The sequence below is a fragment of the Neolamprologus multifasciatus genome, chromosome 10, assembly GCF_963576455.1.
Source record: "Neolamprologus multifasciatus chromosome 10, fNeoMul1.2, whole genome shotgun sequence".
NCBI lineage: Eukaryota > Metazoa > Chordata > Actinopteri > Cichliformes > Cichlidae > Neolamprologus > Neolamprologus multifasciatus.
This window is the reverse complement of record NC_140448.1, coordinates 20,723,503-20,962,183: the sequence shown is the minus strand read 5'-3', so window position 1 is coordinate 20,962,183 and position 238,681 is coordinate 20,723,503. Positions and strand designations below refer to the sequence as shown.

The following is a 238,681-nucleotide window of genomic DNA, read 5'->3' as shown; positions in this document are numbered from 1 at the left end:
GTGACAGAAAACAAATTTAAAAAGCAGAAAACATTTTTTTTTAAAGCATGTTTATATTTATTCTCCTTAAGTCAGGGACTATACATAAGGAACTCATACAGAAAGCAAAGGCAATTGCTATGCAGAATTGCCCTTTACAGAGAGCTTCATATCTAAATTACTATTAGTTTAGTTTAGTTTAAATGTTATAATGCATTGTTTGTTCTAAACGAATTATCTATGTCCCATATAAATGTTTAGAATGTAAATAGTTGACAATGACAAAAGTTGATCAATAGAGAATTTAAGATTTCCTGAAAAAATTGTATGGGGAGACGGAATACAAGTATTTTAATTTAGCTCTAATTTAACTTATGCACAAAATGATTATTTCAGTAGGAAAGGGCAGACCTATTGCTCAACTTGAAACAGTAATTTGTCACACTCATGGTGCTTGGATAAGTAATAATCCTACTGTAATGTTCCCTGCCAACTCTGTTTAAATCCCACAATAATATGGGACTTGTTGGAGAGATGAATCAGCTCCAGTCCTCCCAAACATTTTAAACCACGTTCCAGTGTTTCCTCCAGGATATTTTCCTGGCACAGTTGACTCTAAAACAACGTTTCAGGCCATGTACTGTTTCAGCCGTTACACATTAAGTGTGGATTAGATGAAGAATGCCACTGCTTCCAAAAATGTGGTGAAAATACTTGATCGGGGTGAATGGGGCTGGTAGCATCTGTCACAGCTTTGTGGTTACAATCGTTTCGACTGGAGTGGAGAAAGTCTTCACTAAAACTAGTGCATATGGGGTTTCCTTACAGTTTTCAAAAAATTAGCTGCAAGTGCTTTGTTATGCAACTACTCGGTACACATATTGTGTCTAAGAATGAAAATCTGTCAACAGCAGGAAATTGACACTGGATGTTTGGCATCTATGGGGAAGTTCAGCTATTTCAGATATTTTGGTGGTGGAATAACATTTTAACAGCATAATATTATTTTAGGTAGAAATAAAAATAAAATTCCAGTCCTTCAAAATGTAATTATATTTAGTTAATGAGTTAGATAGTAGAATGACTCCTGGGATTGCTTTCCTTGATTATTTTCCTTCTGCTTTTTCAGATGGTTTAATTTACATTGATTTGTTGTACATACTATAAGACAGTTAATATATAAAAATATACTATATAAATTTTTAGGTATGCCTGTTATATACATGAGTCGTCTTTACTTGGATTTGGACGTGTAAACCCAAGAACAATACATAGAAGCTTAGACAATGCCTCCATCTTGTGGCCAAATGTATTTTTTGCCTCTAGTAAATATCTTTAACAGTGTAATTTATCAATAAAACACCAGTTTTCACACTGGAATAATGTCATAGAGATTACATCAGAAACAGACTAAATACAAAACTAAAGGCACTACAAGAGCACAAACATCCGCCAAGGCAGCTCAATAGTAATATTATATTTTGTATATACTGATTTTGTTTTTTAAATGCAAGAAGTTTCTCGTGTTGTAAAAACAAGTGCAAAGTGGAGGCTTTTGGTATCTGCCATGTTGAAACCTATTTTTATATACTTGACATCATTTTTAGTGTAATTATTTGTTGTTATTTTTTATTTGTGTAATTGTAGTACATGCAATCAATACACACCACATTTGCAAGAATCATAGCTTCTAGGTTAAAATGCTTTTTGTCAGTTTTTGAGCAATAACTTGACCATTTGAAGACCGTGAAGACCTTAGTGGATGCATGCCAGATTTTAATGGATCGTTAACACGCACCCACGCTACAACAGACAAAACGAAAGAATGGCAGGCACACAACCAAACTCCTACCAATAACATATTGCTCCTTGGCAGAGGTAATAACTATCATAAATACAGTAAATCAAAAATAGTATTTATTCATTCATGTATAATAATACAGGCTTATTCATTACATTTAAATAGAGTGAATACAATATGTATTACTTTGTGAAAAGGTGATATAGTTACCTTTTTATTCCTTCACTGTAAGCATACATTATTTAGAAAATGTTAGCAATTAGCAATTAGCAATAAATCTTTATAAATACATATTCATAATAATCTAGGATAAAGTTACAGTAACAGGATTTTAAATCAAAATTAAAAAGGGGGGAATTTACTTGAACTGTGAAGCATTTTACAAAATAAAAGAAAGCTTACGTTATATACCTGCTATACATCTTACGTAAACACACTTAATAAAAGCTTCACTCGTTTCTCTGACAAAGTTTTCACATCTGCTTTTATAGGTCTGTCAGCCTTCCAACAGTCACACAAATACAATATATTAATACAATAATAATTCTTAGCAACACAAATTATTTAAGAGCTGCTGTTTTAAAAGGAAGAATTCTGGCTTCACAGTAACACCATATCATCTTTGCTCTCTTGACTCCCTCGATCGACATATTCATTACAAAATGAGGAATTGTTTAGGAAGACTAAATATCTATTGATTGAAATTCAATTATTATTATTAATTCAATCCATATAAGACATTTTTGGATTACTACCGTAAACCTTGAATATCTTTCCTTTCTTAAATTTTGAATTCAATGCCATATTTTTGGTTTTATTCTTTAATTATATTCTTTTTTTTGTGCCAGACATTAGTAATGCTAAATACATTTATGTATGTAAATTGCATATTTTTTCCTCCCTGTGGTATTTCAAATCAGGGTTTAAATTAATCACTTTATATATTTTCTATCTGCAGTGAGATAAAGTTTATATGCTATGCACTTACAAAAAAAAAACTGTGCTGGATATGATCACATATCCATACAATGATCATTTATAAATGGTTCAGTCAAATGTTAAATTTGTGTATGAAGAGCGACATTTAGCCCAGTAAGAGTTTTGCCTCAGCCATTACCAGAACTAACAGATTTTCAGTGACCTCATAATCATTTGTCAAGTGTAATTTTACACTAATATTGTGCATTTAAACATTTTAGCGAATATACAGTGCCTGCTGACATCTGGCTTTACATGTTGCCTGCAGGCCTTGGCAGGAAAAAAACGGCCTTCTGACCCTGGTGGGTGTCTGGTCCGGTTTTGGGCTGGCCGTTCCTCTTCAAGGCGACGTACCAGTTGTACTTCTGAGAACGATACGTGTTGTGATGGTTCTCTTCATATTTCTCCAGGAAGTAACACTCATCGTTCAGAGCTTGCTGAAGCAAGAAAATGAAAAGGGGGGGGGGGGGGGGGGGTGATTGATTATATCTCTAATATACGGTTAAAGGTAATGCGGGCATTCACAAACAGTAACTGAGCAGGAATACCACGAGGAATAGTGTAACATACTGAATCACCAAAATGATAATCGACATAACAACCCTCCAAAATAAAGCTTGTCTGTTTTATTTTAGACATCCCAGTGACAAATTATTAGTCACAGCAATTTGCTAATTACACTGACACTTTCCACTGTTTTGCAATCTAGGCTGTTTTGCACAACTTGTTACAAAACTGTAACAATCAGCGAGTTTAAACTTACGCTGAGAAATGAATGAACAATTGTGTGATTTGATGAAAAAAGAATTGAAACTGTTACATAGAAAGACAAACAGACCAGTGAGCATTTGTTGCAATCTGTAGTGGGTTCAACCTTTCCATTCAAAATTCATTTTTAAGTCAAACTGCAATATATATATATATATAAAAACACAACTCACTACTCCACAGAGGCGTCCATTTCTGTTCATAGCCAGATACCTTCCTGTCGCCTCACCTTTGATGACCACCACCCCCGCACTCACAGCCTTCAGCCTCAGGATGTCTGCAACACACATTACGCAACACAACACCACAGCGTTATTGCTTTTTTGTTTTTTTCTGTTTTCTTTTCAAGGCTAACTGGAAGATCAAATCATGTAAAAACAATGTAACTGTGATATCCCAGAATAAAAGTTTAGTAAGTATTTTTCAGGGAAACTAGGCCCTGCTGTCCAAATGTGTACACAGGTTAAGATGTTATTATTGCAAAACCAAATCACTGAGCAGCTTTACCAGCAGCCTAATTATTATTCCTTTAGTGGTAAGATGTCCTCTTTTCCTCATACCCTCATAACCGTTAATCAAAACATCTTAAGTTTACCCATTCTCTTTTGTTTACCATCGTTATAACAATCACGAAGACTTTTAACTTCATATCTCGCACGTAATCTCTGGCTCCTGATTTTGAAATATAACCAGCAATCACAAATCAAACAGTTCTTTTGTTTTTTTCCTCACCATATGTGTCATTTTCTTGCCTCCCACCATTGACGGTTCCATCTGGTAAAATCCTTAGGTGATAGCCTCCATTCATACTGTAGAGCCTGGTCAGTGTCTGGGCTTCCTGCTTGGACAGGTCCAGGGACCCAGGTCCAAAAGGCAGCACTGTAATGTCTCCCTCAGACATCACACAAAGAGTTTGAGGTATGGACGAAGCAGTGTGATGTCCCTGTGTCTGCAACGACAGAGAAGATCCAATGTGTTCACTGTTCACGTCACCTGGACTGCGGCTGAGACACAAGACGAAAGAGGAAGGGGAGGACAACGTCGCCTTCATAATATGATTACAGGAAATGCTCCCCTTTCCTACCCTCGCCTAATCACTTTCTCCATCTGCCTGGCTCTCTGTTACTTTCTGTCAGCCTTTTAAGGAACACACTTTATTATGAAGTGATAAAACCATCCAGGGATCAGTTCTGGATGAAGGCCAGGAGGGGCAGCAACATGACCGGACTTGTTTTAGAACTGAGCATCACTTTGATTCTCTTTGGAAAAATAATTTCCAGATGGTGGGTGATGTAATCTTACACCTGAAATCAGTGTGAGGCAAGACAACAAAATAACCAACACATGGACATAACAGCCAAGAGAGAAATTTGTGGTAATTGTTTAACTTCCTTTTAGTAAGTTTTATATTAGCCAGCATAATCTTACAAATAGGTGCAAACACATGACGCTGAATTCTACTAGTGGGATATTGGACCCTTGACATTCTTCCTACACTCTCTGAAGCATTAACACTAATCTATCGTTTCAGCTGGATTTAACAGACATGTTAACACGTCAACAAATCAGCGACTATCAATATGAGAATTTAGAGCCCAGGCAGCCCTCTTGGTCTTACCCCTGGATTCCCTGCTTCCTCAACAGCTTTTTCAAAAAACAGTCAAGCTCATTTTAAAGCCACACTGTCAGTATAGTTTTTATTTCCTGGATGCTTGAGATCCCAGAGCAGCGGTAGCTGTCATAAAGTCAATCCAGTCCAGAAACAGCAGTGGCAGACCAAGCCAGTGGGGATACTCTAACACGCACGGGTCTTTGTTATCATTTGAAACCGGAGGTATAGCTGCTGAAGAGCCAAGTTAGCCCACATCTGGAATGTCTTGGAAGAAGCAGAGAGAAGAAGGGGAAAAAGAGAGAGAGCGAGGGAAAGTGAAAGCCACAGGAGGAATGTAAGGCCTACCCACTGGCGGTCTGTTTTTCCTAAGAACAAGATCTGGAGGACAGGATTACTGGACATGAGAGCTTGTGCCAGACTGGCTTGGGGACCTTCGGACAGAGCAGCAAGTGGGAATGACGTCAAAAGTCCAACCAATGACCGAGTCAGAGTACAGATGTGTGGGAGGAGAGCTTGAATCTGTGTGTATTTTAGTGTTTATTTCAGTGTAAAGATGAAGAGCATGACGGTGAGCTAAAGTAAAGTTTGAAAAAAAAAAAGGTGGGGGGTGGGGGGGTTGCAATGAAAGCCACAAAAATTAGAGGCTTTCCGTTGACCCTGCAGTGGTCCGAGTAAACACCCTTTAGTTTGCACGCTTCTAGCACCTCTTTTACTTTGAATCACTTTGCAATAGTTCTACATGTGCTTCACAAGACGTTTTCTCTTATTTCATTTGAATTGGCTTCACTGTAAGTTGTTTTGGCCTTTGACTAACAGATTGTACTGTGTGGTAAAACGGACTGTACCACATACTGTAACCACTCATCTACCACAATATTTCATTATTCTCACCTGCACTCTACTGGTTGTTACCTTGTCTTTAACTCTTTACCCCTTGAGTAACACTCTTTTCTGACTGAGCAGTTTCTTTCGTATTTCAGGCCTGCCTATAGAACAAAACAACTAGGTTAGTGACAGTGATCACTAACCTATACATCTACCCTTGGAAAAACCCAGAAGCTGTTCTAACGGTCATCAAACCACATCTTTTTATATATATATATATATGTATATATATATATATATATATGTATATGTATATATATATATACATACATACACATACATACATACATATATATTGATACAGAAGTATCAGATGTTCAGATGTATGTTACAGATATGTACACACACAGACCAGACAGTCAAAAAGAAAGCACAAAGAAAGACAAACATTAACTTCATTTTGTGTTATGAAGATCCTTATTTAACTCTGCAGCACTAATTACTAGCTAACTATATTACCACACAGACAATAAGCCATCTTCACCTACCTGTGACAATGTCATGTGACAGTGCCCCCGTTGAGCCAGCATGTCCTCTTTTTTTCCTCTTAACTGAGGCTTAACTGAAACAAAGTTTTTGGGGCCTCTTGTGCCAAACTGTCTTCCTCCTTTCTCTGTCAGTGAAGTGTCTGGCCTTTATACGGGCTTCTTAAGTATGAATTTGAACTCCATCCACTCCTCCCTCACCTCACCCCCTCTTCTAACAACGTCAGAGGACACATTTTAACAGGCTAACGTCAGGACTAAAATTACCATCCACGACTGGAGAGGGAGAAGGAGGACAAGCCAGACCCTAGAAATGAGCCAGGCCGCCTGTCTGACTGAGCACTGATACATTCTTGTAGTGGCGTCCTCCTGGAGACACTGGCAGGCAACACAATATAAACATTTATAAGAGACACAAAGGGAATGACTTCAGCTCCCAGAATTAACATAATCCCAGTGCCTTTGGATTCCAAGTTCTGCTTCCCATATTAAAGGATAATAGGATTCCATTAAATTCCTGCAAAACATATAATGCCCAGGTGTCAAAAGTACGAGTGCATTACATGTATACAGTAAAAGTATGTGGGGTGTAAATGGAGGAATACTGTACTTAAATGAGGCATTAAGGAAAAACAAAGTTGTATTTTCAACAAAATACTTCATATCCAAAACAAAGATTCATTAAAAAAAAAAACAGAAAGAAGGAAATGACTCTGTAATCTTGAAAATGAACAGACATACTTTCCTAAAAGGTTAACCAAAAGATATGAGGCTGATTTTTGACTGGCAGTAACACTGAAGCAGCTCTGAGAGGAAAAAACATTAAAAAAAGGAATGTAAGTCCAGAAGATAACACAGTAATGATCGACAGCCTCACATTAGCTCTTACACAAGGTTAATGTTGTGAATTTGGGGGGAGTGATAGGAATTTATGATTCAAAATGCTGCAGGACATATTAAAAGCATTTTCCAAAGCCTATAAAAATAGACATTTTTGGATATGCACTGTGATGCGCTGACATTTCTAAAAATGGTGGAAATGGCTTCCAAGACATGGCAATCTCAATATCTATTTTTGCAGCCGTTCACTGTCTGTCCTGCAGCTATGTGAGAATAAACAGTGGCGGTGTGCAGGCTAGGTGATATATTCACACTGACTACTTTGTCCCCGTCTTCTTCTAATGGATTTTTCTCTCCGCAATTCATCCTCTGCAGTGCATCTAAAGGTTAAAACCATCCCTTTGAAGTCAAGTGATCACGAAACACAAGACCGTGTCAAGAATGTGCAGAAAAAAAAGAGTGATAACCAAAAACTGAGGAATCTGACCTACTTTTCTCTCACCTGTTCCATCAGCATTGAACTGCTTCTTTTTCTTTGCTTCTATTAACCACAAGATGGCAGAATGGGTTAACCTTAGAGGTGCTTCAGTCTGCAAAAATCAAGTCTGCTGTTCATGTCCACAGAGCTGACACAGGCATATTTAGAGCATGCACCATTATACTGCATTCTCATTAAACCTGAATTCTCAGTTTTTTATTGGCACAGTATCAGAACAGTGAAAGTAGTATCAAATGCACATTTACACGCTAGCATTTATTGGGTGTTTGTGTGTTTGAGTGTGATCAGCTGGTGAATATCAACTTCAATATTTCCATTCCTGAAACAAATATGTGGCTAATTAGCTTCTTAATGTTGTGGTTTGTACACCAGCCTTGCCTGCCAGTGAGATTGTGTGCAGATAGTGTTGTTTGTCAGAGCTTTGACACCAAAAAATTGGTGTGAGTGAACCAACAAACTACAAGTTACAGATTAAAAAGCCAAAGTCTGATAATTCTCCTTGGGTTCATCTCAGTTCATATTGCATGAATTCATTTTATGGGGCTTTAAAAGGCTAACTGACACTCAGTCATCATATGCTTTTATCTTTGACATGCTGCTGATTTAGTGCCATTAATCTACAACTATTCTGCCAAAAATTAAATCCCCAATAATGTGTCTGATGCTTTGTAACAGTGCTTTCTTTTTCTCTAGATAATTCCACCTAAATTCTTGAGTTCCTGACAGTCTTGGGCTTGTCATCAAAATGCATTTGTTTCAGTTGTCTTATTAAGTGCTATGTTCTCCATTTCAGATACAATTTCTTCCCTTTCAGTTTTTTCTGGTCTATTTTTTCTTGGCGTTATCAGAGAATTATTAAGACCAAATGCTGATCCTAAAGAAAAATCTGTTTCCTGCATCACCTCGTTGTGTGGTGGTTAATTCTGGTTCTTAAACTAGCCTCCTGGATTTTTAAAATTTATACATAAACAACAGGTGACTTCCTGTACATTGCACGTCTGCGTACACCAGACTGTGACAGATGGGGTAATGAGCAAGCGACTAGATGCAGTGCTCTACTCTGACAGAGGAAGTGACACTTCTAAATATGAGCTGTTTTCACACAATAGCCACATGCACTTAGTGTGCATGTATCAGTGACATGAAGTGAGATCTCAGGACAGGAATCAGTGGCGGAAATGCATTAGGCCTCTTCAAATAACGGTTGTATCAAGCTTTACTGGATCTCCCAGTAGATCAGTATCAAGCTGACATCAAATAAATACAGAGCAAGTATTGCCAAAGCCAATAGCCTATGTAGGGGAGAACAGTGAGTCATGGTAAGATAAATCACTATTAATTTGAACAATTTTGAACACAAAGATAAATCGCTTTCATTTTTACTTGCCACAGTTATTAGCTAATGCAACAAATCACGCCTTTCCATCAAATATCGATACTATCGATCTATCAGCCCACCCATAGTGCTCACAGCTAGATCAGATCACTATATTAAGGATGTTCCCTCTTATCAAAGAGAGCCATAGAGTGTAAAAAACATATCTAAAACTACCAGTTTAGAGCCATCTGGAACCATATTTATTACAGCCTGTTACATGTTTATATATTTTTGATGATATGGCGTACTTTTTACATTATATTTTAAAATATCACAGCTGTTTTAATGTGATGCAAACAACTATGGACCAGATTTTCAGAAAAGGCAAACTAGTGCGCTCAGGTGTGGTTGGTTTTACGCGATAAATACAAAAGTCGCAGCCAGTTTTTCCCAGTATCCAGTGCAAAAAATAAGGTATGCTCTTTTACTGCGAAATTAACAGTAAATTGGCGTGTCGCAATCGACAGTAACTCAGTTTGCATACTCCTCCCAGAAATACATATACGACAGGGTGAGTCGCAAGGGTCTCCGAGTTCCCACCTCTTACACGTAATGCCCCCTCTCTGTTTATGCAGCATCTTACCAGTAGAGGGCGCCAGAGGTGATGGAGCCTTGGTGGGTACCTCTCCTCTCTACAGAAATCCCCCGCTCTGGTTGAAATGACATCACCGTCTCCTCCCACCAACCAGACTCCGGAGCCGCTGCATACACAGATCGTTTATTCACAAAAAGATGGTTCACTCGACCTTTGACAGGTTTTGACCTGTGGGACGCTTTTAAGCTGAAACATGTTCCAGTCATTGAAATAAAATGAATGAAAAGTATTTCATACATGTGACCCAGTTATTAGTCTTTCATCCCAGAGCGAGCCTACTTTCTGGGAAGCTCCAATTGACATTATTTTACCCCACGGGTTAAAGTTCACACCATTCAATGGAAACTTTGAAAATTTAGACAATTAAGCAATTTCGACTCAAAATGTAAACCGTTCGCTTCTTCAAATGTAAAGATATGCCTTCCAATCTTTCAGAAATCCTTATTTTATACAATAGTAACCAAATATTTTTGGCATTTGAGCTTTTGGAAAAACCAAGAAATTAATAAAGAAAGTAATCAGCTCATCATTTCGGTTTAAAGGTAAATGTTGTGTACCTGATACTCCCTTTATTTTCCTCCATGTACACTGTAGTGGGACAGAAGTGCATGATATAGTATGCTGATTGACCTAGCTTGTGAAGCACTGTGAGTGACATCATCTCCAGAAAAACAGCCTTTTAATGGGATTACTCAAATAGATGACTTGCATTAGCTTTTCATTAATATGATGAATCTAGTGGTAATGAAACACAGCGAATATAACTGCATAGAAACAAACCAAAAGCAGACAACCACTTTGTCGCTTAACTTCATACTTTAATGACATAAACTATTGGCATATAACTTTTCATTGCACTAATTAACCACACCTGAGATTTGTAAACTAGTGGCACAGGTATGTAGGATGGCAAAGCTGGGGTAGTGGTTGGTGATGTTCAGAAGTGGTCCAGTGGACCGGGATAAAATACAGTACATACATTTACAGGTCTTAGGAGATCAGATGTGTGTTGACTTTGGTGAGCTATTAACTTTTCTTCCAGTGATTTACTTTCTTTGTTTTTCTGTTTAGAGTGTAACATGCTGACATTGGTTGAAGTATCAAAGGTAGAATGTTGACTTTCTAAAATTAAGCCTACCTGCTAAGAAATAATTACTAATTAATTATGAATGAAGTAATAATGTGCGAATATGTTCACTGTTTATATGCTGGGTGCTGCTCTTTCCATCCAAGTCTGAGAGTTCACTTTTCCAATGCAGTTTCAGGAAACTTGGTCAGAGGGGACCCTCCTTCTTTTATCCCACCCATCTTTGCTCTGGAGAAGCTCACCGCTTGATCCGCCCCTAAACGGTCGAAACTGCCCTCCACGTCGTGCCTTGCCATCTCATTGGTCTAGACAGACGTCAATCAGTGGATTATCCTTGTCGGGGTAGGTTGATTACGGTCTGCGGCGCTGAGCTGAGCGGTGCTGGGAGAAAACAGTGCATTTAAAACCGCCCAGGGAAGACACCGCATTTACGAGCGGAGTTTTGTTTTTTTGCTGCCTCCCTCCTCCTCGGCCCTGTTTCAGTCTGTCCGGTCCAGAATGAGTCGTTCGAGAGGAATGCAGCACCGGCTTACCTGAGCAAGTGGACACCTTTTCTTTGAAAGCCATTTCCAGACACTTATTCAGCTCTGTCTTCCCCCCCCCCCTTTTGAAATTTAATTTTAATTGGATGTCTTGTTGTGTTACTGCTACTGCCTTGTGTGTCTGCCTGAGTGTTTTCCTTTGCAAAGAAAAACGAGGTTATGTAGGTAGGGATTTCTCTCGGGTCCATCTCCGCCCTGTTGTTTTCATGTTGTAATTGGATTTTCTATCATTTACAACAGCAAAAGCAGCACCAGAACAACAGGTTTTCTCCCTCCATCATCATCATCTCGTTCCTCTTTCCTCCTGCTGTCCCAATCGTTTATTCTTTTGCCGGGTGGTGGTGCAGAAGATGGGATTACCTGCCCTGGAATTCAGCGACTGCTACCTGGACAGTCCACAGTTCAGGGAGAGACTCAAGTCCCACGAACTAGAGCTGGACAAAACCAACAAGTTCATCAAAGAGCTGATTAAAGACAGCAAGGCTCTGATCCAGGCTTTGAAAAGTAAGTGGAGGTTGGAAGGGGCGTGAGTGTGTGAGACTGATAAAATGTGTGTGAGGAGGTTGCAGTTGACAGTTGTATGTGATATCCCTAATTATTGAAATAAAGGGGAAAACAGTCAAATCTGGTTCATGTGGGCTTGATAGAATCACAAGGATTGAGAGGTGAGAAGCCTCCAGGTGTGAAAGTCTCAGTTTCATTGGATTCATGTGAAAGGCTTACACTCTGCTTTGTGTGTGTGTGTGTGTTTCTGATAAGGCATGCTGAGAGGCTAGGCGGGGGAATTTGACTGATCACAGTGCATAGTGTCCTCTCATGTTGTCAGCACATTTGTTCCCATTAGCGTACATTGTGAGGCGTTTACAGTGAGAGAGGGGGTGTGCACTGTGTTTCATCCACATTGATATCTGCTGCTGTTCATCTGATGGGATTTGAGGCTGTGATACGCTACAAATGTTGTCCTTTAATCTAAAAACAAAAGCCTTTATTTCACATTAAAAAAATTTATTGTAGAAAGGCGTAAAAATCTGAGTGGGATTGAACGGAATATGACTTTTAGGTGTGGTGGTAAAATATTTCTGTTTCTCTAAAGGTCAAACTTGGAGTCACGATCAGCATTACAGGCCAAGACCATATTTACAAGAGAAATAATGAGGAAATAAGCAAACATTAATGCATGACGTGTACGACAAAGAAGGTCGGAAAATGCATGCTAGTGTTTAATACATTTAATGCCAAGGTTTATCTAATGTTTATTCTTCAAAAGCAAGAAGATATGAATTTGAATAACAGCAAATGTCCAACATTCAAATGTTAATCTTATCGTCCTAATCAGGGCAGCTCCTATCACATAACACTGGGTAAACCATGGCTACTAACCTTAAACAAAACATTAATGTGTAACTTTTATGCGTAACTTTACTTCAGTGAACCACGGTTCAGCTAAGGCTAAGCATAATCCCACCTCCCTAGTAAAAGATTAAACTAATAGTTTTTTCCATGCAAAAATATGAAATCCAAGGCTTTCACTTTTGGTAGGGAGTCACGAGCACCTCAGAGGCTGTGACAGCACTTCCTGCTTCGGTAGTGTAAAGTTCAATCTTGTGCCTACACAGTTTTCATCAGCATGTGCAAAGACAAACAAGTGTCATTAAAGACTTGCTGTGTCTTTAATAGTCCTGTCAGTACTATTCAAGTCTAACTTTTTATTGCGCCTTTTAAGTCTGCATTGATGTAAAGTTAATGACGGGCAGGGCTCAAAATGACGTGCAGTAAAGAGGGAAGATTCGGTGGTCAGTATTACTGTGGTATGTTCTAGAGGCTGGTCCAAATGTCTGCACTGACCAGCATGAAATTGTATTCTGGCATAAACTTTAACAAATGAACACATTCAGAATTTGTGATGTCATGGTTCAACTATACTAAAATTGACAGTTAGCAGCTGTTTTTACTCAGTGTAGTTTGCTTGCATACAGTGATGTGCTACATTCTTGAGCCACCCCACATTTCTTTATATCTTCCTAAGAAAATGGGAAATGGGTGCATAGATTTCACTGAAACATGTGCAAAGATACATGGAAATCCAGTGTCCAAGGCAAAAACATAGTTTTTACAATTGTAATGAGCATGACGGTCGATGTCGGATAAGATCAACTTTAATTCTTTAACACAGCCGGAACTCTCTTAGGTAACATTTCATGTTACCTCAGTCATCTTCATGAATAGTTCTCCAAGCATCTTGAAGGACATTCAAAGCTCGTCTGTGGATGTTGGCTGAATTTTGCTCTCTTCACTGTTGAGATGATCCCACACTGAGGTGAGGGCTCTGGGGAGACCAATCTATGATTGATAGGAAAAAAAATCAAAGACCACTGGTTCGTAAGATACAATTTTCAGATGCTGCTCATCTGCTATAGATGTGTATATATTTAGACCTGCCGCTTCTTCTTTTGTCCTCCGGTTGTTTCCTCAATTCTTTTTAAGGACACATTAAACAACTTGCTGTGTTATGCCAGTTTCCCAGTAGCTCTTTGGGAATCCCCTTGTTGGTGCAAAAGTACTGTTTAATGCATGTTCTCTGTGATGGACATTTGTTTTTAGTCTATATCTTTTGACTTATTTCAGGTACCTTATTAAGTCCTGATGTACTACATAGAGGACCTCCTGGGCTTTCCATTGATATCTCCTGTATTTGGGTTACCTCTTTTAGCTCCAAAGAAAAAAGCGTTTAATGGGAAGATTCTTTTTTCCTCGGTTCTCAGGAAGATACAGTGCTAAAATTGTTCTGTAATACTACTACTACTAATGATAATAATAAAGATAATAATTTATCAACAAAATCATGTTCAAAGTGATCGTGGGCCATCATGGCTCAAAGAGTTGGCAGTTTGTCTTGTAACCGGAAGGTTGCCGGTTCGAGCCCTGGCTCGGACAGTCTCGGTTGTTGTGTCCTTGGGCAAGACACTTCACCTAACGCCTACTGGTGTTGGCCAGAGGGGCCGATGACGCGATATGGCAGCCTCGTTTCTGTCAGTCTGCCCCAGGGCAGCTGTGGCTACAACTGTAGCTTGCCTCCACCAGTGTGTGAATGTGAGAGTGAATGAATAATGGAATTGTACAGCGCTTTGAGGACCCCGAAAAGCGCTTATATAAAATGCAATCCATTATTATTAAAGTGCTTTGAAATAAGTCACATTGCTTTTGTGTGAAAACGGTGATAGGGCAAAGTAAGATTAAGACCTTGAAGCATTACAGAGAAACGCCAGTGTTCTCTGCTGCTGTAATGTATGACAACAATGTGGAGACAGCCAGGACTGTTTGAGGTGTGGGGAAAGAAAAGAAAGAAAAGTAATGAGCAACAACAAACAATAAACATAGAGTAGCTTGGTTACCTGGAGCCAGAGATCCCTGCAGATAGATGGAAGGAAAGGGACAACGGGAAGGAAAAAGTATGAACTACAAGAGAGAGAAGACACAAAAAAACCTGCTTGATGGTGCGAGATGGGTGAGTTCAAACGCGTCCAGTAAATCAAAAGCTTTTGGGGGTATGTTTTTGAAATTTTCATGGATATTTAGCTCCCAATCAAGTTTAGCCTATCACATCTACAAATGGCAATAAAAATTAGTTCTCAAAAAATCTGTCAGATGTTTTGGTTGTCGATAAAACACAAATATATATTCTTTATTAAGTCGTTGAGCACAAGAGCAAGGCATCCAAATTCAAATTTGCCAAGGTTGATGCCACTACACGTCTACTCTCCGTTTCTGTTTTGTCTAATGAACTGATAAAAGTTGTAGTTTGGAGGTCAAACCTTTACCAATGTTGCTGCTGCAGCGGTATAATGACAAAGATAAAGGGTACTTTCATTTGTACAGCTCAAAGAATTGTAGTTGAAAGGATTGTGTGATGGGAAATTAAACTGGCTGTTGTTGAGCATTAACAATTTTCATAATACAGGCAGTATTTGACCATGATTCTGGTTTCTAGAAATAATAGAATGTCATGCAAGAGTGAATGAAACTATGACTGGCACTCCAGAACTGGATAATACCACAGATATGAGTTAAGTACTTTTAAAGTGACTCTGAAATTTGGTTTAACCATATGTGAAATCATCTCTTTGGCTAAAGCTTAATAGATTATTGTATTCAACAACATATTCAGTGGTGTGCCGATGCTAAGATGACCAGTAGTAATGTGTTTAACAAAATCTGTTATGATGGCACTGGAAAAGGTCTTCCAAATTCCTCTGGGGAATGAACCCTAGTTATTGAATTACCAGTTAAGAGGAACTCAGGCATGCTACGGCTGCTTTTGTGCATGACCAAATTGGAAGTTGTGTCACTTGGAGACTGAAACAGAGATCCGTTTCCTCCTGGGAGATGTTGCTGAAGAACTGTTGATGCAGCAGGAAGATGGCATGTTTGTCCAACGTGTCTTCCATGGGGCAGATCTTCATTGCTCATTAATGAGAGGGCCAGAGTGCACAAACAGTATATCCATTGCCCGTTTGTTGTCGTGAGCCGAGTTGAACCAGTCTCTGAAGTTGGTCATTGACAAATTGTCAAAAATTCTTGGCTACAACTTAACACCACAAAAGACATCATGATGGACTTTCTTGCTCTGTTAGGTAAATTGTTTGGATTACTTGGCCTCGCTGTTGCAGCACAGAGTGATCCTTGCAAACCACAAACAGGGATGAAGCTTGAACATGCTTGTTCAAAGTAGTTTATTATTTACACTGTTCAGATAGGACAGAACCTGCAAAGGGCAGATGTTCCACTCTGCTAAATATACCTTTTTAACAGCAAACTAGCCCAATTCTCTTTCACGACAAAGCGCTGGTCAGCTGATGTGCGGCTACGAAGACAATTCTGCTTTTGTCCAATGTGGGATCCAGAAATCAGACGGCGTGACCTGATTCACTAAGGCCGGGATGAGAGAGGGAGAAGTTGTTGCGTGTTCTGTGCTATTGTACCAGGGTGCTGGCAAATAAAGAGCAAGTCAGCAAATTTTTTGAGTTAATCTTTGTATACCTGCGCTGTGCTGCGTCATGTGCTTTTGAATTCGTTGCAACAGGTCTGTAATATCTAACAGCATGTCAGAGTCCTCTTTGCAGTTACATAAGTAACTGTCTGCGCACACACACCTCCACCTCCTCGGCTTTTCTGTAAACAGTGAGGGGGATGTGTGACTGTCCCGGGAAGCCCCTAAGGTTTAGAGCTGGTTACAGTTTGCTGCTGTTTGCCTGGGGTAGCCTGACAGCTTTCACTTGTGTTTTTATTATGACAGTTTTAACCTTGGGCTTACTGTAAAATATGCCTGTTCCTGTCACTTTTTGGTTTTCAGTTGAATAGAGTTCGTCATGTGATGAGACTGGTGAGTTAAACATGTGGGTCAGAGGAGTTTCTTTAATGTTTTTGTCAAGGTTCTGTTTCTTTTGACAGCAGTTACAGTTAAGCAAAACTGTTTTGCCTGCTATATCCTGAAATCCCCTTTCTGCACAGTCCATTTGTACGCCACCATACCCACGATATCCTCCATGTCAAAAGGTCAATCTGACTGGCACGTTGTGAGGCTCTGTAGAAAGGACTTTCTGACTACTTGCAAACTAAAAGTGTGCTTATGACCATATATCACTTTTGGCCAGACACAATGTTGGTGATGCTATTTTGGGTGACCAAACAGAAACTGTGGCGGTTTTATATACCTTCCTTTGCTCCAGATATACTCATGTTTAGACTTTATACCTTCTTTTCCAGCAGCATTCATATTTGAAGCCTTGTCAAGCATTTCCTGTAAGAACATATAAACGTAGTGGGGGGATTTTACTGTATTTTCTTTTTCTTTTTTGCCCTAGTCAATAAACTTCCACATTAATAAAGTAGAGGTAGAGCAGAACAAAACAGCAAAGCTTAACACTGGACTGGAATGACAATGTCTTTATTTTTTCTGCATTTATTTTTTATTATTCTTCCCAAATTATTTTTCATTTTTTACAGAGTCTCCACATTTGATATGTAATTGCTCATCACATAGTCGTCATATTATTTACCAAAAAACGAATGTTGCTTGCAGAGGTGCCATTGCCACTGTTGCAAATTAACAGCAGCTCCATCCTGTTTGAGGGTAACAGACTGGCTTATGGAGCAATTACAGATGTAGACACATTCAGACCAAAGCCTGTACACATGCAAACGCACACAAACTGTGTTTTAGTATAGACTCTGACAGCCACAAACCCTCACTTGAATAAGTAGTTTCGAAGCGTGCACAAACGTGGGACGTGAGATGAACATGCGCACGAGCAGATGCCCATGTGTGCACACACGCAGATGTTAATGCGATTGCGTGTGTTAGCCAGATGTCATTTTAGGGTCGACCTAGCTTGTTATTACTGAGGCTGTAGAAATGTTTGGCTCTCTGCTCCACCTCTAACATGACACGGCTCAATCAGCCAAGCAAATCGTAATTACCAGCTAAGTGTTCACTGGAGCTCTGAAGGAAACGAGGCAGTGTGCTCAGACGCTTGCATGACAGCAACACGTGATTTTTGCCATGTTTTCAGCTAAAGGTGTGTCTCAAGGTTCAGGGTTGTGACTTCTATAGTCTGTTGTGATACTTGATCATTTTTTGTTTCACATCTTAAATGTGGAAATATAACTCAGTGATTTAGTTCTGGTATAAACACTATTGATTGAAAACATACTATGCAAGTGTTTTGATTTGTAATAGCCTTATCTTGGTTCTTGTGATAAGCTAAAAGGTCTAGTTGTTTTTAGAACCTGTCTAAGACACATAATGAGAAAACTGCTGTAATTATTGTAACCAGTTAAAGACAAAGGACCTGTATTGAACCTAACATGACCACCCCAACAATTCACCATTGCCATTTTTACCCAATACTGTTTCACAGTCATAACTGCTGTTTATATTTCAGTTATTTAAACAATGCTTCAGCCTGTAATTATATTCCAGTTTGGAGTCTCGGAGCTCAATTGTGACAGTTTTTTAAACAATCTGGCCCTAGTCTTTGTAGATTAGCCACTAATGGTGTTTTTTGTTTTTTTTGGCCCAAGCCCCACAGGTTGTTTTTCTTTCTAGGTACTATCCCAACTTTCTCTCTGTGTTAGACCTCAGTCTCATAATCCTGGGGATCAGTCAACGACTCCCTGTCCACCAATGGTCACAAGTGAAATGTGTCGAGTGAGTGAGGGCTCTCGCTGGGTGAACCTGGGTGTAAATAGGGTGCTACACCAAAAACCTCCTGATGATCGATTTTGTTGGTAGCAGATTGTTTTAGTGGATGTTACAGATTCATCAGCAAACAATTTACTTGCCAAGCAGTACTGAAACTTGGAAAAAGTGTGCTGCTAGCCAGAAATGGAGAGTGTTTGTCTTCAAAATCTAACTTTTACCTTATTGCTGCCACTAACACACTTGAAAAGATGAGGCTTTTACTTTGGAAGAAAATAGTCTCGGTTTCTGGTTTTCACACTTCCTGCTTCCACTCTACAAGCAGTTGGCGACTGCTTACAGATGAATTGCATGAATTTGCATTGTGCCCAATGCAAACTACAGGCAATCACAGCAGTCTGCTAGTGACATCACCATATACCTCTTTTTGTGAACACTTTTCTCTAGGGACCAGTGATCACCAGGAGGTCACCGACTGATCTAGCCTCCCCTTGAACCCTATACTGGTTCCAGTGGTAAATGAACTGAGTCTTCTATAGTACTTTTTTACTTGAGCACTCAAAACGTTTTATACAACATGCCTTATTCACCCATTCACACATCAGAGAGTTACTTGGGGTGCTCTTTCCGAAGGATGAAGCATGAAGAATGGAGCAGCCAATCAGCCACTGAACCACCAACCTTGCATTCAGTAGATGACCTACTCTACCTACTGATCTATAGCCATCCTGTAAGGCCACACATTATGTATGTGGTCACTGTATATAAATAAGACAAATTTTAACACCCACAGTTTTTTGTGAATTGAGTAGAAAGCAGCTTGCTGATGTATTATAACAGCAAGCCCCCCCACCAAAAAGCTCAACGCTCCTAGAATATTTTCTGGTGACTACTCAGTGTGTATATAACTGTTTTAGTCTGATGGTTTATGAATATGATATGTTAAAATCAGACTGTCGTGCAGGCGTGGATGTGCAGAAAAGGACAGCATGACATCCATATAGATAATGTTCCTTAACCATGCATGCCAGGTTGCACATGTTGAGAATATGGACATAGTGCATTCTTTAAGTATGAGGTCTGTGTGTAATATATATGTTGTTTAGTTGGATTTACACTTTTGATGAGATGTTGCTACCAGACGGACGATAAAGATGCCAGGAGGACAAACTGTGCTCCTTTACAACCCAGAGACGAGGGACAAAGAAGTGAATCGTGTTTGATTTTCATGTGATTTTCAATCACTAAGTAACTTAAAATTTTTAAATTTTGTTGGAGTGTAAGGAAAGTTCAGGCATCTGCATAAGTTGGTGTAGCTATGGCTTTATAAGGATCCCTGTCTCTGTTGTAGTTTGGACACAAATGGCTGAATAGTAAAATTTTTGATGACCACAGTATTTTAACTGTGATTGTTATGATGTGCAGACCAGGTTTAGCCAGTAAAACAATGCCAGAGCTGGGTCTGTAGAAGAAATAGTTGATGGCTAAACTTTATTAAAGTAAATTTACTCCCTAAGAATTACAGCTACACGAACATGTTGTAGTAAACCTGTAATGCTTCCTGGCTGCAAAAATATAGTGTGTGCATATATTAAAGGCTAACTAAAAGCACAAGCATATTGTTCAGGCAAGTGTGCTTAGCTGCATGCTGTCTGTTACTGGTTTAAAAACAGGCTTTCCACCCATTAGGGCCATCTTGATAATGGCTTTCTTTTCAAGCATTTACTCTGACTTCAAATTGACCTTTAACTGTCGTTGGCAACCTCACAAATAGGCTGCTGGCTAAGTGAATGTGTAAATGTCCCAGAGGAGAAGAAGAAGAAGAAGCAGGAGTTCCCTGGAGCTCTGAGACCGTCTGTTAATGGCGGGAATATTATGCTTCTACTCCATGTTGCTGTTCTGAATAAAACGCCTTTTAGCCAGCAGTCTGTGTAGTGACAGAGCCAATTCAGCTCCCACTGTGATGCTGTTGCATTTGGTGCCACACCCCTCTGGTTCTTTAACACCGGCACGCTATGTAAAATCACACACTTTGGTGCCATCGCGCTGGCTTGGTGTGTTTAAGTGTAAACATGCAATTGCGCTGTAAAGCGAGCTGTTCTTAAAGGTAAAATCTGTGAGTGAAAAAGGCTTCATTCTTTTTCTCACGTCACCTTCTGTCTTTCTTTTTTCCGTAGCCACCCACTGTGTTTTTGGTTAGTAACAACAGGGGTAATGGCGGTTATTCAGTAGTTCAGCTATCAACTATTCTGATGGATGAGGGTTATACGCACACACAAGTGCACACCACACCATAACTAATTCTCAATTATGGCACGACTGAACCTTTCTTTCTTTCTTCTTCTTTTTAACATCCAGAGCAAAAGAAGAGTTTGTGCTGGGAGGCAAATGAAAGAACCAGTACGTAAGGAGGAAAGGAGGTGGGGGGTGCGGTTGTGTTTCGCACTGTTTAAAAGCTAACATGACCTTGTTTTTTTTTTTTTTTCTTCAAAAAGTGTCTATAGAGGAGCCTCTGGCTTGGTGAAACAAAAGAGTAGAAAAAGAAATGTGTGGAAAAGAGTAAAAAATGGAGACAGAAAAGAGAGGCGTTTCACTCTTTCCTCTGCATATGTTGCATAAGAACAAAGATGATACAGTTACGTGTGTATGCGTGCAGTTATACTCTAACTGTGCACGCTGTACATCGTGTGTGTTTCCTAATAGAGGCACATTTCTGCTTGCAGAAGATTTGTATGCATACAGTAAACGCGTGTGTGCGCGTGTTTCCACCGCAGCACAGCACAGTGGGGGCTGGGGGTCTTCCTCTATCTGTGACGTAGCATGGATGAAAAGGAAATTAGGGCACGACACAGCCCTGCTATTTTGCTATTGTTGTCTTGCATTGACACTGGAGACAATCTGAGACACACACACACACACACACACACACACACACATGCATACACATTTGTACACACAAGAAGAAATTTAAAGGTTGTGTAAATTAAAAAAAATGTCTAGTGGGTATGATGTATGTAAGGCAAAAAGGATTTCATAATCTCTATCTTTTTGTCAGACCAGCAGTCATTGCTTCATAATTGTGCAAATCTGCAAGTTTGCCTACTTTATTGCTACTTCTATTCCATATGTGCCCTCATGCGATCAATAGTGGAATTTTTATTTTTTTTTTGGGCCATTTGAAAATTGGTCAGTAATTTGTGATGGATATGTTTTAATGCGCACGAAAAGATATCCATCTCACATTGTGTATTTATTGCACATTAGCATTGAACTCTAGAGTTTGCTCAAAGTAAGGACATCAGTAGACTCTGTGTGTGTCATAAACATTCATGTTTAAAACGGCTTGTGACTTCTTCAGTCTCAGCTGACTGCAGGTTTCCCCCATCTTATAAACAGTACATTTGCATAATGACTGCAGCCCACGGAAGGAATTGATCAGTGGTTGTTGATCAATGATCATGAGAATTTGCATAATCATGATGAAGGAACTGACCTCCCAGTCCATTTTTCCTTCAGTGGGCTGGTTTCAGTCATTATGCAAATGTACTGTTTATAAGATGGGGGAAACCTGCAGTCAGCTGAGACTGAAGAAGTCACTTGGATGAGTGACGAAACGTTTCTCCCACTGAAAACGCTACGTCTAAGATGAACAGAATCAACTTTTGGAGAAACATTCATGTTGCAGTGTAATAAATATCCTCATTAAAAATCTAGTAGGGTCGTATCAGGTCATTTAAATGTAAAATGGTAAATGGCCTGTATTTGTATAGCGCTTTACTAGTCCCTAAGGACCCTGAAGCGCTTTACACATCCAGTCATCCACCCATTCACACACACATTCACACACTGGTGATGGCAAGCTACATTGTAGCCACAGCCACCCTGGGGCGCACTGACAGAGGCGAGGCTGCCGAACACTGGCGCCACCGGGCCCTCTGACCACCACCAGGAGGCAACGGGTGAAGTGTCTTGCCCAAGGACACAATGACCGAGACTATCCAAGCCGGGGCTCGAACCGGCAACCTTCCGATTACAAGGTGAACTCCCAACTCTTGAGCCACGATCGCCCCGCAATTGTGACAAAGACAAGCGATTTGAAGCAGAAATGGCTTGTTTATCTATATCAGTTTTAAATTGGCGTTACTACTGCTGCCCTGTCATCTGATTAATTGAAACTTTGACGTGGAGTATTGGATTCAGAATCAGTTAGAATCCGAATACTTGTCCAGTATTCAAGCTGGACGAAGGCTTGTAAATATTTTAGCTTATGGTTATTCAGTTACATTGCTTGGCAGCAATACAGTAACTCAACCCCTCGAGTACTTGTGTGTTGTGATAATTCTGACTTTTTGTTTTTGGTTCATCTTCTACGTCCAGTATAGGCTCAATAGATGCATACAGACCAGGATGACATATTTCCTTTTTTCTCTGCGGTTGCGCCTACTCGCAAATTCACACATTTGACCATATATTAATGTAGAGGCAGTCTTCACGAGGTGTGAAGCATGCATAAAAATAAAAATGCCATTTCTCTTTTTCGTTATCTGTTCCTTGCCCTGTTAAACCTAAAATGATTCAGTATGAATTTATAGTCACAATGTAGAGATGCAAAGAGAAGTCACTCAAGGAACTGAAAAAGGAACTGCAAAGCAACAAGTTCGTTTGTTGCTCTCATGCCATGGTTAGAAATGCACAAAACCCATCATGAATTAATTATAGTTGATCATTCATGAAACTGTAAAGAGGAAGTGGGATTTGCAGATAAATGTAAGCTTTTTTAAATTTACAACTCTTGCACTCCTCACAACCCATACATCATTCTCTGACACGTACAGTGAGTTAATTGCAGAACTGGTGCATGTGGTGAGCCTTTACATATGCATGAAGTCATGTGTGTCAATGATAGAGGCTCCTTATCTGCTTAGCCACAAAGTTGCAATTTTGTTTACGGGAACTACTGAAATAATTTAAAGGCATCTTGCACTACTTTAACCTAAATTATTGCATTGCCGCAAAATACTGTGTAAGTTCTTCTTTTTTTTCTCCCTTTTTGCAACATATTTTGACTGAAATACACTTAAAACAAAGTTGTACAACCTATTGTTACTCTGCTAAATGAGTTGGTTACACTGTTTGTAATGCCCTAAAGCTCATCTTCTCTTCTTTCCAAAACCTTTTGAATTTTCTCTCTTGCACAAAGAGTAAAGGTGTTCTGGTCATTTAAAAAGGGCTTGTATGAGGGGTTTTAATCACGGTGGTGGGACGGTGATGATTTAGGTTTGTTTTACAGCCACAGGACCTGGACCCTGACAATGAGTCAACCATGAACTCCTGTGTATATAAGACTGTCAGATAGCTAACACGTTGCCAAAACTGGACAATGATCCCAACAAAACAGCTGACAAAGAAAAGAATCAAGGTGATACTTTGTCCCAAAGTCCAAATCTCAACCAGATTGAGAATATTTATTTAGGCATCTCAAACTTTAAGTGATGTCTTAAAAAAAGAGTGAGACTCAACCTTTTGAGAGACTCGTGAAAGTCATAAACAGTAGCTGTTGCTGGTGGTTTATAAGCTGCTGAATCATGTGGTATACTTTCATGGTGTACACGAAAGTACATGGTGGGTCACTGTCATGTTTTTTTTTTTTTTTTTTTTTTTTTTTTTTACATGACATATTGTCATTATATATGTAGTATTCAGTAAAACAAAATACTTACTTGGGAAAGCAAAACTGATATTTTTTCTTTGCCATTTAAGTTTTAATATTAAAGTGCAGGAAAATATGGGGGAATAAAATGTGTAGAGCACTTACAACTTTTTGCTGACTCCTGACTATACTTTGGATCTTTACAGCTGTATGGAGGAAATGCCATTTAACAAGTGAAAGCGATATGTTCATTAACCTTAGGACTCGTTTCTCTGCGTAAAGCAACTGAATCCAGCTGCCAGGAGTGGAAAACTGTCACTTGCAATCCAATAAAAACCAACTTGACTAAAGAACGTTCTTGAATTTGGCTTCAGTTTCTTCATGCTTCTGCAGGTGTAGTAGCAGTCTGCCTTTTTCTCCCTTAAAAGCAGTAAGGGATCTGTCAACTTTAAGAAAAATGCTGCTTAAAGGGTAAACATGATGTGTGGCGAGTACATTTAACCGGCTCTACATTTAACCGGCTCTACATTCATGTTTTCACATTGGTGTACTCTAAAGATCATAAAACACCCGGAATCGAGCAGGAACTGAGAAGGGAAGCTGAACTCTCAGGAATGCTCTTTTACTTTCTGTACTCGGATAACTGATTGCTGCTGTTCGGTCATAAAAGAGACAGCTGCAGTTTTCACAGCTGTTTAAAAATTTACTTTTACTGCAAGAAGTTACGGGAGCAAATTGTTTAATTGCAACTATCTAAGGTGATGTTGGTGAATGGCTGTACCTGACAACCCACCCTTCTGAGTGATGTTGCACATTTAGCGAAAGGATTCATGTTGAACCAGGATTTTTATAGTCAATTTGCACCCTGCAAAAATGTTAACATACCACTGGCTACAAGTCTGAAGACTTTACTGAGAATTTTAATAAAGAAACACCTTAGAAATGTCATCCGTGCGAGTGTGCTGGGTCTGGCTCTCTATAAAGCGTCACGTGTGAAGGTTAGGTTGGAAAATGTGCTTCAGTGCAGTAATTCCCAGATACTTAAGTTATGGAGTAATAGTAATGGGTATCTGTGACCCTAAAGGAATATATTGGTGGAATTTAGTGAGATTTATTTACCCCCAGCAAACCTCTTTAAAGTCAATTTGCAGTTTAAGGTTTTTATTTCTTAGCCTGGAGCGCTGAACCGTCATATCCAAATTCACCATGTCTGTGATAATGTCCTGGAAACTCTCAGCCTGCGGTGGAGAAAAGGTGTTGCTCACAGTTGATACACCTTTCAAAGAGGAACCTCAGGCCTCTGTAGCCGATGCCCAGACTTGCATATTCAGCAGGATGGTTTTTTTTGTTTTTTTTAACCCTCTGACATATTAAGATCTGTCTGGGAACACTTGCAGAAGCAAGAAGACAGATGTGGCTTAAATGAGATAAATGCACAAATGCATCAACACACACGCCTTCTCTTGCTGACACATGTTGTTAATAAAACCGTCTATTTTGCCTTCACATCAAAGCCCTTGAAATGAGTCAGAACAAAAGGAGAGAGGAGCCTTTGTTGCATGTCACAGCTGGAGTGTGGTTGGGCTCTGTCCTCTCTTTCCAGGGAACTGTGAGTCCGGAGGTTGTGAGGTTAAAGCAGGTGGTTGCCGTGTCCAGAAGTGCAGATGCTGCCTTTCATACAGGAGCGGACATTTCCTCTTTCTCGTGTGTAATGTGGAGTCTTTTTCAGGTTAATCGAGTTTCGGTTGAAAGCTTTTTTGCAGGGAGTTTGGTATCCAGCTGCTGCTGTAATTTGAGATCAGTGGTTGCATTTTAATAGTTGCTAAAGTATTACTTACTGAGCGAGGTGTAAATCCGACTGACTTTTTCATTTCGTGGCCACATCTTACTAAAACTGAGAAGTGAACCTTTTCCACAAAAAATGGTTTTAATATAACACAATGCAACACAGCCTCAGAAAGCATTGGTGAAACTGTGTCTCCTCCTCTCTGTTATTCTTGTCATTCCAGTATGAATGTGGCAAGCTGGGGCATGTGTCTGAAGCTGTAAAAAGACATCTCTACTGCAGATAATCTAAGTGATCTAGAAGATGACAGAAAGCCTTGAGGGGGGCACGCCAAGATAAGATAACTGTTGAATTAGTGAAGATTGTCTTTCCAAAACTCTTTGAGGGGAGACCCTAAAACTTGTGGGATTTCTCCTCCTGAGCTCTTATTGTTTTAACCTAACTTCTGTCTGTTTCACATTTCACTAGGCTTTATGCTTATGATGTATGATTGCACTTCTCCGAAAGGCTGACATTTCATTTTGGCCTATTTTTATGGAATGGCGAATTCAGAATTCAAACTCAAATTCAACTTTGTATCCTCGGTGGCTTCCTTACTAGCGCTGAAATCACGCCCTTCCTTCCCCTTGTGGCGTCTTTTACCAGAGTGAGATTTATCAGCTCTCTCTTGTCAAACATTTTTGGTTTTGATAACGAATTTAAATGTAGTGTTAAAACAGGCCGCGAGTAACTTGCGTCATGTCAACATCCAGCTCGCCACCTTTAAAAATGCTCTTAATTTCAGCTTAATCTGCTAAGAGAAGAAATGATTAATGAAAAATGAATCTAACGTTTAAGGAAGACCTTCCAAAACAATGATTTCTTCTTTCTGCTTTCCAATCTTCTTTCTCCTGCGTTACATTTTTTTTAAGGTGAAAGTTTTTGATCATTGTATTGTAAATATATTAATCCCATCCTTCGTCATCCTCTTCTTTTTCCCCTCCTCATGTCCTTCCTCATTTCCTTTCATCAGCCTGACATGGAAATGCCTATTAGCCTTCTTCCTTCCTCCATCGTCTCTTACTCTGTTTCCCTCTGTGTAGTTACCCTGTTTTGTGTTGAGACATTGTGAGTTGGACATTATTAAAAATGGCGTGGCGGATGAGTGAAAGAGTGCGTTTCAAATGAGGTGCAGGAGCCTTTAAGTGTCTCCATCACTCCCATTGTTTCATTTTGTACCACAACAGCAATGTCTGCTTTCTTGGCCTGGCTTTATGGTGCCATTTTTGCCAGAACCTGTGTTATTTTTATAAAAACTAGACATGAGCAAACCCCCACTGTGCTGAAGTAATCACACTGGGCATCAGTCCGATGCAAACACGGGAGACTTCTGTAATGCCATGACTACTGGCAGTCTTGAAAAACACATACTAGAATCTATAGTAGTAAAAATACATGAAAATACAGTATATAAGACAAAAACAGAGTTTGTATAATTCTAACCTGCTTGAAAGTCAATATTTGATATGTCTACCTTTATTCTTAAACGCAGCCCAACTCTCTTAGATAAGCTTTGTTGTAATTTCTTTAAGCAGCTTTCAGGAATAGTTTTCCAGGCTGCTGGAAAGACATTTAAAGCTCTTCTCTGGATATTGGCTGCCATTTTTTTTCTGTTATTTGTCAAGATGATCCCACACTGCTTTAATACTGTTGATGTGCAAGTTTTCAGCTAATAGCCGTTTGGAGATCACCTCACTGGTGCATATGTCTGTGTTCTGGCTCTCAGTCATCCAAGTCATGGTATTAGTCTTGAGTACTTGAGTTGTTTAAGTTGGTGGAAAACAAGAAAAGTCGGTCACCTTCTTTTTCAAGCCCTTATGATTTTTGTACCAATAAGTCTTATTTTTATGCCTGTCAAACTATGTTTACTTTGAGATTTTTCATAGATGCAGCTAAAGAAATGGAAACAATTATGTGCTTTTTGTATTTTTTTTAGGAGAGACTGCTATTAAGAAAGTGGAACTCATACTTTGAGTTAGGTGCCTTTTTAAAGCTTGAATAAGTCAGTGTTAAGTGGCTTAAACTTACAAAAATGGTCTAAAAATAGTACAAGAACTACTCAGAAAATCAGTCAAAAAAAACCTTTAAAAGGTCTCCAGAAAGCCTGAAGAACTATTGCTTAAGAATACTTAAAAAATCACAAGCCAGTCTGGCTCATTGTAAGAAAAAGTGAAGAAAACTGGGTTGGCTCAAGAATTTTGCACATTTACTGTATGTACGAAACTGTGACTGGAACATCAAATGTCTAATCACACGTATCCAGACATTTGCTTTTACAGTAACACTCACAGATACAGGCCACATGTGTGAGTGAGCCAACAGATTAGGTTGGACTTTTGGGGTTAGCGTCTTTGCCAGTGTTGCACTTAGTAGGTGGGAATTGAACCAGCAACCCTGTGATTAGTGGACTGTACTTTTTGGTTTTCCAACCCACCAGATTTAGCTTGAGATGAATGCAAAACAGTCCTAAAAAGGAACAGATGCACTGAATTATTGAACACAATGCAGTGACCCGAGCTGAGGTGTGGCCTTTCTGTAACTATTGCTGTTCTGTCTCGTGAGAGTCAGCAGGCGCAGATATGAAAGCAGAAGAAAAAGGGAGATAATCAAATAAAGATTTATAGAAGTTTTGCTATATTTTATTTATGGTGAAAGAGATGGTTTGCATGTTTAGAGTCAGCATAGTTGTCCCACTGTATGATCAGAAGGAATCAGGAGAACAGCCAGAGTTGATGCAAGCTTATGCAAAGTCAGTGGAAGAAGCCAAAGTTTCAGGTTTCAAGGCTGTCAGATAGACCCATCGTAGTGCAAACCAAGATACAGATGTGTTGTGTTTTAAAAAAAGCCTTTGTGTACCACATCATTGCACTGTTAAGTCTAATGTTCTGTGAAACAAAAGAGTGTTTGTTTTGCGTTGAAAGATGTTTTTATGACTCAGAGGCCACCTGTAGCGATGAGCTTTTTTTTTTTTTTTTAAAATGTCATTTTTTTGTATTATTGTCTTGTTCCTTTGTATGTTAATCACATTCGTCTCACCCACCCTTGTAGATTTTTCCAGTAAATCTGATACACGGTGTCTTCCTAGCACATGACGCCAGCTGACATGCTGTGTGACGGCTGATAATTAACCAAATAATAGGAAAGGATAGTGGGTTAGGTTGATGTAAAAGAAGAAGAAAAACAATTCCATAGTCTTTGTGTGGTTGTTATTAATTAAGATGAAATGATGAAATACAGGTCAACAGAATATACTCCAAGACATGCATCCTGCACTTGTTTAGAGTGTCGTTTGTGGGTGGAAGGAAGTGTGCTACGCCTCAACTTCCAGCGCCTTTTTCCCCCCATCCAGTTAAGGCAATTTATGCATATAATGCAACAAACCTAATATATTATCTTGCTCACCCACTTTACCTCTTAATGGTGTTTAGTATGCAGCATGCTTTCGCTAGAACACCGAAGGCACACATTTTTATTTCACTTTGACTGTGTGTGTATGAGTCTACGAGACAGGAGCGCGTGCAGGGGTGGGCTGAGACTACCCAGAGCCAACCCAAGCAAACCACAATCCCCTGGCATGGTGAGCGAGGGTGTGCGTGTGTGCGTGCATGTCTATTAAACCGAGTGTGTGTCTGCATTCAGCTCCGGTCTGTTTTGTCCTCCAGAAATAACCTCCCACTAAGAATATTTAATCCCCAGGTTACCGCTCTTCACCATCTCGCTCTTTATCTCACCCTCACACATTTGATATACATATTTTACACACTCATACACACACGTGCAGGGCTAAGTGGGCTGGGGGTCTCCTGGTGTATAGCCAGCCAAAACTCTTTGGCTTAGTGGGGGTAATCTGGTTGGTGAGTGTTGCTTTACTCTGTCTGGGTGTAAAGTGGTATTGGCTTGATTTAATGTCTGGCTCTCGCTCTAGAGGAGAGTGAGATTACACTGTTTGATATTTAAATATTTTATAATATATTTATTTTTTTTTAGAGCACTTTTGGTCTTTAACAGATTTAGAGGGTCAGGATGTCAAGACTAATGCTCAAAAACTGAAGGGTTAGGGTGATGTAGGTGGAAGAGGATTGAGTATGGCAGGCTGGGATTAATGCCCATCTCAGCAGGAAATTGTAGTAAACACAGCTTTTTGGGTAGTTTGGTTGATGATGATGGCAGAAGGGTGTGGGGGAAGGGGTTGATTAAGCTGGTCGACCAACTGTATATTTCAGTATGATGGTTGACTCATGAATTTTGACTTAATGCAATGCAACATCCATTCAAGGTCGCACTTCAGGTGAATGACTCATTGGGGTTTAATATGATCTTTGCACTATTAGCTTTACTTAACCTGAAATGGAAAGCTGAAAGGCAGCTATATATATAGATATATCTCAAATAAGCATTTTAGTCTACCATATTTAATGTGCTTGTGTGCATTTTTGTTTTAACCACTACATCAACTGATTATTGCAATACCAAAGAATACCAGTTCTATTTAATTAGGGTTTATTTATATAGTGTCATATATAATCATTTATATCTTTAATTATGGCTGTGTGAGTGCCATTTAAAGCTCGACTTGAAAGTCTTACTGTATTTCTTACTCTTATTAGGTGATATGCATGCAGCAAATGGGACAGAAATTGTACTTTTTTCCTTTTTTCTTAAATAATAGACCTTAAATTATGAGTTTCATTGATCCCCATTGTCATCTAGATATGTTAAATACCTCTGAGCATTTAGAAATATATTCTAGGAAGCAGTACATAAGCATGGGTCTTCAGCACTGTACCAACACTTATGAGTTCTGAAAACATCTGTGCATCTTATTCCATTGGTCAAAAATTAGTACATAACGAAAAGTTGTACTTTTTTGATATTATTATTGTTCTCCTTGACGTGAATCTCAGAGAATATGTCAGTGTTATATAATTTTACTGGTCTCAGAGAAAAAGTTAATATTTACCCTTACACAGATGTTATAATGTTACAGAATGAAAATATTTTGACATAAATTTAATTGCAATAGAAATATTATCGTGTCACTATCTGTATTGACACAAAAAGCCATATGGGCTTGCCTGTCTTGCCTGACAGAGGAGTTGCCTAATCCAATTAGACATTTATTTTGGAAGTTTGCACTGGCAAAATTCTTCTCTCTTCTAAATTTAGACCCTTGTATAACGGGACACAGTCTTTCCAAATGCGATTTGTTCTGTTGTGGCTTCATTTAAAGAGGAAAATGAGGGCAAATGCCAACTAATCTCTGACCAAAACTAAACAAATGGAATCGGGGGGGGGGATACATTCTCTAAACTATAAAACAGTAAAAGGAAAAACCGTTTAAATGATGCAGCAGTTTAATATTTTTGCTTTGCTTCATGCATCTGGCAATAAATTAATCAATAAGTGAATAAATCAAGATTCAAAGCGGAGCTCTAACATTGAGAGGCATTCTGTGAAAATCAAATGCTGACCACAGGAATGCTGCGGAGGATCATATGGTGATAAAAGCAAATTTTTTTGGCCCAGAACTGAAACACAAAAACCACAATAATGTAAGGCTCATTTGTCTCTCTGTGTGCTGTTGGTTACACTGAGTCCGTTTCCCATCTACTGTCAACAGACCATCACATGTAGAATTCTTTGTGTGATCAGCTAATCGGAGGTTTTCCAGTTTCTTTCAGTGGCTATTGATCAGACTGTTAACCCTAAACTAAGCGAACAACTTGTTAAGATGCTAAATTAAGTGGAAATCCCCTTTCGGTTTGTCTGTAAACCATTCCCGCATCTTATTTGTTCCTTGTTCGCTATCATTTTCCACACTGACGCTGAAGTCTTAAACTGGGATGTTGGCCTCCATTTAAAAATACTCTAAATTCTGTCTCTCCTCAATTAGTTTTGGTCCATTCGTTGTGGTTTCATTAAAATGGGCTTTCACCACTACATGCACTGTTTTTACACAGTTTAGTGAATTTTATGTCCGTAATTAATGTTGTGGGTAGGACTAAGGCAATCTCTATCTCTCATGTTTATTGAGGTTTTGCAGACTTGTGATTGCTAACATGTGATGTTAACTTGTTGGCCATTTTGGGCAGGTGGCAATATAGGATCAAGTGAAAAAGCCAACCACGCAGGCCTTGGAGACCGGTCCGTGACTATCTGACAACCATCAGTTGTGAGGGGAAAAATGAGTATTCCCCAACTGGCTGGAAGTGGCTGCTGGAGGTTGATAGCAGAAAATGATAACTAAACCCCCCCCAGTCACACAGGCCCAGAGACTGACCTGTGAGCCCCTGGCAACCACCTGTTGCTAGGGAAAAGTATGTAATCCCCAAGCAGTTGGTAAAAAACCTATTTCCCAGCTTCCTGGGAAATAACAGATAACCTGACAGTTTGTTATGTCTCCCCTCCATGCTTTACATGTGTAAGTTTTAATCTGTCATCTTATAAAGATGAAGCGGACATTTGCAGGCCATGAACCTGCCACAGCAGCCTCAGAGGAAGAGCTTAAGCAGACAAGCCACTCAGTTGCACATCCCCCAGGCTGCTGTGATCCATTCTGACAGAGACAAAGCGAGAGAACTAGGGTGAAGAGGGCGAGAGAGAGGCAGTGATGGCTATGCTAACAAAAGAGTTGGAGGGCACAACATGTACTCCGTCTTTATTTCTGGTATTTGTGTAATAGGCGCTGAAGAGAAAAGCAGGCTATGCCTCTGCGTGCAGTTGGTAATAAAGAATATGTGGATGCCTTCTGGGCTGCTTTTAGTCTTCTACTGAAAGAGTGATTTTTGAGGAAGGAAGTTGAGCTTGCGTGTTTTCTGAAATACGTCAGATATACTGTTTAACTATAGCTCATCTGCAATGTTTCCATTTCTGTATTTCTGTGTGACTTGTTTACTTTTGCAGTTTTTCCGGTTATTTCTTCCATTATTTTTATATTTTAAAGTTTGCACACTTTTGCTTGATGACAGCTTAGATGGATGGATGGATGGATGGAGTGATCAATGAAGGGTCTAAAGTTAGCTGATTAGAGATGGCTGTTGGATGTACTATTGAGGGATTGTTTTTCCTCAGACCAAACATGGTGGATTAAACAATTTTTGAAAGCTGCAACAACTTTTTTTTAAACATGAGAACTGCATGCAAGCATATTGGGTTACTGGCATTTTGTGTTAAGTGTTACTTTGTTGTGAAGGGATCCTATTCATTGACATACCGAGTGACATTTTTTTGTGCTGTTACATAAACACAGCAATTGTTGACCTTTTCCGACCCTTAACCTATTTAATATCAATCATCATATTGATGGATTTGCTCTGTGCCTTTCTTAACCTCACAGCTTCTTGCCCAGGGCTGCAGCAGGTGTCAGGGACAGCTTGTCCACACATGCCTGGATACACACAGCAGCATATACTCACACACACACTGAGACACACACCTCATTAACTGTCATCGCCTTGTAGCATTGGTGATGCAATATTCAGAACATTTACAAATTTGCAAGTGACCCTCTGAAAGTGCTCTTCATGATGACACATGCTATGCGGTAAGAAAGGAGAGCTTAAGGAGTTGAATATAACACTAAAATCTTGTGATTTAATAGGATTGGCCTGATGACCTAGTAAGATCTTGACAGGAACAGACCGAATGGGAGAGCGACAGATTAATGAGAAAAGCAGAGAGGAGAGGGAAGGGAGATGACAACTTCGAGGTGCTTGGTCCGCGTGGGGTTTGGCTTACTATAGGTCGAGGTTTTAGTGCTGGAGATGGTGGGGGTTGGTTGGGGGGTTGGGTATTGATGGGACAGACATTGAGGCCCATTCATAGAGCCAAAAGAATATTAATTTAAATGCATATTTCTCTGACTCTAGGGAGACAGAAAGAGGGAATACAGATAAGCGAGAGAGAGAAAGAGGTTTATAAAAATGTTGCTCATATTTAAAGGTTGTGGGAAAGATCAAGGTGCAATTTCTTTTTTTATTACTGTTTGCAGATTCTTTTTGAAGCTAGATTTCTCTGACTATCCTCTGATCCCTTGAAAATTTTCTGCTGTCAAAACACATAAAAGGCATTGAGGTATTGAAGGGGGTGCTGTATCCAATGCCATCCAATGAGATGAGTTTTGTGCTCAGAGGACAACTGGTCTTAGGCCAAGTTAAAGGTCGCCCTGTGTGGCAGCCTTTCAATCAGTGTGTTTAGTGCTTCATAAAAATAAGATGACTTCTTGCTGTGGGTGTTCAATTTTGGCATAATCAGTTATTTTTGGCGAATACTGCGATCATTGTTATTTATTAACTTTATGAACGTCAGAATTAAGTGAAATTTTTGGTTTCCTTAGACTATAAAAATGTTTAAAGTGATAAATTAATGAAAGCATAGTTGGTTAAGTATGCAAGGTTATCGGGTCAGAATTATAGTTTGTCACGCATAACATAAAAATCAGCAGCATGATATTGTGTTGGTCCTCGCATCCAAAAGAGCTTTTGTGTGCAGGGCTGTAGCGAACACTGAGTTCTGATGATGACTTGTGGAGCCAGCATCAGTATCTCGGGCTCCTTATCACATTGCTCGTGCAGGATCTGAGCGCTTTAAGGAATGATGGGAAACATTTTCCTTCTTGGGGATGTTTTTGCCATTGAATAATGTTGCCATGGGGGCATGTGACCATGTTTAGATGGATGATTTCAAAATAACATTCACTAAAATGCCAGGATGGAAACTTTTCCAACCAAACTTCGCAGTGTAAGAACATTGCTTCAGTTTTTCTGGCTGGAAAACTGTCTGGATCGAGAACCTACTTCCTGTTCCTGTTCCTGTGTGGCCTTTCTTGTTCCTGACTTCCCAGAGCTATGACAAAGAAAGTAGGCAAAGTGCGGGTTGAAATATCACAGCCTGGAAAATCGTTTTGTTAAACACAGACAAAATATTCAGGGAATATTTAGGTTTATTTTACTTATCAAGTAGTGTTGTGTGGAACATGACTAAATCAGGAATCATAGTAATTTTCTAGAACCTAAGCTTCAGATATCATTTTTTCTGGACAGTCACAAATGGCCAAGAAGCAGTTTATTTATAGGCTTAAGTACTTAAAAAAACAGTGAGAAGCAATAAGTTTATGAAAAATGACTGTTTATCTCAGTTGACCCTACCTACTAATTGTATTTCTGGCTTTTTCCTGCATCCTGTTTACATCGTCATCCTCTCTGTGGTCGAATGCTCAGTTATCAAGTAGTCGTAGTTTAGATTAGTCCTTGAAGTAATAATCGATAATATAAAAAAAACCCAAAAAGACAAAGAAACTTGACTTCCAATTGTTATTTTTTGTTACGATTGTCAGAGGTCCGTAGCATTGTGGTTAACACATTTGGCTTGTACACCAAAGGAGAAACGACCTCCTCAGGGGGTTGTAAGCTAGTGTACTAGTGCTGGTTCCAGCCTTGGGTAAATGGGTCCGTTGTGTCAGGAAGGGCATCCATACCAGATCAAATATGCAGTCCATCTGTTTTGGCAACCTTTTAGAGAAAAAAAGGGAACAGATAAAAGGATCTTTCTAAGTCTATTTTCCACAGCTTTGTGGGGTCTTATGATCTTTCTTACTAAGTAGTACTTATTCAAAGATGCAAACTTACATTTTTATGACTGCCAGCCATTCACCCATTTAACTGCTTATCCAATTTAGTGACTGGACTGTAACCTATCCCAAGTTTGATAGAGTGCGAGACCACAGTCAGGTCACCAGTGTATCACAGGGCACAGAGAAGCAGACGACGCATGCTTGCATTCACACTTGCAGTCAATTTGGAATCAGCAGTTAACCTAACATGCAGATCTTTGGACTGTGGTAGGAACTGGATTCAAACCCAGGACCTTCAGTGAGGCGACAATGCTACCCACTGCACCTTTGTGCTGCGGACCACATTCCGCATTCCAAATTCTTAGTTCACTGCCAGTTTTCACTGCATTACAGGGTATATATATTGGAGTTAATAAAAAATAGACCAGGACTTGTCATTGTTTTATGCACTACTCGGTCAAACACAGCTTTCTTTTTTTTGTTTTTTTCCTTTGATTTTGCTTCATTTGTGAGTTTCATGCTTTTCTGTTTGGTTTTTTTTGTTCCTCTCTTTATTCTTTCCTTCATCTGTCTCATAAGAGTTGATGGAATGAGGTCAGAGGATTTCACCCAGGCCCACTGGAGACAGCTGATTTATTTCCTGGTTGATGTCACACAGAGTCTTTGCTTAGAGCTGCTGTCCAGTGTTGTCCTCTGTTGTCTTGGACAGAAAACACTGGCAGCTTTACGAACACCTCCAATCCAGTCAGCACTGGCACTCTTGCTCTATATTGGCAGCCAATTCAAACACAAGTATTTAGCTGTTAGTGAGTTTGGCTTCCCTTCCATACAAGGCAAGTTGCCATGCTGTATGGCATGTAAAGGAGAACTATTTAATGTGTTTAAAACTGGTATGGCAGATGTTCTAATTATAATAGTCTACATTCTGCTCATCTAAACTTTGTTACAACTCCATTACACTGTGGGGCAGTAATTTTCTCTGACTAGATCCTCTTTTTTAAGCATATTTGAGACGATTAAAGTGTAGCTTTTGATCTAATACTAGCATAAACTGAAAGTTCAGGTCTTGTGTTAGTTAGTGTAGATGAACACTGAACATCCCATGATACATAATACATTTTGGTAAATAATTAGTAAGTGCTGGAAGGAATTATGAAGATTGTGTGAAGATAATTGGTATCTTTACACAACTGGCAATATGCAGACATTAAAATATCTGCTGTAGAAAACCAGTGATTTTTTTTTCCGGCTTTCAGATGATACTAAAAAAACCTTTCCATTATTGTTTGCACGAAATCATAAAATACACAGTGGTTTAGATTGTCTTAGATCCAAGCTAGATAAGGTTTACATTAAGCAGTACTGCATAAGTAGGACTTACATAACCAGTCAAACATTAGACAATGAATATACCTCTCAGTGCTAATAGGTTAAAAAACCAGCAGTAAACAGTAATAACTTCAGTATAACTGAATTAACAAGGTGACAGTTCAGCTCTCAGGGAGAGTTGTAGGCATTGTTTTGCAGCATGTTTGTGTCTCTGTCTGGAACAGAGGTCAAGTTTGTGTCGGGCGTAGTGGAGGAAGTGGACGAAGGCTATTTGGAGACTGGCACTAATCTGGTTAGTGTGGTTTCCACCCTCTCTTCTCTTTCGTATCACCGCTGCTGCCTTACTGGTCTGATCTGTAATGCGTCCAACAGGCATTCAAACTGTAGGCTGCCGCTTGGATGTTGTTTAACTCAAGGGAAAAGCACTTTCAAGATGTGTTTCCTATTGTTTTGTAGTAACTGGTTGTTTTGTAGCCACAAGTTGGGACCCAGGGCAGTTGAATTGTCTTGCTTCATCACTGAGAACACTGCCTTGTGAAACTGGAAGTTTTTTGAGAGAAACTTGTGTAGAAAATGTGTGAAAGATGTCCTCACCATTGTTGCATAATGTGATTTATTCACAAATTCTTCAAATAATAATGAAGTGTAATTATTCTTTTCCCACTGTTTGTATTGGAACAGTATTTAGGGTGTTTGTTACCAGCAATGACCTCTAATGGGTCAAGTCTCTCAGGCAGCTCAGCAAAACTGTACACAACAGAAGGAAAACTACTCCATCATCCTTGTTTTCTTCTGTTTCTTACCTTCTGTACGATGGGGTGCTTTCCTTTGCTCTGTCACTCTGTGTCTGTATCTATCATCGCCTGCACTCCCTGTGAGCTCTGTGCAAAGAGAAAGTCATATATTCTCTTACGTTTCCTGTTATGAAGAGTGCGCTTGGGCTTTAAGTAAGTCATGGTTGTCATATGAAGGGCTGCCATTACTGGAGATGTCTTCAGTTTGCAACTCAGTCAAAGTCCAGAACCCTAGTGACCTGAAATAAATATTATTTTGTTCCTTTTTTTAAATAAATGTTATAAAATTGTTGTATTGTTATACAAAATGTCTAAATATTCTGTTTAAAGTCATAAAATCTCTGAAACGGTGCATCTGAAAATTTTGAAAGCCCAAAATTTGAGCACAAGTTCAAAATTATGATGAGTACTCAATTATTTATCACAGGAAGCAGGTGACCTGAGGCTGTCTTCAGACTAAAACCACTTTTTTAATGCTTGTTGCAGATGTTTTCAACATTGTGAACAGGGCTCCAGGGCAAATGATCCTGGGGACACTCGGATACTTGTGGTGTCTGTGTTCTCCACATTTCACAAGAATGTTATAAAACTGGCTGAAATCTTGGTGTTTTCCTTTAAATTATGAGGTAAGTTTTAGCCAGAGTAGGGCATTTCTGGCCCCGAGTCCTCCGCTCGGATTCCAGCTTAGATTGTCCCACATTCCTGCTGTGGATTTTTCCAGCGGCAGTCGGCGGTCTGCAGGATGATTTCACCCCGCAGATGCTCTTTTTAAAAAAGGAGAGAGGAAAACCTCCCCGGTTGTCTCTGTTCGCTGTGTCAGCAGCAGGTGTGGCAGTGCCAAAAATGAGAGTTTGAAAGGGAACTACAGACAGTGTGTGAGGCAGGAAGGGGACAGAGTGGGATTGAGTGTAAAACTAAGAGAAGCCGATGGGGACTAAAAACAACAAAACAGTGAAATGTAAAAGCTAACGATGGAAAGGCATAGAGAAAAATGTGTCTGAACTGTAAAAAAACCTGAACTGTAAGGGAGACACAAACGATGACACAAACTAAACTTTCTGCTTGTCGTCGTGGTCTGGCTTCTTTGTGCCAGTTGCTAGGATACGATAGCTATGTGGCCTGGGACAAGAGGAGGGAGAGTGTGAAAGCCTCGGTGATGTACAGTGTTTCTCTCTTGTCCAAAGCTGCACAGATAATTCATGACTGTTTGATTTACTATGGAAATAGAAAGTGGTCAGACTGATAAATTACTAATTCATGTCTCACAGGTCTCATTTTTGAGGCAGTACTGATGGCAGTATTTGAGGGTGTCTGATTTAAATGCCACTTGATCCAGTTTGATATTTACATTAGACGTAATTCAGTTGTTATTTTTCTGTCTTTATATTTTCATTTATATATGTGATTGGATAAAATGTAATATAGCCTTAATACCAAACAGTAGTTAGAAGCTGCCACCTGTGGGACCTTAATCTGGTGTTTCTCCCTTTCTGTCTGTTTGTTAGCAAGACTATGGACTGACTGTGGCCCAGCTGACCCAGTCTCTCACACACATGCATACGATGCTGTATTCTAAAGAGTCATTGTGGCAGATTTGCCCGTTTGCGAACCCAGTCTGTTTCGACACTAAATAGAGAAGGGTTCTCACCCACTGCAAAAGTGCTCGACGTGCATGACATATGCATCGGTCGAATCCTGATTGGCTTGACCAGCAGGCTGGAATAGGGAAGAGAGTAACAGTTCATCGGAGAAATTCAAAAAAATTTGGTGGACAGATGGAGCATGAGCATTGAAATCTGGTGTGGGAAAGATTACTGTCTTTAAATGTGAGAAATGTGAAATCAAGTTTGGTGGCAGATTTAAAAATTTTTTTTTTTAAAGAAGTCCATTTGCTTTTCTTTTCAAGCTCCTTAGATGACCATGACCTGGATGACTGAAAACCTACTCAGACAATTTTAAATGTTGTTATTTAATTATGGAATTAAGTGGGATTTATTAATCCCACTTAATTCTACTTTGATACTAGATCCCTAGTATCTAGAATTTGGGGATCTAGGTACTTTGATATACCCAGATCCCTAAATTCTGTTTATTCCACTTCCTCCCTGAGTCCTTAAACTGGCAAGAAATAGTTCACATTTCCTTCTCTTACAGCTGTTTCTCAGCTTAGTTCCCTCCTTCGTTCACTAAACCTTTGACTTTCTTCCTCTTGTGCCTATGTGTTTCCCCTGAACCTTCCTGCCCCCACTCCAACATACAACTCTCAGTTCATTCTGGTTGGGACTTTGTCATTGTTAGGGTCTTTTTTGTTCCCAGGCTTTATTTAGCCATTGTTCATCACTTTGTTGGGTTCTGACCACCATTGAAACAGTTTCTGATGAGCCAAGTACTATTGCAGTGTAACTAAAGGCCACCATAAACTAGTGTAGACTTTATAATCTCTGTACGATTCAGAGGATTCAAAGTGCTTTTTTTTCTCCTGTTTTTCTTTCATTCTCTTGTTCCATCTTTAAATACTTTCCATGAGATTCTTCTTTGGGATGGGCAGTTTGACACTCATTAAGCAGGAATGAAGATGTTGTTGGGTGTGTACTGTGTGTGTGTGTACACTCTGTGTGTGTGTGTGTGTGTGTGTGTGTGTGTGTGTGTCTGTGTGTGTGTGTGTGTGTGTGTGTGTGTGTTTTTCAATTTGAAATATGGGGAAAAATAAAAGCTAATTACAATGAACTCCTACAGTGCACACATAACACGTGTACCCTCATTCAGATGTGATGAAAGCCATCTGCTGAGACAGACAAAGTGAGTGTTTCCAGTGTGTGTGTGTGTGTGTGTGTGTGTGTGTGTGTAACAATGATGAGTCTGCTTTGTTAACCCCACTGCTGTGTCATGTGTTGGCCTGTCTTTGCTTTTATAAATGCTTCCAAATGCAGGCCAATGACAGCTCATGTAGTTTGTGCATGTTTGTGTGTGTCTGTGTGTGCACTGTCAACTCTCACATTCAAGGGGACTGAAGGGTGTTTATGTATCATGGATTTGCTGTTGACACATGCAAAATTTCACAACATTATTGTAATAACTACAAAAAAAACCCCAAATACACAAACAATTACCCTGATCTGCTCATGTAAACAAAATGCATTTGTCACCAAAACTATAACCATGCTAGATTTTTACAATTTAGGATTTTGGAGGTTTTAATAATTAAAGTTGATGGAAAAATATAAATCATACCTTTTTGTATAGTCTGAAAGACAAATGTTTTTTAGAGCAAATTGAATTAATTGTTATTAAATGCAGAAAAATATTCTAGCCAGTGTTCATTTTTAGTGTTGTAGCTTCGAAATGACCTTTCCCGTCTTCATTGCTCTCTTTGGTTAAACACGTGTTTAAAATAAAATTGACAGTGAATGGCTGCTGTTGGTGGCAGTTGGAGGGGGTGTGTGTGACTGACGCACTGGACCTCTTGCCTGTGTGTCAGCCTGTAGTTAAACCACCAGCAGGAATATTTATACAAGTGGCAGCAATTAGTGTATGATTGAGAAGTATGCAGAAACTGTGTGTGTGTGTGTGTGTGTGTGTGTGTGTGTGTGTGTGTGTGTGTGTGTGTGTGTGTGTGTGTGTGTGTGTGTGTGTGTGTGTGTGTGTGTGTGTGTGTGTGTGTGTGTGTGTGTGTGTGTGTGTGTGTGTGTGTGTGTGTGTGTGTGTGTGTGTGTGAGTGAGTGAGTGAGTGAGTGAGTGAGTGAACGTGCACCTGTGGGCGTCTGTATTTGGTAGCTGATTTGGTATAAGATGTTTTGATTTGCCCTGGAGCTCACATCTGTAGTCCCCATGCTATAGAAGGTGAAGCAATGGGGCCAGTACATTACTGAAGCTGCATTCTTCCTCTGACAGATCCCAATAAAGTGCAAAGAATTATTCTATGTAATTTCAAAAGTTACAAGAAATATTTAAAGGTGAATAGATCTTTAAAAAATAAGCAATCATGTGAAAAAGAAAGCTTTGATAGGTCTCCATGGAGTCCTTTAGTTCATTGAGGTTTGGGGGTATTTGTTTAGGCGCAACCCTCTTAAGGTTGACCACAGCATTTAAATTACTTGAGGTCTGGACTTTGACTGGCCCATTGCAGCAATTTGATTCTTTTCTTTATCAGCCTGTTGAAAGCTGATAAAGTTTGTATTGTTCTCCTGCTGTGTGACACATTTTTGGGCTGAGCTTTAGCTGTTGGACAGATGGCCTTATATTTAACTCTAGAATATTTTGGTATACAGATGAGTTCATGGTGGACTCAATGACTTCAAGATGCCCGGGTCAGTTTCAGTCTGAGTCAAGTGATTACCAACCAGAGGACTTGAAGTTCTACAACAACAGGATAAAGGTGGTTAAGGGGTGCATGAAAGTCGGTATGAGGTGTTTGTGCTGATGTGGTGTATTTGATTTGAACTAAACTGTTCAAACTGTTTAAACTTTGAACTAAAATCTCCTCTTTGGTCTTGGTCTGTCTTCCAGAAGTCTTGCCGTTTGTCTGTCATTAACTTTAACATGCTACATGCTAATTGAGGCCTCTAGAGTCTGAGATGCAATCTCTTTTTTGTAAACTCTTTGAGCATTGCATGGTCTTACCTTGGAGCGATCTATGAAATTTTCTACAGATGTTCAGATATTCCCCCTTCAGTTATTGGCAGCTATTGGATGGATACTAGCAATACAGCTTTTTCATGGCAGATACCGTTACAAATTATAAGAGGGGCAAATGTGTCTGTTAGAGCAGATTGTTAGACTACTTTTGACTGTAAGCATCTTAGTCATAACCTCAGCTCAGTCATTATATGGCATTTTTCAGCCATTTTAGTGTTAATAAGAGGCCATACATTCGTATTACCAATAAACTGGTCCATGTTACACAACTTCAGGAGAAAGAATATTAACCAGACCTAGAACTGGGTGACCCCTAACAAATATTGTAAAGGTTGGTAAGGTAATTCAGTCTTAGCCTGATGAGGTGTAATAAAGTTCTTGATCTCCTGAACCATCATCAGTTTTAAAATGTACTTTTAATCATTTTTGTTTATGGCAGCTAATCCACTAACCTTAGCTGTACTTTGTATTTACTTATATTTTGCATGCTGGAATTAACATTTACCTGAAGGACGACATTAAGGACCACCAGCCTGGCTCCAGACTTTTAGTTGTATTGCTGTATACAACATTCTAATAAAGGAAATGTAACCTACAGTATATGTGCATGTGTGCTTGCGTCCATGTAGACTGCATAAGTAGGCTATGCGTGTGTCTCCTGCATCTGTGAGGATGTTAGCATAAAGAGTCCAAGCTACAGCCCAGGGGTTGTTTCATGCATCTTGGCAGCAGCTTGTCGTGATGACATACTTGCTGTAAAGACAGCCAGGCTGGACTTTGGAGGGAATGATATAAAATCATTCTCTCTTTCTCTTCATTTCTCTGCCAATCTCTGACTCTTTCTTTTGATCTCTAAGGTGACGTTATTGTCGTCGCATACAACTCAAACGTTCTCCCATGCCATAAAAAAGCTCTAAACTCTACATTTTTTGTTCGTACACTCACATAGCATTTTTTCACGTAAAACAAATTACCATCACTCTTGGTGCAATATTTTAATCACTGAAGAGGCTGAATTTGATTCCACCTTAATTTAACCTCTGAACATCAACCCATTCCGCACAGTCCTCAGGGAATGCATGGCAAGGTATTATATGGTATGGACTTAATATTAACAGACAGCGGTGAGCTTTTTTTCCTGTGGCCCCCCGCTGTGATGGTGGGTTGTATTACAAGCAGATGACAGATATGAAATGTGGATGCGTAACAGGATCTACACTCATGGCCAGATTTGACCTTAATCACCCATATATGCTTCAAAATGATAGTGATGAGCTGTGTTGTGCGACAATGAACGCCCTACCCAGTTAGCTTCCAATAAAGCTGGCTGAGCTGAGTGGACAGACACAACGTGACCTATGAACCTTGCTTCCCCCCCCCAACCTGCACTCACCATGGTAACGCCTGAAAAAAAGCCATCTCCACTTCCTTGCCTTTTTATGCTCTCACACTTTCCCTGCTTCTGTGGCCTGTTGTTGCTGTGAAAGGAGTGCTTCCTCTCCACTACACATCAGTTTGACCTTGTGTGCTGCGTCCAACAGGAAAGCCTGCCCATATACAGACGTTCCTGCTCAGCTTGATGATGTTTACTCATTGCAGGCGTCTTTTCCTTTTCATTTATAGTTCTTATGACATGTCTGCTTTACTAATGAGCTTTAAGGCACTGATAATGCATTTGTTGCTTTAGATCTGAATAAGGTGTCACTCAACAGTTTTGTTTTGACTGTTGGCATAGTTTTGTTTCAAATTGATAGATGTATTTTAAGGTGTAATTCAATAAGGAGTCAATGGGTAACAATTATATTAACTTACAGTGGGGCAAAAAAGTATTTAGTCAGCCACCGATTGTGCAAGTTCCCCCACTTAAAATGATGACAGAGGTCAGTAATTTGCACCAGAGGTACACTTCAACTGTGAGAGACAGAATGTGAAAAAAAAAAATCCATGAATTCACATGGTAGGATTTGTAAAGAATTTATTCGTAAATCAGGATGGAAAATAAGTATTTGGTCAATAACAAAAATACAACTCAATACAAATCCTACCATGTGAATTCATGGATTTTTTTTTTCCACATTCTGTCTCTCACAGTTGAAGTGTACCTCTGGTGCAAATTACTGACCTCTGTGCAAGTTCCCCCACTTAAAATTATGACAATCAGTGGTTGACTAAATACTTTTTTGCCCCACTGTACAAGCTAAGCAACACTGGAGAGGACTTTACATTGACTTCTATTCATTTCCTAGATGTGCTTTAGCACTAACCCTAATGACTACTTGCCAAATGACAACTGACCTAAACGTAGCCAAAACCCAATGTTAAATCTTGTCTTCAGTATAATGATTCATGTATGAGAAACTCTCTATTTGTTCACTAAAGGGGAAGCAAGGCCCAAGAGTGTGCCTTTTCAAACACATTTTTGTTTTTTTTTTATCTTTAAGGGTGATTTAGCTAAAAAAAAAAAAAATGCACTTGTATGTATTTGAAAGCAGTTTTGGCATTTAATATCTAGTAGCCAGCTTAGCTTATTCTCTGGATATGAAAATGGAAGGGCACAAGTGTATGATAATGTTGGTTTTTACTGTCATTTTAATGGTATTCCCCTACAGAAGCTCAGAGATATACAGATATGCAGAGGAAGATTTAAATCTCTGAAAACTTGAGACTTTGCCAAGTGTTTTTATCACCAAGTCTTTGCTTCCAGTTTTGATGACTTCCCTTCCTATATCAGATAGGATGTAGGGATATTGTCTCAGTGGCGACGCCTATCTTTCAGGGGAATACTGCAACTGCTTCCTGCAGTTTAATGGTGAGCAATACGAATATAAGTGACTGCATCATGATGTTGTGGTTGTGCCCTAACTACAAGGGAAAAATTAGTATTTTCTGACTGGTTGTGATGGTTGCTTGAGGTTACTGGTACTCAATGTGAAATAAGATGCCAAAGACACATTGATGCAAGTCTAAAGACTGGTTAGTGGTCAGAAACAAACATTCTCCATTTCTGGGTTAGTTAGTGAATGTTTGTAGACAAATTGGGATCTTCCAAAATTGAAAACTATAGGTGACTGCAGAAAACTGCTAGTGACAAAAGCAATCACAAGGAGGTTTTTGGTGCAGAACCTTCTTTGCACCAATTACAAAGCCAACTAGTTGAGGCATGGACACTTTTCACCTAGTGCGAGGGGGAAAAGCAGGGCGTTGCTAACTAGTCCCTAAGCCTGTGTTACTACGGCCTTTACTGCATCAGTGTTTAAACAGAGAAAATTTGCATTAAATGGTTAGAGAATTTAATTCGACCTCCGTATCAGACTGTGAACAGTTAATTTTCAAGTTCCTGACAAATTTCCGTCAAACAGAGTTGGCAGTCGGCCATTATGAAAAATGCTTTATTCATATGGACTTTTTAAAAATAGGGTTTTGAAGTTACATGTATAAATAAATTAACATAAAATAATGATGGTCCTTATTTCGTACAATATTAACCGTGAAGCAACATATACACTGCCAGTAACATCATAAAAATATGTGTCCCAAGTAAACTCCCATACAGTGCCTCGTACACTACGTAGTGATTTTTACATTCCTTCCACTATAATTGAGTCCATCAGTTCCTCTCCTTGCTTGGCTGCTGGGTCATGTAAAGAATTAGATGAGGAGACTGAAATCTGTCTTTGTCTCCCAGATGAATTGTGTGTGTGTGTGTGTGTGTGTGTGTGTGTGTGTGTGTGTGTGTGTGTGTGTGTGCTTGTCCTACTTGATGAATAAAGTTTCTATTCACATGCTCATGGAACAAAGCTTCTGTAGAGTTCAAGCTACTGTTGGATATCCTGTTGATATCACACAGGCCCATTCTTTTGACCGTGTATGTGTGTGTTTGTGACACACATAGCGGCCGTTGTAGAGCTGCTGCATGGTTGTGGTTAATTACAGATTCCTTTTGTGTAGCTTACAGTGCTCTGTGTGTGTGTGTTTCTCTGTGTTTTTTGAGTAAGATGCAACATTTCAGCAGTATCCAAGTCACTGCCATACAAATACCTTTGTTAAAATGCAGCACTGAGAGGATTTTTCTACTTTTGCAGTGAAATTTTCCACTGTGACTCAGAGTACTGTCTTTAAAAGTGATTTTATCCAATTTTGACAAAATATTTATCACAATATATATTTGAAAATTTGCGATAACGATATAACTGACGATATAATTGACGCGAGACAAAATGCTTTACAACTCCACAGCTTTATTGCAAAAAAACCCCCATCAATGTATTTTCACTTAAACAAGCAGCTGTTTCTTATGTGCATTTAAGCTATATAAAAATTTAACAGTGCAAATGCAAATTCCTTGCTGATAGTTTAACCAAAAGGCATTTCCAGTGGAAATTGAAAAAGAGGTTATATGCACACAATACACAGTACGTAATACACAGCGAGGCTCCTGACTACGGTAGCCATAATGCTCCGACAATCCATCGAGCGGTGCGGCTTCGTAGCTCAGCAAAGTCGCACTAAAACATTTTTTGACAGATTTTTGAGCGCTGTGTACCACATAAAATTGGTTCGGTAAGAACTGTAATAACGACAGCCCGCTGGCATGCTCTACCAAAAAAATGTGCTTTGTTGTATATCTGACGGACGAAAGCCAAACCAGTTCCACACCACTGAAATTGCACCATTTTTACAAACCAATTCTGGTTCATCTGTTTTGTTCAATGATCCGCTTTCGCCCTTCTCATTCTCCGTTGCCGCCATGCTTTTTCCGCCATGTACGTATGAAAACAAAGGCACTGCGCATGTGCGTTTTACCCATATTTTATCGCAATATTTCATTTTCTTACCATTACCTAGCATTATACTGGTATTACCGTGAATGGTATGATATGGCCCAGCCGTACTTGCATATGTTCAAAAAGCTCTGCATTCTTAGGTGGGTAAACTCACAATACTTCATCAAATCAAAGTTTAAACTTTTTTATTACCAAGCATAAATAAAATGAATAAATAAAATGGTCGAAGAATCTCTAACAGAGATTTTCTAAATTGGAAATAAAATCCTAAATACTTCCCTAATGAAGAACAAAATGTGGACATAAATGCTGCTGCTGCTGGGTTGAAGTTGAACCAGCCAAAACTAATGATTAGGTGTGTGCTAATAAAATGACCCAAGATCGCTATTTGCTGGAATCAGCCTTGTTGATTGCAATCAGCCTGTTAGCGAATAAAATAACATTTTTCAGTAGCAGTGGTTGATGCTTTGTGTGTCACGTCACTATAAATTAGAACCTTCAAGTTCAAGGCCATGGACTTCAGATGAAAAGAGTTTAATGTTGGGGATAAGTTACTGCTTCAGAGAAGAGATTAAAAAAAAGGTGGAAATTGAGCTGGGGGTGTTTACATTTATATGGCCGCCTTTCCACATTTTCTTTTTACATTTGTTCATGAGTGCTCTGATTAGTGCCTGAAAGAAAATGCTAAGTGTGTCTTAGCTTACCCCTAATTATAGAGTGACAGTCATTCAGGAGGGGTTCAGAGTACTCCTCCAAAGAGAAAGTTAGTTGAAGTGCTTCTGATGAGATTGCGTCTTAGGCGAGGACCTTCAGGCATGTCCCAGCTGAGAGGAGCCCTTGGGCTACTAAATATCTGGGTTGCTTTGGCAGCACCATAATATTCCTGCAGAAGAGCTCGATTGATGGATGGGTGGAGTATGGAGGCCATGTCTTCATCATCATGTTCATCAAACTGTTCTTGTGGAGTTCTCTTGCAGCAGGGCGTTTGTCCTATCGGTGCATGTTTGTGTGTTTCCGTTTGTGTGTCTCTTTTTCGTTGGTGTCTTGAGCTCAGAATTAAAGGAGCGAAGCATGGCAGGAATTTTGTCCTGTGAGTGTGAGAGAAAAGACGGAGAGGCAAGTGTCAACAGGGTCATCTATTTTTAGCTGTCCTTGTCCTTTGCTGTCCTTCCTGCCTGGGCACAGACATACAGGCGCGCACATACAAATACACACATACTGACGGCAGGGCATCAACACATCCAACTGTGTGTTTTTATTTTAGCTTCTAATCTGATTCAGCATATTTAAAATGGTTTACATATTTTCTCGTAGAATTTTAAGATTTGTATCACATTGACAGCTGACCTATGCACTAATAACGATAATGGGACAGTGCTGTAGTGGCAAACATGCAGTTCAGTTCTGTTTGGTGGTTAAAAGTAGCAACAAGTAGCCCAAAAATCTGAAGCACACAGTCTGCTATCGTGTTAATAGTGTTTGTATAACTTTAGTAATGTAAACCATCTACTTTTCCCTTTCCTTTTTAGTACCTAGCCAGAAATTGGACTCATGCGTACAAATGACTGACCGGTGTTATAGCTCAGCCTGTCAGCCAGTTACAACCTTTCTTTTAACCTGGAGCTTGAACATGTGTCTTACCGCATTAAATTGGATGCCATAAATGGCAAGCATCACTTCTTGCTACATCTGTAAGTAGACTTTCCCTTTTCCTAAAGCTTTCTGGACAATGTACTTGTTGTGGTGTGTGATTCATTTTTTTTTTGTTTTATAGTGATTCCTTTGTGTTGGCAGGATTTTACAGAATCTCATCAGCCAACAATGTGGTTTTGATTTGAAAACATGGTTCATATAAGCCGAGAGACCTGCATGGGGCTGACACGTGTATGTGCGCGTGCATAAATGTGTGAATATATATGTGGATTTATGTGTGTCCTGTTGTGTCATTGCTGCCAAAACTGCTGACTATAGGGAGCGCTGGTCCACTCCTGATGCGTATCTGTATTTATGAGCCAGAGTAAAAAGTTACCTTATCACGCTGTTTGCCAAAATGTAGCGTGAGACTCTCCAAGGGAAAGTAGGTTAAACAGAATTTCGCACTTTGATTTTTATTTTTCCATCACATTTTTAAGTGATTCAAGGGGGAAACAAACCTTAAACTTTCATGCAGAAGTGCTATGATGGTGTCTGAAAAATAATGCAATTATATCAAATTATTTTTGTCTTGTCTTAATGATGATACTTTGCTACAAATAACAAACACAGTGTCCGTTTCAATTTTCTCTTAGAAAACCTGAAAGATCTTATCTAGGAGATAAGATTTCTCGAAGGAATTCTTCTTAAGGCTAGTAATACTACTTTTTTTTTTATTTCAATAGGACAATAGAGAAACAGCTGGGAGAGAGACCAGGGAAGACATGCAGTGGATGGCCTTGGGGCCAGATTTGAACTCAGGCCTCTGCAATAGCCTTGCAGCATATGAGTTGTCTACTTTATCTAGTGTGCTACACACTGGTGTTTATAATGTATTTGTCAACGTGCTTGGGGTTTCCATGACATCAAAATGAGATTTCTAGGAGGAATAAAACTTTATGTTGTGTTCAAACCTTTAGTTCTTTTTATGGGCTACCAGTTCTTCCCTGGATGGAAACTGCTGATTTTTCTGCTGACATACTTATCAAGTGATATACTTTTTTCATGGGGTCAGGAAGGTTTGGATAGTTTTTTTCCCTTTAAGAAAATTAAAAATCACCATTTAAGAACTGCCTTTTGTATTTATTCAGGTTATTTTGCTCCTGGTTGTCTAATGTTAGAATTTGTTCAATACTCTGAAACATGTAAGTGTTTAAATATGCAAAATCAGAAAGGGGCACTGAGTGTGTGTTTGTGGTTAGTTGTGATTTATGTGCAGGAGAGCACACAGAGTGTGGCTGAAGCCGGAGAGGAGAAATCATCGATGGGCACGTTTCACTCACGGGGTGCTGAGAAGAACTGTCAGTGGGAATAAAGGAGGGGGAAAAAAGAAACTGTCAAAAAGGAGACCTAAGGGAGGTGGAGGCCAAAAATAAGAGAGCGGAGACGTAAGAATGAGAGAGTGTAGAGAGAGATATGGTTTTATACAGCTCAGTGGATGTGATGTCACTGTTACCAGGGCTGGATGTGATTCCCGCTGAGGCCACCCGTGCTGAAAATGAATCACCCATGCTACTACACAAAACAAGCTATAGAAACTAAAGTTTACTGAAATGTGTGATAGAAAGCAGGCGCCTCGGTTACCTAAGATCTGGCTCATAGATACCTGAGATCACTCAGTGCAGCCTCATTTGCCAATATGTAATGGCAGTGATTATAAAGCCTGAAAACAGCATGTTTAATCATTTAAACCTAAAAACACCCTGAAACGTTTGAGAGCTGAGACCTGCTGGCTTTCATAGCGACTGAAGAAAAGGTTATATTACTTTATGTATGCTACTTATATTAGTTAGTTATTTATGCTGTAAATTCATTGACAATATGACATTATAGACGACATTTGGTTTTCATTGCAATTTTCTATTGGAAAAACATATGTGCTTCACTATATACATGTTTACCTTTAAACATTGTTATATATTTAATTTTATTAAAATATGTCACATGATTTCTGTTGTGTAATTGCAGCAAAATATTGAGAATTGGGGAAATACTGTGAAAGTACAGTGGGTTTTTTTTTTTTTTTTTTTTAAATACTGGACACTGACTGGCACCGTAAAACCGCAGTTTATCCTTCAAGTTTGGAGTGTGGTCTTATTTTGGTCATACTTTAGTTATTTTGATGACACAGGGCCACTGTGACTCACTGCTCACGGACATCCTAAATGTTTTTTTTGAGTCAGTCCGTGGTCTGTGTGCGTTTCTCTGTGCCAGCGTGCACGTTTTTCTGGCAGCACATTTAAGCAGAGCTGCTGGGCCTGCGTTTCATTTCTGTGACTGGCAAACTGCACTGATCTACACGGAGGAGCAGTGGTATTTACTTGAACATGGCCAATTACTCTCTGTCTTTCTTCTGTCTGCGCTTGCTGTCCTTTCCCTGACTCCCATGCGCATTTTCATGAAACTCTTGATCTCTCCTCTTGCCTGGATTTAATTATACTTTCTATCTTTATTTTGCAAAATGCCACAAATACATATTTGCTTGTGTAGCTCTTGTATAAATTTTGTCCTCCTCCCTATCGACGTGGGTTTCCCTGCTGAAGCTGACCGCGTCATGCACAAGTTTCTTTTCTTTTTTTGAATGTTAAAGTAAAAGAACACTTTATTCAGTATAAAATGATAATTATTTTAATCCATTCCTTCGGGGTCGGTGTCAGAATGGCGAGCAAGCCATTGTTGCGGGGTGCTGTTCCACAGCATGCGATTTACAAGAAAGTTATGTAAAGTCTGTTTCTTTTTTGTGTGTCTTCCTCTTCATCCTTCCACTATTTCATTGTGATCCTTTGAATGTTGCTGACCTAAGCCAGTCAAGCAACAGGAAATGTTGTAGTGGAGGTGACCCTGCGTTGAGTTTAAATGCAAGGCAAGCCAAGCTCGCCGTGAGTGTCTGTCTCCTAGGAGCTCTTAGCGCCTCATGTATTATTTGAAAGGCATCCAGCTGTCTAAGGCTTTTCAGTTCCTCGCCTGGCTAATGTGACTTAAGTCAAATGGAACTTTTTTTTTTTGCACTTTTCAGCACGAACACACACAAATATATGAGCTGTCAACCTCCATCACTGACGCCACAGGGGACCCACTTGTGTTGTCCGCCTTTCCACTCACTCTCACTTTCAGTACCTGCATTAAAAGCATAATCAGGACAAAACAGCTATTCTCGTCCATAATCTTATCACATTATCTAGTACTAGGTTTGCTGCAGTTCAGATTAAGATTTTTTGGTACAGCTTGTTATTACATTATTACAAACTCACTTAAAGTGAAGCGGACCAACATCAAATACGACCTTAACGTTCTTATTTTTTCTGTTCTCTCAGGTCTGTCGACAGCAAAGAGGAAGTTTGCTGACTCGCTCAATGACTTTAAATTCCAGTGCATTGGAGATGCTGAGACGGATGATGAGATATGCATAGGTGAGTGTGCGGATGTGAAATCCAATACATTCGGTGCACCAGAAGAGGAAAGCCTCTAAATAGACATCAAATGATGTTGTATCATGTCTCATCACTAAAATAGAATAGCCAAATCAGCGTTGACTTCAAGGTCAGCTTGATTTTCATTTCAGTGCTGCTGGACAGGAAACTGATGAGTCTCAGATTAGGTATCTGCCCTGAATGTGCTATTTTTGTTAAAAAAATCAAAGCTTATTTGGTACTTAATAAAACTACTGGCACATTTTGAAAATGGGTGTAATTTTAGCTTTTGATCCATCTGACTTGTGGCTTAAAATAGTTCAAAAATTGAAATGATTTTCAGCAGCTGATGGACAGTCTAATAGTAACACTGTAAAAAAGGAAAAAACTGGACATTGGCTCAGATTTTGCAGCCCTTTTGGTATAATTTCATTATTTTTGATAGCTACAGTTAGTCTTCATAAATGTTGTAGTTATTTCATGAAATAAAATGTCATTACACAAAAGTTTGTGATATTGGTGTGTAAAATATGAGTTCCCTGAACTCATCCGGCTGTTTCTGCTCAAACAGCCTGCTGTGTGAGAGTCTGTGCAATCACCACACCCTCTCTGTGTCAGTCTGCAGCTCTTTGCTGCCCTGATTCTGACCTACAACCCTACTGTTGTTTCACTATCGCTGGCTATCTTTCCTGAACAGCTTGGTGCTCAGCTGGATTGCAGCACTGTTGCTGTTAGGCTATTCATGGTGAGACTCATGTCAAAACCCATCTTCATCTCTCTGATGCTATAATAAGTCCTCTTAGAACAATGTGGAAAAAAACAATAGGTACTGATTTACATCAATGTGTCAACATGAAAGAGTTTAGATTAATCGTCAAGCTTTGATTGCACAATATGAGCCGTATTACAATTTTATACTATTTTTAAGACATCAGGATTTATTTGTAGAAAGAACTTTGTCTGAATTGTCTCAATAAGTCGGACACATTTGTTTGCGAGTATTATACGCCACCAGGGCTTTCATCTGTCATGGATTTTGGTTATAATTTTTATGGACTGAATTTGTAGCCCAGGGTGGATGTGTTAGATTCTGTGGTCTCTCTCTGGATGTCATCTCTCCTTTCTGCAGATGATGTGGTTCTGTTGGCTTCATTGAATGATGACCTCCAGCTTGTAGTTGGGAGGTTTGCAGCCAAATCTGAAGCAGCAGGGATTGGAATTAGCACCTCAAAGTCTTAGACCATGGTTCTCATCTGAAAAAGAGTCACATGGGTCGGGAATGAGTTGCTGCTCTAAGTGTGGGAGTTTTTTAGGTTTTAGGGTCTTGTTCACAAGTGAGGGGAGAAGGAAGGGGGGGGATGGACACACAGATTGGCGCAGCGTCTGCAGTAATCTGGATGTCGTACCTTCCTGTTGTGGAGAGAGAAATGAGCATGAAAGCAAAGCCGTCGGTTTACCAGTTGATCTACATTCCTACCTTCACCTTTGGCTGTGAGTTGTGGGTGTCGGATCACAGGTGGCAGAAATGAGCTTCCTCTGTAGGATGTCTGAGCTCTCCTAGATAGAGTGAGGAGCCCAGCCATTTGGGAGGAATTTAGAGTAGAGCTGCTACTCCTCCACATCAAAAGGTGCCAGTTGAGGTGGTCTGGGCATCTGATTGGGATGCTTCCGAGGTGCTGTGTTTTGGGCTTGTCCCAGTAGCTGGAGACCTCAGAGCAGACCCAGGACACATTGGAGAGATTACATTTCCCGGCTGGCTTGGGAGTGCTTTGATGTCCCCTTAGAAGAGTTGAAGTAGGTGACAGGAGAGGGAGGGCTGTGGTCTGGTCATTTGCACTTGGACTGCTACCCCCCCCCCCCCCCACACACACACACACACACACACATGCACACCTACCTATACGCGTCAGAAGAAGCTTATTCTGAGGCAATGAAGAATTGTCTCCTACACTAAAAATTCAATTCTACACTCATGAAAACACAACTACAATTATATCACATTTCTGCCATTAGATTCCACTCAAACCTGGATGTTTAAGGCCTGCACCTACTTTTTAATAGCCAAATACAAAACCTATAACTTCCAGAAACATGAAGTTTGATGTTAATGAGGATAAAATGGATAACGGTGGAATGGATTATCACAACAATTTCTGCATTCCTGTGCATAAGGAACACATGTTCTGTAGGCACACTCATCAATTATTTGAGGTGCGCTCAGTGTGCCTGAAGAACAAGTCTGTGTGTTCGTGTGTGAAGTGTTGGACAGGGTCAGAGGCAATTGAAGTGGAAACTCTGACCTAAACAATGTAGCTGTGGCTCGTTTGCCAGTGAATGGGGGAACCTTGCACCGATCCATGCTGACTGTGAAAGCACCATAGAAACAAACCCTTTAAGTTGCGGTTTCATTTCCAGTTAATTACTCTGCTATGTCATGAGTTTAGAAACATTTCAAAACCTCTAAATAAGTGGTACCGAAGCAGAAACAAAGCATCTTTTTTTTGTCTCGCTCTTTATCAGCATTAAAAATAGCAGTGCTTTGCTTTTCTGCCTCTTTTTTATTTTCAATGATCTCTTTTGTCTCTTTCTCGTTCACCCCATCTACCAACATGACTGTCCCTAGCCAAGTCACTTCAGGAGTTTGCAGCAGTCTTACAGAACCTGGAGGATGAACGGACACGAATGGTGAGTGACCTAACTAGCTATATTGTGTATATTATAGGTTATTCTTAATGAGAGTGAACGTTTGGTCTTTTATAACCACGGAAACACTAGTCCTCCCCAGAAAATGACTGGCAGCTGTAATAGAAACTGCTGGTACAAATGATACCAATATTAAAATACCTGGTGTACACTGGTGTGTCTGTAACATGGATTCTTTGGTTTGTATATCTGCCTTGTAGATCGAGAATGCCAATGATGTGTTAATTTTGCCCTTGGAGCGGTTCAGGAAGGAGCAAATCAGTGCAGCCAAGGTAAGAAGGGTGACAGTACATGGGCCACAGAAATGACTTTTAACTGTACATGAGCTGTGGGTTTGTATTGATACGTGTATGCTAGCATGAAGAATAAATCAATAATGGCCTTTAGTGCTTCTGGAGCTATTAAAGGATCTGTGTCAGACAGCACCTACTCAAAACATACAGATCAGAAAAACATTCATATTTTTCTCTCTTTTTTTTTGTTCTCATTTTTATTGTTTTTTGTGCCTTTTGCTGGTTGCCAGGGACGCATGCATACAGTTTCACATTAACTCGTGAATGCAATGCCTTCGATTTTGAAACTTTGCTTTACCACAACTAATACATGCCCATTGTCTGGCCTGTTTAGCTGTTGGTAAACCGCAATATGTAATCACGTTTAGAAAATTTTAATGAATAGGGGAGGTGGATTTTGTTTATACATTGAAAAGAGGTCATTTAAGCCCATTGATAGGTGGTAGCCTGGCAGCATGATAATATCATATTATATCATGCATAATTAAGTATATGTCGATATGAATAAGATGTTATTGTTGTCAAATTAAAGCAATAGCACATTTTCATATAAGGTGCTGTACATGCATAAAGTCTAAAAACGGGTCATTTGAGCCTGTTTTTAGGTGGTGGCTAGGCAGTGTGATGGTGTCACAATATATCATTCAAAATTCAGCTTTTCTCACAAAATAAACACAATACAAATCCTTTACAGGTGTGTAAATACTAAAAACTTGATATTTTAGCCCATTGCTAGGCAGTTGCTTGGTACGATCATGGCATTATAGCTGATCTAGGGTAAGAACCTTCAGCGGCCCAAGACTTTGGACTACATGTGTGTCTGATGCTCTAGGAATAATTTGCAGAAACTGTTAGAGTAGATGTATGTACAAGATTTTTAATCCAGAGAAACACTCCAGATTACTCTCACCTGGTTAGCATTACTGCATAATATCTGACTCTAATACAATAATATACTATAATTATACTATAATTACCAGAGAGTGTCTCGATGCATTTTTAAAAAAAATGGCTGTATAGTTTGTAGAGTTGTAGAGAGATGGTTCAGAATACAGGACAACCTTTAAGAATTTCCAAATACACCAATGATAGCATATAATATGATGATAAATATAAAATACAGTGCTTAAAGATTTTATTTTGATGATCTAATTTTGTGTTTGGAACTCAAACACATGAGTTTAGTTACAGTTGTTGTTACCGCTGCACAGTGACATGGAACTAATAGGTGCTTTTCATGTATGCTTGGAATAAAAGGCAGCACACTTCTCACGAGGCTCAGGGTCTCCCTCTCCTTACGTGATGGGTGTATGTTAAGGTCTAAACCATTACTAAATGACCTGGATAAGAGATTAGAGGAAGACATAAATGCTGCCATAAATCACTGATTCCCTCTTACATGCAGGCTGGGCTCCCTCTAGCAGGTCTGTGTGTGATTTTTCTTTTTTTGTTGTTCTTTTTTTTAAAGTGTGCTTAAATCTCTTCATTTGCTTCTTATTCTATAGAAGTAAAACATAAGTATACAAAGTTTTTTGATGTTATGATTGTGTTAATTTTTATTTTTTCACACTCCAGAAAAATAGAAATTCTTTAAAAAGATAAAGGATGAACACTGAACTGTACATTTTTAAATAATGCCGGCCCCTGTGCAGTAAATATACCACGCCTCAGCGTCTTTGATCTCCTTATATAGGGTCATGGTGTGCTTGCTCCATGCTGTCATTAGCCATAGGGCGGCAGGGGGTTCCCCTGATGCATTCAGTGTTTTATCAGTACATGATCTATTAAAACATGCCCATGTTGCAGGTCACTGTCTGATTTTGACATTATGGTCAGATTAAAGTGTGAAGCATAATCACTTCAGTTAAGTCACCGCGAGTGATGCACTAATCCTAGTTTAGCCCCAAAAGAACCGATAATATCTTGGCCTGGCACAGTTTCACCTTGTACCAAAGCTGCAGAGCTGGCAGCCGTCTTGCACGGGACCAGTTTGACCAAAATACCAGCTAATGGCTAACAGATAAAAGATAAATATGTTTAAAATGTATGTGTGTGTGTGTGTGTGTGTGGGGGGGGGGGGGGGGGTTACACATCATTATTCATTATTTAAGGAAAACTCAAGGTTCTTATTCTAATCTTATTCACAGAGGAATTTACACCAATCAGATTACTGCAGCCAGTAGAAAACATTAGACAAGAAATCTTTACATAGAGCTTAAGTGTAAGACTAAATTTAAAACAAAAATGCTGTTTGCAATTTAAGGTCTTTTTGTATAAAAACACTTCACTCATGCAACAATGATGGATTTCTGTTAAAACACACTGAGAACATCATCATTTCCAGAAATCCTTTTAGTTAGAGAATACGTTGTCAGGAATCACTTTGCTCTTGTGTTTGTAGTCAGTTATCCACTTTAAAGTCATTCCAAGTTGCTGCAAGTGCTGCTTTTGTTAAAAAGGTGTGTTTTAATAATGCACGTCGCGTAAACAAAGGATTGTTGGTGCATTTGTTGGCTTTAGATTTGACTGGGACTTCTGTGTAACTGTTGCAAAAGAACCTGATTTGATCTGTGATGAGTCAGTCTGGTGGGGTATGGTCTTGCATCAAAACATTTTCAATTACCTTATATTTCTGGGAAAGATGAAATAAATAAAAAAGGAAGACATTTTATCATACTGTGAAGACACTGCCACCTGCTGGCTGAGGGTGGAAGTAACCTAAAGTAAATGAAGTTTAACACCTTTAACTTTTTAACCCAAGCGTTAGGGAAAATAGAAACAAGTCATTTTAATGTTATAAAACCTTTCCTGATGATTTGTCTCACACAAATGAATTCCTTTCACGAAGGAAGCCTGTCATTTATTTAGTTTAAAATTTCTCAAAGGGCTGTAATGAAATCTCTAATAATGAACACATGGGAGAGGGCTGCCACGACACTCATTTCAGACATGATTTCCGCAGAGAATATGACAAATCAGAGAGGCAGACTTTAAACAGAGGCCTTGTTGTTTAGAGAGGCGTTCATCATTTCTGATGCTTTCCGCAGCTGCTGTCTGTTCCTCCTCTGGCCAAGAGCACTCAGCTTCTTGTTGCTGAAACCAGCTCGGCAGTGAGCAGAGATCATCTTACAGTACACATCGTATTATTTTAGTGCCAGTTCCAGCGTTGTTAAAGAAATGGTTAAAAGGAATAATAAAGGCAAAATGAAATCAGCAAATGCAGCAATGCTTTTGAAATAAGTCCAAGTTATTTTTTGTTTAATGACCCAACAATTTAATATATATTGTTTTGTCTTGTGTATATATATATGTATATCATTTAGAACAGAAGTGTCAAGTATTCACATTCAGTAAGCACTTCTCTCATACCCCAGTTTGTTGCTTCAAAGTAAATAAGATTAACAGGCTGGTTTCTCTTTATGCGTCTTACTGTACTGATATCTCTATCTTCCTGTTGAAGTGACACGATTTTAAGTTTAATGATCCTAATCTGACTGGTAATTCCAACATTGCCCGTGTAACAGTTTCTTTCTGTTGCCTTCATTCCATAAATACACACCCTGAGCTCTCTGTCCCAGGTTCATCATCTATCAAAACATGTCTGTCTCTCATGTCGCTGATCTTATTTCTGATGAAACAGTCTGTTGTTTAATAACCAGCTGTGCTCCCTGGAGGAAAATATTCATTGCTTTACTCCCTAAAAAAAGGGAATTTGTTATTAGAAAGCTAACAGAAATCTGCATTATATGAAGTTTGCTGTGCTCCCTGTTCTCAAATCCCGACTGCAGATAACTGCTAAAATATACTACAGCATGTACACCAGCATTATGAAGAGGATCAGAGTACATGTGTTGGTTTATTAAAACTGGAGAAAAATTTCCCTGGTACAAGTGTTGAGACAGTTTCATTAAGCTCAGCCAAAAGATTTGTATTTTATTTTTAAATTTTCCCCCCTGTGACAGGACGCCAAGAAAAAATATGACAAAGAGACGGAGAAGTATTGTGCAGTACTGGAAAAGCACCTTAGCCTCTCAGCAAAGAAGAAAGAGGCACATCTACTTGAGGTAAGATGCCGTGTCTGAGTTTAGACCTTGCTGGTTTCTCTGAGCGAGCAGGTTTTACGTGTAACCCTTGATTATCGGTGTGTCAGTTTTCTTAATTTCCTTCTCTGTTGAAGGCGGACAACCAGGTAGATAACGTGAGGCAGCACTTCTACGAGGTTTCTTTGGAATACGTCTTCAAGGTGCAGGAAGTCCAAGAGAGGAAGATGTTTGACTTTGTGGAGCCTGTAAGATGCTACTAAAAAAAGCTCTTCTTCTTCTTCTTTAAAGATGTTGCACACAAACTTTCTTTTTGTAGCAGTGATTTGTGTTATAGTCACACTTTAAGATAACCAAGCACATTAGCTACTCAGTGCTAACTTTTGTTGAGGTATTCTCTGTTTTCCCTTACTTCTTCTAAATTGCCAACCTTTTACTCAGTCTTCCTGTTATATTTTCTTTCCTCCACCCAGACATGTGCATTAATTTTTTCTGATGTACCTTTTCCCCTATCCCCGTGTTGTTCATCTTTTTTGATCTTTACCTTCATTCTGTTTTTTTTCTTCTTCCTGTAGCTGTTGGCATTTCTTCAAGGCCTTTTCACCTACTATCACCATGGCTACGAGTTGGCAAAGGACTTTAATCACTTCAAGACCGACCTCACCATCAGCATACAGAATGTAAGATCAAGTACACACACACACACACACAGTAGTGTATCAATTGGGCATTATATCATTTTTTTTTTTTGAAGACGTTCTCTATTCTTAACCATATTTACTACTTGTCTAACCATAATCTTAACCATGACCCAAATTGACCTTAAAATTGCCTGATGAGTACTTCCTGTTGTTTCTCCTATAAGGAAAACATGTCTCCACAGTGCAAACAGCAGATCACTAACCTGTTTGTTGCCACTTGGTTTTCCAAAGAAAATTGTTTCTATGTTAATGACCCCAAAGCTAATTTAATTTATTACAACAAAAAACACTTTTTTGATGAGTTAATGGCCTTATGTAGTATATAACAATATTTATTTAGCATTATATGGTCCAGTTAGAATAAACCTGATGAATAGCCCTTACTTGTGATGTGTGTTTTTAAACCAAAGATTCTCAACTTGCAGCTTTAAAATAGGCCTTCAAAACGTGTCCATTCTAAGGCTTGTTATGTACTTTCCCATCTACAAGTTGAATTTCTGAGGAAAGATCTGCTTTTGTTGGCAGACGAGGAACCGTTTTGAGAGCACGCGGTCGGAGGTTGAGAGTTTGATGAGGAAGATGAAGGAGAATCCACATGAACACAAGAGTGTCAGCCAGCACACGATGGAGGGCTACCTGTATGTGCAGGAAAAGCGTAAGTAAGCCACATACAACAGTGAACGAGTGTGTGTGTGTGGGTGTGTAACGAGGTAAAGTGTGTGGATGTTAGTGGCATCTTGTTTGGCTCACACGGTGTCAGAGCAGCAGAACAAACAAGCCATAATGAACCAATGGCTGACAAACTCAAGTCCGATCTGTTGGAGACGTGACAGCAGCTCTGTCCACGTGCGGTAGCCATGGTAACACTAAAGCACTAAAAGAGGTCTGACCAGGACTCGTCCTTTTCTTTTTCTTTTTTTGGTCCTTGTTGTTTTGACCCTGTCTCCAATTCACCCATTTTCTTTTTTTCTCTTCTCCTTTCTTGTGTTTTTTTTTTTTTTTTTTTACCACTCTTCATCTCTGTTTTCTATCTATCTTTAGGCTCATTTGTATCTACTTGGGTGAAGTACTACTGTACATACTACCGTGAGTCCAAGAAAGTCACCATGGTCCTGTTTGACCCTAAGTCTGGAGGTAAAACGGTGAGTAGCCTGTGCTGTTAAAATATACAGATAAAATCACAAGTTTACTAACAAAATCCAAGTTTGGACTTGCAAACATTTTTTGTATGGGAGAAAAAAAAAGTACACAATCAGGTTCACTTCACAAGCACCCTCATATACAGGCGTTCATGCAAATGTGCTTCGTCCCAGTGTGGATAAGCACAACTTAGTGTGTGTTTTTATTTAGTTATTTTTTAATATTCCCCATGCCCGTACCACTGTTTTCAGCAATCAGCTCAAAAAGCTGTGCGTTTTCATTCGGTCGCACAGTCACAGAGCGAGATACGGGTTTTACGAGCAAGTGCTAACGTCTTCTTCCACGTCACCCTTAATAGGTGAGAGTACAGTGTGGGTGAATAATGTTCTGAGTAAGCTGCAGTAAGCAGAAAATGTTGTCTCCTACTGTTTTCTCAGAGACCTATCTCTGATCGCCCTCCACCTACAAACCGATTAAGCCAAAGCTGATATGAGCCTGAAGTGCAGCTCAGTTCTGAGAAAGTTGCCACAGTTACATTTTGAGTAACTGAAGGAAACTTGGAAACATTAAAAGTCACAGAAAACCCTTTGACTTTAACACAAAGCTCTGAAAACCAAAATAGAAAATAAAGAGTAGGTGGACTGCACTGAAAGAAAAAAAAAAAAAAGCACTCACTAATGACATCAAACCTGGCCCATCTGTGCTTTGCTTTAAAGTATGGCAATAAAACCTGTACTTTGAATTGGTATGACACCAGAGTGTGTAGCCATCTGTAGATTGTGAGTTATCACACTCATCTACCCATCCATTTTCTTCCCCGTCTGTGGCCATTTTAGAATCACCAATAAAACTAAGTACTAGTTACTACTACTACTACTAAGTTAGGCTGTGGGAAGAAGCAGGAGCATCTGGAGAGAACCAGCATAGGCACACAAAGAATCCATGAAGGCCCCAGCAGGCTTGCAGATTCAAAACCGGTATACCTAACCCATCAATTGTTTCAACTAGGTAGAAACAATTGTTACTACCTTTGAAGACAAGTGATGTCACCATAGCATAAACTGTACAATATTGTTGCTACAGGTAGCAACATTGTCTGTGTTTTCTTTACTTATAAGAAAACCAAGCTTTTGAAAAGCTAACAAGCCGAGTGTCTCATGGATAATGTGTGAAATGAAAATAATATTGCTGTAATCCTTTATATTGGTTATAAAACTGCCAGATGGCACTCCCCACACATTAGTTTATAGTGTCTATTTCTTCATATTGTTCTTTTTAAAGCACATATGATTCATTGCCCAGTTCAAACAGCAAGTCTTACTTCTAAATCGGAAGTCAAGGCAAATTTAAAATGCTAAATCTTCAGTTTTACTCCAACGTAAGATATATTTCAACCAGTGATTCATTTCTAATAATAATAATAACTATATGCTACATACTGTTTTTTTTTGTTTGTTTGTTTGTTTGTTTTTCTGCCCTTGCTTCTGTATAATACGCCTTATCGGACAAGTCTTGGAGCACAGAATAAACTGCTATTGAGGTCTTCTGTTTGCGACGGGCAGCCAATTAGACAAAAGTTGGCTTAAAGAGAGGATGAAGGGAGCTAAATGTGCTCGTTTCAGACAGGATATATTGACGACCTGCACCAAGACTCCATATGGGAAAAGTACAGAATATTTTAATCAGTGAATCTTGCAGAGCTAGTCTTAGGGAGCTGAAAATTACCGTCCTGGCTATTAAATTCCACTCAAACAGTATGGTTGCATTATGATGTCTTAAATGCTCTTCATGTGTTATTAATGTACTACATTGATTCTTGCTTTTGCTGTGTCAGGGAGAGGAGGAGAGCTTTATTCTCAAGTCATGCACCAGAAGGAAGACGGACTCGATAGAAAAGCGGTTCTGTTTTGATGTGGAGGCTGTGGACAGGTTAGTGAATATTCACCCAGCTTTCTTTTCACCGGGTTTTACTTTATGTGTCATCAATATGAAAGATTTGGTTAAATGTGGTTCAGTCCCAGCTCGTAATCTCAGGATTAGCATGGGCTTTTTTTCCTTTTCTTTTTTTTTTAAGCAGGATGTAATTACAGCGAACCGACACATGAGGGCACTGCACAGTTGGTGTGAGCTTGAAGATTGAGGCTCTTTTTCCTGTCTGACTCAGCCCTCTGTGGCATTTCCCTTCTTATACCGCCTCCACTGTTCCTGTCCACTCACAGACAACTTCAGCTATCCTCTGTCACACCCTGCCTATCTGTTAACTATCCATCTTTAGGCTTAACTCAGGTCCTTTAGGAACACAAAGCAGTCTCACTCTTAAGCGGGACAGATTGCTGTGGTACAGTAACTCATGCTCCGTGAAGCAGGTTTATTTTAGAGAGCCAGCTCTACAACATAAATCTTCAAAATGATCAAAACAGTCTGATCACTGCATACACAGACTCGTTCCTGCAGGATCCTGATGGGTGGGGGGGGGTGGGGGGGAAATGTAGCAAATTATCAAGAGCAATAGAGACGGCATAAATCATTTGTTTGGCATTATAGACAACTTTTAACAGAGCTTTTAACACAAGGAGGGGGCGTTTATAACACAAAGGGAAGAGTGGCTACACTGACAGAGTTACAGACTGCGTCAGTGCTTATTCATACTTTTTCCATCACAGTGACTCGGAATAAGAGGAGGGAACGGTGATCATCTCTGTGATGAGTTTCCCATGCAAACACAGAATTTAAAGCAGCACAAAATAAAAACAAAGGCCAGTAAAATTGCACACAAAAAAACGAAAAGTATGAAGAAGACGGTAATAGGAGCAATACATTACATATTCTCTATGCAAAATACAAAATCATGGAATTAACAGAGCCGGCTTTATTATCTAGGATTTTTACGATTTTCAGGCTTTATAACCTCCGAAGAGCTGGTCTCAGTTTAAAATCATGAGCACGTGCGCATCACACGTTGCCTCTGTGGATGATTTTTCGCTGCTTAGCCTAATGAATTCTTGTTAGATGCTGAATTTTCATGCTGTATTCGTCATCTTTTTGTTATCCTTTTAAGGGGAAAAATCTGATCGGAGCTGCTGATCATGTGATTTACTGGAACACAGTAGTATAGTCATAGCTCTGGCACCCATAAATTAATATGTTTTGCTATAAAAAGAACAAGATTGGCATTTATCTAAGAATGGGCACATCTATTAAGTAGTTTTTAGTTAGAACATATAACTACTTAGTTGAAAACCTTCATAAGAATTTCTTTAGTTCATAAACTTTTTATTTAAATACGATGATTTTATTACAGCTGTGGTTCGATTTATAGGTGCCCCTTGTTGCACCAGTTATCGACATGTTTGTCTTTGTGTGTGTTTGTTGAGTATTATTGAGGTTTGATGATCTAACACCTAATGTTTGCCGCTCACCTGTATGTTTGATAAGCTTATGTGCCTTTCCTGTTATTGCTTGTGTGCGAAGGCCGGGAGTGATCACCATGCAGGCTCTGTCGGAAGAAGACCGTAGATTGTGGATGGAGGCCATGGATGGGAGAGAACCGGTAGGTTGCCATGGTTACCAGTTTGTTCTCATGTGACACAGACAAACAGGAGAGTGAGGCCGAGACAGAGAAGGAGAGAAAAGAAAAGGGGATGGGATGAGAGCTAAACAAACCACGAGGTGTAATTGGAAAACTGTTGGCTCAAATTCTGCGTCTTTTCCTCAGCACATGCTGTCCATGTCTGGTCACATTTAGAGAGACACCACATAAGTCTGAGAGGGATCATTTGGTCTTTATGCTCCACAACAATCAACACATCAGCTTTCTGCCAACCAACTTCCTCAGCACTTGGTTTATACCTCCTCGGTGTACAGCATTTTTGCTCTTTGGCTGGAAGTCTATTTTAACACTCTTATTCAGATGTGTTCTTGTTCCAACACCTCCCTCATGTCTGCATTCAAGTGTGCAAAGGTAATCCACATTCAGGAGCTCACCACAAGTTGGAACACGCGGTTGCAGAGTTCAGGGGAACGGTCATAAAATTAAAAAATGCTGGCGATCTTGTTCTCTGGCTCCCACTTCTCTTCATTACAAGCTCGCCACAGTCATGACTGTGAAATAGCAGCAGCAGACAAAAGGATGGATCTGAGCATTAGAGTCATAGCTACTGTATTTTCTATATAATGTGACTTTTGATAGAAATAATAAGTGGATATTCCCTAAAGAACCCTGACTATATGCTTGCATAACTAGATTTATCTATATTTATATTCATATTATAGCATGTGAAACACTGGTAATGTACTTGTGTTTGCTTCCCTAATTAAGCATAACTGTGAAATGTTCTGTTCTTTATTTCTGCAGGTGTACAACCTCAATAAAGATAACCAGAGTGAAGGCAGTAAGTGTCTTTAATTTATTTGGATTGAGTTGATTATCGTTGCCATCTTCAATTAATATATAATACTAATAATACTTGTGCCTAAAAAGTGCCAACAAACTTTTAGGCTGGAACACTGTGTTTTTAGTGATGTTAAAACAAATTGATAGTTGGCTCAGATTCATTCTTGTCACTTCCCTCTCTATCAGTGGCCCAGCTGGATGTCATTGGGTTCAACGTGATGAAAAAATTCATCTATGCGGTGGAAACGCGAGGTACAGTGTCAACCCACGTTATTTCCTTTGTTTTTTAATGCTCTGTAAATCTTTTTGCTTCTTTGCTGTGATACACTGTATTTTTTTAGCGATGAAGATTATCCAATAAACTTTATCGTCTGCTGTATCCAAATCATTGACAGTAGTTTCAATAAATATCAGAAGATAAAGATAGATACTGTTTGTGGACCACCTTACTTGTTTACAGTCTTCTCGTGAATATTTTTAGTGCATTCAGTGTTACAGTCACCGTAAAGCTCTCTTTGCTGCCATGTGTTTTTAAGGGTTTATCTCAGTAGAACTGAAGTTTTTCTCAGTTCATTTGATCCTAAATTTAGAATTTTTAGGAATATTATTTCTCTCTTTTTTTAAATATTTGCACCAAAATTATTGCAAATAATCTAAAAAATAAATGAATATGAATTTTTAAAATGCAGAACATTGGTCTGCATGAATTGAAATTCTGTTCAGGAGCTATGAGTGCGATTTAAACCTTCCTGATGTGTCTGGACATCGCTCCCTACAGATTTTCTGTCACCGTACATGTTCACAGGTCTACAATATCAATACCTCCTTTTATCTGTTGCACTAAGAGCACCCATTTCTGGTCACTCTGTACCTTTTCATTGCTTTGTCAGGTGGATTTATATTTAGCTTGTATATGAAGGTAACCTTGGATTTCTTAGCTGGGACAGGTTTGCAATGGGACAGATAAAGATTAAACACATTAAATTGATATGAGATTCATGCTGATGCCAAAAAAGTGCATCAAAGCATGACTGTGTAGTGCCTTTTTTTCTGTTCATGCCTTATTTGGCAGTGATTTTAAGTTGGTGAGAGGAAGACACATCGTAGTACATTAATAACACTTAACACATACAGAAGAGCATCTAAAGCATTTATCAAAGTAGAGGAACTAAAGTTTCGCTGGTAAAAATCCCCTTGCTGAAATCTCTACGTGCTTGCTTGAGGGAGAATTTTGAAGTATCCTAAAGTCCGGATCTTATTATATCAGTTACAGATGATCTCTTGTCTCCTCCTTCAGGTATCGATGAGCAGGGCTTGTACAGAGTCGCTGGCGTCAACTCCAAAATACAAAAACTACTGAGCTTGGCTATGGGTAAACACTGAAGCACATGAATAAAAAGCATATGTTTAAGTTGTATCGAAACAGTAACTAAAATATCTTTTTAAAAAATTGATCTCTTTTGATTCTTTCTTTTTCTCTTCATACTTTTGTCCATCAGATCCAAAGACGTGTGCTGATGTAGAGCTGGAAAGCCCAGAGTGGGAGATTAAAACAATAACTAGTGCTATCAAGCACTATCTCAGGTTTGTGTGAAAACTCTTACATAAATGCAAACTCACAGTGATTTCATTTGTTCTTCTACTAAGAATTATTAGCAAAAAAATAATTATTCCAGTGTTCACTGAGCACGAGTACATTTTAACCTCTGTGACCGTGATAAATGAATTAAATGTGCTTTTTGTGTCTTGGAATTATTCCTCTTATTCTAAATTATAGCACTTTCCTGCTCTTATCACATAATAACTTGTTAAAAAGACCTCTGGCCTGAATATATTTTGCTTGATTTTGCTGTCATTTCTATCATTTGTGGTCTGTTTTTTCTTTATTTCATACATGTTATTTACTCAGAGTTAATGCTGTGTCAAAACTGCTCAATATTCTGGTCATTATATTGCACGTCATAGTTAAATTACTTCCTCTGGTGCGGTGCAACAATAAGAGAAGGATTGTGATTGTGGTAAGCCAGAGATGAGCAGCTGAAATGGAAAGTAAATGTAAGACAGGGATGAGAGTAGCAGAGGTGTTCATGCTGTGCTCAATCTGCTGTAGCTAAATGAATCTATGCTGTTCACAACACAAATCCACAGGCATACGAAGATTCGTATTCATTCGGTTGCCCGCAAGCACTTCGCCGGTACATAAACAGACAGATTTATAGAAACACCTGCTGTCAATTCTCTCGTACATACACCCATTTACACCATCAAGACCTCAAGTCAGGCCTCATTGAAGACCAGCAGGTGCCATTATTCACATCAGGCAGTAGGAGAAAGCTCATGTCAAGCTGGTGTGTAGAGAGAAAATATCAGAAGGAGAAGAAAATAGAAAAAGATAAATTGAAGAAAAAATGTCCCAACTAAACACCTAGGAATTATTTTGGTCTAAGCTACTAGATAGCAGTCTCCACTATCATAAAAAGAAGGAGTATCCTTTGTAAGAATAGTCTTTCCTTCCTCAAGTAGAGTTCCAGACTTCTAGAATGACTGCCAAGGCAGATTAGAGCTGTTCTGGCTACACATGGTGGTCCAATACCATACTAAGACACTTCATCCTGGTGTTTCCTTTAATTTCTCTCCAAACTGTAGTGAGATGAGTGCTCGTACAGAACTGTTCGGATTTATTGGTTTTTCCAGAGAAGCCAATCCTAAGCTCTTGTTCCATTTTCCTTGCTGATAATCTTCTCCTGACATCTTATTTTTCCAGAATGCTACCTGCACCTCTCATGACATACCAGTACCAGAGGAGCTTTATAAAAGCTGCCAGTGAGTAGTTTCCTTTTGCCTCCTGATATCTCGTTTTCTTCACAAAATGTCTGTTTAAGTTGTTTAAAGCCAACCTTGATATTAAATAGTGCAAACTTCTCTTCAAGGCTACATTGGATAAAAATCGACTAGACAATGTTTAAATAGCTTTTGTTTGTTTTTAAATTAAGCTAATCCTGTTGATTCATTTCAGTTTATAAATGGTTGATTGGAGTTGGTGAACTTTTGCATTATGTTGGTTCTGAGAATAAAAAGTCTTGCACAAACACAAAAACAAACAATGACACTGTGTTGGGGGAATGACCCAGATCCGGATCCTGCTCCATGCCAACTTTTCAACAGGCTAAAACGCACAGCTGTGTCAGTGTGAAAGCTGCCTCTAACTATGTAAAAGAGAAATGAAAATTCAGATTCAGAGAGTCAGATTTTACAGGAGACTCAAAAATCCAGGAAGTATTCCTCCTGGGTGTTAAACATCAGGATTCCCTAGAAGGTGAGACCTGCAGCTTCTTATTTGAACTTGTTAAATTGCAGCATGGCTGTTATCTCACAGTTAGAGAGTCTTACAAAGAAGTGTTTTCTAACTAAATGTTGTGCACACGGTTTGTTGGCTTTGCTGCCGATGGTGCGTCTGCTGTGATGGGCTGATTGGAGCAGCAGCCACACTCCGCTGTCCATTGTGGCACAATGCACATTGCAGAACACGTTGCAGAGCCGAGAATTATGAAACAGAGTTTCATAAATACTCTGAAACTCTGCTTTTTTAATGTCAGTACATTAACATGGTGCCTCCTTTGCTGTATGCAGATTTCCAGATGTGGTAAAAGAGGGCGGTGTGCTGTAGACCACGCTTCCCAGGAAGGCAGGAAAAAAAAATCTGTCTTGAAATTAGACCACTGTCTTTAGAATAGTTAAATAACATAACTGGGCAAATGGTTATTTGTATCGCTGGATATGATCAGCTGTGTTTAAAGAGGAAAATAGGCTAAACGTCCTAAATTTGGTTAGTTGAAATTCATAATTATTCTATTATCACATTGACAGCAGTAATAACAGTTCACCAGGCCTCAGAGTATCTAGAACTACTCTGGCTTCTGAATTACTATAATAGAGATGCTCTATTTTCACAAATTCTTTGTTGGTAGAACATTTAATATGCTCCCATATGTTTATAAGTAGTTTAAAGTTTATGGTTGCTGTTTATTTGCCCTTCTTCTTTAGTAGAATTAGGAGAGTGACAATATATTCATTGAAAAACTCTCTTTATTCTCTAAATACGGTGTTTTATGGTGTTCCTGTCTTGTTAGATGGTTTTTAATTAAACAGTTTACATGCATACATAGTGGGTAACTGGTAACTCTGTCTATCCGGTGCGGGTTATACAATATTATAAGAAGCCTGGAGAGCTTATCAGAAACGGACAGCCAATTAAAGGTTTACTGTTTTGAATTTCAGTGGATCACATAGCAGCTGCAAAATGCTCCTTTTTGGTAACTGCACCTGATGGGTGTGGTTTGAGTCAGGAAACATATTTTATTAAAAGAAAAAAACCCTCAGCTGCCTGGAAGATAGATTGCCTGAAGTCTCCAACAGCCATGGCAATCATTTCAGTGTATTAGATTCTTGTCATGAGGCTGCTAGGCTACAAAATAAACTTTTGCAAGCACCAACTGATTTAGAACATGAAAGGGAGACTTTGCATGAACCCCTCCTTTGCTAAATCTGTTCATTTGGATTTCCTTGTTTTTCTGACTCTGTTTAACCATAGTTTAACTTGCTTGGGTCGATTAACCATGGTTATCCATGTAGATGCTTCCTATTTTTTAATTAATATTCGACACAGACAAAGTAGATTAGTACAATTCTAGTGTTGGAGGATGCTTTAGTGATTTGTTTTCTTTGTTTGGCAGTAGCTAATCATATCGGATGCCAAGCTGACATAGGAAGGAAGTCCAGGAAACGACTGTCCGTTTCTGGCCACGGTACCAAGAAAGGCTCTGCAGTGAATCCAATGAAGATTGTGTTTTATGAGTGTATTTAGAGAAAGGAAAAGAGGATGGCAGATAAGTCTACCAAGATAGCTCGGTTGAAAACAAGGCGGACCACCCATGTGATAATGCATGCGATTATGGTTTTTTTAGTAATCATTAAAAAATACTTGTGTTTGTGAAGTTGCTGTATAAGTTTACAGTTGTGTGCCTGACCTGACCTCTTTTCCGCGGCACTCATTAGTTTCGGTTGACGTTGTAAATTTCTTTCAGAATGCATATGTGCAAGAAGGCGCCTCTGTCTGTGTGACTTAGCTTTCGAATTTTTTTCCAAGGTGGAATTCTGCCGAAGCACCAGGGTGTTTTTTAAAGACAGCGTCCTCATCTGAACTCTCTCTTTTAGGTCCTCCCTTTTTTTCCCTCCTCTCTTTTACATGTATTCACCAACTCCGCCCACAAGATCTGATATTGCATCGTGCTCTTCCTCCTTCTCAAATTTCACGAGAGGCAGAATAGAAAAGAAAGTATAGAATGTATGCAGAAAATGCTCTGACACTGTCCATCTTGTGTCTAATATTTATGTACATCACCAGAATTCCTTCCAATTGGGCTTTATTTCTCACTCCTACTTATTCACTTGCATTACTTAATGCAGTCCATAAGAAAGACCTGAAATGAGCCTCATCTCTGTGACACGTAAATCAAAGTCTTATTTTTTTTTAAGAAGCCAATTTAACAAGTACTGTTTCTTCCTGTTTAACAAGTACTAATTGACATTAATCTTCTAAAGCACGATTATGCATGATAGACAGAGTTGTTTGCCGCCTTTTCTACAAAAGTGTCAGATAGTCTTAAAGCTGAATAGGCAAATTTCTGAAAAATAATAGGTCAGGAAATACCCTGATCTGTTTGCAATATTTTTCTTCTATCCCTACATTTTCTATGATTTAACCCTTATTTTGGTACATTATGCGTGCCAGGATACATTAAACTTTAATTAAACATTAAAGTTGCGGGCCATGAAACATGGTCTAAAAATCATCCAGTTGTGACATCAGCAAACCACTTCATCAGTCACAGATGTACCAGATTTTTCTTAATTTATTTTTTTAATCACTATATCTAGTGAGATATTTCTCTATATTTAATCACTTCCTCCTGTGTGAGTTCAGACATATTGGCCTGTTCACTCATTTTAAATGACTCGCTCATCTGGCATCCTGGCTGAACAGCATTGTGTCCAGTGAACACCATAGCAGGATTAATGATTAGCCAGTCACCACCAGCATGGGCAAGACACACAGGCTGTTTATAAAGACATTCTGCAGACTAAACTGTTACATTGCTGCTAGCAGTGCATACACACTAGTAACTAGAGCAGTGTGTCTTTGTGGATATTTAGGGCAGATGAAGAGGTAAAACAGAAGAAAAGCTGGTAGTAGCAATATTTCAGTTTTAATGCTAAGCTTAAAGTCTTTTCAAAATGTCAGTTAAATGTTTGAAACAACCAAATGACGATTGAAAACAAACGTTTGTGCCATTTGACATATTTATTAAGAACGGATTTGTTTTGGCTGCTGTACATAATCATCTTGATCCATCGATGTAAGTAACTGCTTCCCTACGGTCTTAAAAGCACCCAAAACTCAACTTGCATCACATTAGCAGCTTCCTCAATAATGAGAAAACAGGTTATTGGTGAATCAAGTGTAATTTCCTTGTTTATCTCCCTCCTGGGATGCGGTTGATGTTGGCTGGATTCCTACTCTTATTAAATTCAGAAAGCGTTTGATGGTGTCCTAAATCTACTCCGAATAAAATTAAAGGTCTTCAGTACTGTAAAACCGAATGTGTATTCGTACTGTGCTGTGACTACACATGTCTGGGCTGAGGTTTAAAGAAAAACAAAGTTTTGTTTTTTTGTCCCTTTGTGCATGTATGTAAAGCTGTGGGCACCATAATAAGGAATGCTGATTTTTTTTATTTTTTTTAGTATATATATGTGTGTCTGCTGGAGCCCAGCCCAGTTGTGTAAGAAAATAATAAAATTATGGTTGCCAGTGTATAAGATGCTCTGTCAGTTGTGGGAGCGTTGCCTGGCACTGACAGCTGGGGCCTGAAGGTTGATATAGTGTGAGTCTGCTGTCATCTCTTTATTGACTAGCCCTGCAGGCTTGAGTTATTATAGTTATTCATCAGCAACAGGCTGTTCTGCCCTGCTTGCCACGGAGCTTTTCCACTTTGTAACAGTATTAAACACACAGTGCCAATAAATACCCACATGTATCCTCTGCTCTGTCTCTGCATCTTGTGGAGATAAACGTTTTAATATGCGCTTCATAACTAGTTTGGCAGTGATACACAGAAACCCTGATTCCCTCTGAATATTTATCACCTACCTAACCTTGTTTATGACACTCAAGCCCATTACATCAGTTGGTTTCCTAAATCAGCTGGACTATTTTTTTCACAAAAATGGCACAAACATGAGTTTATGGTGCGTTTTCATAGAACTGCAGGTTGATACTCATAGTGATTAGATCACTCATAGTGATTATATAGAATGCCGAGATGGCATATGTGGGTCTGATTTTTAATTATTGTTGGAAAACAATGTGTTTACCCTATGAATATAAGCAGCTTAAGACTGTGTTAGGATGATAGTTGGTTGTAGCAACAGGAAAAAGGATGTGAAATATCTGTGTGACATCTAAGAACTCCACCGAGTCTGGATGTTATTCAGACTTTGATTTTATTGAAATCTTGGGTATATTTGTTTAATTTCTGTGGCGTGTATTGGAATGACTGCTTTTTAGTGTCTACATTAATTTAAAAAGGAAAAATAAAAAAGGGATCACGACTGCTTTGCATGGTTACAAAATTACCTGTTTGATTTTTGTATGTGCTTGTTTCTGTCAATAAAGATATAATAATCAGCGACACACTTGAATCTCTCAAGTCTTAATATGTGTCTCTATCCAGAGATGGACAATCCAGAGGCTAGAGTAACAGAGGTCCACGCGCTAGTGCATCGGCTACCAGAGAAGAACAGACAGATGCTGGAGCTGCTGGTGAAGCACCTGGCCAAGTAAGTGGAAGAATTGCACACATGGGACAAGAGGTGTAACTGCATTATACGCTGTTCATTTCTAAAGCAGTTTAACACTGTGTAGTGTTATTAGCATTAGCGACTCCATTTAAATTGCTATAATGCTTCTTTGCTTAATTGCTGTCCAAAAGAATTAATGCTCAGCGTAATCTGTTGACCACACACGCTAATGCTGTGTGTACTGAAAATAGAAACCCATCCGCTAACCACTAGGCGAAATCTATTTCTGGACTTGGGCCTTTAAAAAGAAAGACGAGCTAGTGGCAGGATGCAGGTATTTCTGTCAGTACCAAGAAGAGTTAATCAGACCTTATTCTCAGTGTCTAGTTTACAATTGGATTAAAAGTGGTTAAAAGGTTAAGAAATTGCACATATATTTTCTATGTAATGTAATTTTAAACTTTAGTTGTATCTGATGCCAATCCCGACTTTCCCAGCAAGATTAGCGCTCCACTTTAAGTTCACCCACCTAGTAAAATCCGGACGATCTGATATCCTCGTGTTGGCGTTGTTCCCACATCATCATAATTAATGTTTTTCCAGGGTCCACATTACAAGTGACCAATCACCTTCTTGTGACGTCATACTTTTGCGAAAAATACCCGCCTTCAAAAACAAATGTTCTTCGAGAAACTGCCTTTTGTCCGCTGATCCAGCAATTTGAATTCCACTCAAGATACTTTTCTTTAATAAATGGTAAGCATTATACATATATTTTCCTTTAAATGGCTGAAATGGATAGCTGTTTGTTTGCTAGTGATAGGCTACTTGCGAACCAGTGTTCTCCAGACAGAGAATTGCGTGTCAATGTATTATGATATATAATAAATGTACAGGTGAATATAGCTGTCATAAAAATGCTGTCAGGCAAAATTGCAGTAACTTCCATGATCATTTTACAAACATAAGTGAATAGAATTTGAACTAAAAGGCCTAGACTAATGGTTGTGTGCTGAATCTATGAATCGAAATATATCGAAATATTAAGTGGTCCATAGCTGTGAAACTGGACATGAGTTCTTGTCTACTTTTTGAAATCTAAAATGAAGATAACACTGTATATATTGTTTTTTGTTTTTTTTTACCTTTATGCTTTCTGTGAACAACTAAAGTAAGTGAGTAAAGTTTATTTATTAAGCGCTTTTCACAGACAGGCAGTCGCAAAGCGCTGTACACAAATATTAAAATAAACAATACAATCAATAGACATTATACACAATGTAAAAGATCAAATGTAAATAATGTAAAGAACATAAAATACGTAGATCAACAAAAGGCTTGTTTGAACAGAAAAGTTTTTAACTGCTTTTTAAAAGAATCCACAGAGCAACTAAGGTGTGTTGCTTATGAAATCCATGAAGTGCTACAGAGAAAATTACATTTTATTTATGTAATTAACACATTTTGAACTCTTAAAGAAATATAACAAAAGGAAAGACACCCAGCTGAACTAAAATGATCCATGTAGCAAACAAAAACTGTTGTGAGCCGCCACCCTTATATCGTCTTTGGGCTTTTGGAGCCTTGACCTGACTTTTTAAAAAGTAATTGGAAAAAAAGCTCTATGCTGTTAAAAAAAAAAAAAAATAGATATCTCTGAAGAGAGCTGAAAAGCTACAGCCGGCTGTATGAGTACAGCAACCGTGTGTGAAAAGCGATCAATAAAGAGATGCTGAAAAGCATGTTCATTCAAACATTGTCGGGTCTGCCGTGATATGGTTACAATGGGACTTATGGTCCCGAACCTCTGCGCACAGCGTCTGCAGATCGGGGGTTTCATCTTTACGCAGGACTGTAAGCTGTTATCTGTGAGGCGTGAGCGGTGTTTGTTTTAACATAGTTCACGGTGGAGAATAGCTGCTGACATAATGTGGATCCGAAGATCCATAATCGGCCTACCTGGGGTTGAAAGTCTCGATAAATGCACGGCGTTTCAGCGGGTACACCGGCTTCCGCGAGTGTGACGCTTATTTTGAGCGATGAAAAAAATAATAAAATATAATTTTATTTTTGTATTTCAAAATCACAATAATCTTCCAATTTAGAACTACAAGTTAAAAAAGAACTAAACACAAATAAAATACACTTCAGCTAAATACTAATTTATTTTCCCAAACCACCTGGAGCCGCAAAATAAAGACTAAAGAGCCGCATGCGGCTCCGGAGCCGCGGGTTGCCGACCCCTGGTCTAGGCCTTTTAGTTCAAATTCTATTCACTTATGTTTGTAAAATGATCAGGGAAGCTACTGCAATTTTGCCTGACCCAACCCCCGGGCCACGAAACACCAAAAAAGTTGGGGAACGCTGGTCTAGAGAACACTGGTTAGCTAATGCTGTCGTCAAGTAGCCTATCACTAGCAAACAAACAGCAAGCCAAGTGAGGAACATATGTATAATGCTTACCGTTTAAAAAGTATCCTAAAAGGACTTCAAATTCGGCGGACAGGCGGCGGTTTCTCGCGAGTGAAGCGGAGCGCTGGATTGACAGAAAGAGGCGGGCACAAGGGAAGAAAATTTGTTTTAAGGTAGGTATTTCGAAGTCGCAGAAGTATGACGTCACAAGAAGGTCACTTGCGATGTTGAACCTGGAACAATAATGACGATGTGGGAACAACGCCAACACGAGGATATCAGATTGTCCGTAAAACCCCTTGTCACAATTTAGACTTTTGCTTCAATGCTTTAGATGCTGCTGTACTGTACACAAGCAGTGGTGCTTTGTACTGTACAAGTGAGAGAAATTGTGAATAAAACCCATTGTCTTTCTGCAGGTCACATTCTGCAAGTTGCTGTAACATATAAGCAGAGATAGGATCATACCGCTAGCTTAAGTCTACTTATTTCTCCAAAGCACCCACCTTGCTTTGTGTTTTCAGTGTAAACCCGCATCTAAGCCCCCATGGCTTTATTTGGCTTTTCTTCAACAGCAACAGCATGATACAATCTGTGGTAATGAGGACATAAGCCACATTTAAACCACATGTAGGTGAGCGCATTTGCAGAGAGTTCTGAGGACATGTTACCTGGGTTTAGTGGATTACAGCTGCCAATAGCTATTATCATCACAGGCTCATAGGTGGCTGGATCACACTGTAGCTCAGCTCCCTGTGTCATTTTGTTCATGCATGATTTAAGATTTATTGCATTGTTCAGTGTATACAATGAGGTTTGTAATGGTTGAGATTTAATGAGAGCATAAGTGTAAGCCAAATGTATTATTATGTCACAATCAGGTTTAACATATTCTCCCTCATTATGATTTTCCTGCTTTAATGCCATTTTTTTGGACTGCTCAGGCAATGCTCCGATCGATCTTGACTGAGCTCTTACATTTTATATGAGTTTCTTATTTTTTTTTAAATTTTTTGTAACCTGTGTTGTTTGGCAGCTTTTGAAATCAGGATTACGATCTGAATGCAGTGAAAACACATTTGCTTTTCCAAGATAAGCTCTATAAATTCTCTGTAGGCTCCTCTTGTTCATGTGTTTCTTTTGTCTGTTTGTTTATTCATATATGTTAGTGTTACTTCTGTTATTACAGACAGGAGAAAAAAATAAGAGTTGCTTCTCCTGAAAATGGGTAAAATAAGTGAGGCTGTATATTTAGGTAATAATTATGTGAGTGATGTGTCGTTTGAGACTTTGTTAATGTAAGAAAAAAACTGTCGGGAACTGTAGCTTCAAATCGTGTCAAGTTCCACGTTTCTAATTTGGATTTACTGTGTCGCCCTTTTCTTTGTGTAACCTTAATAGTGTGGCCAGTCACCATCAACAAAACCTCATGACCATTGCCAATCTGGGTGTAGTCTTTGGACCAACTCTGCTCCGCCCACAGGAGGAGACTGTTGCAGCCATCATGGACATTAAATTCCAGAACATTGTTGTGGAGATCCTCATAGAGCACCATGAGAGGGTAAGATGATGCATAACCTTAATGAGTAGCATAACTGCAGAGAGATTAAATGCACCCATTACACGGACATTGTGTATTTATGCAGACACATAGACAAACACACAGCTCAAGTTGTCACTCCTCAGTCTTTTGACTTTCCCAGACACTGCTGTATCTACTGGAATGTGTGAAAATATAGTAAAAGAAAGCAAAAATCTTTAACACGCTTGTCTCACTATAGTGAACAAGCATGTACAGTGTCACAGGCGATTAACACAGCCTGCAATAAAAAACTGAAAAGCATATTTGAAAACTAATAGACTTATGTAATCGGTTCGAGGAAGGCGGAGGTAAAAAAAAAATTACTGGCTGTGTTTATTTTTATCACATCGTGGGGATTTTACTTTCCTGACTGTACTTAAAGTGGAAGAAAATTTCAGTAATGCCATGATCACTGCCACAAATCTCAGACTAGACCCAGCAATGTCCCCTGTTGTTAAATCTCTACATATATAATTACTCTCATTTAAGAGACATTTCACACGCAGCTGCAAGCAGCTTTGTTGCAGTGTTCTGTAATTGCAATGGTTGAAGCTCTGCTGCAAAATAAAAAAAATCCAAGAACTAATATTCAGTGTAATGCTTCTGCTCACAAGTGAATTAATGTTGTCCTCAACATAATGGGCAAGGGCGGTGAATTATTGTTTGCTTTTATATCACTGGAATCAAGTTTAAATTTGCCAAAGCACCATTTACATATTCATGCACTGTGCTGTTTCTTAGTTTGTATTTAATTCTGATTGTCTTGTTTGTGCAGATATTCAGGGACATGCCGAATTCTTCTTTGTCCAACACGCAGCTGAAAACACCCAGGAGGAGGAGCACAGACAGCAAAACTCCTTCCTGCAGCGAAAGGCCACTCACGCTTTTCCACACCCCGACACATTCCCACAAGGGTAAGCTGAAGGACATGACCTCATGCAAATGATTTTTTTTTTTTTTGGGATTTCTTTATTTAATTTTTGGTTTTTTTAAAAGCATCTGTTTGTTTGCATTAAACCATAGACAACGCAGGTATACCAAACAAACCAAACAACAAACAGAACAATTCCTAATCCTAATTCCTTCAGCCACCTATTAAAGGGAGAAAGTTTGTCAGACATGCAAGATTGCAGCAGAATTTTTTTTGCTAACAGCTTATGAAGTAAACCTCATAATGACCTTTTGTACTTTTGAATAAAGCACCCAAAATAATGCTGTAAGCGGGGGGGAAAGGGAGCTCCCTATTAAAAGCTTTGGTGAAAAATTAAAAAAAGTGACCCCTAAAGGTCAGTAATCTGTTACACTAAATAAGAATGGAAGGTTTTTACCTCTCAGCTGTAAAAGGCTGTTGGAGTATTTTCGTCACACCGCCAGGTGAGCGGAAGAACGGGTGGCTTTGACACCCGAGTTTGTGAATATGATAACCCAGCAACGAGTCAACGTAGGATTTTCAAACTAATACCATAGGTGCATCTACTAAAAATCTCATATGAGTTTTAATCTCAGTGAGAGTGGTTGCCAGTTTTTCTAAATAGTTTAAACCATTTTTCTGAAATGAGAAAGGCCCAAGGAATACATCACTCACACATTTACTCTTACAGGTGAGAAAAGGAACAGTGTTGGCAATGCCACAGCTGCTGACCTGCAACACTCGGTGTCCTCGTCTGCTAACTGTAACAGCAGCAGCAGCAGTAGCAGCAGCAGCAGCCAAGGTCGAACCCCGAGACACAGCCTGACAAGCAATGATGGAGAGCAGGACAGCCGGCAGAACCGGCCCACATCACTGTGAGTAGGACAGCATTACAAAATAAGGTTAACCCAAGTAGCTTATAACAGATGCACCAGCATAAATACGTGCACTCGATTTAAACATTAAAATGGCACAGTGGTGTGGTGGTTTGCACTGTCACCTCACAGCAAGAGTGTCCTTGATTCGAATGCACTGGAGAGCTGGGGCGTTTCTGTGTGGAGTGTGCATCTTTCATAAGGGACTCTGGCTCAATCCCACAGTCCAAAAGCATGCTTGTTAGGCTAACTGGTGATTCTAAATCGGCAGTAGATGTGAGCGAGCTGTTTCTGTCCATTAGAGTAGTGACCTGGGTGTACGCAGCCTCTCGCCCTGTGACAGCTGTGATGGACTTGTTTTGTTCACTGAAAGCATCTATCAGTTGGTGATTTACATAAAATTAACAAGAATTTTAAGAAGAAAATTAAGGTAGTAAAGATAACTTAGCAGTCTAATGGTTTTTTAAAGGGTATTTTGAACATATTAATATATGAGGTACAGCAGATAAAGCTCTGTGCACAAATATGAAAACATTTAACTTCAAATATACATACAAACTAAAAAATATATACACTATGTGAACTGTTTTCAATCACACTGATGAAACACTGTGCCACATATTTGTATATCAGTATACATCTCCATTTATGGTTGCCAGGAGCTTAGTGAAGTATACTTTTGACTGGCTGGTTAAATCCCAAAAGATTCTGGTGAAGTTCTGCAGCTGTCTGCTTCTCCCGAATGAATAAAATTTAAAAATAGCTGCTGCATAATCTAGCCAAGCAGGTTTTGATACAATGAAAAAGCATAAATAGTACTTGATATTTGTCATGCTGTGCAAAAGCTGAGTTTTTTTTTCTTTCTTTCATGATCTATTGCAAAGCAGCATGACAAAAGTGGCAAACGTACATCTAGTCATAAACCCCTTTCTTCACTGACGAGAGGGTGACATGCAGCAGATGACATGTCCCATGTGGAGTCGATGCACCTTAAATCCAACTTCTAAAAGATTGTGACTTTGGTTTTTTCAGTGCACTTTTAGTTTAAAACTCAATTTATGGCATTAAAAAGTTGGTATGGTAATAAGTATCTCAGATTTACCTCTCACAGTGTGTTCGCTTGTCAGATTATCTTGTCTGATTGACAGTTTAAGAACTGAAACCAGCTGAGATAAAAATGTTATCACAGGGCTGACTGAACCTGTCTCCTGCTGAAAATAACCATGTTTTTATGTAAGACAAAGGTTGGCCACGCATATGGTCTGACACACAAATGTACAGGAACACAAACAATATCTTCTGTCTGTCATCCTGATATTATTTTATGCTGTTTGTTGTTAACATACACCTAGTTATAAAGACTGCAGGCCCAGTCTGTCACCAATAATTGTTTCTCCTTCTCTTCCACTGATACTGCCACTCATTCTCCTTTATTATCTCCCACGGCTTGGAATTCATTTTTTAATTTAACAGCCTGCTATTGTTCCACCCAGCCTTTGTTTATTAACTTTGTTATTTGTGTGAGTTCTGTGTCAATTTTGCATCTTTAATCTGAACTTTGATTAATGTTAGAAATGAACGGCGATCAGTACTGTAAGGTTTCCTTCATCAAACAACAAAAATACTTTTGGCTGCTGAATACTTGAGTATGGCTGTGGACTGTAACAGAACAGAAACATACCTCTTGCCCTTGTTGATGATGTTGTTCCTGGGATTCACTGGAGCCACTTCCCTAGCTTGGGAGTCACTGCACCTAGTGCTCCTATTACCACTGGGACCACTTGTTAAGTCAAATTGTTGAATGTTGTCATTGTGTATCTTAAATTTGTAAAGTCTTAGTTCAAGCAGTAGACCTCTCCAGCCATTCTGTGCTGGGGGAGGTTTTATTGTAGATACATCTTATCTGAAAGATCTGTTTCTTTTGTTGTAAGCTTCCTGCTTTTATGACCCTTTTGGTGAGCAGGTCACACAAATGCACCCCCATGACACACACACACACAAGTTCTTGCTCACACATACACAAACACACATAGTGCCTTGTCTTAGAACCATTGGGGTTGGGGGGGGGGGGGGGGGGGGTTACGGTGGGAGGTGCTTGTGCTGTGATGTGTATTGTAACTGTCATGTCAATAAAAAGGCTACGAGGGGAGCTGCTCTTTGAAGGATTTGGGCTAGAGACAGGTGAGGTGCATTGCTCCACTGCCTCATTCTGACCAAAGCTCTCCCTCGTTAGCGAGTAAAAGACCGGTTGAAGATGTTCTGTCTTGTTTTCGTTCTTCATGAGGAATAAGTCTCTAAACTAGCGGAGCCTGTGGAAACATAGACTCAACACCACTGTTACCTTCACCCTCCACATCTTCTCTGACCCCTTGGTACTTCTGCAGCTTCCTTCTTCCTGATATTGCTGTCATTCAGAACTGTTACATCTATCACTACGGCCGTCTTCCTCCGTCTGTCTACCACCACTATGTCCGGTTGGATAGCCATCCCCATTTTGTCTCTCTTTATCTGGAAGTCCCACAGGATCTTATCTCGGTCATTTTTCACCACCCTTGGGGCCATCTCCCATTTTGACCTCAGAACTTCCAGGCCATACTCGCCACAGATGTTCCTGTACACTATGCCGGCCACTTGGTTATGGCGTTCCATGTATGCCCTGCCTGCTAGCATCTTGCACCCTGCTGTTATGTGCTGGATTGTCTCAGGGGCATCTTTACACAGCCTGCACCTGAGGTCTTGCCTGATGTGATAGACCCCAGCTCAGAGCTTGTTCCTGTGCTGCCATGATTACTGCCTCTGTGCGGTCTTTCAGTCCAGCTTTGTCCAGCCACTGGTAGGACTTCTGGATGTCAGCCACTTCCTCGGTCTGCTGGTGGTACAGATAGGGGTCTATCTTTCCATGATGGATCCTCCTTATCCTCTACTTTCTTGGGTTTCTGCTGCCTGAGGTATTCACTGAGCACGCGGTCGGTTAGAGCCATCCTTATGATGTATTTGAAGTATTTTCCTGTTTGTTATGGTTATAACTGCTTATGTTTGGCTTAAATGCTATCTTTACTAATCACAATAGATCAATCATTAAAAAGTACAGAGCACCAGCACTTGCAAGATTATTTGGAAACTCATGTTAAGTAACCCCCCCCCCCCCCCCCCCCCAAAAAAAAAAAGCATCATTTTAGCTTTAATACTAATATTACTGAAAGCATTTTTTCCAAACGAAAGCCAATGGCTGTATATAGACAGTATACTCTATATTGTGTGCACAACATAAAACAAAAGATGTATGCCCGTATGCTGTAGTGATACAATTGAAATTTAATGGGCCCCATGCAACTGCTGCTCTGCTTGATGGAGAGAAAGCTAACGGATGAAAAAATGTTTATGCAAACACCTCACAAGCGGGTTTACATAATAACTAATGATACAAAATGTCACAACTTACATTTTTCATCTTTTAATAATTTGAGTGATTTAAAACACATACTTTATATTCCAGGTGTAATAATAAATGTATTTGGGATTTTTTTTATTTTTTAACTGAGCCCTCTAGACACCACATTAGGGTGTCTAGAGAAGTGTTATTCGTGATATGTGAAATGAGGGGAGAAATAAGAATGCACAGCAGGAACAGGTGCTTTAAGAGATACTCTGAAGAATACAGCGGACAGAGAAAAGGGCTTTTTTGGAAAGTCTTTGCTTTATGAGTCACAAGGAAGAAGCATTTAATGACTGTAGTGAACAACCTGTGAGCTATGATAGAGCACCTAATGGTGTATGCAATTATATGTTCAAAGCCTGCTATTCTTATGTTTTTTCCTTTTATCCCCTTATAGTTGTGCTTGGGCAGAACCGTATGTTTGATGTAATTGTTTTTTATACTTTATGTCCCTTTCTGTTTGCACTGTATGTCTCCAAGCATGTTAAAGGTAAATTTGAACTTGCTTAATTTACTTTGCTTTATTTACTTCTGCTTTTTGGTGTATATGCCAAAGGTTACTGCAGGGTACTTGGTTTGAGGTTTGGGTGTCATTTGCTGTCTCCCTGCTTTCCTGCCTACCCATCCTCTGAAAATAAGGCCTTTAAAATTCCTACAATCGAGAAAGAAAAGAAAAAAATGACCAGCATGGAATCAAAACTCTACCAGCTCAGTGTGAACAGACACACATTAGAAGATTTTCGATTTAGCTGTTGAAGGATTTTCAGCCAGAGCGAATACACTACGCCTTGGGGAAAAGAGAGTCTTTCCTAAGCTGCTGGACTGGAGTAGCCAGCAAAGTGTGAAGCACAAACGAGCTGCCAAGGCAAAGATAGATATGTGTACCTGACTCTGATCCCAGCTCGGATCATCATTTCATATTCTCCAAGAGCCACATCACAAATTGGCAGGAAAAACCAGCCTCAGCGACCTCATCATATGTGCAGAGCTACAGAGCAACCGGTTGACATCGTCAGCTCTGTCTGTTCTCCTATTCCCTACTACTATTTGTCAGGTGCTTTTTACAAACCTGCAAACCTTTGACTATGTCTAGAGGCAAACCTAAAAGAGATGTCAGTCTGCAATGCACTGGGGTCTGAGTTGGGTCAAATCTACGAGGTCGACGGTGGCCTGGACCTGATGTGCTAAGGTGAAAATGTAAATGCCAAAAACCTCCTGCTCTGCTCTGCTCTGCTCTTGTCTCTTTGTGAAAGTCAGTGAACTGTTTTGTCTTTATCGTGCTGTTTTTTATTTTTAATGAAAAGAAAGCAAAGCAAAAAAATTATTGTTTACTGGAGATTGATTAGTATAGAGAGAGTGATTGAAAAACACACACTCACGTGCCATCAATGAGAGGAAGAAGAAAAACATCCATTAAGGATTTTTAGACAGGCTGTCATCAAGATAGTCCCTCCTAACAACATAACACCCTTTTACACACATGCAATACCAGATTACATGTGTCTGCTTTGGCTGCTTTTATTGATAAACAGCTTGTTTATATAAATATTTTTTCTCCTTCCTGCTCTCAGATCTACAGATATTACACTGATTACTTCAGACCTCTAATAAGGGATAAATTCATGCCACCATCAGTAAAAATGGACATGTAGTATAAGTAAAAACCAGCCTCTCACTTTTCTCTGCACTACTTTAATCTTCCCTCGCTCTCAGAGCGTACAAGTAATGCTGGGCTCTGTGACAAAAGAAGTAAGTAAAATTTATGATTCTCATTACTAAAATGTTCTCAGAGCTTTTCGCACCCTTGTGTTTTGAGTCCAGACTCAACATTTGCAGGCAATTCTGGGGTCAATCTGATTTATTTGTTAAACTATAAATTCTTGTTTAAGGCTGTAAACTGTATTTGTTGCTCTCACATCTGCAGAGGCAAACACTGCATGGTGGTGTTGTGACTCAGCAGCATGAAATCCACTTTAAAAACAAAAGAAAAAAATCAGGCAGCTGATTCAATGAGTACAGGTCATATTCGTTGCAGAATAAACACGAGATTCACCATGAAATATTCCGATTATTTATAATTGACGATTTAAAATTAAGACAGACTCAAAATGTATCCTTGCATAGTTTTACTGACATAGAAGTTGGTCCCCTCTTGCCGTGTCTATCACAGTGATCTGTGATTAGTGACAGTTAAAGGGTGCTGTCCACACTGATTGATTTTTTTTTTTAATGTTGATTTATCTCTGAGTGGAGAATAAAGTAGAAAAGGGTGGATCAGTTACTGTGACTCTACTGATCCTGATAAAGCCACGGTGATAATATCAAAGTGCCTTTTTGAGCTTATTTAAACCAAATGATCTCACTTCCTGTCCTGTTACTAGTTTATTTACCAGAGTTCAGATTTAACATCAAGTTGAAATAGTTTGACTTTCTAATAATTTATTTTCTAAAGTAAATTAACAAGTTAGAAGTTAGAAGTTGCGAGATTGATCTTCCAACTCATACTTCTCTCACTCTGGAGTTGCCAAATACTGATGGTGTAAGAAAAGCTCCAAAATAATTATGGAGGGGGTGAAACTGTTTCTAGATGTTTCTAAGGTCAACAAAGATATATGTATCACTTATCATCTTTGATTTTGTGTTTGTCTTGTTCTGTGTGCACTGAGTTACTGATCTAAAAGCTATTTTACTGATGCTTTTATTGTAGTGTCCCTAAAACATCCATCCATCCATCTATCCATCCTCAGCTTATTCAGTTTCCCTGGACAGCTTGCCAGTCTGTCACAGGGTCCCTGAAACAAATCATCACAAAACTAACTTTTATATATAGCTACATCACCATAGCAACCATATGTTACATCATCAGAAACAGGGAAAGGCTGTTATAATATAGAATAGAGCCGATTATGAATCTGTTGACGCTGTGCAGAGAGGGAGATAAGAGGAAAAAAATAATAATCCTCTGACTCACCAATGTGATGTTATATAAAATGAATGAGAAGATTGATCTGACACTGGAAGAAAAAGAGTACAGTCTGCTTTTGCTAGGCAGGTGCAGATTGTTAAAATAAAATAATAAAGAAGCCATATCTTTACAGCAGCCCATTTATTAGAGTTTCTCTCTTTTTACCATTTTTAGTGGAAGGATATATAGAATTTTTCACCTCACTGTTCATTCAAATTACTACTTCTTTTTGGTATGGTAAAAAAAATCTTCATAGAATTTAAAATTACCTCTCAAAGTATTTCACAAATAGAAACTTCTACTCAGATTTCCTGTACTTTCTGGCTACCTTTTGAATCCACTATAACATATCAAATGCTACTATGTTGGCACTGTTGGCTATAATATGTCCTTTTAACTCCATTCTTCTAATAAATTGTCACTGATTATGGGGGCAAATTGAGTATTTTAAAGGCCAGTTAAATGTGTTCACTTGTTGGATTCCTGGTGATTGAAGCAATCAGAAGTAGCTCAAGAATCAGTTTGAAATCTTTTTAAACAATTGAGGCAAATTGCTTGTGCTATTAAGAATAAGTATAAGAAGACCTGCAAATAAGACTCCCAGGAAAAATTCATTTTAGAAATAGGTGTATAAATATACCACTTTTTTTAGTATTTAGCTTTTATGAGTAATACAAGTAAGAAGAAGCAAAGGCTTCCAAAAGAAAGCCCAAAATAAACATTGACGTAGGGGATGATGCACAGCAGCATGGCTGTGTTTTCAGTGCTGTGAATGCACAACAGTGGGTGTTCTGGTTCTTTGTGACTCTGCTGGCTTAATTTACATGCCAGTTTTCTGTGATGCATTTACGTTTTAATCTCTGAAACAATCTGGTGTTGCCTTTTATGTAATCTTTGTGTGTTAAAAGTGTCAGTTCATCTGCATCCTGCATCATTGGATTAGAAAGACTGAATGAAAAATCTTTTGGGGAAGACCAGTGTTGGTCAAGTTCCTTTATTATTATTTCTCTAAGAAAGTTATCCCATTACTTTTCTGAGGTAAATAGTTACTTTATTACTTAGTGACTTTTTAAAAACAAAACATAACATAAACTTATTACGCTGTTCCTCTGTCTCTCTTGCTGCATTGAGCATGTGTATGACAAAATAATTTCCCTCGGGTAAATAAAAAAAACAAAGTTCTAAAAAAAAAAAAAGTTTTTCTTATTCTTATTATTCTTAAATACGCAACCTGAATGTGTTATAAATTAATATATCTTTCAGCCCAATTCTTCTTTTTTTTTCTGCATTATCCATCATATAAAATTGAATCAAATGAGAAAGTCTCTTTTTAAAGCTTGTTTTAGTTTGAATCTTTTAACTTTATGCACTTCGCATCAAGCAAAAATTAAATTATACGCAACAGTCTTTGACTTGAAGAAATTTGTTTAACATTTTAACCTATTCTCTGCATATTTCAGCATATGAACTAAAACAATGTTTTGTGTTTACACTCAAATAGATGCAAGTACTTGCAAGATGGAAAGATTTAGCGGCACTAAGTACAGTTGTTCTTAAATCTATTTTTACCTGTTTAGCAAGAGTGGGGCATGTGGAGGTTTGCCCAGTGCCACAGCAGTCATGTCAGTGGAGGGATCCGGGGGTTTCTCTGTGAATTTCACATTCCCATGGCAGCGTGCTAGGTGCTTGCTCAGATTTGAAGTTTAATTTTTCGCTGTAGGAAAAGTTTTTTTTCCCACGGACAGTGTACAGCAGATGCTAATGTTTTTGTCACTTTTTTACAGAATCGACCTCAAAGTAAAGTCCGTACTTCGAGCTTTAAACGCTGCATGGTTGTACTCTCCTTCACAATCCATATTATCCATTGTTGATCTACACACGTCTGTTGCTGCCACGGACGCTGCACGCTTATTCGTCATTATCACGAGACACTCCCACAAACATCACAAACAAAATCACGGTTTAGTAATGCGGTAACGTAGCGTGCTTATGGGAAAGTAACAGTAATCTAATTACTTTTTTGCCATAGTAATCCCTTACTTTACTTAAAAAGTAATCAGATTACAGTAACACACATTTTAACACGCTACTGCCCATCTCTGGTGAAGACATGGATCTTGCTGAGAAAGTTGAAATACATTTAACATCACCATATTGACCAAAACTGCATCTATGACTATTCTCTTACAAAGAGTATCACTACAACTGATTCTTGGATCAGTCCTTTGTAGTGATTTTTTTTTTTTATATCCCTCACCCCACCTAATTAAAGTCTTGATGTTTTTTTTTTGTTACATGTAAGGATAAATATCTTGTTTATCCTCCTATGTCTTTGCATTTAACCCATCCTAATTATTAGGGGCAGTGGGAATCAACTATGCAGCACCCAGGAGACAACTACAAATGCACACCAATTCCTTGGTCAAGGGCAGCATGAGTGGAAAATTAAACCTGTGCAACCACAGGGAGAACATCCACACTCTGACCTCTACCCACTGTGTTTACAGACCGCAAGATTCAACTGGGACTGTGTTCGGACTTCACCAAGGGAAAATTCAAAGAGCCTCCATATTAGCCTCCATTATTCTTGTTGTTTTAGTTGAACAAGAAGCACATTACACTTTTACAGAATTTCTCCTGGTATGGTTTGGCTTTTGGATTCACTATTTTAGCCAAGCGAGATTGGAGGGCTACTTTGCTGACTTGTCATTCATTCCTCATGTAGTGGAAAACTTTCATGTAGAACTGTGGACATCACTGTCTCTCAATTTATAATGTACAAATTCATTCCACAATGTATTTTCTCAAGTCCAGAAACACTTCTGTGTGTAATAAAATGCACTGATAACGACTGATTGATTCACTTTGTCTTCTTTTCTTGTGTGTGTGTTTCCAGGCTGAACCCGAAGCCTCGCGCCAGCATACCAACAAGGTACATTGAAAACTGCTTTAAAGTCACACTTGCCACTTGTCACACCTAATTTCCAGTACTTTAGGGTATAAACATGAGGTGTTATTTATCCTGTTTTTATCCAATTCTATCAACATGTCATTCTCTGTAAATTTGTCCTTCAGTGCAACGTCTTCCAGTCCCACTTCACCACGTTCGCCCTCCTGGCCGATGTTCTCAGCCCCTTCCAGTCCACAGCCAATATCTTCTGCCTCCAGTGACTCCTCCCCTGTCAGGTTAGTGCACAGTATTTATGAAATGACATGATGCTGACTTGCCAGCAATCAGAATGAAACTGCAAACTGTGCTCATTCTAAGAAACCTTAAACTGCAAAAGTCTAGGACTGCATGAAAGTATAAAAGATGGAACTTTTGAAAGATGACAGCAGTTGTCATCACTTATTATTCAGAAAAATATATTTATACAAAATTGTAATATTTGCCCAACTAGTTAAAAAACCTTATCTGAAAGCTTATGGATCTCCATTATTGTAGTTTATTTGATCAACACACTTCCAGCCAGCAGAGCTCAAGAAGCACTGGTGCAGTGGATGTGACTGACCTCTCCTCTTCCCCATGAAACGAGAGAGCTTAAGAGCTAACTCGTCCCTCGGGGTATCACTGCAGTATCTCAAATCAAGGACACGTCAAGCAGCAGTCATTCTAATATGAGCCTCTCTATTGAAACGGCAATAAAAATACGCCTTAATTTGATGCAGTTATTCATCTGAACCTTGGTAGATATATAGTGTCTGTCACTACAGTTCATTTCAGTGCTTAACATTTTAAGCCTTAAGTGTCCTGGTGCTGTTTTAGAAGCTGATAACAACTAGTATTCTTTTCAAGTGCTTTGCACCCTCAAAATATCAGGTCTTTAAAGCTGTGACCTCTAAATGACTCAGTAGGAGATGGTAGACAGATATAACAATAAATTATATCTGAATGAAAAGGTAAAGTTTACAAGGCAGAAAGAAATGACAAGCTAGAACTTTAAAGACATACAACACCATGGAATATTACAGTGTTGAAATAAAACCATGTCCAGAGTGTCAAATAATTAAGTAAACATATGCAAACACATCCTCATGTGCAGTTAACACTGACGTACAGCTTATTTTTAAAGACTAATTCAGAGTCATGTCACACAATAAGCAGGTAATGAGCGTATTATTTACCAAACAGAAACGCTGTGGTGGGTTCATCCCTGTCCAGTTTCATATCAAAGACCTGGTTCAGGTTTGAACATGTACAGATCATTTTTTTGTCATTCCTGATATAGAACAAAAAGCTTCATTATCTTTATCTTCAGATCCTCCACACAAGCAAAAGGATAGGGTAGTTCTCACAAGCACTGGGTGCTCCCCCTCAGCAGAGGCCTGTTTCCACAGAGGATCAACTGTAGGGCTGTTAATCCTCTGCTAAGTGTTGCTTTGCATGATGTATAGTCATGCACTAATATTTTATACCTACTCTAAAATCAGGAAAAGTCCATGTGTGAATTTAACCATCTGATACTTAATAAACAGATCATATAAAGTGAGCAACCTGCCATTTGTGTTAAATTGAGGTACTACTTTGGTGTCTGATTACTGGCTCAGTGTAACTCTCTTTTTATTTCCAGTTTCACGGGCAGAAAAGCTCGAGCTCTGTACGCCTGCAAGGCAGAGCACGACTCTGAGCTGTCCTTCATTGCTGGGACCATCTTTGAGAATGGTGAGTCACAATCTGGACTTGCCAGCAGAAAGGAAAAAGGAAAGAATGTGGGTTGGCGTATAGAAACTATTTGTTGTCAAAACAAAAATCCAGACTTGGGAATTTGCTTGGCCTTGGTGCTGAGGCTTTCAAAAATCCTCGACGTTTATCCAAATAGTCAGCCGTCCAAAAAATTATATATGATAGGCTTATAGCACCACTTTCCCTTGACTAGAACTTCTGGAACTTCTTCTTTATGATATGAAGCGAATATGAAGGAGCATAGAGGAATGTACACTGCTAATTCCAGAGACTGAATCCACAGAACATTTGTTTAACATATTTTATCTGGCATCTGGCAATAAAATGTGCTGAGACTTTAGAATCTGGCAAGCAGACAAGCTGCTAAAGCAATACACTGGACTGCATATGTAGCAAACAGCAAAGACATATATACTATATATATGAAAGTTACCCAAAGACATACAAACCATGATAAAGGGAAATGTTAAACATTTTCCCCTTTCTTTACTTTCCTATTTACCCACCTTACCAAGGGAAAATAATGGTTGGACACTGCTGCGTAACTAAAATTATTGTCTGTGCAATGATCTAGTGTTCTCGTTTCCTTTGAAATGGGTCCTTTGAAGACGGACACCAGGTCTGTGAGCACTCGCTGTCAATTTCTGTCTTCAAAGCACTTTGGTGTGTCAAGTGGGCAGTAAGCTAGAGTTGGTGTGCTGTCAGTTTTTGATTGAATGCAGGCGGCAATTTACTGATGAAACAATGAACTTTAACTGCTTACATTTAGAGTTTAGCAAGAACTTCATTAATTTGAAAGGAAATTCTGTAATTTTCCTGGCAACTTACAGCCAAATGATGTAGAAAACTTTGCTTTTATAAGAAAATATAGGCAGAATAAAACTAGCTGACAACCAGCTGAGTCTAGTCCCCCATTTCAAAGAGACACAGTGTAGATAAATTATTACCTTCACTCAAAAAAAATGATTCTTCACCCTCAGTAACCATGAAGCAATAATTTTACGTAAAATCTAACAGAAGTATATAAAAACAAAGGTTTATTCATTCAAATAATTCATTATTAAAGGAAAAGTGCTCGGTATAAACTTAATATATACCACTGGAGTAATTTTAATTTAACTAGACACTGATAAATTTAACATTTTACATTTGTATGTATGTAATAAAATTACGTGGAAAATTTAGATGTAATTAAATGAGTTAAAGTCGGCATTTTGAGCATGAATATTTATAAGTCTTGCAATCAAAATAGTTGCTGCAGCTACTTGTAAACAGTCGCCGAATATGAAAAAATTCAATGCAATCACTGGGTAACTACTGATTTTTCCCAACTGGAATGAAGGCTGCAATCCATTTTTTATTCTACTGTGAATGAGCCATTAGGACTCTGATTATATAATCTCAGTTTCTTTGTGCAGATCTGGGCTTCATTACCCGAGATCAGCCAAATTTAAGAACAATAACTATACTGGGTCTTCTGCTTTGCTGGCTATTATAATTATAGTTGGCCTGAGTAAAGTTTCCTTGTAGACATATACTCCATGTTGGTGGGATGTAGTTTCAAACCCAAACCAAAATAGAATTAACTGCATAAAGACTATTTAGACATATGTAATGCAGACTCATGTTATCTGAGCCCTTTGGGTCAAAATGTGTCCTTGGGGACATCCAATCCTTAACGTGGTATCTCAACAATGCAGTCTGCTCACGGCTGGCGAAGGATGAAGCATCCCAGCTGTCCACACGGAGCTCATAATACAACCTCTTAGTGCTTTCTTGACATTTACAAGAATAAAGCAACGGTATAATATTCATTCTACAGGTTTGCTGAATTTAGCATTTTCCCCCTACATAAATAGTAAGAATCAAATACGTGCAAAGGCTTACATGGTTTCATTTTTCTGTCTTTGATGGATATGTGGTGCGCAGCTTGGTGCAAATTAGATTCCTGGTGTGAACAAATCTGGTGAACACACAATCTAACCCTATAGCAATGTTGCACTTTCGTATTTATAGGATGTTTAACCACCACAGCAACCCCAAACTAATCTAATTATGTTTCCAATTTAAAACTGCACTGCACTTTTACCAAGCTGTTGGAACAAACCATCAAAAGTGGTATGTTTGAGTTAACAATTTCATTCCTGCATGAATGATTTCACAAGAATGAACTTACATGTTTGTAGGTTTCCTGTTGCAGGACGCGTGTCTGACGTTTCGGGCTCATACTGTGTTTCATGCTCACAAGTAAACAACAGCCAATCTGTGATGCCAGAGATATCCTCTCCAAAATATTTAGACCTTAAACACTCGATGGGGAACATGTGGAAGTGTTAACCATCATCTTAAGCCTGCTTCTCCACCCTCTCACCCTCAGTATGCATAGTGTCTTCACATGTTTATGAACATTTCAGTTCTATGTCAATGCATTTCAACAATATCCATGTTTTCCCCCTTCTGTCTAGTTCATACTTCCAGGGAGCCTGGCTGGTTGGAAGGGACTCTTGATGGGCGAACAGGACTGATACCAGAGAACTATGTTGAGTTTGTATAATTTAACGGCATACATGAACTGGAAGATTGTGGATGGGAGTAGACCAAACTGGATTTTAATGAACTATATTTAACTTCAGAAAACTAAACAGATTGAGGATACAGGCTCAATCACTTCAATTGTACTGGACGGACCAACGCAGATAAGGTGACTTTTTGTTTTGATCAGACTGGAAACTGAAACTGGACCAACCAGAACCATAGCCAATAGATATGACACAAAAACAAAGCATACCGAAGTGGGGAGAGAACCCTGAATTGCACTGGGGAATGAAAATATATATAAAAAGACGAGACTGATTTTATTTGATTAGTGTGCGTGGCTTTTAGTCTTGGTGAAGACTATATGGGAACAAACCCAAATTTGTGTGTGTGTGAGCGAAAGAGAGAGAGAACAATGGGAGGAAGTTAGACAAACTTGTATAAATGATTTGATATTTTTCAGCTGCAATTTGTGTGAGTTTTTTGCTTTTATATTTTGAACTGCACTGTCCCTCACCCCAACCACCTTTTCCACACACTCCTTTCTTTGGTTAGGTATAAATAGGCAACTCTTTCTGCAGAGATGTTGACAGGACATATTAACTTTGGACTTTACCTATTGTAGAATTGATTAGTAATGCCAAATGGGACAGTTAAGCTTTAAAAGTTGACTTAAATGATTGAGTTTGGCTTTATGGCTGTAAATGTGTGAGCACTTATTGCCTGGGACAAGACTCAACCTGGCTAATATTTCAGAGCTCCAGTTAAGCATCAGGAGTCCCCGGGCAGGTCAGCACAGGATGAGGTTTCTTTGGAACTAGTTCGCTCAAAGGTCAGCTATGGGTTTCTCTTTTATATTTTTTCCCCTGCAGAGCCCTCGCATAAAATGCGAAAAATTTCAAATAATCCCCACAAGCCGATCAGCAATTTAAAATGCAACAAAGGCAGAACAGCTGATTCCTGTCAGTTAAAACAAGCCCAGCTGTGAGGCATCACGCTGTATGGAGGCATGTATGCACCATTTCAGTCCATTCAGGAAGATTGAATGAACTTGGGAAAAATGTGTTTATTTATATTATTTTCTTTTAGTTTTAGCCATTATGCAGATTGAGTTACTTGGTTATCTTGGATGCTTAAATCTTGACAGCATGGCATGACTGAAAAATTGAAATAATTTTGAAAGTCAAGGTATCACACAGTCTTTGTTGCTCCATGCCCTTTATACCTCATCGCTTTACTTTATATTTCAAAAAAGATGTAAAGTTAAGCATCCCTCAAGAGTTGAACATTCATAGTTTCTTCTTTACGCCTAATTTTACCAGGGCTTTCCTGTGTAGGAAACAAGATTACATGATTATCTAATTTAACCATGGTTGACCTATTTGAGTTATTCTTTGATCAAAAATTTACTGCCCAGCCTGTAATTTGTAAATACATTCAATTCAGATACTTGAAGGGGGAAAAGGTTATAGATTTTTCAGAATTGTTTTTACTTGTGTATAAAAGCTGGTCAGCTTTGTGGCTCCAATGAATGTTGCCATTTTCTTGCTCATTCCTTGAACCACTTGTTAAGAAAAGTTTGTTTTCTTTTTCCCCCCACTTTATCCTGTATCCAGTTTATAAATTCAACAGAAAAATCAAATGGGAGAGTAAAAAAAGCTTAAATGTGAAATAAGACTACTTTATTCAAATTGAAATTTTTTATTTATGAGATTACTTAAAGGCTAAATCCTGCACGGCATTCTTTTTGGGGTGTTTTCTTGACTTTGTAAATAAATACACAGTATTTGATAAGGTATACTTTTTTCATTATGAAATTTTATATTTTGTATTTTTAGCATACTAATTTAATTCCTTAATTCCATCTTTGTTGCCCTGATTTTTTGTATCATTTAAATCCTGCAGCCTTAAATATTCTTTCGAATGTTTTTGTGAAAAATGTGCAGAATTAAAGACAAATTTTGAACAGCTGTAGCTTTAAGTTTTCTTTCTAGTTTCCAATCCTGATTCTGAATTTTCTTTTCTGGTTTATTATTAATAATGTATAATTATTCATCCTGTAATCCGTACTTTATATTTAAAAAATGATGCATAAAAACAGCTATTATCGTTTTATCCTTTTTATTCATTTTTATTTTTATTTTATTTTTGTTTAATACGGTTTATTTTCAGTTAGTTTCCAGAGTGGAGTTGTACGTTTAAGTTGAGTTTTTATTGTTTGAATTTTTTTTTTTTTTTAAATAAGTTTAAATGTTAGATTTAGGCTTTTAACGTATTACTGTATAGAGAGCATACAGAGGCAAGACTTGAGAAAATCAGCATAGGTATAGCAATAAAAGCGCATAACCTTTTGAAGGCAATGTAGACATCCATAGTCTCAATAATCATGTCCATTGATGACTCATCAGGCAAGCTGTAATAACATTTTTACCAAACTAAAAAATATAAAAACTAAAGATATTTCTGTAATATTTTTGTTTTAGGTTGTTTTTAAAGTTAACAAAATAGATTTGTTTTAGTTGACTAGAACAACTTTGATGCGCTACACTAGAATTTGAGTGGATTGGCTCATAGGTAAGCAGAACTATTCTCTCTTGCTAAACAGCACTTTGACACAAGGTTATGCCATCAGTCAGCTGCACTGGACTTCATATTAAGTCACGTTTTTACAGTTTGGATTCCTTTTAACTAAATGTTTAGTGATGTTTATTTAAATTTAGAATCTACTTGTGGTGAGTCATAACTTGCAGCTAAGACGACATGAAAATGTAAGCTTTAAGTTTCAAGCACTCGTGACTGCAGGCTAATTCATTAGCACTTATTAGTTAATTTATAAATGCATTTACATGCTTTCTCATAAAAGACAAAGAGACTGATACCAGTGCATTACGTATGGGGCTAGCATCAGGAGGCAAATAGCTTAGCATAATAGCTATATGACACAGGAAGGATACAGCTGGGCTCTTTTCATATTTAAGAACATAATACAACCCAGTCCATACATAAAAATCAGATTTCTTGCACACATGCTCTAAATGTACACTATATTGCCAAAAGTACTCACTCACCCATCACAATTATTGAACTCAGGTGTTCCAATATCTCCCATGGCCACAGGTGTACAAAATCCAGCCGGTATGCAGACTGCTTCTGGAAACATTTCTGAAAAAATGGGTCGCTCTCAAGAGCTCAGTGACTTCCAGCGTGGTACTGTGAAGGGATGCCACCTGTGGATTATGGTGTGGGGGCAGTGAAAGGGACTCTTAACGCTTCAGCAAACCAAGACATTTTGAACAACTTCATGTTCTCCACTTTGTGGGAACAGTTTGGGGATTAGGGTGACCCCTTCCTGTTCCAACACAGCTGCACACCAGTGCACAAAGCAAGGTCCATAAAGACATGGATGAGTAAATTTGGTGTGGAAGAACCTGACTGGCCTGCACAGAGTCCTGACCTCAACCTGACAGAACACCTTGGGGACGAATTAGTGCGGAGACTGCGAGTCAGGACTTCTCGGTAAAAAATAAAACGCACTCCTAAACCATGTGGAAAACCTTCCCAAAGGACTTGAAGATGTTATTGCTGCAAAGCTTGAGCCAACGTCATATTAAATCGTGAGGATTAAAAAAGTCACTCCAGGTCAGAGTTGTGTAAAAGTAGATGAGCAAAAACTTTTGGGAATATAGTTTACTTGTATGTTTGGGCTTGTTTCTTTTTTTTCTACAAAGAGGTCTGTGCACCTTGTTAGAGCTACGCCATGAAGAATTAAGGTAAATTTAGAAGACAAAAGGGGATCCAGCCTGGAACTAGCAAGGTGTGTCTAATGAAATTACCAGTTTTGCGCCTTTGGACATACCATATATTAAAAACATGTAATAATAATAACAATAATAGTTAAAATAACAATAGTAAATAACTTTTTTTTTCACAATTTAAAAAATAGTAGTGCAAGTTTATATTAATTTCTATAGTTACTTTATACAACTATGCAAGTTTAAACTTCTCCACTAATATTAGGCACAGAAGCCACACTTCATATTCAGGGAATTTTATTGTGAAAGGAAGGAATGGGACGACTTCATTCTGCACATTCATAGAACACAATACACTACACATAAATGTGTGTGTGTGTGTGTTTAATTTAATTAGTTACATAACTTTAAAAAGAAGGAAAAATGTGAAATGAACAAAATAAAACTAAAATATAACTGTTTCTTTAATTTTGAAAAAGATAACTCATAAAAATGAACTAATAGCTAAAATATTATTTTTAGTAGTTCTGTAAAAGTCAGGCTAAACATTTTTAACATTATGTATGTCTGATAATATATACAAATTAGCAAGATAAAGTGTGGCCTCAACACAAAGTCTGTTTCCATGTTTGTGTTTTACATGATCAGGAATTGAGCAACCAAAATTGGCACATTGTCCCCCTGAAGGGTCTTATTTATCTATCACATTTTAAGGCTAGTCATGTTGCCAAGCAACCACCATCCAATGGACTAAAATAAACCCTTTGCAATGTTTATGCACCTGGAATAGCTTATAAAAGCATTGTATAATTTTATTTTCATGGCAGAAGTATCTAACTCATAACTTCAAACTTTCATTATGCGTGATATATTACTATGCCATCGGCTTGGCTAGCAACCACTTAACAACAGACTAAAACCTCAGACTTAACAATATCATGGGCATGTACTGGTAACGTAAAAATGTCAGATAATAATGGTTCAATAAATTTAATCCAACACATAAAAGGAATCTGTGGCAGTGAAAGGACATATGCATGTTTTCACGTGTATGTTTATCAAATCATGTTTCCAGTACATGATTCCAGATTGGGCAGTGAGACCTGTTTTGATATATCAAAAGGAAGCTTATTTTCCTTAACTCTGTTCCAAGTCAAAAAAATGAAATCCATGTAGCTGAGTGTTGAAAAACAGGAGACTTTATTGTGTAAGATGCTTTTAACTAAAGAGCAATCAGTTCTTCCAAATTTCCACTCTCGATGTCAAACCCAATGTCAGAGAACGACACATAACTTAATTCAACATTTAATCAAATAGGTGAAACTATTGACACCGACTACAGGAAGTGTAATACAGAAGTAATACAAACTACTGTTTTTTTAATGGTTTGTATTTTTTTTAAAACATTGGATTACATTTACATAACTGAAATACGAAGAAAACAGACTTTAGTGAAAGCCATAGCCATATATACCAGTGAAACATGATCTGCCCTTAATCTTTAAAGATAACATTTGCATGTATTTTATACAAAATAGATTATATCAAACAATATCAGGGTAGTGCAATTCTGTCAGGCTCTGGTAAATTTTACTTTCATATGGAGAGTCAACATTTTAAATTTTCTTTTTAAAGTGACCAGTAAATCCTCACAGAACAATACATGGGGTCCAAAGCCACGACCTTTACAAAAGACATCTTTAAAATAAAACAAGAAGTACTACAAGTTGGATAGTAAGTGCTACTCAAAATGTAACTTGAATACTTCTTTTGTTAATTTTTGTTTTCTCCTCTGCTTTGGTCACTCTTATATAAATCTCCACCAGTCTTTCTCTGTCCCTCTCCCTCATTTCCTTATCTTCAAAAACACAGTGAGCTTTCATGTAGACTTTTTCATGGACTCGTAGAATTTACATTTACTTCACAAGACAAACATGTTCAACACTTCCTTATGGATTTAACACATCTACCTTTATCAAACACAAACCAACAAACAGAAAAATATTTACTTTCTTGACTCATTCAATGTACAAAAACGACTGAGCAAAATTAGTCATATCAAAGAGGATCAAGCCGATGTAATCAAAATCACAGAAAATATCATTTTTACAATAGATCAATCTCTAAAAGCATCGATATATGTTAAGGGTTTATCTATTTCCTGATGTGAAATCTTATTTCTATGGCTCTCTGGCTCCCTTTCGCAAGGCCTTTAATCGAGCATGAAGGTGAAATGCAAAAATGTTTTGTAGTCTTAGATGATGTTTACATTGCACTAGATATGCCAGCATTGCTATATGTGCCTATAGCCATTCAGAAATAAGCGATATGGTTACATCTACATGTTAAAGCTGGTTTTCTGAAGCACCACCACCTTGGAACAACTGTAATACCATCTCCAAGTTATCCAAACAAATAGTTTAGTCAGATTTTCTCTAGAATAATCAACACACAGTGATGCGAGCAGCAACAAGCCCATGTTTTTTACAGCACAAGGACACACAGCACAGTTAGAAGGTGGTGCTGAAAGCCTGCACTGTCAATGAAACAACCCTGAAGCGAGTGACCACCCCTAAAAGAAAAAAAAAAGAAGAAAAAAAAGATGGCTCTTATTCAGCAGTGGCTTGTATGCTTCCAGTGCCCACTGTGCTGTTAGCCGTAACTAACATACAAATGACCAGTCTCTATGGCAACCTGCTTACCTGGTCTCTGCTAATTGGCATTCAGAGTTATGTGCAGCAGAGGGGTGAGTACTGTTCAGAGTAAACAGCTGAAAATCTGTACAGTTGAAATTTAGGCAGAGAGGCCTGACAGTCATAAGACACATACGGAGGAAAGTAACTGTACTCTACAGGAGGTGGTGAAGGGCATTTTGTTTTAACACTTCCAGCAGAAGCCAGAAGCCATACAACTGCACTGCATTTTGCTTTGGCCATCACACAAGCTGGTATGGATTTTCACATTACCAATGTATTTTGAAAATTCAAAAATACAATTTTTTTGTTGATCACAAAAAGGTTTATCGTACAATGGGCTAAATGATAACAATCAGTACTTTAAGCTGGTGTAGGTGTGACACTGAACAATCCTTTTTTTTTTTTTTGTAATTTTTTTTTTTGTAAATAAATGAGCACCCTGAAGCAAAGTTACAACAACCACTTAATGTCAGATCAGAAGTACTCTTTCACATCTCCAGAAAAGAAAAAACCCAAAACAAAAACGGGTATTTCCATTACATTAGGAACAAGTAGAGCACATCCATGTGAAGTAATCACTCACTTCCTGAGGTTGGATTCACAAATCAATAGACCAACGTTTTGAGCTTTAGAGGGGAAATGTTTTTAAAACATAGGTTTTATCAATTATGGGTATCCATTTTCACGTCCAGTATACAAAATAAATATTTTATTTTAAACAAATATTTTTTTATTTTCACAATGTTGGCACAGCAGCTCCATATAATAAGTCCTGATTTTGCAAGTACATTCAGATAATGGTAATTAAAGGGAAATATTAAATCAAAATGGTATCTTGAAGGAAACCATCAATGTTATGCCTTAATTTCCTATCATGAGTGCTATGTTGCTACCATTTTTGAGTCAGTTAAACCTTTTACTTTGAAAAATGAAAAAATGACAACAATCCTAACGGTAGTACCTTTTGGGGTCTGACATATTGACGTTTTTTCTATTGTTTTATGACCTCACACAAATTTTTGAAGAGCAGACAAGGAATACGAACTAGCAAGTTACTCCTACAGTTATATTTGGTTAAAGCTGCATTATATGGACAAAAGGTAATTTCCGTCCCATTTCCTTAGGCACACAAAATCAAGCACCTAGCCACGCAAAATGCTTTTAAAAACATTTGTGAAACGAATGAGGGTGGTGTTATAATAGCTGCAAGTGACTGTTGCAACATATCAGTTCGTGAAATTTCTTCCCTCCTAGATATTCCATCATCAACCGTAAGTGGCTTTATTGCAGAGTGGATGTGTTTAAGAACCAAAGTAACTCAACCATTAAGTGACATACCACGTTAAGTTACAGAACGGGGTCACGGAGCACTGTAGCATGTAAAAGTCGCTCTGCTGACTGCAGAGTTCCCAACCCACCTCTGGTATTAACATCAGCACAAAAGCTGTGAACCAGGAGCTTCATGGCATGGGTTTCCACAGCTGAAAAGCTCCTGTACAGTAAGTGTAATGTGTATGCGGCCCAGTACTTTTGTCCATATAGTGCATTTACTAAACTACCAACCTCAGTCTGAATGCAGCTGGAAACATAAAGGACGGTTTAACTTCAAGCCCGATTTAATTGACTCATTATGTCACTTTTCAAACAGACAGCAGGCCCTTCGATACTTCGGATGGCTTTTTCAAATGCATTTTGGTTATAAAACACTTTTTTTTCCAAATGCAATTAAAGCATTAAAAAAACTTTTTAAAGATAGAAATCCTAAAATTTAAGTCAGTCTGCTCCCAAGTAGTACAAAACATTTAATGTGTCTTTAATTTGAATTTTAGCAGTACCCATTTAGATCAAAGCAGGCTGAAGCTTAAGCGAGAAAAAAAGCTATTTGTAGGTGCATCCATTGTATATGCTGGGTAAACTTTTAACAGAATTTAATGCTGACTGGGAGAGGCAGCAAATTTATCTAATATACTTCACATGGATAATAAAAGACCAAAAAAATTATTTTGGGACCTTTTTTTTTTTTTTGCAAAGTGATAAAACTGAACATTTAACATTACTTATCTGTACCATAGGCTGTGTTCCTACATGGAGAACAGGAGATAAGAACAAAAGGGAGAGTTTTCCACATCAAGAACACTGAAATGGCAGCTTGGAAATAGAAAACAGAAATTACAACGCGGAAATAGAGAAACGGACAAATCATGTGGAAAGATGTCGACATCAACTTCTAATGCAAAAAAACCTACAGCTTATAGTGGATGGCTATGAAGAGCGTAAAAACTAAAAGGCACTGGTTTTTCCCTCAGGTACATCCTGTGTAAACATTTGGCTGAGTGAGTGTGTGCGTGTGTGTGTCTTGCTTCTGTATGTGACTTGAATTGTCTGCCTGCATAAAATAAATAGAGAATATGTCTCTAGCTGATTTCTTTTCTCAGTGGTCTTGTGTAGAATTGTGATTTGAATAATTTCTGAAGTGATAAGTAATTCACAGCGGGAGGAACACTAGGCTTGAACTGCTAATCCTAATCCTTTCAAGTTGCAAAGTATACCAGGTGTAATGCTCTTGGAGGAAAAGGTGTTTGTACTGTATATGTTAGCTTCTCTGTGAAAACTGCAGTAAAATACTAGAGGTTTGAATTAACATGAGGCACATAGCCATTGTAAGAAAGCATTAAAAATACAAGCACAGGGCTACGGGTGTAGAGTAGGTGAGGGAGGACTGAAAAAAAAATTGCCCAAAATGCATCCACCCCAAGAGATATTCAGAGTCCAACTAAGAGGAAGGGCTATAGGTCGGTGATAGGATACTATGGCAGGACTAGGACTGGGATGGGGGCTTGAGGCCACAGGTATTGTGCTCCAAGATTAGGCTGAATGGCTGAGCCCCGAAGGGGTGTGGCAGAATTTCTAGAAGGCCCAGGAAAAACTGAGAAACTGAATCAGAGCGATGAGGGAGGCAGGAAATGCAAGCTAGGGGCCCCTGGAGAGGTATATGTGCAGGGCAGGATTTAAGGCATTGATTCACAATTTAAGGCAGTCATTTCTGATGAAACAGCAGAGCTTTGACGTTTCCATCTTTGAATTTTGGTATCTGGTTGGAAATGATCTCTGCCAGCATCTCTGGAAATTCCACACTGAGGGTTTTATTCACAAAGGTGTAGAAACAGATCTGGAGAAGACCCTCGACCATCTGGTTAAGACACAAAGAGGTTAGTAAGAGTTGTTTACTCACTTTACTTAAAAGGATTGCCCTTAAAGTGGAGTAGGTTCTAAATGCAAGATCTTTACGTCTGCAACAAGTTTTTACAGAGAGGCAGAAGGGGAGAGTGCTAAAAACTAACTTGATTGAAACTTCATGCACTACACAGAATAAGAGTGTATTCTTTAGGTGGAAAAGACCTGGCTGGTATTAAAAAAAACAAAGAAAGCCAATCTACGGGATAAATATCAAGAAAATGCTATATGAAACAAAGTAGCATAAAAACACTTAAACATGTGTGTGTGTTTCACTTGCCTCCTGCATGGAGTCAAGAAGCTTAGTTAGCTGGTAGAAGCGTTGCCAGTTCTGACTAGGGTTCTCCTCTCTCTTGACGATGGCTTTTCCCAGCTCCTTGATATAGGTCATCCTGATCTCATCAAAAACTGCTTGACTCTTCAGGCCATCTTTTGGTACTACACACACACAGAGACAGAGAATACAACACAGAGCGATATATCAGTATCATTTAAAAAAAAATAAAAATAAGATTTTTTCCCATGTTCATTTGAAGCTGGTAAGCTTCAAGGACACTGTTGCTCTGTTAGGCTAGTGGTTAACATAGGAAGGGGTTCTGAAGGTATAAATAAAAAAAACAAAAAAAACCACACAATTTATCTTAATCAGGTCTGTGTCTGCTGTTCGTGCGGCAAAAAGAGTTAGGGGAGAAGTTTGCATTCAGACACAAATGATCAACACTCTTCTGGATCAGAGAAGACTGACAACAGAGTATATTTTTCATTTCATCAGGTGCCAAATGTTTTCAGTTGCTTAAAGGTCTGAACTACAGGCAGGCTTTGCTACTATGAAGCCATGCTTTTTAACAGCTGATGTGTAGGATTGTCTTGCTGAAATATGCCAACCTTGCCTGTAAAAGAGGTTATCTGGATGGAACCCCCCCCCCCCATACCATCAGAGATGCAGGTTGGGAACTGAGTTCTGATGACAAACAGGATGGTCTCCAATTTTCCAAAAAGAACTTCAAACCACAGAACAGTTTCCACTTTTCCTCAGTCCATTTTAAATAAACTTTAGTCCTGAGAAGATGACAGCGCTTCTGGATCATGATCACACACATCGCTTCCTTTTTGCATGATGGAGCGTTAACTTGCATTTGCGGATGGCTCAGTGAACTGTATTGACAGACAGCGATTTCTGGAAGTGTTCCTGTGCCCATGCGATGATTTCCATGACATAATTTAGCCGCTTTTTAATGCAGTGCTGCCTGAGGGGCCAAAGATCAGAGGCATTCAATATTGATTTTTGGCCTTGTCCCTTGCACATGTATTGTAGATAATGAGATTCTATGAGATATCCAACAGTCTTTGCAATTTTACATTGCGGAACATTTTCCTAAAATTATTCCACAATTTGTAGACAAAGTCTTTAGCAGACTGGTGAACATCTACTTTTCTTTACTTCTGAGAAACTCTGCCTCTCTAACATGCTCTTTTTATTCCCAGTCATGGTACTAAGCTGTTGTAGCTGTTGCTGCCAACAAATTCAAAATGACCTTATTTTATTTATTGGTAAAAAAAAAAAAAGAGTATGTTTTCTGTGTACTGTTATGAATGAAATACAGATTTATGAGATTTGAAAATAATTGCAGTTTGCTTAAAATGTTCCAAAGCTTTGGAATTGGGGTTAAAGGTAGTACCAGCTGCTGTGCAAAGTGTCACTTTAGCTTTTTAAATCAGGACATTTGAATACCCTTCAAAATGATTCTCTGCGTTTAACTGATATATTAAAGGGGACACACTGAGGACTTTCGCTGTGCCGGTCACTGCTGAAAAGCAAAAACTGCAAACTTGAAAAGCAATACAGTTGTATCAGCACATTGTGGACTCTTGTCAGTCTGGTGTCAGGCAGTGAGCCGCACAGTTTAACAGTGACTTGCAGTGATTGTGCTAGGCAACAATAGCATTGCAAACCCATTAAACAACTTGTGTTTTCTTATTCTATGGCCGATAAATTCTTTATTGAGTTATTTATGTTTTGTGGAGCTTTCACGCTGCTGAGCATTCTCTATTTTCTCTATTTAACTAAATATGACAGTATATCAAATAGTCTTAAAAGTGACTTGAAATTCCATATAATGTGTGCGAGAATGGATAAAAACAGCTCAAACCAAAGTTGTCCCATCTAATAGTATTTCCATCCCCGAGGGAAACGGATGGAAATCGCTCTAAAGTACAAAAATGCAGCCGGTGCACAGTATGGAAATGTAATTTCCTCTGCATAACAAGCTAATTGCTTCTGAAGTGCATCCTCTTCTTCGCCATTCTCTGAGAATAATGCTCTCCATCACAGACAAGAAAATTTGAAATAAGTGGGAAAGGTCTGATTTAGTGATACTGTTTCCCTGTGTAGTATTTAGGGTTAGGTTACTGATTGGTAACCCACAGCTCTCATTATTTGACCTCTTCAAACATTAAATAAAGAGAAGCCTGATGAACACTGCCTATTTGAGTCTGTCCTTTAACAGCCTTTACTAATTTATACACAGCAAATAAAATGCAGTTGGAATAAATTTACAATTTGTAAAAATGTCTTCTGAATCCAATTTTAGCTAAACTAAATTGTTAAAAAAAAGAAAATTAGTTTTTTTTTTTTTTTTAATAATGTGCTTTCACTGGACAATCGTAGATAAAAGAAGATTAAACAGCAGTAATAAAAAAAGCTAACTGTTTTTATTCAGTGAGATAAGAAACACAAAAGTTATACTAATTCAACTCTCAGTGGACCCTCTGGTACGGAAATTAAATGACTCTCTACCAAGGTAAGATATGTGAAAGGACTGCACTTTCACAGAGCAGTAACATTTAACAGAAGGCACCTAAAAGAAAATATCACATTGTTACATCGCAGATTGGTGAAGAATGTCAAAAGAACATCAAACTTGCATATTTTGATAGTAACAGTAACACCCGGTCTTTTCTGTGGCATTTTGAATTCATGTGTCCTTCTAAAAGGAAATGGCTCCGTGTTCGATCGCTGAATTTCAGAACTGAAGGAGACCCCTGAAAGTAAACACTTAAGATACACTTTAAACCAAACAATGAAGTTAAAGAAAATGCAAGACAAGTGCTTGAAATGGTTTAAGGTACATAGCACCCTGTGAACGTAAAGTGAAATAAAGGTCCAGCGAGCACTGACAGACACACATAATAATGCATCTACAGAACAAAACATCTACTGTGCTTTTGTCAGCAGACTGGGTTTAAATTATTGCAGACAGGAATGTTACTGTTCTGCCGTTATGCTTCTGACAGTGTAGACACTTGCGGCATGCTTACCATTTGCTGCTGTCAGCAGTTATTTTAAACAGGATCTTTAAACTGCAGTATTAAAACATACAACCACCGGCCACTTCATTAGGTACACAAGTTTATCTGCTTGTAATGCAAATATCTAACCAGCCAATCATATAGCAGCAACCCAATGCATTTACATATGTAGATGACCTGCTGAAGGTTCAAACTGAGCATCAGAATTGGGAGAAAAAAGGTGATCCAAGTGCACACGGGCTGATCTGAATATTTCACAAACCGGTGATCTGCTAGGATGTTTCTGTTATATGGTTTACAGAGAGTGATTGAAAAAAGGAGAAAATATTTAGTGAGTGACAGTTCCCTTGGCAAAAATTCCTCGCTGATGACACAGGTCAGAGGAGAATGGCCAGATTGCGCCGATAGGAAGACAAAAGTAACTCAATTAGCCCTCATTACAGGCAAAGTGTGCAGATGAGCATCTCTGAATGGACAACACATCAAACCTTGGAAGCAGATGAGCTACAGCAGTAGAAGACTACACAAAGTGCCACTCCTGTTGGCTAAGAAAAGGATACTGAGGCTGCAATTTGCATGGGCAATAGAAGACTGGAAAAGTACTGCCTGGTCTGATGAGCCTCGATTTTCTATTTCAAAATTTAGTGTAAACAACAAGTCAGCATGGATACACCCTATCTTGTATCAGTGGTAGAAGTTAGAGGATATTTTCTTGGCCCAATTGGCAACTTAGTACCAACTGATCATTATTTAAACACCACAGCATACCTGAGTATTGTTGCTGACCATGCCAATCCCTTAATGACCATATTATGATCAATCCTGATAGCTACTTCCAGCAGGACAACATGCCATGTCACAAATATCAGATGATCTCAAATGGGTTTCTTGAATTTGACAGTGAGTTCACTGTATTCAAATAGCCTTAACAGTCATCAATCTCAAGCCAAAAGAGCACCTTTGGGATGCGGTGGAACAGGAGGTTTGCCTCATGGATGTGCAGCTGACAAATCTAAAGCAACTGCGTGATGCTATCATGCCAATATGGACCAAAACCTCTGAGGAATGTTTCCAGCACCCTGTTGAATCTTTGCCACAAAGGCGATGCATTACTGATAAGTAATGAAATTTGTGGCCTTTAGCAGCAGCAATCAAAATCCTCTGTGCATTTATCAAGAGGAACATGACCAGAACAGCCCTACTGTGACAAACTGCAAGGAAATGGAAAAAAGCTGCAGCTGTATAACACAGTAGATACAATAAAAAGTGATTTTTCCAGTCCAGCAGAGAGACTTTTGAAAAACACTGCTGTCATTTTTCTAAGTGAATTGTGTTCCATTACCTGTACTGAGCAGTAACAGCACCTTCATGCACAGGTACTCTTCATAGGACACCTGCAGTCTGACAAACTCATTACAGATCTTCAGCATCTGCTCGCACTGGTCAGTCATGAAGGGCAGCTTCATGCGATCTCTGTGAGAGGAGAGGAAATGTAGAGCAGGTGAAGACAAGAAACAGAAGAAAACAGAATTAAAAGAGACACACAGGTTAGAGTTGGAGCTGTTTCACTCATGCTGTTATTCAATTCCCAATAAATAGCCCTGGCAGGGATCTGCTACATCCTTGCAGGAGAAATACAGACTCTAAAATCAGTCATGATGGATTTTCACACCTCACTTCCACTAACACACGGCCCACATTACTTTTTTTCTTAGAAAATCAATACAGCACATTCTCCTGATACATAGCCTTGGGCTGAGCACTGTCTACTCTTTCTGACCAACTGCAGTGCCATCGGCAATGACTCCTTCACATTTCATATCTATTTTTTACTCCTCTCTGGAGTTTTTGGACGCGACTCTTCACAGATTAGGACTTTCTTTCTAACCATTTTCAATAAAAAGGTTGAGCTGTTTGCAAGATGTCGATGTTTTTAGCACTGTTTACAAATGTAGAACAACTGGATGGGTCTTTCAGAAATCCCAGCAGCTATTTAAATAGCTTAATAGTTCAGTTCTATTTACCTGAATTTGCTTTCTACTGTAAGAAAGAAAACCCCAACAATCATATGATCCCCTATGAGCAAGCAATAGTGGGAGGGAAGAGCTCCCTATTAACAGGAAGAGACCAGACTCAGGGAGGGGTAGTCACTTGCTGTTATAAATAAATGGCAAAAAAAAAAATGTGGCTATGTAATCAACATACTGCAGTCTAACCTGAGCCCTGCCTCTGTGGCATAGAAAATTATTTACAGTATAGTTCATAATGCAGTTGTTCCTGTATTTTTTTGAATTACCTGAGTAGTGTAACTCTTGAAGTGTTTACAGACTATTATTACAGATATTTGATTCCTTACACTTTATTTTTTTCTAGCCTCCCTAGTCATTGTCTCTTGTATATGATTTCCTATTTAGTTACTTCCTGTTTTATTTTATTAGTCCCCATGTGCTTTGATATTAGTTTTATCTCCTTTTATGTCTCCGTTTATCGGTTTATGTCTTAATTAGTTTCAGCCGTGTCTTGTTACCCTGGTGTTTCCACTCTTCCTGATTAACTCCTGTGTATATTAAAAACCTCAGTTTGTATTTGTTCCTTGTTGAGTCATACCGTGTTCCTGGGCGTGCTATCTGCAGGATTAATGGTTTTAAATATTTACTATTATTTTTATTTTTCCCCCTTTTTCGGCATTGCTTTAATCAAGGTTTTTTGTGTTTATGAAGTTTGCCTCAGAAAAAGTGCATTTGGACCAGGAACCTGCGAACCGTGGCAATAATAGCTGATGCACTGGCCTAGCTTATTTATTCATGGGGCCTTTTTGTTGCTTCTGAAAATTAGGTGAGAAGGTCAGTCCTGGGCTCATGTCTGCTTCTTAAGAAGATTAAGAAACTGGATGAAGTGTTAAGCAGCCTACACAGCTTGACGATCAGCAAAAACTAGCGAACACCCTTTCCCACGTCCCTCATAATAAAACACAGAACTGGAGTTTAGATTTCAGCAAAAACTATAACCATATTCTCATTGTTGGACAGCAAATTCTTATTTACATGTGACTTTATCCCTCAGCCTTCTCACCTGATTTCTATACTGAGTCACAAAGCTGAGTCACAGATAAATGGTTAACTTTTGTAAGTCAAATGATGAAGTGAGACTAACACCGTGAAATGAGCAAATGGAAAAACAAAACTGCTCAAATATTAGAACAGCTGTGATTGTTACCCACTTGTTGATGACAAGATCAGGGGCGAAACAAAGCATGCTGCCATTACACTGCTCGTATGACCTCCAGCCAAGACTGAAAGACATGAGAAAGAGCCAGGAGCACTGCAGCAGAGTCATCTGGTCATCAAGGTGCAGATTGCGGAAGCCTATGGACGTAAAAAGACTGTTAGAACAACTAAAACCAGATAAACAGAAGTTCATAAAACAACCACAATAACAATTTCAAAGATGCAACATCAAAAAGAGACACCAAATACTGTCTGTGATTTTTTCTCTCTCTAGGACTGACGGTCTTCAAAACAAAGCAAGCTATGAGGTTATTACAAATGTGCTTATATGTAAGCAGATATGATTGCATATGTTTCAGGTGATAGTCATTAGTTGTGCATACTTTTAAAACAGCAGTGCAGAATATTTTCATGTTTTCATTTCAGAGAATACAGACATTAAAGACAAGCGGAAGTAATTGCTCAACTCTTTTATTAAAACTACCACACAAGAGCTAAGAAATACTAGAAATGGACCATACAGTTAACTGGATATTTAAATTGAGTTGCTGTTCAGTTGTTTCTGCTCTCAAAACAATAAAAGTTGAACTGCACATTAAGTCCTTTCATTTTCTGTTTCCTTGAAATATGGCTCAGCTATGTGAGACCCCTCCTCCTCCTTTTAGTGTTTCTCCTCTCGATCGACTTGCCAGTTCTGGACATCACATATATAAGATTTAAAACCAGATTTTCTCTTCATTTTCCCCCTTGTCATATAAAGAGAAATTACAAAAACATAAGCCAATGTTATGGTTTTCTGGCAGATTTCTCAGGAGCAGAAATACAGGCAACTCCTTGGACTGATTAGCAGGTCATGTGTTTTCTTTTCTCATAAGTTGAAACTAGCACGAGTGGTTGGAGTTTCAAATTCATTTTGTTTCCATTTTTGTTTTGGTGGAATGGAAACGGCGTAGGAATAAAACCCAGCAATTATCGTATTTTCTTGACATTTAAACCATGAATTTAAGTTATATTGACAACAATAAAATTTAAGTATATCCATTTATGTGCTGAATCCTATGTTTTGGTGTAGTGTCTTGCTCCACTTAGAGCAAAAGAGTCCCCAAACATGGCAAAGAAAGTTTTTTCCAATTCTCATTTTCCATGCATTTCATCATTCACAAATAAATAGTACAAAGATACATTCTATATGTGTGGATCTTATATCATGGACTGGTAGTTTTCTGTCAAATCTATAGTTACAAGCACATTCCCCTTGTTAATATACAAATTATTGTGTATAAGCTGCATTTTTAGCAGTGGCATATTTCCCTTTGGTATCAAGGGGTGCACACGTGTGTTCAGTACCACTGCAATGCACGAACTACATGTGCTGCTCTTGAGCTCTCGTGACAAGCTTCAAAAACAATGCAGTGATCCCCAAAATGTAAGAGTTAATGAGTTATTAACATCGGTCATGACCTTGTGCTAGGCTTCTAAAAACTCTGGCCATGAGATACAATTACTCCTCCATCTGTAATTATGGATTCAGCCATTAAAAAGGTGACATGACATTGGTAACTAAACAACTGTTTAAAAAAAAAAAAAAGGAACGAGGAAAGAGGAATAAAAAAAAATAAATCAAAAATTTACCTTTTGTGCAGTCTGAAATGAGATGCATTAAACACTTCCTTATTGGTCACCCTACCATTAGGATGACACCCAGCTGGCTACTGAACTGAGCCACAACTGCACTTTCGCTCGTTATCTGCTTTTTATGACAACACTCAGACAAATAAAGGCTGTGGTCTTAACCAGAAGAGCACTACAGAAGTATGTACTGCTGAAACACTCGCAAACTACTCACCAGGTAGTAGCGAAACTGAGAAGTGCAATACAAACCATAATAAGAGAACATATGCCTTCAAAGTAAAAGTACTGCCTTTTGTGCTATTAGCAATCTACTTGCGACAATGTTTTCGGTATAGTGGCATATGCTTCTTTGTGACCAATTTCATGCTAACCAGTGCTGGAAACTCGTCCCCCATTTTTTAAAATAACAACTGGAGGTAGCCACATTGTTGTTGGTCAGTCTATAGGCCTATATGACTAAGGCCTAAGTGGGGACGTACGACTGAGGCAACTTCCTTAACTGGCATCATGTGTTAAAAGAAATAGACAAGTGAAAGTGGATGTAGTTGTTTTTCATCATCGACTTGAGACCCATTAGTTCAACTTTCTAGATGGATTTACCACCAGTGATGGAGTCTGTTTGAGCAAGTCTGTGCATATAAACTAAACCAAAGGAAATCCATGGTAAAGAGCTTTTCTGTTACCTGGTAGTGACTTGGCCCACTTGACTGCAGAGACAACCTGCTGTCCCCCTAGCCTGTTGAGAGTAGACATGAGCCGTGATGAAGTATCTGGCAGTGTGCTGTCATAGCCCGAGTAGATGATCTCTGGTTCTATGGCCTTCAGTATGGACAGCATGGTCGGCACGAGTTGGGGCATGCTCCTGGGTACGACTGGAACAGGCATGTTGCTAATGGTGGGCTCTGATGCCCCAGCCCGGTGCACTTTCATCTTGATCATCTTTTTGTTTTTCCTTGCTGTGAGGTGAGACATAGCAATAAAAGAGAGGTACAGAAAAAAAAATCTGAAGATGCTTCAATAAAATAAATTGTTCACAAGCATTGCGTTTTCTGCAATCAAAAAAGTCAGCAATTCTATGCATAAAAAGCATAATCTCTACCTCATTTTACCTCATTTCAGGCTGACTGGCTAATTTTGACCTTTCAAGTTCCATCTCCTTTCTAGGCACTGCTATTGTTTTTAGATCGCTTTCGGAAAATCCTTCACCGTGCAGCTCAAAGATCAGTTATGACTCCAAGAACAAATGGGTTTTTTTCTTGGAAGAGTGTGCAGTGTCCAAGACTGAACATCAGTTCAAGAGCCAAAAATATTGAGCTCAAATGGTCTCTGCTCTCGTACATGCCCTTTGTGTGCTCAGCTGCAATATGTAATAGGTAGTATTTTTGCCACATAAACACAATTTTTGCCACACCTGCAGTTCTTCTGCAGATGTCAGATTGGACTCTCCGGAAGATTGTCCTCACAACTAAAAAATAATGCAAGATAAAGGCTCGTGATTTTGACGAATTGGAGACCCAATGGGTATTGCAGACATACTTCTAGGAACAACAGCATCTCTGGAAGAGATCCAGACATGCACAAGGAGCAAACCCTGGACGGAAGGGTTGCTTCTCCATGGGCTGGGCAATGTAAAAAACATATACAGTCAGTGAAACTAGAACTATAAAAACAATTGAAATAAACTGATCTGACCAAATTATCTGGCTCTAGAAACACACAGAATACAAAAAAGTTACTTTGTGACATAAAGACAGGCTATTATGTCCTGAAGTGAATAATCAACTCAAAATTAGCTTTCACTGTTTTACTGCACAGTGTAATTAACCTAGAAAAATCAACATTGTAATGCATCCATGTACTGTATAAACACTTCTATATTCCCAGTTACCGCTAATAAGTTATTTAAGTTACACGCTTGTTTCACCCCACCTTACAACATGGATGAAGAAATGGATGAGTTTTAACAAACCAGTTAAAAAGATCAGGAGAGTGCCACATGCTGGTCTCTGCCCAGCAAATAGTTACAAAATCACAAAAAGAATTCCATTTATGAGGATATATGACTTAACAGTGGATTTTTCTTGTTGCTTTTTTTGTTTTGCAGCTTCTCTCCATCAGTGTGACATCAGTGAAACAACAGAAATGGCAAATTGCTGTGTTTTTTGCCCACAACTGTACATTATCTAAGCCTCATTTGAACATTTTCTGCTACTAAATGTACAAAACGTCAGACTTTGAGAGGATACCATGAAAAAACATGTTTTTCCTACTCTACCTTTTTTAATTTCCTCTCTTGGTGTTTCTATGGCAACTAAGAGCCTTTCTGCTGGGAGTCTGTCTGCTGATGCGCTGACTTCCATCAAATCCCTCTCTCTGTCTTTGTTCCTCTCACTCTCTGTTTGTGAACCTACCTTCACCCTGTGACCAAAACGGCACTTTTAACATGTAATCTCACTCAACGCTGATTCATACAAACTAGTAACAGCAATTTCATTCCCCTTAGGGAGCATCAAGCGGAAACAGCACAACAAGCAGGTTCTTGGTTATAAAGCTGTTGTTTTGTTTACAACCTGTTGCTTCCCATGTCCATCTTCCTTAACCCTGTCACAACCTAACTTTGCACTATGTCCTAAACTTCAACTAGATCAAGTAGAAAAATGTGAAAAATCATCAGGTAATAGAAGTTTTGGAGGCTTGGACTTAGTAGTGAATTAAGCAGTGATCAGTGTGAACCATATAGAACCATAAAGGCCATCAGGCCATATTTAATGAATTTGTTTTTTTCCTTTGTTCTTCCTTTATTTTTATACTAAACTACTAATCTCATCTGTAATCTAAAATGTTCTTTACATAGTCAGTAATCTGTCATTTAGCTCAATTTTAAAGCTAAAATAAAAGAATGATAGTTTACCTATTTTGGGGGATAAATTTCTGTGTCATTGGATTTATAACAAATTTAAAGTGAAATAAACTACTGTGCAAAAGTTTCAAGCCACTCCAATTTATTTATATCTTGCTAAAAAAAATGGGAAATAAGTGCAGCAATTTATTGAAATGTGTGCAAACCTAACTGGAAAACCTGGATTTAAGGCAAAAATAGAGGCAATATATGGTTTAACCACCTTTACTTTTCACCACAGCTTTCTTGTAATTAAAGTACTCAAAGTTATTTGGATGCTGACTGCTTTTTTTCCCTTTCTACCAGAATAATCACACACTGGTTCAATAATGTTGAGGTCTGGTCTCTTTAGACCAATCCATGAGTGTTTCAGTTTGTGTTTTTCATTTTTTATACGCTTTTATTGTACTGGCAGTGTGCTTGGGATCCTTGCTGCACTAAAAAATTTAGCTGTTGCTAATGAGATGCTTTCCAAATGGTATTGCATGGCTAATCGAAATCTGACGCTACTTCTGTGTTTACAATTTCATCATTGACTTATTGTCAAAGATTTTATGTCCAGTTTTTGTGTAATTTGGCCTCAGTTTACCTCAGTTTTTTTTTCTGTGATTTCCATTCTTTATGAATGATTTCATGGCAACCACTCTTTCACTGAGACCACACTGCTAGAATGCGCCTTTCTTATCTGTTGTTACATCTCTGTATCACTGGCTTCCTTTTACTAAGTAATGTGATTGTTTGTTTTTGCAATCAGAGTTATATGTGCAAGCTCCTTATCCTGATTGGTGTTTCCACTTGGCTCATATTCACTAGATCATCTGGAATTATACTGCCCAGACCAGCGTTTCTTTAAATGAACCAGTGCAAGTAGAACATGGACATCCAAGGAGAAAGTGTGACACTAAGTGAAATTAATACTTGAAGGGAAAATTAGGTTACTGGTACAATTAATTTCATTAAATGAACCAATTTGGATCAGTTTTTATTAATGATTGATTACAAATTGTGTGCGACATGAACTTTTTTCAGCTTCTGAAGCTGGGGCTTCCCGAAAAACTTTAAGAACCACTGCCCTAAACTAAAGCTGCTCACACTGAATCACAGCTGCCCTGAATGACAAATTGGCTGCACTTTGAAGCAGCTGCAGGGATTACTGCTGCAGTTTGGCTGTGGCGCTGGTCTAGTCATGGTGGAAGCCAAGATGAAAGAAGAGCAGTCAATATTATAGGCTGAACATAAGCCAAGTGGAAGCACCAATCAGCAACAAGCCCTTGCACATACAGATGAGAGTCCAAGAACAGAGTAATTCACACTTTAAGAGCAGAACTGCAACATCCACCTTTGTGTGAATGATCCAATCAAAGCCCTGCTGGAAATATAACCAGCACAGGTACTTTACTTTACTTCACAATATTGCACATAAGACAAGATAAAGATACCCAGTCTTTCATTAAAGCATTGAATGTTGGCTGGACTCATTTAAAGATGGGTCTGATCATTTACCTTCCAAGTTCATTCCAGCTTGAAGACATTTTCTGAAGCGGCAGGCTGGACAGTTCTTCCTGCGGATCTTATCAATGATGCAGTCATTTCTCCCTGCACACAGGTAGTTGTGCTGGCCTGTAAATAGAAGAAGGAGAAGAAGGAGGGGGAAAAGAAGACATTAGCTAGCAAAGAATGTTTGAGAAGGATTAGCACGAGCAATATCTATGACCACACTAATCACCTGTTGATTCTACAGTAAGCCTAACAGGCTTGTGGGATCCCTTTGGTGTTAACAGCTTCACTTCCACAACTATGCACTTAGACTAGACGACAAAATCCACGCCATTGGTCTTTGAGAGTAACGCACAGTCCATATTATCGACATTCCTATTATGGAGCATGCACCAGATTATAAAACAGGTCCACATTTGATTATAGAGCATGGATACTTTTGATTTCTTAATAATCCTTTGTTACACAAGAAGGAACAGTTGACTTGTGACCACAATGAGGAAGTCATGTGAAGTCAATCACCACCTAAACTACTTTGTTTTTTGTTTTTTTGTTTTTTTTTTTGGGGGGGGGGGGGGGGGGGCGATATTTGCAAGCAATAGTTTGTTGTTAAAGAATTATGAATGCATATATAATTCTATACTTTACAGATGTGCACAACTAGTCCTTGGTTGCACTGAAACTTCTTACTTGTTTAATGTTTGTAAATTCATTGAAGACATATTAAATGCTTTCATATTGTGGTAGTATGTCTTACGACAGAGCAGCTTTGAACCTTATTCTCTGCACTTTTCTATAAAGCACATTTTGGCCTGGTTGTTACCAATTCTCTTAGCTTTGTTATCTTTGGTTAAAATACTTTAATTACAATATCTTGTATTTTTTCAAATAAAAGATAATATTTCAATCCGGATACGCATGAGTCTCAGAGATGATGACATGTCAAAGCACTAAGTTGCTTTGTTTCTTGCGCGTTCTTTTTGCTTATTAAAATTTGCCCCAAAATGATCCTCATTGCAAGTGTACAGTGGAAGGACAAACATGCCTGAGGATGAATTTGGCATTTCGTACATTAACATTGCTTCTTGAACACTTTCAAGATCACAATCTGCAGCATTTTGTCAATATAATTGTCAGGTCTGTATTTTTAGCTGTGAAAGGCCTCACTAAATCATTGGGCTGTTGCTCAATATTTTATGGGCTATGCTTGAAAATCTATTTTATGTCTCAGTTATGTAGTCTTGAGCGTTTTTGTTCCAGTGCATATAACACTTATACGACCTGGAAGCATCAGATTAACCACTTTCCTTCTAGCAACAGATATGCTTTTTATTTTTGTGATGACTATTCAGTAGATAACCTATGCTGTGGAATTGGTCATAGTTTAAAGTTTCACTGTGACACTTCTTTGAAATAAAAATGGGATGATTAACTAGAAGTGTCTTTGATTTTCCCCATATGAGTAACTAACCCAACCAAGAATTTCTAGTTGACATCTGCCAGAGCAAAGGATTCACAATTTTTTCACCACTTCCTTCAGTTACTAGCCACTGTCAATTGAAAGTCAGCACATTTCTATATTTCATTTCTACTGGCTTTACATAGAAGTCTGCTTTTCTCACAGTTGGAATTGTGAACTGCTTATACATAGGACACACTATAAAATGCACAAATCACAAATTAGAAGAGTTAAAAAAATATCAGGAATGCAGGCTACTTTTTCGACTTTGTGTTTACTCACTGGATTTGTGCTGCAAAGCACCAAGCGTCAGACTATAGTCTGCTCCAGCTCTGCAACACAAAAACATCCCTCCTCTATCATTTGTGGTGTTCTTGTAAAAAAATTGTTTGATAAGTTCATCCTATCTTATCAAACGAATATGTCCGTTCTGTGCGATTGAATTTCTACATTGTAGCTTACTATGATGGGGAACGGTGAAAAGCCTAGTTATTAGTCACTCGTGTTATAATAGCATTACTCATCATTGTGTAATGGCTGTTCTACACATTATAACGAGTGGCAAAAGCAGAGGATTCAATAAATAGTCTTTTCCTGTTACTGAAACTCATTATAATAGATGATACAACAAACTCTCCAGAAACCATTCATTCATTTTTTTTATAGACCCACTGAAAACCCGCATGATTGCAGAAAAACTCACTGACTGTATAACAAAGTCACCAGCGTCAGTATTCCCCCTAGGGTGGAGGATGAACACTGATCTCCTAATCTACCCTGATCTTTGAAATGTAATGCTTTTGATGCTTTTTGACCTAAAGGGCATTTAATTATACTGCTGGAGACATGTAATAAAATGGAAGAGCAATATTGCACAGTGTGTGACAACTTAAATTTCGTGGGCACTTAAAAAGGAAAGGAACACTATATAAATATGAAAAGAAGCACAAAGAATCATATTATTCAATTGACAACATAACAAATAGTACGTGCCTTTGTATACAGCAAAGCTTATCCAGTGCTGTTTTCTTGCATATTTGACACATGTTTCAGGTCATAAAACAAATTTGAATATTAGATAAAGACAAGCAAAGTAAGTATAAAGTAAGTAAGTATAAAATGGTGCTTTTAAATGATGATCTAAGCCTCCCTGTCCCTTTGTGAATAACTAATTGCCCCCTAAACCTAATAACTGGTTGTGCCACTGTTGGCATCAAGAGCTCCAATCAAGTGTTTAACTGTCATTGAGCCTTTTACATTACTGTGGAGGAATTTTGGCCCACTCTTCTTTGTGGAATTGTTTTAATTCAGCCACACTGGAGGGTTTTCAAGCATGAATGACCTGTTTTAAGGTAATGCCAAATTATCTCAACCTGATTGAAATCCAGAGCCTTAACTAGGCTTAATGAAGCTCTGCTAACTATGATATTCCCTCTCTATTTACAAGTAACTTCTTTACAACAGTAGCATCCTGCTGGTCCACGAGTGGGCAGCTCATACTGTGAAGAATGAGCAGCAGGAAGGGTTTGGTTTGCATTAACAAGGAATGAACATGGCTGAAAATGATCTGTAAACGGTAAAATATGTTCACAGATATGGTTGTACAAACAGGGATGCATACAGAAGCTACAGTGATCCAGGCAGAAGCTGAAAAAGAACCGAAGCTTAAACAGAGTCATTTTTCCCTGCCTGCCAGCACATACACAGAGAAAATTAGCACAAAAAGCAGGGATCAGCGCTGCTACATTGCATATTACAGGTGGCGAAACTAATCCAGATGTCCACATAGAAATCATGATAAACGCGCTACGAAACCCAGTAATAATCATAATATTCCACAATAAAAATTGGTGGTGTGATGACAAGATTGGAGCTGCATGTTGCAGCCGTCGCTGATATCACAGAGAGTCATTGCAAACAACGGCGTAAACAGCCATCTGTAGTGTCAAAAGTGCCAACTGAATCCCACTGGTATTCTCCCTCCCTTATCCTGCCCTAATCTGCTAACAAGGGTCTGGCACGACCCATCAGCAGTGGATGGTGAAGCCCGTAGCTGAGTTTGTAACCAATACTGGCATACAGGGTTAGTGGTTGGCACTGAAGTCAGAGTCAGGAGGTCCTGAGCTTAAACGTGACCAGTGGAAGGGAATCCACTTTTTGATTCTGTAAAGGTAAACCGCCAAATGTTTAGTATTTCATAATTCGCTTCGTAATTAACAGAAGGAAAAATGTAACTACAGGGGTGGCAAAGGTTTCATTTCTCATGTCAGATCTCAGGAAGTAATGTGTGTTAAGTGTTGAAAAAACAGACCTAACTGGAGACAGCATGTGATTGCGTTTAGATCTATCATCGTAGAGGAAGATAAGATGAGGGGCATTCCAGACAGAAAATGAAGAGTGCAAAAATCATTCACAGGCAATTTATGCTGATTTAAATGACCAAATCATTACATTTGCATGCATTAACAGATAGTTGGCAGAACAGGCTATGTATGTTTCTAGGCAGATTGATCAGTGCTGAAAAAGTACAGGGGACATGGACAAATCATGAATGCTAAAATTTCCATCATCGTCATCATCATCATCATCAAAATAATAATCATTATTATTACTATCATTATTATTATTATTATTATTATTATTATTATTATTAAAAGTGTATTTATTTACCATCTGTGTTTTGTCGTGCTCTCCATCCTTCCCCATAGAGACAATGACCAGAGAAGGAAGAGGGGGAGAGAAAAACAAAAATGACAGGTATGACTTTCTCATTATTACTGTAGGCAGTGAAATTGCACTTCATATCGAATGCTTGGCAGTTACACCAGCACTGCATAACAAATACCGACATGCTGGATAACCGTTAATCATAATCTTAGTATACCATAGAAGTAAATATCGTAGATATCAGGATATAATTCAGGGCATACCAAGGGTTCTTGTTTACAGTTTCAGTCTATCTGTATCAGTTTGTCTGATACTTTTTTCCCTTTTCTATGTTGGAGACTGCGAAATGTTTCTATAATAAATTCCATTAAAAACCGGCCCAGTTAATCCTTAACTGCTGCAGAAGTCAAATAATCCATCTACACCGTGTCCCCAAATATTCAGAGTAAAGATTTCCCTAAAGCAAGTCTGATCGCGAGGTATTCTTTCACCAGCAACGCATAGAAATGAAAGAAAAGGACAGGGCTATGTTAACTGATACCTGAAATTAAGTGAGTCATTTCTGTGCATCTTCAGTAAGTTTGGCCAATGATAAATTGAAGTTGATGTCTTAGGGTTAGGGTTAGTCGCTAATAATAACTTAAAATACACCTCAGAAAACCCTGTCTAAGCAACCTGTAACACATCTGCAGAGGCAGCTTGTAGAAAGAAAGGGGATGGAAAGAGAGAAGAAGAGAAGCTCAGGGAGGAATGCATGACAGTAAAAGCATTTAATGCAAAATACGGTTTGTCAAATGCATTCTTGCCCTTCCCTCCAAAGCATTCTGACACACAAAGCATTTAGAGATAAATATGCACATTGAAGTACATATGTAGATAACCGTTTCTTACTTGTTTGTGCACATATTAAATAGGTCTATGTAACCACTGTGATTCAACAAAAATATAATCTAATCAAATCAAATACCTTGCCTGTGACAAGAACCAAGTACCCCATTAGAGGATACGCTCACTGGACATTTCATTAGGTACACCTGCTCAACTGCTTGTTAACACATTTATGTACACAGCCAGTTGCATGGCAGCAGCTGGCTGGTCTGAGTATTCTGAGCTGAGATTTTCCCACAGAACCATCTCTGGGGGCTACAGAAAATGGTCCAATAAAGAGAAAATATCTAATGAGTGGTAAGTCTCTAGAATGCCCTGGCATTCTCTGGGTATTTTTGCCAGAGGTCAGAGAAATGGCCACCCTGCTTTGAGCTGCTAGGAAACCAACAATAACTTGTTCCAATCAAGATATGGTGAAGAGTATCTCCGAACGCACAGCATGTCAAACTCTGATGCAGATGAACTACAGCAGCAGAAGAACCCACAAGGTCCCACTCCTGCCAGCTAAGAATGGGAAACTAAAGCTACACATTCACATGGACTCAACAAAATTGGACAACTGGAAACATTTGAAAACAACAGGGTCAGAATTTAGTGTAAACAACATGAAAGCATGGATCCCTTCTGCCTTGTATAAAAGCGGTCAGGCTGGTGGTGGTGTTGCAACAGTGTGGGGTATACTTTCTTGGCACATTTTTGGTCCCTTCTCACCAACTGAGCATTGCTTAAACGCCTCAGCCTCACAAAGCTTGAATAATCCCAAGCACATTGGCCTGTGGTGGAACCGGAGAGTCGTGTCAGCCAACAAATCTGCAGCGACTGTGTGATGCTAACAGGTCATGTACGGAAATCTCTGAGGAATGTTTCCAGCACCTTTCTGAATCGATGCCATGAACAATTAGGGCAAAAGGGGGTCTAAACCAGTATGGTAAGGTGTACCTAATAAATTGGCTAGAGAGCGTGGCCACTTTATTGGAAAGCTGGAAAAGAAAATGGAAAGATAATATTTCTGGATTACGGCCTTTCCTCTGCACGCTTTTGTTTTGTTGGTAATCAAAACCAGTTGTAAGCAGTCCCTGCTTTGGGGCATAACAAACAGGAAGGGGAATAAAAGAGGTGGAGAAATACAACTAATGTACTAAACCCACAAACAACTGAAGACATAAGATCTCACCATGCACTCTACTATTCAACTGTGACCCTGAACTTGGAGAAATCATTAAATTTTCTTCTTCAGGACAGAGCAGAGATGTGCAGAAGCATCAAGAGCTGTAGTGTAACAGGAGAAAACTTGTAATAAATACTAACAATCTAGTGCATATGTATATAAGCATATGCAATTTAAACATCCATAGTACCATCATTCAAAGTAAAACTGAATTTCCAGCATTAATGAGGAGTGTGTCGTGTCTGAGTGATTGAGGCAGTGGGTGCAGATTGCGGGAGACCAACCTTCAACGGCTCTCTTGAAGAAAACCTTGCAGCTGCCACATGTTACAACCCCGTAATGGCATCCAGAGGCCTCATCTGAGCACACCAAACAGATCTTATGAGTCTGCCCGCTGGTCTTGGATTGGGCAGGTACCACAGAGCTGCTGATCTCTCCTTCTCTGGGTGATGAACTGTAATATGTAGAGAGAGGAAAGAGGGGGAAAACATATGTCAGGAATGCTGATTTGCAGCATGGAAATGTCATGTGTAGGGTGACTCATTCACACCACCTTTGAATGAGCCCAAATTTAGTCATGCAATTTTCTGAAAAGGGATCCCAAATCTACATATTATTACAGAGACACAACAAAGAACAGACTCAAATCTTAGGGTGATAAAAAAAATATGCATCCCTCATCGGAATTCAAACCCTCATAGTGTTTGCAGTGTTTTCCCCAGGTTGACACAACCCAGTGATGAGCCAGATGTCTTTTCATTAATGAATGCTTAAAGTGAAAAACAAATCAACTGTAAGCCAAATCCAATGAAGCCTATCACTAACAGCTTCTCTGTGCGGTATCTAGGCTCTAAATCTCAGTCCAATCTTCTAAGTGTGTTACGATACAAAGTAAAGAATTTTATACTTCTTGAAAAGTGTAATCACACACAGTCATACACGTTGTTATTTCCAACTGAGAGATTTACACACATGAAGTGCACTGTGAGGCTTAACTAGTCACTAAGACCAACTTGACAGCTGCACTGCAAGTCAAGTGGCAGGATGCAAACCAAGAATACATTACGTCTGCTGTGTTCGACTGACACTGCCGTGTAATCCATCACAGGAATTTGACCGCATTAAAGGACTTAAATCTTTCCCCTGTTGTTTGTTTTGGTAGCACACTAGTTGGAATGTATATAGGGATTATGTAATAGGATTAGCTTGCTAAGCCTGACAATGACTTTGCATTTAGGTCTACAGATATCTTGGCTCCAGTGCTGATACAACATCACTTCTCAACTAAGGCTTCAAGTGTTTTGCTGTCCATTTTCTCCACATGTTCAATCAGAACTGGAAAGTACAGTGGATTACATTAACTGGAACTCTGAATCCACCTCACAGATCAGCAGCACTGCTATCTAAAAAAGCATGACCCAAATTTACAGGGCCTGGTTTCTGATGGTCACTGGAAAGACGACACTTGCTTATGTAAATTGGACCGCAACCAAGGGGAGTAGCATTGATGGATCTTGGAAGACACCTTAAGCTAAGATGTCTATTCATATCTATGGTGAGCTAGTCAAGATGACTCCAACGCAGCCAAGTTCGAATGGTATCTGGATTGGGAATGCAGTCCCAGCTCAACTTCTGATCCCCATCTGAGCAAAGTATGCAATCACAAAACACAGAATACTTTTTCACAAGTACTGTTCCATTGCACCACAAAAATAAATGCACCTCTGTTAAATATGCATACCTCAATTTCAGACCTAGTTTTCTGCATCACTATAACCTCAGAGGCTAAGTATGGTTCATCAAACCCACAAATTGAAACTATTAGGAGTTTTAGCTAGAAGTACAGTAATCTGCTTCAATAGTCTAATCAAATTTGGCACATATAGGTTACGTGCAGACAATGTATATACAAAACAGTCCTTTTCCCCTTATTGTTCAGTTGATCCTGTACATAGTCCATATATTAGGACACACCACTGATCCTGATGCAAGATGGGATTACTTATAAGGATTTTTATAATAAGTGAATGACTGCTAATTTTAATTACATGATATGTCAGTTAAAAGGCTACTGTCATTACATAGCCAAAATATCGATATGCTAGTGTGTGTGCTACATTCGGATGCTTCCTTGTCACAAGGGATCTGGCAGAGTTTTACACAAATATACTGATGGGCGATTATTTTTCATTTCTGCTACAGTCATGTTCTCAAAGGGCTCGATGCGGTCCTTTCACAGGACTTTTTAAATTAGTTGTTTTAACAATGAGGATCATACCAAAAACAAACATCTATGCTATTTGTTCATCATCAACCTGGCAAACAACTGCACTTGTGGTGTCACAGCTGTTCAAATCTGAAGTCATTAGGTAAATCATTTCCAGCATGAGCAACTGAGCCATAATCGTAAGGAAACAAACACAGAACACCTAATTATGACAGGAATTGCATAATATTGTAGATGAAGTCTATAAATTTGCTGCTTTTGCAAATGTGGAATTTCCCCAACACGCCCGTTTGGGATGCTACAACACAAATTCAAGCAGACCTTAAAAGAGTTAAAAGCTCAAGCATTTCAGTGGACATAAACCCCTTTATTTCTTTTTTTTCTGAGACATCTGCTTTGAACAAATGCAGATTAATTTACAACCTGATGGGTTCAAGTGGGTGGCTGTAGCTCAGGTGGCAGAGCAGGTCAGCCACTAATCAGAAGGTCGGTGGTTCGACCCCAGGCTGCCTCCTGGCTGCATGCCAAATTTCCTTGGGCAAGATACTAACCCCATATTTGCCTACTGGTGGTGGTCAGAGGGCCCGGCAGCCTCGCCTCTGTCAGTGCGCCCCAGGGCAGCTGTGGCTACAATGTAGCTTGCCATCGCCAGTGTGTGAATGACTGAATGTAGTGTAAAGCGCTTTGGGGTCCTTAAGGACTAGAAAAGCGCTAATGCAAATGCAGGCCATTTACCAAGTGAAAACACAAATTTAGCTCTTTATTGTTATTGCATAATAAAATTAATTATGACAGCGCAGTGACATGATGGTTAGCACTGTTGCCTCTCCAGGTACTCTGGCTTCCTCTCACAGTCCAAATACATCCAGTTAGTGGGGTTAAGTTAATTGGTGAATTTAAATTGCACATAGGTTTGAATATAAGCGTGAATGGTTTGTCTGTCTCTCTGTGCTGAAGCAGACTAGCAACCTGTCCAGGGTGTACCCTGCCTCTCATCCTATGGTCGTTGCTTCTAAGGATAAACGGAAGAGTATAGACTGATGGAAATCCAATCAACTTACAATGTGTTTAAACTTTATTTGCCACACTGGATCTCTGTGAATGTTGGCAAATGCTCCTGCTATGTGCTCATCTTTCTGGTGCTCTCATTACTCGTCTACTTAAAGGAGCAACTGACGAAACTGTGGACACTTATTATGGGGCAGAGCTTGATCTGTAAATATCTGGACTTCTAGGAGACCTCAAGTGAAGTGGGAGACCACCTGAGACCAATCATCCGATTTGAACAAATGTAAACACAGAAGTTTAGAAAGACTGGCAAATGCAGGCATCTCATCCTCTGCAGCTGAAGTGGAGGCAATGTGTCTGTTTAGATTTTCAGCCATCTAGCTCACAATTGTAGTTGATCTTATTAAAACTGAAGAAGTCTCTTGCACTGGCAAATAATATAGCTAGCTTTCATGTTCCCTGTTTGTCATGAAAATGTGACAAAATATCAACCGCTTGGGAAGAAGAGGGCAGTAGACATATGGACACATTTTGTATTTGATATCACTGAAAACAAGATGCTTTGAAAACCGTATGGAGCAACCCTCATGACCAACTTTTACACTTTTTATTTTGGGTCAACTGAATAAATCTCATATTGAGTCTACTATAATGTTATAATATTTAATCAACTTAAGCTAGATTAAAAATAAAAGAATTTAGATGTCAAAATTATGGCTAAGACTAAAACAAAATATCCTGTCAAAATTAACACAACTGCAATGTAGAGTAGCTATATTTAAAAAATATATATCTTATCACTTCTTTTATTCTCATTTTTAAGGTTTAAAAGTTCAGTAAACAACAACAGTACAACAACAACAACAAAATGTCACATGCTACAAATTTCTGCTCTGGTCTGTTACGACATGACTCAACTGCTGGTAATGTAAAATGACCACAGGGTGGTGTTTGGATTAAAGATTTATAACCCCCCACCCCTACTTGCGAGCCATTTCATATGCTCCTCCCACTGCTGAGACATCATGTGTGGCTCTGAGCCATGTAGCACAGAGTCAAGCCTCATTAGGAATGCATACTGGGCTAGAGCACAGCAGACGTGCACACAGTCGATCGTTCTCTGATGCACACACTCACACGGGCAACAGGGTTTGTATGTACTGACAAACAAGCCAACTCTGCACAGTGATTAAGACACAAAGTGCCAAATGTACACATGCAGAAAAGAGAAGTGTATTAACTCACCTACACACCTATGTACGCATTAGCCAATACTTTCCAGTGGGGGGGTTTGAGCAAAAGGCACGAATAAACAAAAAGCAGGTTGCAGTTCATGGCCCTTTGCTGCTCTTTCATCACCCAAACTGCCTTTGGAGTAGGGCTGGGTATCGTCACTGATTTCTAGAATCGATTCAATTCCGATTCACAAGGTCCCGAATCGATTCGATCCACGATTCGATTTAATTCGATTTGATTCACTTCGATTTGAATCTGGGAAATTTTGACAGTCAGAAATATTATAATTCAGATCAGTACATTTACATATTTTTGTATCTATAAAAAGGAAGCTGACACACGCAAGACTTTATCAAAGGTGTGAGCATCACAGCAGAGGCCTTTGTGTCAAAGTAGCTGAGGATAAAACACAGAAAAACATGAAGGTGATTTTTCTGGGATTTTATAAAAATATTCTGCAGTACATCAAAAACGAAAGAAAACCATTAATCAACACATGAAGTTACCTCTGAAGTTACAGCGGTTTTATTAGAGACACGGCTAAGCGTTTTGCATTTTGCATAATTTTAAAAAGTTTAAATTTGTTCAGTATTGAACGGCAGAAATTAGGTTTTCTTTTCGGAAGTATATAAAACGAAGAAAAAAAAAACATCGGCCGACAGCCTGTAAACAACGGTAGACTTGTGCTTAACAAGCAAGCGAATCATGAAGAAAACAGTACAAAGAGAGAGAGGGGGAGAGAGAGAGAGAGAGAGAGCTGGGCATCGTGGCGGAAGCAAAACAGCAAAAGTCAGAGTGAATACATGACGATGTTTATGTGAAGCATAGTTTGGATCTTCTTTTGCTGCTGGTTCAGTCAGTATTGTTTGGAGAGAGATCAAACTAACAGCTTTAGAATCAGCGCAAAAAGGACTTAAACACAAAGCTCGACCCGCCGACGCTTCAAAATCAGCGAGCTGTCGGCTTTCAGCCCAGACCGTGAGAAAGGCGACATCTAACTGATTCTGATCCGCGGGTCGCGCTGTGTTTAAGTCTTTGTGCAGAATCCGTGTTCCTGCTCTGATTTACTGTCTTAGCTGTTTGGTGGTTGTTGAAATTTTGTGATCTTTCACCTGAGATTCTGGCATTTCGGGCAAAATAAATTTATATTAAAAAATCGATTCAGGATTTTAATGAATCGATTTTACATTATCCAAGCCAGAATCGATTTTAATCGATAAATCGATTATAAAAACCCACCCCTACTTTGGAGCGTGTGTGTATTTGTGATTTACTGCACGGACTTTGCTGTATTAGTCTAGAACCTGGTCTTAAAAGGCAAATGAAGGAAAGTAAAGGCTGGGCCATGATGACAGTGATTTCCCACACCCTTTTACTTCTACCTACAAACATCGCTTTCGCTGCATGTGTTTGTGTTTGAACACATGCTAAGAAAGAGTATGTGTCTAAAAATAGCATATGGTGTTCATTGTAAACTACATTCCATTAAAATAGATCCTGATTTATAACTAATCGCAGTAATGTGTTGTTTAATGGACACCAGTAAAAATTATATTATGTGATATAGCAGTAGAAGACATAGAGCAGCATGGACAACAGTCTTAAATAAATAAATTGTCCGTAGCAACCATGGAGAGACTGCGTGAACTGAGCTGACCTGATCTGTCACTGGGGAATCATATAGCAGTAACTACAGTGGGAACTGATATACAGTAAGCCTAGTTTTTCCATTCAGATCAAAGCTTTTTTTAGGCTAATGTGTGGGAGCAGAAAGTATGAGGTGCCCATGGGAGGGATGTAGAAAATAAGAGCATTCAGTGTTGGATCCTGACACATACCGAAAGTGACTAGCTGCTCCATTCGATAAAACGTCAACATTTTTATGTGGAATTTTTAACTGACAAGCAAAAAATAAAAAGCTGTTTGGACACTGATTTATGATTTTAACTGAGATTTGCAGGTTTATTTTAGATATATTTGATCGTAAACATGTAATTTTTATGAATGATATTTACAAAACAAAACAACAAATGCTGCAAATAATTCTTGACACGGAGCACAGTTTCAAATTTGACATCTGTTGTGTAACAAAAGCCCTGGGTTTTGAAAAGAAAGGAAGTCTGACAGTTTCACATAAGATGGCACAGGAAAAGTAGCCTGCGTCCCTGCTCTAGCAAATATTAGTCAGTGTAGTAAAATATAAAAACAATAAGTCTGTTCTCCATTTTTTAAGCCATTGTGTAATTTTACCATTTTACTGTACTCTTCCTTTGTTGCCTCTTGCTACTCTCACTTCCTCACTCTCTTCACATCCGTCTCTCACTAACTCTCTCTTCCTTTCTCACTGCTCACCCCCCTCACTCCACCTCATTTTCCAAGTTATATAATATTCGCGTTACAGCCGCTGGGGCAGACACCCTCCGACCCCACCCCGGCCCGGCCTCTCAGCCAATCCAGATTCACTACTTGCAGGGAGTATGGAGGAGGTCAGGCGAGTCATGGGATTATCCAACTCACCTACCCGGGAACGGGAATACACGGCGTACGTGTGTGTGTGTTTTCAGTTTGTGTTGCTAATAGGAACCTGTGTGGGTTTGTTGATCTGGTCTTCAAATTACTTAAGCAGAGCCTTTGGTTGCCAGAGAGGAGCGGGGTTATAAAGCTACCCTTGTTTCAAAAATTGTCATGTGATTGTGTCATGGCTCCCTCTTTTCGTCTCCCTTCTTCCTCTTGCTAAACAACACTCACCCACCAACTCTGCCATCCTCGCATGTGAATGTCTAAATCTCCTACGCACGGCTGTCGTTTCAACCATCATTTCATAGCATCAGTCACTTCTTCCCCAACCTAAAACTTGAACATTTGTTCGCGACTCTCCTCACAAAGTATTTTCAAAGTATCTTCGAAGCAAACATCAAACAGATGTGAGACTCAATAGAAAAAAATGAAAGCATGACGGTTTCTTCAAATGTTGCATTTATACTTCCCTGAAAAAGTCTTTGTGCCATGCAGTCTGTGACTGCACCCTGTAAGAAGGAAAGTGTACGGCACTCAAATCTGTTGCTGGCATCCCATCTCACCTTCATGCAAGGAGTGCTGAACTATAGTCCCCTCAATTTGATAATACTAGAGAATGCGTAAATATCAAGCGTAAATTATGTCTCAACTACTATGACATGAACATAACGTCAAAAAATCCTACTCAACAAATTGTCTACCAGCTCTTTTTGAGGATGGTTTTAAAATGAAGTTCAAAAAGATAGCACACAAAGTACCTCAGCCTAACAGTTTGACTTCCTCTCACACGTAGCAACAGTTTGTGCCATGCTATTGCTACTGCATCTTCTCCTTCTCCTTCCCTCAATGCTGCTATTCTCAAATATACACCGGACACAGATGCCCACAAAGAATTATTAGCAAAGTGGACACAAATACTTCTCATTAGCACTCATTTCCACTGTGGCAGGCAGTGAACTGGGGAATTTTTAGAACTAAATGAGTTACTTCAATCTGTTCTGTCACCTTTTTTCATCAGGAATTAGTGGAATTTATTCCTTCAACTTGCACTGTGTTGTCAGGGTTGCTCAGTAGTGAAGTAAACAATGCAAAGCGCTGCACAGCAATCATCTTAATGTTATGATTAAGCATAACATTACGCTAGGAAGTAGTTCTTTTACAAGAACAAGAATTACAAGAGAAGAGAATTAAAGCAGTGAATGACCTGATTCAGAGCTGCTGCAAAATAGTTTAGCTTTAAAGGTTTTTCTCTCTCAGTAGCTTCGTGTTTTGGATTTTCTAAGGCTTTGGGGATTTATGATATGCTGTTGTGTTGTGAAAACAAATAACTAGACTATCTAAAAACTGTTTATAGGGAATATTCAACATTTTGACTACACTTTATTAGGAAGACCTGTCCAGCTGCCCCGATGCCTGTTCAGCCAATCACATGGCAGCAATCTATTGCATTTATGCATGTAGTAACGGTCAGGATGACCTAAAGTTCAAAACAAGTTTCACAATGAGGATTAAAGGTGATTTCAGTGGCATGGTTGTTGATGCCAGATGGGCTAGTCTGAGTATTTAAGAAACTGCCGAATCTGCTGGGATCTTCCCACACAGCTATCTCTAGAGTTTACTGAGAATGGTCCATCAAAGATAAAATATTGAGTGGGCGGCAGTTTATTGGGGCAAAAAATGTCCTGTTGATGCCAGAGGAGAATAGCCAGACTGACTTGAGCTGATAGGAATGCAATAGTTATTTAAATAACCACTTTTTGCAACCAAGGTGTGCAGAAGAGCATCTCTGAAAGCTTCATCAAATCTTGTAGCAGACGGCTAGAGCAGCAGAAAGCCACAAAAGTACCATTCCAGTCAGGTAAGAACAAGGAACTGAGTCTACAATTCACAGAGGCTTAACAAAATTGAACAACAGAAGATTAGAAAAATGTTGCCTGGCCTGATGAGTCTCAGTTTCCGCTGCCACATTTTGTTTGCTTCAATTGCGAGGTCAGAAATTGGCTTAAAAATATGAAAGCATGGATCCTTCCTGCCTTGTGTTACTAGCTGAGACTGCTGCTAGTGGTGTAATGGTATGGGGGGATATTTTCTTGGCACACTTTGGGTCCCTTAGTACCAACTGAGCATTGTTTACACCAGCGGTCCCCAACCTTTTTTGCGCCACGGACCGGTTTATGCCCGACAATATTTTCACGGACCGGCCTTTAAGGTGTCACAGATAAATACAACAAAATAAAACTAGTACCGGTACCGAAAAAAATAAAATTTATTCATAACACACGTGAAAAGACCAAGGAAAACCGAGTTAACGATAAAAACGATAAAAACCCTGAAAACCATACATTTCACACCTGAGCCTCTACTCTCGCGGCCCGGTACCAAACGACTAACGGACCGGTACCGGTCCGAGGCCCGGGTGTTGGGGACCACTGGTTTACACCACCACACCGCAGCCTGACCACGTGTGTCCCTTTACGACCACAGTGTACCCATCTTACAATGGCTACAGGATAATTCACCATGTCACAAATCTCAAATAATCTTAAACTGGTTTCTTGATGACAATGAGTTCACTGCACTCAAAAGACCTTCGTAGTCACTAGATCCCAATCTAGCAGTGCACCTTTGGGATGTGGTGGAACAGGAAATTCACATCATGAATTTGCACCTGACAAGTCTGCAGCAACTGTGTGATACTATCATGTCAATGTGGGTCTTTCCAGCACTTTGTTGAAGCAATGCCACGAAGAATTAAAGCAGTTCTGAGCATGAACGAGGAACCCACTAACAATGTGTAACTAATATAATGATCTGTGAGTGTATAATGACATTAGCAGCTTACACGCTTTAATATTTTAGGGAAAAAAAGATATAAACAACAACCAAAAATAAAAAACAAAAACAAAGAAGAGATTGGGTGGGTAGGGTAGAGTAGAGTAGGACAGTTGGTTGTGGAAGGGCTAATACTTGTTTATTTAACAACTTGTCTATTTGGGCGACCGTGGCGCTGGGGGTTGGGAAGCGCATTTGTAACCGGAAGGTCGCCGGTTTGATCCCCGGGCTCTCTGTTCTGGTCGTTGTGTCCTTGGGCAAGACACTCTACCCTACCGCCTACTGGTGTTGGCCAGAGGGGCCGATGGCGCAATATGGCAGCCTCGCTTCTGTCAGTCTGCCCCAGGGCAGCTGTGGCTACAACTGTAGCTTGCCTCCACCAGTGTGTGAATGTGAGAGTGAATGAATAGTGGCACTGTAAAGCGCTTTGGGTGCCTTGAAAAGCGCTATATAAATCCAATCCATTATTATTAACATATTTAGCTTAGTTGAGTTGATTTTGAGACACTGTAGGCCAGTATTCCATTTGTAATGTGAACTCTTATAAGAGCATTTCTTTCCTTGTTTCTGCTAATCCCCCATCGCAGCAATTAATCCCTGCTATTCTTTTCACCATTTCTCTTGTACTTTATCATTTACAGTAATGATGTCATGCATGTCATTAACAGACAGACAGATGGCAGAGAGCATGCAGCATCACCAAAACTACCCTGCAGGAGTCTCGTCTCTGTGCCTCACTTCAGTTACACAGTCAGCAAAGACAAGCGCATGTGTGTAGGCAGACGAAGCCAGGAAGGAACAAATCAAAGCTACAGTAAGAGTCAAACTGCAAAGTGTGTTAACAGTAAGGCCCTTCTCCACTTTGATGTACAAGATAATTTGCAGAACAGAGGAGAGCAGTTAACCAAGAGACAAAACTTCTACTGTTTCTCTCTGAGAAGGGCATGGTTTAGGCTAGATGAGGTCACGTGCTAAATCCCTGGAGAGAAGTTATGCTGTATTGGAATGTGGAGCTTTACAGGAAATTGGGCCACATGGTGTCGACCACAGGGAGCAAAATGAAGGGCAATGGCACAATCTTGCAAGTTTATTCCAGTGTGAGATACAGATGATCTACTTTTTCAGACCAGTAGCATGTTACATTTTTATAAGTATATACAGTGTATAATAAAACACAGTGTGTCATTTCAATACAACAGGCAGCTTTTAATAGATGATTTTTTAAATACAATAAAGCCCAGGAGCAGCTAAACAATTACATTTAAAAAGGAAAAGTTAATCATTTGCTATTTAACATATATAACTGTGAAAGAATGGAATATTTCAAGTACAACCACTCACGTGTCACCTTTTTTTTCCCTACAACCCTGTTCTACTTTAGTACATTTCAAAATATTATACACTTCTTTACAAAGCAGTCTAAATTGATTCGGCAAAACAACACAAAAAGAACTTGTCATCACTGATTAAAAATCACAAATAGTCAGTTTGTTGCTAATTTGTTAATTAAAGGAGACAAAATGTCAAAATTTAAATAAAACAGATTTTCTAGTCATCACATCTAAAATCGTCTCACTTTTACCGATACCACAAAGCCAAACACTGTGCTCTAAAACCTCACAGTGGAACAAATGCTCAACATTTTTCCCATCACATCTTTGCCCAAAAGCTGATTAATAAAATAAAGAAGATGACAGGATAATTCTAACACCAGTGCAATAAATCCTGTGTGCTGCGCAGCCTTATCACAATACAACCGTGTGTGTGTGTGTGTGTGTGTGTGTGTGTGTGTGTGTGTGTGTGCAGAGAACCTCCAATTGCTCCCTGCAGATTCGATTTACCGCTGACACATTGTGTGTCTTAAATCAGATAGATGGCCAAGGCCTCAGGGTGCACAGCATTTCCCCTTGTCCTCTTATGTAATTAGCCTTCATTTAGGACTTTAATGCTTCGGCCTCAGAAGAAAGTCTCCTCTCTCCTTTCATGCACCTTTTCCTCTTTCTCTCTCACAACAGCATTTTGACAGGAAAGACACTTTACCTCTCAGCAACTCATGACTAATTACCATAAATGTCATCATTACCACTATTTTTAACATTATGTCAGAAATATTGTACTGCTGACTAAAAAGTACTGAAAGGGTGACAGAAAGTATTTCCTTATCGTGCTGCTTTTCTTTTTACAACATATGCAATGTTAAGCAAGAAGCAGTTACCTAACAGAATATTTACGCTAAATAAATATTTATCATGGCATAAACATGTAAAGGACTGTACAGAGACGTGAACATCCGACTGTTTAAGAGAACTGGAAAAAATAATAATGCCGGGATAAGAAGCCCAAACACGTGTTTTCTCAGAATATAACATTGCTTTTTTATTATGAAGAAAGAATTAGTGAAGTAAGCAGGAGATTAAAACATATTCCAAGATGACAATGCCAGGATTCATCACACTGAGAAAGAGTGGTTCAGGGAGCATGAGACATCATTTTCTTTCTGTCTTTGTTTTCCCAATATGTTATTAAAAAAACACAATACTAAACAGAGACAAAGAACTGGAAAGAAACAAGAAAGGAAACAAAAGAAAAAGAAAAAAAAATACAGATTCGTATATTTCATATTTCATTAAGGTTAGTATGTGTGTGTGTTGCATGTCAAAGAACTTGCAATTTTGTGGCTACGCGAAGGCTTTATTCAATAAAATAATAATAAAAGAAGAAGAGATAAAGGCAAACATAAATGAATGAATGGAAAAGATGTCTCTGCAGTGTAGTAGTTCACACATTTGCTTCTCAAGTAAAAGATTGCTGATTTGGTTTCAGCCAGAGAAACAAAACCCCTGGCATCTGGTGTAGAAATCCCCCAGATCATCTATGCAGAACTATCTGCTGCAGTGACCCCTTGTTACAAGGAAGTAACTGAAAGTAACCTTCTTCATGTGTAATTATAGTACAGAACGTGTAAATAATAATAAGGAAATGTACTGGGGCTGGAAAACTACATGGCAAAGCTTAGAGCTTTGGACACCGGGGATAGATCAGGACAAAACTTTTCAGAAGCACACTCATGGTGATTCAGGAGGGGTGTCAATACTGGCCAGGTCACAAGTGTTTTCTTTATTTCACACATGGACTGGCAACCACAGAGTCCAGACCTTAACCCACTGTGAATCTCTAGAATGTGATGGAGAAGGCTTTATGCAGCGGTCTGACTCTCCCATCATCAATACAAGATTTCAAAGACAAATGAATTCCACTCTGCAACACTGTGTAAGAATAGAAGCAACCATAACCTTAGCATTTTAAGTAAAAAGTGGCTCAATGAAATACTAGACTTTGAGACGTATTTTTGGCCTGGCAGTGTAAATGCAGAAGAAGCTGAAACGCCGGTATCACCTCAGTGTCTGTCCTGACACGCTGCATGAAAAAAGGTTAATGTTTCTAAAGTCATAGACAGAGATGGCAGTAAGAATACTGACTGACTCGTCTTTGATTTCTATATCATTACCTGCTAACAAGCAAAAAGTGCTGAGAGTGACAATTTAAAGGAAGCACGGCAGGGAAAGTGATCATTTTCCCTGACGTTTATCTTGGCTGAGATTATTTAGGTTCACCAGCCTGTTGGTTAACTTTATTATCATTTAGGTCTGAGAGGAAAAAAAGGAAACATGCATGCAGTCTTACTAGAGGCCAAGCCAGAGAAAATGTCTCCAGCTACATTGGAAGCATTAGCAGGGAAGAGTGGTGATGGCTTTGGCTGACTAATAGAGGGTTACATTTACATACGCCCACCTCTGTCTGCAAAAAGATTAATGAAGTTGGTAGATGCAAAGTGAAATCTGTCGATGTACAGTGAGAAAACTATGGGAGCACAGAAGCAGGGCAGTAAGAGTTTGCTTGCACGGGGGGGACACGGGAACTGGTTTCAGGAACCGACACTAAATAAAAAGAAGGGTTTTAAATTTACAACAAGCTGGAATTTGTTCAAAGAACTATTTAATTTCTTTTTTGTGTGCCTCTGATGCATTGGAAACCCAATGTAATCACTCTGTCAAACTAGTTTCCTCTCACAAAGAATTCTGACCAAGTGCTTATTGCACCATGAAATGATAATCAGTCATTAACAGTACAGAAGAAAAAAAAAAGAAGAATTATAATTAAAATGTTTTGCTATTCTGATGCAGAGCCTAGAACTCTCTTAAAAGCTAATAAGCGGTTTATGATTTACCCACATGATTTCTTTCTAGCACTGAAACGTATCCCGCATTATCAGCAGACCACTGGAAATTAGAAATAATAAGGCTGATGTGATCTGATACACATCAGATGACAGTTTATTCCTTAATTCAAAAATAATTCTGCTGGAAAATACAGTTAGAAGATTAAGTGATAAGTCTACTTAAGACCTGTCAGTCAATCTGCTTTGGTCTGCAGCCTGCAACTGCAGAGTGGAAAACTTGTTTTCATGTAGTTGTGCTGCCTTTCTGTTTGCTTTACAGTTAAAAAGAAACAGTTGTTCTACAAAGTCTCAAATGATTACTTTAAACAGTACATTAAGCTGCGTAGAGCGCCACTGGACTGTTAGTTAAAGCAAGCAGCTGAGCTGTTCCCACATATACTGTAGCTCATAGCTTCATCATAAATGTTTAACTCGTGAGCATTATGTGCAGGATTTGCAAAGGGAAAAAAATAATTATTGTAAAAAGTAGGAGGTTTGTTTTATCAGTCGTACTCAGGAGGAGACCCTTATAAAATAACATGTTGATTTTACAGACAAGCTAAGAGTTTTCCCCCAGTTCTCAAAATAATTGACATTACATGTCACAAGTTACTGCGTGTCATGTTTACTCATGAATTTATCACTGTCTTTTTATCTGTAGTAAACTAATTTCAAGCTGACACTAATATAGGTTAGGACAATCTAACCCGCTTAAACCTAAGAAGAGGAGAAACAAAACAACGGAGCAAAATATCTTGTAAGAAAAGTCGCTAATGGAGGCCAGAAATGTGGTTGAAAATCAGGTGGTGTTATGCTTAATAAAAACAAAAATAAAACACCACACAACTGCGGTTTACATAACCTGTTCTGGCCAAAAACACCGGCAAATTAAAGCATGCATGGGTATTTAATTTTAATCCGCTCTAGCCCAAGGCGCACTGCAAACAGTCTGGAGCGTAACAACCAACTTCAATTAAATATTTACCGTCTATTAGAAAACTGAAACAGCATCTGTTTAGCTGTCAAAGTGCAGCATTGGTTTTCTTAGCCTGTACCAAACTCATTGAAAGCTAATACATTATGACAACAACAAGAGACCTCAAAACAAAGAGACAGAGACAGCCAATAAACAAAACAAATAAAACACGTAACCAAGCAAATGCACACACAAGCTTGGAAGAGCCTTAATAAAAGCTTGTGAAAGCCCTAAAAAGAATAGATTTTTATGGGTTGTGAGTTTGATGCGAGACTCCTGTGGTCCTTGCTGGCACAGCTTTACTCTCCTGCTGTGTTTCTGTGGGCAGCATCAAAGGTGCAAAAGCAGACTTTTCCCTCGAGTCCATGAGGGACAGTTCTACTTTTCTTTGGATATCCTGATTCTAATTCACTCAAGGTTATCGTCCTCCTCCTCTCTATCTCTTACACACATGCACACAGTCACACCAGACACACCCATGCATGCTCAAACACACCCACGGGATTAAACAGGCTGATCGTTAACCCACTAAAGTGCGCTTAAAAAGCAGTCACAAAGCCCCTTAACCAACCCGCTCAGCCGAAAGGGAAAGCAAAAATAAAAAAGCAGAGAAAACATGAAGAGAAAACTGACTTGCTTATATAAGATTATATATACAGTGGGGCAAAAAAGTATTTAGTCAGCCACCGATTGTGCAAGTTCCCCCACTTAAAATGATGACAGAGGTCAGTAATTTGCACCAGAGGTACACTTCAACTGTGAGAGACAGAATGTGAAAAAAAAATCCATGAATTCACATGGTAGGATTTGTAAAGAATTTATTCGTAAATCAGGGTGGAAAATAAGTATTTGGTCAATAACAAAAATACAACTCAATACTTTGTAACATAACCTTTGTTGGCAATAACAGAGGTCAAACGTTTACTATAGGTCTTTACCAGGTTTGCACACACAGTAGCTGGTATTTTGGCCCATTCCTCCATGCAGATCTTCTCAAGAGCAGTGATGTTTTGGGGCTGTCGCCAAGCAACACGGACTTTCAACTCCCGCCACAGATTTTCTATGGGGTTGAGGTCTGGAGACTGGCTAGGCCACTCCAGGACTTTCAAATGCTTCTTACGGAGCCACTCCTTTGTTGCCCGGGCGGTGTGTTTTGGATCATTGTCATGTTGGAAGACCCAGCCTCGTTTCATCTTCAAAGTTCTCACTGATGGAAGGAGGTTTTGGCTCAAAATCTCACAATACTTGGCCCCATTCATTCTGTCCTTAACACGGATCAGTCGTCCTGTCCCCTTGGCAGAAAAACAGCCCCATAGCATGATGTTTCCACCCCCATGCTTCACAGTAGGTATGGTGTTCTTGGGATGCAACTCAGTATTCTTCTTCCTCCAAACACGACGAGTTGAGTTTATACCAAAAAGTTCTACTTTGGTTTCATCTGACCACATGACATTCTCCCAATCCTCTGCTGTATCATCCATGTGCTCTCTGGCAAACTTCAGACGGGCCTGGACATGCACTGGCTTCAGCAGCGGAACACGTCTGGCACTGCGGGATTTGATTCCCTGCCGTTGTAGTGTGTTACTGATGGTGACCTTTGTTACTTTGGTCCCAGCTCTCTGCAGGTCATTCACCAGGTCCCCCCGTGTGGTTCTGGGATCTTTGCTCACCGTTCTCATGATCATTTTGACCCCACGGGATGAGATCTTGCGTGGAGCCCCAGATCGAGGGAGATTATCAGTGGTCTTGTATGTCTTCCATTTTCTGATGATTGCTCCCACAGTTGATTTTTTCACACCAAGCTGCTTGCCTATTGTAGATTCACTCTTCCCAGTCTGGTGCAGGTCTACAATTCTTTTCCTGGTGTCCTTCGAAAGCTCTTTGGTCTTGGCCATGGCGGAGTTTGGAGTCTGACTGGTTGAGGCTGTGGACAGGTGTCTTTTATACAGATGATGAGGTCAAACAGGTGCCATTCATACAGGTAACGAGTGGGGGACAGAAAAGCTTCTTACAGAAGACGTTACAGGTCTGTGAGAGCCAGGGATTTTCCTTGTTTGAGGTGACCAAATACTTATTTTCCACCCTGATTTACGAATAAATTCTTTACAAATCCTACCATGTGAATTCATGGATTTTTTTTTTCACATTCTGTCTCTCACAGTTGAAGTGTACCTCTGGTGCAAATTACTGACCTCTGTCATCATTTTAAGTGGGGGAACTTGCACAATCGGTGGCTGACTAAATACTTTTTTGCCCCACTGTATATATATATATATATATATTTTTTTAATTGGGAGATCATTCCATTGCAAGGATTGTTTCACAGATTTCACAACTCAGATGGCCTTATTTGAAGACAGATAAGTAAGTTGTGAAAGAAGGAAACAGAAAAGCAGGATGAGGATGAGCCGATATCTTGAAAAGTGATGAAATGTGGTTTTCCACAGAAACCACTGTAAAACCCCCTGGAAGAAGTTAGATGTGTAGATTCCGATTTGCAGTCGGACTACTGAAGGCCCCACCCTTCGGACACTGCCCTCCCTACCCCACATTTCGGTTTCCTCTGAGAAAAGCAAGTGGAATATGAGCCTCTGAACTGATTTTGGGCCCAGGGTGAGGGAGGAAAGAAACCTCCATGTGTCAGATTTCGCTCAAGCAAACTCATTGACTTGATGAAGAGGAGCAGATAAGATAAGACAGAAGACCTTAGAGAAGGTGTGTCTGATAACCCTGCTTCTATTGCTTGCAACAATTTCAAGTATGTAAGAGGGTAATTGGTAACAGTTATGAGAAAAAACACTGAAAAAAACAATAGGTTTGATATTAGATTTCCAGTAGTTGGCGTCAGCTTGAAAAACAATCTATTTTTTGGAATTATTAACATTAATGAACCCATATGCTTTCTAGCTTAGAAAGAGAAACACACACAGGGAACAGATAGCTTAAAAAAATAATATAAAAAAGGAAATGTCAGCCACACGTAAACAAAAAATCTCCCCAAATTGTCTCCTTCCGGATCCCATCTGCAGCATTGATTTAATACAAGTAAACAGAACCATTAATGGCAAAAAGTAGCATTTTTCACTGCGGGTCAACCATAATTGAGCAAACACAGTAAAGCATAGACTTCACTAGCAAATGCATTAGAGGTAAGCTGGAAGCACACGTGTGTTTTAACTGAATACACATACACACTTACCTAATTTCCATTTTGCCCAGGTCCTCCTTCCTGTTGAAATCACTGCTTATCTGACCATACCCATCCTGTAGTCTTTTCATTTCAGTGCATAGTAAACATATGTCAAAAGGCTTGCAAGGATCTTTTAAAGACAGACCCCCCCATTGCTTATTTCACCCCATGTTTAAACTGACTACCACTCAGTTTTATCAGCTTTGTTTCATTTAACAAGTGGGTTGAAATGTTTTGCAAACCACACTCAGTGCTTATTTTCTGATGTCAGGTGAAATCAGTGTATGCTGGTGTATAGTGAGTAAGACTGCTTTTGCAGTGCAGTGGGTATACCCATCACAATACAGTAACACAGGAGTCTAAAGCACAAATAACCAATGGAGGATAAACTCAAGTCCATTTTTTAATAAAAGCATACAAACTCTAAGCTAAACTTACAGTTGAATATTTTAGTATTTACAGAATTAATTTGGTAGAGATTCACTTCAATTCTCCAGTCCCAGAAATCTTTCAAAGGTGTGGACAGATAGGACCGCTGAACATCACCAAAACCAAAGGCCATACCTTGAGTATAATGAATTTACTGTAATTTAACCATGATGAGGTGTTTGGACTTTACTTAAGAATTTAAATGTTATGCATCAGTCATTATATTACATTCTCGTCTCTTGGGTAACTGCATTTCCATCTGAAATAATGCGCAGTCAAACTAGAAAGATACAAAATTCAGTGTCTTATTATGCAGCAAAGTAAGTCACCAGATGGTATATACAAAAAAATAAAAATAAAACCAGCTCTAGCTCAGTTGCCTACAATCTTTAAATGCTGTGTACATGTTAACTTATCAATATAATAATAATAATAATAATAATAATACAGCAAATGAAAATAGAAAAGAGCCCATTTTGATGTTTGGACTTTCTGCTCAGTCGAGACCTTTTTTAATTCTTGGTGAATGAATTTTCTGTGTTGAAACAAGAAGGCCTGTACATTTTCAGTGCAATTGCTTTACTATCTGTGTGCCTGAACACAAGCTGGCCTGTGACTCAGACATGAAAAAGCTCCAGTGTTATGAGTCTGGCCAAATTATTTTTTAATGTCAGCGACGCAGTAGCTCATCTGGCTCATCCACCACAGATCACAGCTCACAGGTTATAGAATTGGACACAAAGAAAAATCTAACTTTCAGTGTCATTGATAGGCTGTACTGCACAAACTAATGATAATTGAAATCCACTGAGAAGTCAAGGAGGCTCTCAAACAATCATATCCTGCACAAGTGTTGTGATGTTGCTCAACACTAAACAAAAGTGTTTGAGTTCAGGAGTATTGTGGCACAGTGAGTAGTAAACACAGCCAGAAAAAGCACAAAAACTGCCTGTAAGATGACAAACCTTGTCCTTGGGCATATTTTGAAAATACTGAAAATCCATTAGGTGAGGATTGTGTTTGCAAGTTTCACTAAAACCTGACCAATACTCTAAGGGAAGTAGCAGTTATTGTGAATTGTGGACAGAGCAGGAAGGATGACAGACACCTTCCCACTGCATGAGCTCATCGGTCCTTCAACCGGATGAGCTAAAAACATGCCCGATTTGACAGGAGGGACTGATAAGCTTGGACTCATTTTCAACTTCCACTGTTAGCCATGACTCATAATTCAGTGTAGACACTTTATAATCATATAGACCTCCAGATGACGTTATTCTGTAGCCATCTATTTCATTGAGATAGGCACACTGTCACAATTTGTGTGCTGTAGACGAGGCAGAGTGTTATCCAGCAGTGCACTGTGATGCAGCTGCAGATCTGCTACATCATATAATCCTGCCTTCATTTGCACTCTAAACAAGTCCCCATTCATAATATAGACATATGACCGATTGCAGAAGCACCAATTTCTGATCTCCACCAGGAGCACAAAAAAACCCCCTTAGCATTAAGAAAACTGTCTACTGTCTACTCTGGATGGCACGATGCTCACTTCAACTCAAAATGCATCCGATTTCAGAGTTATTTAAAAAAACAAAAAAACACAAACTTGAACCTGAAGTTCAGCTCCATAGCAACAGCAGTGAAAGAACAGCATGACTAAGTGCAGTGAAGCCGCCTCACTCGTACTGTTGTGATTTTTAGGGCTAGGCTGCAGACATCCAGCAATTGTAAGCAAGACGATCTTTTCCTAATAATTCTTGTCTCGTGTCCACGAACTTGTGACCATATCTCTCAGATTACATTTTTTAAATCTCTGGCACCTGACTGCAGGATTTCTTTGGGGGGTGGGGGGCTAGCAGCAAGCATGTGGAAGATCACCAGAAATAATCTAAAATTATGCAGAAAATTATTAGCGGATTATGTGGCACAGATAAAACATGAATGCAAAAAAAATTATCTTGAATTGTAACATCCATTACAATAAATGTCTAAAAATGAATGTGTTTTTTTTTTCTTTCTTTTTTTTAACTGCCAAGATAAATTAAACACATTTTCTCTGTAATAGGCAATAATAATGTTATTGACTAAAATCATGCAGATGAGAGATGAGCTGTAGTGGCAAAGCTAATGTATTCTGACAAACACGATTTATCGTTTTTGTGCAAGAGGGGGTGGACTGAGAGTAAAGAGTGATGAATCAGTGGTGAGAGAGCACAGACACAGAGAAAGGAGAGAGTACAGCGAAGAGCAGATTGAGGAAAATGGATAGAGTGTCAGCTGTAATTAATGGCTGAAAGGCTGATAGACCATGCAGTGAGGAGGGAAATGTGCAGGAAAGAGAAGAGCAGACATTATGACGAGGCCTCAGACTGTCGCTGTACAAGCTGAATTTATTTAATGTACAAAAGCAGCAGCGAGCACACAGCAGCTGAGCAATGACCAGCATTAAACATGCAAGACATTAAATGGCAAAATCTAAACTCATGAAAGTGAAACAGGCCTGAGGGGGTGTAATAATGTTCACATTTTTTCTTGTAACAGAAAAGCACTTTGTGTCAAGTTACAGACATCAAATTGCATTCTTACTTATGTACAGGTTCCCAGTTCTTAATTTATTACATCATATTCACTTGGGCAAGTGGCGGTCTAATGTGAGTGTGTGTGTGCGTGCACAGAATGCACTTACTGCAAAGTGACAGGGAAATTGAAGACATTTTTGCACTGGCTTCATATTTCAGACCCAAAAGATCTCCATCTTGTATTATTTTTACTGCATATGCATACGTGCATTTATTCCAAGTGTAATTATGCATCATTATGCCAAAGCATAATGGCGCTAATGGCTGACTTAGATCAACAACAACAACAACAACAACAAAAATCAATATCAATTCGGGATTTAATAATGACTAATGATACAGTTAATCATTAGACAGTGTCAATTTTGTGCTTAATGTCTCCCTCCCCTTAACCCCAACCAGTCACAGCAGAGGGCTCCCTCCCTCCCTCAGCCTCTGCAGGAAGTTTCGTAACATTAAAAGGGAGTTTTTCCTTCCCACCATTAACATGCTCATAAGGCGTTGTGATTGTCTGAGCTTTCTCCAATACTGTAGGGTCTTTACAATATAAAGCGCCTTGAGGTGACCGCTATTTTGATTTGTTATATATATATATATATATATAGAGATATTAGGGGTGCAACGATACACAAAATTCACGGTTCGGTTCGGTTCGATACTTTGGTGTCACGGTTCGATATTTTTTCGATACAAAAAAAATGTTCATGCCTTTTTATTAATTTGTCATTTATTAAATTTTCACAGCACATTCTGCACCACATCTCTGTGCGTTCATCATTTGTTTGAAGCCAGCTCACCTCCTGCAACCACTTGTCCGAGAATACGTGCTTCTTTTGTGGTTTGGACTCCTTCTGACATTTCTTTGGAGGTGGAGGAACACCAAAGTAACTGCTTAAAGGAGCTTCTTCGACATCTTTAAGAGTTCTAAACAAATGTCTGTCCTCCTCCAGAAAATCTTATGTATGCAAACAGGCGTTGCAACTTCTTATCTTGTGCGCGTTTTTTATTTTGACAGCGAATACGCACCTGCGGACCACTTATGTGCAGACCTGGTTATTTAGCTCGTCATATTGCAGCCACAGAAATTATTTTGTCCATGAAACCATAAAGCTGCACTTTCTTTTTGCCTTATAGTCTGATTTGTCATAAAGTTTCCGTTTTGTGGTAAGCTTTTCTTTGGCTGTCATTTCTTCACCCTGACCTGTCTTATTTGGCTCAGCAGAACTAAAATATATATCCTGCTGCTTTTACACACGCACTCACACAACGCTCAGCGATTCTCTGCGCGATCAACCTCTCACATGTTTAAGCTTGCTGCGGGAGATTTCACTTGTCATGTTTGCATAGTAAGCTAACGATTGATAAGATGATGTCAGAGGAATTGGTGCGCAAATTATCATCACTCACCGATCAGTGCTGTCGCTCTCTATACACAGTTTGCGCGATTGCAAAGTGAAAGCAAAAAACAAGCGCAAATTCAAATGCGATTTCAATATGTCACATATTGACAGTGGCTCACCGATGCCAATGACATAATTACCCAGCTACATTTCCGAAAGAATGCAAAAGCATTGACATATATTTTTCCTTCCTACAATAGGCCAACGGGCAGGGCAGGGCAGCCCGACTGGAAAAATCGCTAGCCCCGGGACGTCGGGCTAGCGATTTTGCGAGCCCTGTATCTGATTGAGGAATCACTCATCTTTGGAAAAGAGAGTTTATTACAGAGGAATGGCTCTTTCCAAAATAAAAGCTATAATATACGCTTCTTCTGGGCTATATTCTCAGCAGCATATTAAACATATCAGGTCCCCATAAGGAGAATCATGTGCTAACCGCTGACTCCGGTAAAGTTTGTAGCATGCCTGCTTGTTGTTTTTCTCTGCTTCCACTTGTCTTTGCACTAGGATGATGTCGGTGTAAATGTGCAGTCATATTCGTTGTGTTCCCACTAGTGCTGTCAGCGTTAATCTGAAATGAGGTTAACGCCACAACACGGCAAATCTCCATTAACGAGCTACCGCGGATTGCCCCGTGTGTGGGGCTGGACAGCCAACACGTTCTAACTGCGCTAACACACTAGTTCCCACCCATGTAATTGAGCATTGCGTGGCACATCCAACATACTGTTTTACTTTAGTCCATGACACGCTTACCTTCAGGGTCATACATCACATGAAAACCAAAATAGTTCCAAACGCCAGATCTGAATGAGGGTAGGGGAGGTTCAATTTGCCATGTTGCAAGGAGAGCTTAACTTCTGTCTCGCTAGCTTGCCCTGCGCTCAGTGAATCTGTGTTCGACTACTCTGCCTAGGCTGCACTGTCAAGCGCAGATCCACTGAGCGCTCAACACAGACAGCACCGTCAGAAGGAAAGTTGATAAAATAAATTAAAAATGTTGTATTGTTCGATACATATGCGTACCGAACCGAAAGCACTGTATCGAACGGTTCAATATCGATACGAGTATTGTTGCACCCCTAATAGATATAGATTTTAAAATTGGTAGTTAGGCTGCTATACTGCAGGATGTTTGTCATTTGTGTGCCACCTGTGAACATGGAAAATCTTGCTGTCTGCACCAGGACATTAGCAGCAGGTTATTCAAGTCCTGCAATGTGCAAGGTGGAGCACAAAAAAAGAGTCGTTGATGGTTTATTCATTTTAGGACCAGTGGCAATCAGCACTGCTGTCTACAAACGCTCATGTTTTTTTTTTTTCTCTTTTTGTGTCAACTTTTTGGGACTGCTCACCTGAGAATTTGCCCCTTAAGTCACGGAGCTCACGGGCACGTCACTGCAGCCCCCCCTGGCTTCTGCTCCGTGGCTGCTGGGTGACCCCTCATCTGGGACTCTCCTCAGCTCTTTCTGGGACGGTGGCACGGCTGCCCCTCTGTTGGTCTTCCTTGGTCTCTTGTGTTCTGGGGGCGTCTGGATGTCTGGAGTTTTGATCTCCTCCATACCTGCTTCATGCCCTGGAGGACGGGGCAGTGGCCCCCCACACCCTCTAGCAGATCATTACATGAGGGAACCTTTTAAGAAAACAAGCGCGTCCATGCTCACAGGTGTACGCACGGGTGATCACACACACACAAACTACACCCTTTTTGGCTCCTACCTCAATGCACACTGTGCTGTCGATCTTACGTGCTGCACAATAATGTTTAATATTTAGTATTTACTGTCATATTCCCATATATCATTGTGATGTGGTTTATTGTATTACTCTCGTTTTCTTCTGCTTGTTTTCTTTTTTCTTTCTCAACAGGTGATCGATATATGTATTTTTTTTTTTTTTTTTTTTTTTTTCTGCTTATTCTGTTGGTTTTTGTTTTTTGCCCTTCTCCCCCGTCCCTCTTCTCAACTGTTTTTCTTTCCCTCTTTCTTTCTCCCTTTTCTTTCCCCCAGTCAAGTCTGTCCCGTATTCAGCAAGTGAAAATAAAATAAAGAATAAAAGGTGAATCAAATGGACCATTACGGCAAAGCTGGGATGGTCAATTTGGTAAAGAAAATCCGTTGGGCATCTTTCTTCGCCTTTAGACAATAATTCTGATGGCAAAAGAGCCAAACGGGACAGGCAAAAAAAAAAGAAAAAAAAAAAAAGAGAATTTGCCCCTTAAGTCGAGCTTGCTTGCAGGAATATAGGAAGAAATAGTCTACATTATTTGAGAAATGGGAAGCTCGTCAGGAATTCCAGCCCTGGTCTACCATTTCAGAACAATAACAAGGTTAGAAAGGCTCTCGATGAACATGAAAGTACAATACACAAACAAAGCTGAGGCCTGTTGGGCAGCTTTCATCTACAAAGAAAACACAAAGTGTTGAAAGTAGGTTAGAAGCAGAACAGTAGTCCAGAGAAAGTTACAGTAGCTTAAAGCAAACTGAAATGAGGTGAGATATAATATAAAAAAGGGGAAGTTGTAGTGTCCCAGAGTGTGAGAAAAAAGAAGGGCTAAGATGAGGAAAGAGTGAGAAAGAGGAAAGTGAGAAAAGCCACGGGAGAGAAAGCTGCAGTCAGATATAGAGGCAGAGTTTGGCCCAGCTGGATTATGGCCCATTTACAGTAGAGCTGGACTCCTCCCCTTCTTCATCGCCCAGCTCCCATGTTGATGACAGTTAAAGGAGGAACAGAGTAGAATTAAGGAGACCTGTATTTACAGGCAGAAAGAAAAGGAGGAAAAGAACATTACTCACAGTAGACAATTTGTCAGTGCTTTTCTTACATATTACTGCCAATCAAGAGGAAATACAACTGATTTCATGTCATATAGCTTCCTTATTACATCTTTTACTAACGTGTCCTTTTATAGAGGCTGGATAGGAAAGGTCACCGGCAGTTGTGGCAGTTTTACCCACAGCAAGAGAAGATCTTCCATCATAACCTAACTCTACTACAATGTGAAATAACTACTATTAAATTGCTAAATAGGCATTATGCATCAAAATTCATGAGAGTTTATCATCCATAGTTGACTAGCACTGGATGGATGATGCATGTAATGCATAAAGGAAAAATCCACTTGCATATAATAATGGTATTCTGTGGTGCACTTCAAGGCATGCATAAGAAGGTTGCACCAAACTAACAATTCACTGCAACTGTCTGCTGCAAAAAAAGTGGTTACATAAAACTACTGGCTGGTTTCCAAGTGTTAGCAAAAGAACACAAAGAACCAGATATAGGGGGGGTTGAATTTGCTCAAGAACAAATTCAAACATATCAAAAGTACCAGCAAGTAAGGCAGAATGATCTCGCTCCGAATGCAAGAAACAAAAGCATTCTGTCAGTCTGTTTCAGCCTGGACAGAAAAACGCATGTTTCACTTCGCATCTGAATGAGTGCATACCTCCAGATATAGTTGCCACAGCATTTTGCTTTCTCTTACAAGAGATGACACAAGATTAAATGAAAGTTAATACCAAAAGTTCTTTAAATTAATTCAGAATCAAAATAAAAGTGTACCTTTGCGGTCCTCATCAGCATGCAGTGTACAAATGCAAAAGTATTCAAGTCAAGTAAACCTGTACTTGTTCGTTCTTGTCATACAACTATTCTACAATTGGATGGGGATAAAGAAAAGTAAGACATTTTATCAAGATCTGTCACGTAACATTACATGAAACAAACATGTAGCTTTGAGTCTACATAACTGAGAGGATAACTGCCATTCTAGATTATTCAAACTCCAGCTTTGGTAGAATGAGGTCCTTTAATGTTAGCAGCTATGGGCTAAGCAGGCAACCTGCACCAGTCTAGCTGCTGGGTAACTGAAATATGCAGGATTTTCCAAACCCAAGCAGTCCATACTGGGATACTTTTCTCAAAATGCCTGTGACAAATCTCAGAGTTGATGCACTGCTGTTATGTTATGATGGAATAACCTGAATCACTGTACCTGAGAAACCAAGGCCACTATTCTAAATTTAGAGCTGATGACTGATCTATAGAGAAGAGTGATGACCACAGTAATATATGATTCTTTCTGCTACAGTGGCCTAGCACCACTTCAAAGCAGCAAGGGATTTACTTACTTTCACTCAAACCATTGGCAGAACAGCCTCTACTTTGCCAGTAAAAACAGAAAATGTAACTTTTATAATAAATAAAAAGGAATTGAATAATAGAAACATATTAGCAATGAAATTAGGCTACTGTTGGAGCCCAATTCAGTAGGTATCTGACCCAAAAATCTAATTTTTAGTTGTGTCCTATTTAGGAAATATAGTATAACTTTCTCATACAAGCCCACAGTCCTCTCAGTTTAACACAGAGAGTGAAGGTAATTGATCCACACCTTACTGTTGCAGTAAATGTCAAGTAGGTGATTTATTGCTGGCGATCTATTAACCTGCTCAGTATGTCTGAAAATGTGAGAAATGGATAAAGTAGTCTTTGCTACTTCATTCCCTCCTGCAGAGAATCAAACTCTTGTTTTCAAGGGTGCCTTGGCGTGCGGTGAAAACCGCTTTCCTTTACCTTTGAAATTACTGCCACAGTACTGAAGGTGTGTAATCTGCTTAATGATTTCTACTGTCGACTGAGTGCAGTGGGGGATTTGAAATCAAACGTCGGGGCCGAGCAGGGACAGAAAATGAAGGCAACGGCATAGAAAGAAACTTAAAGTGTAAAAGGAAACCTTTATAAAAGAAGACAGTCAAAGTAGGCGACATCAAAGAAGAGAGAGAGACTCTGAAGGAAAGGAACAAGGGTATGATGTGTGGGCTGGAGCTGGTTACACAGCCTAAATGTTTGTTAATTTCTCTGTTTTTAAAAAGCACAGTACAAAAAAGCTTGATCTGTCTTGAGGGTATATGGAGGTTGTGGCAAGTAGACTCTAGTGCAGTAGACTTGCTCTTATATAGCGCTTTTCTACTCCTGAGCACTCAAACCACTTTATAAAACATGCTTCATTCACCCATATTTCCACAAGCACTTCTATGCTTCTGTCTAACATTCACACAAGGTCACACCCATGCAGACAGACACATTCACATCTCATTGGCATGCACTGGAGCATGCCAGGGATTGAACCACCAACCTCCCAATAAGTGGATAACCTGCTCTGCCACCTGAACTACTGCCACCCAACAGAGGTATGCATCATGCAAAAAAACAAAAACAAAAACAAGTGTACATAAGTGTACAGTGTACAGTGTTTAACCCATTTATTATACCACCACCCAAGGTTTATGACACAGGAACCCTAAACCCTCAACAGTATTGGTAATTACCAGTTATAATTTTTTATGCTTCTGTAATGGTTAATCCACCAATATGCTAAAATTGTTTAACCAAAATGATATAAGAAAAAATATAATGTTGTTATCAATTAATTTAATTGAAAGCAGGAAAAAAAGGTAAGGCACATTATTATTATTATTATTATTATTAATATTATTATTATTATTATTATTATTATTATTATTATTATTATTATTATTATCAATAATATATTGAGTAGAGACGTCAAATTACAGTTATTATAGTTATTTACTATAATAACATTATTACTATATTAAGTGTTTTCTTGTTTTTATGACAAGTGGTCTAATAAATGCGTTAAGCACTGTATGTAAAATGTTGAAAGAGCCACTTAAGGTCTAGGAAGACTACAAATGACAACATGACACATGACAGACAAATAAGACTACAAAGCACTGTTACTTAGGCCACAATCACTAAAATGTCCAGAGGGTAAGTTGAAGTTCTAGGGGGTGATCTAATAATATTGCAATTTACAATAAAAATGACAGCAAACAGAGTCTTCCATTAGCTCTGTCAATTATGGTTTTCATTATGTATTATTCTGTACAGAAATGTGACTAACAACCTAAAATACTGAAAACCCTCCAGCGTGCTATAAAAAGCGACTTGTGTTGGGGCTTTCCCTTTTAAGCTGACGATCTATGCTAACTTTGATTCCGTTTAGATAAGTTCTGCTCTGCTACACAAAAGTACCAGCATTATTAAGCTCTTTACTCAGTGAAGAGCTTGCAGGAGTTTAAGCTTTGGCACACAGCTTTGACATCCATCGTTCACCCCGAGGTTTGCTCTCGTCCTGATAACATCAGCCTCTGTATTAACCCTCCTAACAGCTACTATCACAGGCACAACAGGTGCAAAATAAAACGTCCTTTTTCACATCACTAAATTTGGCACAACTTTCAGTGAATTGCAAGCAGCAAACCTGAAAGAGAAAATTCCTGCAGATGCATATGCAGTAAGACCAGCGACACACACAAAAAACAGAAGAAGCCCTTCTGGGCTTTCAGTCACTACAGCTCATTAGTAAATCATTAGTAAATACCAAAACTGCTAAACTGCTCTTAAAAGTGTTCAGTCTTACTGGCGGCACATTGAGATTAAGGCACAGCAATGCTTTCAGCTAACTGTAAACTCAGATTGCCAACATGCAATAAAGGCCTCAGTCTCACATGCCCGGCAATTGGTCAGTGATGCCCTGTCAACACCCCAGCAGAGCAAATTGCAAGAAGGTTTTTTCGTGCAGCATTGTGCACCTCTTTGCAAACAAATTCACACCAGCTGTGCGAAACTTCCAGCCACCATTCTTCAACCAGTATAGACTCTTTTTCCTTAGCAACTGGTGACTGCCAGATGGTCTAGGCCTGTGTAACTGAGGCGAGTTAACATGCTAACTTCCATAAACCAAAACACTGGTGAATGCAAAATGCACTGATGGTGAATGCCTGTGCGATTTTTTCCCCCCTCAAAATAACCCCTGCCATGGGCAGGTTAGTGATTCGACAACAACCTAAAAAAAAGCATAAGCTTTAAAAATTGTATGTGCTGTTGACAAATATGAATTATGGCCAACTCATGTCAATAGAGATACAATAAACGGCATGGCTGGCATGCTTCTTCCAGCACACAGGTCTATTTCTAACATTGCTTTGGCAACACAAAACTGGCACAATGTAACATCATCACAACAAGCACCTTTAAAAATAGTAGACTGGCCTTACCAGTAGCTGTGCGGAAAATACATAACCTCCAGACACACGGGGGCTTCTATTTTAAATGATGAAATAAGAGTGTCTGAGAGGTAGGTCAATATCCTCAGACAAATGCATGACATATTAGTAATTAAATCAGAACAACTGATACTGGACAAGTGCATTAATAATGGTATTGGAATAGGAAGAGATATATTGTATTGCTGTACTGATATTTTGCCCCATCTTTACTCAGTTATTCCATAAATGTATTAAACTCTACTGTTATGGTTGTTATTATGTGAATTTATAATTTATTTTTAAAGTGCTTTAGTTCAATTCAAACCGAGCAGATTTGATTGTTAGAAAACGTTTGAAACAGATAGATCTACCATTGTGTCCCGCCCCCCCTCCCATGTGTCCTGCACAAACACCAGCCGGTGATAAACGCACTCACCAACCAGTCGTTCAATCAGCTGCTTGTTTAGTCAGGATGATAAACAAAGTCTACGCCTGTTCGATACGACCAGCGCTGATACCAACACATGCCGGATCAGCATAACTCCATCCATTCAGTACAGTTTTACTATCACAAGCTGCAGTTTCATCCACACTTGCTGCTGACTTATCAGACAACCTGTGGTCAGAATCGAACTAACTTCAAAACATGCTTATTTAGTGGTTGCAAAAGAAATTAGGACTCATGCAAAATGCTTTTAGTTTGCTCAGAAACAATGCAAATAAACACACCGATAATGAGCATGCAATCAGTTCTTAATATTGGTGTGTCATCTCTACCTAAAGCTGAATTTAAGAATGTAGCAGCATTTCTACAATCACATGATCACAAGTTAGTCACCAGGAGTAACTTGTTAATTTCCTTAATAGTGTTTTAAGCGGGGCCATTGTCAAGTTTTCCCTCAAAGCTGGATTGAAATGCGAGACTACACTAGAGCAAGTCTGAACAAAGGCTTCAGGGAGAGAATGTTTACCTCAACATGTACAGTAACCCTGGTTAGGTAAATAATTGACGGGCCTATGGTTCAAGGTCCTTGGCAACCTCATACATTAAACTTTGTATGCATGGGGCAAAGAGAGCTGAGAATACGAAGATGTAAATATACTTTTTAGGAAATAGATTGCGTGCATCACTACATGCAAACGTTAAGAAGATGTTTATTGGTAGGTCTAAGATAATAAAATACAATAAAATGCATTTTACTGTAAAAGCTTGAAAGGTATTCAAAGAGTGCATATACCATAAAATATTAAAGTGTTGTAATTTTAATGAATTTGTTTCTGATCTGCCTCCAAACTTCGCTTTTGAGTGACCTAATGGGGTCATTTACTATATATGCTCTACTAAAACAACTGGTTCAGCAACGACAATAAAAAAAAACGAGTGGGGTCAAATATATGTTCAACATCACAGGCTTTAATTTTATTGTAATTGCATACTTCTGATCAGAAGATTATAACGCTTTGCTGTGAACCACGGCTAACAGACTTAAATTCAAATTTAGATATCAAATTGGCATAAATAAACAGCTGGCAGTTTCCAGAGGCAGGTGCAAATTGTTTTCAGTTTAAACCACCCAGGTATGGCATAAAAATATGGAAGAACTGTGATGCTGAAAATTCATTTTGCATAGAAATCATGATTAAACTATGTTAGAATCTTTTAGAATATCTGGCATAGATAAAAGAAACGGCATAAGCATGATAAGCTCGAACAGCTTGAGGGTTATTAGGATCTTCCTTTGCCCTTTCCCCCACCTCTCCCTTAAGTTTGGGGGAATTTGTTTTAGCAGTTTTTGCATAAGTAGATAAGATTTGATAAGATAACATTTGATAAACTTACATCAGTTAAAATTTAGTTAAACTTATGACAAATACCGTACTACAATATTTTATTGTACGGAAAAAAAAGTAAATTAAAAAAAAACAAAACCAAACACTTAACTCTTAAGGTTTTTTTTTTCAGCTCACCTCATAAATCAATGTTTCTATGCTGCTAATTATTATATAAATAAATAGAATTAAATATATTTGAGATGTTAAAAACTGAATGTAGGTAAATATAAAAATCCCAAAGTTAAAATGGTGTTCAAAGTTTTTTCCCACCTTGGAATAAAAGAACAGCAGCCCTGCTGTAATCTAGTTTCTCATATCTAAATAGTGTACACAGTTACAAACAAAGGAGTCTTAATTTATTTATACAGCATTCTCGAAAAGTGATCCTCAAAGAGATACAAAAGAAGGAGCAAGAGATCCAGTTCAACCCTGTTGAACGACGTATAATTCAGTTTAAATCTTATCAAAATTGAAGCCTATTCCTAGTGAAATATAAATGTGCTGAAATACAGATTTTAAATTACCCTTAAATTTTTACAATGCAAGATAAGAAGGATCAATAAAGCATAAGTCAGTTACATTAACAGGAATTATGAATCTTGTCTAGACAGAAAAACGCTGACCAAGCTGAACCCAAACTTCAAGAGTGCTCCACCTTTTGCTTCTGCTGTAAAAAATGAACAGAAATTTGGCGGTCGAACCGTGCTGCACCTAGGCGAGTTTGTAATCTGGGCAGTAACACTGAAAAAACAACTGTGTCGACACAGGAGACATTTGTATTCCCTCTAGAGTTTAACCGCCTCTCGTTGAGTCAGGAAGACTGGATTAAAGGTTATCGCAGACTAGATGACCCACATTTAAGCAGACAGGCAGCACAAAAGCAACACAGCTACAAAAATATCTCACAAACAAACAAATCTAATAACTCTCACTCTCAGAACCGAAAGAGCGCACCATGGCACAGTGCCCACACTGCTCTGAGGATTTTTTTTTTATATTCGGCGACGAGCAGGAAATTCCTCCAACTCGACTCATCAATAAGAAAACAAGTTATGACACGTCATTTACTATTTACAATGCCTACAAAGTCCAATTATAATTTTTATGCTGAACTTTCTACTGGTCTCCAAAAATCCCAAAGGCGACAGAGTTATGTAAAGAGAGAAATGCAGAAAGACTGTAGAGAGAGGTAACAGATGCAGTAGATAGGGATGATGTCATAATGTTTAATACTTGTCGGTTTGTCAGCGTTCAGCTTCAGTCAAAAATACAACTTTTTTTTTTAATGCCTGTGACATTTGTGTTGGCAAACCATTATCAAATGCTGAGATTTTTTAGGAATGCAAAACAAAGTGAACTCCCCTTTAACGGGAAACATAACTAGCATAACGCAACTGAGGAAAGTGTGCAGTTAATGTGTTACTAATCTGATTTTGAGAAATGGATGAGGAAATGCATCAGGATTTCTGTGATTCAGGCTCTGAACAACAGGTTAAATCATATGTTGCAGTACAAAGTTTGTTAAAGTCAATTGACAGCTGAGAAGTTAGGATATGCGTAAGGAGCACAAAAATTTATATAAAACGATTTAATGCGGCATTTCAAATCACCCTGAAAGATTCAGCATTATATCAGACAGCCACCACCCAGCACTCCCACTGTCATTATTATTAAGACTGTTGGCTTCTTTCTCTAACCTGTCACCCAAATGTATACTTTGCATGCTAGGGGATGTTTTTAGTGTGCGGGTGACGGGGGTGCTGAATGAAGTGGTGGGACTTCGCTCACCACCTCCACTAACCAATTTCCTGTGGAAAACCTTGTGATTCTATTTGCAGCATGTAGATATTTCCAGTGCCTATAGCTTTTGCCATTTGGTCTGTCTCATACGGTTACCAGAACCTGGTGCTTTCACACATATTACGATATTAAAACGTTCACGAAAGCATTGCCAAGAAGGACATAAAAGTGTCACAAACAAGCCCCATTACCATCTCCCTCCAGTTTTTCCAGGTTCAGCTAGTTAGCATTGGTAGGTTAGTTATCAAAAGAAGGGAGAGGTTAGACATGTGACAGAGACGGCTATGCACTCAGATATTTTGAATCGTAGTGCTGATAGTCATTACATTATTAAGAATAGGTTCTTGAGAATACGACAAGAATCTTTTCGGAGTACAGGTATTCTATACCAAGAAATGTTCCCCTGCCCAGCTAGCTTTGTTCACAATGCACAATCATCTCACAATGAGTAATGACGCATTTCTGAGTCTTTGTCTGATCAATTAAGTATGTTGGTGGGTGTTGTGCATACAAAGCTTCTCAGATTTAAAGTAAATCTAAGAAGTCAGTGAGTGTCCAATCCTCCAAAAATTCTATTATAAATTGGAAAGCCCACAAACATTTTCCAAATAAATCTGGCTTTTCAACAACGGTTCTTGTGAAAAAGAAAATGTAAAAATACAGGAAGAGAAGGAAGTAATGCTCAAATGAAAAATCTGAATTTCCCAGCGCAGACTAGTCATTTCAGAGAGAGAAAGTGAAACAAAACTTTGACATTGTATGAGAGTTCCCATACACAGTGATTAATACATGTTAAAATCTATGTAGACATTTACAGATGACAACAGCAGCAAGCTGGCAGCCACCAAAATAGTCTTCAAAAAGGAAACAGCTTGGCTGGAACAGGACTACACCTCAGTTTAGCTCTTTGCACCACTCTGACCCTGTGCTTCAAAGACTCACAATAGGAACTAGAAAAAAACAAAACCAAAGAAAGTGCCAGATAGCAAGACAAACAGAAAGAGGAGAATTGTACAACATTAACGTGAATTAATATAACGTATCACAGAACATTTCAACACACTTCATATTACTCAGCCTGGATATCTGGATTCCACATGAACTGTCTGGCTAATACTAAGTACCTTAAATCAATCAGCCAGTAAAGAGAAATGCAATGTTTTATACAGCTAATCAAACAGCAAATAGCTATTTGTACAGATATTAAGTAACCTGAACTCAAACAAACAAAGCTGACTGAGGGTGGCATTATCTCGGAGATTAGAAATACAGGAAACTGACACAACAGATGTGAAGCTGACCTAGTTTTTGCCGTAGTTTAGCGACCTTTTGTTGGTAGTTCCCGTTTTAAAAATTATAGTGGCTGTCGGTTTGACTCGAGTTTCCCAGCCTGCCGTTTATATAACAAGAATGTCTTTGGTCTGTGGGAGGAATCCCAAACACACACAGGGAAAACAGGCAACCTCAACACAGAAAAGCCTCAGATGAACCTTCGGCAGTGAGGTAAATAGTGCTAAGCAAGGCAATACAAAGCAATCCTGTTATTTTGCAATGTATACTTCTATTTAAGATAATATACTGTACGAGAAACTGATCACGCTCAGCACAATTACTGTTATTATGTAAATCAGCAATGGTGAATCTTGGCATACAGTTCCTTGTGTTTATAAATGCTAATAAATAAGTGATCAATGTCATTCAATTTCAAGTTATCCCTCTTTGGGGCCTAAGTCTGATAATTACAGTAATGATGATGATAATTATTATTATTTTTAGACACAAGCCACTACAGATAACTGAGCTAATACATCTTATTATTCTCCTTGTTACATATATAAACACAATGAATGGAAGAATTTACAGAAATATAGAAACAGAAAGTAGTTAAAAAAAATATCAGACTAATAGTATGATTTAAAACATTTTTTGCTTTCAGGTGTTCGGGTGACATCTGTGTATTTAAGTTCACTAATTATGGTTTTAAAAAAAACAGTAATAACTGTATTTGAACACGGTTAAGTATAATTTAGTGTTTTCCCCTGCTGCTATAGCCTACAATACTCTTCATGCTGAAGGTCATTAACACTGACCTATGAATCATAGAAAATGCGTCTAACTCAAGGCAACTTAGCACAGAACCAATTTATTTTGGTTTATTTTTATCTTTAGGCACCTTGTTTGAAGCCACTTGTTGCAAAAACACTTCATTTGGTCACATTTCTTCAGCTGAAACCATAAAAAAAAAAAATACCAACGATAACACAGTTTGGCAGACATAAAATAGAATTTTTGCACCAACAATGTTATTTTCAAAGGACTATTAGCCAAAAACTTGACATGGTGTGCAGTGAACCCTTAAACCTAACGGTCAAGTGGAAGAGAAAAGAAGAAGTGGCAGGCCTGTAAAAACCATGTATAGCATATAAACAGCATCTGAAAGTTGGAAAAGTATCCAACAAAGGCCTGACACAGGACCACAGTGATGCAGTTGGCCCTTCAGTTAACTAGTGTTCACTGAAGCCTCATCAGAAATAGTCTCAAAGGAAGGTGTTAAGAAGCCATTTTTTAAGGAAAGGAAACTTTGAGAAAAGGCTAAGCTATGCCAAATTACACAGGAACTGGATTCAAATTCAGTGGCAACAGATCTTACGGAGTAATTAATCAAAATGCGAATGTTTTGGTTCAAATCGTGAATATCTACAGAGAAGGTCAGGAGCGAGCTACAACAGTGAGTGTCTACAGCCATCTGTAAAACACGGTGGAGGCTCTGTCGTGATTGGGGTTGCATTTCAGCCAGGGGTGTTGCAATGCAAAATTGATGAAACTATGAATGCAGAAAATAACATCAGATTTTGATACACCATGCAATACCATCTGACTCTAAAAGCTCTTTTTCTCAGCATGACACTGAAAATCCCCAACAAAAACCCACAGTGGCTCACTATCAGTTGTGAACTGAGTTTCCCAAAAGGTGGACCTCAGTATTATTGAAGCAGTATGGAGTCATATTGGCTGAGAACGCTTTGGCATAACACTGTATTTCCATGTATGTTTCCCACTGTCCTTGCACAATATAAAGAAATAAGGAATGGTTCAAGACTTTTGCACAGCACGGTATATTATATACTATACAGTATGTTGCTGTGCCTAACAACCTTTATAGCAGATATCACTTATTTTGGACCCTGTAACACATATGTTTTGCATTAGCAACAGTGGTTTTGACAGTTTATGAGAAATCTAACATGCATGCTCCAGAACTGTGTGTGCAGGGCATGGCTGCAAAACATGCTGTCAAACATGTGGTCTCTCTAATCTCTTGTCTTAAAGTTTATATTATATAATGTGCTGCAATGATTCCAGAATATATTTTCTAAAAAAATGTAAATAACAGTCTATGACATATGCTGACTTTTTTTTTTTTTTAAAACAGAGTGTGAAAACCACTTAACAATAACACAAAGCATCTGCAGTCCTCAGTAACAGTAACAACTACTTTATGATGCAAATCGCAACACACCCAACTGTCAAACAAAAGCATAATTTTCCTGTTAAAAAAAAAAAGAGCAAAAAACATGCAAAAAGAACAAAAAAAAAAAAAAATGTCTCAGCTTTACCACAATCTGTACTTCTAACATGAATGTGGTTGTGTGTATGTGTGTCTGTGTTTACGTGACAACTGTGTGTGTACAGCATTTGCATGCCTCTGTTAAATAAAGAGCTTTGAGGGGGCCAGCGAGGGTAACTAGGTGAAGAGAAAAAAAGTGACTGAGTGACAGCGTAAGGAGAGCGAGACAGCAGCACACCATAGCAGATATGTACACGTGGCCTCCCAGCTTCGCTGTGTACACTACACACATTCACACAAATACACAAACACACACACAGCTTGCTATCCTCAGCTGTGCTCTTACACACACTGATGCAGGCAACGGAGCAACAGAGAAGAGTTGACATCAGCTTTTTAACCCTTTTTTACTTTGCATGACTCACAACATTTTAAACTTAGCACCACACAAATAAGAAGACTGGGAGGTATAACAGGTTAAAACAAGTAAAAACAAATGTCTCCTAATAAGAGGGTGTGTCATGCTATTTCTAGAATTGATATGCGTCTTGTAAGTGCCTCCTTTTACCCTGGGCATGCAGCAACAAACATTTGTCTATTTGATTATCAGTTATGTAACACAAATCCTGTGCCAAGAAATGTGGTTGGGCCAAATTGCATTCAAACTGTGTCGAAAATTCCCATAGAACAGCTAGATGGCCTAAATCAGGGGTGTCGAACTCCAGGCCTCGAGGGCCGCTGTCCTGCAGGTTTTAGATCTCACCCTGGGTCAACACACCTGAATCAAATGATTAGTTCATTACCAGGAATCTGGAGAATTTCAAGACATGTTGAGGAGGTACATTTAGCCATTTAAATAAACTGTGTTGGATCAAGGACACATCTAAAACCTGCAGGACACCGGCCCTCGAGGCCTGGAGTTCGACACCTGTGGCCTAAATGATATGAAGGGTGTAGTTGATATGCAGTGTTGGGAAGGTTACTTTTAAAATGTATTCCATTACAGAATACAGAATACATGCCCCAAAATGTATTCTGTAACGTATTCCGTTACGTTACTGAATGAGAGTAACGTATTCTGAATACTTTGGATTACTTAATATATTATCATGCTGTTTACAACTACATGAATGTACTATTGCTGTGATTTATTACTGTTACTGAAGGTCCGCGGCTCCGAACCGTAGTAAAGGGACCTCTGGCTAATACGGTGGGTTCTGTGTCGGGCTCGTAGCTGAAAACTAGCTTTACTTTGTTGTCTGGGTCAACTTTGCTACCAGAGACAGAGAGAGGCGTTGAAAGGCTGCTCCAACGGAACTTATTGTTTTTGGAGGAAAACACGAACACGGTGTACAGTCGAGTCTTAATAGCTTACTTACAACTGGGCTCGTCAGGCTCTCTTCTTGGCTGCAGTGGTTATTATTATATTTACATGCTTCCAGCTCCCGTTTTTGCTCGATGACAGCTCGTACTTTTCCTTTTTCTCCCTCCCTCGCTCACAGACACATAACGGGTATGGCAGTCTATTCTCCCTGCAGCACGGACTACACTGCCTATGATGCTACATTCTTTAGAGCTATACCTGTAGCATTCTGCCTATTAGCTTAGCACAACAACAACAGGTGCTCTCTCACCCAGGAAACGCGCAGAGAGAGCGTCACCCTGTAACCATGGCAACCGTAACGCTGCCACCTGGAACAACAGAACGTAGCTGTCAAACAAAACCCAAACAGTCCTGACCCGCCACAATATGAAACAGGGAAGTACCGCCGTGTAATCCATTTCTTTCAACAAAGTAACTGTATTCTAAATACCACCTTTTTAAACGGTAACTGTAACGGAATACAGTTACTCATATTTTGTATTTTAAATACGTAACGGCGGTACATGTATTCCGTTACTCCCCAACACTGTTGATATGATATGATATGATATATGATATATAATATAGCCACCAGTCACCGTTTTCATCCCTCCGTTAAGATATGGCATGTATCACACACATAGCTGTGAAATAATACAGTATAATGTGATCTAATGCAAAAGCACTGTAACGTACAGCAACACTATACATTTCTATACATACAGTTCTGCTTTAGAGACGCATCGATCGACTCTCCAGGGACCCAAAACGGACAAATTTCAGCACTTTCACCCTGTTAATCACGCATATGTCTGATTACCAGCCAGTGTGTTTCATGCATGCACAGCACATGCACAGCAGCACAGGCAAATAGTTGTTCTCACACTCACAGTCTCACAGACTGAGCCGAGATCTTAACTGTAAGTGAGGAAGACAAAGTAAACCACAGGGGAACCACCATGAAAACATTCGTAACAACAAACCTATGAGACTCTTATATGACCTAGACCCAGCTAAACATGCCCAATTTGAAGAAGCTAACAAAGGAAAAGTGGCTAAGGCTAGCCAGAGACTAGAGCCAAGCTTACTGGAAAATGAAGTACCTGAAAATTTTGTAGTGTAAATCTTCTGCACTCGGTTTTGTTTAATAAGGTTAAATATATAAAATATTTTGGTGAATTAGCTGTACCTCCTTCCAGTAGCAGAGCACTTTCTTTCCAGTTGTTTAAGTGAGAGATCGTCCTGCGACTTGCTGCAGTTTGGTGCAGATTGTAAAGTTTAGTAATTTATTATTAAAATAAAATTCAGCACTGTCTAAAAGTTCATTTTTGCTTGATTATCTTATCCAGTGCATCTTTATTCAATTCTAAAGTATTAAACGACTCAGTCAGAATGACCAGTTTCTTTTTTCTTATGCTGTTCTTTGTTATGTTGCATAGCTGTTATTTTTTTTTATAGTTGATCCCTGCCACTTTTATAATTCACAGTGTATAATTCCTTAAAGAAAGTCTGTAGCTAAAACAGAGACCCTAAAAAGAAATTTGTATAATATAGCTAAAAAAATCATTAACAATTTCTCAAAATTCGGTATTTTAACTTCTGACTGTGAAAATCTAATGCTTTACTTTATTTCATGTAAAAGCCGATTCATTTTGTTTTCGGGTTGTTGCTCATACTAAAAAAAATAAATAAATAAAATCAATTTAACACAAAATGAAACATTTTTAAATATTTAATGATTTCATATACTGAATTATTATTAGCTGTGTATGATTTAAAAGTTTTATTTTAAAATAATCATCCATCTATGTGAAATCGCATTTGAAACAATCAGCTTAGTGTCAATTAAAGTGTCACTACTAAAAAATCTAACCTTTCACACTTGGTTCATTGGTAAATCTAAAGTGTTGATTTAAATAATTTATACATCATGGGAACAGCTTAACTGCTAAATGAGGATATATAAATCGTGTAGTCCAGTTATACTTGCTTGGTCAGTGGACTGTTAGGTGAGTTTGTTTTTGCATTAAGCTGTTTGTACTGTAAGAGATTTTTCATTGCAGTGTTCAGGTCCCGAAGAGCATCACAGTACGTTATCACACTTCATGCTGGTGCAACAGGGATCAACACAGCAGGAAGTCGGTTACAAAAGTCCCGTGTCCGTGTTTAGCAATAAAGTTCACTACAGTTTATTATACAGGAGAACGACAGTGGCTTGGGAAGAGTGAGACTTGCACTATTTACCAGAACAAAGAGATGTGATCAACAGAAAATCAGACTGACGGAAAAGAGCTAGCGATAGCTGAAACTCGTTCATATACAACTTGTTTACAGCTGTCCTGAGCTAAGCTAACAGCTAACAGCTCTTTAAGAAGGCCAGTACGGGCTCACATTATTACTAGACATTAATCAAACACCATCTTTGTACTTTCACATATAACCATGTAGACTCATAAAACTAAAAATTCAACCTCTATCAATGTCACGCTCTTAGTTGGTTCAGTTATCAGATAGTCTTTCCAAGCTGAAGCGAGGCGTGTCCACCAGACACTTTTCATGCTCACCAAGCTGCACGTACACAACTTTCTCACAGCGCTCATTTCCATCAAATTAAACAGGAGCACACTGCAATTTTAGAGTTGCAAATAACACGTTTTCTAATAAATTGTGGTGGGATGACACGTTTTGCTCTCTAACAAGCAAAACAAAAACAAAACAATAGAAGAAAAATACCAAATGAATAGTTCTTGGATACCTTATATGAGAACATTTAAGCAATATAGCTTAGTCAGACATTGGAATCCAGAATCCACAATACTGTGACACTGGAAAACATAAGATCTCACCTGGATGGCTATTCTCACACACCTTCTCATATCAAGTCTTCAGTTAGACCGCTTACTTTCCCTACTGTCACCTTGCGCCTCATCAAAAACAGCAAAATATTTCTCTTATATCAGTCTCCTATTCTTGCATACATATTATATGTAGTGTTTACTCTTAATTTAAACTTGATTCAGATTTACAATGTGCTGCAAAGTGGATGTATTAAGAGTATGCTCTGCAGTGTCTGCAGATGTGATGAGCACCAGACGCCCTGCATCCAAATTCTGTTAAGAATGTCACAGGGAAGCATACAACAGCTCCTGAGCATCTTTTCTGACTTATTCAAGTGATTTTGTGTTAAAAAAAATCATCACACTAGAGGACATTGTGTTAAATGTTATGAAAAAACTGACTGAGATGTCAAGTTGCCAGACTGAACTTAGCATTTCAGGAGCTAAGTGAGCAGCACAAAAATCTTTGTAGCGCAGTGGAAAAGGAAGCGCTGCAATCATTGTGCTTATATACTACTAAAGTTAATTGACCATCTAGTGGACTAAAAAGCAGTAGTTAGTCTTCACAGTTTGTATTTAGAGTATTCACACCTAAGACTCCTTACAATTAAACTTCTTTTTTCAAAGCACAGCCATACTCTTCTTTGTCAATACAAAGCCAATCATATGATGACTGAGAATAACGACAAACGTTGCAATGAAGTCAACAGCAAACATAATGGGATAAAGTTCAACCTACCCAGAGAAGCCAACAGAAAAAGGTGCCAAGGACGCGACAGGAGTGAGCCCATCATCGCTGCTCTGAATCCCAGATGTCTCTCCATACCTTTTCCCCCGGGCCCAGTCATCCCCCATCAGAGGCATGTTTGAGTACATGTCAAAAGGCTTCTGGTCTTGTATGTCCATTGTTGAGCTCGGGTTGGCTCTGTAGTGGTAGCCGGGCACTGCGCCGACACTCATTGGTGAGGACATGGGGCGTGGTCCTCCTCCATGGAGAGAGCTGATGCCGCTCTGGAGACACTGAGGCTGGCAGAAACCATTATCCTGCTTCTCCTGTTTTATCACACCAGGGGTACAGATTTGGAGGAAAGACTCATCAGGATCCTTCTCTTCCTTGATGATGACAGTGGAGAGAAGGGCCTGAGACTGGTGATGCTGGGGCTGATGTTGCTGGTGATGTATTAGTTGGTGGTGCTGCTGCTGTTGTTGATGGGGGTGTAGGGCATGGTGTTGCTGCTCTGTGCCATTAACACTGATACAGTTTTCTCCGTTACCCATGAGAGGCTTTATTTCCTTTGGCAAGCCACTGACAGGACAGCCACCACCGGTGCTCTCTTGTAGAATGTTATCCAAGTGTGCCACTTCTGAATCCAACTCAAAAGCACTGATTTCTGGCAGTGAGCTGGGAAGGTCCAGATCTTGCCAAATCTCTGTATCCTCAATCAGGCGGCCACTGTTGCCATCCAAATCGCATGGACCAGTGCATGTGTGCCCACTATAAGTTCCCAAGTCTTTGTCCAGAGAAAGAATGCTTTCCGTCTTTATGGGGTGGGAAAAAAGGTCAGGCAGAGGAAGGTTGCCTAGGACGGAAGTGTCTGAGGTGTTGATGACAGATGTGGGTGTATCGGAAATACACTGGTTAAACAATGGCAAGCTGTCCCCCATGCCGAATATACCAATATCCTGTTGCTGCTGTTGTTGTTGTTTCTGCATTCGAATCATTTTACCCTCCTTCATGTCTGTCCCCTCACCCAGAACATGGTGCTGATGAGACTCAAACAAGCCTCCAAGCTCCCCCTGGCCATTGGTTCCACCCTGTCTATTGGGGGCCACTGTGGCAGGGGGCAGAGACCCAGGCAGATGCATTGCAGTCTGGAACAGTGAACCAGGTGTGTCACCAGTACCTCCTATCTCCGCAAATGTCAGGCCGTCGTCTCGATTACCATTGCGCTTCAGTCCACTCTGATCCATTTCTTTGTCCTGTGGGTAACAGTGAGGACAGCCAGGGTGAATCAAAAACACAACACACACACACACACAAGGACACACATGCACACTAAAGAGACAAAATTTGCCTTGAATGAGATGACCCATACAGTAGATAATGAAGAAGCGAAACAAACAGAAAATCTTACTGAAATACTGATCACTGATGCTGACAGGTGTTTGAAAACATCTGCATTACAAAGTGGCGCTCTTTAAAAGCAGTGTTCCGCTGCTGTGCTTCTGCCTACGCTCTTCTGCTTCTACTTATTTATTTTTTCATCTTTATATAAATGACAGCAGCTGAATGACCCCCTCCCCCAACACCCACACTCCAACAATGTGGCAGACACACAAATGGGAGAACACTTAAAACCGACTTGCAAAATCAGACCAGAGCTATTAGGTTTGCGTGAAATAAATGACTAAAATATGTGTGCTATTTCTAGGAACTGCGTCTTTTCCTCCGTGAACAGGGAAAAGAAGTTCAAGACATGCCCGGACAACTTGCGTTACTGGTATCCGCACCGTCAGCCCCCCATTGAGCGTTTGTAACAACATGCATCCGTTGGACTCGGGAGACACTAAACCACGTTAGGCATCTGGCGTGAACGTCTGCCTCTGCCCACTTGCAAGAAGGAGCGAGTAAATAATACATTCAAAGTCCAATTTAGAAGTTTTAAACCGATTAAAGCGAGGATCAGTCTGGAGTGTTTCGAAGCGGTGTCCCTGAATAAACTATATATTAAAAATAAAGCGGGAACACAAATAGGCCAGCATATTAGCTCGCAAACTTCGTCGACCATTTGATACGCTGTAAATGTCAAAACCTTAAAATAACGCACTGCCGAATCGTGCGTGACGACCGGATAATTTCCGGTGATGTTTTGATCAATGCAAGTCGCCGGGGTCTTTTCTGCTACATCTTTTCCAGCTCTTGAGGCGCAGCGGTGACATTCTTCCTCCGGAATACTTTATATAACATTCATAAACACTTTAAAGCGTCTAAAATAGCTATAGCACTGCAGTATTGTGCTTGAAGTCCAAGGATTTATGAAGGGTTTTTTGTGGCTGCGCGGGATTTCCGTGCACACATGATTATTTTTTTCCTTTGTTTTATTGAGCATCTTACAGAAAATGCAAAAAACGATTTATGTTTTGGCCGTAAGGTTCAACAACTTTTCCACACCCACAACGCATTATTGCGAGCTGTCATGCACAGCTTCAAAACTGAAGCTAATGAGATCAACCATTTCTTTCCAACTTCACTTTGACCAATAAATACCAGTTGGATGCTAAAGTTATATATATATATATATATATTTAAAAAAATACAGAACTTTGGGATTTCCTGACTTTCTACATGGTACTCCCACCAAGCATGACAACACCATTAGTGCAACCTGTTGGTTATATGGGAAACTGCACAGATCACACGCTTGCTAGCCGCAAAGCCTGATAAGCAGCTGGTAGGCTGAAGTTTGTGCAACGTTTTCCCATTTCTTACACAAATTCTTCCGACCCAAAAGAGACGCTTCCCTCGAGCGCTCGTGGCGATCTGTCAAACAGAGCTGTCAGCGCGCACGACCCTCACCGTCGGCCTACTCCACGGAACAGCCAGTTTCACCCCTGCCAACATTTCTGCAGTGACCAAACGAGAAGACAAGTGTTTCCACTTGAAAAGATTTCATACCTGTAGTATGAGTACCTGACCTGTACTCCACCGGTTAGGTCATCTTTTAGTAGTCCAACTTGGAAAAAATGTAAGAAATGCCGCAACGTCCACAAGGTGAAGCGCTTGAATAAAACCCCTTCGTTGCAGTTTTGTTGTGTGGTGAAGTATCAGCTGTATTTGTTGCTGCCTCTGTGCCCGTATGGCAAGAATACATTCTCCGCAATATATCTAACTGTAAAATCAACAGCCCGACGCTGACCCAGCTCGAGCTGGCGAGATCCGCCGTGTGCGCCGTTTCACGGATCACTCGATAACTTTTTAATGCTCACCACCGGCAGGAGGGGGCGAAAAAAAGTGACCGATCGCTCACAGAACTCGGGATAAATCCGCAGGAAATCGACATATCTGTGGCGCAATGTTCTGCTTATGCGCCATTAAAAGCGCCAGTATTCTAAAGTTATATAATAGAGCCGCGATCCCTAGCGCACTCAACTGCAAACTCAGGCACAGGGCAGGGCGATCGTTTAGTGAAATGGTGACAGCTAAAACAGAAGGCGATCCGCACTTCCTTTAGCTCTCAAAAATAAAAGCCTTCTCTGCTGTAATCGTCTTTACTAGCATTAAATGAAAATGTGTGCCGAGGTATTTAATAATCAACATAAATATCCGCTTTTTACAGATTGAAACGCACCAGCTTTTGTTCTTTTCATACTATTCTATTAAGGTTTATTCCACATCAAACCTTTTCGCTTTTAGTGTAAGGCAGGATGTCGTGTGTTCCCATATCCCCGTGTTTGTCTGTGCCACCTTGACGCAGTTGGTTTGACACTTGGTGAACGCCCCTTTGCCCACTGAAAACTGCAGGAAAATCTGTCAAAACGTGTCTTCATCGGCCCCTTATATCCACCAGGCACAGGACTAAGCAGACAATTCTTAGGCCATATGACCTATGTCCCGCTACAGCTCCTCAGACATCAAATCAAGGCTGCTAATAACAATTACTTGAGCTTGGGGTTCTATTTAGAGTTAAGGTGAAAATAATAAAGGAGAAAATCTCAGATCAAATCCTTTAAAAGCCTAGTTATTAAAAGACTCGCCTTTCATAGTTCATGTCAGAGATTGATTAAAATATCACAAATCTTTGCTGCTATGAAACGTCTTAAATTGCAAGAGTACCTTCAGCAGACTGCTGAGGGTTCTTAGACACGCATCATATGCAATGTAAGTAAAGCATATGAAACCTGCTTATTATGATACCTTGTGTCATGTCACTTAAGACATTGTTCATCCCACACTTGTAACAAATGAAGTGAAGTCTTGCCTGAAGCAACTGAAAATCTACTGACAGGCAATGAACTTACAGGAGCTGCTGAAGAAGAGGACAAACCAGTCAGTGAGTCAAACCACACCCCCTTCACGCACGCATTAGAGAAACCCTCCAAAAGTAAACTTCAGTAAACACACCCACGTTAGTGCTTTTATCAGGTTTCATCCCTAATTTTGTATCACTGTCATGTTATTAGAGCTGAAACAGGCTCTCAGAGATAACTGGATAACACTCACACTATATTGCTTTATGTTTTTATTGAGCCTTTTTTATATATCTGGTTTCCAGTTATAAATGACTTCAATCACTTACTCATGTTTTTTGGACGAATGCGTCTTGATAAAGCTGCAACACACAATCTGGCTGTTCTGCACAAGCACATCTTGAACAGGCACAATCTCTCATGTCTGTGGGTGTGTGCGCACGCGTTGCGTTTGCGGGACATCTGTAAATGGCAGTTGTAAAAAAACAAAAACAAATAAGAGGTCAAACTACCCGGGCAGGCAATGCAGCAGAATTTTAAAAGAAGCACAGTTACAGTGACTCATTTTTCAGCAGAATAGCTGCAAATTAAATGGTTGAGTCTATTTCAAGAACTAGGAGGGTTCAACAGATCTGAATCTTTTTTTGAGCAAGTTGATAGAGCTGCAGCCTGGTCATTTCACTTGCATCTTAAAAAACACATTTCAGTAGACACTAGAAAATTAAACTGACCCAGTATATTTTACCTTATTCATTTAGGAGGCATTAAGAGCAAGGGCATACGTTTTTATAGAAAGCATTAGCTAGTAATTATGGCAATACTCTTGCTGATCAGTCTTTACAGTCAAGTGTAATAGTGAGTCTTGAGTGAGAATAGCATAGCAATATGATTCTGTTGGTCACTTCTACCAGAAAAAAGCCATAATTTTTGACATTTATTTCCCATTTATTCAGTGGACTGCAACAATGACTGTTCAGCAAGACATACAAGGCGAGGAAAGGAAAGGGGGGGCAGCTGAGTCTGTGCAGACAGGTGGGAAGAAATAAAATAGGATAACTTGATCCAAACCAACAGCCTAAAGAAGAAAGACAGACAAGCTAAAGGGGCGGGAGGAAAATGGGAAGATGTAGCAGGCGTGGCCGTCCATGTATGTCATCCTATTAGGAGGAGCAAAGTGTGTCCAGTGCATGCGGATGTCTCATTAACGGCCGTGTGGCTGGAGAGATGCAGGAGCTCCCCAGGGCCTGAGAAAACCACACTGTTCTCAAAACATCACCGGGAACACAGTGAGTTTTTAATGCTGGGTAACAATGGGTGATCCTATTTACCAATAAGCAATAAAAACATTGGACATGCCGTGCTCCATGTGCATGTATGTTCGACTCGGAATACATGTAGAAGTATGCTATCGTGGTTGTGTAATATAGCTCGCTCGCTTGTGTCTTCCACTGTATACTAGAATAATCGTTGGTGTCACAGGTATTTGCGTGTATTTGTTTATTTCTTCTTTCCTTTATTTTTTTTATTTCAGTGATGAAAGCCGGCCGGGCTTAATTATCTAGCATTCCATCAGATGTGTTTGTGTTCATTATTCTGTGAATGAGTTCAGTGTCTCCTTTTATCTTCTTCTTTATGCTTTGTTAATCATTTAGGTCTCCAGTGCGGTTAGAGCCAGTAGTAGTAATAATGGTAGTAGTAGCTGGTTGTTGTTGTTGTTTTGCTTTTTTGTTTTTTTTGCAGCGATTGGGATTTATTGTGCAAAAACTTGATAAACATCTGCCCTGTGATTTTAATTGTCCATTAGGTTCCATTAAGTACACGGGTCGACACAAAGGACACAATAAAAAGGCACATTTCAAATTAAAGTTCAGGGGAAAGGAAAAAGTTACAAAGAAGTCACACCAAAAGTCACATCACTTCACAAGTCAGCCAATAATATTTGGGAACTAATTGGATAAAATATAACCTTTGCTTATCTTTTAAAGAAATACACCCTAAATAAAAATGAGCTAAAATGTAATTTCTTGAATTGTTAGAGTGCACTTTTCTTTTATTTTGCGATCTTACATAACGGTTAAAAATACTGTGATATCTGCAGAGTGACTCAGACTTTAATGAACTGATTAGACCTTGTAAAACTCAACAGGACTTTTAGAGCAAGGTCAAGAACTGACATCAAGTATTTCAGCCTCATTCTTATGTGGTAACAACAACAGCATCTGACTGATCAAAACATGACAACAGCCTATAAAGTGAAGACTATGGGAAATCAGAATCAGAATACTTTATTGATTCCTAGGGGAAATTATTTTAATGTCAAATAATTTTGAAACATGTCAAAGGACCCCTGGGTCCATTACGTCAGTCCAAGAAACTACTAAGAAATGGAAATTTGCAAATTATGAAAGAAAACTGCTAAATGAAACTGACAAAGCACCACCATATGACCTGTAGAGTGGATGAACTGGCATAGAAGTGGCAGTGTATTTTTCCACTAGTTAACCACGACCACAAACGTATAACCTTTTAGAAAAGTCTATATCTGAAGTATGCAAAGTAGCATCTGGTTGAGTCAGAGTAATACTGGAAAAAAGGACAGGAACAGCATTTGATTAAAAAAACATGTTGCCAACTTGTTTTGCATCAATGGAGAAAATGTCATGTTTTAGTCTGAGTCAATGGCATAGGAAACATCGGAAGAGATACGGAAGAATTGATCCCACTCGATAGTACATTTCGAATGAAAAGTGATGCTTTTGCATCAAAACACTACTCTAAAGTATACCTCAAAGCCCAGAACTCAAGTGTAGTGAATATTTTGAATACAGAAAGTGCAAGGATGTGGCATAGGAATTTTCCATTAACATATAATTCTTTGTTCTAAACAAAAAAAAGATTAAAAATGATACAATTTTAACCCTTAATAAACACCCACTATCCAATTCATGTATTCCACTTGTTCAACTGCTAGTTAACCCAATTATCTAATCAGTCAATCACATGGCAGCAATTCAATGCATTTAGGCATGCAGATATGGTCAAGATGACCTGTTGAAGTTCACACTGAGCATTAGATTGTGGCGTGGTTGTTGGTCACAGGTGGGGGGATATTTTCTTGACACACTCTTTCCCTTAGTGCAAATTGAGCGCACTCTTTAAACACTACCACCTACCAGAGTGTTCTTGCCTACCGTTTCCATCCCTTTATTACTGCAGTGAGCTTCCAGCAGGATAACACACCATGTCACAAAGCTCAGCTCATCTCCAACTGGTTTCTTGGACATGACAATGAGTTCACTGTCTTCAAATGACCTCCACAATGAACAGATCTCAGTTGAGTAGAGGACCTTTGGGATGTGGTGGAACAAGCGATTCACATTGTTGATGTGCGACAACAGATGTGCAATAACTGTGCGATGCCATCATGTCAATGTGGACCAAAATCTCAAAGGAATGTTTCCGGCACTTTGAATGTGTGCCATGAAGAATTAATGGAGTTGAGAAGGTAAAAAAAAAAAGGTACAACCCAATACTGAGAAGATTTAAATAATGAAGTGACAGATGAGTGCATGTCAAAGTCAAAAGTAGAAGCCATTTATTATACATCTACACAGCTGTATGATTAGAAAACATTATATTCAAGTTGCTTTTTGTGTAGTGAAACTACCATGCTGAGAAAAAAATTACACATTTAACAAAGTATGTGCTCTTTTATCCGTCCTCATCTGTGAACATTCATACTGTCTAGATAAGCTACTGTTAACTCATCACTTAGTTATCATTTAGCAACATTTGGCCATTTTTTTTTTACTGTAACAAAAATAACTTTAGAAGTTTTAAACTTTGGGATAGAACACCTTGTTTTGACTTGATTCCATCCTGCTCATTTGTTTCTTTTGTTGTTGCATTCTCACACCCACTCTCACACTCCCCCAGAGGCAGAAATGTCACAGCACAAATCTAAAACATGTCCAACAGATATTTCTTCTTCTTTTGTGACTAGCTTTGCAAAATGATAACATTATTAGTACCATTATCTGCTTTTCAAAGCTCGAATTTTACGAATCAGGACACTGAGATGAAAGCTATTAATGTTACAAAATTCAATATGTCGAATGCACGAGTAGCGTTTCAAAGAAAACTGATTTTGCATTCAAAGCAAGTCAGTTTAGTTGTTTCTATAATATACAGATTATACAACAACCTCTGTTCTTACACAACAAAATAAAGGCGAACAATGCAATAAACCTCAGTAAGAATAACAGAGGGGACGTGGCCTTTCCAGAAGAGACAGACAGACATAAAATCGATGTTGTGTATACACAATGGGAAAACACAGTAATAACAATTAAGATGATAAAATTACAGAATTGTATACTGAATGAGAAATGTGATCTGGAAGGACCTCAAGAACTCCAGGACCCCCAAAACAGACCTGGAACGCATGATCACAACAGAGATCTTGAGGAAGAACAGACTACAAACAAACAAGGGCCAAACTTGACATCACATCACTCACAAATTAAATAAACATACTGGAGAGAGGTGGACGTGAAAAAGAAAGGGACAAAAAGAAAATTTAGAATCTCCTGGAGGACAAAGATCCAGACCCAACGTACCTGTAATAAGAACCTGACATAAGGAAAGACAAAGGTCTCAAGAGAAGGCCGAGTGACAAGATACCGGTTGTTGTTGTTCAAACTGTAAATGTATTCTTTAAGCACTTTATCTGGACAACTAGTTGCTTAGGCCCCTGCAACTATCCCGTCGGGTTAGCCGACGTGCTGTTTACATTTCTGTGAGCAAACCACAAATTTCACTTTTGGTGTTGCTAATTATCAGATGTACCCTGTGGCTAACACAGAAAGAGACAGTTCAAAAGAAGGACAGAAAGGCAGCAATACAGGAAGGAAGAACGAAAAGTTTCACTTTGGTGTGCCTTCCATGTCACGTCATGCATGATGCCAGTAACAGTGGCATCACATTGAAGCCTATTGTTTCCTGCATCCCCAGTAAGAACTCAAAAAGTAATGAGTGGATGTTTACCTAACCTAGTACAGGAAACCAGCTTTTTAAGGGTTTGTACTAAATGCAAAATTGGAACACACTGTTCATTTTATTTTGTTCTTAGACCAAATAACTCAATTTGGATTTCTGGATATCTGTTTTAAAAATGATGGCAACTGTTTGGGGTCTGAGTAACAGAGTGTGCCACTCACGTTCAGAACAGCAAATTCTGACAGCTGGAACCACCAAACTTACACTTTGCACAAGCTGCAGCCTGCATCTAGTCCAGTCATTTCTAAACTTAGTATTCTCCACACTCACTTATACACACACGCATGCGCACACACACAAAGATGCAAATGTGACACATGGCTTTTGTACACACACAGACAGTCAGGATGACACAGAACAGTAAATGTGTGAGCATATAAACAGAACATAAGGCTGAGGAATGAGTCCGCTATGCTTTATGTACAACTACAAACATCCGGAGGGGGAAAAAAAACAGCCAACTGCCACTGCTGCCATACACAAAACAGTTGACACAGTTGAGTAAGTGACTGTTACTGTAGTTTCCCCCAAAGGATCGTGTCGTGGTGCAATCAGAAGGAGAATTAATGCGATCGATGCTCTATTACGATGCATTTTCTAATACGAAACAGAAAAGTAAAGAAAAATCCATAAAAACTTGAGCACATGTGATTTTTTTGTGGGAAAACAACAACAAAACAAAAGACGGGATGATTCTTTTCTACAGAAGCACAGTCATTAAGAGTGGAATGCAGACCTTATTGTAAAGGCTTGCCTGTATTTGTCCCAGCAGAATCAGACAAGCCAGCCCTTAACGTCGCTAAATAATGCACCCACTTTAATAATGCAAGAGCAGTTTTTATAGCTCCTTTAGATCCTCATTTCTTTTTTCTTTTTAATATTTTCTTTGGAGAAATAAACCTGAAAAAACAACACATAAAATCATCTGAAAGGCCAGACACAACTAAATCTAAAAACCATGTCTGACTATCATTAATTAAGCCTCCAATCCAGAATAATTAGACACTATATTGTTAATGCAAGTAAAAATATGTTTTAAAACATCTTACAGTACCTTGAAGTCTATAGTAAAGTAGCAATTTAAAAACAAACATTTAAAAGCCTATTTACACAGTTTTTCATTACTGTAAATATTGTAGGAGGGCAATGCTGTGACCTGTTTGATTCTTGTGTATTGTGCCTCAATATTATTGATATTTGCATGCTTATATTATTACAGCTGTAAAACCTTACTGTGGATGTAAGAGCCAAATTATGTGGTCATTTTTGCATCTACTTTATTTTATAATGTTTTATTAGATTATACTCGATGGCTTGGGCTAAAGGAAGACTAGCAACAACTATTGTGGAAGCTAATGGGGTTCTTTATATAAAAATAAATAAAATAGTAATTGATTCCATATTCAAAATATTAGTAAATAAAGAAATATATTGCTAAGCTTAAATGCCTTTCCATGTAATTCAGTGTTTTGCAGTTTGTTCATCCTCAACATTTACACACATTTTATGCATCTGATTCATTTCTGAGTTAGAACTAAATGACAAACACATCTTTTGATGGCATTTATGCAGCTTTTATAAACAACCTCCACAGTAGGGCATTTTAAAAACTGAGTGCACATGTTGTTCAGACTGATTGTCTGGCCTTCTAATTTGTGGATTAAAGCTCACCCTGAGCAGCAGTGAATTAAGAAATGAAACCCAATGTCACCCTAACCTCGTTTGATTTTCTGGCTCATCGAAAGCTTCAGTAAATTTATGTTCCTCGTTGTTTCCATCATCTGATAACCTATTTGGATGTTTCGCTGTGCTTAGTTTTCCATTTGTATTGTTGCCTCCATAGCGCATTTATATTTTTGTTCATGTTGTCAGCACAAATTTAGCTAACCAATATCCCTTGAGTTATCTAAGGAAATCAGCAGCGACTATGCGGCTGTTTCACAAATCTCAAGGCAACCACGGACCAATGTTCCTCCAAAGAAAAATCTATTTTTTTTAGGTCTACTCTACATCCACATGCAGTTATTGTAAAGTAGGTCAATTTTTTTGCCTAAACAAAGTCAATGTCTGATTCCAGTTTCAGGCATTAAGATGAACATGAAACTAAATGTGGGGTTTTTTTTTTGGCAACACAGCAGCCAGTACACACCAAATCAAACCACGTTTGAGAAATCTAAAGTCAGTTATGAGAACTGTACAATGATGTGTGTCTTTTCGGAGAACTCCGAAGCCAAATCCAGATCTATTAAGTTCTCTCACCGCTATTCTGGTGTATGGTTAATAACGTGCCATACAACAAAAAGAGTACTCTTCTTTTTGTGGATAACTTGTTTCTTTTTTTTACTTTTGCCACATTATAATTGTCCTAACTTTGCTGTCAAAAGTATGAAGTAATTATTTAGATAACAGTGTTTTTGAGTTATACAGGATACTTATATCATGAACATCAGAGAAAACGTGTAGATAAGAGATTAGGGAACAAGTCGGAAACAACTTTGTGTCTGAGTCAGAATGATTTTTTTCTAAAGTACCTATTACATTAAAGGGTGCAGTTAAATTATACTGGGTACCAAAGCATGAATTATCTGTGAAGAGAACAGGGCACCACTCAGGTGTTATCTAATGAATACGAGTCAGGGTGCACAGCGCTGGCCTCTTAAAGAATATGAAAATGTGAAGGAGAGCATAAATTTTGGACTTTTAGCGGTTTTTTCACAACATTTACAGATTTTCTTACTGACAAAGTCCTCCCCAGTGGCCATTGATACTGAGCCAAAGTAATAAAGTAATAGATTACTTGATAAATGACAGAAAAGCTCCTGTTTTTTTTTTCAATATCTACTATAGATTTTTTTAATCAATCCACAGCGGAAACAAATAGGACATTTTCTGTGTATTAACAGGAATAACTTTTTAAATATTTATTTTATAATTGCAGGTCAGTCTGGGCAACGAGCCAACAAAACCTTTGTAATTTTACACATTCGTTTCTTATATTTTGTGCCCAAAGAGTTGTGCTGACAGACTTATTTCATTTATTAGAGCAATATTCCTTTATCTGTTGAAACTGCACTTCTTTTCTAATATTAAGATGTCTCAGGGCTTAAATGTGCAGTTAAACTTATTTACACTGACATAAAGGCCCACTTAAGATCAAATTGGGCTTATGTGGCCCATGATGTAATATGAGTTTGACATCTCTGCTCTAAAGGGAAAATGTGTATAAGGTAAATGTCCTCAGCAGTTTAGCTGAGTCCTCACTTATGACAAGCATGAACATTTTCCTTTAATGTGTCACTATTGGCATAATGCGTATGAATATATGGACAGGTTGACCTAGTTTTTAAAACTATCTCATGTGTGCAATTCTCATTGGGTCCTTTGCTTTTTTGTTTTTAGGATTTAGCCAGCTGTTGTTTTCACAGCTGACACGTGGCAAACAGATGTTCTATTTAACAGGGTGACTTACTCACCTGGCAATCAGAGTGCTGGAGAGACATACAGAGACAGATCCCATTCTCGTATTCTTTTATGGAAGAGAGAAAGAGAGTGAAACATGATCAGGTAACAAATCCCCAGTTTTGTAAATGGATTTTGGGAGGTTTAACAGCCACTATGTCTAAAAAAAGAACCTTTCAAAAACACCAACCTCATAAAACAAAAAGAGATTAAAATAAATAAATAAATAAAGCAGAAACATTATTTGTATAGTACTTAGATAATAAACTGTTGACTAAATACATCTTGTGCGACTTCTGTTCAACGTTTAACCCAATGCATAACAACTGTAGCTTTGCTCCTATCGTAGGAGGATTTTGCTGGTGTGAGGTGACAACAAAGTAAGCACTTCCTGTGTGAGAGTGTGAACCAATGCAGCTTTATTTGCCAGCGTTTATAGAAGATATGCCTTCCAGCAAATACAAAGACGTTAATAAATATGAGTTCAGATTAAGTGAGAAGAGCAGGGTCTTGTGTTGATGACTAGTAGGCCAAAGTGACACTGGTGTGAAATATTTGTAAAGCACATTCATAGGAGGTGACAATATATTCACTTAATAAGAAGATATAGCTGTAGCTTACTGGAACTGTATTCGTTTTAAACCATCTTTGGATGAAAGGTGAATATCTAAAGTGACAGATTAACCATATAGATAATAACTTGATGTTCGGTCATTGCAAAGTAACCTTGAAGAGTCTGGTTCATTTGATTTCTCTTTTTGTCTCAGCAATAACTGATTCAGGCTGGCGCCCAAGCTCAACCAGCTGCGGAAATCACTTGACAATTAGCAAAATCTTTTATGAATAGAAGCTTTTTTGGGGGAAGAACTGGAATGCTTTTTTTAATCGTCAAGATCTATTTAAAAAATAAAAAGACAAAATAAAATGTACACTCGTGAAACGAACACATCTGTGTCCCTGGCATTCTCTGGTGCCGTGTGAGGATAAAAGTGAAGAACGAATAGCACATCTCAGCTAGCTTTTTAGTTTAAACAATAATTCGTCATGCTCCTTCTCCTTCATTTGCAACATATTTTTTTCCTGAACATGATTTTCTTGAGTGTGCGTGTGCATGAATTTTGTGTGTTTATTTAATATGACACACAGATTTCTGAGCAGATTTGGTTTCATTTTGTTGCCTAGTTTATTCCATTTCTTAAACTGGCAAAGCTGTCACCATGGCTACATGTTCTGTTGTGACCTTCTGGAGTCAACTTATGATGGGTAAAGTGGCTAGCATACTCTAAGCACTGAGGACATGGCTGTGCAGGGTTGTAGTAGCACACCCACAAGCACACACTTACTCACACAAGCAAAAGTGCTGCACAGACACATCAGGCCTCAACCTTTATGTTGTTTTAACAGTCATTACACATTTAAATAATAAAGCTCATATACAATATATACCTGCAGCAGTCTTAAAAAGATTGCCTAGTGTCTGCTGGTTTAGACATAATTATCAATGCAGTATATCTGTATGTATGGCTACAATATTGTAAGCCAGATAGATGTTTAACAACATTAAAGAGAGGCAGAAATGATTAGTCAGTGAGCTTTTTACAGGAATTCTAATGTTGACATAATAATGTAGCCATAGTAACATATTACTATGGTAACATGTTACTGCAATATCACTTTAGCAATTAATGTTATTAATTTTTCACAGTGAATGATATAAAATGACCTCTTGAATGGGAAGTTTCATCTTCAGAAGTTGAAAGCTAGCCGTCGCTGAATGCATGCAGGGTGCGCGCAAGCCCAGCATGCAGCTAACGGTGATATTGTTAGCCCTGGTCATACGTGCAGACCATGCACGCTAGTGTTTGGTGGTAAACAATGGACAAATCAACCTCCAGGAAATTAACAGTGTCATTTGCCAGATGGATAGCAACAGCATGCAGACTAATTTACATAGTCGAGACAGAAGGCCAGCGTGACACAATTTAGATTGCCTACAATGACTCAACAGCAAGTTGCCCTTCAGAGTCACAGGTGTGAGGTGTATACAAGAGCTGTATAAAACAGAGAGGGCAAAACTAAAGAGTTGGCCCTTACTAGTCCACTACCGGTACACAACTACTCATTAGTTACAGCCTACTGGAAACTACTTAATATGCTTTGACTGCCATGAAAACACAAAAGTTACATCTGGCTCAGGTGCGTGCCAAACATTTTATGGATGATGCAAAGCAGTGGAACATTTGCCCAGGGTTTCTTTGCTAGCTTTTCTTGTGACTATGTCAGTAACTTCGGTGTACTGCTGGATAGCCCGCTCAAACTCAATAAGCAAGTGTCTGCTGTAGTGAGATCTAGCTTCCACCAACTGTGCCTTATCTCTAAGGCTAGGCCTTATGTTCCGCATGAGGACCTGGAGAAGCTTATTCACGCTTTTGTGAACTCCAGGTTGGATTATTGTAACTTCTTGTACTACGGTCTTCCCTCTTCTCTTCTTCTTAGACTGCAAACAGTCCAAAATGCAGCAGCCCGCCTCTTGACTGGTACCAGGAAATTTTGCCCTATTACTCCTGTTCTAGCTAGCTTGCATTGGCTGCCCATAAAGTACCGTATTCAATTTAAAATATTACTCCTTACATTCAAAACTATTAATAAATTAGTGCCAAGTTATCTTAGTGAACTTCTCAAATCACATACTCCTGCTAGAACACTTAGATCTGCCACTCAACTACTTTTGACCCAACCCAGATCTCGGCTGAAGTCTTTTATGATTTTATATTATGCACTTTTATGCTCATTTAATTTCTTGTTTGCTCTGTACCTGTTGCTTTCCTGTGTATCAGTGACAGCTACCTGCTTGCATACTTAGTACTTGCTTTGGTCCTATTTCTATTATCTTCCTCCTATTCTCTATGTTACTTGTTAAGCACCTTGGCATACCCTTGGTTTTTAAGTGTGCTTTATAAATAAAGTTTATTATTATTATTATTATTATTATTAACATTTATAGCAGTCAGCACATTCAGGGCACATATCACACTTCTTACTATAATGTCAATACCTGTAAAAAATGTCACTTGAGTAAAATTTCAACAGATAAAAAAAAGAAAGCTATTAGTAACACATCCATGACCCATTTGGCTCTTTCAGCACATTTGTGAAGATCTAAATTGAACTGAAAGAAAGCAAATAGAACTTAAATTTAAGAGTGGTCACGACCACCACTACAAATAAATATTGATTTGGAACTTTTAACTAACCTCCTCTGCCACACCAACCCCCTCCATGTCCTCCTTCACTACATCACGAGTCTTGTCTAAGGGCTTCCTCTTTTCCTTCTGCTTGGCAGCTTTATCGTCAACATCCTTGTTCTAACATATCCACTATCCCTCTTCTGCACATGTCCAAACTATCTCAACTTCACTTCTCGAACTTTGTCTCCCAACTGCTCAGCGTCAGCTGTTCCTCTGATACTTATTTCTAATCTTGTGCATTCACATCACTCCCAATGAAAATCTGAGAAACTTCAACTCTGCCACCTTCAGCAGTGCCTCAGGTCTCACTACCACATTGTAAACCTTCCTTTTCACTCTTGGTGTTATCCTTGCATCATAAATCACACCTAACTCTTGTCTCCACCCACTACATTCTGCCTGCACTCTCTTCTTCACCTGTCTTGTGCACTGCCCGTTGCCTTGGGTGCCTGACTCCAGACATTTAATCTCATCCACCTTCACTACCTCTGCTCTTTACATCATTGCATTTTAATCTGCTTCCCTCTCACTCACACACATGTTTTCTGTCTTAATTCTACTGACTTATTTCTACTCTTCTCTCCGTAATATACCTCCACCTCTCCAGGCTATCATTCTCCTCCCTCTTCTCACTACATATGTCCTCTGCAAACATCACAGTTCACAGAAACACCTGCCTGATCTCATCTCTCAGCCTGTCCATCACCACTGCAAACAAGAAGGAACGCAGGGCCAATCCCACCCTGACCTTGAACCCCATCTGTCACTGCTACCACACACCTCACATAATAACTGTCTAGCTGTCCTCATAAATGTTCTGCACCACCCTCACATATTTCTCTGCCATTCCTGACTTCCTCATGCAGAACTACAGTTCATCTCTTGGCACCCATTATATGCTTCCTGGATCCATTGAGACACAGTGCACTTTTGATCAGGTTTGACGTCTCCATCAACACTCAAAGAAAACATCGCATCTGTAGTGCAAGAGCAATGAAGCCCTACTGATGCTCACTGATTATCACCTCTCTTCTTAATCTAGTTTCAACAACTCTTAACATCAGCTCTTTAACTTCTATATACATGTTTTATAACAAAATAAGAATTGATTAAATATTTAGTTATAGCTGTCTAATATTATTTTGTAATTCCTTGATTGGGTTATTCTGGACATTCAGTTAGGCACATTCTTTTACCTCCTATTCTTAACCAAATAGCTGCTTATATGTGATAGTAAGAGGATTACAGGCAACTGAAAGAGTTCAGTGAATCTGAAGAATCTAACTTCAAAAAGGTAGAACTGAACTGTGATTCATGTACTGATGATTCAGTCTTCATCACAGAGGTATAAAAGTTTGTGAGAAATGGAGGAAGCTTTTTTGTTCTTTAGAAATGCACACCTTTCATTCTAGTTCTTTTGAGCCATTGAGAGCCAACGCCACCAAAACAACTCTGATGAGGGGATGGATACAGTATGTGACCTCTAAAGGCATCTGGATGTTGGCACTGAATCGTTTAGGTCCTGTGGGATGCAGGGTAGAGCTGGTTCTCGCACATGGATATTTGATCAAGATGGCTATTTGTTGTGTTTTTTGTTCCTTAACTCTGCAAAGAGCAGAGTGGGAGGCTGCTGACGAAGCATAATGCAACTGCCAATATGGGGTCTCTTTGGTCTGGATTCACAAAAATATTTAAAGTGTAGCAATTTTATTCACTTCACTCGTCAGTGGTTTTATATTGTGGCTCATCATGTGCCGTTTTTTGGAGTCCTTTTCAACTTCGACTTATGACTCTGCAGAAGATGATGCTATCTGTTCCTAAATGATTGTGCATATCTCATATATTAATCATTAAAGACTGAGTAAGATTCATGCTGGAGGAAGGGGTTGGTCGTGGTTGGCAGATCCACACATGCACACACCCAAGTCGGGAAACATTTGTGTGGTTGGAGGGTGATCTGTTGCAATGAGTCACACAGTAGTAAATTCACCCCAACTGAAACATTAAACAGTTTCCATCATGGATCAGAATGCTTTTCATATGCTTCTAAAATCATGGACACATTTTTTTCATCTGACGCTGTAGGATAATGAAGCAAACACATTTATATCTTTCAGACTTAGTTTTGCTCTGTCTCTTTCTTCCTTACTTTTGTTGTGTGTGGGCACTTTATTGTTTTCTTTCTTCACTCCAAAGATCTTTAAAAATGTGCACGTGTTAGATGTATGCTAGTCTGAGTGTTTTCACAGTTTAGCTTTCCTCAGGACCTTCAGTTTTTCTACAGGCATCCTCATTCTTCATATTTAAATTAACTTAATTAATAAAACCTAGAGCTACACAAAATGTAATTAGTGTTGTTTTGGCTTAGGTTGGTGTGTCCTTGGGTGAGTCTGTCCATCAGATTCACCCATCTGAATCCCTCTATTTTCTCCTATTTGTCCAATTCAAGGCCACGTTTAGTGTTTGGTTACGCTCAAACTTTCATATGGTGAGAGGTGGGATTCATACTGGACAAGTCGCTAATCTATTGCAGGTCTGACACAGGGAGCCAAACAAACCATTCACACCTGCAGCCAATTTAGAGTCACCAGTAAAAGTATTTTGACTTTTGACCAGGACAGGAAGCCAGCATATCCCTAACCTAACCGATATGCATGGGGACAACATTCTAACTCTGCACAGAATTGTCCCAGGCAACTGGTGGATTTGACCTTCTTGCTCTGAAGCAACAATGCTAACCGCAGTACCGGAGTTCCATCACATCCCAAGGGTAAATACAATATTTCTATATTACATTAAAAAAAAAAAACAACCTCACTTACAAAGTGATTAGGGTTAAAAAAAGAACATAGAGTTTGTATTTCATCCCTCTAATGACTTCACTTGCTGTTTTAGAGAGGAGCAAAAGTGTAATTTTTAGGTTTTCTAAACTTATAATAGTACAATAAGGATTTCAGAATGTGAATGTGAATCAGGCATTCTGGAACTGTTATAAATTCTTAAATAACCATGTAAACCATTACAACCATTAGACACCATCCTCAGTGCTTTATCATAAAACATCCTCATAACTAATTATCAATATTGGTGCAACATTAATTAATTAACCCTTAGAACTTAAAACATAAGAGCTACAAGGTTAGGGTTAGGTTGTAGCTCAAGCTACATTTTAGATGTTTGCGCTTGCATGTGCAGAATCTGTGTCTATGCCAATGCACCCTCTTTGACCTCTTTATGACCTCTGTAAATAGTCTTAACTTGCCAGATTTGGCTGAAATAATATGTTGGGGTTAAAGCTTTTGTGATACTACCTTACATATTAATTTGCTGCCAAATGTCTTGGCAGCAGTAACGTTAATAATGAGCATTTAGAAGAATAATATTTATTTGAGGTGGCAGGCATGCACACACATAACTAAAATAGCTCTTTGTATAATTACTGTAACAAGGAGAGGTAAGTTATAACACACTAGCTCGCTAAACACAAACATATAACAACAATCAGGTAAGAAAAAAAAGCTTCAGTTTAGAGAAGCTTAAGTAGAAAGACTTTGCAGACAGATTACTTCATATTAAATGAGACACAGAAAACAAGTCATCCTTTCAAGACAATAGCCTCAAGAAGGTTTCTCATGCATCCGTTGTACAAAAATGTCCCTGTTTCCTAAGCATTTTTCACTTCCTGTTTTATCATTTATAACATTGAGAAGTCATCCAAAGCAAGGGTTTCATTACCTTGGTAATTGTTGCACTAATGAGAAGCTTGTTTATCTAGGAGGAGTAATTAGATGTGTCATTAAGCATCAATTAGGCCCATGGCGTTTTAATCTGGCATTAGGATGCAGCCAGAAAGAATGTTCCCATGCCTACTCCAGATTGGGCACAGCTTTTATGAAAGATACTTTGCACAATTTGCCCCAAGACAGAGGGGGATGAGTTCTCGTAACCTGGCCACTCACAGAACAGAAAATATATTTTAGTGCTTAGTCCAAATAAGAGTGTCTTGGTAGCAGTATATGAATACAGAATATAGAGTCCAGACAGCCAGAGCTTTGTCAAGGAATCAGCCATTTATAGAAAACAGTTATACAGTCGCGTGAAGAAGAACGTTGTCATGACTGTGCGGTCCTGTAGGAGAAAAAATAAAAAACAAACAAAAAAAATTATTTCTGGCCCACTCTTCTCGACAGTGTTGCGTCAGTTCTCTTGCAGGCTTTATTTATGCACAGCTCTTATGGTCCTGCTACAGAGTTTCAGTCAGGTTGAAGTTTAGATTTTAAAGGGGCCCTTGATTTTTTTTTCTTTTTAGGTCATTGTTTTGCAGATTTGCTGCTGTTCTTGAGATTGTTGTCTTGTTGCATGACCCACTTTTGGCCAAGCTTCAGCTGTCAGGCAGATGGCCTCACAAAGAATACTTTGGCATAATGTTCAGGGTTGACTCGATGACTGCAAGGTGCACAGGTCCTGGGTAAATCAAGCTCAAATCAGTAACCTACTACCATGCTTGACATTTGATATTTGTGTTTATGCTGATATGCTGTGTTGTTTTCATTGTGTTATGGCTAAAACTTTCTACTTTGGTCTTATCTGTTCAAAAGACAAACCACAAGACTTCAAAGGACGTCTTCAAAGGAAGTCTTGTGTTGTGCTTAGACAACTTCCTTTGCAAACCTAAGCTCTGCTGCCATGTTCCTTTTAGAGAGATGAAGCTTTCTCCTGGCAAGCCTTCCAAACAAGCCTTTCTTGCTTTTTCTAACTGTACTGTCATGAACTTTAACATTTAACATACAAACTAAGGCCTGTAGAATTTGAGATGGAGCCCTGGGTTTTACACAGTCTGACCTTGGAGTGAATTTACTGGGACATCCTGTCCTGGAAGATTGTGACATTGTGACACACACCTACTCCAGAACAGCAAGCTGCAGGGGTGGACCTAGAGAAATCTTCTTAGGGTGTGTCGGATTATGATATTACTTTATGCCATGTTAGACCCCTAATTAAAGATTGTGAATTATTGTGTGGTTTTGGTTTGCGTTGTTCTCCTGAATTAGAAGAAGGTGATAACTATTGCATTTGGTACATTGATTTGCATTACATTGGACTGCTGATTTATTGTGAATGGATGATATTGTTTTATGATGCATTATACTGCTGAGTTATAAGAAAATATTGTTCACAGAAAGTCATCGCCTTATTTGTCTGATTAGAAGAGAACAGAGCATACTGCCCCATCTCATCAGGAGCAGATAAACAGGGAGCCAAGGTCGTAGCTTAGGCGCTGTGTGTGAGAAAGAATGTGAATGTTTAGGCTTTTATGATTAGGTGGGGGCCACTAGAGGCTATAAGAGTTTGATCAAGGCTCCACCATTTTGAGATCTGATGCTGTCTGCTGTATGGTGTCCATCTCCCACGCGTGTGTTCATTAAATCATCGTTTGACTTGACCCGGCCGGACCAGTGTGGTTATTTATAGTCATAATTAAACACTTCAGTTACATAAAACGTGAATTTTTGGTTTTATGTTCTGTATAGCCTGTATAATAAATAAATATGTAGCCCAATAAGTATAAAATCCAGAAGGCTACACAACATGGGGCGGTTCACTTACAAACACAAGTCTAACTTAAGTTTCACAATATCTTTTGTTAGAAAAAAATCTAATTGTTGCTTAAATTTACACAAAATGTCAGAAATCTGCACTGTTGTGAAAAAAGTGTAAACCTAATTTTTCATGATTTGTTGGATTAACCCTCTCAGGTCTAAAATATAACTGCCCGTTTTTGACTACTTTTGATTTACTTCTGTATTTCACCCTCAAATTGTTTCATTTTATTTTTTTTCCTTGCCTTGTGTAGCCCAGATGAAAAAAACAACACATTTACACCAATGATAGAGAAGAAAGAGTATTTATTCTCTTTATTTTAACTGTCCACACCAACAAAGTGTCATATTTCCTATGACCATTGAATGCACCTCTCAGTTCACCCCACGTGAGGGCAACTAGCTCAGCAACCAATCAGAGCCTACCCAGGCCACATTGACCCTGTCAGCCAGGAAGTGAGGTGAAGGTGCATGGAGTTCCCGGGTTTTTTCTCATCTCAGCAAGAGGAGTGGAGGCATCTGCTACTCAAATCGAGAAATCCACGGACAAAAACTTAGAATTGAGAGGAAAGGAAGCCAGCATACTTACCTGCTGGAAATCCGGAGTCGAGTGGCTGGATGAAGGAGAGAAGCAACGTCGGTAAGACAAGTGTTATTCCGAAGGAAAAAAAGTTGTAGAGACTTACCGTCGTGATCACGCTAATGCTAGCTCGGTGTCTCACAGGCTAACCACTCACCTTTCATCCGGAGAGCTGCTGCAATTCCAACACCAGTGTATGTTGAGCTTTTGTGAAACAGAGCAACGGTGAGCAACATGTTCTTAGCCGCTCTAAAGCTAATTTTTGGCAGTTCACTGTGAGTTTAAAGTAACCTAGAGGGTAATTTTTAGTGCATTTCTCTCTCACGAATAGGCCTATAGTGTGGAGAAATTAAGCACACTGCTTTAATACCTCTGAACTGAACTCACATGTATATTTTGTTGCTTATTTGCACATAGTTCTGAATTTGTTATGGTGTATTGTATTTTGAATGTCAATGGTTACTTACCATAAGTATTGTTTAATTAATGTTTACATGAATAGAGACATATTTGAGCAACTTAGATGTTTAGTTCTCATATTTGATATACTTGAAAATTGAATGTTGTACAACAGAACTGTGAGATTTGATAAGATTTAAGATGTTGATGCAATGAATATGAGGTTGATGCAATATTTTGATTTTACATTTTAACCTTAAAAACATGTGCACCCTGGAACTGTAACTTAGTTCTCTGCTTTGTGGTGCCAATGTGTTTTCTCATACGACTAGTTTTTGCTTGCTGTCGATCTTCCTCAGAGCGAATCATTAACAACAGGTCTGAGAATTGGGGTGGGCTGCTCTTCTTTTGTTCAAGTTGCAGGGCGCTGAGTAGGTCGTTGTCCCAACATCCCCTGCAGAACTGTTTAAGTAGGTGTTTGTCCACTTCTTCACATGTGACTCCCCCCCTCTTTGTGGCTCTGTTTAATGCTAGCTGTAGCCGGTGAAGGTAAGTGGATGATTTCTCACCTGGATCTTGAAGGGTGTTCAGGAATTGAGCAAAAAGCTCCTCCCCATCTTCTACAGTGCCAAAGGCAGAATCTAGAAGCTGCAAATAAGTTGCAGGTGGTGACTCGGGCCGTAAACTCTTAACTATATCAGCTGCTGGTGGGAGCAGGCTCTCATGGATCTTTCTGGATATTTGCAGGGGGGACATGCTGGGATCATTTTGGAGCAGTTCAATTTGTGTGCGCCATGTGTCATAATCAGTTTCATTGTTAGGTCTGGGAACCTTACCAGAGAAGGAACGGAGTCTCACCTGGGACTGGATGTGTGGGAACACATCTTGCCTTCGTACGATATGCTCTACCACGACCTTCTGAATGTCAGGTGGGTTCAAGTCACTTACTGAAAGGGACGCTGCTCTCCTTCCATTAGTGAGGGGAACATGATCAGTAGCACCAATATCATTTGGTGTAACATCTGAATGTGAGGTGTGACACTGTTGCTCTTTAGGAGCGGCCGGAGATACAACAGTGGTCTCGACATACGTGGGAGAAGGTTCTTCAGTGGTAGGTCGCATGGCTTCAACATCCTCCCCAATCTGACACATCATCTCCTTCAGCACCTCACCGTAGTCTTTGCCACTCAGCTTGGCTAGTTCCTTGAGTTCAGCCAAGTAGGTCTTTGTAACATTACTCCCAACACTGGTAGTGTACATGCTACTGAGTGTTTTAATTTCATAGACAACGCTGGGATCAACTTGTGCTGTGTACGTGTATGGCAAACGAGGTTCTAAACCTTCTAAGGCTGAACTGCTAGAGTATTCAACGATCAGGTTTTGGTAGAAGTCGGACAGTGAATCATCAACAAAAAGGACTCTTGCGATTTTACCATACTGTTTCAAAAAGTCAATGACCTGTTCATCTTTCTCAGATACCTGTGTTATCCCAGCGACAACAACCGCATTAGGTATTTTGATACCAGACTTTTGTATGAAATCCATGCTGGCCTCAATATTGATGCTCAAATCAAATGGCTCCTGGCTGGCTCGCCACTTCTACCAAAACCTGATCGTGTGTGATTCACATGTTTGTGAACCAGAGGAGAAACATGAGAGTGGCATTGCTGCTATTGAGGATCTGCGAAAGCAGGTGGCGAGTCTGCAAAGTCAACTAACTACATTCATGTCACAGAAAAAGACAAAATTTGCAAACAGCAAGGGATCTGCAGGGAAGCCGCAGAGTAAGATGTCAAAGCCACATGATGTAGATGGACGTATGCAAAGACAGACTTCAAAGAGGCAAACAGGCAGACCCAAGCCCTGGTATTGTTTCAACTGCGGTGAAGATGGACATATCGCTCCATGCTGTGTTGACCCTGCTAACCCCAACCTAGTAGCAGAAAAAAAGAAGCGGTTGGAAGAGAAACAACGCCAGTGGGAAGTGCGAGATTGTACAGTTTCACCTTTAAACATCTAACAGTTCCTGTTGTGGGACAAACAGGAGCTGAGGAGAGTCAACAACGTCCCTCAGACGTAAACAATGGCGACAAAATCACAGCTGAGGTTAACAAAGTAAGTACCCCAGCAAAGATTGTCAAAGCACAACCATGTTCTGGCTTAAACCATTCAGAGCAGAAACAATCTTTCCAACTCCCTAAACAGTTGATTGGTGCCAGAAGTACAGCTCAAGTGACTGTGAGAGGTGAAGAAGTCAACTGTCTTCTTGACTCAGGCTCCCAAGTTACCACGGTTCCTGAGTCATTCTACCAGCAGCACCTTTCGGAGCAAAAGATCAAGCCACTACATGACCTCTTAGAAGTGGAAGGTGCTAATGGACAGCTAGTGCCTTACTTTGGCTATATAGAAATGACCATAACTTTTCCAAAGGACTTTATAGGTGTTCCAGTAGATGTAAACACACTTGCTTTAATCGTCCCTGACACTTCACAATCCCTCATGCTTATAGGCACAAACACCCTAGATGTACTGTTCGACATCTACTCAAAGACTGACTTAGCCGATCGTCAACCCCTCCCACATGGCTACAAAGTAGTTTTCAAAATCATTGAGTTGAGACGGAAGCAGACAAGTGACAACCATCAGGGAGTAGTGAAGCTACTAGGCAAGATGCCTCAAGTCATTCCAGCTGGTTCAACTGTAGTGGTGGAGGGAGTCGCCCTTGGCAAGGGCCTTCAGGATGAAAAATCAGTTGTCATTGAGTACCCGTCATCGTCCCCCTTGCCCGGTGGCCTGCTACTTAAAGCCGGTCTGGTTGACTTTCCCCAGCGGCGGCCCCACAAGTTGCCAGTTGTTATAAGCAACGAGTCTGACCACGACATTGTCATCCCTGCCAAGTGTACTATTGCAGAGGTTAGTGCTTATCAGACCATCCTATTAAAGGAACACAACAAGACCAAACAGTCAGAATCACCCCAGAGAACTCCAGAGACTCCGTCTTTCCAAGAGTCCACCATAACTTTCAATTTTGGTGACTCCCCAGTTCCACTGGAATGGAAACAGCGCATCACTCAGCAGCTCAGTGGCGTGCCTGAGGTGTTTGCACAGCATGACCTGGATTTTGGCCGGACAGACCAGGTGCGACATCATATAAAACTTTCAGATGACACGCCTTTCAAACTACGTGCCCGGCCAATCCACCCACGGGACATTGAGGCTGTCCGGAAGCACATTCAGGAACTCCTTGATGCAGGAGTTATTAGAGAGTCAGAGTCCCCATTTGCGTCACCCATAGTGGTAGTCCGGAAAAAGAACGGCCAAGTCCGGTTGTGCATTGATTATAGGCGTCTAAACCTCCAGACTATAAAAGATGCGTACAGCCTTCCGAAGCTAGAGGACACGTTCTCAGCCCTCAATGGTTCACAGTGGTTCTCTGTTCTTAATCTAAAATCAGGGTACTACCAGATCGAGGTCGAAGAAGCAGACAAACCGAAGACGGCCTTCGTGTGCCCTCTCGGCTTTTGGGAGTTCAACAGAATGCCTCAGGGTGTAACGAACGCCCCCAGCACGTTCCAGAGGTTAATGGAGCGGTGCATGGGGGATATGCATTTGAAGGATGCATTGGTCTTTCTTGATGACGTGATAGTATTCTCCCGAACCCTTGAGGAACACGAAGAAAGACTCATGAAAGTGCTCACTCGTCTAAAAGAGTTTGGGTTAAAGCTGTCACCAGAGAAATGCGTCTTCTTCCAGACTTCAGTCCGTTATCTGGGACATGTGGTCTCTAGAAATGGTGTTCAGACTGACCCTGAGAAGATTTCGGCTCTTAAAACATGGCCTGTCCCCCAGACTCTGCGAGAGTTAAAGTCGTTTCTTGGTTTTGCTGGGTATTATAGAAGGTTCGTTAAGGGGTATTCCAGCATTGTGAAACCTCTCCACAACTTAACCTCGGGGTACCCACCTAGCCACAAGAAATCAAAAGTAAACGCAAGACAAAGTGCACATCAGTACCATGACCCAAAAGACCCTTTCGGAGGTCGCTGGACACCAGCTTGCCAGCAAGCCTTTGAGTCAGTCATCCAAAGTCTCACCACTGCCCCTGTACTTGCCTTTGCTGACCCCCAGAAACCCTATATATTGCACACCGATGCCAGTACCACCGGGCTCGGTGCTGTATTGTATCAGGAGCAAGAGGGACAACTTAGAGTCATAGGCTATGCAAGTAGAGGGCTGTCACGGAGCGAAAATTGCTATCCAGCGCACAAGTTGGAGTTTCTGGCGCTCAAGTGGTCAGTTACAGAAAAGTTCAGCGACTATCTCTACGGCAACCACTTCATCGTTGTAACGGATAGTAATCCGCTGACTTACATTCTGACTTCAGCAAAGCTTGACGCAACTAGCTATAGGTGGCTAGCAGCACTGTCCACATTCTCTTTCAAACTCCTCTATCGTCCAGGGAAGCAGAATGGAGATGCGGATGGATTATCGCGCAGGCCACACGGAGGGCTAACGGACGATCTGAAATCACAAAAGGAGATTGAACGCATTCAACAGTTCACTCAAGATCACCTTTGTGATCCAGACAACATCAATGCCGTAAATCAGTCTGTGGTGAAAGCAATCTGTGAGAGGCAGTTCACCTACAGCGTCAGTCCTGACGATGAAAGAGAGGCAGATGCAGATTGTGTTGCCTTGGTGGAGGTGCTTGCTATGTCTCCTAGTGCTGTACCTGATAGCTATGGGCAAGAAGAACAGTTTGGAGGTCTGCCAACCATTCCCCATCTAACAGAGGCAGAGCTGGCAGACGAGCAAAGAGCCGATCAGTGTATAAAGCATGTTATTTCCCAGATCGAATATGGGGACACACCACCTCCAACCGTGCGTACACAGCTCCCTGAACTTCCACTGCTCCTCCGAGAGCTTAACCGTCTTGAGCTCCGCAACAATGTCTTGTACCGGCGACGCCAAGAGGGGTCCCAGACAACCTACCAGCTTGTACTTCCAGCTGAGCTTCGCAACACAGTCCTCACCAGCCTGCATGACCATATGGGTCACATGGGAGTCGATCGTACACTGGACCTTGTAAGGACAAGATTTTATTGGCCAAGGATGGCTTTGGACGTGGAAAGGAAGGTGAAGACGTGTGGCAGGTGCGTGCGGAGGAAGGCACGGCCTGAAAGAGCAGCCCCCTTGGTCAACATTAATACGACACGACCTCTTGAACTCTTGTGCATGGACTTCTTGTCCCTGGAAGCTGACAAGAGTGGAACCAAGGATATATTGGTGATCACGGACCACTTCACTAAGTTTGCAGTTGCTATCCCAACACCTAATCAAAAGGCCCGCACAGTGGCAAAGTGTCTGTGGGAGAACTTTATGGTACACTATGGCATCCCAGAAAAATTGCATAGTGATCAGGGTCCAGATTTCGAATCCCGCACAATCAAGGAACTCTGCCAGGTGGCTGGTATCCACAAGGTGAGGACAACCCCATACCATCCTAGGGGCAATCCTGTGGAACGATTTAATCGTACCTTGCTTGACATGTTAGGCACTCTCCGTGATCAAGATAAGTCCTGTTGGCGTGACCATGTAAGACCCCTGGTCCACGCTTATAACTGCACCAGGAATGAAGTGACTGGTTTCACCCCGTACGAACTGATGTTCGGACGCCAACCTCGGTTGCCAGTTGACCTTGCATTCAACTTACCAGTACAAGAGGAACAACACTCATCTCACTCTGAATATGTGCAAAAACTCAAGTCACGTCTCAAAGAAAGCTACAAGTTAGCTATGGACAAGGCTGCAAAGATAGCTCACAAGAACAAAATGAGGTTTGACAGATATGTAACTGCCTCAGACTTGGAAGCTGGAGATCGGGTACTGGTCAGGAATGTCCGTATCCGGGGGAAACATAAGATTTCAGACAAGTGGGAACACACTGTGCATGTAGTAGTGAGAAGGGCAGGCAACCTCCCAGTATATATGGTTAAGCCTGAAAACAAAGATGGTCCCCTAAGAACACTACACCGGGATCTGTTGCTACCATGTGGCTACCTACCTGTGGAGGAAAGCAGTGAGCATGTACAGAAGCCAGTGTCACGCAGGCCAAGAACCCGTGCAAATCCGGAGCTAGGGGAAGAGAACCGCTCAGACGAAGAAGATGATCTGCTTATTCCTGTTTGGTTGAGTCCCCCTGTCCACACAGTGAGTGAGAGTCCTGTAAATGTTCCTGATATTGACAACCCACCTGATGTTGACAGCCAATCTGATTTTGGCAACATACCTGATATGCGTAACAGTACTACAGATAATACTGAGTACTTATCTACCAATGGAGTCACACCGACCGAACAAGTGGATGAAACAACCTTAACTGAAAATGACCCAGATGTCCAAGAAAGGCAACTTCCATTTGAGGAGGCTGGCACCAGAGGTGCGAATCCTGAGGAGAGAATGGAGGAGACAGTCCCAGTGGATACAAGGGAAAACGCAGATACAAATGATTCTGTAAGGAGATCTGAGAGAAACCGTCGTCCGCCACGACGGCTTGACTATACGGAACTAGGCAATCCTTTGATCACTGCAGCAAAATCATTCTTGCAAGGACTGTCTTCAGCTTGGGCAGATGTCATCAGTGATGGTGAAGAGTCTGTTCCGCCCTCTTCCTTGACCCGTCAAATAATCATCATTTAACTGTCTACCATGCACAGGGACGTGCATGAGTTCAGGAGGGGAGGGTGTAGCCCAGATGAAAAAAACAACACATTTACACCAATGATAGAGAAGAAAGAGTATTTATTCTCTTTATTTTAACTGTCCACACCAACAAAGTGTCATATTTCCTATGACCATTGAATGCACCTCTCAGTTCACCCCACGTGAGGGCAACTAGCTCAGCAACCAATCAGAGCCTACCCAGGCCGCATTGACCCTGTCAGCCAGGAAGTGAGGTGAAGGTGCATGGAGTTCCCGGGTTTTTTCTCATCTCAGCAAGAGGAGTGGAGGCATCTGCTACTCAAATCGAGAAATCCACGGACAAAAACTCAGAATTGAGAGGAAAGGAAGCCAGCATACTTACCTGCTGGAAATCCGGAGTCGAGTGGCTGGATGAAGGAGAGAAGCAACGTCGGTAAGACAAGTGTTATTCCGAAGGAAAAAAAGTTGTAGAGACTTACCGTCGTGATCACGCTAATGCTAGCTCGGTGTCTCACAGGCTAACCACTCACCTTTCATCCGGAGAGCTGCTGCAATTCCAACACCAGTGTATGTTGAGCTTTTGTGAAACAGAGCAACGGTGAGCAACATGTTCTTAGCCGCTCTAAAGCTAATTTTTGGCAGTTCACTGTGAGTTTAAAGTAACCTAGAGGGTAATTTTTAGTGCATTTCTCTCTCACGAATAGGCCTATAGTGTGGAGAAATTAAGCACACTGCTTTAATACCTCTGAACTGAACTCACATGTATATTTTGTTGCTTATTTGCACATAGTTCTGAATTTGTTATGGTGTATTGTATTTTGAATGTCAATGGTTACTTACCATAAGTATTGTTTAATTAATGTTTACATGAATAGAGACATATTTGAGCAACTTAGATGTTTAGTTCTCATATTTGATATACTTGAAAATTGAATGTTGTACAACAGAACTGTGAGATTTGATAAGATTTAAGATGTTGATGCAATGAATATGAGGTTGATGCAATATTTTGATTTTACATTTTAACCTTAAAAACAGTGCATCTGAAACAGACTGATTAGAATGTACATTTTATGACCTGGATTATAGGTCAGGTTTTTTGGAGAGGACAGAAAAGTCCAAGGACCAGGACGATATTCCGGTTGTGATAGATGGCGAGCCAACCACTTTGAGGACAATCTACCCCAAAAGAAGATACACACCACACACTCATACATTCCAATCACACTCACAAGGACCTTTGAAGTTGGCTATTGCCAGCTTAACTCTAAATTCTTAAAGGGCCCCAACGAGTACTTTTATTTTGTTTGAGTGTGCACACTATTTATTTTATTTTTTACTTTATCTGTACAAATTGGACAAATATCTGTTATACCTTGTAACAATACAAGAGTGGCTACTCAAAAGTTAACATTGTGTCCAGGTCATTATTGCTGCTCAATACTTTGGCTCCATACGAATTTGGTGTCTTCTGATTCTGGCCAGGGTCTTATTACGAGCCCAAGTAATTATTGCGCTGTAATTCACCTTTATACCTTAAAGTTGGTTACACTTGCTTCTTGGTATCATTCTTTTCAGCTCAATCTCACATGTCTGAATTTACAGTTATTTTTTCATTGACATACTGCATTAACGCAACCAATCTGAAATCACACAAAAAACATAAAATCCTAGCTCTCTCTCTCTCTCTCTCTCTCTCTCTCATATTCATATATATATATATAAATATTAGGGGTGCAACGATACTCGTATCGATATTGAACCGTTCGATACAGTGCTTTCGCATATGTATCGAACAATACAAAATTTTTAATTTATTTTATCAACTTTTCTTCTGACGGTGCTGTCTGTGTTGAGCGCTCGCAACATGGCAAATTGAACTTCCCCTACCCTCATTCAGATCTGGCGTTTGGAACTATTTTGGTTTTCATGTGAAGTATGACCCTGAAGGTAAGGGCGTCATGGACAAAAGTAAAACAGTATGTCGGATGTGCCAGCAATGCTCAATTACATGGGTGGGAACTAGTGTGTTAGCGCAGTTAGCTCGTTAACGTGTTGGCCGTCCAGCCCCACGCACGGGGCGATCCGTGGTAGCTCGCTAACGGAGATTTGCCGTTTTGTGGCGTTAACCTCATTTCAGATTGACGCTGACAGCACTAGTGGGAACACAACGAATATGACTGCACATTTACGCCGACATCATCTTAGTGCAAAGACAAGTGGAAGCAGACAAAAACAACAAGCACGCATGCTACAAACTTTACCCGAGTCATTTAGACAGCCGTTAGCACATGATTCTCCTTATGGGGACCTGATATGTTTAATATGCTGCTGAGAATATAGCCCAGAAGAAGCGTATAGTATAGCTTTTATTTTGGAAAGAGCCATTTCTCTGTAATAAACTCTCTTTTCCAAAGATGAGTGATTCCTCAATCAGATACAGGGCTCGCAAAATCGCTAGCCCGACGTCCCGGGGCTAGCGATTTTTCCAGTCGGGTTACCAAAATCGATCTCTGCCCTGCCCGTCGGCCTATCGTAGGAAGGAAAAATATATGTCAATGCTTTTGCATTCTTTTGGAAATGTAGCTGGGTAATTATGTCATTGGCATCGGTGAGCCACTGTCAATATGTGACATATTGAAATCGCGTTTGAATTTGCGCTTGCTTTTTGCTTTCACTTTGCAATCGTGCGAACTGTGTATAGAGAACGACAGCACTGATTGGTGAGTGATGATAATTTGCGCACCAATTCCTCTGACATCATCTTATCAATCGTTAGCTTACTATGCAAACATGACAAGTGAAATCTCCCTCAGCAAGCTTAAACATGTGAGAGGTTGATCGCGCAGAGAATCGCTGAGCGTTATGTGAGTGTGTGTGTAAAAGCAGCAGGATATATATTTTAGTTCTGCTGAGCCAAATAAGACAGGTCAGGGTGAAGAAGTGACCACAAAACGGAAAAGTTATGACAAATCAGACTATAAGGCAAAAAGAAAGTGCAGCTTTATGGTTTCATGGACAAAAGAATTTCTGTGGCTGCAATATGACAAGCTAAATAACCAGGGGTGCACATAAGTGGTCCGCAGGTGCGCATTCGCTGTCAAAATAAAAAACGCGCACAAGATAAGAAGTTGCAACGCGTGTTTGCATACATAAGATTTTATGGAGGAGGACAGACATTTGTTTAGAACTCTTAAAGATGTCGAAGAAGCAAGCTCCTTTAAGCAATTACTTTGGTGTTCCTCCACCTCCAAAGAAATGTCAGAAGGAGTCCGAACCACAAAAGAAGCGCGTATTCTCAGAAAAGTGGTTGCAGGAGGTGAGCTGGCTTCAAACAAATGATGAACGCACAGAGATGTGGTGCAGAATGTGCCGTGAAAATTTAATAAATGACAAATTAAAAAGGCATGAACATTATTTTTGTATCGAAAAACATATCGAACCGTGACACCAAAGTATCGAACCGATACTTTGGTGTATATATATATATATATATATATATATATATATATATATATATATATATATATATATTGTTCTAGAGAGAACAATCAGGTGTCACAATAAGATTCCCCACAAGTTATTTGAAACGGTAAAAAAAAAAAATTACAAAAATGTCCGCCACAAGACAGAGGAGAATACCACAGGGATAAACCCTGCAGGCCTGACAGCAGGTGTATCACTCCTCTGGTTTTCCACCTGGAGACAATGTTTACATTGAAATCTGCCCTTGTGACATTCATTAGTGCCCTCACTGACACACAAAATGACGACTACACAACACACTAACAATACATTTTTCACGCTAAACGTCACAAATCTCTCACATCTCAGAACTCGCTATCGATATATATATATCTCTCTCTCTCCCTCTCACTCACTCTGTCTCATTGCCACTCCAGAAACATTCCCCTCTTCCTAAACAACCAAATCCCATGTGTTGCCATTTTTTTATTGGTCGACATTTTTCCACCAATAGGAACGAGGCGGCTTTTTTTTTGTTGTTTCTTTACTGTTTTCACGCTGTCCTTAGATAATGCTTTTTTTTTTTTTTTTTTAAACCATGATGGTAGTATTTAGAAAAAAGAATGGCTTATATATATATTTTATATCACAACTCTGAATTTAGTAACACTATACAATATATTCAGTTTTATAATTTATATTCAGTGTTAACTGTAGCTAGGCTCAAAGTGTTAATGCTATCTTATTTTAATAAACAACGCTGTCATATGCAAAACTAGGGTGGCACTAGGGGTGGCAAGAGATCATTTTAGGGTGCCACCCTTCTAGATCCACCCCTGGCAAGCTGTCAAAAATATCTGCTTTTAGAGTGCTGCTTACACTTGCTGATGATTAAGTTAATCAAGTGCATTTGGTTTACAGCACCTGGCTGCTACTTACCCTCTTAATTCTTACCAAACCAGTAAAGGTGTCCTTTGTTTCCTCACAGAACTCCTGTGAAAACCTTTTTTTCCACCTTCTTTTGTTCTGTACACATGATATGGCTTTGCTATTTATGTGAACTCGTAGTAATTACAACCACTCAAATAAACTACTGCTTATGCGTGAATATCCCAACTAAGGACATACATTAAAACTAAACCTTAATCTATTGTTAAATGGACTGTACAAAATACCACTTAACAAACAAACTGTGTTAGAACGAGAATGACTTTAATCCCGCCCTGGGAACCAGGATTTATGTGATAGGATGTTACTAGCCCCACAGTGATAAATTATTTAGGTATTTTAAAGCATACTGCAAACAGATGGTATGAAAGAGCCAAAAAAGTGCAACTTGAGTGAACTAACACAATGCTTCTTTTATTATTTAACATCTGGGTCCTGGTCTCTTTCCAAACATATGTACAAGATTAGAAACCATACCTTACCACTCTAAATCTCACAGTGAATACTACATTTAGCTGTTGCATTAAATCTGGGTGCCTTTATGGGATAAACTATATGCAAACTGACTGTTTCTGTTACATACATGGTGAACAGAAAACATTTATTATGCTTATTATTATTGTGATGTTTGCATGTTGGAAACATTACAATAGTTGGGAATTTGGGAGCAATACGATGCCTATCTGATTGCATAATGAAAGAGGAAACATCGCTGGAGTGCTGCACGGCAAAGCGTTAAAAAACGGGGCACAGTCAGCACATTAAACAGAATTTGTCCAATATGAATGGAGCTCATACAATCACCTCCCTTAAATTATTTAAAGTCTATTTTGTACTGATAAAAATTTGGTGATGCAGTGATGTCTACTCAGCCTACTTTTCATTTCCTGATATTAGTATACATGGACATATCTACTTGTTTGAGGAAGAAGCTCATTAGTGCTCTAACGAACTGAATACAATGATCCAGTTTGTTCTTTTGTTGTGCATCATGCGTGAACAGTTAAAAACAAAGACCTACTCCCTGTACAGTACAGTAAAAGAGACTAAAGAGATAATGATGATGAGGAAATGATACAGTAAAATCATGTAACCGCTCAACTTTGTAAATTTAATTTCATTCATTTTAATCTCATACTCTGTTATAGTATCTTTTCACTTTTGTTCTGTGTGAAGTGTGCGTGTTCTCCATGTGCCGGTGTGGGCTTCCTCTGAGTTCTCTGGTGTCCTCCCACAGCACAAAGACATGCTTGTTTTGTGAAGTGATGATTGTAAATTGTCCCTAGGTGTGGATGTGAGAGTTTGTGGCTGCCTGTCTCTCTGTGTTAGCCCTGCGACAGACTGGCAAACTGCCCAGGGAATATTCCACCTCTTGCCCAATGAAAACCCGGATAGGCTCCAGCCCTCTGCTGAGCTGGATGGCCAGTTCAAAATAAAATAAATGGATAAAGGTTCCTTATCTGTATTAAATGTTGCTTTCTTTATTGCTTTACCTAAAGAGATAGTTACCAAAATCCTGTAATTGCATAATGTAGTTTTTAGCTTTTAGGAGAAAATAATGCTTCTTAAAACTAGTTTTTGGGAAATGACACAACTTTTGCTGTTTTGCCTTCGTGATTAAAGTACCGACTTCTCAAGTCTCAAGGGGGCTGACAAAAGCATTGCATTAACTGTTTAACCAGAAAAGCATGCTTTGGGTTGAGTGACCACTAAAGAACATCCCATTTCTTTGCAATGATAGACTCTTGGGTTGCCTTTACATCATGCTGTGGGTCATTTGCACTGTGAAGATTCCAATCAGTTTTGCAGCATTTGGCTGTATCAGCCATGTCATGCCATAACATTGCCTCTGCCATGTTTGACAGATGATGTGGTACAATTCAGATCACTGTTCCTTTCCTTCTTCATACCGTTCTCTTCCTATCATTCTGCTATAAGTTTCATCTGTCTAACGAGTTGTTTGTTAAAGCGTTGCAGGCTTGTTTAGATGTGATTTGCAACAAATTCTTTTTTTTTTTTAGCCCAATGATAGCCACCATGATAGTGCATCTTCTATCTGTATGGATCTCAGTGAACAACTATCAAATGCAAGTGCAACACTTATTTGTCACTGAATAGCAACTAAACAGGCTACAACTGGATATTAAATTATTGTCTGTCAATTGTCCAATTACTTTTGAGCCTCTAAAACTGGAGTAGTATATATAAAAAAACATCTGTAAGTCCTAAACAGTTCATGGACTACTTTTGATAAACCCACTGAATTAAAGCTGAAATTCTGCTCTTCAACTGAATCTTAATTGGTTGATTTTAAATCGCTGTAGTGGTGTACAGAGACCAAATTACAAACAGTGTAATTTTCCAAAACCTCTTGGTCAGTAAATCAGACAAAGCACCCAAACAAGACAACTTATGCAAGACCAAAGTTGGAGAAAAAGTGGGAATTACAGAATGGGAAGATCATGGAAGCCAGAAGAAATGTAGGGAAAAGGCAAAGACAGAAAGTAAAACAACCAAAGGTGTGGGAAGAAGTGTCCCTGCCACGATCCCCAAAGCCAGACCCAATAGCCAATATACAGTTAAAAGTGCCAATAACACCAAAAATGAAAGCATTAACTCCAGGGTGAACAAACAGCTCTGAGCATGATACACACAAACTATTTGAAACTTTCCAAATTTATTTTAGTGCAAAGAAGGAAAAGAAATGTTTGAGAAAAAAAAATCTACTATCACACAGCATCATGCAATATCACAAAAACACAACAGGAATAATAAGTTAAATATATCTTATTAAAAGTGAAAATGCAAGAACATTCAGGAATTGACTTCTGATTTATTTGTGTAATTATGTGCAACCATTACAACTGTTAAACACTAATGAACAAATCCATCATCTATCTAAAATTATCAATATTCAGCATTAATTAACACTTATCACACAAAACATGAAAACTGCTTAACACAAACTAGTCTGTGCATTTACAGCACTGATATGAAACCTTGTGGGTTTGGGACTTGCACCTGTGTTTTCCCACAGTCATTGAAATGACAGCTGTCAGTTGTCTTTACAAACTTTTTTATTTTAATTTGTTCATTTTTGAATTATTTAGCTTCTCTGCGGGTGCTTGTGCTTGGAAGTCCAGATCTCGTCTATGCCTAGGCACCCTTTGACCTCTGCATGACCTGTGTCCCTTTTGTGCACCGTTTATGATCACTCCTATAGCTCCATCAGATAACCCAAAATTTGTATTGCGCTGGCTGCCACTCTGTATGTGCACTATGCCATTTATTGTGCCTGTTCATTGTCTTTATGGGGACTATATTTGCCCAGTCTTTCTTAATTTCTAAAAGTTATCATGTTAATGTGCGAGGATTGCCCAGACCGCATGCTTGCGCTTTGCTTTGCTTGATCCAGGGGTAAACTGTTCTGCAAGCTGTTGGAAATCATGAGTTTCAGAGTGTGTTCTTGCATTGTGTATGAAGAGCTGTATTATTTAACTATTTCACTGCCTGAAGTTTCGTACGTGACCCTTCAAGCTGACCAGCAGGTACCTTTCTGGGCAAATGTGGTGGCAGTGTCCAGGTGCCTGTTCAACTCTGTCACCACTGTCCCATAAATAATACACACAGACATAGCATGATTTACAGTCTCCAGATTCCCTAAAACCACTTGATATCACTCACACTGGTGAATTGAAGATTAGTGGGGGAAAAAATGGATGGATAAATATAATTATTAATAACTGCTCATGTTTTTGTAATCTATGAAAAGACATTGGATTGGAACCTTTTGCAGGCTTCATGCTTGATAGCACTGCTTTAAAATCATCTAAGGCATTAATCTTGATGTGTAGTAAGCTCCAGTAGAAACAAAGGGTAAATATTCAGTCTTATGAAATAAAATCAAGAACCAAAGCTACAGTGGCACCCAAAACCACAGCAAAGACAAGGTGGGAGGAACATGTCCTGGATTAAAGCACTGCATATTTCAGTGCTTTAAAGTAAAAGAGTATTTGGGTATATCTGCTTCCCTATTTTATAACCTAAAAATAAGTACACTCTCTGTTGTGCTCTCTGTACTGGTGGCTGCTATTAACATTCCACTGTCTAATGAAACTGTCATGGACTTAAGCAATACAGAAAACAAACAAACAGATCCTGACAAGCATGCAACCCACTTTGCAGAGAGTATGATTAGTTTGTACTTCAGTATATTATATTACTCACTGAAATTCACTTATTCAGCTGTGCAATTCAAATTACTCAGTGACCTGCACTGTTCCAATCAGGTTGAGTAGCAGAGGAAAAATGGTGAAAACAGTTTGATTTGGTTCATAATGAAGCTTTTTCCCCCCTTTCAGTCATCCAACTAATCAGTGAGTGTTCATGTATCTTTATTCAGACTTAAGATTGTGTTAAGACATTTAATTGGGCAATTGAGTGTCTGTAATGAACCTGAACCTGATGTGCGCTCTGTTTTAGAACTTTTATGCAATCCACATTTTGTCCATAATGCCATACTCATATTGATGAACAATTTTGTAATCAAGTCTTCAAATCTACAGTTGCAACTCTTGGACACTCAAGTAAAGAGAGGATTAATACCTGGTGGTGAGTTGGATCAGGTGGCAGGAGAGAATGCTGGTTTACCTAGACATATAGTGAGGGTCCTCAGGAAGCATCTGGTGTAGGCACTAGTGAGATCATCAATTCCTACCTCCAAAACTCTTGATCCTTTCATGGATATTCCATGGTGCGTCAAACTTTCCCCAGACATCTACATGTCCTTTTGGGCTTGGAAAAGGCATCCTGTAAGTCCTGTAAGTCCTGCTCAAAGAAATCCTGTAAGATGTGCTTCAATTTTGTATCTGATCCATTGCTGTAGAAATACAGAGACAGCTCAGTCTGCATTTCTTTCAATAAGTCAGACTTATTGTGAGTGTTGGACTTCACCAGGGCTACTCTTTGTCAGTTCCAATGTGGAGGCAAGCACTCCACATTGGAAGGGACCAGTGGAGGGAATTCAAACATTTGGCTAGGATGCCTCCTGGACTCCTCCTAAGCAAGGTGTCCCAGGCACGTCCTCCTGGGTGGAAGCCCCAGGGCAAGGGCTTTGGAATTGACGTCACGCCGCAATGCATTGTGGGAGCGCGGCGCCATGTTCGGGGTCTACGAATCAAAACAAACACACTGTGTTGGAACGACGATTACAAGATGCTTAAAAGCAGCTCCAAAGAAACGGACGGTATAGAGACCGATTGCGTTCAGAGGCGAAGCGGCGGTACTTGCAGAAAATAGCGTGCATTGGAAATGTGGACCCATATGAAATACGGCCGTGGAGTAGAAACCCTGAAGACCAACCGCTACTGACATAGCCTGACATATTTTCGTACCTTATCTGTGGAGTCAGCGCGTACAAGTCGTCATTCAAACAAAGGTAAGTCAGCTCGAGTACTGCGTGTGAAATGTGTTTGATTTCCCTGCAAACATTCACATTAGTGCAGCATAAATTCATTCATGAGGGGAAACTACAGTGAGAACATGTGGAGGCTGGTAGAGGGAAAACATGGTGAGTTCAGTGCATTGATGTGACATTGTCCTGAAGGATTTAGTTATTCTCTATGGTTAAAGAAATTGCAATGATTTATTCATATTTATTATAAATAATTTTAATTATACATCTTGCTTCCATATTTGTATCCTGTGTCACTAAAAATACATTTTATTTTAACTTTGATTAGTGACCTGCAGAATCTCCTTATCATATTAATTGATTCATAATTGTCACTTTATGCTTTCTCCATCTCTAAAGTGATGACATCCTTGCATTACATACTTTAGGTTCATTTTCTGCAGGCAGGTTTCTGACAGAGAACAGGCAGATTTACACTTTAACATGCAGCGTTCTATAGATTGACACATAAAGAAATGAAAAATTACATGTATGTGCTAACTTTCTAAACACTTTGTTACATTTATGATAAAGTAGATTAAACACATTTATGTCGGCCTTGGCTCATAGTTCTTGTCTTTAAATTAACTTTGTCTGTGTGTGTTTCAGTTACTGCACTCTCAAAGACCGAATGAACCAGCATTGCAGCCATGGGTCACTATGAGCATCACAGGGAAGGTTGAAGCCGCCCGCTGCACCTGTAAGGCCGGAGTCGTGGAGACCTGCACCCATGTCACTGCTCTTCTGTTTAATGTAGAAGCAACAGTGTTGATCTGTGGCACAAGGGCTGTTACAGATGAACCTGCATGCTGGGTTATGGGAATATGGGAATATGTACTGACTGAGTCCCACTGTTCAAAAATTGAATAAAGAAACAAACTAATGTTTGCCTTTTTTTTTTTATTATTAAAACCACTTTATAGAACATCACATCCGTTACAATGTAGAATCCATATCATTTATAGTTTACAAGTGACAAAATGTTTACATGATATCACCCACTACTAATATTACTTTAATTACTGTATCTTTTGAAAAATACCGCTATTTATACAGCAAAAGACTTAGGAATGTTTAACAGGAGCAGGTTTCATTTTTCCCTGGTTTTAATTATCACACTGTTCACCAAATGCAGCAAACCTTCACCATCTTATCCAGAAGGGTCACCTCTTCACCCTCACATGGAAGAAGTAATCTGATTGGCATGGTGGTTTGTTCGAAGCAGGTCCCTTGTGTAGCGCTGGAACCCAGTCATGATGTTTCATCCATTTCATAAGGTTGGTTTGCTGCAATAATGCCAAATAATTAGCAACTCTATAAACAGAACGTGTATCTGCAAAATTACTCAGTAGGATGTTTGCTCTAATTTGCTATGACCTCAGAGCGCATCGAAAATAAAACTAATAGGCTATAAAGAGTGATATGAACATATTTAGAACTTACCGGAATGAAAATGTCTGGAGCACCAACAGATATTTGGAGATGGACGAGAACTGGATATCAGCTGGTCCCACAGCTGCTATCCAGGCTACACGCCTTCATTTGCTAACATCGATACACGAGCTGCCTCATGTTGGGAAAGAATGAAAAGATAAACCATTTTCAACCTTATTCTCTTGCCGGTCGTGCGATCGAACATTGCAGCGGACCACACAGCAAATACGAACCGTGGCGGTTGTGTGTGCCTTCGCTCCTTCGTCGCTTGCGCTTAGACCCCGAACATGGCGGATCAGGCCAAAATCCTTTCCACGCCCACCCCCGTGACTAGAGATGGCATGATACCACTTTTTTATGTCCGATACCGATACCGATATCATAAATTTGGATATCTGCCGATACCGATATGAATCCGATATAGTGTGTTTTTTAATCAACAAAACGTTTTTTTAATATCTTGCTGCATTTTGTATAAGTTTATACTCAAGTTTAAATAAATAACAACACTAAAGCTATTCTGTTATACCTGTATGTAAAAAATACACTGCGTCCAAAATATGTCATAGTTCAGCAACACTGATCAATCTAATAAAGTTAAACCTGCTCCATCCTCCCTATTCTGGTATTTTAAAGAGTACTTAGAAGAAATTTTAAGCAACCTAACTAATAGGGTCGCAAACTCCCAGCAAAAAAAAAAAAAAAAAAAGGGAACCACCCTCCACCTCATGATGCTTAATCGATGTAATCAAATTTAATTTGATGCAGGGGGAAAATGCACAAAAATAAATTATTTTTCAAGAATAATTAAATATATTCAACATCTTTCTTCAACAGAATTGCAGACTGCACAGATGGTATCTTCCCAAAGGAAAAAGTACTAGCTTACTAGGGTATATTAGACTTAACAGTTACTATATACAGTAATGGACTTCTATATATTTTACACAAGATTAAAACTTTGGGTGTAAGAGTCAGATAATTATTTATTAAAAACTAGACATTTTAAATGAGAATAAGAAAGAAAAGTATGTCTTTGTGCCCCCTTTTCCCTGTTCATGCCCTATCGGCCCCCCTGGCTAACCTTTGCTAGATCCGCCCCTGCACAGTTACCAGTTACGAGCCGTCAGCTAGTAGAAAAAGATCCTGGTGTAGAAAGTAATATTAAATAAATTCTAACAACAGCTTATCAAGCTTAAACGTGCTGCTGTTGTTCAGCCGCTGGTTTCCTCTTTCTGGTGAGAAGTGGGCCAAAAACTAAGAAGAGAGACGGACTCACGACAGAAAAGCCGATCAGCTGATCATTAAGCTGTTTCACGATTGAAGCAGCAGGAGAGAGAGAGAGAGAGAGAGAGAGAGAGAGGCAGTCGCTCCAGGTATGGTTGTTAAGTAGGGCTGGGTATCGTCACTGATTTCTAGAATCGATTCAATTCCGATTCACAAGGTCCCGAATCGATTTGATCCACGATTCGATTTAATTCGATTCGATTCGATTCACTTTGATTTGAATCTGGGAAATTTTGACAGTCAGAAATATTATCATTCAGATCAGTACATTTAAATTTTTTTGTATCTATAAAAAGGAAGCTGACACTCGCAAGACTTTATCAAAGGTGTGAGCATCACAGCAGAGGCCTTTGTGTCAAAGTAGCTGAGGATAAAGCACAGAAATACATGAACGCGAGTTTCCTGGCTTGGGATTTTATAAAAATATTCTGCAGTACATCAAAAATGAAAGAAAACCATTAATCAACACATGAACATTACCTCTGAAGTTACAGCGGTGTTATTAGAGACACGGCTAAGCGTTTTGCATTTTGCATAATTTTAAAAAGTTTAAATTTGTTCAGTATTGAACGGCAGAAATTAGGTTTTCTTTTCGGAAGTATATGAAATGAAAAAAAGAAAAAAAAACGTCGGCCGACAGCGCTGTAAACAACTGTAGACTTGTGCTTAACAAGCAAGCGAATAATGAGGAAAACAGTACAGAGAGAGGGGTGGGGGGGAGAGACCTGTGCATCGTGGTGGAAGCAAAACAGCAAAAGTCAGAGGGAATTCATGACGATGTTTATGTGAAGCGTAGTTTGGATCTTCTTTTGCTGCTGGTTCGGTCAATATTGTTTGGAGAGACATCAAACTAACAGCTTCAGAATCAGCGCATAAAGGGCGTGAACACAAAGCGCGGACCCGCCGACAGATCAGAATCAGCGAGCTGTCGGCTTTCAGCCCCGACCGTGAGAAAGGCGACATCTAACTGATTCTGATCCGTGGGTCGCGCTGTGTGTTTACGTCTTTGTGCAGAATCCGTGTTCCTGCTCTCATTTACTGTCTTAGCTGTTTGGTGGTTGTTGAAATTTTGTGAGATTTCACCAGAGATTCTGTCATTTCGGGCAAAATAAATTTATATTAAAAAATCGATTCAGGATTTTAATGAATCGATTTTACGTTATCCAAGCCAGAATCGATTTTAATCGATAAATCGATTATAAAAACCCACCCCTATTGTTAAGCTTAACGTGGGAACGCTTTACAGACATTCAGAGATGAACTTACACACTTGCTTTACTTCTCTCTGGGAAAACTTCCTCATAGATGAAATGCTGGTTTGCTAGCAAGGCTACAAATACACACAGCCGCTCTATCACGTGATGCACACTGCTGCTACGTGCTACGGTTTTGAGCCGAGTTACGCTGCGTAGCAAGTTTTGTGAGGTGCTTTTTTGATATTTAATGGATCGGATTACATTTTTTATTTCTCGCCGATATCCGATCCAGTAATTTGGGTCAGTATCGGACCGATACCGATACGTAATATCGGATCGGTCCATCTCTACCGCCTACTGGTGTTGGCCAGAGGGGCCGATGGCGCAATATGGCAGCCTCGCTTCTGTCAGTCTGCCCCAGGGCAGCTGTGGCTACAACTGTAGCTTGCCTCCACCAGTGTGTGAATGCGAGAGTGAATGAATAGTGGCATTGTAAAGCACTTTGGGTGCCTTGAAAAGCGCTATATAAATCCAATCCATTATGTTTCTTCTTATTTATTTTCACATAGAGGAGTTTTGTTCTCAAACATACATATGAGACACAGCTGATTATTGGAAGAAGGAAACACAAATCAGTGTTACTTAATCATAAATTCAGATGTTATTTCATGAGCCATGTACAGCTGCTTGAGATCAACTCTGGCACACTTGAGATCGATTTCATCTCAAGTGGCCTTAGTCTTGAGGCTTTTGCACAAAACAAATGATGAGCACCATGAGATGTCTTAAGAAAAACAAGTTCAATGCCTGCTTTCAATCAGTTACAAAACTTTAAAACTTTAGAGTTTACATTAACAGTACAGTTTATACCAAGGCATTGCTTACGTATGGAATTTGGGAAGTAAACCACTTTTATAATTTACTTATTTATTTTTCAGATAATGGTAAGGTCTAGAAATAACCTGATTTTTTTTTTGTATGTTTACTAGAATGGCAATTTACTGAAAACTTCATTAATGAATTAAGAAATTATTAGTGATTTTCCTGCAATTTTCACATATTGCAAAGCCATTAAGTGGACCTGACAGGAACACTCAGCAAACCGGTTCTGGCCATACATATGATGTCACTGCTATTCACAGCTGGATACAGCTGTGAATAGCTGTATCCAGCTACTGTGTGTGTTTCTGCACATGCTTATGTACATTTGGAAATGTACATGAGTTCAGTGGAGAATGGCCAGATCCAGTTGATAGGAGGACAACAACAATTCAAATAACCCCTTGTTGCAAACAATGTATGCAAAAGAGCATCTTTGAATGCGTAACACATTGACCTTGGAGCAGATGGACTACAGCAGCAGGAGACAACACTCCTCTCAGTTAGGAAAGGGAATCTGTGGCTACAATTCAAACAGGCTCCAAAATTCAGAAGTTAGAGTCAGAATGTGTAATAAACAACATGAAATCATGGATTCAGCCTCCCTTGTAGCAACAATTCAGGCTGGTGGTAATAGTGTTTTTGACACGCTTTGAGCCCTTTAGTACCAACTGAGCATAGTTTAAACATCGCAGCCTACCTGAGTATTGTTGCTGACTTTATGACCGCAGTGTAATGATGACTGCTTCCAACATCTCTAACTGGCTTTTTGAACATGACAATGACAGTCCAACAGAGGACCTTTGGAGTGGTGGAAAGAGAAATTCACATCATTGATGTGCAGCTAACAAATCTGCAGCCACTGTGCGATTCTATCAGGTCAATATAGAAGGCAAGGCAAGGCAAGTTTATTTATATAGCACAATTCAACAACAAGGTGATTCAAAGTGCTTTACAGAGACATTAAAGAACAAAAAGCACGATTTAAAATTTATTAAAAAAACAGTAGATAAAATCAGAACAGTAGATAAAATCAGTAGTTAAAATGTAAGTTTTGAAATTTAAGCTTAACAGTGTGGATTTGTTGTTTTATTCAAATGCAGCTGAGAATAGGTGAGTCTTCAACGTGGATTTAAATAAACTGAGTGTTTCAGGTGATCTGAGGCTTTCTGGGAGTTTGTTTCAGATATATGGAGCATAAAAGCTGAATGCAGCTTCTCCGTGTCTGGTTCTGACTCTGGGAACTGATAAAAAAAACGGATCCAGATGACCTGAGGGATCTGGAAGGCTCATACTGGGTCAGGAGGTCACTGATGTATTTTGGTCCTAAACCATTCAGAGCTTTACAGACCAGCATCAGAACTTTAAAGTCTATCCTCTGACGGACAGGCAGCCAGTGTAAAGACCTCAGAGCTGGATTGAAGTGGTCCACTTTTTTGGTCTTAGTGAGGACTCGAGCAGCAGAGTTCTGAATGAGCTGTAGTTGTCTGACTGATTTTTTAGGTAGACCTGTAAAGATGCTGTTACAGTAATCAAGCCTACTAAAGATGGATGCATGGACTAGTTTTTCCAGGTCCTGTTGAGACATCAGATCTTTTATCCTTGCAATATTCTTGAGGTGATAGTAAGCTGATTTTGTTATTGTCTTAATGTGTTTTTCTAAGTTTAGGTCTGCATCCATCACTACACCCAAATTTCTTGCCTGGTTTGTGGTTTTTAGGTGTATAGATTGAAGTTCTCTGGTGACCTGTAATCGTTTTTCTTTAGCACCAAAGACTATTACTTCAGTTTTGTTTTTGTTTAGCTGGAAAAAATTGTGGCACAACCAGTCATTAATTTCCTCAATGCATTTACCAAGAGCCTGTACAGGGCCTCGGTCTCCTGGTGACATTGTGATATATATATTTGTGTGTCATCTGCATAGCTATGATAGTTTATTTTGTTGTTCTTTATAATCTGTGCCAGTGGGAGCATGTAAATGTTAAACAGAAGGGGTCCCAAGATGGAACCTTGGGGAACTCTACATGTGATACTTGTCTGCTCAGATGTGAAGTTACAGATGTGAATCTGCCGTTGATGTACCAATTGCTTGTCTAATCTTTTGGATTTTTTCTGTGAATTTGGCAAAGTCATTGCAGGCCATGGTCGAATGAAGTTCAGCTGCCACTGACACAGGAGGGTTTATTAGCCTGTCAACTGTAGAAAATAAGACCCGAGCATTATGACTGTTTTTGGTGATGATGTCAGAGAAGTAGGACCTCCTTGCACTCCTCAGTTGTAAATTATAATTGTGAAGTTTCTCTTTATAGATGTCATAATGAACCTGTAGGTTTGTTTTTCTCCATCTGCGCTCAGCTTTCCTACACTCTCTTTTTTCATTTTTCACCAGTGTGGAGTTTCTCCATGGAGACTTTTTCCTTCCAGAGATAACCTTCACCTTAATGGGAGCAATAGTGTCCATGAGATTTAACATTTTAGCATTGAAGCTATTGATGAGCTCATTGACTGAACCTCTGGACAGGTCAGGTGTTAAGGGGAAGACCTGGTTAAAGATCTCACTACTGTATTCAGTTATACACCATTTTGTGATCACTGCTGTTGATATATTTGTGTGGGCTGAAATTTTACTTTCAAAGAAAACACAGTAATGATCAGACAGACCCACATCAGACACAGTAACCTTTGAAATGCTCAGGCCCTTGGAGATCAGTAGGTCAAGAGTGTGTCCTCTATTATGTGTGGCCTCTGTTACATGCTGAGTCAGCCCAAAGTTGCCCAGAGTGTTACTCAGGCCTTTAGTCCCTTTGTCCTGAGGGTTGTCCACATGGATGTTAAAATCCCCAACAATAATTACACAGTCGAAATCAACACAGATCACAGACAGCAGTTCACTGAGATCATTAAAAAAGTCTGTGCAGTATTTAGGAGGCCTGTAAACATTAAGAAACACAACTTTGGATGGGGCCTTCCGGTGTAAATCCACATATTCAAAAGACTGAAAACTTCCAGGAGATAGCTGTTTACATTGAAATGATTCATTAAATAAGACAGAATTTGTGAGGAATGTTTTCAGCACCTTGTTGAATCTGCAACATGAACTGAATTAATGCAGTTCTGAAGACCAAAGAGAGTTCTAATAAGGTTTGTGGTGAGTGTATGTTGATGTGTAAATGCATTTGTCTTTTAAAATATGTTTAGCTTATGCATGCATTTGTCCTTGCTCTCAAAAAAAGATCACGATCTTTTTACATAAAGAATTAGGAGTTCCTGTGAGCATGTCGCTTAGAACACACAAATATGCAATATGCACACAGAAGTACATGCTTGTGCAGGAGTGCTTGTACACAAATTACACTTAGACTCATGAATACACAGGAGCATGCACTGAAGTACATGCACACGCTCACATTCACATCCATATTTCATCTTAGCCAGACTCGGCTGATCGGGCCTTGCAGTGTTTGCATTAGTTCATTGAGTTCTGAATCAACTGTTAGAAGAGTCCACAGTACAATGAGGGGTACAATTAGCCTAATGAAGTGCAGGAGCATATCACACTCAGTGCTGTGCTAACAGTTGCTCAGTGAATATTCATGTGCTGTTGGCTTTGTAGATGCATTAAAAGGCAGCACTGCGTTGCTGAATACAAATTGTTACATTTCCACCCGTCGCTTCTCTGGCACCTCACTGAAGATGACATCCTTATCAGCCTCACTGCTCCAAGGCCTTTTGGAGTGTATTGCTTACACAAGCTACACCTCTTATCCAGTAAAATCTGCTGCTGTCAGTGACTTAAAATAAAAATAATTTCTCATAAAATATTATATTTAAACATATTTTAAAAAAAATTGTTATAGAAGTAGATGCATGAACTCAATTATGTATTGCTGATGTTTTTTTAAGTAGTTGAAAATGAACATTTTCATTTAGACAAGAAAAAATGACAATCTCAATAAATAGAGTTATGAGTTACACAGTGACTTTAAACCCCCCCCCCCCCCCCCCCCCCTCCAAAATCCAACAATGACAATTTTGCGGCTTCTTTGATTTTTTTTTGTTTTTGATTGTGAGTAATGAAAATCTTCCCATGAAGGCACTGCACATGCTAACCATGTTAACTGCAGGAAGGAAATGGAAAACAAATTCCAGGTTCCAATGTGGCTTTTTTAAAAGAGAAAGTTGAAATGCTGACTTTTGTTTTCCAAGGCTGCACGAATGCCACTTGCATCCTGATTTACAACGATTCAGCCTGCAAGCGACCCGCAATATTATCACAATCTTTCTTAAACAATGAGCTTTAAGTGGTTTCCCCATAATAGTTTCTTCCCCTTCTTTTGTAATCTCAGAAGCTTTTATCGCTCTATGTATTTCTCTCAAGCTCTGTAAAAATGGGGTGTTTTCTTGGGGACAGTTTCACTATTATCTGCAGCTCACTGGTCAGCCAGGCATGCTTGCTGGGTAGGACAGACTGTGTCCCAGGCCAGCCAGATGGAGGTGAGATTATCCAACATTAGATGACATAATGGTGGGCCTTATTCCTCAGAGACAAACAGAATGATAAGCTACTCCTAAAACAGCATAAAGGTGAAGATGAATTTTAGGATTAGTAATATTTTACTAGCTGTACAAGTACTGGCACAACAGAAGCAGCAAAAGAGGCACTATATATATATTCCAGTGAATACAAAGATTAATATTACTTTGCGCCCATGTCGTAAAATAAAATGGTTTTGATTTCAAACAATTATTTATTTATTCATAGGAACTTTACATGGGTGAAAAAGATTTGGATTTGGATATATTCTCCTACTTGAGGCACTTAAGTAATTACAAAAAAAAACAAACCGAAAGTTTAAAAGCCAATCACAAAAACGAAAAATGAACAAACAAAAAAAAGTCAGAGTACAGAGTAAAAGGGGATGGGTGTGTTTGGCTACCGGATGATCTTGGGCTAGAGTGAGACATAAATTTTATGACTAAATGTGAAAAGAAGCGAGGATGCAGTCATTGCTCCAGGGGATATATACTTCATATTGTAACCAGTGAGTACATGAAAAACACAAAATCCAGTGAGTCATAAGGACAGTAACTCAACACTGTCACCTGGAGGCGCCTGAGTGTAAATATTCAGGAGGCGATGAAAAAGGGAAAAGCTGGATTCTCTTTTAAACAGTACTTGATCTTGTTGACAATTTTTAACTATTAGACTTTAGGAATCTCAACTTTGTGGTGTTTAAATATTTTTTGCCTCTGTTGGATACACACTTAAATCTTTTTTTTTTTTTTTTTTTTTTTTACATTTTGGGGGGTTTTCCAGAGGAATTTTGATGTTCCAGGGTGTTGCAATTCTGCAATTGGGAAACTGTAGAGAAATGTATTTAGAAGAGTGACTATTGCCTCTCAGTGAATGCTGTATCCAGCTGTGAACTGATGTTCAAAAACAGAAACAAAACAGTTAAATCGTGACTAAAATGATTTTGAGGAACTACTTTACAAATAGGAAATGAGACGTATCAACTTCCTTTCCTTAACATTACCACAGGACTGCCACGGGCGCAGAGTATTCCCACAGCAACTACTGACAGAAAGAAGGAGAAAAAAAACTAAGCCCAAGAGGAAAATGTAACAGTGAACCTCTGAGTGAATGGAGATGCAAGGCACTGAAATCTATGAGCTCTGGAAACCGCCTGAAAGCAAATACTGTACGTTAGAATGTTTGAATGTCAACATCCTGTTCGCTTCTATCGTACAGAGAAGGCTTCATTGATCCCCAGAGCTGAGTCGATGCATAACTGCATAATAATTTGGAGCACCCGAGACACTCAATGCGGTGAACATGAGTTAAAAATTCCTGAAATGACTCATCTTTTATTAATCGAGAAACTGAGAACATCTGCATCAAAGTGCAACATTACAGTCTTCCATCCATTAATAGCTTTGACACGTTATGAAAGTACAGGTTGAAATTGACACTCAAATTAAGACCACACATACACAGAATGTCTATATGAAGGAGCCTTTGATCAGACTCCCACTAGGTGTTCTTGAAATGCTAGGTCTGTTATGGTGTTAAGTTTGTTGGAACAGAAAAAAAGGGTCCTTTTTAAATTGTTGAATTATTCATCTATCTAAAGTGGGTTATTATCAATTTAAGGATGCTCTTTGTATGCGTGTGTATAAAACAAAGAAAAGCTAAAAGAGGGAAGAAAAGAACCGGTTTGAATCCATTATTTCAATAGGAAGCTGCAGGTTCTTGCATTTGCAGACATGTGGCATTGTTTCAGAACAAATTGGATTTCAGTGTAATCTTTCTAATGTCCTCCACACACCACATAGCAGATGGGCTACACCTGAAGCTGAGGGTCTGTAGTTGTAGGCTGACAGTGCCCTCACTTGGCCAAGCTTTAGCACTGTAGGAGAACGTTGAATGTTTCTTTCTCTGCCAGCCAACAAACAACAGTGGGTCCATGGCCCAAATAAAATGTTTTTTTTCCAAGTCTTCACAGAGGTCGTACAATTTCTTAGGGCGACCACCGAAACATTTACCCACACAGCAGGCAACCTTCAAAAACAACTTTAATGTGCATAAGAAGACATGAAGAACAGATGACACATCAAAGCATTAAGTGAGTCGTCTCTAAAAATAAAGATTTAAGAGATGAAAAGGGATACATACAAGAACGAAAACCTATAGAGACACTTGTACCTAGACATACAGCATCTCTACCAATATTAATTCTGAGCATTTGATCAAACTGGTTTGGTTTGGGAGCAGTGTTTTTGTGCAAACTGTTGTTGTCTTCCTGAAAAGGCATCAAAACTCAAAGGAATCTCCAAAGAATATAATAAAATACATTAGATATAGCAGAGCAGCTGTCTTTCTGTTCAAAAACTGACACACTCGATAAAGTTTGTGGCTCTTCGGTTGCGAAGAAAATGCGATGTTGCGGAGGAGACAACCCCTTCGCTGTTAATGTAGTCCTGTGCAGAATGAAAGTGGGTGTTTCCCTTAGTCTTGTTGTTGCTCAATATATGGGAGACACAAAAAGCTCATAAAAGCTTTTACAAAAACCAGGACAAATAGGATTTTAGCTGAATTCAGATTAGGTTGCAGGGTTCATTTTTATTCTTGAAAACTGCAGTTTTTTTCCCACCTGTGTCCAAAACACTTTGTTCCCTTAATGTCCTTAAAAATCACAGGACTGTACAAGACCATTTAAGGCTCAACTCGGTCCACAGAAAATCCCCCCTCCCAGCACGCTTGTTGACAGTCTTCTCCTGTAAGACGCATATCAGGCGAGGAAGGTGACGAGAAGTCATGTGTGACACCATATAGTCCAGCTTGCGAATGGTCAAGTTGTAATGTGGGGAAAGGTGGAGGCCAATAAAAGAAGACAGAAAAAAAAAATCCTGGTACCAATTTAGGCAGGAGCGCTCGCTTTTCTGTAGTAACAGCATTATTAGCCAATAATTTCACTAATTACACTTATGCCAATTAGGCCGACATTACAGAAACTGGGGAACAGTTATTTGAAACTGTTGATGAATTGCGGTTTTTAGAAGACGGAGATGAGCGCAAAAACCCCATAAAGCAGAGCGCATGGGTAAGCAACCAACAGCTGCTGCCCATCCATGGCCAACGCTGAGATGAAGATCTTCGAGGCTGAGAAACTGCACCAGCTAATGATTGTTGCTGTTAGTATGATTCCCATCATGCCTCTAGAGAGGACAAAAAATAAGCAGAAAGTTAGACTTACTACTAATAACTGATGTTATTTACGGACTGTACTACAAAAATACGACAAAACTCTTTGTTTTAAAATACTAGATTGTATATTAATCTAGTAAATAAATACTATATCTTTTTAAAAGTCCTTTTGCCAGATTGGCAGGCTACATTAACAATCATAAACCTTTTTGTTTTCCTGTATACTCACTGTAAAGAGAAGAGAACTCCAAAACTTGAGAGAATGATCATGGGGAGGAGGCAGTATCCCAGCACGCTGGCCACGCAGCCAAACGACACGCCTGTCATACTCATGAGGTTGAGTAGGCAGTACATGCCAAGGCAGCCAATCACACTGATGCCATACACATAACCAAACTGGATTTTACCTGACTGTAAACAGAGAGGGAAAAAAAAGATCCACATAATTAGATATGGACTACACTCACCAACAGTTCACACATTGAGTTTGTACAATTATATGCTCTGTGCTTTTCTTTTTTTTAACAGTAATTTAATTGCCAGAACACACACAAAAATAATTTGACTACACAGCAGTTGTGTGCTGTTTCAACTATAGCTGATAAATAAAAAGCCATTTGCATGACTCAGATTTGATTGGAAGCAGCCATTTACACTGAGATCTAACTCGATGATCACACTAGGAGATTGTGATCACAAGATTATAATGAGACTCAAACTAAAAAAAGTAAAACAAAAACAAAATTACTGTGGATATCAAAGCTATGAATTTGGTACAGTCTAATAAAGCAGAAGCTCACGATGAAGGCCTTGTGCATAAGTCTCATAAAAAAAGATTGCATGGTAAACAAATATTCATAGTTTTCTCATAACTTGAGCACGCTCAACTGAACAAAACCAGAACACTTACTTTACTGATAATTTCATTACTGATAGTGCTAACAGTTTGTAATGTAAAAGACTACACAGCCTCTGACACATCGATACCAATCTACCCAAATTATAATTAAAACTTGGCACTTTTATTAATGTAGTAGCCAATATTTTATTATTTTTAAGTAATATTACTCGTCTTTACCAGTTTATCTTCTTTTTATTTTTCACCTAAAAATCAACCAAATGATTTACCAGAAGAAGTGTTGCTCCAAAGGCCAAACAAAACACCATAGGCCCGGCCAAGTCTGTCTCGTTCATGATGCTGCCATCTGCTACTTTCATTGGATGGAGAACCGTCAGAGTCTTCTGCCAGATGTGGTCAAAATTGATTCCTAATTCTAAGAGAAGAAGAGATGAGACATTTCAGATATTTATACTATACTATTTTCTATATAAACACCAGGCCCTATTGGTTCCAAACACATCTGTCTTCCACAAATGCTCAACCGGGGATTTCTTCGATGAAATGCTTTCAGGTGTGTCTTCACACCTGAAATCTGAATCGTAATTGTAGATTTTCCAACTAAATAATGGCTCAGTCCTAAAACGAAACTCACAATGAAACATTACCAGTTCAGTATTATTTTTTTCTACCCTGAATTCTGATCATATTACAGAAGAGTACAGAGAAGATATGATGAATCCAGTTTCAACTACAGGACAAAGTCAAGTAAAGTAGTGTTGTGCCAATAGTCGACGTTCAGGATTGATGGTGGTCAGAGTAATCATCAGTCATCAGAGTAAATTGTATTAGACTGAATCTACCTTTTTATAGTTTTGTGTAAGCATCTCCACATATAAGCAACACTGCAATATAAATGCATCTTGGTGGGCAAGTGCACATATTGTGCGTTTGTGGAGCAGCTACACATACACAAATTATCATCATCGTCAAATGACAGATAATGGAAGTATATTTCTAAATGCAGAGATGCAAGTTTAGGTCTTTAACCCAGATTTTGATAAACTAACACCAAAAATTTCAACTGATTTCAAACACAAAATGCTGATTTCCCAGAGTACAGATTTATATACTTATACCAGTTTTGGGGATAAGGTACTGTACGACTACAGAAAGTACTGGAACCAAATATCTACAAACACTACAGTCAGAAACGCTTCCAAAAAAAAAAAAAAAATGTCTGCAGTCTTTCTCAAGCATGTAAGTAGAGGCAAAATAAAACAATAGGTCTGCCAAGAACAATCAGAAAAATCAAGCCTGCCAGTTACGCAGACACTTGGCCGAACTCCATCATTTGATCCATCAATGCTTTTATTCTATTAAATCGTTTTGTAGTCATGAAATTTTCTGAGTCTGGAAGCAACTGCAACAGGCGAGTGAAACTCTAATTTCATGCTTTGAGAGACAGTTTCTCTGCTGAATATCAGAGATGATACTGAAGGCTGATTTCAACAATGCTAAACTTTTGCATGTTGGGACTTCAACTGGAGCTCCTCCTACACTACCTTGAAATCATATCAAAGGCTGACAAACAGTACTTGCAGTAGCTGATTCAGTTCAACAAAGCCATTCGATTTATAGTATTATGAAACAAGAAGTAAAATTATTTTTCTCAGCAAATGATAACAACCATACTAGTCAGTTTTCTTGCTTAAAAAGAAAGAATAACTGGAAGAACTATTGAGATACATTTCACAGAATGCAATCGAGATAATTTAATGGATTACTCTTTTGCTCTGGTTCTCTATAGTATTGAGACTGGAATGAAATATTTTTGCTCAATCTTGCTGATAGATAGACAGACAGACAGACAGACAGCAGACAGACATAACACATCAGCATGTAGTCTTGGTGCTCGACATACCTTCTAGCAGTGGTGGCTCATCATCAAAACTGTTACTATACATGGACTGTGATGCTGATGGTGTGTAGGTCTGTGCGGGCTGGAAGATTTGTCCGGTGTATGGTTGCTGGGGCTGCATTACTCCTGGGGATGAGTAGCCCATGGGCTGGGAGTAATCATATTGACCATATGGCCTGGGAAATACACAATAGTAAGTAACTGGAAACTTAATTTAAGAAAAAAAAAGCCTTAGAAACGTCTCTTTTGTATTTACTCAGGTAATCTTTGTCTAATATTAAAATCTGTTTGATGATTTGTGTGACAAATATGCAAAAAATAGGAAATCAGGAAGGCGAAAAATACTTTTATATGGCACTACATGTCAAATACACAAGTTTCCAAAAGATCAGGAGATTAGTTTTGAGCACCTGAAATGGCCCAGTAATAGTGTAGCAGCAGCTGAGAAATGATCAATTAAAAATGGCTTCATACACTTACTTATTGTAGGGGTTGTCAGTGTTGCTGTAGCCATAGCCGGCTTGGCTTTGGTCATCTACACTGTAGCTGGACTGGTAAAAGTCTGTGTTAAAGTTGTCAAAACCCGACATCTCTTACTCTGAAAGTAAAAGAAAATGGAACACAGTCGATCAGTGTGAAAAGTTATTTTAATGCGTCTGCTCTATATACAGATAAAACACTCTTACACTGCACAGCATAGACTCGCTTAACAATGCCAGCTTCCTTCGTAAGCTATCAATATCAATTAGAAATAGTCAGTGCTGTTATCCGAAATGTCAACCTTTGCATTTAGTTGCGTTTAATCTTTTTGTGTTAATCACCTGACACCTTTAAACACGTCATCGTACACAAATGCACAGCGACCAAATTTCAAGCCTAAATGCACAAACAACGCCACGTGACAGTAGTAGTCATATTTTTTTTTTATTTTTTTTATTTTAACATTTTTACCTTCCATTTTCTTGTTAACAATAAGCCTCACAACAATTAACGCTAGTTGGGTCCCTAAATGCAGCAGTGCTAAAGCGGCTAACAAAACAAACCAATACCGTAAGCTGTATGCTTCAAGCATTTTCTTGGCTTATTGTTAGTAACTGTTCCATCTATAAAACGGTTCAACAGCTACGACCACGGACACGTAGATGAATAACTGATGCTTTCGGTACACACTGAGCTACTAATCTTTGGGAGGCTAACGTACCGTTAACTCTGCGGCTAATTGGTTAGCTAATGCTAGCCATAATAGCCGGCACAGACCTAACTTACACAAAATATCAGCGACGGCTTACTACTCAATCCAACTTTTCAAACTTAATCACTATTCTCACGCTATGAAACACTACGGTCGTGCAAACTCTTACCTGTGCTGTGTGATAACTCTGCCCAGAGCCCTGCCAACTTCGCTGCGGCTGCTACGTGTCAGGAGAAAGGTAAATCTTCCGGGACCAGCCGTCGCTAACAGGAAATTGTTGGGACCACTGACAAATTCCTGCTCGCAGAATATCTGGCGCATCCTGCCGGCGATTGATGGTACTACACGTCCATAAAAATCACTTGCTACCAAAAGGAAGAAAAACAAAACAAAACAGAAGACCAGGGAATACATATTTTAACTTTGTATACACTTCAGTCACTTCTCGGTTTACGCACCTCGCAAATAAAGGCAATTACTGTTAGTTTCTGTGTTTTCTGGGCTGCAGTGACTTTTTTCTCAAGGATTAAAGAGGCTTATACACAATGATTTTGTTGCTGTATTGATATGAGCATTTACATATACACCATATCCAAAGATCAAGTGTGTAGTAGTGGCTATCTGATAAATACAGTCAGTTTGAAATGTCAAACAACATAAAATCATGCAATTTTCCCTCTTAGTAAATTATTATTATCATTATTAATTTATTTTTAAATAATATATATTAATATACTGAAACATGATGGCTCTGGTGCAAATATCATGAGAACAAGCTGATGAATTGTGTTTCCATAGTGACCCATACAAAATGGAAGATGAGCTGCAGGAAAGAATTAGAAGTGTGCACAGAAATAGAACAGGAACACATTTTTATAACGTAAAATGATAAAATCCTTGTATAGCTTTGCTTAACAAAGTCTCACAAACAACGAATTTTACTTCTTATGAATTCAAGTGTTGCTTATTGTGCTTACATCTGGTATGTAACCCTATTAGGTTCTGACTCATATTCTGAATAAAAGATTCTCTAGTGATACCAAATAGAGACAGGATGTGTGAGATAATTTAAGAGGACACGCACTGAGCTCGTGGTAAGAACAAAGGTAGCAGGTTTTGTTGAGAAACAGATCAATCAGTATGCTTATGCAGGAGGACTGCACCGCTATAGAAATACTCCGGCGAACCCATCCTCTTTGATGATGACGGCAGATAATGGAAAGTAATGTGCTGATGACCTCTGCTGAGAGGAAATAGGGAAGGGAGGAAATGGGAACTGAGTGAACATTGCAGATGCACATGGGTTTGACATGTGGGACATGGAAACACACAAATGTAGAAATGTAAGAAGAAAAACATATTATTGATGCCTATACATTCTTGATCCAGTGCTCTCTATCTTTAGAGTGGTCAAGACCAGTATGCAACAGAAAAAGCCAACAGGAACAACAAAACTGATATGAATTCAGATGACTGTTATTAAACAGTCTCCTTCCATTACTACTATCTCGATCTCTTACCCAGCGCTTATTAAAACTGGATTATTTCTGCTTCACTGAAACAAAAAACACTCCTGGCAATCATAATAGGAAATATGTGAATTTCTTGACATAAATTAACTGGTGCAGTGTGAAAGGCAGCTGAATTACACCTGGCTCCCTACCTAGCCTAGAGTTACATTCTTCTTTACAGAATGATGAATGATAAAAATGCTACAGAAGTGCATGAACCAGAGATTTATCATTATTCACGGCAGACATACCAAGTCCCCTCTGTCTTTAGGCAATAATATACACAAAAGCCTTTTTTGGTCAATATTGTAACAAAACTGTTGTTTAGCCACGGTTGTGCGGAAGAAATCTACTGATCTGGTACCATCTGTCACATTTTATCTCTCTGGTAAAAACAATGCTCAGATCCCAGCATTTGCTATACCTCCACGATACAATGAAACACACCCCAAAGGTGCTCTATTGGATTGAGATCTGCTGACAGTGGAAGTTATTAGAGTACAGTAAACTCACTGTCATGCTAAAATCATTTCCTTTTTTCTGTTTTTTAGCTTTGTGAAGTGGCATGGTTATTCTGCTTGAAGCAGCCATCAGGAGATGGGTAAACTGCTGCATGTTGTCAGCAACAATGCTCATTTAGGCTTTGATGTTTAAACAATAATTAGTTGGTGTGAAGGGGTCTAAAATGAGTAAAAAAAGTATCCTCCACACCATTATACCACCACCAGCAGGAACTGCCAACACAAGCCAGTATGGAGCCATGCTTTCATACTGTTTACACTAAATTCTGATCCTAAAATTAGCTCAAATCAAGACTCATCAGACCCGGCGACAAATTTTCAGTCTTCAGTCGTTTAATACTCGTGTGCGTTGCTGACAGGAGTGGCACTCAGTGTGGTCTTCTGCTGTGGTAGTCCATCTGCTTCAGGGTTTAATGTCTTACATATTCAGAAATGCTGTTTTGCACACCTTGTTTGCAACAAGTGGTTATTTGAGTTACTGTCATCATCCTCTCAGCTTGAAGGAATTTTCGTTCAGAGAGCTGCTGTTCACTCAATATTTTCTCTTTTTCAGACCATTCTCTATAAACCCTGGAGATGGTGGCGTGGGAAAAAAAATCCCAGCAGTTTCTGAAATACTAAGCCCCTCCCCCTCTGGTACTAACAACCCTGCCACTTGACAATAGAAGACCTGAAGAGTTTGAGAAGTTTATTCCAAAATGAGATTTTTACCCTCTTGAGGTTTTTAAAAAAGAGAGATAGTCAGCACGCATTATCTTCAATATAATATGCAACAGTACGTTGTCTTCTGTGAAAAAAAATCCCAGCAGTTTCTGAAATACTAAGCCCCTCCCCCTCTGGTACTAACAACCCTGCCACGTTTAAAGTTTTAACATCACCTAAATAACCTTTTCTTCCCTATTCTGATGTTCTGTTGTTAACGCAAATGATGGGGCTTCACAAAGCACACAGAGCTCTCAAGAAATGAATCTTGAGAACATTTACAAGGTTAACTTCAGTTAATTCATCGAATTCATTTCCTCCTGCCCTATATGACTGCTGCACAGATCATAAATTGGTAGGCATCTGGTTCGCTGGAGCAGCTTTCTCCATTCTATGAGTTAGCTACACGAGCACTAAAATGACAATAGAAGACCTGAAGAGTTTGAGAAGTTTATTCCAAAATGAGATTTTTACCCTCTTGAGGTTTTTAAAAAAGAGAGATAGTCAGCACGCATTATCTTCAATATAATATGCAACAGTACGTTGTCTTCTGTGAAAAAAAATCCCAGCAGTTTCTGAAATACTAAGCCCCTCCCCCTCTGGTACTAACAACCCTGCCACGTTTAAAGTTTTAACATCACCTAAATAACCTTTTCTTCCCTATTCTGATGTTCGATTTGAACTCAGAGGGCGATCTTGATCACATATACATGGATAAATACATTGAATTGTTGCCACCAATCAACCATTGCTTGCTGATTAAACATTTGTGTTGAACAGACATACCTAACAGAGTCGCTGGTCAGTGTATGTTTTTATCACTTGCTTCAAGATTGCTCCAGGATGAATCTTTTACAGGCTATTTTTGTACAAGAAACAGGTCAACTCCTTTCCCAAAAAACAATCAACCAAAGTGCATAAAAAACAACAACAAAAGAATGTCATTAAAAACCCTTCTCATGCTGTGCAGCCCTGGCATGGATCATTTCTCTGTCTTATGAAGAACAAAATCAATTTGATGCAGGGAACATGAATTCTTACAGCAAACACCCATGACTAATCATAAGCAGAAATGAGTTGCTTCCCCTTCATTGCCTCTCATCTTTCTTTAGACTTTTAATCATCTTTAAACTTGAGGAACATGCCTTTCTTTTTAATCCACTTAATTAAAGAAAATTGAAAAGTGCCAGAGAGGGTAATTGAATTTAGGGTACTGTATTGCCATATGCTGTCATAATTGCCCTCTTATAAAAAGTCTCTGTTATAATCCTGCTGTCACTGCTTGCCTGGATGAGTGGATTAAAACCATTGAATTTCCTCTACTGAAGCAAACCTTCGTCTTCAACCACCTACTACACCCCCGATTAAGATTTCACCTGCATCAAGCAAGGAAAAACTTATAAATCTTATAATATGTTCCCCTGAAAGAAAACTATGCAGATGGTAGGTATTTTTCCTATTCAGTAATGCATACTGAACATTTTAACGAGCACAGAACTAATCCTGTCTCCTAAAATTAATTTCCATTACAGCTAAACTGCATTCTCAGTTACATTTTAACGCAAATGATGGGGCTTCACAAAGCACACAGAGCTCTCAAGAAATGAATCTTGAGAACATTTACAAGGTTAACTTCAGTTAATTCATCGAATTCATTTCCTCCTGCCCTATATGACTGCTGCACAGATCATAAATTGGTAGGCATCTGGTTCGCTGGAGCAGCTTTCTCCATTCTATGAGTTAGCTACACGAACACTAAAATGACAATAGAAGACCTGAAGAGTTTGAGAAGTTTATTCCAAAATGAGATTTTTACCCTCTTGAGGTTTTTAAAAAAGAGAGATAGTCAGCACGCATTATCTTCAATATAATATGCAACAGTACGTTGTCTTCTGTGATATACCAATGATGTATGAGGTTAGCTCTCAATGCTTTCTTGATCTGTATTACACAAAATTATGCAAGGTAGCTATGGTTCAATGTAAACCTTTGTTTGCAAAATGAGAGATAAGAATTGAAGCATTTTAATGTGTAGTGTGGACTTTTGCCAGCTTTTTTCCTTCCTGCCTCTGGTTGGCACAAAGGGACAGCACCATTCGACCCACGAGTGTTCTACCTGTCAAAACAGATTTAGGAGCTTCTAAAATAAACCTCATATTATGAATAGCTGCATGGCTTTGGTTCTCCTTCTTATTTCTATGCTTCCCTCACAGACATCCTTCCAAGTTTTACTTTGCAGTTTACTTCTCTCACAAGGTTGGCCATGATGATTCCATTCACTTTGAGATATGATGAACATATATTATTTTTAGCCCAGTGAGCTGATGCTGAGATGTGTGTGTTTCTTTTTATATGAATGCAGCTTAAAGGAGAGACGTCGGTATTTGAATGTTGTTCACTGTCTTGCCCTTTATTGCCACGAATTCCCAGTTACCTACCACAGTTACTCACATGGGATTTGATAATGAAGTTTATGACCAGTGGCTTTGGATCTGGAGATAGTAGGTCATCTATTAATTGGAAGGTCAGTGGTCAATTCCTCAGCTCCTCTGGCCTACATTTCAAAGTCTCCTTTGTCGAGATACTGAATCCCAAGTCAATAATCAGTATATCTGGGATATATTTGCAAATGTGTGAATGTTATTTGTTGCTTAAAAGTGCTTAAAAGCACTTCAAGTGCTCAGTATGAATAGTAGTAAAGTGCTGTACAAGTACCACTTCATATACCATGACCTAACCTTTCAGACCTTTCTTTCCTTCAAACGCATCAGTGTCATTTAGGAGAAATAACAGCTACATGCCTCTTTCATTACATGCATCACAGTATTATAATTACTGCCAATGGAATAATAAATATGTGTCCCATAATGAGAGATTTCTCTCTGTATGACTGTTGACTATCAGCAGGAGGAGAGATAAAAACACTGGCTCATTCTGAGGGACGGACACAAAAACCAGAGCCTTACTATTTTTTTGTCTTCAATGCTAATAAGCACCAACTGGACTGGTAATAATTTAATGAGATTTCAAATCATTAATGAAAAAAAAAAACAAGTATGAAAGCCAGAATTATAAGCCAGAAACAATCAGCGTTGTCTGTGCTTTAACAGCAGAACGAGATAAGAACATGAAATTAATAAAGTTGTACTGCAGCTCCTGACTTCCACAGAGAGTGAACTGCATTGTAAACTGCGACTAAAGCTGCAATCGTTCCCAAGATTTGTAATTCTTGTTGACTTGTTCTGTGTGTGGGGTGACTCCCCACTGGATGTTCTGTCTTTCTGAGGAAATTAATGATGGCAGAAGCGAACTGAGACCCAAATCTTCTACTAACTGTCACCTTCATTTTCTTACACACATAAATGATTCATTTTCACTGTGTCTGCTGAGGGCTTCATACACTATTTGAATGCTTCTTCGCCCATTCTACTGTAATATTGAACTGCATCCAAGTGCTGGATTGGATATAAAGACAAATGAAACACATTTAAAGCATTAAAACATGAACAGCTGAAGAGCAAAATTGGATGCTATACCTTTAAAGGGGTTTTACAGTTCAAAGGACTTGTGGAGATTTGGCCCTATCAAGAGATTTGTCACACACTGAGGACCTGTGGAAACCACCCTTTAATCCCAAGAGTCTGTAAGCAGGAGCAAGAGAGAGATTGTGATGTAACACACAGACACACACTGTCTTACACACAGGGAGAGGCAAATATACACACCACACCAGTACACCAGCATGGCTAGCTACCCCCTCCACAGTGTTCCCATGGCCTTTGTGCTGGCAGAGAGAGAGAGAGAGCGGATGCTTAGCAACATCTCATCTGCATGGTTTGCCAAATCAACAGGGTCAACATCCCTTTAGGCTTGGAGAACTCTACTGTGCTGTGCAAGGAGCTGCCTCAGACATGCAGAGCCTGGTGCAGATGTGGGAAGATTCTCCTCATTGCAGATATCTCTCGTAAGCTGCTTGGTATCAGTATTCACCTTCAGGATATATTCTTCTTAAAACAGGGAAAATGTTGCCATTGTGATCACTGACCATTTGCTCCTATTTTCTACTGTTTCTGTTGTTTCAGGAGATTTTTTTGTCAACACTTTGTTATGCACGCTGCTGCTGCCTGTATTAAGAAATATGGACTTTACTGTATGTAACTTGCTCCTGAATATCCTTTGTAATTTCCTTGGATGTACAGTACATGGCATCAACCTGACTGCATGGCTGCTCTGTACATTTTACTAAAGCTTATCTGTGTCTGATGTAATCCACATAGGAAGATGAGTCAGTATGCACTTACACACAGTCTGACTCAACTGATTTTTTTTTCTTTTTTAACAAATGAACAGAGATTTCTTCCTTCACTGTGGAGCTGTCAGATCCTCCACCCCCTCCCATCCTTTCACTACACCCACAACTTGATCCTGGCCAACTGCTTTCTGAGTCCCACATGGTGCAAATTGAATCAAGCGCCAGCTACTGTAAGATACACTGAAAACCTCCTGGTTTTAACACTGCATACAAGTTTGATTATCTCTTCATGTGCAAAGTTTCTACATTTGTTCCAAGAAGTGAAAAAGAACTTTAGGAGAAAGGTCTGGCTACTATTTTCATTTTTAACAGCAATACTCCTTTCCGGTCAGAAAATAGGCTGATTAATAAATGAATAAGTTCAGTTATATTTCTACAGTCAGTTATGATCAGACTGCCTTAAGCACATCTCCTGAAAAGGAAAACAGAAATCTGTCTGATACAGTATCCCTGAAGTTAAAACTTGGGAGGGTATTGTAACTGAGAGATTTATTGGACATGTTTAAATATCTGATCGTTGTTAATATTTCATATATATATATATATATATATATATATATATATATATATATATATATATATATATATTAGCTGCGCCTTAGATAGAGCACTGACCTGAACATAGTGTATCTCTCCTCTTGGCCAACTTGGTTTGGCTCTAGTTCATCTTGGGGAATACGCTGACAAGGTTAAAATTTTAGAAGGTGGTTGGATGGTGAACTCATGGATGGATGGATTGTTTATCACTTTTTGTGAAGCCTATAGTTAGCTTGTCTACTTGTCTACTATGTAACATTCTAACACAGTCCCCCTTAACAGTTAGAGGAAAACACCGATTCTAATGAGTGAAAATCACAAATAATGGAAGGTAAGTGTTGCGCGCCAAACTGGGATGCAGTCTTGTAATCCTTTTGTATCTCGTCTTGTTCTCTGTGGAAGCCGCAGTACATGAGATAGGAGCCTTGAATACAGCAAAAGATCGTAGACCTCTAAAAAACGAGGCTTTCAACATGAATACATTAATGCCATGACAGCACAAACCAAACTTTTAAAAAAGCTAAAAAACAAACAAACAAAAAAGCCCTAAAATACTTAAAAAAAACAGCAGGATACCTAAATTAAAACTATGGATCAAAATCTAAATTGGAAATACTAATTTGCATCTGTGAGACACCGAATGCAATAATAAATACCATCTATCATTTAAGAGTTTGAAATACAATGTATCTACAAAGAAACTAATCTCATAGCACATGTATGAAATAAACAAAGAAATGCAGGTGCATTAATACCTATATATTCATAATATAAGTTATTAATATTATTATTAAAATGTAAACACTGGTCTAGAAGAAACCACACAAGTGAATTCTTGCTGGAACAATATGCAGTGTATACTCTCTTGATATCTAAACAGCCAATCACCTGGAAGTAACTCAATGCATTTAGTCACTTAGGCATGGTAAAAACAACCCGCTGAAGCTCAAACCAAGCATCAGAATAAGGATGAAAGATCATTTAAGTCATTTTGAACATTGTTTGTGCCAGATGAGCAGGTCTGAGTGTATCAGAAACTGGTGATCTACTGGGGTTTACCTACAAAACCATCTCTAGGGCTCACAGTGAGCGGTCCAAGAGAAAAGAAACAGAGCAAATATCCAGTGAGTGGCAGTTCTCTGAGTGAAAATGCATCGTGTTAGAGCGTAGAGGAAAATGGCCAGACTGCTCCGAGTTGATAGGAAGTAATTCGGCAACCAAAAGGTATGCAGAAGAATATCTCTGAATGCACAACCTTGAAGCAGATGGGCCACAGCAGTAGAGAAAATCACATTGGATGCCATTCCTGTCAGCTAAGAACAGGAAACGGAGGCTATAATGCACACTGGCTCACCAACATTGTTCTGTATGGATGTCACAGAGGATTGGAAAAACATTGCCTGGTCAGATGGGTCTCAATTTATGTGATGGTTCAGGTGGTAAGATGAGAATTTGGTGCCAGCAAAACCAAAGCATGGATCCATCTTGCTTTGTATCAATGATTCAGGCTTGTGATCTTTTCTTAACACACTTTGGGCCCCTCAGTAGCAACTGTGCACCATTTATGCCACAGCCTATCTGAGTATTGTTCTTAAACACGTCCCTCCCTTTATGTCCACAACAGGCTCTTTTTCTAATGGCTGCTTTGAAGCTCATCTCATCTCAAAGTGATTTCTTGACTGTGACGATAAGTTAACTGTACTCAAACGATCTACACACTCACCAGCAACTGTGTGATACTATCATATTGATATGGACCAAAGCATCTTGTTGAATCGATGCCATGGACAATCAAAGCAGTTCTGAAGGCAGAATTGGGGTTAAACCTGGTATTAGCAAGTTGTTTGTAACAAAGTGTGTTCCCATTGAGTAGATTTCAAGATAAAACCCAAAACAATTATGTAAACACTGAACATCACACAGGATGTGTGTCAACTGGATGTATACAACAAACACAGGAAACTATTATAGAAATGTTCTTGATCAGAGCTTAATTTAGCAGTAAGACCTACAGTCATCTCTGTGCAGATACACTCACACAAAGCCCTGGCTCAGTTGGTTGCATCCAAAATATCTTTGAATCTTAGATTTTGATGCTCTGTTTAGACTTGGCTGCAAGGATCCACCCGCTTGATGCCTTCTCCTGTACAAAAAGTAGTGCAACACAGACACATGCGCACACACACGCACACACACACACACACACACACGCACACACACACACACACACACACACACACACACACACACACACACACACACACACACACACACACACACACACACAAGACACCTGCAGCGTCAATGTTAGTGAGTGGGATGACAGCTCTGCTGCTATGTTGCTGGCCAAAAGACAAGCTGAGGCGTTCAACTTCCCAGCTCTCTGTGGTGTCTTGCAGTCCTCTTCTTATTCTGGCTCCAGGAGTTGCTCGTCTGTCCCTCACCAAGCCACTCTGCTCTGGCTGCCAGAGCCCTTAATGTTTAGTGGGCTTCCTGGTAGCTAGCCATGTCTCCAGGGAGAGCAGTGGGCCTAGTTTAGCAGGGAATAGCTTCATGGCCTTGTGCAGAGAGTGGATAAGGAGAGGTTTTCAAGAGTAGAGCAACAAAGTGACACAAACCAAGACCAAAGTCATTTTTAACCTGCTGAAATGAATAATACTAAAAAAAAAAATCCCATGTTGCTGAAATTATATTGCTCCATTGGCAAGAGGATATAAAACTGTCAAAATTCATAGACATGCCCTCAATTTGTCAGTCTTGACATTTTGAACCACAGAGGATTACTCTCTGCTCAAAATTGTTTGTGGGTCACATTACTGACATTGTATCATGAGATATGATGATTGTGTCAAACAGTTCAATCTACTTCCTCAGTGCAACTGACTCCCACATTAGATCTGTTTGTTGGAACCAGCTAAAAATATCTTGTTTAGATACCAAATCTGGGGCATCGGGACTTGTTACCGACTCCTACAAGGACTTCATTGAATTGATATTTGAAGATTGATATCAGAGAGACAAAATATTCCTTAACGATAATGAGTTCATTAGCGTGCTTCTAAAACAAGCCAAAAAAAATTGCTCAACAATGTTTAAAGGCACATTTGAGAATGATGACTCGTTGCTTTAGTAGCAGCAGGTGTTGGAGAGCAAACACTTTCAGGACAGAGTTCAGTCAGCCTGCATGGATCATCTAATTGAGTCGGAGTATCAGCAAGTTATTGTTTTTTGGTTTTGTGTATGAATAAATAAAAACAATAATGAAACAAAGGTCTTTATAATTCAATTAACTAAAGTAGAGCCTTTCCTTTTTCAGACTGTTACAATTGTGGACCATGGTTTTAAATTAAACAAACAAAAGGGAAAAAAAAGAGTTTTCCACTTTAGATGATTTAGTATTGATAAGCTGTATAACAACTTTTTAAAAAATCTGAACTATTAATAGGGGCAAAAGTGTTTTAGTCTGTTTAATGCAGTGTTTCGCCACAGGGTGATTGTCAACATCAAAATAAAAGGTTTTTGCAATTAGCAGGCTCTTAATTTCTGCCATTCCACCTTCTGGTCATATGCAAAATAGAAGCCACCAGCTGTATTTTTTCACATTTCCCACACATATACATACATACACGGATCAGGCATAACAATATGACCACCTGCCTAATATTGTGTTAGTCCTCCTTTTCCTGCCAAAACAGCCCGGACCTGATGAGGAATGGACTTCACTAGACCCCTGGAGGTCTGCTGTGGCATCCTGTAAGTTACGAGGTGGGCAACGCAGGATGCCATGGATTCGAGTTGTTTGTCCAGCATGTCCCATGGATGCTTAAGTAAATTGAGATCTGGGGAATTTGGAGGTCACGATAACAGCTAAAACTCATTGTTGTGCTCATCAAACCATTTTATCTTTGTGGCAGTGCACAAATCCTGCTGAAAGATGTCACGATGAAAGGGTGTTCATGGTCTGAGACAATCGTCCAGCCAATACAATTTGGCCCTTGTCAAACTCGCCAAAATCCTTATGCTTGCCCCGTGGGGACAAAATGTTTACTTGCTCCCTCATGCGTCCCACCAACAACCAGCTGCCATGATGAAGAGGTAATCATTGCTATTCACTTCACCTGTGTGTGGTCAGAATTTTATGACTAATCGGTTTAGTTTTTAAGAAAATCATTCATGCACACACAGACACAGCCTCGTCTCACCTTAGCTTCCATATAGTATAATCCATTTAACCTAACTCTAACCCTATCCACTATCTGATTAACTCTTAATCTAACCTTAAACTGAATGTTAACCCTAAAAATTACATATGCCATAGAACCTGATTTTACTTGTCATTAAAGTGAAGTCAGGCTATTGCAATATGACTGCGCAGATTTATTTGCCCACATCATTAGTTATACAAGCAAAAGTGCACACATTGCTCTCAGGCCCTTTAATTTCACAGTGATTCAATAAACTTGATGGCTCCCTATTGGTAGCAACGATTAATTCAAAAATGATGCTAACACTAATATGCTTTAAAGAACACCAATAATCACTTTCCTCGTGTATCTGACTGAAATGACTGCTCTCTTGCAGAATTCGGTGCCAACATGCTTGAGTTTTTTCCTAGTGAAATTTTGCAAATAATAAATAGCTGTCCATACGTAAATAAAAAAAGTTAAAGTACACGTTTGAGAGATAACTAAGGTTTTCATAGAAACTCTTGGTAAATACTCATCCTCTCTGAATCGGCTGAATTTATGCATTGAATGTCTGCCTGCTGTACTTGCAGATTTCCCATCTAAGGCCTGGCATCATTCGGTGTGGCTGTAATGAGAGATGGAAGTGGGAGTAGTATGCTGTTTATTTCAACCATCTGTGACTGGCCTGAAAATTTCCCTTTAATAGTTTTCTCTGCACTGCACAGGAAGAAAATAACTGTGCTGCCAGTTGATCTGTATCAAGGAAGAGGAGTGCTCACCGAGTCGCTTTCTTTTTCAAGTGAAAAATTAAAAATCTCTGTGATATAATGTCTCTGTCTGAAAAACCATAAATTATTAATGTTGCCGCTGTGCTCACAGAGTGAATGTTTGTGTATATTTTTAATTTGTTAATGTGAAACTAAAAGGATTTTAAGAACATGGAGAGCAAGGACATAATTTGGAAATTACAACTACTGCACAAGCATGTTTTATGAAAACCCAGTAAGTTTGACATTATAACAGAATAAATCAGAATCCTGCAAAAGATAATTTCCAAAAACTGATTTTCTGGATATAAATGAAATAAATTATTTGAAATAATTCAAACCTATGTTGATACTGTACATTGTGACCTGAAATGCAGGCACGGTGCACAAACCATAGATGAATGTGTCTGGTGACGGTCTTGCTGCGTGTTTCAGAAGACTACACCAGTGAATCAAGTGCTCTTTGGGGACAAAGAAAGCTAAGGTGAAATTAATTTTGTCAGCACAAGCAGGTTCAACTCCTTACAGGTGGTCAATCGTCTGCTCTTTAAATAGCACCACAGTGGGGAGTGTTGTAGTGCCCACATGTATTTATGAAGACGCAGCCGACATGGCCTACTTCTGGGTGACTGCTGATGTCCCAGCTGGGCACACCTCCTCTCTTTCTGCGTGTGTGTATGCGTGTCTGTTTGCATGATTGTACTTTATAGGAATTTTTGTGCGACTTTACAGCTAAATTGATGGTAAACCTGGTGGTTTAATTCTCAAGCAATAAAACCAAAAAAATAAAAATAAAAAACCCAAATGGTCACTTTTTTCTCTCTAAGAATTTCATTTCCAGTAATTTTTGTGCAAAACCTGTGAGGTGTGGGTGTTGTGTTAAAGCAAGATTAAAAGTTTAAAAGTGCTTGTAAAAAACCCACATGACACTGCATCCCATAGAAAGGCATTAATAGCGCTAAAAGCACTGAATGCAGGATGAGATTGTGCATTAATACCAAATGAAAGAGAATCAATTCCAGTATAAATGTTTTAGTGACTTTACTTTTTAAATTTATCTGCTGCATTTGATTGCCTCTGTGGCTATGTTGCTTTAAGCTACAGTTAAAATTGATGAAAATTAGAATTAGCACTGAAATAGAAAAGTAATGGCATCATTTTCTCAGTGGTAGGGCGGACACAACAGTTAAGGAATATGCCTGAAAATGCAGTTTTGCTTACAGCAAGGTTGGTTAAAAGTGGACAGATGAGCTCCAAAAGAAAATAAAAGGCTGCTGAAGGCATTAGGTCGTAAATCAATCAACCAATCAATAAAATACAAAAATGATTTGGACTTTCTGAGATCCAGCAGACTACATATACTTCATTCTCACCCAGACTTCTTATACACAAGTCCCTCTTTTATTCTGCAACACTTTCACCATGCAGTAACTGAATTCTGTATAATGGTCATGTATAGTGCTGACTACTTTTGTCCCCATGACATAAAATTTTGATTGAAAAAAAAGAAAGAAAAAAAGATCCCTCTTTGTAAAACTTCCCCAGAAACAGAAACGTGACAATCCAAGCCTTGGAATGTCTGTCTGGAAACTTTGCAAATGCAAAACTAGCGCAGCATGCATAAATGCATTAATTTACACTAACTGTAAACCAAAAACCTTTCACCCACTAATTCCATCACCTCTCTGTGCGAGGATATGTCCATGGCACTGAAAAAGGAACTTGGGAGGGAAAACATAGGGAGGCGCTGTTGTTCATTTTACAAAGCAAATGCTGAAGGCTCACACAATATTTCAATTCAAATGTGTTTTTTATTTCTTTTTTCGCAAGCGTTTATCTGAATTTTGAATGTAGGTATTTGGACTTTGGATTTCAATTTGTAAAACAGTTCTAAAGTGGAAGCTGCAAATATGTTGCACGACAGTAACGCACTATGGTAAAATAAACGTGTCCTGTAATGATGTATTATAAACTAAATGCCATGCAAATGGATTCAAGCTGCGGGTCAAATTACAGCATTGTGCTCTCGTTATAATAATGGCACAGCGATGGATGGAACATTTCTTCCTCTATGCACTGTAAGCGGCTGGGAAATCTTAAAAAAATATATTTTTCATTGCAGCTCCTTAACCTACGACAGCACCAGTTTCCCCACATTTGCATACAGCGGTGCTAGTATTACAAATGGCATAGGTTAATATAGCAAACTTTAGTGTGCTGTATATTCAAATAGGGACAAATGATTTTTGCTCACATGCGGGGTTTACTTACACAGATGCCTGTGTTTGCATGCGGGTACATGTAGGAGAGAAGGGGCAACACTGAAGACACCACCCAACTCTGTAGGGGAAGGGAGGCGGTACAAGTGTATGCGAAGGAGAGTGAGGGGAGTGTATGTTAGTGTGTGTGTGCTGAGGGAGGGGGAAGGGGCTGAGGGAGAGAGAGAGAGAGAGAGAGAGAGATGCTCGTTTCAGTACCGCGGACAGTTCCCGGTAATGCAGCCAACAGTGGTTCGGTTCTTTCTACTGCTTTAAAGAAAGAAAAAGAAATCCGAACGGAGGTTTTAACACCTCTTCAGGACATAAAAAAAGAAAAGAAAAAGAGTCGTATATGGGTTTTATTGTGTTTTTTTTAATGAATAGGAGGGTACTTTAAATCAGCGCGCACCAGGCGACATGTCTGGATGTTGTGACAAGCTACAGACAAAATGATTAGAGGACTGTGTTTGCAATCTCTGCGAGGTTTCTCGTCACTGAAAGGCTTTTTTCCTCCACCTGTCAGTCTCTACAACCTTCAAAATCGTCCGCTCTTGAAAGGAAGTTAAAGAAAAAAAAAAACAACAAAACAAAAAGAGAAAAGTGACAGCGTCGCATTTGCACCTTTTTCATTTCGGGCTAGATTCTAAAATAAGTTGTTCGACTTTTTTCTGGTTACGTGCGTTTGTGGAAAAGGACATATTTCTATTGGATGTTACTTTCAAAAACTAAAAAGGCAAGCAAGGCAAGTGCTTTCCCCCCCTCCATCCGGTCAAATAGCCTTCTTCCAGCACTCACTGGTTTTCCATGTAGGCTAATGCTCTTTTCCCAGAGGCGAAGGGAGTCCCACAACCACTAATGCAGTCAGCTTTTTGATGCGCCAGAATACACTCATCCTCTCTTACAACGACGATTCTTTACTCCATTCAAGTTGCTCTTTTCAGTTTTGCCAATTCGAGACTACGAAGTGACATTTCCCTCTCCATTTTCGACAACTGTTAAAGACTGGTAGGTGATAATGGCAATGCAGCCATGAAAAATGCTCATTCGGATCGCTGTGAGATGAAGTTGGAGGTCCTGCGTCAAAATAACAGGGGGCACAGCTCGGGCAACTTTTGACACTGACCCATCGCTTTTTTCTTTCTTTCCTTCTTTTTTGAGACTTGTGGTTGAAAGAGGTGTGTAGCCTGCTTGGAGCTGTTCATGACGGAAACGATGGCGCTGAGTCTAAACTGCAGGACTAATCCCAAAGAGCAGGCATCAGTTCAGAACAGTTTCCCAGATGTTGTTGAATTAAACGTCGGGGGACAGGTTTATTACACGCGTCATTCAACTTTGGTGAGCACCCCGAATTCGCTGCTCGGTAAGCTATTTTCTTCTAAAAAAGACGCATCTAACGACTTAGCAAGAGACCCCAAGGGTCGATATTTCATTGACAGAGATGGCTTTTTATTCCGGTACGTGTTGGACTACCTCCGGGATAAGCAAGTTGTCCTCCCGGACCACTTCCCGGAAAAAGGGAGGCTCAGAAAAGAGGCTGAATACTTCCAGCTGCCCGACCTGGTGAAGCTACTCACCCCTGAGGATATCAAGCAAAGCCCGGACGACTACTTCCACAGCGACTATGAAGATGGGTCCCAGGGTAGCGACCACCGGCAGTGCCCGCCACCCTCTCTCGTTCCCGCGGACAGAAAGAGCGGGTTCATTACTGTGGGGTATCGAGGGTCGTGTACCATGGGCCGTGAGAGTCAGAGTGACGCCAAGTTCAGGAGGGTACCTCGGATACTAATATGCGGGAGGGTAGCCCTTGCCAAAGAAGTGTTTGGGGAGACGCTGAACGAGAGCAGGGACCCGGACAGGACCCCGGATCGGTACACCTCCCGGTTTTATCTCAAGTTCAAGCACCTGGAGAGAGCTTTTGACATGCTGTCGGAGTGTGGTTTCCAAATGGTGGCCTGCAACTCGTCAGTCACAGCTTCGTTCGTCAACCAGCACACAGAGGACAAGATCTGGTCCAGCTACACAGAATACGTTTTCTACCGTAAGTCACAGTGGTGCTTTAGTGAACGAAAGGTCACCGTTTGCAGGCGTGAACGCACACGCAAACTTGGAACGCCGCTAGAAGGCGCACATGGGTTGTCAGCTGGCGTGAGGGGAATATCTGGCTGTGGGGATGGGTGGGCCTTCCTAGCTGTGGACTCTTTTGAGTGGTGTGAGCGTGCCAGTCACTTTATAGTGGGTGGTGAGATCCGATTGTCTGTATGGCAGTGCTCTTACACCTGACTTCTGCCAGCAGATTTGCTCGTTGACCAGCAGCCTGGAAGATTTCCCCGATAAAGAACCATGATATATAAATTCCTTGCATGGATTCCACATTTCTGTGCCCTATAGGTAGCCTGGATCTTCTTCTTTAAATGCAAGCACAGCTGCAGAGTCAGGTTTGCATTCTCAGTTGAAGTCTAAAGTTTTGTGGAGCGAAACCCATTAGAGATCATTTCCTGTAATTGAGGTTAAACAAAGGTTTTCCACTTCTCCCTGGAAGCAGTGAAACCTTTGCAGCTAACACATGATTGACAGGCTAGTCTGTGTTCAGATTCTGGCGTGTTCAAATCTATTACAGCATGCTGCAGCCTTCAGTGGGCTCTTATATTTCAAACGATTTAACCAGATTTTAAACATTTCACAACCATCTGAGCCAAGGCAGTTGTGAGAGCAGTGATTCATCAATGCTTGCCATTTCTTATCATGGTACAATTTGCTATTCCACCTCCTCTCTGCTTTTATCCAGCCCATCTTTTCAACTTCTTGCATTCCCTCATAGCCTTTGCTACTGCTTTCCTTCCATTTTGCCATCTTTGCTGCTCAGTAGCTGCTGGCAGAGTGGTAGTAAAGAAGATGTCATCATGGCTGTTATACTGGCTCTCATAAGATTTTACGAGGCAACAAAAACATCCATATTTTTTAATCTGAGAGTATATAATTGATAACAAATGTCATACTGATACTGTGGATGTGCTTAAGTTTTCAGTACCTGACTACTTAGATGACAAAGCTTTTGTCACACAACCCCTGAAATGGTAGCAGGGGGGCATTTTTAAGAAACCAAGAACAATTCTGGAAATAAAAAGGCCTCAGATTTGATTTGACATATTCTAAGATAAAACCAAGTCACTCAACTACCTCACTGCATTTGATCAGGAATTATATCATAGCATTATGAGTACATGTAAATACTATGGGATCCTATACTGCTCATAGTTACCATCCTGTTCAGTTTCTTAATGTGGAAACAGTGTTCGGTTCATAGGTTTTTTGGAAAATGGCACATTTTTCTTTACATTTTGCCTCTGTACACCTATACAGAGTGTTTTAAATAAAAAATCAGTTTGTTGGTTATTGGATGGATATTTCAAAGGATTTTATTTCAGTCAAGGAGAAATAGTCCTGCAGTCATGCACTTTAGTTGTCTTCTGTGGTCTTTCTATGTATCAGATTGTTGATTTTGTCACTCTTAAAGTTTTTCCTATCTCCCTCATAGCTCTATTTGGGGTTTCCAGTTTAATGATGGCCTCCTTTATTTGCATGGACATCTCTGCGGACCTCATCTTGAGATGTCAGAGAAAAGCTGAAACTACAAATTACAAGTTCAACGCTTGGAATCAACTCAACATGTTTTATATGCATAATTTGCCATGAAATAATAAGGGAAGAGACCTCATTTGGCCATAAAACGTCTTGTCATTCAATTCAGATTACTTCTGAGCCTCTGAAAAGGACTATGTATAAAAATGGCTGCAAGTCCTAAAAAATTATTGCACTTCTTTTATGGAACTTTTTTGAGTTAAAGCTGAAAGTCTGCAGTTCAATCACATCTTGACTATTTCAATTAAAACAGTGCTGGTCTATATGTGCAACTGTCCAAAAACTAATGGACAGAACTGAATGTATCAACAGTTTTATATTAAAGTTAAATCTTGTCACATAAGCAAGGTACAGAGGACAGCATCGTGAATATAAAACATTTTAAAGCTGACAGCAGTGTTGTGCCAGATATCGTCACGTGAAAAAATAAAGGAGAATATGTTTCAGTGTTGTCAAAAAAAGGTTACAGTTCTAAAAAATAAGAGTTGTGACCCTGACTTATCTCCCATATAGCACTCGGTTTAGTATTTTGTGAATACGTGTTCATTTTGCCGATAATTACATTATATTCTATGCAGACTTCTGACTGGCATCCTTTTTATCCCAGCAGAAAAAGAAAACAGTGCAAATCAGCTTGTCTGTTGCAGTTTTTAGCAGCAGCCATGTTCTAAAATTCCTATTCCATCCTCATTCCCAAGACATTTGTAATTACATAGCAGACTGTTCTCCTACTTTAAAAAACTGCAATAAAGCATTGGGCACTGTTTTATATTCATACGATTTTGTATTTCAAAAGGTAGGCATCTAACCCAGTTTTTTAGCACCACTGGCTTTGTTGTCTCATCTCAATGCCCAATCCTCCAGATGTTTGGCAAGCGAAAAGAGTTCTGAGCTAATCTGCACACATTTTTACATTTAACATTACATTCTAAAACGCTTATTTTTTAAACATATTCATACAATAGAATAAGGCCTTTATTAAATATTACAATAATCTTTTTTTGTGCATCGACAAACTTGTCATTGCCCCCAAACTTATGGACCTGACTGTTTTGCTTTTGTCCACAACTATGGAGAATTTTAAATCAAACATTCAAGCTGTGATTGAAATGCAGACTTTCATATTTAATTCAAGGGGTTTAACTAAAGTTTTGTTTTTAGTGTTTAGAGTTTATAGTAATTGGTACACATAGTCCAACATTTTCAGAGGCTCGAAAGTAACTGGACAAACTAACATCTTTCAGGCATTTTTAAATGAGTGCCTGATGTTTAGAATCCAGGGACATAACAAGATACTGTGTTTTGTCCCTTGAGATGCTCTGCTAGGGCTTTACCATCAGATGAGACTTGTTTGTGGGTCTTTGCACTTGGTTTTGTATTTACTAACTGAGAAACATGCTTTAATGGGTTGAGATCAGGTGACTGACTTGGCCATTGCATTGAGAAACCCTTGGGTTGCTTTTACAGTATGCATTGGGTCATTATCCATTTGTACTGCAAAGTGCAAAGGACAGTATAGCACCGTA

General features: G+C 39.2%; 5 protein-coding genes across 13 annotated transcripts in view; 2 read left to right on the top strand and 3 right to left on the bottom strand.

Moving 5' to 3' along the window:
• Positions 1 to 220: 220 nt before the first annotated feature.
• Positions 221 to 6,684, bottom strand: LOC146510193 (putative fibroblast growth factor 1). 5 transcript variants are annotated; one of them, XM_085175460.1, is made up of 4 exons: positions 5,484 to 6,157; positions 4,259 to 4,475; positions 3,700 to 3,803; positions 222 to 3,195 (listed from the first exon to the last, which is right to left on the bottom strand). In XM_085175460.1, exons 1-4 carry the CDS (start codon positions 5,538 to 5,540, stop codon positions 3,010 to 3,012), a joined length of 564 nt encoding a protein of 187 aa, XP_085031586.1. In that variant the 5' UTR covers positions 5,541 to 6,157; the 3' UTR covers positions 222 to 3,009. The 5 variants fall into 5 exon arrangements, with proteins under 5 accessions (XP_085031585.1, XP_085031586.1, XP_085031589.1 ...); XM_085175463.1 differs by having other exon boundaries at positions 5,488 to 5,524; XM_085175461.1 differs by lacking the exon at positions 5,484 to 6,157 and adding an exon at positions 6,512 to 6,684 and having other exon boundaries at positions 223 to 3,195.
• A 4,542-nt stretch (positions 6,685 to 11,226) lies between these two features.
• On the top strand, positions 11,227 to 99,745 carry LOC146510192 (rho GTPase-activating protein 26-like). 3 transcript variants are annotated; one of them, XM_085175453.1, is made up of 25 exons: positions 11,229 to 11,614; positions 11,690 to 11,953; positions 52,242 to 52,337; positions 54,961 to 55,022; positions 55,241 to 55,312; positions 59,296 to 59,397; positions 59,511 to 59,621; positions 59,949 to 60,053; positions 60,600 to 60,729; positions 61,116 to 61,216; positions 63,049 to 63,143; positions 64,686 to 64,764; positions 65,569 to 65,605; positions 65,794 to 65,859; positions 66,905 to 66,979; positions 67,107 to 67,191; positions 68,372 to 68,430; positions 73,401 to 73,506; positions 77,281 to 77,440; positions 78,237 to 78,375; positions 79,063 to 79,246; positions 88,544 to 88,579; positions 88,723 to 88,833; positions 90,219 to 90,310; positions 92,797 to 99,745. In XM_085175453.1, exons 1-25 carry the CDS (start codon positions 11,536 to 11,538, stop codon positions 92,883 to 92,885), a joined length of 2,535 nt encoding a protein of 844 aa, XP_085031579.1. In that variant the 5' UTR covers positions 11,229 to 11,535; the 3' UTR covers positions 92,886 to 99,745. The 3 variants fall into 3 exon arrangements, with proteins under 3 accessions (XP_085031578.1, XP_085031580.1, XP_085031579.1); XM_085175452.1 differs by having other exon boundaries at positions 11,227 to 11,614; positions 90,219 to 99,745; XM_085175454.1 differs by having other exon boundaries at positions 11,228 to 11,444; positions 90,219 to 99,745.
• LOC146510191 (glucocorticoid receptor-like) lies at positions 97,800 to 166,581 on the bottom strand. 3 transcript variants are annotated; one of them, XM_085175456.1, is made up of 11 exons: positions 166,067 to 166,581; positions 163,130 to 164,370; positions 121,579 to 121,748; positions 119,242 to 119,268; positions 115,119 to 115,235; positions 112,128 to 112,181; positions 111,400 to 111,672; positions 109,078 to 109,222; positions 107,200 to 107,330; positions 102,829 to 102,986; positions 97,800 to 102,504 (listed from the first exon to the last, which is right to left on the bottom strand). In XM_085175456.1, the coding sequence occupies exons 2-11, from the start codon at positions 164,359 to 164,361 to the stop codon at positions 102,352 to 102,354; spliced, it is 2,460 nt and encodes an 819-aa protein (XP_085031582.1). In that variant the 5' UTR covers positions 164,362 to 164,370; positions 166,067 to 166,581; the 3' UTR covers positions 97,800 to 102,351. The 3 variants fall into 3 exon arrangements, with proteins under 3 accessions (XP_085031582.1, XP_085031583.1, XP_085031584.1); XM_085175457.1 differs by lacking the exon at positions 112,128 to 112,181 and having other exon boundaries at positions 166,067 to 166,580; XM_085175458.1 differs by lacking the exons at positions 112,128 to 112,181; positions 119,242 to 119,268 and having other exon boundaries at positions 166,067 to 166,580.
• Positions 166,582 to 213,621: 47,040 nt separating this feature from the next.
• yipf5 (Yip1 domain family, member 5) lies at positions 213,622 to 219,021 on the bottom strand. The gene is made up of 6 exons (XM_085175259.1): positions 218,891 to 219,021; positions 218,010 to 218,127; positions 217,533 to 217,705; positions 215,899 to 216,044; positions 215,000 to 215,181; positions 213,622 to 214,781 (listed from the first exon to the last, which is right to left on the bottom strand). The coding sequence occupies exons 2-6, from the start codon at positions 218,117 to 218,119 to the stop codon at positions 214,619 to 214,621; spliced, it is 774 nt and encodes a 257-aa protein (XP_085031385.1). The 5' UTR covers positions 218,120 to 218,127; positions 218,891 to 219,021; the 3' UTR covers positions 213,622 to 214,618.
• A 14,568-nt stretch (positions 219,022 to 233,589) lies between these two features.
• Positions 233,590 to 238,681, top strand: part of kctd16b (potassium channel tetramerization domain containing 16b) — a 94,739-nt gene continuing 89,647 nt past the window's right edge. Inside the window, exon 1 of the mRNA XM_085174152.1 lies at positions 233,590 to 235,554. Coding sequence (XP_085030278.1) covers positions 234,717 to 235,554 — 838 coding nt within the window. The 5' untranslated portion in view covers positions 233,590 to 234,716. The remainder of the gene's footprint in view (positions 235,555 to 238,681) is intronic.

What these genes read in the sequence shown, in the direction of transcription:
- LOC146510191 (XM_085175456.1), bottom strand. Translation starts at nt 164,361, where the DNA reads ATGGATCAGAGTGGACTGAAGCGCAATGGTAATCGAGACGACGGCCTG. An exon ending in CATCTGCAGAAGAACTGCAG is followed by an intron (nt 111,673 to 112,127) that starts GTGTGGCAAAAA and finishes CTCACCTCACAG; the next exon opens with CAAGGAAAAACAAAAAGATG. An exon ending in TTCTTGACTCCATGCAGGAG is followed by an intron (nt 102,505 to 102,828) that starts GCAAGTGAAACA and finishes TGTCTTAACCAG; the next exon opens with ATGGTCGAGGGTCTTCTCCA.
- LOC146510193 (XM_085175459.1), bottom strand. Translation starts at nt 4,577, where the DNA reads ATGAAGGCGACGTTGTCCTCCCCTTCCTCTTTCGTCTTGTGTCTCAGC. An exon ending in GCAAGAAAATGACACATATG is followed by an intron (nt 3,804 to 4,258) that starts GTGAGGAAAAAA and finishes TGTGTGTTGCAG; the next exon opens with ACATCCTGAGGCTGAAGGCT. An exon ending in ATGGACGCCTCTGTGGAGTA is followed by an intron (nt 3,196 to 3,699) that starts GTGAGTTGTGTT and finishes TTCTTGCTTCAG; the next exon opens with CAAGCTCTGAACGATGAGTG.
- yipf5 (XM_085175259.1), bottom strand. Translation starts at nt 218,119, where the DNA reads ATGTCGGGTTTTGACAACTTTAACACAGACTTTTACCAGTCCAGCTAC. An exon ending in ACTGACAACCCCTACAATAA is followed by an intron (nt 217,706 to 218,009) that starts GTAAGTGTATGA and finishes TGTATTTCCCAG; the next exon opens with GCCATATGGTCAATATGATT. An exon ending in TGAGCCACCACTGCTAGAAG is followed by an intron (nt 216,045 to 217,532) that starts GTATGTCGAGCA and finishes TTCTTCTCTTAG; the next exon opens with AATTAGGAATCAATTTTGAC.
- LOC146510192 (XM_085175452.1), top strand. Translation starts at nt 11,536, where the DNA reads ATGTCTTGTTGTGTTACTGCTACTGCCTTGTGTGTCTGCCTGAGTGTT. An exon ending in TGTTTGACTTTGTGGAGCCT is followed by an intron (nt 59,622 to 59,948) that starts GTAAGATGCTAC and finishes TTCTTCCTGTAG; the next exon opens with CTGTTGGCATTTCTTCAAGG. An exon ending in ACTACTGAGCTTGGCTATGG is followed by an intron (nt 66,980 to 67,106) that starts GTAAACACTGAA and finishes TTTGTCCATCAG; the next exon opens with ATCCAAAGACGTGTGCTGAT.